This window comes from Limanda limanda, chromosome 8 (genome assembly GCF_963576545.1).
Source record: "Limanda limanda chromosome 8, fLimLim1.1, whole genome shotgun sequence".
Taxonomy (NCBI): domain Eukaryota; kingdom Metazoa; phylum Chordata; class Actinopteri; order Pleuronectiformes; family Pleuronectidae; genus Limanda; species Limanda limanda.
In genome coordinates, this window is record NC_083643.1 from 26,494,847 (window position 1) to 26,783,204 (window position 288,358).

General features: G+C 40.8%; 7 protein-coding genes across 9 annotated transcripts; 2 read left to right on the forward strand and 5 right to left on the reverse strand.

The window, feature by feature from the left end:
• The first annotated feature begins 2,580 nt into the window (after window positions 1-2,580).
• asz1 (ankyrin repeat, SAM and basic leucine zipper domain containing 1) lies at window positions 2,581-32,934 on the forward strand. The gene is made up of 13 exons (XM_061077288.1): window positions 2,581-2,688; window positions 3,438-3,540; window positions 3,872-3,994; window positions 9,426-9,537; window positions 16,427-16,538; window positions 16,678-16,812; window positions 17,106-17,224; window positions 18,299-18,371; window positions 18,852-18,908; window positions 21,049-21,161; window positions 27,211-27,316; window positions 27,657-27,770; window positions 32,794-32,934. Exons 1-13 carry the CDS (start codon window positions 2,581-2,583, stop codon window positions 32,932-32,934), a joined length of 1,416 nt encoding a protein of 471 aa, XP_060933271.1.
• A 2,453-nt stretch (window positions 32,935-35,387) lies between these two features.
• Window positions 35,388-51,814, forward strand: wnt2 (wingless-type MMTV integration site family member 2). The gene is made up of 5 exons (XM_061076518.1): window positions 35,388-35,470; window positions 36,273-36,493; window positions 41,933-42,210; window positions 43,773-44,037; window positions 51,609-51,814. The coding sequence occupies exons 1-5, from the start codon at window positions 35,388-35,390 to the stop codon at window positions 51,812-51,814; spliced, it is 1,053 nt and encodes a 350-aa protein (XP_060932501.1).
• Window positions 51,815-55,369: 3,555 nt separating this feature from the next.
• LOC133008820 (suppressor of tumorigenicity 7 protein homolog) lies at window positions 55,370-112,886 on the reverse strand. 3 transcript variants are annotated; one of them, XM_061076144.1, is made up of 16 exons: window positions 112,776-112,886; window positions 96,216-96,251; window positions 75,214-75,296; window positions 72,112-72,271; window positions 69,078-69,132; window positions 68,317-68,432; window positions 68,132-68,207; window positions 66,577-66,731; window positions 66,209-66,306; window positions 65,755-65,869; window positions 64,979-65,051; window positions 63,710-63,812; window positions 62,722-62,872; window positions 62,244-62,336; window positions 60,759-60,898; window positions 55,370-56,574 (listed from the first exon to the last, which is right to left on the reverse strand). In XM_061076144.1, the coding sequence occupies exons 2-16, from the start codon at window positions 96,235-96,237 to the stop codon at window positions 56,479-56,481; spliced, it is 1,536 nt and encodes a 511-aa protein (XP_060932127.1). In that variant the 5' UTR covers window positions 96,238-96,251; window positions 112,776-112,886; the 3' UTR covers window positions 55,370-56,478. The 3 variants fall into 3 exon arrangements, with proteins under 3 accessions (XP_060932127.1, XP_060932126.1, XP_060932129.1); XM_061076143.1 differs by having other exon boundaries at window positions 60,759-60,901; XM_061076146.1 differs by lacking the exon at window positions 96,216-96,251 and having other exon boundaries at window positions 60,759-60,901.
• A 1,143-nt stretch (window positions 112,887-114,029) lies between these two features.
• LOC133008720 (F-actin-capping protein subunit alpha-2) lies at window positions 114,030-133,833 on the reverse strand. The gene is made up of 10 exons (XM_061075995.1): window positions 133,719-133,833; window positions 122,418-122,481; window positions 121,151-121,202; window positions 120,720-120,783; window positions 119,302-119,508; window positions 117,787-117,866; window positions 116,737-116,815; window positions 116,470-116,541; window positions 116,016-116,078; window positions 114,030-115,160 (listed from the first exon to the last, which is right to left on the reverse strand). The coding sequence occupies exons 1-10, from the start codon at window positions 133,755-133,757 to the stop codon at window positions 115,020-115,022; spliced, it is 861 nt and encodes a 286-aa protein (XP_060931978.1). The 5' UTR covers window positions 133,758-133,833; the 3' UTR covers window positions 114,030-115,019.
• Window positions 133,834-146,478: 12,645 nt separating this feature from the next.
• Window positions 146,479-216,674, reverse strand: met (MET proto-oncogene, receptor tyrosine kinase). Its single transcript, XM_061077145.1, has 21 exons — window positions 216,448-216,674; window positions 213,734-214,934; window positions 192,126-192,329; window positions 187,130-187,258; window positions 186,325-186,498; window positions 185,118-185,275; window positions 184,389-184,503; window positions 183,648-183,784; window positions 182,618-182,782; window positions 182,168-182,267; window positions 170,210-170,419; window positions 166,827-166,976; window positions 162,221-162,374; window positions 160,862-160,996; window positions 159,785-160,051; window positions 156,437-156,517; window positions 154,091-154,272; window positions 152,822-152,931; window positions 152,420-152,585; window positions 152,148-152,284; window positions 146,479-149,861 (listed from the first exon to the last, which is right to left on the reverse strand). Exons 2-21 carry the CDS (start codon window positions 214,931-214,933, stop codon window positions 149,570-149,572), a joined length of 4,266 nt encoding a protein of 1,421 aa, XP_060933128.1. The 5' UTR covers window position 214,934; window positions 216,448-216,674; the 3' UTR covers window positions 146,479-149,569.
• A 15,362-nt stretch (window positions 216,675-232,036) lies between these two features.
• cav1 (caveolin 1) lies at window positions 232,037-241,722 on the reverse strand. Its single transcript, XM_061076121.1, has 3 exons — window positions 241,558-241,722; window positions 240,485-240,652; window positions 232,037-234,189 (listed from the first exon to the last, which is right to left on the reverse strand). The coding sequence occupies exons 1-3, from the start codon at window positions 241,591-241,593 to the stop codon at window positions 233,848-233,850; spliced, it is 546 nt and encodes a 181-aa protein (XP_060932104.1). The 5' UTR covers window positions 241,594-241,722; the 3' UTR covers window positions 232,037-233,847.
• Window positions 241,723-246,846: 5,124 nt separating this feature from the next.
• On the reverse strand, window positions 246,847-251,843 carry cav2 (caveolin 2). The gene is made up of 3 exons (XM_061076918.1): window positions 251,645-251,843; window positions 251,204-251,391; window positions 246,847-248,613 (listed from the first exon to the last, which is right to left on the reverse strand). Exons 1-3 carry the CDS (start codon window positions 251,792-251,794, stop codon window positions 248,463-248,465), a joined length of 489 nt encoding a protein of 162 aa, XP_060932901.1. The 5' UTR covers window positions 251,795-251,843; the 3' UTR covers window positions 246,847-248,462.
• Window positions 251,844-288,358: the final 36,515 nt, after the last annotated feature.

Consider the following 288,358-nt stretch of genomic DNA (forward strand, 5'->3'; position numbering starts at 1 on the left):
CAATTTCTCTCTTTTTGCTTTCATTTTAAAGTTCAACGGTTGTAATATGTCCCATAAATAAGGTCACAAAATAAATTGAAAGCAAACAAGTCGGAATCGAAATCTCAGGTCCCTTAATTAGCAATATATTGAATTAGGTATGCAGATATCTTGTTTATATGTAAAACAAAAGGAACACAATGGAAATAGCAGAGTGTAAAGATATCCCAGATGCTGCTGCTGGTTGACTGAACTATTGTGTTGCTTTTTATTTCCCCTCACATCAGTCACGAAACAGAAAGCAGAACAGTTCCGGGACATGTAAACCAACAAGCAACTTTGTTATCAGCCTCAGGTTACGAACAGTTTCAGAAGAGGGAGGATCAAAACCGCCAGACATTCCAAAAGGGAACAGTGATAAAATGTGAGGATACGGTAAGACTTTGGTTCAGGAGTATCTCGACACACAAACTGTGTCTCATCTTCACTGTCAGCACTTCACCAGTACACATTTGAAGAGTGAGCCACATGCTGGGTAGATCTGTTGGAAGCAACACTCACCAAGCACATCTTTAAAACCTGTACACCTTATTATTAATATTAATAATTAATATCCAATCACATGGCCGCAGTGCAATACATACACAATTTTTGATACAGGTCATTAAACATACATATGGCATATGGGATAACATCTGATCCTGTTGAATTTGAAGGTGGTAAAATGCTGATTTTAAGTATTTCTAATACTTTAAACTCTAGCAAACAGACCTGAATGAAAATATTAACAAATGCAAATCCAATTAGTTGTCAATTGCATTTGAAATTACTTTTAAAGTTTAAAATAGATTGAGGTTCTACTTTGAATGAGGAGATGTTTTTTTTACATCTTACGAAAGTAAACTGCAAAAATGTGCTTCAATAAAACTTAACTGCCTATAAAGACAATCTGAGCCTACAGTGTCTCCATTTGAGTCAAAGACTTAAAAAGGGGCAATTAATCCCTGCTCTGATACAAAATGGGACATGTTGTCCTTGTTTGTGTCTCTTTTTCCTGCTTCTAAAAAAGGACCTGGTTATTGTGACAGAGGGATAAAACAAGATACTGAGCTGTGTAGGGATCTTGAGATAAAATCACATTAAGACAGGTTTGCTAAACTTTGAGTCATTATTGCTGTGGGACAGAAGCGTGCTAAGCTTTCCTCAGAGGAAGCGTGACCTCTACTGGACATTTACTGTCCCTTGCTGCCAGACAAGGTTTTATCTTCAAGTGTGGCATATCCACAGGACAAACTCAGTTGCCAGTTTATGAGGAACACATAATACAACAGTGCAACAACAAATCCATGCCTTGAAGGATAAAATGTTCAGTACTGAAGCGCTGATTAAACTTCATGATCTGTTATATCATACAGAGATATTAGTTACTTAAAAACTATGCATTAGAACCTCCACTTGCTTATGATTTATAGTAAGACAGTTGTATTAGACTGCATAAGAACAAGCTAGGTGAATACCCTGGAAACTGAGGGTACATATACCATTTAGAAATAATGTTGGCATTTATCCAAGTACTGTCTCCTCGAAGTCAGAGCAAGAAAAAATAAATTCAATAAGTAAATTATTTAAGATTCATTAGATATGGGTTGTAGATTCTAATTTGCCAAAAATATGAAATCCTCAGAAGGCCTTCACATCTTCACAGGTTTCAAAAACATCTTCACATTTGTTCTGGATCATTATTGACCTGTCCAAGGTTAGAACCTGTTAAAGGTTAGAAGATCTTGGAATGGAATGAATTGCATTATGAAATGATTATTATTAAAATTAAAATATATATATAAAAATATATATTATATATATAATAGATATGATGGAGTGTAACATAATTGAACAGATGTAAACAGGACAAGTTGACAGGAGTGTAAGGTGGATGTCAGTCAAGAGCCACAGAGACAGATTTTTTGAATGTTTGATTGAAAATACATTAAAATTGGAAAAGAAAATATCATGCAAACACTCACCTGTCACATCAAATAAAAGTTGTTCTCCTCTTTCTTGCTCCAGAGCTGCCTATGGAAACGTACATGATGACCTTACAGGAAAATAAATAGCAATGCTAATTATCTAGATAGCATAATGCATATTAATAACAGCACTGTAAATATGCCTGAGTTAAGCTAATAGGCAAATTTTCATCTCTGGTACCTGGGCGGGTGTAAAATAGAAAAACAACAAATAAGTTAGGTTTAACACACTTATCATGATGTAGACAATGTAACTTAAATAAGAGCAAAACATATTATTTTTAATAATTTAATATTTTGAATGAATAGCTATTATGAGGGTTTAACATAACCACATAGCAGCAACAGGACTGGAACACACTATAAAGGTAACTTAGGGAGTTGTTTTTCCATATAAAGACAAATGACCACTCACCGCTATAGTGTAGTTAAACTTGACCCTTCCACGCGCGGCCATGTTGGTCTTGTTGTCTGAACTTTCGGAGCAGCACGTGAACACCCCCCCCCCCCCCCCTGCACCTGTGGCCTCTCCCGTGGTAGCATAGCAGCAGCTAGCTGGAGGCTAATCACCGAGATGGACAGCTTCATGGACAGCGCCTTCCCGGCCGGAGATGAGAGCGACGGCAGCAACGACGACTGGGACCTCGGCTGCAGCTCGGCCAAGCGGACTCCCTGTCTCAAGGTTCATTCACAAAACCACCTCCATCTTCTCCAAACACGGTTTATGTCACTTTACACAGACGGCCACGTTAGCTAGCTAAACCTAATTGCTGGCTAGCTTGCGCACAATAAGTAGCAATGAGCTGATGAATGTCAGCTGGTCTGTAGGTGAGACACGTTTTACAGTTCTCATCTCAATAAGTTGTTACCGTTTGGTCCACTCACCTGAAAAGTGAAAACTTTAATTCTGCGGAATATCAACCAGCCTCCTTTTATCAAACACATGTCACACACAGAATCCTTTTCATCTCTGTCAATTGTTAGCAGTTAAGTTTCTCTCACCGAACAGTGCAAATTACTAAAGTAACTAGTTACATTAACTGTACAGTATACTGTATTCTTGTCATTCGGTGTGATTTAGCACCCCCTTGTGGACAATATATATATTTAGTGAAGTTTGAATTACATGTACCTCTAGGCACTGCATAGAGTCTATGCCATTGACAATATTATAACACGATAGCAAGTTTAATTCAAAGTAAGATTCCTACTTGTTCTCCTTTACATTTGATTGACAAAAAGCCATAACTACCCCTCCTGAAGGACAGGAATGAGTTCTACCAAATATTAATAAGATCTCCTATTTTCATTCCAGCAGAATTTTACTCCCTGGAGCTCAGGGACTGAATTCACTAACATACATATGGCACATTTTCCAAACTCATTTAAGTATCAGTTTTGGTTCGTCTATTCTGGTTCTAATTTTCCCAGGATATGGAAGCTGCTGAACCGCATGCTGACGATAATGTGTCAGTGTTGAAAAAGGTCATCAGTAAAGGAGACACTGAGACTTTAGAGAAGCTGTTGGACAATGGCAAGTACTCTCTTTTTATGTGGCACAAATTGACAGTTGGCTTTAAATAAAAGTAAGTCATTATTGAAAATGTTAATGGATTTTTCCTTAAGTTTCTGTTGCTGTATCCTTGTTTTGCTGTGACAATTAACTTCGAAGCTGCTAATATATTGCATGTGCCCAATTCTTCCGTTTTTATTGATGTATCAGAAAGGTGGGAGTTGTCTTATTATTAGGCCAACATGATATATAATGATGTTTGAAGTTCAAACAACTTGGACATGACTAGATTTAGTTCTTATCTCATTTAAATTTTATATTTGACTTAATGTGAACCTCTTTGAATGAACAGGCATGGATGTGGAGACCAGGCTTGGCTTTGAATGGACTCCTCTCATGTGTGCTGTCAATGTGGCTAATTACGACCTGGCCAAGGTGCTACTGGACAGAGGCGCCAGCGTCAACTTCAGCAAAGGTCAGAGCAATATGAGTCACTGCGTTTGGGTGGGAACAAATTCGATGTATTTTGTAGTTGTGGTTGATACCATGCTATAGAAGTAAAGGCTCCACTGACCTCTCTGTGATCCTTCACCCACTACCTTTCAGAAAAAAAACCCCTAGCAGTCTGATTAGAAAACACCCATAACATTGCTGCCTTCCAGACGGATATGAAAAAGCCATACCTAATCCTCCTGTTCTCCTGACGGTCCCTGTTGCGTTGGTGTCGAGCTATTCTTCCCTGTGGCACCTTTTTTCAATTTCCTCACCTGCTACAGCCAAAGACCGGGGGACCAATTGGGCCTCTGCACCAATACGGTTCATCTGACATTACTTAATGGTGATGACGCCAAAGAGGAACTTGTGCAGAAACACACCGCTTATCCATTGAGTTGTTTTTAGTTCATGCACACTGCACCCTCATCCCAAAGCAGGAGAAATTGAAGGCATCTGTTGGATCAAGGTCAGTCTGGGTAAAACATGCAGGGGGGGAAAATTCTTGTTAACAAGTCTGCAACCAAGTACATACAAAAATATACAGTGCCGAAACTATGACTTGATTTTGTAGTCAGTTTCTGGTGAAAATATGGGCAATTGTCACTACTTTGCGACATATTTAACAATATTATATGTAGATTAAGATCTGAATGTTAGTTGTGATCCCATCTCCAGTGACATGACTATTGTGGGAACCATTGTTTTTTCTAAAATTATAAATAAGTTATTTTGTTTTTATTATATAAGGGTTATGCATCTGTCTGCTGTTTTTGAGTTGCAAAGGGAAAGAAAAGCAGATTCTATCAGTATTGCTGCTGTATCCCTTTCTATTTAAAGTCAAATAACGGAACTAATTGTCTAGAGGAAAGTTTGAGAAGCTGTATGTTGTAAACTGTTACAATTTACCACTCAACACTGCAAACTCATTAATTTCTTAGAAATCAACACGACAAAGAACACTGCAAATTAATTAAAGTATCGACACATTTATCAACAATTTACAGCAGATAACAGCATGTGTACGAAATAAAGTTCCACGTTATGCATAGAAGCAGCCATTGTAAACAGTATGCACAATACAAAGGGAAATTGAATTCCTTTGTGCACATTTTAGTTCTGTCAGACTAGACTGTAGCCAAGATGATAAGTTCAAGTTTGAACAACAAGTGGTGAAAGTAAACTTCTGTTCAGTAAAGACATTTTTTGCATTCCAGTCTCTTTCTGCTGCAGGAACAAAACATTATTTTGAGACCACTGCATTCTCAATTTTCTCGGGTATCCACTCGGAACCCCCCCTGTGGAATGGAGTTTCTTTCCTTTTTTTATCCAAGAGCGTGTTCTTTCATTTTGAGAGCATTATTTCTTCATTTCATGTTCCGATTTTGTGAGCCCTGCCCAATTGCTCAAACAGCCCCTTGTCGCGTGCCAACTCACTCTGCTGCTGCTCAAAATGTTTGTCTGCGCTCAGATGTACTGTGGCTGCCAAACCTCTTGTGCTTTTTTTGCAGTCTCTCAAATATGTAACATCTAGGCAGGCTCTGTAGGAAAGGTAGGCAATATATATGTTCATGTTATGTCATTTATGGATTTATAGTTTTCTGAAACAGATGTCATAAATTACATGAAGCTATTTGTTCATTAATAACATATTTGATTCTTAATTGTCTTAAAAACCCGGAGAAATTATTAGCATCTTAATGTGTACTGTGTCTTAATCTGCAGTAATCTCACTATCACATTGACTATTATGAACAAAGAAAAAACACATTTTAAAGTTAATCGCTTGGTTTGTGCTATTTACATTTTACTTTTGGATGAGGGTAGAAGCACATCGGGCACGGCTGCCTTGTGCTGACCTGAGCTCACTTTGCACTTTAACAATTAAAACATCACAAGTTATTAGGACCTGTCCAGTACTGTGTTTGTTTGATTCATTCAATGAATTATGAGGTATTCTTTCCCATGACCACAGTGAAAAAAATAGATTTGTGTGCTTGTAGTTCACCTGCCACACACCATTTTTCTCACAATGCGGTGTTCCTCCTAACTTCATTGTTATAGAAGAGGCGATGCCCCATTTATCCAGAAACACATACATATTATTTATAATAATACTGGGGGGATTGTTATACAGACTGGCCTACCCCCCACTGCTAAAAGAATCCTAGAGGAAATACAGCAGTATGCCGATTTGTCCGACCTCACTCGTTCTTTTGATCTGTGTCAGCGAGAGCCAGAGCTCGAGGCATTATGTTTTTTAGGTTGTTTGACCATCTGTCTGTTCGTCTGGAACACGTTGAGAGAATCCTTCTAGATTTGTCAGAAACATTCGCTTGAACTCAAGGATGAACTGATAGGATTTTGATGGTCAAAGCTTTAGGTTGTTGTCTTCACAAACACTTTGTGGATGTGATATCTCAAGATTGCTTTAAAGAAATGTCTTCAAATTTGATACAAACATTCACTTTGGCTCAAGGAGGAAATAATTGACTTGACCGAAGCAGTTTTTATAGGTTCAAACCATCTTTACTCATAGATGTTAATTGTTTTCTGTTTTAATTTGTTAGTTATCTTTTCTTTTGAGTTTTGAGCAAGAGGAGAGAAAATGTACACGTGAGCATGTTTTTTCTGAGAGAGGGGGTAGGGTTTTAAGGGAAGGTATTACAACGTCTGCACGTGAAATGAAAAAATTGTCCTATCAAAACAAAAGTTTTTATATAAAGACCGGAAAGAAACTTCGTACTGTCGCCCCTACAAGTCCACAAGCCCTAGTTTTGAACTACAGCACTAGTCATGCTGTTGATATCTGATGTCAATTAATTCTCTGACCTGACTGTCGTGTTTAAACTGTGTGTGAGTGTGAGACTGATTTCACATGGCGTCTGCATCTGACGCTTGAGGCAGGTGAAGGAAACAATTAAACAGGAGGATGACGTGTGGTAGCGTCCTGATGGCGTTTGTCCAGGTGGCGAGGCTATGCGGAGGAATGCATGATTGATTGATAACGGTCGCCATGCTGCTGTCACACACTCTCACCAATTCTCAGGCCACAGATTTATTTACACCAGTCCTCTGTAGACACAACCCAGGCTGTCTGGTTTACACCCACACACACACACAATATAAACACACACACACTTGCACACAGATACAGAGCCAAACATGCACAGGCTCCAAAACACAGGAATCCGCATAAAGTTGTTGGTGCCCAGGTACACAGTACATACACACACACACACACACAGAGGAAGACACACACACACAGGTTAGGAACTCACTCATTGGCAGAACAAAACAGGAATTGAGCACAGTGCCCCGCACGTCAGGCCAGTTTTATCAGGATAAGATAAGGAGACGACTCCTCTGAAATCACTCGGTCCTATAAAGGCCTCTACACTTCCTGATGCCAGATAAAAAGCTATCCATCTCTATCCCCGGGTTCTAATCCAGACTTTTGTCTTTTCTTTATTATAGTGATGTATGACTTCACTGGCATGAAATCTATGTAATCCTCTTCCCTTTTTGATTTGTTGCTTTGCTAAAAAAAAAAACAGTAGTGGATAGCTCATAGTTTTTTACATGTTCCAACAAAGCAAACCATACTCACCTAACTACATAATTCCACAAGGAAAACAGAAAATTTGACATTAAAGAACAGAGAATTGAGCGATAAGGATGAGAGGATGACCTCAAGTTTTCTGCTGAAAAACGGTGGATTGCTCCCCCTCACCTATGGTCACAAGCTCTAGACCAGGGGTGTCCAAACTTTTTGTCCCGAGGGCCACATACAGAAAAAAATACCAAGGACTGGGCCACTCGCGCCGCCACGCCCCCCTGCCCTGGAGTGGACTGTTGACAGTCGCGTCGCTCAGGGCGGAGGACAAATTTTTCCCTGATCTTTCTACACAGCTTTGTACACTCGTCGACCTGCAAACCGACGTCAGCCGAGATCTCCTTCCAGGAATTGCAAGTCATCTGCGTGTCCTTGTATTTAGTCAGTGACGGGTTATACAAGTGGTCATACTTTCAGATCTCTTCTGCCAAGTGCTCTTCTATTTGGTCCATATCCGTTCTTCTAAATCTTCCTTGGTTTCTGCCGGTATTATGGGGCATGAAACCGGAAATATTTGACTCTGGAAAGGATGTAGTTAGTAGACCAATCACAGCCTTGCTTTTACTTTTTTTTTTTTTTTTTTTTTATAAGCTATATTTTAAGACATTGATGCGGGCCAATTAAAAATGGATGGAGGGCCGCAGTTGGCCCGCGGGCCGTAGTTTGGACACCCCTGCTCTAGACAGTGACCAGGTCGCTGATGCAAGCGGCCCCAAATAAGATCTCTCCATTGGGTGGCATTTAGTCAGGATACCTCCTGGGAGCCTTCCTTTGGAGGTGTACCAGGCAGGCCCAACTGGAAGGAGACAGTGGGGTTGACCTTGAATCTGCTGGAGGGACTAGATTTCCCATCTGGCCTTGGAAAGCCTCATGATCCCTCAGGAGGAGCTGGGAAGAGTGGCTAGGGAGAGGGATGTTGGGTCACTATACCTGGCCAGCTCCATCCTCGATCTTGGCCTAGTTTGAAGTTATTCAAGCATTTCAGGTTTAAGAAGGCTCAGTAAGAAGTAAAAACATTTAAGATAGCTGTCACTGAACTATCTGCTTAGTGGACTTTGTGGCTGGTTTTTATTGCAAACTACTAAATTTAGTTTTCTATGCCTTCACACCGCTGTCAGCCAGTCCCAGCAGGCATTAGGTTGTCGGGTTGTCCGTCCGTAAATGCAATATTTTGAGAGGTACAAATTTTCACTTGGACATAAGGATGAGCTAATTCGATTTAGACGTCAAATGGCCTCACAAATCAATTTTTTTGGTTTTTGAGGGCAGATCTCTTGAACACTATTAATGAATCCTTTCACATTTGACTTGAGGGAATGTCTTCAATTTTGGTTCATACATTTACTTTGACTTAAAATGAACAGATTGGATTTTCGTCCCTGGAGGGTAAAGGTCAGGGTCACACTGACCTCACATCCCTGTGAATTCTCACTGATTAACTGATTCGATTTCCCTTCCTCTTGAATGTGATATTTCAACACTGAACCAAGGGAATTTCAGTTGTCACTTGGTCTCAAAATTAAGGGATTACATTTCAGTGGTCAACGTGATCTTATGAATATGAATCCGTGGAAAAACATTTATGTAAAAATATGTACACAGAAACTGTACTGTTATTGTGGTATTTCTAGTTATGTTCGCAGTTATTTGGTCCTGTTTTTAACCTACCTGTTATTGTTTCTCTTCAGTGATACTGGCTTTTTACCTTTTAAATGACCTTTTAACGGATTTTTTAAATGTTATTTAGCTTAACATTTGTGATTATGTTTTTAACACAGTGATTCATTCTTGTCCACAGATAATTGGACATTGCTCATGGCCAGCTGCACAGCATCTGCCAGTGAAGACGAGATCTCTCGCTGCATGGATCTTCTGCTGTCCAGAAATGCTGATCCCAACATGGCAGACAGGTGAGGCAGGGTTACAGATGTGTCTCAGGCCTAAATGTTTATGGGTTTTTCACCACTGTCGAATTTACTGTCACACCCCTATTGATGTAGGCCAAGGAAAAGCACTCCGGATTTGACCTGAACAGGGGAAGAAACAACAGAGGTGCTAGATCAAATTTCCTTTGATGACTTTCGTTATGTTTGGCTGCCATGTGGTAGCATTATGCACCACACTGCTCCATACAGAGCATATTTGTGTGTTTTTGTTTGGAATGTCCTGTTTTGGCATGTGCATGTACAGACGGGTATCAGACAGACAGACAAACAATCACACACAGTGTAAGGGGTGTGCAGGAAGGATCTTGAAAGCTTTTGTACACACTTGGATGGAGCCCAGGAGACATGGTTTTAGTACTTTGTACATCCAAATATCTAAAGGTTTAAAAACAGGCAAAATTTAGTTTTCCCTTTAAACATATATTAGCATCGCTGCTACATGAAGTTTCGGGCATGACTGCTACAGCACACACTACAGTAATAAACCATGCATATTCTGTTCCAATAACAATAAAAAACTTAGAACTAATGAGTGAAGGAGTAAAGCAAGTTTTGCAAATATTAATGTTTGTGACATAATTAACAGATAGACATTGAAATTTCAGTGAAAGACAAAAGGCGAACAGCAGCAAAAGAAGATGAGATTCAAGAGCTTTTGCTGATTCGGGCTGATTTTGGTTTCAATGTGCTGTAAAAAAAAACATGGCTTTTGTGCAGCTGAATTTAAACGTCATCTCATGCAGGCTCTACCCAGGTTTCACCCCTCACCTGAACATTGTTGTGAACTCGTCTCTTATTGGGATAATCTCTTGCTGCGTACTTCGTATGTTCATTCCAAAATCCGGAACCAATTGTACAGACATTTTCCAGGGTTCATTTCTGAAAATTGCTTCGGAAAGTTAAAGACGAAAACAAAGAAGAACACGTGGGAAAAATCTGGCTCCGTGTTAGATCTATATGTTGGCCCAGATCTAACCAGATACAAATGGTTAGCATTATGTAAATGAAAAATTGAAGCATCCATCCATTCACTCAACAGGACCTCATGCTCCGCTCAGCCATTCGCTGCCCTCAGGACCAGCTTTCTTTTGATAAGCACATACTGTAGCTGTACTCAGATTAGGCAGTTAAACGTCAAAAACATTCTGAAACTCCTAATCTGACAAATAAGAGTTTTATGTGGATTGAATGATTAGAATTATAAAAAGAAAAGCTATTTTATGTTAAGAGTGACACATTGTCAGAAATGTTCCGGAAACACTTTCAGAACATTGGCAGTGGGATCTGCTCTCTGACACCACTTTGGCAATTAATTGAAAATTGTCTATATACATAATTAAAAAATATTTCACTATATAAATAAATACAAGTGACTGTGATTTCAGCGATTTGATGTGTAATGTGGTTTCCTGTTCTGGTGAAAAACATGGAAAATTCCATCTCATGGAAATAACGAAGGGAGGTTATTCCGTGACATCTGTGGATACGTGCTTAGTCAAAGTGAGGATACAGCCCCCAGTGGCTTTATTTAGCTTCTACTAATTCGCAGCCACTCTGTTACTGCAAGAATGCCATTACATGCACGACACATAGCACCTGATGACACACACGTGACACACACGTTGTAGCATTAGGGAAAAATTGTCTCCTTCCCAGACAAAATATTTGAAGCAAGATAACAAGATGCAGGAGGATGCAGATGAGGAGAGATGGTGAGGAGGACGGACCAATAGCTGCCAACATTCAGAGCAAAAGAAGAATATGGGGTTCATGCGGGTGCAGAGGATAAACGTCCTTCTCATCGCCTGTTACGGCTGAATATGAAACCAGTGATTAACACCAGCTGCTCGTCCCTCTGTCGCTGTGTAAACACACATTCACTGTCAACTCTCAAAGTCCTACAGGAGCACAATGTGTATTCATCCACTCTGAAAGCCTCTGAAACCTAACTAACCTTACTAGTGTAAGCTTAGGGCAATGACACATCAGCACAATCTCCATTTGGGAATGTCAAAAATGCCATTTATTTGAAAGGGTAAACCTGATTTGACAGTTGTTACTTTATCTCTCAATGATGAGAAAAATGCTAAGTGCTTTTTTTTAAATTATTATTATTTTAACTGTTTTCACTCTTTAAAAAGTTATAGAAATGCTGAGTGGCAACTGGTATTGACACATACACACAGCTGTAGACCTGAGCTTTGAGTGCTAGTCAGATTTAATCTATGTGAAACTGAATTCCTTTAAGACTTGTGTAGAGTCTTGAAATCAAAACCTTCAAAATTATAGAAAAATGTGAAATTACTAACAGTGAGAGCCAGGCCTTCTGCAGCCACACGATTAGAAAGGCCAGTATATTACAGCTTGGAAAGAAAAATCTCCATTTCATGTCATGAAATGTATAGAATTGAGACACCTCAAGACTTTGACTTTCAGTTTGTCCGTGAAGACTTGTGACTTGGACTTTCCTTACATGACCTGAGACTTCTTACTTTACTAGTTTTGGGAACAGCATCCATGTGGAATATACATTAAGAGAATAATCCTCACTCCCTTATTATACGAGAGTAGGTTATTATCAGTGCATGCAACCAGCCGATAACATGCTGTCTGTGCATAGTTGACTCATTACATCTGGAGAGGAGGTTATCTTTTGGTCCGTGTTGTTCTGTTAGTAGGATAACGCCAGAGGTGTAAAAAGTACTGAAATATTGTACTCAAGTAAAAGTACCTTTACTTTGATGAAATTTTACTTAAGTACAAGTAAAAGTACCAATCTATAAATCTACTCAAGTAAAAGTAAAAAGTAGTTCATTTAAAATGTACTTTACGTAAAAGTTACTTAGTTACTTCCAACAACTTGATGGGGGCCGCTCCTATACAGTGCAAAAAAGGACAAGGGGTCATAAATCCAATCCAAAAACAGTTATTTTTAATTAAAGGAGATATTTACAAATTTAAGTGCAATGACATTTAACATGTCAAAGATTAAACATTTAACATGTCAACACAACATTTAAGAACTTTTGGGAGGACATGTCAAGACATGAACCACATGACAGCTAAAATAAAAAGTTAAAATGCCGCTGTCCCACTGCATATTTAAACTTTTGGTTAAACTTTGGTCCACCTTTCGAGCACTAGTCTACAAACTTCTTGTAGAGTTTGAGCAGCAGCTGATTTTCAAGGTGAGTAGAGCTCATCCGGGTTCACTTTGCAGTGAACAGCAATCCAGCACAGCTGAAGAGTCACCCGCAGGCGGCCGAGGCAGGTAGGCCAGTAGGCTATTCAGTTTCAGGCAGTGTTGTGCATGAACCCGTTCAAAAGAACGCGTTCATTGAACACGTTCATTTTTATGAGAACGTTGAACTGAACGCAACTTAATGACAAATAATCAATTTGAACGGTGAACACGTTCATATTATCTGAGGTCTAGCTAAAACGTTACGTAATGTTTCCTTCTCTTGAGGAGAGACACTGTCTAAAACGAATGCTTGCACCATGTCGTTGCGATCGTTATTGTGTTTATTTGAAAAGAAATGCAGTCTTACAGGGCAAAATACCGTCTGAAAGTTGCAATTCCGTTTTTCAACTTTTTTTTGGGGGGGGGGGGGGGGAGGCAGGAGTGAAGCTTGCATAGAGCACCAAATGTGCTAGGGCTGCCCCTGTGTAGCACAGTGATTCTCAAACTGTATGGTGCGCCCCACCATTGCGGCCCGGAGGCATAACAGGTGCGCGACCGGGAGGAGAAAATGCGTGGCGGATCTAATATTATAGCCGAACTTATGTTTTGACGTCCGCATCTCTTTAACGGCGGAGCAGTAAACAAATCGCTCTTTCGCCGTAGCCAGGGGTCTGCAACCCGCGGCTCTGCAGCCCCTCCGCAGTGGATCCCTGTGCAGTGTTGTGCCTGTCGCGCATATTTTTCACGAACAGTGAACTTTACGATCAGTTTTCATATGTTGAATGTGCACGTTAGGGAACGTCATCCACTCTATGCAGCATCTACCACTGCAGTGACAATTGCCTTGCGCCCTGAACTATGTTTTTGTTTTACTCAGTAACGGATGTAATTTTCAATGTAGCGAAGTACAATACTTCGGTTAAAATCTACTTGAGTAAAAGTAAAATTACCCATTTCAAAAACTACTCAAAAAATTACAAAGTACACGAAAAAACTACTCAATTACAGTAACGTGAGTAAATGTAATTCGTTACTTTACACCTCTGGATAATGCTAAACCACTCAACAGATTTACATCAAATCTTGTTGATCTAAGTAAGACCCCAAGAATGTTGTTGCAAATCCGGATCACTACCATTTTAGTTATTATTTTGACGGTCAAGATATAATACTTTTGAGTCTTTTAAATATCGACATTGTGAGTTTAAGATTCAACTGACATGATTATAGACTGAGATGTAGTGTGATTGCTTTGGAACAGTGAGTCAAGTGTTTTTTTTTTTTTAAAGTAATTTTTCATGCAACTTGGACACCACTAAAGATGTTTGCGCTGATCTGTCTGCACATCGATCAGCTGTCTGTTTGGGAACCAGCCTTGACTCACACTCGTGCAGGACAAACATGCTGAAACAGTATCTGAGTGACCTTGGTACCTGTCTGGCATTAAAACACCCCCTGGGAATTTACTGTAGCACTGGACACACAGAAATGAATGACGCTACCTAACCTGTTCGCCTGAGTCAAAGAGGAAGTGACTGATTGGTAGGCAGAGACGAATTGCTGTACAAACCCAAAGCCGTTCGTTCATTTGTTTGAGTTCACATAGAACATTACCGTTTGATTTCTTGGAATATGTCATAGAATGATGTTGTTCTGCTGTGACGGTGTTTAAAACCCACTGATGCTCTACATCAGGGGTTCTCAAGCTTTTGCAAGCTGGGCCCCCCCAAAGCTTGTTAGGGGTAGTTGGAATAAAGAAAAAGGCTGTGCTAGGCAAAGGTTCCTAACAAAACGAACAGTACACAATGTAGACAGGGACAGCACAGAATAGTATTCAAGTGCTGGTGTTTTGTTGCAACACAGTGTATGATTGAAGATGTAAAGGTAGGTGTTAAGGAGAAAAGGGCTAGCTGCAGTTGGAAGAAGTTAGCTAGTTAGAAGGCTAGCTCTTGGGGCTACGAGCTTTCTAAAAAGACTGTGGAGCAATTACTCCTTAGATTAGGTTACGAATAGGCCTACTACACATTTTGAAAAACAGTTTATAAAGCAATGAATAAAAAAAAAAAAAAAATTAAAGTTTTTACTTTATTTTTTTATTTTTTTCTCTGTGTAACATCGCGCCCCCCCTGGAGCGTGTTCGCGCCCCCCCCACTTTGAGAACCACTGCTCTACATGGATTCTACAAGGTTTTTCAGATAACATTGCTACAAAAGTAAACAATTCTAATCGCCAACAAAGTAATACAGATAACAGCAGTTCATCCCAACTCAGAAAGACAAAGCAAACAGAAGGCATGACTATCTATGGGATTAAGGGTGGGTTCATGTGACAATTATTGTGAACCATGAGACAAAAATGTATCAACTGTAAAATAAAAATATAACATCTCTAGCTATGTACATATATATATTCGAAATAATTAAATATAATAGATTTATAGGCATTTTCCATCGGTGTGTTAAAGTATCTCGTTTTATTAGAGATCCCGTCAGACATAACCTTCTGGTTATCAGAAATGCTTTAAAATTGTTGTGATGTAATTATATAATACTTAAGTATCTCCATATTTAAATGGGACTTATCAAAAACATCAATCACAATGTTATGGCTTCTCGACTTCTCCTAAAACTTTTACTGCTTCAGAAATAGACACATTCACTAGCCAGTGTTAGTCCATGTATTCAAAGATCTGTTAATCAATTCCCCTCTTTCTTTGTTTACATGTGAATTATGGATTACCCCTTTAAATATCTCATTTTTTCCTCTCTCACATACACAGACAGTAAAAGCAAAGTGATGAATTGCCCCTGGACTTCCCTAGCTCATTAAACTGATGTACTTTTCTCACCTACTGTGTTTGAGTCAGAGGTGATAAGAAGTACTGTAGCAGAGTCAGTCCTTGTTCAGGTAGAAGCAAGCGCATGAAGGCAACAGAGGAATGATTATTAGTAACCATGTCACAGTAGTTGGCTGTTTAAGGATATACATGTGTTTTTGTGTAGTTTTAGTAAAAACACTCTGTTTTTGTGCTCAAAGAGTTATTCAACTCAAAAACTACAGGATCAAATACTCTATAGATTGTAAAAACTAGACCACTAGATTGAAATAGGTCTGCTGGGACCACTTGTGACTGGATCTCACTTCCCTGCTATATATGCAAATAATAACATACATCATTCCACTTCACAGAGACCAAATGATATTGTTTTTACCCAATCTGACTATATAAATGAGTGAGTTTGTTTGTTAGTCTACTTCAGCCCTTGATGGTCATAAGACATCAACGATCAGCCTACTGGGATACATGTTGGTCTGTTCCCCATGTCTGACATATTAGCCCATAATAGACTTCCATAGACGTATCGTATAGATGTATCTGTGAATGTATGAAAGGTGTACGGTTAATTTGTTGTGATTATTTTTTTCTGTGACCAGTCATTCTGAATGTGCTGAATCTGTGTTCCAGAATCTAGATGAACATATGGTGTTTGCTGCTCCCTAGTGGTCTCTCTGTACCATTACGTCACTCCTTTTCAATAATTTCTCCATTTCTTCGCCGTCTTTCCTCAGATCTTTCATCTTTTCTGTCATCGTTTGACATAATTTGAAATCCATAGTCTTCTCCTAACCTTTTCTCTTTTCTGCTTCCTTGTCTCATGTCCTTTTTAGGTCACAAATGACCTGTCTGATGCTGGCAGCCAGGGACGGCTACAGTAAGGTCATCAACCTGCTGGTGTCCCATGGGGCAGTCATCGATGTCCAGGATGGCAATGGATACACGGTGTGCTACTGTTTTTTTTGTTGTTGTTTTTTTTGGTCAGAGCAGGTCCCTTCATGGGGAATCTGCAGGTCGTGCTGTAGTTCTGAAAGTGCTGGATTCATTAAACTTGTTATGCAATAAATAATGCAAATATTTTCAGGCTTTGTCCGTAGCAGTGCAGTATGGCAGAGAGGAGGCAGTGCTGAAGCTCCTCCAGCTGGGAGCAGACAAAAACATAAGGAACAATGCTGGCAAAAGACCTGCTGACCTGGCCGTGATCTTCAAACATGCACAGGTATCCCAAGTACTTCTATTTGAGTTTTTCTTCAATGTATTTAGACACCAGATATTAGAAGTGTATCATTTCAAGTAATTACAACGCTCTAGGAAGTCAAATGAATGATTAGGGGATTTGTTACATTTTTTCTTTGATTTGTTTAACTAATCTTTTTTTTAATTTCAGGAAAAAATTATTGTTGGTGATTTAAGTATGTGTTACGTATTTTGCATCTTAGCCCACTGTGAGTTAAGTGCTTTTGCTGATGTCTTTCAAACATCTCATACTCTAACACCAGTGTTTGTCCACAGATAACAAGGATCCTGTCCTCTTCATCGCATGTCTCAATCGTTCAGCCCTTCAGCTCCATGGAGGAGACCTTGTCTAAATTATTCAAGACCAACTCTGAGCCTCCTTCTTCTGAGGAAAGGTAAGGTGGGATGGGACTTGCACTAAATAGCTTTCTGGAGTTCTGGACTTGTGGTGAGGGTTGCATTAAAATGGACATAACCATCCTGTTTAAATAGGTTATCCAGGCTTTTTGCGCATCACATTTATGAGTCTGCAAGACCATGTTGTGGCCTCAAGTTACCAAAATATGCATGCAGAGAAACTAATTTAGACCCATATACTGATACTGTGGAAAAATAACACCTTATCTAGGTTTCTGATGACCATTGGCTAGTACAGGTTGTTGTCAGAGCAGTATTGCATACCTCCCTGCAGCCTGAATACTTGTTGCCCCCTGTTGGATTTTCTGTGAAGCAGCAGTGCCTGTGCAGCAGGTGTTGTTGACCCACTGTTCAACCAGACATAAACAATAATAAACCTCTTGCATGAATGTTTAGTCTATTTGGGCACACCGGAGCAATTATCATCAGTCAGAAGCATTGTGTTTGAGCATGTTTGGCACCAGGAGTCACAACCTGTGGGGCTGTAAACATTATTACTGTCTATTTGTCATGTCAGCTACACAGACGCTATATCCCAAGTGATGCATTTCACAAATTTTGAATGTCTTGGGACGAGGGGCTCATTGTATGCTCGCCATTGACAACAGTCAGACTGAGTTTAATCTGTGGTCACTCTGATGTGTCTGAACTCAGTGACGCTTTAGTTGCACTCGATTCCCAAAATAAAAATAGCTGTCTTTTGTTTTTCCCGACCCCTTCTACAGGAGGTCAAAGGTTCAAGTCAGGAACCCTGGAGCACAAATTTTTTTGCATTTCTTCCTAGTTTTTCCAGGAGAGGTGTTTCAAATCCATTTATAGCCAAAAGTCTGAAGTCAGAGCAAAATATTTCACAATGTGATGACAATGGCCAGGATGCAAGTTAGCTGATGTCTGGGAAGTACTGTAAGTCCCGGCCAGAGCACTAGTGGCTCCTCTACTGTTACAGCATTTACCCCTCAAGTTAGTAGAGATACTGGTGTTTGTCTAATTCTCATCCCAGCTCATTCATACTGTGGAATAAGTCAAGATTTTCAAGACTCTGCCCTCCTCAGTGTAACCAAGCTTGATGAACTCGGGATTCTCCTACACGGTCTTGATCTTGGCCACCTCACTGACATCATGACTGTAAGTACTGGTTGCATGCGATAATATGACTTCAGTATCATGTATATTTTAGTACGCACTGCGCCTGTCACTGATGTTCGAGATTTCCAAAGTGGTGAGCAGAAATATGCTGTTAAGCTAAGTTCAGTGTTGTGGGTGAGATACAGTGACCCCAACTGTGTTGAACACAGCTGCACCATGGACAGAATGGAATTTTAATTCTTAGGAACGTGTCATAAATTGACTCGCTAACATATTTCACACAGCGGTTCATAGTGGATCCAATGTGTTGGATTGACTTGGCTTGTAATAAACTGAGGGTCAGCCCAAGTTTTAGGGCCTATCTGATAATGGAGGACTGAGTTTGATTGGTACCAGTAGATTGTTTTCATTGTATTCATGCAGGTATATCTGTTTCAGGTGGTGGGCTCAGGAGCAGCTGCAGAAGTTTTGATTCGGTAAATGCTGACTGATGTTTTCTTTTTCTTACTCGATGCATAGGAAAATGACATCACCTGGAACTGCCTGTTGACCATGGAGAAGGAGGACCTAGAGAAGGTAGAGGACGACAGTAACATCTGTGCGTCTGTCAGCTCTGTTGCTCTTTGCTAGGCTTGACCCTGAAACAGTGTCTGTGTTAGTGTTGTCACGATACCAAAATTATGACTTCGATACTATACCTGCCAAAATATCACGATACTCGATACTTTCGATACGATGCCACAAATACGATACGATACCACAAATACGATATAATACTGGTATATTTATCTATGATAGTAATAAATAAAACATCTGTAGGGTTCCCTTTTTTACCAGCTTGTTCCCGCCCAGCTTTTTGAACACTTAACAAACGGTATTCATATTAGTATTAGCCTACAGCAAGATATTAATGAAAACTACATGGTGACATCATAGCATTGATTATATACGGCTATGCAGGCCTGTTGTCCGTATCTGACTATATGACTACATAGTTATTTTCACAAGAGTTACATAATTTTACAGATGTGTGTTTGAGGTGAAAAAAAAGTAAAAACATGCCACCTGAGTGAGCGAGTAGGGGGGCGGGGCTCCGGGGCCTGTGTGTGTGCGCGCTGCCTGGGCGCGGGCGCGCGCGCAAACGCACACGCACACACACACGCCCACTCCTGTTTTTTTCATGCTGGTCTGATACGATGCTGATTTGACAAATGAACGTGACGTTCCAGTTCAACATATGAACACTGCACAGGGAGCCACTGCAGAGGGGCCGAGGAGCCGCGGGATGAGACTTGTTTTGCTGCTCCGCCGTGAAAGAGATGCGGACGTCAAAGCATTAGTTCTCGCATCCCCCCCATTTATATAGCGCTTTTCTAGTCTGATGAAGACCACTCAAAGCGCTTTACAGTACAGTTTCACATTCACACACACATTCATCTACTTGCAGCACTTTGTTATTCTATGGGGGGCCGTTCAGGGTTCAGCATCTTGCCCAAGGACACTTCGGCATGCAGATGGTTCAGACTGGGAATCGAACCGCCGACCTTCAGGTTGGAGGACGACCACTCTACCCCTCAGCCACAGCCGCCCTGCAGCGAGGGGCGGGGGTAGCCCCGCCCCTCGCAGTCAATGCATGCAGGCAGCGGGACAGGGAGCGGAGCAGAGAGTGCGCTCTATGCCTACAATTATAATAAAGTACCGGTACTAAAAATATGCTAAACCGCATCGTTTTTAACGTAAGGGTACCGCGGTACCTTTCTAGTACCGGTACACCGTGCAACACTAGTCTGTGTTTTCAAAAGTTCAAAAGCTTATTATTTGCCTCATATCGTACATTGCTGCAGTGCCTCTTTTTAACCACAGTCTGAATTGTCCTTCTTTAGTTCTTGGCCTGCCTCCCAAAAATTCAGTCTGTTCTGATTGGTCAGCTGAGCTCCTCTTTTTGTTTGACTTTTCAAAGCGTGTGTCCCTTTACGACTGCTGCACACAAGAAGATTTTCAACTCTTGACTGTTTTAAAAAAAACCTGGGAGACAACAGACATAATGACAGATTTAACCAATTTTTTTATCCTATAATCTTCAGAACTCTCACACTAGATGATTTGCCCAGAATATAAGACCACACACTTGCTGTTTGGTGGTTGGCATTACCGCCACCTTCTGAACTGGAAAACAAACTGCAGCGAAAAAGATAAAAAAAACTGGACCTAGTCATGACTGGAAGGTAGCAGATAATCGGCACCGACTGACCTTCCCTGTGAAACATCCCGGCAATTGTCCGTCCTAAATCAGCCCGATTGTCCTTGAGTGTGCCGCAGTCTTTACACAGAGGCCTCCTCCTCTGATTGGCTGTAAACACAGCTCTATAACCACAGTAACAACAGCATTGGTTCTGCTGTGGGATTAAGGATATAGAAAGTCACCTATGTAAACAACAAACAATGTTACAATGGACTTAGTAGTAACAAAGCAGAATGTGGGCACCTTCAAACTAAATATTAGTAAACATAATCTTCAAATCTGTCATAAGAGGTAACAAAGAAAAATTAGGTTCTCTGGTTTGCTTGCCCTGGTCCACATGTGGGACATTATGTCAAAAGCATATCGCAGTCAAAATAATGGACATAAATGCACAATGTAGCTGTTACAAATAAGAATACTGAAGAATACATTTGTCACATATTTCTGAACTTAACAGATTTTTCCGTTTGTCAGATTGGTATCACAGACCCGGTGCACCAGCAGAAGGTGCTTAGTGCTGTGCACAAGATGGACTTGGACAAAGTGGACCTGGACACTATAGACACACTGGGAGCTACAGACAGTGGGTAGGATACCAACTCTCATTGAACAGCAGGCCTGTGGCAAGTAACACAAGTGTGTGCTCAACAAAACTTCAAGGCCTAAGGCCCGTTAAAAGGCTCTCAGTGAAAACTCCGAATATGTTTGAGTACTCCTTTTCAAAACACGTATTAATAGATTAGAATAACAAATAACCTGATCAGACTTTACAGTCTCTTCACCTGACCTTTTGTAGGTTCCATACAATCTTAACATAAAAGCATTTTAGTTGCCTGTGGTAGGACATTTGTAGTGTTTGAGAATTTGTACTGTAATTTAAAGTCCATTTATTGGTTTAATTTAGCTAGGAATGTCTGATAAGCTGTCTGTAGCAAAAAAAAAAGAGTATTCAACAAACACTCTGCACAAGCCAGAAAGAAAGTTGACAGTAGTAGCAAAAATTTAAACACTTGTCAGCCACACACCTTAAAACCTTCCCCGCATCCAGCCCTCCTCCATCTCCCTGTAATGCTCCATCTGTCCTCCTCCCCTGAAAGTCATCCATCAGCCCTATGAGCATCTCACTGTCCTATCTCCGTATCCCCTCCCCCATCGCTGTAGCCAAGTCTTGAGCCAGGCCCTAATGGTTTAAGCGGAGCTGTAAAGATTTGTAAGGTGACAGGCGATGAGAGGTTGCGATGAGCCCGCGGCGTGGGCCAAACGGAGCCGTTTCACTTCACTTCATGAATCCTCAGCAAAACTGGACTAACAAGCTTCACCACCCTCGCCTGCTGGACGAGCAACAGTCCAATCAAATGTAGGGCAGGTTAAGGAGAGAGATGAAAGTGCTAAACTCTTAATTAGCACTTTCAGAATCTACACATAACACCGAAAAATGGTAATTAGTCAAAAATTTGTTTACAAAACATTTTGATTCTTCAGGGACCTGTGAACATAACTTTGACATACAAGGTGTTTCCATTTTGATACAGTTAGGTCTCTGTCACCTAATGGCAGTGCACCTGATTGGCCCTGCACCTGTCAAGCTGTGTGCTGGAGGGGATTCTAGTCATGTCCATCAGGGATTCTTGTAAGAAGGTAGCTTTTTGGAATTCTTAGGATGGAAACCCCAGAGCCTATCGGTGAAGCTAAAGCTGAAGTGACAAGTAAGTCATAAGTGTTGGTTTTCCAAGGTGCCGTTTGAATCAACAGTTGTGTAATGGAAGGACAAAAGGAATACAGCTACTGGATCCACGGAAATAGAAGGACCTGGTTGTGAGAGGGGTTTGGGGAGGGCTTGAACAGCTTTTGGTTGGCCTCAAAGACATTTTGGCAAATCATAAGACAATTCAGGAAGAACAGAGAGGGACCTGAAACTTGGAGAACTGCTGACCGCGACCGGGGATTTTGTGGATAGTTGAGTACAAATGAGAGCTCCTAAATCCAACTGAAATATCACATTTAGCAGATCCAGTGTTTATCACATGGAGCAGGCTTTGTCCATCTCTCTGGCAGAGATAACGGAGGCAGTGGGAAGTCATGGCAAAGGCAAAGCATGTGAGTGGTGAACAAGATTCATACTGATATAATTAAGACCCTAGATGTTGTTGGGTTGTGATATCTTTGTAAATAGGCTTCTCTGATGCCATCTGCAAAACACTGCCTATCTACTGCTTTGTGGCTTCTTGATCCAGTCCCCTGAGTTTGCACTCTGGCTGATAGGATTTGAATGTTTTTAGTGAGTAAGGTATTAACTTTTTTCTAGCTTTTCATTGACAAAATATCAGCCAATATAGTTTGTCTACATATTTTGAATTTATTGGACCACGAATTTGAACATTTTTCACGATGTCTTGTAGCTAAGTATGAAGTGTTTGTGTCTTGGAAAAGTTTTTAGACCAGCTTTCCAGTTCAGGATGCATGAAAAACACAAGTAATACTACTTTTTGTTCCATATATTAATATAAAAGGGTGTTGGGTCAGATGATTCCTTAACACTGCTGAGAACCACTTTCAGATTTTTAAAAGCCATATTTTGTTTAAGGAACCCATTTCATTGTTTTCTCCAGTCAGACATTATACGCCATGTCCTAATAAAAAACTTAGTCAGCAATAGAAATGGAGCCACAAGAGGCAATTCTGGGCTCAAACCAGCCAAAATTAAAGCTGTCTTCATCAGCTAGATTAATTCTGTTTAACGAAGGAGAGATCACAATCATACCTTTGGTGCAGTGCATCGGATTTGGATGTAATTCTGTGTGCATGTGAAGTAACAGAGTATCTTTCAGACATGTGTTTAGTGTTTGTGGTGCCCCTTATGTGTCAACCTTAAAATGCTTTGGTTGGCCTGTTTCCAAACACTCACTGAGGGTCTCTACCAACTTTTATGAAGACTGAAGTGATGTTAATGTGTCTGATTTATGGCTAATATCCTTTAAAGAGGTCTTTTCTGTAGAACAAAAAATTGGCTTGACAAATTTAACCTCAAACTTAATAGTATGAGCGACTGAAGCAATCTTTATTATTCCTGAGGGGCAATTTGTTATACAGCTAGCAATCAGACAAACACAGACAATCAATAACCACACTGGTGATACATACAATATCAAAATCACATACTCATTATAAAGACCAAAGGCAGCAGGGACGAATTAGCTTTTAAATCTGTTCGCCCTGCATTTAGGTCAAAATAATCTAAGACAAGAAGGAAGCAACACAAATTCAATTAAAAATGGATGAAACGAAATCTTGACTGAACCTTCTTCAAATACCTCATCTTATGAAGATGAAGAAGTTAAGGCAGTGTCGTGCCAATGATTTTGCTGTACACTTTAACAATCTGTTAGATTTTTACTTTGTCTATAGAGACAATAACACTTAATTACTGCCTTAATTACTTGATTACAGAAAGCAATGATAGATAAATAAATAATCAGGGCTCAATTCTAACTTTTTACGTTGGGTGCTCCGCAGCCAAAGCTTTTCAAATCTGGCTGGCAGTCTGGCTGGCAGTGGCAAGAGGAGAGGCCGCAGGAGCTGGGGGAAGCTGTCCTCTTATCCTGCAAGCTTGGTGGCTGGAACCAATCAGCTCCCTGGAAACAAACCTACACACTCGCATTCAATCATCCACTCAGTCATTGAGCCAGACACACCTGAAGCATATCAGACACAAGCATCAAAGCAGAGATGGAGAGAGATCCACACCACAGGCACCGTAGATAAAAGCACATAGACTGATGTGAAGAGCATTTCACACAGCCTCACGGTCGTAGACGTTACTCCGTATTGAAACTCCAGACTCTAACTCGTGACGTTACTCCTACATTGGCCGACTGTCCTGCTAAAAATTGAGCAAACATGAGGACGGTGTAACTTACCGTTCATAAACATCCTGTTGTTACCAACTGTAAATATGTGGCTTCTCTTCTATAGCTGAATCCAAACATACCAACGTGTCTATCAGCTTTGTTTACCATCGTCAGTGCGCCTGAATTAGACCGGTGATAGGCCTGGTCCCCTGTCAATTAAAAATGGCGTCAGCCAATCAGGAGGGGCTCAAGAGGCAGGTGAAAACAGCCTGTTCTGTCTGCAGCTCCAGAGAGAGGCGGATGAGAGGACATGGAAATACAAATTGCATCAGTTTTTCTGACTTTAAACCACTGATATATCATCTTAGGGGACCAATACCTCAAATTCAATCCCAGAAAGTTGTAAAATATGGGCCCCTTTAAGTGTAAAGTGAGGGCAGGTCAGCAGGAGTGTGGAGCGAGGACACTCAGACAGAGACTCTGACACGGTACAAACCATCCGCTGCTTCATGATCGAGCTAATCGTTTTGCTTTTTCCGGTCCGTGGTGAAAACCCTGTAATCCCTTTTTGTCGCCACTGTTCGTCATGTACCGCCTCTCCTCTCTCCTCTCTGCCTCACTGTCCATCTGTTTGTGTGTGAGTGTAATCTCCGCAGAGGAGACGTGATGAGGAAGCGACACAACTCTCTAAAACACAGGGACAGACCAGCTAAATGTTTGATGCACCAGTGCGACCAAGATATTTTTTTTGTCGCTCATCACAGATTTTTGGTCGCATTCTGGAGCCCTGATAATAATAATTACTCACCTTTACTGCTTAAACACTAATAATATTTTTTGCAGTCATTGGTAGTCAATGTAATTGAAAATAAAGTTATTTAGGTCCTATAGTCAACAGTTGCTGTTGTCCTACAATACTATGCAAAAGCTTTGTGGCGGTAGTTTGTATTATCAATTAACAGAGACACTTCCATGATGTTATGGTGTGATGGATAAAAATCTAAACATCAATAGTTCCTAAATGTGCTGCATAGCATTGTATGTTTTAATACAACAGAGAGGAACTTGTTATGAACTTGAAGCCCTTGTAATGAGGAGAAGTTGAATGGGCTGAATTTTTTTTTTTAATTGATTTGAATTTTCTTCTGTAAATAAATTATTACAAAATGTTTAACCACTAGCCGCACTACAAGGCAAGGATTTTTAAGAGTAGAAATGTGTCCTTAGTATCTTGTGCATGTGTGTATACACACAGGTAACCTCACTTGGTCTTGCAGATGTTTCTCGCTCTTCCACTCATCAACAGTTGGTGGCGATAACGTATCAAATAATGTAGCAATGTGGCAACAAAGGCATGAATGAGACTGCCTGGATGCAAACATCAGCTTCGGGAAATGAATTCAACATTTTCATTAGGGCCGGCTGTGGCTGAGTGGTAGAGCGTTCGTCCTCCAACCAGAAGGTTGGAAAAAAAAGTGCTCCTAATAGAATGAATATGAAGTCTGTGTGAATGGAAAACTTTAATTTAAAGTGCTTTGAGTGGTCATCAAGACTTGAAAAGCACTATATAAATACAAACCATAAGGCTTTTTTCGTGAGAAACCATAATTTAAAACATAACTATGTTTACCAAAAATACTCCACCTGTCACTTAGAGAATTGCCCTAGGTAGATTTAGATCATCCTGGGACATTTACTCACACTGACACCTCCAAAGGAAGTTGTAGAAGCAACTGAAATATTACTGCCCTGTAACGGCCATTAAACATGTTTGTACTGAAAGTAAATGTGTATCACTGTCCCCTCAGCCCATTGAGAAATACACTTGCTGCTGGAAAAGAGCAGGTATCCCCTGTTGACTCTTGCTGGATGAATATAGTTGACAACAAAGTGGCAGACATGCACCATGTAGCAGCATTTCCACATAACATAATGTCTTCTCCATCTGCAATCCCCTCAAGGATCTTCCCACCGGGGGCCCATCATCACTCTCTGCTCCCTAGATAAACTAACAGCAGGGAGAAGGGAGGTGAGGGTGCAGCACAGGCTGACTGACAGTGTTTACTCGCCCCTCTGACAGAGTGTGAGGAGGTCTGGGACGGCTGGCTGCCCAGTCCCCTCACACAGGGAAATGTACCATTTAGATAAGAGCTATCAATATCCCACAGGACCAGGGGATGGGAAGAGAGGGACGGGAAGGTTGATGAATATAATATCTAATTATTTAAGGTGGCTGTTTTCAGGGAGGGATGACAGCCTGAGTTAGCAGGGGGAGCAGGCTCGGCCACCTGCTCAGCTGTCTGTAGGGTTTGGTGAGGTGGTCTCCAGGAGAATTCATGTACAATGTTAACGCAAAGTTTGGTTCAAGCCATCAATCTGTCTGCCCTGTCATTGCTGGCCATCTTCAGCTGGCCTCGCCTTGTGTTTTTGATGTGGGCATATCCTTTTTAACATGGTAAACCTCCTGACCTCGTTCTTTAAGTGTCTACAGTGTGTTTTGGAGACTGGGTTTTGCATTTGAAGTTGTAATCACAATTTGAAAATTATTAACTGAAGTAATAACTAGTTTAATTTTAAAATAATGCCACACTGATGATAATAACCCTTTTTGTCACTCTAGTGTTTATTATTATGATCAACTGATCAAATGTTTATATACCTATATACTAGAATCTCACTCACTGCAGTGCATACTTCCGCCAAAACCAAGGGAAAATATATTTTTGGAGATATGAATCGTATATGCTATTCAAGTCTTTCTTCTCCATGACTTGTTTGTATTTTGCAGGAGTGAAGAGCTGCATACCTTCCTAATAAGTGTGCATCGTCAGTGCTGCTACCTTACAGAGACGATTCAGGACGTCATCAACCGCTTTCCTCGCCAAGCCTCTCAGGTACTCATCATCTGTGTTGATGCTCCTGTTTCAGGGACAGTCCAGTCATTTGTAGCCATTTTGGCAACAAAAGCAATTTGGTTCAGTTTATTTACAGGGGGCACTGCATTTATACTATACATGACTTCTGGAGAGCTTTTCGTCTAAATTAGACCAAATGAAATCACATGACAGATTTAAGGCTGGATAAAGTCCTTCGCCGGGATGAGGGTGCCTTCATGAGTGCATCTTCTGTCTGCTGATGTCTTTGTTGCTCTATTTGTTCCTCTGTCCATCTCATCTGAAATCGAGGGAGATTTGTAAGCTGGCACTTAGTCTCTGTTCTGTCTGGTCCATGTAGCTGGTTTTCGCCCTGGACTCAAAGAAGGAGGCTCAGTCCATGTGCAACCAGCTGGTGGTCCAGACTAAAGACCTGCAGAAGGAAGTCACCTGCCTTCATAGTCTGCTATGCCAGGTCAACACACACACACACACACACACACACACACACACACACACAAAGTCGTATCTCCATGACATCAGATGACATTCACATTACATTGATTTCCTGGAGACTCACTCTCACATTACCCATAGTTAGCACTTGCCTAACGGAAAACTAACCTTAACCTAACCTGAACCTAAACCTAGTATAATTGTGATTATGTAGAGTTGCTGTTTGTCCCCACAAGGAAGACAAGACCCCATAGTCTGACTGTGTAAACAGATTTAGGTCCCTACTACACAATATCCGACACATGCACGCATGTTCTTGGATTCTTACTCATAGTATCTCATTATCCATTTTTTATTCACCAAAATGATGGAAATCACAAAGCATTAATTATGTGTAATAGAGGCTCACTGCACAATATTAAATAATTTTCCAATCTTTGCAGCGATCGATTCGATTTAACAGCAGGTTTTTACACACACAATACTATAGTCTTAACTGCAGACTTCTTAGACTGAGAGAAATGTATTTTTGGCCGAACATTAATCTTTGAGTTGTGACAAACGATAAGACACTGTTGCTGATAGGCTGATGTGTGATAGGCTGATATAAGTTGTTACTATTTTTCCTGCTGATGATGATATTGTTCAGGCTTGAACACATTCATACTTCATACATCAATTTACATTCCTGCCTAACACTGTTGACTGTTACGCTGAGAGCTTCGCTCTTACTGCCGAGGACTAAAAGCAACATGACCAGAACATAGTGTGTATGTTCGATGTTGTTGTATATGATTTCTGACAAGCTCCAACAGGTATGTGTGGGGGTGCTGACATGTGTGCACCTGACTCTGTCTGTGTGTGCACGTCCAATGAGCCTATGTGTGTGTTTGCATTTGTATTCCAAGAGGAGAGAGTCATTCCTGACAGGGCAGAATCCTCACAGCCCATAAGTCAGCACCGCTGTGACATCGACCTGTCAGCACACAGACAATGAGGCGGAGGGATGAGGGGACTGATGGGAAGGCGAGGGTGGGTGCAGAGGGAAGCAAGCAGAAGACGTTGTTTTGCGGGGTGAGGGAGTTTAAGAGGGGAGAAAGGGTTGATGGGTAGAGGTGGGGGTATGAGGTGAGGAAAAGAGGTGGGTTAGTAGGAGATAGAGGTGCGTGCGTTTCGATAGCAGTGTTGAGGAGGTCCTTGGTTCTGTCGGACAGGAAACTGACGACCAATGGAGCCCATTTGGAGCCACTGGCTCCCAGCCCTGATAGAAGGGGCTCCTCACACAAACACACAAAATCTAACATTAGCTATGAAACTTGCACAATCACTGTATCTGCTGGATCTCTCACTACACAAACTGACACACACTTTTGTGGATTTTGGCACTGCTTTGAGAACAGAACCAGTTGATTCCTTTTTAATAACTTGGATAGAAAAAAAAATAACATCTAAACCCAGTTAAGTTTTGTGTGATTCCTCTTACAATGGTAGGAAAAGCGCACCAGTAAGTAAAGTCGCACTGTGAATGTAGACAGTTATTATCGTCTGACGAGAATGAGACTTTCACAGACATATTTTCTGTTTGTAGTCCACATTAGTCCAAATTATGTTTATTTATTTAATTGAAGTTCTATTTAATATACATTTTATATTTCAACATGTTTTCTTTTGATTTAATAGTTAATATATACATATCAGTTTATTCAGTTTTTATTTTACTCCCTCTTATTGGAGGGCTGAATCAATAGGCCTATAGGTCAGGCTCTAATTCTTACTTCTAGCAGCCTTTGTCCATAAATAACAGAAACTGCCACACCAACCAGCCTCCAGCTTTCAGTGGGTATACATTCCTCATTCTTACAATGGGGATGAATGTTCTAGACTTGAAAGTGTTTTGCTTTTTTAAGCAAACGTGCTGATATTTTCTACAGTGTCTTCATAAGGTATTCAAAGCCCTTCACTATTTACAGAATTTAATTTCGATTTAATCTTAAATGGATAAAGTTGCAAATTAATAAAAGATCAACAAATTAAATCTCATATCAATTACAAAAGTATCCAAACCCAGTAAATGGTTGTCAGATGCAATGTCTTAGTGGTTTCTGATGTGTCAGCACACGTCTGTGTATATAAGTTCCCACGATTCACAATACCATATGTACCAAGACTAGGACATGAAGTCAAGGTAACTCTGTTAGACCTCTGATAAAACTTTCCGGAAAGTTGCAGATCAGCAGAAGAGTATAAAACTATCTCTGAATCTTTTACTGTTATCAGAGGCACGGTGGCATAATTTCGGCAATGTCTGTATATTGTGCCAGCTGTGTGCATGCATGAAACAAAGTGAAGAGCTATACTCCACAGGGTACCAGTTATTTTCAGTAACAGTAGGTGCTGTCACAGTATAGAGGTAAGAGTCACTGAACCAGATAAATATGTATTATAAAAGTAATGAAACTTATGGTCTACATCCTGGAATGTGACTATAAAAACTTTCCAATTGGCAGTTAGTTGAGTTGAGTTGAGTTCAGAAGTTTATTATCCCAGGTGGGAAAATTGGCTCACTGTCAGATGCACAATGTAAATCAATACAGTGCAGAATAAAAAAAAATATGTACATGAATACAAAACAAACACTTTAATTCCCCAATGCATGATTCTATATTAAAACCCCCGATCAGGGACAAATAGACCACAGAGCCAAGTTCCCCCCAAACACCCGATAATGCTGGTTTTTCATTCATGTCATTGGCTTTAAAATGTGTCTTCCAATGCTGGGGCCTGAGATGCAGTAACAGCTTACTTGGTTGTTTAGCTCTTTAAATCATGGTGGGATATTCCTGTCTGTTGTAATTTCATTGATCCAAAACAGAGCCTAGGATGGGAATGTGTTTTTAATGCACCTTGTAAAGTAATTATTGTGCCAAAGCTATTCATAAGACATAATCTATTGACAACCATATTAACTATAAACCGCATATATAGATGTTGTGGTTATTTATTGGTTTAGCAGACTTTAAATGTTGCTGCTAGTCCTAAATTTGTTTTGTGAGAAAAGGTCCTTGTGTCAGAATTAGGGATGCACCGATCCGATATTTGTATCGGTATCGGTACCGATATTGAAGAAATTTCTAGATCGGGTATCGGTGACAATGGGCCGATCCATATCGGCTGATCTATTCTGTGTAATTCTATGCTGTGCGCTGTGAGTGACGTCATACGCAAGCAACACGCCGTGCGGAGCCGACAGTGCCCGGCGCCTCTCCCCCGGTTCCCGGTGCGAGCCGAGCCGCCTCCACCGGGGCCGCGGTGCTCCCCGGAGCCGGGCTGCCGGCTGCTGGTGCTGCTGCCCCGGTACCGGGACCCGGAGCGGGACCCGGAGCGGGACCCGGAACTTTGCCCACTCCGCACGCCGCCGCCGCTAGCTTCCCCCGGGCGTCTGTGAACCCCGGTCCGGCTCCCGGTCCGGGTCCTTTCCGGGTCCCGCTCCCGGTCCCGCTCCGGGTCCCGCTCCCGGTCCGGCTCCCGCTCCCGGTCCCGCTCCCGGTCCCTCCGCCGGCCCGGTGCCGGACGGGTCTCCTGCCCTGCTCAGTTTGAACGGAACCGGCGGAGCTGCAATGGTGGTGAACTCGCCCGCGGGTGACTTAGAACTGGTGCGGACCAGGGGAATCCGACTGTTTAATTAGTATCGGTATCGGATCGGTATCGGCCGATACTAAACCTCAGATATCGGTATCGGAGGTGAAAAAAGCGGATCGGTGCATCCCTAGTCAGAATCCACATACTCTTCATTCACTAATCCCATTCAGCAAGTCACTGTATCGTGGTGTGTCTGATGTTTCACCCTTCTTAAAGGTTAGACTCTGTGGACTGTTTGTGGCATCTTGAAAAAACAATCACATGACATTGCTCTCTGTAAAAGTGTATTTTTTTGATAAACCAGAAGATACAAAAAATACAATTGTCATAAGTAATAATTAAAGTTAATACAAACTTTTTGCAATAAATTAATTCTGATTTTATATATAAATATGTATATATATATATACATATATGATATGTATTTTATATTTGTTGGAGAGAAGACATAAAAGGTCAAATGCATTGTCCCCAGTGTGATTCAGGGGCAATTTCACTCAGCACCCAAACCACTAGGTCAGCGATTACATTGCGGTACGCTGCTCAAAAAAATGAGCTACCATACTGGTAACATAACAGCTTGGCTTCTGGTCCGTGATAATGGCGGCCAGACTCATGGGTATTGTACTAGTTTGACCTGTCCATCATACCAAATGAAAAAAAATAAGAACAATTTAAAACTAAGCGTAATATAACCCCTCAAGGATTTGTGACATGAAAGTATTGTTTTTAACAATGAGGATAATGAATGAAAAACCTTTCTGGAAGCAGCGTCCACTCACTTTTAAACCATGTCGAGTCTATATCAAAGTTGAATTTAAGTCCTGTCGGAACAATCTCTTAAACATCGTCCTCATTGGTGATGTCATTATTCAGGAAGTTGGTACGAATCTGGGTCCACTGCCAAAGCTCATGAGCCACATTTGCCGTGAGAGCTTGAACTATTTGTATCTCCCAACCCACATGACAGGAATTCAGCATCACACTCTGAGTTGAGAAATCAGGAAGAGCATTATTCGTCTGTGACTTGACCAAGAACCGACTCTCTGTATGGAGAGGTTTGGCACAGGAACTTTTGGTGACTAAGGTTAGCGAGTCATGCAGTGTTGGTAGGCTGCGACCAGACATGCCCTCACCATTCAAAATGAGCTGGTCTCTGTTGGATTTCCCACCCGACAGTAACTGAGCTCATATTTCCCATACAGTCAAGCTTTAATTGGCCTGAAGCTGTCTGATCAGTAAAGTGTCATAATCCAGACGGGACTGGATTAAAATGACCTGTAACCCTGCTGCTTCCTGCATGAGGTCACTTTGCCCTGACCACAGGGGTTGGTGTGTGTAAGGTCCATTCATCCGTGTTTGTGTGTTTCTCACGTGATTCTTTCTTTGACCTCTTCCCTCAGATGAACGAAGCCGGAGATTGCTGTCAGCTTCCTCAACCTGGTTCCCACGGCAACTGGAAGATGCGGTACCTCTCCAGAGTTACCCTGAGCACACTTGGAGCCACCTTCCTCCTGTTCCTCTGCAAAGCTGCACGTGGATAGGTTTACCTTTAGATGTGCAGGAATGTTCATCATTTTGTGTTTGGTTCATGTGGTTTAATTGTCTTATTATAATTGTTAAAGAGTTATGTTTTAGGACAGTGTTTGACAGGACGGCTCATTTTTACTTTTGCTGCAGTTTCCCGTTTTGCAGTTTGTCACTGAGTAAATGTCTTAATTATTTTTAGATTATTTTGTATTTTAAGCATTTAATTGGAAATTAAAGTTTCTTTTGAGGAGCATTTTCTGGTATGGTCTATTTTATTCTCGGTTTCTGTGAATGAATTCCTCTTGCAAGTTCTAATTTTAGTCTAGATAATGAAGTGTTCTTTTTTTTTTTTTCCCTAATAATTATCAGGCCTTGAGTTTATATGAATATTTTATAAGATATGCTTTAAGTAAGTTGAGAAACTTGATAGGAAACCCGAAATTCTGGTTCTCTCCAAAGATTAAAAAAAATATATAAAAACGATCAACAGCAAAAGCCAACTAACATGTTGTTTTCCATTTTATTATTTATACAAACTTATTTATTTTTTGTCATTTTCTAGGAAGCAATGTGCTGGAAGAATCTTCACATTGAGATTCAACAATAATTACATTTCAGTTAAGGTGTTTACTGTAGTTTGTAGAGCGATGAATTGTGTTGGGCTTTTCACTATTGAATTGCTTTAGAGCACAAATAGTTTAACGATAAAGTCTGATATTGTTGCTTAAATCCACAGTTTCCTGTAGGGCCGGGAAAATAAAAAAAATCTATAATTATAACAACATATCTTCAATAACAAAATAACAAAAGTTCAGATTCATCAACCTTCACTACAAAAAGTAATAATGTGACATTCATTGTCCAGCCCGAGTTGCATTCTTAGAAGTTCCTGATGACTTATAAATGAAAACTCTTGTGACCTTGTTAAAGTTTGGTAATACCAAGCTCTTGATTGGGATTTAAAGCTCTGTTGTTAAAGTGACTTTGGCTCAGAAGAATTACTTTACTTCAAACTTAATTTTTGATGTTTCACAGACTGAATTCCAGGTAAATTGAAGTCTCTACCTCAAGGCTCAGACCTGACCGCTGATGTTAGGAAGGCTTACGTTCTCTCCATAAAGCACACGGTGGAATACAGTGAGCGATCCTAATGCGATTTCTGTAAGCAGTGAACAAATTACTCCAATTAAACTGGATTCATATCACAGACTTATCACAACCACCGCTGCAGTGAAAACAAAGTCGTGTTCAATGGGCCGAGGAGAGCTGAGGGCGCTCTAAATCTCCTTGTTGTTTTATCCTTTTCTTCCACGGGGATCATGGGAAAAAATCCAATTTGCCCATTAATCTCATCTGGTCAGGGTCTCCGGACCTCCAGATCCACCCGGGCCAGATCAAAGATGGAGGAAACACTGTGTGACAGTGGTACAGATTTCTAGGGGAGACTTCAAAAAGACTTCAATAGATAATCCAATTGAAATGGACACATCACCTTTAGGTGCCGCTTTGGGAATATCTGGGCCTAATTTTTCTCTTCCCCCCTTTTTTTTTTTTTTAAACCATCATTCCTGAGTTATTAGTTAGACTGAGTGATGGTTTGTATAAGGCTGTAAAATAACAATGCGTCATCCTCTGGGGATCGGAAATATTTGGCATCTGTGTGTTGTATGGGTATGGCAACATACTCACCTCTGAGTTAAGTTTTTCAAAGACCTTAATGAATGGAAAAGTTACAGAATATATAAAAATGAAAGGAATATACCCCTTGAAGACTGTCATGTGAGTGGATAGTTGGATCCATCTTAAATCAATAAAATACAGACTTCTGCGTTCTGCAACCACATAACTCCATAAAGTTTTAGTCGGCACAAAATGTACCTTTCCTAACCAACTCCTCTGCTCCATTTTGGTTCCCTGCATTTAAATCGAAGCGGGTTCTCTCTCTCTGGCGATCCCCATTGGCTGAGGCTGCGGGACTGAATCCTCCCACGGCCGGTTCCGTGCCTGAACGCCCGCTGCAGTGTGGGTGAGGAGCCCCATCATGAGTCTGGACCGGAGCTGCGGAGCTGCGGAGCTCTGGACGCGGGCCAAAGCCTGTCTGGTGTCAAACCAGCCTGAACAGATACTCTCAGACATCTCATTTCTTCACCTCATTCCTGAGACGGGACTCTGCCCACCCCTTGTGTAAAGCAATTTAAACCTGATAGGACATCATCTGCCTATCTCCACTCAGGATCTCTGCCGGACTATTACACAGTCGCTCCTCACTTTCCGCGCTCAGACGCGCGTTTCCACCGTGGCATGGCTTTTACGCGCAGACCTCCGTCCACCAGTGTGATGTCTTCTTAATCCAAGCTTGTTTATTTTTGTAGATTGAGCAAGTTGTGACTTCTCAAATGTTTCTTATTTTTCTTTCATCCGTGGAAATGCTCCGTCCAGATCCATAAAGGACCAACGACTGGTTAATATGAACTTGTTGCCAAGTGGAATATGTTTTTATCTATCTGTGGCAATCTGCTGGCTGACGGCCGAGGTCGATGCGTCCTGGTGGTAAGAAGCTCACTGCGTTTTATTTCAATCTCTATTTAAATGCAATAGTTTACTGAAGCTCTCCTAGTGACACGTTTTACGTGCCGCACAAAAAGCGCTCCAGTGCGTGCACGTTGTAATTGATCTGTCGGCAGAAATATTTAAATGGGATTTATGTTAAATAATTTTGAGTAATTGATTATCATGCTCTGTTTAATTTTTTTTTTTTTTTTAAGTTGTATTAAAATAAAAACAGTTCCATAACGGTAATGAGATTTTCTGTGACTAATCCACCTCCACAGCTTTCAGCTTGAACACCTGGACAGAAACATTTTCAGTAGAATTACATTTCTCTGTATTTGCTGCCTTTAACCCCCTGAGGCTTTAATGAATGTTTACACCAGAGCTGTTTACGAAACCCAAAGCTGGCACTGGCTGTGACACTGAGATGCTGTTTGAACAGATCCTTTCTCCACTGGTCTTTAATCGTTTATAAAATCCCTGCAGCTTGCAAGTGTTCTCTTTCAAACCAGTCTCTCATGTTCTGCAGGGACCTGGGAGTGTGGAGGTTTCAACACCTTTCTCAACAAAACATATTTCTGCCCTAGCCTCTTGCTTCATTTGATCCTATTTTTGTGTTTGTAGAATTTCACTGTTTACCTTAAAGTTATTTGCACACTGTTCCATAGAATAATTATGATAGTAAAGTGATCAAATCATGTATCAGTCCATCCCTCTGCCTGTACTGGCAAATGAACATTGACATATTTTGCAGACAGCTTTCTAAAGTGGTTCCTCTCCTTCTGTCTGCTCCGCTCTGCAGGTACATGGGCACCCTGGGCTCCCAGGTCATGTGTGACAACATCCCTGGCCTGGTGAACAAGCAGCGCCAGCTGTGCCGCCAACACCCCAGAGTGATGCAGGTCATCGGGGCTGGGATGAAGGACTGGATCTCCGAGTGCCAGCATCAGTTCCGCAGCCACCGCTGGAACTGCAACACCACGGCGAGGGATCACAACCTGTTCGGACGCCTGCTGCTGCGCAGTGAGTCCCCCACTCACTGGAAAGTTCAATTCTGGACTAGTGGAGATGTTAAGATGATGGTGCTGTCTGTCATCTAGGTGATGTGAGATCAAACTGCATTTATCTGCAGTCTAGAAGCATCCTACTTGAAGAAGTCAGCGAGTGTCTCTCAGCTCCTGCTACTCTGTAGTTGACCTGTGATCCCTCTGAAGGACAGACACAGTTTTACAGGTTAGAGGAGTGAGGAATTCATTCAGTGCTAATTTTACTTATCATTCAGTCAGTTACCTGGACCCATTAGATCATGTCCATCTTAAACCCCTGTTCCCTCTTTCTCTGTAGACAAACGTTGTATGGTCGATTTGTCTTTTTGTTGAGCTCTCATGGTTCACAGTTGTCATCTCTAAACGAATAAGAAGTCACATTTGATCAAATCTGAACCTTTATTTAAAAACTCTCCTTTCTCCTTGTGGGACAACACTTATTATTTGCCTGTGTCCTGAACGTAACTTTCTATCATGTGATTTTTGGAAACTTCAGTAAACGTCATCAGGATATCAGTGACCAGGTAATGCTGTGATAATTATAGCTGCATTGTGTTGGTCCATGTTTCAGCCCTGCAGTGCTGTAAGTGATATCAGATGCAGAAAGTGTGTGTACAAAGCATCTTATTCATGACACAATGACTTCAGGGGCCGTCAGGTGACTTAAACGCAGCACGGCTGAGGGGAGAAAGTTACTGACTAGATTGCCTGCTACTGTATCTGCTGGCTCGTGTTTCCAGGTCATTGTGTGCTGCTGGCACCTTCTGGAAATGAACGCCTGCGTGAACCCGTGTGTAACGGCACACCGATCTCTCTGCATTGACAAACATGTTGGACCACATGCCTGAAGTTAAAGCTGATAAAACCAAACAATTAAGTGTTATATTTACTACAACACAGATGCTTCCTGGGGGAAAAGATGGTTCCTTCTCAGATACTATACATGTTTTTATTTCTCTGTCTCAGGTTGGATCACATTCCACACCTTGTCTCACTTTACAATTGTACATTTATCAAGTCCACTGGTTTCACTGTCAGTCTGTGCGCGTGTTGGGGGCCAATATGTTCCTCTGTGTTTACTACAGTCTAGCACAGGGAACAGATAAAATGCCAATGGAGGAAACAGGTCTGATAATTGCTCATCATTTAAAGTTATTTATCAAGCAAAATGCAGTATAAATATAACATTTACCAATTTAGCTTCTCAAATATAAGTATATATATATGCATTTATATATATGCTTTTTTTACACCATTTAAATTGAGTTTCTATTGCTTTTGACAAAATAAGAAATCTGAAGACATCGCCCTCATAATGTGTTTTTTTTTCTTATTATTTTCTGACATTTTATCGAAAAAAGAATCCATAGATTGTTTGACAATTAAAATAATTATGTCCCAGTTTGTTCGAGTTAATATTTAAGCATCTGTACTGTCAAAAACTGTATTTTTATCAGTTGGATTCAGTTTTATCATAGTGATGTTTATACTTGATGTTTATACTGTCTCAGTTGCTCTACTAATTACTCTAAACTCAGCTTATTCAAAAGAGAAATGGCAGAAATGTTGACTTTTTCTAAGTGAGCTAATCCCTCCACTTTGAAGCTCCACGTCGGCTTGTTCACTCTTTTTCTGCTCTCTGGTTCTCTCTCTTTTTTGAAGACGAGAGAAGTCACAGATAGGGGGGTGGGGGGGGGTGTACTTAAATATAAATGTTCTGTAGAGTGTGACAAATGACTCCTCCTGAGGAGTGAAGTGCGATTAGCAGCATCAGGGATTGCAATGATTTAAGCAGAATTGAGCAGTGATAAGCAGCCTGTCACTACCTGTGACAGATGAGAAGTCTGGACAGAAGCACTCTGTCAAACCAGATGTGTCACTGTGCGTCTCCGGAGCTCGAGACGGTGCGTATCCCCTGCGAGGACTTGTTATAACAAGTCATAATCTTTTTTTATTGGACCTGGCGGCCTGATGTTCCTCTCCCATGCCCTGAGATTTAACCTGCGAGGCGGATCCTTTGACTTAGTCTGTTTCATGTTGGGGCCTCTAATCAGCCGTGTGGTATTCGGACCTCCCAGCCGGGCCCGGCCGTGTCACACAACATTATCACGGCACGTCAAGGCACCCTCAGAAGCTCCTTATTGTCAATGTCAGGAGGCTAATTTCAAACAATTACACAGGAGTTTTTCTCTCAGCATTCCCCTCATTAACCTCGTTAGGCACGCTCAACTTAGCTGCTGGTCTGACACACACAGACACACACACACACACACACACACACACACACACACACACACACACACACACACACACACACACACACACACACACACACACACACACACACACACACACACACACTCACAGCCACACATTCACGCACAACACACACACACACACACACACACACACACACACACACACACACACACACACACACACACACACACACACACACACACATACACGATGTTGGCCAGGACTGGAAGTCATTTATGTTTTTTTCTTCTAAAACTGGTGCTAATACCAGGTATTTAAATACAGTGATCAAAAGGTTTAGATTTTTTTCTTTTTAGAAGGAGATTTTGCTACAAAACCTTTTTATCTTCAATTTAGAAAAATATAAAACCAAGTTCTCAAATGTTTGAACTTGCCATCGGAAAAAATACTGCATAATAACCAAATTAAAATTGGAAAGTTTTTAAAATATAAGAATAAATAATTGGTAAGCACCAAAAAAGGTACTCTTGTGTGTAACCCAACCTTAGTGTTTATGTAAATAATAAATAGATATTTTCTTTTAAAATGTAGATCAACTGATAATGATTAAAATAATCTGTTAATCCTTCAGAGTTACTCATCAAAGCAACACACTGAGGACTTGGTCATTATGCGCTTGTAGAATGGAATTCAGGTTAGAATAGCAAGTTAATTCTTCTTCAATAGAAATCAACTAAGAAATGAAGGTGAAATTAATTTCCTCCATTTATTTACGTTTATATTGATCCTGAAGACAAACATTGTGACATTATAAGGCTTCCCATAATACTCGTTATCTCATGAAAGGAGTACTATAGTTCTTAAATTATGAATTTTATTGTTAACCCTTAAAATCACATTTATTGTAAATGAAAGAAACATAATGAGAGATCTTATAGTTTTGGGATCTTTACCTATTATACTATCGTTAACCTTGTGTTTGGCTGAATTTCAATTATAGAGTCTTGATTAGAATCAGAAATACTGGATAGAAGATATTTTAAATGCACATTATCAAATGTAAATTAAAATACTTTTTTTCTCCCTCATATAAACATAAACACACTTGCAGTTGCTTTTCTGGTCCTGAATAGTGTCTGCAGAATTTCCTCTCAGGTCACTGTGAATTCCTGCTGAGCTCCAGAAACTGGAAGTAGAGTCTGTACGTAATCTCACACAAGACTAACAGTTAGACAAAAAAACTGAAAAAGAAATGTAATTTGTTCAGAGAGACTTGTTGATTTAAATTCAGATTACACTTTTTGCAACTTATATTTGACATTTAAAAAAAAAAGATGTATTCAAATAAATATAAAGCAGCTCTAAACATGTCAATAATTCACTTTCACTGCTGTCACTGTGAGAACTTTCAGATGTGACACAGACACAGCCTTTGATCTCTCATCAGTTACATGAAGAGGCAGATAAGGGCAGATATCAGGGCCTTGCTGGTAAACGTTAGATGCTTATCCACCTTGGAGGTAGATGAAGCGCTTTAATGCCAGGCCTTGCATGAAATAAAAGCCTGGAGCAGACAACAACAAACATGGGTCATACAGGTAGCAGCAGCGGGGGCCAAACATCTGAAAGATCAGTCTGTGTTTCATGGTGTGATTGTGCCGTCAGCCAGCCAGATCAATGAGAGAAGATAAAATGTGGTGGTTTGTTCTCCCATTTCAGATCAATACAGATTATTGCTGTAAAGGAGTGAAGAAGTTACTGTGTTGATTTATTTTATTTTATCCTAATCTCTGGATCACACTGAACAAAATGATTTCAGAAGGAATTTACAAAAAAGTGGCAGACTTTCATGAGGTTGACGTGTTAACAGACTCTGTGACCTTTCATCTCACATTTTCAATTTATGCTTGACTTTAGTGGCATGCAAACTAATGCGATTCCCATCAAGCTCAGTTGTGGTAAAAATGGAAATTCACTCATTATCTACTCAGCACTGTGCTCATGGAGGAGTGGGTCCACAAAACACTTCTGGAGCTTCAGGGGTAAACAGTGTTCAGGCGAATCCAAAACAATTGAAGTAGATGTGGACCGATTTTTCAAATGTCAAAAAAACGACAGAAAAAAACATAAAATTCCTCCATACTGCTCCTGTTGTGTCTCAAAGTGTCCAAGTGTCTCTCCATGATACCGTGTCGGCTGACATAAATGTAAAAAAAACATTGGCAATGATTCCTAAGACTTTTTAACATTTTAGAGTTTAACCATAAACCCTATAATAGATAACTATAAATAAGAAGAAAACGACTATATAGAAATTCAAATTTTCCTGTAAAATGTCAACACTAATTGACATGTCTTCATATTGGCAAACAAACAGCATTTCTGATATGTGTAAGAAGGGCTTCTATCTGACATCTGTTATCACCAGCTGAAAGTATACCTGCATCACAGCAGCACATCAGTATAGTCAGCGTGAGCATGTTAGCATGCTAACATTAGTATATGGCTCACAGAGCTGTTAGCATGGCTGCAGACTCTTATTCAGAGCTGTTCTCAGTGTTCAGTTCTCCGAATATCGTACAACACATCCATCCCTTTGTTCAGGTGACTTCTCTGAGACCCAGAAACCATCTACACACATGTGATGTTCACATTCTTTCTAGATTTGTCGTTTAACAAAGCCTCAAGCTTTTGACGTGAATCTTGTTCAATCAATGAAAAATTGAATCAATGGATATTTATACTCAGTTCCTGGTGTGAACAACAGAGTTACACACTTGAAACGTGGACTGGAGTCTGGTACAGAAGTAAAGACTCTTAATCTCAGCTGTAAATCTTCTGAAGCTTAAATCATCTAAATTACTTTTTACTTAATCCTGAGCAATCCTGAAATATCCTATCTTTTTGTCATTTTAATGGTCAGTATTGACCTTGACAGATCTGAAAGACTTCTAACCTTTGGTTGAAGACTGGCCCTGAGTTTGTTTCAAAAGGAATAACATCATATCCACTAGTTAAAGACTGTGTCGGCTACTGATTCTACCATTATTTTTATAAAGTCCTGAGTAATACAATGAAAAACATCACCAAGATATTTTCCAGTGGTAAATAGTTTCAATCAGATTCTTCTCTGCATTACCCTCTGTTTTCCGGATGCAGGTTTCCCTGTTTACAGCCTCTCCCCCTCTCCCTACAGGCAGCCGCGAGGTGGCCTTCATGTACGCCATCTCCTCGGCTGGTGTGGTTTACACGTTGGCGCGGGCCTGCAGCCAGGGTGAGCTGGACTCCTGCTCCTGCGATCCCACTAAGAAGGGCTCCTCGCGGGATGCCAAGGGCTCCTTCGACTGGGGCGGCTGCAGTGACCACGTGGAGCACGCCATGCGCTTCAGCCAGGCCTTCGTGGACGCCAAGGAGAGGAAGGAGAGGGACGCCCGGGCCCTCATGAACCTGCACAACAACCGAGCCGGCAGGAAGGTGAGATCGCGCTGACCTTACAGCTGGAGATATTCCTTAAGGGAACCAAGTGATGAAATCATTGAAATGCTATTTCTTCTGAAAAAACTGCTTTAAGTTAGTTTAAAGATGTCGAGTTGCAGTCAGTCAGCTGTGGTGAAGAACATCAAGAGTTAAGTTCTTTGAGTTATAAAGGAAGTACAACATCTGTGGATGCTCACAAAGAGCTTTTTAATCTGAATCTGCTGGGCCAGACCAGACAACACTTCTGAAACATCCACCTGTTATTCTGCTTTTACCTGCATCTGAGCTTCACATGTAGTCGTCACGTGTTGATGGACGTTTTAAAATGTGTGGGTGTTTTTTATCTCCCCAAGCAAATAATACAGGGGAAATAGTGATTGATATGTCGGTCAGTTCACACATCTGTCTGCCCATCTGTAATCATTTGGTGTCTGGAGCAGCAAACTGTTTGGAATTTTTCATGAAACCTAAATCCAAAGAAGAGGAGCCTTTTGATATTTTCTTCAAATCTTCAGGACTCGACAATATTCAAAGCCATGCTTCCTGATTTGTGTGTATTGTGTGAAATGAAAAATAGATACTGATGTGCCATTACAATTGACTCTACAAGTCAGATATATGTTGTGACTTGAAAAACAATAAAAATTTGGAAATCTTATATAAATTTAAAGACAGATTGAGTTGTAACTGCTGTTCAGCATTTCAAACATCTTCCTACTAATTCCACAAACGTCTGTCTCTCTGCCTGTGGAACGTTTAACTCGTGAACAATTCATCGTATCTGATTCACACTTACGGACCCGGGGAAGTGCAGTGTCAAATTACATGATACCTTTAATATTGATAAAGATTGACTAAACAGACAACCAGTAGCAGACAGTGGGGGTGGGGCAGTGTGCCTTCAGTCTGTGGACTGAGTTGAGCATATTTCTTGTTCTTTGTCATGTAGTAAAAGACAGCAACTGACAGCCTGCGGCCAACAACATCTGTCCCCTCAGATCGTTTTTATGATCTGATCATTTGTATTTCACACAATCAGACTGACAACATTCACAGTATCACTTCCTCTTTAGCAATTTGTCTTCCAAGTAAAAGTACAACTTTTGTTTTAAAGAACTTTTAATTTGAAAAGTTGTGAACTTGAAGGTTGCTTGATTCTTTAACAGACCTTTGAAATAGCTGATGTGCAATGAGCAAAAAAATGACACCAGTTCAGTAAATCATTCAAACTTACTCAGATATAACAGTAATTGCAATAAAGCAAATTCAGTTTCATTTCATGAAAAACATTCTTCACAATCTTCACTGCAGATAAACCAGGTAGGATGAACACACAGTTCTCTAACTTTAAAAGGTTCTGGACACAACATCCAGCACACAAACAACAAAAAGTGACTGGATATTTTAGAACTGTTAGAGGAGCACTCACTCACTAATGACAATTCTGAAGTAGCTCCTGATCATTAACACAAGAGAGCAGAACATTTGAAAGGTTAATAACATTGTACAATCCACACAGAGTTTTCTTTTCTAAACAGATTTCCTGTTGTCCTTTACAGGCAGTGAAGCGCTTCATGAATCTGGAGTGTAAGTGTCACGGCGTCAGTGGCTCGTGCAGCGTGCGGACCTGCTGGCTCGCCATGGCTGACTTCAGACGCACCGGCGACCACCTACGGAAGCGGTACAACGGCGCGGTGCAGGTCGCCGTCAACCAGTACGGCACCGGCTTCACCGCTGCACACACGCACTTCAAACGACCCAGCAAGAACGACCTGGTGTACTTCGAGGACTCACCAGACTACTGCATACGAGACCACGAGTCAGGTAAACAGACTTTCAACCTTTTTCTAACCACAGAAGACAAAAGTTCCAGAGATTCAAACCGCTCTTACCTGAAGACATTTCAAAACGACACTCAGCCCAGCATTTACCTACACATCTGCAAGGCTTTAGTTCTCTGTATCAAGGCCCGAGGCGTGAAACACCAGGCGTCTTGCTTTGGTTATTTGGTTCCACTGGAGTTGAAATGACACTGTTCTCACCTGGTCACATGAACCCAACCACAGAAACAAACGCTTCAGAGTCGAACTGAGCCACCTATGCATGAGAGGAGGGGTGTGAACAGATTTGTCAGGGACGTTTTCAAACACTTGATCAAAGATTAAATGTTCTTGGCATCTCAGACCTGGGCTCTGACAGAACTGCTTCCAATATGTTTTATCGTCTTCCAGTGTTTTTTCTTGTGCCACACAGGTTCAAAGGGAGGCAGTCAGAGTTAAATGAGCTGCCAACTGCAGGTGAAGCCAGTTAAAAGACAAACTCACAATTCTTCTCAATCAATCAATCACATTTTATTTGTATAGCCCATATTCACAAATCACAATTTCCCTCATAGGGCTTCAACAAGGTAAGATATCCTCCGTCCTTAACCCTCTACAAGAGGGAGGAAGACCCCAAAAAAAGATATGTCAAATGAACAGAAGTGCTCTAGATACTGTGTGTAACAGGGCACATCAACAAAATAACACTATTTATAACATTCATTAGATAAGACAGTGTAGAATGTAGAATGGATTGATGGAATTGTCTGACAGAGATGAATGGAGCAGTAATGACATTGTAATGATAGAGGTATTGTCAGTAATGGTTGTATGTGTGAGTAAGCATTTTGTATATTTAAGCAACCTTGTTGTAATCATAATCCAGGATCCACCGTGTGGCTGCATCCGCGTTCAAGGATCTGTTTTACAAGGGAATCAAAATGAGTGAGACTGGATGTCACACCTGTAAAAGGCTGTTTCTGTACGATTAAGCTTCTTCTCAAATTCCAAAAGTAAAGTCGTCGGGAGACGTTCGAGTCTTTGAGCAGTTTAAAATACATGTCTTCCTGCCACGTGTCCAGTGAGATGGACTTGATCTCAGCTGATTTCTCTGGACCTCTTAGTAACAGTGACGAGTTTTCACTGTGTCATTATAATGCAGTGGGTTTAACTTGTGTCTTTGAACTAGTCTGAAATTGTATCTTTAATTCTGACAACATAAGTGTTGTCACTAAACTGTTGTGTTTGTGTCGATCATAAATGGTTTTCTATATTGTTCTTTTTTTATTATCTTGAAGTGATTCTGCAGCTTCGGTATTTGTTTAGGAAAATTCTCCTGCTCAGAGCTTCACAGCTGCTTTTTATTTTGTAGTGCAAGTTTTTTCAAGGAGTCAAAACATACTTTTTAAACATCACTTTTACTGACTCAACAAAACACATCGAATAATTTGGATTCGGTTTGAAAAACTCATCCTGGGACGTCACACAGTTCTCATCAGACTGGTAGAATGACTAATCTAAAGCAGGCAGTGAGACCACGGTGTGACTTTACGTCCACTGGTGTCCAGACGCTGTCGTCAGGATGGAGAGGCAGCTATAAATATGTGTGTAAGTGTGTGAAATCTGTTTATGTGTGTGAATTCTGAAGCAGGACAGTGAGTGTGAGAAAGAAAATGTTTGTGTATGAAATCTGTGAGAGAGAAAGAAAAGATGAAGAGGTGTGTGTGAGTGTGTGTGTGTCGGAGGAGGAGGAGGTGGATGCCTGCCAGGCAGCAGATGATCCGTGGCGATCGGGTGTCGGCCAGTTTAAGAGCCATTACACACTTCTTTAGGCTGAAACCTTAGAGCACCACACATCACCATAAATCACCACTGTTAGAAACACACACACACGCCTGAGGGCACGGTCGGCCAGCAAAAGCAGCATTTACCGGGGGCAGGTTAGATCACACAACACACACATACACACACATACACAGACACACACACAGACACACACACACAATGAGTGAGTTTACAGTGTGTCACAGTGAGAAGCCTCTCTGAAGTCTTCTCCTTCCTTCACACAGGCCACAGACCGTCTGGACCTGCAGCTGTGCAGCTTTAATGAGAAACTCTGCATTTATGTGTAAACTTTGTCCTATTTTAAATATCTCGGTCCCATTTCATTAGCATAGCTAATCAGCCACAGCTCTCCCTGTGGTTTATAAACACGTTTAGGCCTTTATAGTCTATAAATTCTATACTAATATTAATAAATGGTTCTTTTAGATATGTCCTCAATGCAGATCACTAATCTACATTATTTCTTCTATCAATAGATTGTCTATTCAGCCTCGATGTGACATTGTGTCTGTTGACTACACTTTAACTTTAAAGACATATTATATTTATCTATTTCAATATTTATTTCACCAGTGCTTTACTTAGTTATCATCTATTATCTTGCAGCCTCCACTGTCCACAGGAAGTGTGAACAATGCTCTTCCCATTAAAGTCCAATTTAGTGACTGTTGAATACTTTGATCTGAACCTTGGTGTGTTTCCATCACAACTGTTTTCACGTAGTTTAACTGTCTTACTTCATGACTCCTGGATGTTATAGCGAGCCGGGGAACTGTCCATCAGTGTGTCATGTCTTCTGTGCCGCGATGCACATCCTCGGGCACCGTCACAGCCGTTTACGGTGCTCAGAACTCTTCATGACCCCAAGAAGTCTGTCAAACCTGCTCCGACATTTTCAGGGATGCAGAGTTTTAATTTAGAGGCTCAGACTGTCTCATGGGAGATTTAAAAAATATAAATTACAGGAGTGAATTTGTAGTGATTCTTGATCTCTGTGAGCAGTGTGACAGAATATCTGTGGCTCAACTAACTGCTTTTTGAAGCTTTCAAAACTGTTCTTGTTTTGGGTATTTGGTTTTGGATAGTGTTAGATAGACAGGAAACGCTAGGAGAGGAGTTAAAGTTTACAGGTTACAATGAACGCACCATCTACCACTAGACTACTGGACTACCTCTCACAAGACCACAAGGACACATCATAATCTAAAGCTAAGCTAAGATGTACCTTTATTTTATCATCGTCTTTGGAGGAAATTCAAATTTGACATGGCAGCCTAAGGTAATTTCAGCGCAAGGGTTCAGCAGTAAGATATAAATATACCCATAAAACCAGAATGTAGAAGTAATAAGATAAATGTAAATACTGGAGGCTGTTGTGTGATTGTGCAAGTTCCTCGCAATATGCAATATGTGCAGCAGTCTTTGTTGGATTTTGGGTTTTAATCTTGAGGAGACATGCAGGCAGATGACCGTGTTGAATTTTGATTTACAGTCAAGGTGAAGAAATAGTGGATAAATCATTAGTATGAACAGGAGAGGAACATTTGGGTGTCTTCAAAATAAAGATGGTTTTATTTTTTTTTAAATAGTCATCTATATTTATATTTATGATCTCTGGACTAAATGTCACCTTGGCTGTGAGTAACTGTAATGGGCATCTGTCTGTTGTTTTAATAGACCTGATAATAGAGAGAATGAATAGTTGACATTGTGAACTCACTGATCTGAGGTCTCTGAACCCTCCTGACATCCTCTCTCACCTCCTGCTGGACCTCTGCAGGTCTCAGGGCCTCCTTCAAAGACCAAGCGGAGGCTTCCCAGCAGACACCAGGGCTTTATGGGCTGTGTACATGTAAGCAGGATGAAGTAACACACAAACACACACAGACAGTGTGTTCGTCATGGGCCTCTCATGAGAACCTCACTTACTCCCTCTCTGAGGACTGGCTCCCCCGGGACACACACAGAGACAGGCATGTAAACTCGCCCTCAATCGTGACACATAAAGTACACTGAATCACTCTCTCTCTTTAACATGGGCACACACAAACACACACATACACACAGACATGAAGAGCAACCGTTGAAACACACACTTTGAGTTATTCACTCCTGTTCTTCCTCCCATCACACACACACTGAAAAAACCCTCTCAAAGACATGCAAACTTACCGTCAATCATTCTGAAACATGCAGACTGAATCCATTCTCTCTCTCACACACACACACACACACACACACACACACACACACATACACACACACACACTCTCTCTCTCTGTCTCTCTCTCTGGCACACACACACTTAAACCCAGGGCCCACAGAGATGTGAGACGGCTCCTCTGTGCCTCTTTTAAGTGTGAAATCAATTTCCCTCGGCCCCGGTGAGGCTCAGGTGCTAAACTCATCTCTCGGCGCCCCCTCATCTTAATTCAATAAGCAGACGTGGCGAGCGAGGCCTGTGAGGAAGCCTCTCTGGCCGTGATGTCACCCCTAGCAGCATACCGTGGCTGACGGGCGGGCACGCTGCCAGAGAGGGGCGGGCCTTCAGGTCGTGCCCAGACATATTACCTGGCGAGGGAACGGTGCAGAGACGGTGAACACACAGAGCGAAGCAGAATGTAAACACCAGCGAATTCCAGAACAATGTTCGAGATGGTACTTGAAGTCAGCGCATCATTTTTTCTAAACCTCTATTTATACAGGAGAAGTCAGCTGAACACACACACTCAACACACATGCTCTTCTTCAGCAACACTTAACACAGTCGGACAGTAACGTGTTCAGTCCTCCTCAGGATTAGCATCTGCACCACAGCAGCTCAGAGGGAAGAACCTGGATTCAGAATTAATATCAGTATTTTCATCAAGAATTTGATCTGTCACAAATCCTATCAGTCAATATTTCCCTGCGTCCAAGTGAAATTATCTGCTTGTATGTTTCGTTCACAACCAAAATATATAAATAAATATCAGACGCTGGAACTGGATATTGAGCAAGTTTTCGTCACTATCACAGAGCTTGTTCTCAACCTGCCTGTTTGGAAGGGTCTGTTCTCCTGGTCTGTGTTAATAATCTGGAGCTTCATTAGATTAAACACAATGGTTCAGAGTGAAGTTAGAATAGAATTTGCTCTATTTCTGTTCTCATGTATGGTTCATATATAAGTTTGAATATTAAATGCTGTTATTTTTTTCATACATTGCATGTCGGTATTTGTTAGAGGTCTGTGGAGCAATCAACATAATCTTCAGACCCAAGTTAACAACTTTTCAAAATAAAAGCTCTGTAATACAGCTCAATACAAACCATTGCAAAAATGTTATTTTGCTTTTCCTTTGAAGACATCTAAAGAGGAGGTTATTCTATGAACGTTGCTGCTATGACAGAGGGCAGCTTAAAAAAAGACGACTTTGCAAACTTAAAATGTAAAATAAAAAACTGTTATCTGAGACATTACAGTAAAATCAGTAGGCCCCAAAATGTCATTTAGAAAATCGCTATATGCTATAAAAAATGATATTTTATATATTGTGTCGCCTCAACTCAAAAAAAAGGTACTTGACCAAATGTTTGCTCAGCTTTAATTCTGTATGCATAATATATGGAAGAGTTCATAGACATAGATTATTTATACACTAAATTCAAAGCTTTATTGTCATATGGATGGAGAACAGAGACCAAAGTCCACTCATTATCTTTTTTTCCAGAGTTTAAAGCCAAAACTCACAACCTCCCTCAGGTGATGATTCTGTCTCATTTATCCGCTCTTGACCAGATTTAGATTTGAAAGAGTGTTGTTGGTTTGTCAGCTGGAAGTTTCCAGTGTCCTGTCAGGGCACTTACATCCGCTGACTCCCAATACATGTTCATGTAGAGTTTGAAATAACAGTTATTGTCATGATCTATAAGGTGTCAGATATCTTATAAAGCAGTGAAAAGGTGACGTCTTGTCTGAGCAGCAGTTTACAACCCAAAAAGATTCAGTGGATTGAAATCTAGCTCAGCTTGGTGGAGGTGTGTGCTGTACTGATTGATGCTCTATTCTGTTGTGACCTGATAAAACCCCAAAAACACCACAGCCGTGACCTCTGCAGACACGACACAGTGAGTTTATACAGTGTCAGCGATGCCAGTCGGTCTAGCATGAGGAGATAGTGGTGTGTGTGTGTGTGTGTGTGTGTGCGTGCGTTTGTGTGAGCGCGACGGTTGTCTCCTATAAAATGAACAGCTGATGAAGAGTGGGAGCGCAGGCTGACGGCTCCTATCATCAATCTCTCATCTCTCCATCGTCTTAACGCTCATCATCTTACCCAGCCTCCTCCTGACTCATCCTCACTGCGCTGCCAGTGTTCTGCTGCGCTCCCATTGGCTCCCGACAACCTATGAAACTACTCTGATTGGACAAACTGTGGCTCATATTCTCCCAAGACACATTCCTGATTCCACTTTGATGAAGCTTGTTAAAGGGTCACTTTTCGGTGAAGTATCTCTTCAGGACGCCTAAAATCCTGAGTAATTTCCCAGGATGCTTGTCACCTCTTTTTTTTAGTCAGTGTCAGACTGTTTCTCCACTGTACCACTTTGCCACTGTCCCACCAATCCAGTGTCATGTTGGAAGCAAACTACTGAGATGTGTTTTAATATATTATTGAAAACAACCCAAATTCAATCCATGGAGCTGGTAACTTTAAGAAGCAGAAGTTGTGACATCCTATGGATCAGACATTTTTCTTTCTTTTATTGAAAACCAAATCTGCAGAGCAGTTTAAGACATTGAAAAGGGTCAGGGTTATGGGTTAGGGGTCAGCAGGTCAATCCATCACCATGATCTGAGATCATTCAAAGACTTTGAAATTTCAGTTGCATCTCATATCAAAGCAGTTAGCAGTGGTTCAGTCAGCTCACATTTGAGATGCTTATCACAGCAGCAGAGCAGAGTCAGAGTTTAAAGTCCAGGCTCTGACTTCCTCACATCCACAGATTTAAGGGGACACCACCAAACTGTGAGGGTGTGTGTTGTAGAGGATTGTGGAGAGTGAGGCACGTCACATGATTAAAACAGCACAGCTGTAGTAGGCTGCCCCAACTAGTCGCAGGCTTCACACCATGTATGGCACTGGGAAAGAGGAAATCAGAATCTCCATGAAGCTTGTGGAAGCATGTAGTGCTCTAAAACCTCCAGATGGATGTTTTTGTGTTTGATTGAGTTTCTCTATAATATTGTAAAGTCTCAACTGAAGACTGGGATCGAATTGCCTTAGAGGACGTCCGCTCTGCCCTCTGAGCCACAACTGCCCCGAGTATTAGCTATGATTAACTGTAATCATTGAAAATAAAACAACAAAAAAGCCTTTATAAAATTTTACTTAGTTTCTAAAGAATTTCACTTTTTTAATTAAATTACAAAAATTCTAATATTTTCTGCAATATTGTAATATTAATAAATTAGTAACATTAATTTGTGGATGTATCGAGCTGCAGCTTCAGCAATGTATGTCTTTAGTCTGTCGAACATTTCAAACTACAGTATTTCACATATTCACTCCCATGCACCGAAACATTTCTTTCTAAAAAATGATGCAGTGATTCTCAGCACAGAATGTCCTGCAGTAGAAAGTCAAAGTCATAGTAAGCAAATAAATCCGTCTGAAATGTATAATGTTGGAATATTTTGAAAGAACATGCACGGTATCTCCCTGAACTCTCTCTCTCTCTCCCTCCCTGCAGGGTCGATGGGGACTGGGGGGCGGGTCTGCAACCGGACGTCCCGAGGAGTGGACGGCTGTGAGGTCATGTGCTGCGGCCGGGGCTACGACACGTCCCGGGTCAGCCAGACCACCAAGTGCGAGTGCAAGTTCCACTGGTGCTGTGCCGTGCACTGCCGGGACTGCCACCAGCAGGTGGACGTCCACACCTGCAAGGGCCAGACGTGACCTCGCCGCCGCCGCCGCCATCACTGAACACTACTGACCTGCTCACGTTACAGCAGCAGAGTAACACTGCGTCACGTGACAGCAAAGGACTCGCCCACTGATCAGTTGTCAATCAAACAGTAGGTAGTTAGATTCTCTGTAACGTGACGTTTATGCAAAACAACACGAGACACAAACACGTCCGTGTGTTTGACCACAAAGCTGCAAGACTCCAGATGATTAGAGCAACAGGATAAATCACTAAAATGAATGATCAGTGCATTTATTCAAAAAGAAACTATATCGATCAACACTAATTCACACTTTCTACAGTGAACTCTGGTTTTCACAGGTCGAAGGTCGGATAACTGACTCTCTCTCTCTCTCTCTCTTTCTCTCTCTCTCTTTCTCTCTCTCTCTCTCATGCACGTGCGCTGCCAATGCAACTGTTCTCAAAAAGTTAGAATTCGCCACCACAGACGTTATCTGTCGTCAGAATACATCGCTGTATTTACACAAACTACATGTTCAACAACCACAATCAGCCTCAACAGTGTGAAGCAGACAGTTGGATACTGGTGGGTCACTGGTGTTGATGACTGGCTCCAGAGGCCACTCCCAGTGGTCCCTCTGCCAGCTCACTGACCTTCACGAGGCTCTTTGCATTTTTCCAATTTCTTTATCTCCTGTGAGTGTTGTGTTTCAGCACTTAGCATTTGGAGCACTGCTGTGCAATCGATTGTGGGTTTGACTTCCTGTGAGATAGTGTGTTAGCATTGCCACTGGCTAACAGGAATTGAAACAGCTATGGTGATATTACATACATACAATATCTGAGGCCACTTTCTAAAGTCATCCTCCCTCTATAGTAGAAGCAGAGGAATTATGACATTGTCTCCAAAAGAGAGGATCAATGTTCCATCAGCTTATACTATTTATGACCGTTCAGACACCATCTTGCTCCCAGTGCCCCTTCACCCCCCTGTCCTGTGCACGAGCATGACACCCCTTGTTGCTGATTGGCTGGAACAGTGTTGTGGTGTTTGCAGTGTTCAGGTTTCCCGAATAAAAAAGTGTATTTAATTAAAATCACCCACACCACTTTTAAATCAGAGTTACAGAAAGGATCAGGTGTAGAAATAAAGCAGCTGGTTCGAGTGACAGTTCGCAGGTAAACAGATATAAAAACACAGCAGCCCCGAGGACTGAGCACTGAAAATATATGTGAACTTATGTAATCTCCTGTAGTTTTTGTCAGATCTGTGACCAGGGGCGGAGTCGCCTCGTTCACTGTGTCGTTCTTAAGAATTTCAAACTTTTCCAACAGTTTAATGCAAAGCAGAAACAAGCCCGTCCTCATCCAGGTCTCCGTCTGCTGGCTCGGATCACAGGATGTTTTCTCCCTCACCTCTCGTGAGGATTAAGATCTTTTTTTATCAGCAGTCGTCATCGCTGACTCTTTTCCTCTCTTGTGTTTCCACTTTTTAACAGTATCATTTAGAATCTCTCTTATACAGCACATACATTATCATTCGTTTCAGATGTAAAAACAAAAAGTCTGTTAATCTCATCCAGCGGTTCGTGTGTCATCTAAAACCACGGAGTGTGACGTGCTTTCCTTTAGTCTGCTGCTCTCTGTAATTCACTGAGTGGGATTACATGCACCACAACCGTACACTGGGAGATTTCACACATACTGTTTAACATCTGCTTCAAATAAAAGCTATGGATTCAGAGGCTTCTCTCAAGTTTATACGCACTACAGCCATTGGATATATATAACATTATAATGGTTAACAGACACTGTACGTGGTGGTTTTATTCATGTATTTGTAACTACAAGCTCATAAGTGTGAGCCTGCCGGTAAATGCATGGCAATACAGTTATATCAAATATAAATTAATTTAATGAAGTAACTATGATCAATCCAGCTTCAGGCAGGTCAAATAATAACTGTATCAAACGTGATTGCGCCTCTATCACCATCTATAGGCAAAGAAAGTAACAGCCTCTGCAGGTATACCACTTGTGCCACCTGCAGGCAATGAGAAAAAAAACGAAAAAAAAACGTTTTTGCACTTCAGGGCCTGTTCACATACACTTAAATGTTTCAGTGGCCTTCTGTTCACTTTAAATCTGCATAAGCAGGAGGGCGAATAAAACATTTGCCTCCTGTGTCGAGGAAAATCATAGCATGGCTTCACATGTTCAACTTTGGTGAACTCTGACCAGCAATATTTGCTTTGCATTCGCGTATGTGACCAGGCCTTAACTCTGCAACATAGCTTATCAGCCGAACTTCCATTCTGATGCTGGAGCAAGAATGTGACCAGTGTGAAATCTTAAATCTGTCCCATTTGACAGAAACAAGGTGAAAATGGGATAAGAATTGGTGAAATGGTGTAAAAGATCATATGTTTAAAGGTTACTAGAAGTTAAAAATGTCACATTTTACAAGTTTAAACACTAAAACCTGAAACACTTACTGCAGCCATTAAGAGACAGGACCTTGCATTCTTACCCTTTGCCTGTAGGTGGCGCAGGCTCGTCTGGGACTCCATTTGTCATAGAAAAGCCCTGAATTTGAAAGTTAGCTTGTACAACTGTCAATGTCAAAATGCAGACAGATCATATTCTGTACATGTAAACACTCAATAATCTTCTGTCGCCTCCAAACCAGCGTCAACATCAGTTAGAGGAAACTGCATCTGATCACATTTAAGTTATGATCTCTAAATCCTCGTTAGTCATTTCATGTATTTATTTACTCACATCTGTTAAAATATCTGAAGTTTATTTGTGAAGAAGAAATATTAGTGTCACACAATAACTAGTCTGTAGTAAACACAACTAGTTACATGAGGTAAAAACCTGCGTTTTAACACAATCAGATTGAACATGAGTTTGTTTTTATCCTACAAGCAGACGCAACTTGTTTATAGAGGCATCAGCCTGGGCTTTGTTTGTTAGTGTAAATATGTCGTGTAAATAATGATCAGATATATAGCGTATGGAACCATTAACTGTCCTCCACAGACCGGTCACACGTCATATATAACATTATTTAACTCTGAACTGAGGGGCCGCTGTTTGTTAGATTTTTGGGATTTTATTCCCGGACACATTTTTTGATTTTCTTTTGTGAATAGTCCAGGATTTATAATCAGTCACATCCATGTAAAAATCATCACACTCACTATGTTCAATGCTGAGATTGTTACCATGATGAACGGACCACACAAAAATAAGACGGCTTCTGTTCCCTGTTTTATTATCAAGTCTCATTTAAGGAGTTTCTTTTTTTTAGCTCAACCTACAAATCAAGTAATGTGTTTGCTGGTCGTTTCTAAAAACAAACCATTTGATTTTTGCACAAACTGTATTTATCCTTATGTTCCTTTCTGTGTGCCATGAAAATCAAAGAACACTGTTGAAATGTGTCCTTTGTTTTGTCTTTGAGTAAACATCAAGTCAGCATTAATTTGTCAAAACCTCCTCGATCACTCAATTTAGATACAGTGACTCAGACTCTCAAACTGAGAATAGGTTTAATTTTATAAAAAAACTGAGCTTGTTCTCAATCATTTTAAATTGTCATGAAAAGTTCTGTTTTCCGGTAAAGAACCACACTTCATTTCAAATACGTCACATTCTTTTGACGACACCAGGACCACTTCAAGGATATACAACGGGATTTTGAGAATAAGGTCATAATGTTACACGAAAAAGGTTTTTACAAGAGTCATCACAAAATTGTATTAGTTTGATGGGTCATATTACGAGAGAAATCATGTTACAAGTTTGAATTTGACTACATTTCATTTTAGGACAATATCAGATATCAGTCCATCTTCTACATTTTTAAGTTTGATTTATTAGTGAAATCTATGATTTTTGGCTCATCAGCTCCACAACATAAGAATCAGACTTGAGATGTTCAAGAAATTGCATCGATTCAGAAGAACCACAGCGACCTCATACCTGTTCTGTTGGTTACTGATATTTACTAAAAATATACTTCTCCTTGAGATATTTTTTTCAGTTTAAATGACCTTTTTTTGTAATATTAAGACCTTATTCTCAAAATGTCAGTGTTTTCTTCAATGTGGGCATAATACTCTGTCATAAAGCAGCTCTGTCAGCATCAGTGTAGACAGAAGCAGCAGCAGGTTCAACGGGTCAGTGAGGTGTTGTTTTGTGGATGACAGCATTAATCCAGCGGTTGGAAGAAGATGTGAAGGATTCCACATGCAGCTGCTCCAGCTGACGGTCACCTGCTTCTGTTGTCAGGCTCTGAGTGAATCGACTTGGTGGAAGAAGCTGCTTGCAGCAATACACAAAAAGTCCTTTATTGTATTTTTTGTCTTTTCACTTTTTTTAATGATGGCAATTTATCACCTCTTTTTGTACAACAAAAGAACAGCTGTAAATGATCGAAAACCCCAAAAAATGCAAACATATCAAATAAAGTCAAAACCAATTCTGGATTCTGTTGTTGTGTTTTCTTGTCGTTTATAACTCCTCCTCCCGTCGTCCTCGTCTGTTCACGGGTTGGTTTGAACTCTTGGCACAGAGGTGTGTCAGTCCAGTCCAATGCAGCATTCTGGGTTTCAGTTCAGCTGTTTCTGTCTGGATGGAGGTCGGCTTCCTGGTCCTGGTCCGGTTGGGGCGGGGGGGCTCGAGGTCAGATGCGGGTGAGTTGGTGCCAGAGGCTGGACGGCAGGATGCTCTCCACCTTCTCCATGATGAAGTTAAGAGGAGCAAACAGCGTGCTGAGGAACTGCAGAGAGAGAAAACACAGAGTCAGCAGGTGAACAAGAAGCTCCTCCACATCAAACTGAGCAGAGTTCTGTTCACTTGACCTTGTGTCACACAGGTCAACAAACAATTCAGGGAAATGATATCGAAACAAGATGTGTTCAAATCTCTTTGCTTGAATAAAGGGAGTCAAGGATGGCGTCTCCACTAAACTGATTCATGTGTTTTAAGCAATATGTTCATTCTCAGCTTTTGAAAAGATATTTTACATCACAATCACAAGTCAAGGCTACATCCAAACTAGTGTAGATGCTGCTGATTTATCTCTGGTCACTTCTACAATTGACAAGTTTGTCTCTTTCCTGGAGTGTAGCATTTAGGTGTACACACCATATACTGAATACAAAGATGGAGGACGTGACAGCTCCTCAAAAGTGTATCATCTGATTGTCTCAGCATTAATCTTCATGATAGTGAACACTATTATAGTTCAGTATGTGGTGTTGGAGGTGCTGATCGACAGAGTGAAACTGACGCAGGACGGCAAGAGGCCGGGACAAGCAAAGGGAGAGATGGACAATCTTTGAAGCTTAAATAGAGCTCTAAATCGCGAGGGTTGTGAAGAGTGAGGCGTGTCACGTGATCAGAGCAGCTCAGCTCGGCTGCCTGAACAAGCTCCCATATGTTGTGATTATCATCCGTTTAATTTCACCTGAAATTCCACAAAGATAAAAACGTGACAGTGTTTAACTGCCAGTGAACAGAGGAATATTATAATCTCTTACGACAAATAATGTATCCTGCATTTTCCAAAGATCTAAAAGAAAGAATCGTTTTTCCATGTGATTCTGTTCCATCCACACTTCCACTTTGCCTGAGTACAGAGCAGCCGAGCCTCTGGTTGGTGTTTTGGCAACAACCAGTGAAGGAGGAGAGGGGGGTGGATAGGGGCTCCAGCAGAGCAGCATGGAGGTCCTGGAGGTTACCACTTTCGTCTGATGGCAGATAAAGTCCCAGCAGGGTTTGTGGAGGGGCAGAGAGAGGAGCAAAGAGTCTCTTTCTGTGTCGTTCTACTCTTCACCTGCATGTGTCCGCCTCACACGTCGCATCACATCATCTCTGTGTGTGTGTGTGTGTGTGTGTGTGTGTGTGTTCCGTGTGTGTGTTCCGTGTGTGTGTTCCGTGTGTGTGTTCCGTGTGTGTGTGTTCCGTGTGTGTGTGTTCCGTGTGTGTGTTCCGTGTGTGTGTTCCGTGTGTGTGTTCCGTGTATGTGTTCCGTGTATGTGTTCCGTGTGTGTGTTCCGTGTGTGTGTTCCGTGTGTGTGTTCCGTGTGTGTGTGTTCCGTGTGTGTGTTCCGTGTGTTTTGATCTGAGTGGGAGGGCAGGTAGAGAGCGTCCCCTGATCTTAGAAGTAGCGATGTAGCGCTCTGACATATCAGAAGGGTGTCGACACCGATGTGACATATTTCCTTCCAGTCTGCTGGATGGAGAGTGTTTGCAGAGGCTCTGACCTTCCAGCTTCTTCCACCTTCACACCAAAACACCGGTTACACACCACATAACATGACAAGCAGATTGTTATCAATTAACCCCATGAGAATAAGCTAATGTGATTTTAATGACACTGATAGAATTGCATAACTCACACTGAGACAAATTTTACTGTCACAGCAAAACCTGGCAGAGTGTCACTAAATAGCTCCATGCAGGATTGGGTACAGATAATAAATGTGAGACAAGAGACAACACCAGCGTCTTCTGCAGATTCACTGAGATAAGATACTGGAGGCAGGGACAGTTCACATGGACACAGATGATCCAACTGTTGACCTTATTCACAATAAGAAATTATGTTGATTATGATGTTAGCATCAGTTGCTAATAGAATATCCCTTTCATATTCCTGTTAACATGTTACAGAGCAAATTCTGATTATGGTCCAAGTCATTACATCTGATGTTTTTCATCAAACCCCAACCTGAAGTAGCTTAATGTGCTATAGGCTACTACTGTTTACTGACTTAATATCAGAATACTAGTGTCTGGACCTAAAACACCTACAAACATTGATACTGTTTGTGTTTTGTGTGGGAAACGATCGACTCGTTTGATAAAAGAAACTGTGTCTGGTTAACTGCCAGCTACACTGGAAGCCGAGATTGTGCTGGAAGTTACACGAGGTCCCCTGACCATGTTGCAGTTGCGGAGGGAAGCCACCAGGAGAGTGAGGCAGGTGTCAGTCAAACATGAGAGAAGAGTTCAGTCATCGTGTGGGTTTGTCCTTCAACATCCTGCACTGCCAGTTAACACATGATCCCCTGATCAACAGCCACTCACATCAGATATATGACCTTTACTGTGTGAGTGACTCCTCAGCTCATTTGGAATATGAGAAACAAAATAAAGTTGCCTATTGGTTTTAGATTGATTGATAAATTGATTGGTGATCCCTGCATTTAAACTTGTTGTAGCAGTCCACCTTTAGAGCCCAAGAGGCCTCTGTGTGTGTGTGTGTGGCTGTGAACAGCTCCAGGTCTTTGTGAGTAGATGGTATCTACTGATAGTGTCACATCAGTGGAGGAGGGATGAGCTCACTCACATTCCAGGGGAGCAGTGCAGCACTGCAGGGAGGGGCGGAGTGGAGGCAGCGCCATCCACTGGCAGCTGTGAATACAGGCCGGAGGACTGAAGGTGGCTCTGTGTTGTAGTGCTGATACATGTGTCATGACTCAAGGCTGCAAGCTTCAGACAGCTGCTTTGAGGCTTCAGCATGTGTTCAAAGCTTGGCACAGAACAGCATGATTACTTTAAATACTCTGGATGAGTGGCTGCAGGAGATGATCGGCTCATCACTCGCTGCAACTCTCAGCTCGACAGTGTAGCTGACGCAGCCCAAAAGGAAACTCAACAACAGTGTTAGATATGAATATGATTTTTATCTGAAATCGGTTTATTGTCTTTAAGCAGATTTCATGTTAAGTAGTACAGAGCTTGTTCTTAACCTGCTTGTTTGGAAAGTTCTGTTCTCTTGTCCTGTGTTAATGCTGTGGAGCTAATTCAGAATTATTATCATTAGCGAGTCCTCCTCAAACAGTTCTACTCTCACTTTTAATCGTTTGTGTGCATAACTTTTTATGAACAGTCAACGGTGGAGCGGGAAGTTAGAAAACTTTGTGTTCATCCTACATGGTTTATATGCGATGAAGATCTTAACGTCTATGTATTTTCATAGTATGCACCTGAATTTTCTTTATTCCTGTTCACATGTGTGGTTTATATATAGGTTTGAATAATTAACTGAACTGTTTTTAATTTTTCACATGTTCCATGTCACTATTTCAGGTCTGTAATGCAACCGACACAATCTTCAGACCCTAGTTCACAACTTTTCAAAATCAAAGCACTGATATTCCACTCAGGAGAAAGCATTGCAGCACAAACCAACGTTGTGCTTTAACTTTAAAGACAGATTTGTACAAAGGAAGTTATTATGATAATGTTGTTGCCATGACAGAGATCAGCACCCGTCACAGGTCAGTCTGTCTGTCAGTGTCCATCTCAGGCCAATATGGTGAAATGAAAAAACTAAAAATCTAAACGATCTGGTAATGTTTACCCACGGTTTGACCCAGTTAGCAACCGCTGCTGTAGTTTATCTAACTGCTGCAGAGCACAGGTCGCCTGTTAATTCAGTTGTTATTAATAATGAAGGTATCTTGTGTCGAAACTGCACCAAACCTCAATGGGCAATTTACAATACACATACCAAGTCTGAAGCTCGAGTTGAGATATGTGTTACACACACAGACTGGCATTTGTGGAATAAGTAGGTAGATGTTAGTTTGTGAGATGTTAAATATCATGTTCAAAACAAAAATCATAGCCTGAAAACAGCACAAGTAGAAAAGTCAGAGGGGGACTAGATATATTGACACATCCAGCAGACGTTATGGAACTGAAGCAGTTAGCTTTAGTTAAATCCCTTGTTGTTGACCAAGGTAAAGGTTGAAGGAAAAGTTTCATAATAGCGAAAGGTCAATGTTCACCGATTGTTTGTCTGAAGAATATTCACAGCAACTGACATGTGGACACAAGCTGTGATAATTCTGCAGCTAATCTCAGTTCAGGTTTTTTATTCTGTTCCAAAACTTCACAAAACTTTGTGTGTGTGTATGTGTGTGTTTGTGTGTGTTTGTGTGTACTCACAGCTTTAGCAAACACTCCCATGAGCTCGGGGAACTGGTGTGTGAGCAGAGCTAGCATGGCGGTGAAGGAGCAGAGACCGGCTGTGAAGAGGATGAAGAAGGGCAGCTCCTTCTTCGGGTAGACTGACACCTCGTGAAACACTGCTTCCACGTCAGACACAAACACACACACAAACAGACACACACAGACACACAAATATAATGTTAGTTTGAAGTAACACATTTACATCACACACATCTATAAATATACTTCACTGGTGGCAGGTAAAACAAAATCTTAAATCATGTGTACAGCAAACTTTACATTGTACAGGATGCTGTGAAGCAAATATTTCGATAATTCAAATTAACTTCCTCAATTAAATGTTGGTATAACTAGAACCAAACTAAACTAAAAATCCTCTGAAATGAGAAGTCAATTGAGCACTTCAATAGAAGAGAAACAATTTACACAAAACGTCTACTTATTTGCTGACTCTTCATGACTCTTCATGTGCTGTGTTGAACAGGGAGATTTTAAAGGCAGCAGTGCAGTAGTATGTAAACAGCAGACTGGTCTGATCAGGTTACTGATCGTCATCGCGTTGATGATGGGATCAGTCTTAAACTTGTCCCACAAAAGTCTTTAGTCTGCTCTCTGAATTACAATGTGACATCAAAACTAAACAGATTGAATGTAAACAATGTAACAAAGACATGAAGCTTGATTCAGACTCTCAGGTGAGAAAACTAAACCCAGAGAAGAAACTGTGGCAGGTTCTCCAACATTCTCTGAACAAACTACCTGACAAGTACTTGAAACACGGTGTGCAGACGCCTGAGGGAGAACTGGCGCTGATGCAGACAGCAAATATTGATCTGATGTAGGTTTTATTGTGTGAAATATTATTGTAAATAAAATGATTTTAGTGCTAAAAAAGTAAGCAGAAACTACATGAAAACACAAAGGTTGTTCCCCAGATTGACCGTTTACATCGTCTTCTATGTGTCAGACATCTTTAATGAGGCTGTAAATGAGTTAAAAACTTCATGGGTCTTTTCAGAGAGTGGACAAATAATAAACTCAGTGGTTTGGTGTTGCACTGTAATAAACAGCATGTAAACAAACGTCCTCTCTGCTGCACAGAACCTCAACACTGTGTCGCTGCACGCCAACTTAATCACGTGTGTGAGGACAGACGAGCTGCTGAGCAGACAGCAGGACAACACACATCTAACATCAACCAACAAACTTCCACACAAAGAGGAATTAATCATCTAGTACAAAGGATATATTTTACCATTAAACTTTAGTGCCAAACTTTAAAATTAGCATATTAAGAACTTTATGTATACTCTAGTTCCTGCAAAGCTTTCTAGTTCCAGGGTAAAAGTAATAATGAAACCAATCCAACAGACAGGATTGACCTTTAAGGATAGCCTTTGGTTTATACTAAGTGAATAGATGTGGTGTGCATGTAGAAGTCTGTGTCAGGGCGTCTCTTACTGGGTAACAGCTCTCTGTCGGCCGTCTCTGTGCAGATGGGGTAGGGATAGAACAGGTGACCCTTCTCTAGAGGATAGGGGATCATTCTGAATGCTACAAAACACAGAAACACATACAGACAACATCAGTTTAAACCCAGGTCTCAGTACAGATAATTCTTTCTCCAGCGGTAAACATGCAGGTACTCAAGAGTCACTTTACAGCTGTTTTAAGCTTGGTCTCATACAGGCCGGTAACGTAATAAGATTTTCAAGATGGAAGAATTCAAGATAGCAACTTTATTACATATTTTTAACAATAGAAAGTTAATACAAAATAATTTATACATAGTTAAAAATTTATTTATAATTAAATCGTTTTTTTTAACATTACAAATATCACAACAGCCCTAGCCTGTAACTATTCACGCATGTGCTTGAAAGCAGTTGTGTGTCATGTGCGTGTGGTTTTGTTTGTATCTGCGTCAGTGTGTACTCACTGCCCTCCCAGGTGCAGTGCAGTAGGTTGAGCGCCCCCTCCACCCTTTTCCAGTGCTGCAAGTGGAAGAAGGCGTAGGCTATGGCCTCACTGTCGCCTCGCTTCAAGATGTGTTCTGGAGGAAGAATCAGACTCTTCATCTCCAGCAGATACTGAGGAGAAGAAGAAAGCAAAGACAGAAGACGGACAGGATAGAGAAGAATAAGATGAACAGGATTAAGTGACTGAAGTCAACTGTAATTTAAATGTAAGAGAAAACTCCAGACAATCTCAAACTACGACACTTAAGCTGCTTTCAGACTAAGCGTTGGATAATCTGGGCTGTGTGTGAGAACACAAATGTCCAAGTGAGTTCCTCCTGCCACCCCCCTAGTAGACACTTTGGATAAGGTCCGAGTGAACCCATGTGCGAAAACAGCAGGAGATTGTCTACATTACATCCTGCACCACCCCTCACCTGAAGACTCCAGAGATTTCATTGTTTTGAATGTGTCTGAGCTGAGCATCTCTTGCTGTGTTCTTCATGTGTGAAAATTAAAACTCTGGAAAAGACCCCATTGTGTGGACATGTCTGGAAACAGCTTTAAGACTTGAAATCTAATTGCAGCTCCTCCTTCAATTGAATGCAGTTTACTAGAGTTCAGCAAGATGAGTATTGATATTTCAAGATTGAGTTTTTCTTTCTCTATGATCTCTGATCACATGATTTGTCAAACAGTCACAATGTCCTCTTTGAACAGTATATCTACTCTTGGACTGAGAATATAAATGTTGTAGAGTTTGCGCATCAGTGCTTAACCCTTCAAACAGTGTATGTTACAGTTTCTCAACCCCAGAGCACAGCCAAGAAAAACTCCCCTGCAGCCAATCATCTTTCTTTATGTGAACAGTTCAATAAATTAATTCCACCGCTGTGTGACGTGGTTTGAGTGTGACCACATAGCAAGTGTGTAAAGTGTGTATGCAGGTGGCGTTCCTCCGGGACTCACTTTGGGGACGTGAGGGTTGAACTCCACCGCTCTGTGAATGGCTTCTACTGCATTCATCTCTGCTGTGCTCAGCCCTCGTCTGGACGCTGCCTCTGGAGAGAACCTGCACAGACACACGAGTGATCATACTTAGGATTGCACTACACTAGGTGATCACAAAAAAAACTCTGAATAAAGACACTGAAGTCCATCTTCCTCAGTTATCACTGAATAGCTGCTCTGCATTGAATCATATAAATCCTAACAATTATTGGCACAGTGGTTACAGCATCATCTGGGTTGAAACCTGCAGGGCGATGCAAGAGCTCCAGTATCCTCCCATAGTCCATAGACATGCAGGTTAGGTTGAGTGGCCACTCCAAATGGTCCACAGGTTTGAATTTCAGCAGAATGCTTTATCTTTATAGGTTACCTTAGTGGTAGATCTCTGCCAAAGAGCTTGTGTTTTAATCAGTTTGATTGTGTTAGTGTGTTTTGAAAGCAAGATAACAGAAAAACTGCAGGACGGTTTACCATGAAAATTTGTCATACTATTTGGTTTATGTCAGAAAAGCTCCAATTCAATTTGGGTGTGTGTGTGAAAAGTACAGTGGGTCCTATTATAATTTACAACCCGGCCTGCATGTTCAACAAATATTGAGAACTGTTTCGTCCATAATCTCTCGTTATTTTACACAACCACAGTGTGCTTGTTACACTAATAGCTAATTATAATGGAGAAAAAATGTGTCTGAGTGATGATGTTAGTTTGTCATGAATGTGGTCTGAAACAAACCAGCCTCTCTAACAGTGGTACCTTCAGGGAACCACAGCAGCAGCAGAGCAGTGTTCATTTTGGCAGCTATTTTTGATTTAGTCTTATTGTGTTTAAACAAAAATGCACATTAGTTTTAGTCACATTTGGTCCTTTTTATCCTTCTTTGTTTTAGTCTAGTTTTCGTCAACGAAAACTCAGAAAATTTTAGTCTAATTTTAGTCACATTTAATAGCCACATTAAACTCTTTTTCTTCCCTTCTCATGCCCAGGGACTCCCTGGCAAGACAGAAACACACACTCTTCACAAAAACACTGTTCATCCCCCCCGAGGTATCTCTGTTCTACACAGTTTACTGCCTGCCCTCTCTGTTCTACAGCACCACTGCTCATCCCTGCTCTCACTCACAGACAACACGTCCCCCAGGCCATTATCAGCTTTATTTTAAACTCTAGCTGTACAGGTATGTCAGGCCTCTGTATGAGCATTGTAGCCGATGAAAAGAGATACTCACTTGTCCGATACCGCCCTTGCTTTGAGCAAGGCTGCTGTGTAGCATATTGTTGCAGATTTGGGTAAGCTAATATCTGTGGAGGAGACACAAAGCAGACAGGGAGAGAAAGGAAGGGGGATTTTAGTGAATGTAGCAAAAGTTTGGAGTTACAGGTGATAGAGGGGAGGCGTGCGGTTAACATCCTGCAGCTGCCAAAAAGGGGCTAATGAATGAAGATAGTGGGTTTGGGTTTCATAGCTCTGAGGGTGTTTGGTTATCACTCAGCTCTTAGTTTTCAGTTATCTTACAGCTCAGTGTGAGATAATTTATGTGTTTCATAAATATCATTTCACAGATGATCAGGCTCCAAAGAAGGGAGACAAAGAGAGTAAAAACAAACAAAGTGTTTGTCTTTGTTACAACACTGTTTTATGTCTACTGGTATGTCAGCTTTATTAGGGATGCAACTAACACAGCACAGTTATTCTACTGCTTGTTTTTTTCAATTCAATGGTCTACAATGTGTCAGGAAGTAAATTATGTTACATAAAACCTAACCTGTCTGACCAGTACAAACCCCAAAATAAGATAAGTTTACTATGACACAGCAATCCGGCACATATAAGCAGCTAAAACAAAACATGTTTAGCATTAAAGCTTGAAAACCCAATAGATTTAAAAAAAAAGTTTCTGATAAGTTCCCAACTCTTTCTGGAAAAACAGTGTTTGTCACACTGCTGAATGTTAAACGTACATTCAGAACATTAAGAGTGTGCGTGTGTGCCTTTTTCCCTCACCGTCATACTTGGCCAGAACGGCCTGGACGTCAGCGTAGTTCTGGAGCTCTAGTAGTGACTCCAGCAGGTTCTCATGGATGTTGAACATACTGAGGAGAGGGAACTCCTTCATTAACTGGAAAACACACAACTGTTGTTACATGTAATACCAGAGAGGGGGCGACACATGCACAGCAGACATGAGGTTTGGGTCATCACTATGCAGTTAAAGTGTACAATCTGGTTACAATCATAAAATTTGAATGAGTTATACGTGTGTTTGAATTGTGTGCTTTCATGTGACACTTGGATTGGCTGGCCAATGAGTATCCTGTATGTGTGTATGGTTGTGTTGTGCTGCGTGCAATGTGGTGTGTGTGTGTGAGTGTGTTTATGTGTGTGTGTGTGTGTTTGTGTGTGTGTGTTTGTGTGTTTGTGTGTTTGTGTGTGTTTTGCTGGCAAGGTGTGTACTTACATCTCTCATCATTTTAACTGCTTCCCGTGTTCGGCCGAGCTTTCTAGAGCACATGGCCAGTCTTCTCTTTGAATACACCAACACATTGGTGTCTCTTCCTGGTAAACACACACACACAAATAATTCAATAATTCAGTTTTAAAATTACAATAAATATAAATTTCATGTCCTTGAAAAATGACCCTTAATCAATGTCTGTCCAGGACATCAGTGAGGCTGCAGATTAGATATTTACAGAATTCAAGAATCCTGAAATCTATTTCTTAAAATAAAAATCATGATTAAGGCCCCAGAAGTGAGTTATAGCTGCACGAAAATAAGACTATTCTGATTACTAGCAGTGCTGATAATGAGTTAATCATACTCACTGTGCTGGGCTTCATACTGTGTACCATGATGCTGGAGCTGCTGGCTGCGGCGGTAGCAGCTCTCTCCAGCTTTTAGTGCCTGTTTAAACAAACGTTCGGCCTCCATGATGGTGGTGGCCTCCTCCTCCGCCAGGAGGATATATGCTGTCGCACAACTGCAGGAGGAGAAGAAAGGGATTTAGATGAGAGAAGAATTAGAGGAGACAATGAAAAGATAGCAGGAGAAAGAGGGAAATAAAAGAAAAGAAGAGGTATAGACAACAAAGAGGGGTCAAAATGAAGGAAATATATGAATAGATAAGGGCAGACGATAAGGAGACAGAATAGGAGCAGAAAGTGAAAGAGTAAGAAAAGAGAAGGAGGCAGCATGGGGAAGCAAAGGGAGCAAATATTTAACTGCAGTTATTATTAGTTTCCCATGTTTATTCTGAATATGCTTATTTTTATTTCTCTCCTTTTACACAGGGAACTAGACATACATATATTCTCACATCCTTGTGAATAAATTAATTGGTTCACCAACACAGTGCACAGGGAGGTTGTTTGTCTACACAGCACTGCATCTCCAGACCATAAAACTGCTTTCAAGCCACTGATCAACAAAGATCTCCTCAGAGTCAACCAGCTGCCACAGCCTTGATTCCAGCTGAGAGCAATGATTCCTTCCCTGACTTTGACGTAATAGATGCTCCTGAAGATAAACCCAAACCGCTGTGAAAACAAGTTGTCATGTCTTCCCTCTATGAATGATGCAGACACCCAGAGGGCCAATGTGTGACTAGATGCATCAAACATCTCCGACACAAGACAACCAGCAGTTCTCAATCTGTCAATTTATTAGACTGAAAGTTCACTGACGGGGTTCATTTCATTTTGGAGTTTAGGGTGAAATCAAGAATTTACTTTTTATAAAAGTAGATTTAACTTTCCTGATTGTTTTACTGGGTAGCCCCACTATAAGTGCAGGTTATTTATAAGACAAACTGTACTTTCTTATAATAACACAGGTCCAGCACCAACAGGGGTATTAAGAGGGCTTAGCCTCCTCAGTTGTATTATTTGCCCCCAGTGCTTTATCGATAGAAAAATAACAAAAGTAATGAAAGTATAGGCAGAGATACAGTAACAGTTAACTCTGCAGGCAAGGAGGTTATGTTTTTGTCTGCATTTGTTTGGCTGTCTGTTAGTTTTAGGATTACACAAACACGACTTGACAGATTACCACAAAACTTGGTGGAAGGATGTGGTATGGGTCACAACAAGCTTACAGCTCTCAGTAGATGTATGATAGCATGATACTTATGTGATATGATAGTGTTCACAGGGCATCGTCACATTATAACAAAGTGAACATTGCCTGACTGGGATATATATGCACGTTCATGCATGGTTTACGTCACTCTTACAAAGCTTTTCATCACAATTAAAGGGGGGGTTAAATCAATTATTCTTGTTTTATGAAAATAGATTGCCCCCTTGCAATAAATAACAGCTCCCTCAGTCACTTCATCCTGGCACCAGGCCTGAATCAACACACTGACTATTTCAAACTCACTCTTCAAGCTCCAGAGCTTCATGTGCTGCAGAGATACGGGCCTGTGGGTTCCTCTCTCTCCACGCCTTCTGCATTACTGCCAGCACACAAACACAGAAACATATTTACCACACGTGCCCATTTAAGATGTGTGATTGTGCATATTCCGATGAAGAAAATAGTTATGTTTATTTGCATTTCCTTACTGGCGTCAGCGGGCCGGAGGTGGTCCGAGTCACAGGTGAAGAAGGTCTGGTGGTCTTGTGCCGACAGGTTCATGTCGTAGTACGTCAGTGGCTCTCGACCGGTTACCCACGTATATCTGAACACCAGCATGGAGACAAAAGAAAACACATAAGTGATAAGCTACTGAATTGCAGCTCCAATATACATGACAATAGACAGAATAAAAGAATCCCAATGAAAGGTAGAGGGAAGGACAAAATTAAGAAGAGAACGAGAGAAGCAAAGACCCGAGCAAATTGACATGCTCAGATATTAGATGTTCAGATCCCAGAAGAGTCAGAGGCTGTGCTGACTTAATAAGAAATGTACTTGACTCTGACTGGCCACGGTGTAGATGGGGCTCAGCATGTGGGTTGATAGGTGGAGAGAAAGACCGGATAATTACAACGTGAGGGAGGGAAAAGAGGAGTATGACTCAATGGGAGGAATGCGAGGCAGACACATCAAAGAGAGTATAAAAGCAGAACGGCAAGCGAATGGAGACACGTGAGGGAGCAAAGAAATGAAAGAAATCTGGGAGGAAAAATAGATGAGACAGCAAAAAGGAGGAGGAAAGAAAATCAGGAGTAAATGACAAGGTGCTCATGAGGGAAAATGAACAAAACAAGGAAATGGAGGATTAGGAGAAAAAGAGAAAATAACTGTATCCGAGGAGAAAACACACACACACACACACACACACACACACACACACACAGGTAGCTGAGCTGCTGTCACTCACCGATTATACTCGGCTCCGCGAAATAAATTCAGAGGATTTCTCCATACTTTACATTCTGTGGGAGGGAGACAGAGAGAGAACAACACTGGCGATGAGTGTCAAGGGCAAAGTCGACATTGAGCCTCCTCGGTGCACATCAAAAGGCTCGGCTGTGTGCTCTGACATCCCCCCCGCAGCTCGCTGACTGGCACATCGACCTCTCTGAGAGCGCAGCTGGCAGGAAGCAAAGGCCTTTAAATCTTCTCAGTGAACAAACACATTGACAGAAAACAGTCACAAGCCCATGTTTTGGCTAATTGCACTTAACAGATGAATGAGCAGGATACAGGATTTCACAATATGGCTGTTCAAGATGTTGCTACCTAAAATATCTTTGAACTTGGAGAGGCAGATATGTTCTGTTTATGTGTTGATTACACATCAAGATGATCCTATTTTGTTATGATTCAGCCTGCAAAAAAGTTGTATAATATGCGTTGTAATGATGTTATGTAATCGTGGGTTACCAGCTTTGGCTTGGGGGTAATATATAACAGAAAGCCTGTATTACAAACTGGAGTCTTGAATTTTAGACTGCTGGGTCAGAAGGAGAAAAAGCATTGTGATTGTGGGGATTGGAGAAGGGAGCTTTAATGGAGCTAGAACCACAACAAACATTAGTTGGCCAGGATATCCCAGCCTCTTTTACTTTGATTTGGTATTAAAGTCTGTTCATTTAAACAATTTCCTGAAGTGCTGAAGAATCCCATTAACAGTGGCTATTTGGGCTTCTTACTAATTACATCTGCCAAGGATGTCATGTTTTCATCTGCGTCGGTTTGTGCGTTGTTCTTTCTTTCTTAGCAGAATTAAGCAAATAACACATAACCAATTTCTGTGAAATTTTGCAAATAATTCCACATTTTTGTTAGTTTCTCTTTGCATAATTCATTGTTCTTTATGACAAAAATCTGACATATTTAGGGGACTAAATTTGGCAATATGGTGCAGATCCCAAATGCTGATTTAGTGAATTTAATTGTGATAAAATTTGAATTCTATATCTATTCATTAAATCTAAACAGTTAAATCTAAAATAATTTACATAATTTACACAATTTAAGAAAAACAAGAGCCAGGGGCAGTCTGTATATGTTTTGTTTTGTCCAATTATGAGTAACCTTAAGTCAAAAACATTACATTTACAAGGATATAAAAACAGCACATCTTTATGGAGTCATTGAATGTTTGTTATCAATCAACAAACAACTTATTGATTGATCAGATAATGACGTCTGCTTGAACAAAGAATGGAGAGATTCTACACAGTATATTATTAGTGAGAAAACTGAGGATTAGCACAGTTGAAAAAATTAACCTGCTTTTCTTCTATGCATCGCGCCTTGTTTATTTCACAGAGCACACATAATCCTATTTAATTCAGTCGTTTGGCTGAAAACAAAAACAAGCTGTGTTACATCTCCTCAGCAACATCGACGACAGAATCCTTTGAAGAAAACGTGCAGAGATTACACTGATGCTGAGGTTAGTCAACATCTCTACCCTTTTGACTTTAACTTTCATAACAACTTGGCACTTATACGATTTTAGCCTGAGAAACTAAATGTATGATGGATTACAGATGCATGTGAAGGATAAAAGTTTTCCTGCATAATCTGCAACGGAACCAAAGGCTCTGAGGCACTAATTCAGCACCAAGACATTTCCTCTTTTTGAAATGAATGAGTTTCCATGAAGAAGCACAAACACATGGAGGGATTAACCGTGATCAAAGCGTCACTGATGTAGACGGGAGACAGGAGGCCACAAAACAGAGCTCATCCCTAATGACTGTGGAGGACACTGCAGGACTGAATCCAATTTCTTACATCTCCTCCACTGTACTTCAACAGTGACAGTGTAGAGGTGTGATGTGTAACTCAACATGTTTCAGGGTACATTATTAAAACAAACATTTCTTCTTAAAGGGGTAGTTCACCCAGATATGAAAACTCACGCATTATCTAATCACCCTTACGCCTAGGTGTGAAGTGTTTTTGTCTACAAAATACTTCTGGAGTTTCAGGGGCAAACAGATTAGTGACCTATTTTCAGACATAATAAAACAACAGAAAAAGTGCTTCGGGACACTTGGATGACACCCCAGCAGCAGTATGGAGGCATGTTATGGTTTTTCTGTTGTTTTATTACGTCTGAAGAAGGACTCACCATTGACTTCAATTGCATTAACAAAGTTGACCCCCTGAGACTACAAAAGTGTTCTGTGGACCCTAACAGTACACCTAACCCCCCATCAACATAGTGGTGAGTAGATAATGAGTGCATTTCCATTTTTAGATGAACTATTCCTTTAAGGAAACATAAAAATGTGATGATTCTCTGAATTTTTATGTTTTTCTGACCTTTTTCAAGATGGACATGAAGTAATCAGAACTGCTGCTAGTTAGCTCCATCAATCCAATTGTATAATATTGCATGTTATATAATATAATAATATATCATATTACATTATAATTTGATATATCATATTTTAGTTGTGTATGATCAAATAGCTTGTGTTGTTCTGTGCCTAGTCCAAGATAGTTTGATTCCATCACAGAAGTATTATAAGGCTACACCCAAACAACCTTTTAGTATCACTATATCTAATAATTATTTTTCTTTAATAATTCATTGACTGCTCAGTGTATAAACTGTTACAAAAAAAGAGAAAGATGTAATCTATATTCCCTGCAGCCACATCTGACATATTCAGATTGCAGATTCCTCACTATTTCACAAAACTCTAAAAATGTTTATAAACAGCATAAACGTATTTCAAAGTAAAACCCGCATAATTATTCACATTTTAAAAGTGAGAGGAAGTCCATTTATAACATGTTGACTAAAAAGTGAATCATTTAGAATACAGGTAGGGTTTCATATGTCTGACCAAATAATTACACTGATAAGTACTGTGAGAGCCAAAAGAGTACTAAACAACAAGGTGTGAACCTGAGACGGTAACACAGTCATGCACCAAATCAGCTCTTACCGGACACACTTTGTCGATTTGAATCAGCCTCCCCATTACTGGTGTTGGAGTTGGTGGGGGAGCTGCTGTCCACTCCACCCAGCAGGGGGCGCAGATGACTTACAGACACCTGCTCAATGAAAGACGTCCCATATTTCCTGAAATACCACCACTCAAAGATCTGAGAAAAAAAGAAAGAAAGAAAAGAGAATCTTTAATTTATCCATTCACGATACGACAACCCCCTACACCCTCACCTGGACACTAGACACGCTTTACATTATTGACTTACTGATTCCTACACGTTGTGTTATTTCTTGTTGTTAAAATAAATGTCTGTTAGGTAACAGTCAACCCGTGTCATCTCCCTCCTTGTCACAATCTTTGAACTCCACACTGCTTCTGGTAAGAAGGTCTGCTCCATCAGTGTCAGTGTCAGTGTGTGTGTGTGTGTGTGTGTGTGTGTGTGTGTGTGTGTGTGTGTGTGTGTGTGTGTGTGTGTGTGTGTGTAAATATAATTGACCAGATTTAATATTTTAAGATGTTTTCATTCTAATCCACACTACACTGAATGCCAACTCAAGGGGAAAGTGATTGGTACCAGATTCCTTCTTTTTCACAACAAGAAGAACCAGGAGCCTGCAACAAATGGTGCAGTTGCTACGGAGCCCTGATCACATGAAGTGGGTCTGGGATCACATGATGAGACAAGGACACTGACTATGTTTACATGGACACTAATATTGTGATATTAACCAGATTGGGTCAATAGTCTGAATAAGATACTGCCATGTAAATAGTTATTCATACTCTGAATAAGCAATAACCAGATTAAGACATGGAGTTTTCTGACCTTTGTCACATCATGTAGACATTTATACGTTTTGATCACATTAAAACACCGCATTGGGGTTTGCACACCATTTTGCTACATTGATAGATAGCATTAACTAACTGCTTGACAACCCATGCCCTGCGAAGAGGAATATAGTTTTGACTAAATTAGGACATGAACAATGGTATACGGTCAACCTACATTAAACTAATTCAGGTCGGGGTTTAAAACTGGCAGAACAACGTCAGACGTAGTAATGTAATAAGTGGAAGGTAAAGTGTGGTCACACTTACTGCACCTCTCATGAAGTCAATTTATAAATAAGAACCATTCAGGCAGTAGTCGTCAAAGCATCCTCACTTTACAAGTAGAACTTCTCAAGTAACCTTTCCATAGCATGGTATACTTGATGGAGCACGTGTGTAGTCAGTTAAGAATCACAGGCCTCTCTAGCCCCCCTGGAGCTGGACTCAGTGCACTGGCTACATGTCAATTTAGGATTGAATTTAAAACCAGCCTGATTAAATTTAAGGCTTTTCACAACTTGGGGACACAATATATAAGTGAATCTTTGACCCCATACAGACTCACTGGGGGTCTGAAGTTGTCAATGTTCAACACTTGTGGTGACAATGCTTTTTCTGTATTGGCCTCCAGGTTATGGATCAGTCTTCCTCCGAGGGTCAGGTCAACAAAAAGTGTTTGCATCTAAAGCCTCACCTTTTTATGTTTTAGTGATGGTCCCTGCCCTAGATTGTTACTTTTTTTTTCTTAGGTATGTATTCATATGTGTGTTTATATTTGCACTCCATGAAGTACTTTGTAACCCTGGTTTAAAAAATTGTGCTATATGAATCAGTACTTAATTATTAATTGGAATGAGAGATGAGAGTTTCACTGTGAAACAAACATTCAGATTACTGATTAGAGCTATTTTAAGATGTACAGATTGCCATCTTGCAACGCTGCTATACTGTCAGCCTCTGCCTGAGTGAGGAAGTGATAACACATTTTGAAGGCCCATGTCTCCAACTTATCAGTGGAAAATTACGTAATTAGGACAAAAACATGAAATCACAGAGAAAAAATCAGTAGCATTATGACTAAACCAATTGGCTTCCACATGTCTTAATCATCTCACAGAGCATGTGCGAAGCTCAACACAATCTCTAAGCAGCCTACGCATATTGGCCAATGGCCCACAGGGAAGAGAGAGTGAGTTAATTATGAGAGGAAGCATTTCAAAATGCAGACCCAACACTGTTGCACATTCTGTGAAGAACTTGAAAGAGAGAGAAAACACTCCTGCTTATAGGAAAAGTAGTGCTAAGTAAAGTCCCGTCCTGCTTTAATGATGTTTGTCACATCTTTCTTCTGTTTACATCTAAACAAGGATGTCAGCAGACGAGCACTCTTTGCAAAGCTGGGGATTGAGGGGCAGTTGCAACCATCCTACATCTCAGACATGCATTAAACCCAACATTTTGCAGTAGTTGACTTCTCTAGATCAGCTGAAGGAAAAGTGCCTTGCCCAGGGGCACAGAACGATTGGAACCATTAATCATCTGATCAGCGCACAATTAACTATCAGGGTTTACTGCACAGAGTAGAGTGTTGCACCGGTAGAGGTTGTGTAATGGGTAAATAACATATCTATATAATTCACAGTATGTTTTTTTGCTAGAGAATTCTGAAATTAAAATGATCGTACAGTAATATTAACATCTAATTCAGCTCATTTAAAAACCTAGTCAGCCGCAAGGGTTGTTTTATGGTGAAAGGTGAATTCACTTCCGTTCAGATAACCATCACTCTACAGACATCTTTAAACATAAAAAGCAAAACACTGAAATTGTGTTGCAAGGTGTGAGGCCATAATGATATACAGTGACAATGCCAGAGGCTGACATTTTTGGGTAGTTCATCTCATGCACCGCTTAATGAGTATGGATTTTCTCTGTTCAGCTCCTCGTGGCCTCCAGACCTGTGATTAAAACACTAACAAATTACATCCTGGGCTCACCTAGGATGTCATCTTTGTGAAGCAACCAGAACAATGTACGATGAGTATGGCAGGAGGGAGGTTAAGTACTGCAGTTACACCCGACATGTTGTAGTGTTGTAAAGTGCAGCTCTTTTCAGCAAGTGATACCTGTACTATAAGATTACTTCAGAAGTCAGTTTTGCTAATAAAGTCAATTCTAGCATCACAAGAATAATAGTTAAAAAACTGATACCAGCACCAGATTCAATATAATAAGATGAAAAGTGAAAATATAGTATCTTACCAATATGAGTCCTGATATGAGGGAGGAAGTGCCCGTCAGAGCCACGTAAAACTTGGGCGTGAGGGTGTTGAGAAACATGCTTACTGTGAAGGAGACACAAGACAGAAAGATTAAGGTTAAAGCTTGCTATTAAATACAAAAACAATCTCTTTTCCCCAAATGGCAAAACTTGGGAAAAGATATTTGTAGAATCAAATGCTGGATGATCATATAAAACTAGGACATGTCTACAGAGAAGACTAATAAAAGTCTGCAAGTAAAACATCAAAAAGACTCAACATTCAAGGCCAGTTATTATTCCAAGACTTGAAAGCTTCATGAAAAAAATAACACATCATTCACATATAGTGTTTGGCATTTCCCAGAGATCCCTGCTGCTCAGACGTGAAATTACACAACACCAGGGGACCAGCGTAAGCTTCAGCTACAGAGTGAGGGAGCGCTGTGGGTAAGAAACCAGTGAGGAAACTAAGCTATAACTGGCAGCCTTCGCTGAAACACAAGAGTCGCAAGCAATTCACAAAATCTCAGCAAGCAAAATAACTGCAAACAATGGTGCAGTAGTTGGCCTTGAACTCTGACTACTGCAGGGAGCAGGATGCTACACATCCTCGCAGCCTGCATTTTATTCATGCTGACTGAACTCATGCCAGGTTGAGTTCAGTCATTAGATTGATCCACTGATTAGAGTTCTACTCTAATCAGTGGATAAACAAAATTCTTACCATAGTGCAATCTATTATGAATCAACAGAAAATGAATCAACAAAATACTATTTTTTAAAAAGACTAATTACAAGAGTTTTCCATTTACAGATTCTCCAAGGGCTTATTTTCATTTGATTTGACTTTCAGTTAGGTCAATTTTATTACATCATCCTGTGCATTATACCCATCATTTGTCACTATTTCCTGTCATGTTTAGGTAATAAATTTGACCCCTTCAATATTATAAATCATTAGTTAATCTAGAAGAAATCTGCAGATTAATCAAAAATGAAAAGCATCAAATGAACGATGCTTAACATGAGCATTGTAACAATCAAGCAATACTGGATGTCATGATCACATTCTCCGACCACATTTTTTTTTTTTTCATAATTTTTCAATCTACATTATTAAAGCTTCTGAGTTCTTCACTACGCCACTATTATGACATATGATGAAGAATAACTGTAAGACCATTAAATCCTTTATATCGTCTGTCTATCCCAATTATTTGCAGAGGTATTTTGGGAAGTGTGCATTCTGGACCATATTTTGAATGACCTCCAAAGTAATATTCCCACCAAGTTTGGTGAAACACACTTACATCCAGCTAAGTCAGTGGGCAGGGTAAAAATCCTTCACTGCCTAGAAGTTTTCTGATTCATCTTGATAAAACAAAATCTTGGATTTATATCTGATATATTTCTGAGTACCTCATATCCTGTGGACTGCAAAAAAGTACAACTCACAATCAATGAGTCACATTAATTAAGACTCACACATCATCATCATCAATAATTATTACACATACAAAAGTATTCCTATTCTACCAGGAAAGGACAGTAGATGTGGCAGAGATGTTCCTGGTACTACTGTCCGGTGGACCACATTTATTGGTACTGCTGCAAGCTAGTTTGTTGGAAGGGATCACTGTGACTGAGGCAGTTTTAATGCTTGTGATAAGATTGTGCCTGAAGGATGAAACAACAATCTCTCTCTCGTCTGTTTTCAGTTTGGTTTTTCATTTACACAAACATCTCTTTGAGAAAAAAAGCACAAAAAAAGCACAAAAAAAGCACTGATAACTATATTGAAAGCTTTGACCTTTCTGTTGCTTTTCAGATAACTGTTTATCGTTTTAAATCTAACAACACTGGCTTGTTTTTCAGACTGTTTTTTTTAACTTGAGAGGCGAACAAAAAAGCAAGCTAATGTGACTATGATCACATAGCAGGGATAGCATCTGAAGAACGACCTGCTTGGAGAGTTTAACTGCTAAATGACTTGTATCACACCTCAAACAAATCTTTGCATCTACTTGCTGAGAAACGCAAACCTGGAGGCTTCAGAATTTACAATCTGTTGGTCTAAAGATTCTTCAATGTATGACTAAATGTGTCTGAGAGCTTGTATGGTTGGTCTGTGTCAGTGAACAGGGAAACGCCAGTAGGAAAGATGGTGACTTTCATCACAAATGACAGATATGTCTTTGAAAACTACAAATATGCTTGACAGCATTAATGAAAAAGAAAACAGAAAATGTCTTTACCAGTAAACTGGGAGTATGGATTCCTCTAATGTTTGGTTACATCCCAGAATGTATCATTAATTCTGCTGGTGGCGAGAGGTGACCTCCCCCTCCTGCATAAGGACAGCTGCAGGATTCTGCAAGCGTTACTAAAAGATACTGAACTGATAGACCACAGCATTTGGGTGGTGGAGTTGGGTACATGGAGTCAGACAGAGCGGATTCGGCGAGTGGGACAAAGACCCCACTCAGATGAACCCCACCATCACACACGCACACACACACGTGCATCAACCAAGTGCAGCTGGAGAGCTATTCATTGCTGTGAAGTGGGGGCTCTCGTCTTAGCAGAAAAGGGTCTTTCAGTAGGGCCGTAGTGAAACATGCCTAACAGCTGCTGTTAGCCTGCACGGAGGATACTGCTGCCTGGCTGGCAAAGGCTTGTCTCATCTTCTAAGCCTTTTTGCCTTCATTGTTTGTGCATTCAAATTAAACAAAATAGCAGGGCATGTACAATCCATAATGGTCATTCAATGTAAAATCATCAGACTTTTCGACCACACTGTCAAAGATAGTCGTGACATTTTTAATGCCGATTTGGTCAAATGAGAAACCTGTGGAACCAAAATTTCAATGTGGTTTAAATAATAATTAAGAGAGAGAGAGAGTTGCTAATGAATTCACACAGCAGTGGTTCTCATATTGTTTTTAAAGCTACTTTGTTCAATCTAAACAATACCATCCCTATATAAAAATATAAAATACTTTAGAGAAAAAACTATGTTTCAAAATTGGTTAAATGTTTACCAAAGTTAGTTTTTAAAGTCTTCCATACAGTTTGGGCATTGTTTTTTGAGATACTACTTATCTGAAGAGGCATCACATCACTAATTCCTTACACTGTTATTGAACAGCAGTTAGTGATCAGTGCACATCAGGTACATGCAAAATACTAATGCCTTACTTTGTGGATGGACTCCCCGGTAACTGGATAGTGTGCTCTACAACACTAGTGGAATCTTAATTCTTAAGCTGGAAAAGGTTGGTTCCATGTGTTTCTCATGTGACCAATTCAGCTTGTCAAATTTCATCAAGATCTGTGACAGTGCAGCCCAAACTAAGAAGGATGATATTTCACTAAATGATCCGTAAGACAAATTTATAGAAAATTGTAATATATATGCAGTGTTGGGGAGTAACGGAATACATGTAACGGCGTTACGTATTTAGAATACAAATTATGAGTAACTGTATTCCGTTACAGTTACAAATTAAATAGATGGTATTCAGAATACAGTTACATTGTTGAAATCAGTGGATTACATGACGGTACTTCTCTGTTTCACGAGTTTAATCACTGTCTCGTAAATCCACCGGAGGCAAAGCCCCCAGGAAGCAGCTGGAGACCAGGGCTGCCGTAAGATCGCCCGGGCCCCCGGCGGCGTGAAGGAGCCTCACCGCGACCGGCTCGGGACCGTTACAGGCCCGGGACCGTGGCTCTGAGAGAGTTCCGTCGCTACCAGAAATCTACGGAGCTGCTGATCCGCAAGCTGCCCTTCCAGCGCCTGGTGAGAGAAGACCGACCTGCGCTTCCAGAGCTCCGCTGTCATGGCTCTGCAGGAGACCAGCGAGGCACGCAGGGTTCACACCGGACGCTGAAGCGACGCTAAAATAATATCACCCGTTGACCCAGTAGTATAAAAGCATATGGTCACTTGTTGCTCCAACATTAACTGCAACAGCGTCCCAATTTAATGTCATCTATCTTCAAGAACTTCTCCGCTGTTTGCTCCGTTCAATGTCGGGTGTCGAGGGTAAATGACGTATTCTCCGCCCCCCCCCCTCTCTTTTTATCTTTATGACTGCTTGTGTGTCTGTATGGAGGGGGGCATTTAATAATGTGATCGGTCAAATTGGTAAATTTAAAACTCCAGGACAACAGAAGGGGAATACAAACTATGGGATGCATGCTTTATCATTTATATCATATAAAATATGTCATCAATATCGTTCATTTTTCAGTGTGTTTCCTGGAGCGATACGCTCGCGTCAAGCGCAAAAAATAGACTCGACGCCGAAACGATCGCTGCACGGCGCGAGGCAGCCTTGGCGCAGGGCGGGGCTTCAGCCTCCGGTGGGACCGGCACAGAGGTGGGAGTGGATGGGAGCCGGACATCCAGCTGGCCCGACGCATCGGCGGAGAGAGATTTTAAACTGCTGCTGCTCCACTGACTATAACAACGCCGCAATCATACACTTAAAAAATGCAATACAAACCGGAAGTATTCCAAGTATTCAGAATACGTTACTCAGATTAGTTAATGTAATGGAATACGTTACAGATTACATTTTTGTGCATGTATTCTGTATTCTGTATTCTGTAACGGAATACGTTTTGAAAGTATCCTTCCCAACACTGTATATATGTTAAAATAACGATTGAAACAATTAATCAGTCGATACAAAATGTTCCAGTTTTTCTGTAATCTTAAGCAGGAGAATGTGGTTGTCTGCAGGCAGACAAATCCAGGCATTTAAAGCTACTACAAGGAGTGAAAAAAACACATGTAGTGAGTTCAAGGACACACCTGTTGTAAATGGTTGCTGTTGCTCCTTGCGGTTAATCCGACACGACTACAGACATTGAGAATAGTTTATAGAATAAGCTATTTTCTCCCTAATTGTCTCATTTGCTGATTTAGGTCATAAAGAGGCAGCAATATTAAAATAAGATTGTTTCATAACCAGTTAAACTTTAAAATGTCATATTGTTCATGGACATTTATTTATATTATCAAGAGATTATCTGACAACTTAAAAATAGTAGTGGTTGCATGAACAGACAAAAGGTCCTCATTCCTTGACTGGAAGTCCTGGAATCAAGTCCCACTGACAGACATCATTCATCCTCCTTGTATGATTTAATAACATCACCCTCAGGGTAGAGTTATTACATGGATTTCCTATTTGGAGATCAACTCAGTTTCATACTAAATTAACCTAAAATGTAATCAAGCCTCAATGTCACGCAATTAACTTTAGAATCCGAACAAGCTGTTAGATCCTGAACAAAATGTCCCAGTGTCACAGTGATAGAGTTTTAAAAGATAGTCATGTAATCAAAATAGTTTTTACAAGTGTTTAAAACTGTTCAGACTTTCTAGGAATATGTTCTTTCTAGAGACAATTATGAATGAATTTAAATAACAGTCTGAGCCTGAAAGCAGCTTTGCTGGCTCACTGGTTCAAATCGAATCATGTGTCCTGTTGTCACTGAATCACCAAGTCCGACCTGCTCACCCACTGCAAATATCTCTGGATCAAAGGAACCAGCAAATAGTTTAAAAACGTCTTGCTTCTCCCTATTAAAGCACCTACAGCATTTATCTACAATTACATTAAACAGAGGAAAGCGACAAATCCTTATGAAAATGTTGAAAACCTTTTCAATCAGTTATCAAAATTGAAACTAATTAATTGATTTTTCATCCAACAACATTTTTTCTGGTGAATCCATTGGTCTGTCAAATACTTTACATTTCTTCTCAAATTACCACTAAATGTGGTTTACTACAGCCTCATGCAACCTTTCAGCTCTAAATCAACTGACCAAAAAACAACAGTTTTTAAATGGAGGAGACTATTTCTCTTTTGCTTATTTTCATTGCTGGGCTATGATTCAAACCCGTGACCTTTTCTGTTGCCACAAGTTTTCTTCCCTACCTCTTTGGCAGCTAGCACTCCTGCGAGCATGTTGGGAGGATGAAGTGATGAATTGAAGGGACAAATTGTAACAGACAGACTCAGGAATAAATGTCACCGGAGACAACAGGAGACGTGACCTTTCTTGAAGCGGGGACGGTTGACAGACCGCTGGCCTGACCGGAATGATAAAAGACACCCACTGAGACACAAAGAAACACGCACACATTCAAACATATAATAACGCTCAAGAATGCACAGCCAGACACACATACAATTATGTCCTTTAACAACAAAACAGAACATACGGAAGGTGTAATTAATTAAGTATTAAAGCAAACTGCCACTTATATTACTACCATCACATGTTTTAGTAGGCTGTTGCATATACTGCCTTACAACGGACATTACTTAAAATAAATTCAACATTTATCTCTAAGAGTCCCTAAGGTATAGATGGAACATAACGCTGTGTAATATAACAATATCATGTGACAATGGAAAAACACCTATCATTTCACATGATGCCTTTATCACCTAATTTGCTGTGATGCTAATCACTCTTGTTATGTCCATCCACAGAACATGGATGCTGACTGGAAATCTGCATGAAGGTAACACAAAAACTAATGACAACTATAACTATAATTGTGTATTATATCACAGAGCTGTGTCTGGAACAGACTCAACAGACAAGGCAACTTTTGCACTTCTGTCCGTCCTGGGAGAGGGATCCCTGACATGTGGCTCTCTCTGAGGTTTCTACTGTCTTTTCCCCTGTTACAAGTTGTTTTTTTGTAGTTTTTCCTTACTGTTTTTGAGGGTTAAGGGCAGAGGATGTCACACCTTGTTAAAGCTCTATGAGACTAATTGTGATTTGTGAATATTGGCTATACAAATCAAATTTGATTGAATGATTGTTTGAATATATACTTAACCTCTTTTACTATGAATGCTAGAAACAGTACAGAGCCACAACAGTAGCCGCGTGCTCAAAACAAATCCCAGACTCTGACATTGTCTGGGATTTTGCCTGCGAGACAAAATATGGCGAGAAAATCGTTTTATAATGTAACATCTGCAAAGACATGGACACAATTTACACAACTAAGTAAAGGTAGAAGTAATGAATGACAATGCCTGAAGATGATCTCTCATTGATCTTCTAGAGATTAAAGATTGCTGACAGCTGTTAGTATAGTATGCATATATTTTCTTTGATTCTTGCTTTCAGTGTAACAAATAACAGGTGTTATCTGGATATGAAATGACCATCAGGGTAGGGCTGGGCGATTTTTCGATCCCGATTCGGGATTGCGATAAAATTTTGATCGATTTCGATTATCTCCTCGTGACATGTATTCGATCTCACGTGGCAAAAGTAAGCGCAACAACAGTGCCGGCTGGCGTCTGCAGTTAGGACACGACACGCCCACTTCCCATCGTGAGAGCTGCTGCAGTTTTGAGAGAGAGAACAAGAGAGAACGAAGTTGAAAAAATGAGTGAAACTGAAGTCGGGGACAGCGAAAATAATGCCGAATGTGAGAGCGACATCACTACATCACCCGGAACCGAAGACATTTTCGAAAAAAAGCGTAACGCGACGTCAGTTGTGTGGACGTGGTTTGGATACGGCTAAAAGGACGAGGAGCAGACGAAGCCGGTCTGCAAAATATGCCGGCGGTCGGTACCAGCCAGGACGGGAAACACCACAAACCTTTTCAATCACCTGAGACGGCACCATCCCAGTGATTGCACAGAGAGTTTGACTCTGCGGGCTCAAGTTTGCACGACACCAAACAAAGAGACAGGAAAGACCACTACGTCTCCCGTTAGCATCGCTAACGTTAGCGATGCTATGTTAGCAAAACAACAGTCCATCCAGTCGTGTTTTGCAGCCATTGCCCCATATGAAAACAATCGAAGCGGGGAAAAAATATAACGAGCGCTTTTACTTATTGCTTAGCTACAGATATGATGCCCCTGAGCACAGTGGAGAGGGACGGCTTCAGGAAACTGATCAAAAACTACATATCGTGTTAAGAATCGAGATCGATCAATATGGAAAAACATATCGTGATAACATTTTTTCCCATATCGCCCAGCCCTACATCAGGGTATGAGATTTTAACCAAAGTGTAACCTGGGCAACATAGGAATAACCACCTACTCAGCTGATGTCCTCTGACCCACTACAGTTTCACAATGAAATTTAAATAATTTTACACTTTTCAATGTTAAAACATAGCTTTTTTTTTGTGCCTGTGCTATGATCAAAAAGATAAAGACAATAGGGTTGGACGATATCTTTTTTTTTTTCTTGAGTTTAACAATTTCTCGAGAAGGCACATCATTATATTAGTCAAATAAATGAAAAAACACCTAAAACAATTAACGAAGTCCCCCAAAAAAACAAGCAGTCGATGGACAATGCATTTGTCCAATCACCTGAAAAGCAAAAGCCAACAAGACCTCAAACCGCCAGCATTAGTAGTTGGACTTGAAAATGGCTTTTGTAAATACAGCTGTCCTACATGGGTTACATATGAAGCTCAAATGTGTTTGCCATTACAATGTCTGCCAAAAGAAGAGTATAAAACTGAGTCCTGCCGTCATGTGGTTCCTGAGTGAATATGACCGGCTTCTCCACATCTAAATAGGGGTTGAGATGGACAGATGAAAAGTGGTATGGGGATATTATCAGTATGTTTGATTGACTGAAATTCATCTAAAGTCTGTTTGAAACCTTTAAATTTCAGAGCATGAAGTAATCATCCATTAATCCCATCATTGGAGTAAGAAACATGAGCCAAAGGTAGAAGCTGGAGCCTGGTTTGTAAAGTCACTCTGGCTCAGCTGCTCATGCCTAAAATGTCTGTTGGCAAGGCCGATTAGGTGCTTATGTGGCTGGCCCTGACTGATGGGACTGTTAGCAGAACCTGTCTGGGTCTAACTACCTCTGTTGACCTTTGAGCAAAAGAGTGTGTAGCCAGCATTTGTCACAGCAGTGATGGTCGGCAATGTAGTCTGTATAATGTGTAAAATGTATTAATAATCAGAGTTTGATTCCCCAGTTCCTCCAGTCGACATATCCAAGTGTCGAAGAAACTTAATCACAAATTACCCCAGTATACCAGTGTGTCTGTGAGGAAACTGCATGTAGTGTAAAGTGCTCTGAGGGGTTGATAAGAATAGAAAAGTGCTGTGTTCATGCAGTCCATTTACCATTTATATGAATAATATTGGATGCTAGACAAATTCTCAAATAGGGCTCTTGGATGCCCTGACAAGAACATCAATAATTATAAAGCATTAAATTACACGTTGAAGTATTAACAGCACTGCTAAATACATCCTAACCAAATGTATGTTCAATATTAAGAAATATCAACCAAGGACAAATCCTTTATATATATATATTTGTAATTGGGACCAACTGATTCAGTGCACCAATTAGGTGCTGATACCGACGTAATTTAATTTGGAGTGACACAATCCATGTACCCATATTGATTTCATGGTCTTGTTTTTTTTATCTAGAATAAATATTTGAAAATGCAATTTAGATCCCATAGCTTAATTGCTCTAGCACAAATACATTCATTAGTACTTAAACACTTCTTCAAAGATCTCCAGATATCCCCACTCTTTTTCCATTTTTTGAACTGGTGTATATAAATCTGTTGGTTGATAATACATTGCTCTGCTCTTGATTTGTTGCAGTTTTGAAAAACATTAAAGCAGTTGCCATAGCAATTGGCAATCATATATCTTTATCTGAAGCTTAGCCTAGTTCAAATAAATAGCTCTTATATGTATTGCATTTTTTTTTTATATTTTTGCTATCTCAAAAGCATGTGGTTTACTACAGCCTCATGCACCCTTACACATAATACCTTTAATACCAAGAATAATTATAGTGATAATTATAATAATTAATTAAAGGAAAGCAGTTTAAATACAAAAGAACATCATCCTGAATTTGTCAAATTGCTTAAAATCTTGTCTTCAATGATATATTTTTTAATGATGCCATTGTCCTTGCTAACTCAAAGGAATTCATTCTATTGATTTATTAATTAGTGTTGGTTTAATTTTGTGTCTAGAAAACAGCAACATAATGTCATTTATTTTAAGCAATATTGTCTTCTTTTGGTAAAAATTGCATTTGATTTCACAGCTGTGTTCTCATTGTTCAATGTCGGTGATGCACTCTAAACATAAAAATTGCTTTGTTGAGCCCCAAAATGCTTTGGCATTATCATTTTAATTTTATGTCAATAAAACAACAGGAAAGGGGAGAAGAGAAAAGAGGCTTTGTTATTGATTTTTGTGGCTTTTCTTGCCAGCTGATAGAAAAAAAAGAATACATTGGTGTATTCAATCCAAATAACAACCAAGATATTGTGCTGTATTCTGCAAAGGCAGACAAAGTTTATCAAGCAACCTTTTATTTCTAATTATTTCCCAAAACCACAGAGAATAAAAGAAAAACAAACACATGGGACATCGGCCGAAATAAATACAAAGCTTGAATTCTTATCCCTTTCACTGCCCTTTGTAAATACAGATATTAGCTAGTGAATACTTCACACTATCACAGATATAGCCTACTACTAAGACATAAAGAGGCAACATGCGCACGCACACACACACAAAACAGCCAGCAGGCCTTCACCCACGCGCTGAGCAAACCCTTCACTTCATGAATATCAATACAAAATGTACAGGGCCACCTGCTGTACACAATACAAAGGCCATTTGCAAGTGAAAGATCGGAAACACAGCTAAGGTTCAGTTCCTGACTACACATAGCAGAGGACCGAATAAAGCCACCACATTACTTACCCTCCGTTCCACTGACACATCCACCAGAGCCACCTACACACTAACAAGGCCTTTTGAATAAAAATATCTTTGTTAATGACAGTGAAAGTGGAATTTTTTTTTTTCCTCTTCCACCACAAATAAGAATTGTGTTTCTCCACAGACAGTCCTTCTCTACAGAGCAGTGTAAGCAGCAGCTAGCCGTCTTTCATAGTGCACATTTACAAGTGGGGCCCCTGAAATGGTAAGCTTTTCTCTATTGGCTGCTGTCTGTGAGTGACAGCAGGCCAATACAATTGTGAGCCGACTCTGTCATGCTCTCACTCTAGTAACCCATTAGAATAAGGACAGGGAGGGGGTTCTGTAGATACCAGTCCAGCCAATCAATAACATGGATTTTAATGAAGGGGGATCAGGGGCGGGATGCTCCTTAGCCTCCTGCTGCAGAGGTAACCATGACAACCCTTAAATGACCCTACAAGAAAATGGATGAAGGCGCCTGCTCAGTGTAGATTTACAGATAGGCAAGACTCTGCCATTCAGTCTTGTGTTTACTGTTATGGGAAACAAATTATTATTTGTTTTTTAATCCTTCCAGAGAATATATTCAGATTTTAAGCAACAGCTATTTGAGACCTCCAAGCATTGAACCAGTCTTCCAGATTGTCAGTGACCGGTTCAATGTAGAAATTGGGAGGTTAACTTCTTTTCTCTAGAGCCCCCGTACAGCAGTCGTTAGGAGAGGCTGAAACATTATCATTTGCTTTCACCCGACACAGATATTCCCATTTGATCCGCTGATTAGATGAGCAACCTTCTGGTCACAAGGCACTTTGTTTATTTTTTTCCGCTTGCTAAGATAGGACAACAGGGGAGAGAGCAGTGAAATTAAATGGCTGACAAGGTTAGCTGCAGTTCTATGCTAGCGTTTGAGCATGATGATGACAAATGCGGTGATTTCCCTCTACGAGATCCCACTGAACTGATTTCATTAACACTGCGCTTCCTTGAAGATCCACAAAGAATTTCACGCATGCAGTCTTCACCAGAGGCCCTGTTACATACTCCTAGAAGGCATGAACAACTATGGTATTAACTAGGGCCCAGAGTAAAACCTGAGCTAAACCTGCGCCTCAATTTTACAGTACAATCACGAATCCAGGAGTCAACACTTACAGCTCGACTAAAAAATGATATAGCCACGCATATAGCTGCTGTATTAACAGCTGAACAGTGGTGTTTGGGGAGTGCAAACAACAACACTGACAAAGACTGTCAAATTATTGTCTCCATAATTTATTCCTCCTTTTATACAAGACCTGTAATTTGAATACAATCATGCAGAAGAGAAATTAGACGTTTTCCTAGTTTTGTCAGGGAGGAAGCGGTTTTCGAACCTCAAGCTCCCCTTTTGTTGTGACTCAACTTCAATCCTTACCTCAGCCCTCCCCACCAGAAGGTCCAACTCATCTAACAGATTTATTGATAACAATCAAAATCAGTCTGTTGGTTTGTGTGGTTACTCGTATCAGGTTCTTCTATGTTTTTTATCAGGCCTCTGATAATGTTATCGGTGGGATTTCATTTTGCAGCATAGCAAGGATTTCACAGGTCGCAAGGATGAATATCAATTTCATAAACTAGGATGTTATCTGAGCATTGTACTGGTCAAGCACCACATATTTTTTAAAAGCTCATATAAGTGCCGATATTTATAATTTTTGCATTTGAACATTGCAATGACACTTAATATCACATAAAACAAGGATTGTTTACTGATTATATCGCGATTATAAATCAAATAACCAGAAAACCTTTTTGCACATTTGTGTTTATGTACAGTGTTCTTATGTACAAACGTTTTTTTAATGCACAAAACCGATTTTACTTGCTTGTACAATCATCCTATACTGCAATTTACTTATTGCTACTCAGTGTTACTTAGAATTCGTACACATCACTACAGTGGAACGGTATATATATTGTACATACTCATCCTTAATTTAATACAAAAATATATATTCTATTGCATTTCCTGATTTCTTTATTCTCTTGTCTACCTCATTCGGATGTGCCTGCTGCCCAAACATTAACACGTGTTCTGCTGCCCCTCAGCCGCTTTCTGCGAGTCAACCTAACATGATGTGGGTGTAACTCTATTCCAGCCACATGATTGGTTCGGCACGACGCAATACTCATTATCATTGGCTGTTTGTGTTGTCTGTCAAAGCATGGTCGGGATGAGTTCTATCAAAGTTATATGGACACGTCCCCAAATTTCCATCGAAGAAAAGTAATATCGCGATACTTATCGATATTGTTTTATCGCCCAGCCGATGAAAAAAACGAGAATGCCTTTTGGCAGAAATAATCCACTTAAGCAGTAGATGAAGATTTCTTACCACTCTTTTGGCGACCAGCTCCTGAGACTTTTATATTACCACATGATTTTGAAGGTGAATTGTATTATTCATGCAACCTCTCCAACAGAAAAGGACATACAGGCTCTGTTGTCAAGTTTAGATACCTCGGTCCTGATGTATGCATGTACAAACAACATGCAAGTGCCAATTCCGCACATAAACCTGCCAAAAGAACCTGCCATGAGAACTTGCGCATCTCACACATACTTCAGCTCCAGTTTTCTAGAGCCAACTGCCTGTGAAAGGATACGGAGATCAAACATCCACCGCTCATCCTTTGAGCTGGACGGGGGCGCAGCCAGATCCAGTTGACACTGGGCGAGAGGCCGGGTACATGCTGAACAGGTCTCCAGTCTATTACAGGACCAATATACAGATACAAAACGATTTACGCTTAATGTCACATCTACAGGCTATTAAGCTTTGGACTGCACACAAAAACCCAAGTGAACACACCACCAGACCAGGAGGAAACATGCAAACTTCACACATCCTGCCACCAAGCATGAACATGTAAAATATAAGAGTATGGTAGGTTTTTCCACTTTGCCTGAATGGATGAATTTCAATCAAACACTAATTTATAAACTTAATTATCAGTTAAGGACTGTATTAGTCTTTCTATTTACATTTCAGCCATTATTTCAGTAATCTTTAACTTCTATATTTAACTATGAGGTAGGTTGATAAGGATATTTGAGATAACACAGCCATGACAGTTTACAGATACGTGGGATAAATTAGTGGTACGGGTGTAGACTGACACCGGCACAGTGCTATTTGAGGACCTTGCCGAAGTGACACAAAAGGTTTTACTGTGTACTTCATGTCATTGACAGGAGGAGCAAGTGGTTGTTGAAGAGCATTTCTACATTAATGTATGGCAAACTGTGAGGTGGACATGGGGCTTGTGCATTTGCGCAGTTCCACAGTGATTGAGATTTATTTAAACAGATCTATGAAGTTTCAAAATTAATTCTTCGTAATGAATGAGAAGAATGCAAAGGGTATACATGTTTCTGTCTATGTGCATACACTCATTTTCTGCATCATGGTCCCAGGTGATTGACTGCAGTAATACTAGTGTATCTTAATTGAGGTTACAAACATTTCTAAAATTAAGTAAGCTCAAATCACACACCTATCACATACTGAAAGAGCAATACCTTCCAACTGGCACACTTTTACATAGCAGGCCATGCAATATCAAGAGTTTGTATGTCAACAATCAGGATAGAAACCCTTATTGCAACAAGAATGGTTACTAAGCACAACCAACCTAAAATTCAAAGTTTGGGGAACAGTGTGTACATGCTTGAAGTGTTTTAAGAGCTTATGAGCATGAGAATACATTAGACTCATTCATGAAATATGAAATAAAGTCTGCAAAGGATCCATTATCAAAAATAAGCTTCATTTTTTGGCTTGTTAAGAGAGACAAAAATAGCAGAAGTCAGCAGTTACCACAGAAACCAGATCGCTCTGCAGTTTTGCCGTTCTTACAGGGGGGGGGGGTTACCACAGCAACAGAGACAGCTGGTTGCTGTCAGAGAGGATGGTTTCATCGAATGGCCGCAGTCCGTAAGTACCTTATTCTGGTCTTGGGCACAAACAGTGCCACAAACAAATACCACACACAATCTGGAGCCTCCTCAGCATGACTGTTCAAAGCCATTAGTGGCTTATCTCTGCATTTCAAGTTGATGTGATCCTGTCAGGCGATATACAAAATAATATCTAGCTTAAACAGCAACATAACGTCCAGTGATGAAATAGCACTTATACAATGTTGGAGAGATATGACTAAGGAAGGGCCCCCAGCAATACTCCCACAATCCAAATATTCCTCCATTTGCCAATTGCATTACCCTGAGATCATCCACGTCAGAAGGCATAATGTTTGGCAATCTAAATTTAATCTGACACAGAAATAGCCTCTTTGAAAGTTAGTCGCACATTCAGGTTTCAGGCAGTCACAGCAGAGTAGATTGGAGACACTTTTTATTAGACCCCTTAACTTTTAAAATATTTTGTTATTGCAGCATTCCGCCAAACTAAACTAAAAGTATTTTTTCCAACAATCTACCAAGAACACAATGCCACTGTGAGTTCCAGAGATCATGTATACAGATGGTAGAAAGCAGTTTGAGCTTTACAGCAGAAAGCTGGACTGAAGCTTCTCCTCAGTGAAAGGCACATGAAGGCATCTAAAGGTCTTTAGACTGCAAGAAAACAAGATTGAACCATGTGGCTTGAATTCTAAGCATCCTCTTTGAAGAAAACCACACACCGTTCATCACCCGTCTAATATCATTCCAACCGTGTGGCATGTTGGTGGCAACATCATTCTGTTGGGGTGTTTTTCAGCAGTAGGTACAGTAAGACTGGTAAATGTTGAGGGAAAGAAAACAGAGATGTCTTTAATGAAAACTGGTTTCAGCTCCCACAATGTGTGAGCATGTTTGGCAACAGTTGACAGGTGTAACACTTTAACAAACCCATGTATTTAATGTCTGTATTGAGCCTTAGCCCTGACTTGAATCCAATGAAAATCTAAAAATCTGAAAATGCTGAGAATATACAGATGTGATGTACTAGGTTGGAGAAGAGACAGTATATATAGCAGTACTATTTCAAGACACAGTAGGTAACATTTTGTGGAAGACTGTAAAGTCTTATACACTTTATAAATGAATCACACTAAAATCTTTATTTTTTAAATTGAACCTAAATAATACTTTGGCAACAGCCCAGAGGCAGTTTAAAGAGTTGAACTGTCCAGCGTGTTAGAAGCACCATCTTTGCAAGTATGTGCCAGGCTTAAGTGTTGCTAAAAAAGACAAACCGCTAGAAGTTAAAAGCGAGACATTCTAAAGCAAACCCAACCTGCACTCTGACAAGGTCAACAAAGTATTACATTCATGAGTGACTTGGGAAAAAGCTTTGTAAACGCCTTGTTTGCTTTTATTCATGTGTGGTACTGCTTAGGGGATTAATAATGCTCACAACAGCATATACAAAATATCCATGTACTGCGCAGTACAGTGAAAGTCAAACATTCATCAACCAATAGTTTCAGCCAAGTGTGCTCTGCAGGGATTAATACAAAAATAAAAAAGGAAAGGTTGCAGGGGAGACTGAATTATCCCTTATTCAGAGCTATGAGATGGAAATATCTCGACTTCTACACAAAGACATGGGAAACATTAACCGTGTCACTTGCTAAGAAGCAAATGCTAGCAACACTGCGTCCATATGATGATTAGACATGTTGTAAGCAATCTGAAAACCCTAAATAAAGCCCATAATGAATTCGGCCCCTGATCTGGATCTGCACCAAAATTGTATATCTCCTTCCTGATACAGACCCCATCCTTCCACCTAGTTTCATGGTAATCTGTCTAGCAGTTTTTAAATGATCTTGCTTACAAACAAACCCAGCAACCAACAAAGGGATAGGGGTGAAACAAAACATAATTAGTGGAGGGAACTACAAGCTATGTTACACCCCAGCAGCACTGTAGGGTCATGCGCAGATGTGTACAACCCCAATGGAGCCCTGCACTTAAGCATCCAAGAAGTTTTTTAACTGACAGCTGTTTAACTAATGTGAATAATGCCAGTTCACTGTTGGCCCCTTCAGTTCCCGTCAAGGCTAAGACGATAGATGTTCCTCCACCACAGTTTGACATCAGATCAACATTTCTTGAGGACTGACTAAATTCGCTGAGGTGCATTTATTTTAACTGACAGTAACTGGTTTTAATCTGTCCTGAAATTTATGTAACACAATATTCACTTCATCTCTCCCTCACCATCTGTCATGGTGTATTGTAATGATAAAGTTTAAATGACTTTAGAAGAAGACAAAAAATCAATACTCCTTCAGGCAGGAATAAAATACAACAGAATGAACTGCAAGTACTGACCTCCATTTTGACACAGTGTAGGTTTATTGTAGAGCCACTGATTCATCACTTTATTCCTCATAACATCCTTCAACTCACAGGCCAAAGGAAAGAGAACACGCAACAGAATGCAGCTGCCATTCACCCAAACCTGCGATGGACTGATGGCCTCAAAAGAGAGAGGGATTTGGATGTGATGACGGACAGCTTTTGTGGTGTGTGTAACTCTGCATCTATGTTTAAGTGCTACCAATTTTTGACAAATTAATGAAAATGCCACACTCGATGAAACCTTGGAGGATATCCTTTTAGAAAATAAATCTTGACTCCAAGTCAACTCAGCTTCTCCAAAATACAGACACGTACAGTTTGTGCTAATCTGTCATCCATGGGCAGAATTTGCAAACGAAAGGGACCCCACATTTCTTTGCATTTTAATTTTTGTTTTACCTTTTGTTAAATTGCAGAAAAACAGGGTTGGGGGTTGGCTGATTTGAGGTAATGAGTAATTGTGTCTCACTAGCTGGACAATCCAGGTGGGACCACTTTGCAATCTATACAAAAACTTTATAAGCAGGTTTTGAAAAAACCTTTGAAAAGCAACCAAATGATTTTAATCCCTGTAAAATTTGAACTAAATATGGTCATTTGAGTTGGGAAAATATGGTCAAATATGTAGACATTTTACTTGTTTTTTTTAAATATTTAAAGTCTTTCAAGGGTGGCTCTCCCTCCACTCAATGTGTTTATTAAACTTAACCAAAACGCATCAACAAGAGCTACCACCAGAGGGGATTTTAGAATACCATCAACCTTTTCCTATCGAGCAGCATATACCTAGAAAACTCTGTCTACTTTTAATGTAAATTGTGGATTTTTTTTATGTCTGGTGTTTGCTCTGTTTCTTTATTTGTCGGTTCTCTTCTCCTTAACCTGCATGGGACTGCAGATAAAAGTGTGTCTAAGAGACTAACTCTTGTAAATTGATATGAACCATACTCATTAATTAATGTGCTCTGTCCCTTTAAATAAATAAAATGAAAAAATATAGTGTTGTGTAGTATTTGGCTGTACTGAAGAGGATACACATGTTGGAAGTGATTTCCCTAGCATTTACGAGAAAATGGAGAATAGTCTTTGGCAACTCTTTCCATCCTGAAATGTTTGCATTCTTTAAGCTTTTTTCAGTTTTGCGTCCATAGCATAGTAATAGGGGCGTCATCAACTCACCCACTCACTCACAGTGAACCCTCCGGATTATAGCTGCTGGGCTCACTCTGACGTTATACAGAGTTTTTATGAGGGTGCTAGCATGGGAAACTCCCAAGTATGTCCACAGCAGCTGAGTTGGACATTTGCGTTCTCACATACATCCCCACCAATGCATGTCTGAAAGCAGCTGTAAATGAGGGTCTGTCAAAGTCAAGTGAATGGCTTGACCAACATCCCTGCAAGGACTGCAAATTATTAAAGCTTTGAGCATAGCTATGGTTAAGGTCTCAAATACAATCCAAAAAACAAGGCCATGGTAAGGTATTATATGTCTATTAATAAAGTTATTTTAAATGGCATATCGTTTTCCAGTGAAAATTCCTTTGTCTTATAGAAAAACTTTCTTAAGGTGTCTAAATGTGTTACATGTTGCAGTGTCTGCTGATGCAGTAATGGCTGCTCAGAAACAAACATGGGTCCAAGCTGTTCCCTACAAAGCAATTCCAATGAAATAGCCAATAAAAGGGGCTCCACTTACCAGTGAGTGTTTCAACAAATGCTGGTGGGTTTAATTGGTTAAACCTACAGAGGTGAACTCATTATGTTTTAGCCCGTTTCCGTCCATCTCTTTGGCTCAGGTAGTCTCAACTAGTATGAATGAATTTAAACAAAGCTGCATAAAAGAGATAGTGGTGTGAGCTTGTTAAAACAATAACTCTGGGATTATCTATGCTTCATCAAAAAGTGTCCTGAGCCTGTGATGCATATATACATTTTATTTTAGTTTATCTAAGTATAATATTGTAGTCAAACATATAGCACCACAACAACTAAATAAGTTCATAATTTACGATATGTAATGTTAGTCAGATACTGTAAACTCATTGACTAGCACTTAATAACCTCTGTGGTCTATTCAGTATGTTCGTTGACTATGGGCCTTGTCAGAGCACCACTGCCAACTGGTTTGCTATTACAGTACTCAACAAGTATGGTTTTCTAGCATACTTGGTCTAAGCTCCACATTCAGAGACAAACTGGAGAAGCCTACAGCCCTATGCCAACACGTGACAGCAGAATGACAAATGCTCCATCATACAGTATATTAAACATCTCATCTCTGACAAAATACTGTGTGAATGCATTAATTGCGAGGTGAAGCATTCAAATAATGGGCTTTCCAATTAAAATTTTGGAGATTGAATGCTTTAAGAACAATAACTAAGGTGAGAGAGAACCATTTAATTTTCTTAATTTATTCAAACTTGTATTCTTCTATCTTCTTTTATATTCAATCTCATCAAATTCCATGGCAAAAGACAGCAAAAAAACATTAAAATATAGGCATGAGCAGAAAATCTCACCAGACACACTGTCATATATCATCATTAATTTTATACTTTGATTAACACAACAGCTACAATATAATACAATCCATTAACCTACAGAATGTCATCTAAATAAATAATAATTCCAAATATTTTCGTAACATGTCTATGTAGCACTATGCCCAACCCCTTTCAAAAGCTGAACGCAAACCCTGCCGACTAAAAAAACTTAAGACCATTTACCTTCAACCAAGTTTCGAGATAACATTAGGCTTGACCCTCAAATGACCTCAGATTTTGACAAGAATTCTGAATATCAAACCAAAAGCTCAGTCAGGCTTTGGTGAAATGTGAGGTTTGATGTGTACCAATACGCAATGGTGTAATTCATTCACATCACACATCATTCTATCCTCTCATTTTATAAACAAAGATTACATTCAGCTGCTCTGTTGAGAATTGCTGCTAGACAGCTCTCCACCCCTGTAACCTGCAGGATGCTAACACACCAAAGTCTTGGCTAGCTCTTATCCGACAATTAAAACAATAAGTCACTTTTGGCTGTGACTGTATGGCCATGACATAATCAATGCAATCAGCTCAGGCTTCCTTGAGCATTGAGCAGGTATTGGACTGAGGCATGGTATTGATCCAAGTGAAAGGTATTCTTGTGAGGGTGGGGTAGAGGGGGCCCCCCTTCAGATCGACACTACTACTCTTCTGAGGGGGGTTAGGAGGTGCAGGTGCCCGAAGACAGACACACATGCTCACATACATACACAACAGCAGCGGGCTATGTTAGCTTCGGCAGCATCCATGGCTGGAAATACTACACTCGGACCTTAAAGCTATCTGACTAAGCCGGAGAAAGAAGACAGAGGAGGCTGATACTTCTGGAAACGATGCAACTCAGAGGAAAGCATCCATCTTCTGACACACTCACTCATACATACGCAAACATACACAATGACACGCTTAAATAGCATTAACAAACACGCCGCTATACTAGGGAGGACTGGAAATACATAAAGACAGGAGATGATCGCGTAACCACACACTCATGCATTTAGACTGAGAGTGAGAGAATGCAAGACAGGCACAAAGCTCAGCGTGACCAGCTAGCTTGTGCTGCCGACCCTCTGTGCTAAAATGGTAGATCCCAGATTTCTCCCCATGCAATTTGCCACCAGCAACCATGGAGGCAAAACAGGAAGAAGGTGAGGAAAATAGAAGATGGATGCAGGAATAGAGGAAACATAGCAATTTCCTTTTTCTCCCTCTCATTCAGATGGAGCACACACACAAACATAAAAAGACACAAGCATAGACAAACACAGAGGAGGCGGGAGGATGGTGGTGGTACTTACATGAGGACTCTGTGCCGAACATGGCTGGGCCGGGAGCTGTGATGGACAGAGAGGAGGAGGAGGAGAAGGAGGAAAGAGGGGAGAGAGAAAGGGGAGGGTAAGAGAGAGAGAGAGGGAGGTTGATGAACAGGCAGCTACACAGCGGGGGTCATCAAAGCAACACAATGCAGCCAGCCGGCCGTCACTGCCTCCCAGACGGCCAGATGCCCTAGCTTCGCTCTCCGTCGTTGCTTTAAAAGCCCTCCTCCACGCACACGCACTCAGTTAGTCCGGCCGCAAAAAAACCCAGAAGAAAAGAGGCCTTGTGGAGGACTAAATTAATAAACAAACATAAAATAAAAACAAACAGATATCCTTCAAGCCAAGGTGATCTGGTAAAATCCAGACATGGAGATGGGGCTAGTTATCGCATCCCTCCTCTTTATGCAGTCTATAGCCTCCTTCTCATCCTCTCCTCTCTGTCACTCTCTCACTTCTCATTCCACTGTAGGATTTACTCGTGAAAAGGGAGGGAGGGGGTGAGAGAGAGAGAGAGAGAGAGAGAGAGAGAGAGAGAGAGAGAGCAAGCGAGAGAGAGAGACAGAGAGAGGCTTTCCCAGGGTGTGGAGAGAGAATGGATGAGTGAAAAATGAAATTCTGGTGAAGAGCTGCTGCTACTGCAGCCGCTGTAAGACAATAGCTAAGCAAACAGAGACTGACGTCACAACAAGGGGTTGGGGTGCAGGGTGGGGGCAATAAAAAGGCAGACCAACTGTACCGCTGCTAAATGGAGAGAAGCGGGTAAGGAGGGAGAAGCAGCAAGAAACATGGAGAAAAGGGGGAGAATGGCAGAAAGGGGTGGAAAGCCTGCAAAAGAGCTGAGCAGGAGATAGAAGGGCATAGGCAAAAAAGGGGTAAGATGGGAGAAGGGAGTAGGAGGAGGTGTCAGAGGGAAAAAATAGAAAGAGGGAGAGCAAGATGGAGAGGAGCGGGGACAGATAAAGAGATACAGAGGGGGAGGAGGAAGGCAGCTGGAGCAGAGGGGGGCATTGGAGGAGAGGGAAGCAGGCCAGTCGAAATGGTTTGTCTACCATTTGTCTGTGCGCGCACGCACACACACACACACACACACACACACACACACACACACACACACACACACACACACACACACACACACACACACACACACACACACACACACACACACACACACACACACACACACACACACACACACACACACACACACACACACACACACACACACACACACACACACACACACACAGGGCTGCGGTCCGTCAGTTGGACAAATTAAAATGAGTATGGAGCAAAGCATTGGAGACTGCTGTGTGTTTACCTGCTGTTAACACAACATGCACTCACCTGGCTTTCAGGGAGTCAGAACACGCAAATTTTCTGATGTAATCACATTATCAGTAAAAGCTGCATTAAAAGTACTGCATCAAAAATGTTGAATAAAATGTCACGTTAAATCATATCTAGTGCTTACGCTATTCATTTAGAAAGCAAAGCAAATATAGAGAAATCTACATAAAATGACTGAACCCTCAAATCCTAACATGCTTAAGCAAAACACATTACATGTATGGCTTAACTGAAAACAATTGTAAATACTGTATGTTTCCAATCATGTGATGCACACATAATGAAGACTTATTATTTAAAGTTTCCAGAAAGAACATTTTAAGACTAATTTGTGTCTTAAATTTGTATTGAACTCGCAGCCAAATATAGCCAAGTATAGATCACTAACAACCTCTAACGTCTGTCTTTTGTCTGACATGGGAATGAATACAATCAGAATTCACTCCCGGGTCAAATGATTTTGCAGTAGAAACAGGTTTTGTGATGAAACATGACATCTGGGTGAACATGCTAATATGGCAAGACAGAGAGGTGAGAGAGCATTTCAGTTTTCTATGCACTTGTGATGTTGAACATGAGACACCAGGGAAAAAACAGAAAGGCAAACTGGCAATTGGAAAAGAGTTGATTGGGTTTACCCGCATAAAAAATATTAAATAATGCATTAATCTGTGAAATTTGGTGTAAAATAGGTAATCTGCTATTTATTAAACTATAAACACAATTGAATTACAGCAAAATAGACATCATTAATTGATGTAATGAAATTCCGTCCAGTCATAAATCGCATTCACAAAATTTGGACAGCTGTGAGGTCAGATTGACATTTGACTATCCAAATCAAATCAATTTATCCAAGTTAAGTGTTGTTGTCAAATTTGAAGAAATGCAGTCTTATCATAAGATGCTTTGCTAAGGTACTTGTGGCTAGCTAGCCATGCAGCCAGCTACGTTGAGCTAAACAAAGAGCATTCACAAGATTGGAAATAAGCAGATAGGTGCGTAGGGAAGGCCCCAAATCACAATGCCTGAGGTCACAGCTGTCGCTAGTGCAAGGGCAAAAAAAAGAAAAGGAACCTTGGTCGCTGTATTCAGGACATTTGAATCCTTTCAGAGCTCTAAATTTAAATGATTCAAGTTTGTCCTGCCTCTTTCTGGATGCATGGATACACTGATGTTCGAGTGGTGAACTTACTATGAGAGGTAAATCTCATTATTGATGCATACAGTAAAACTTTAATGAAGACTGAAGTATGGAGCCTTTAAATGTAGTAAAGTGCACACAACCCAGTATCAGTGCAGTAGTGGTGCAGAGTGGGCCTGCTTTGAGCACATGAATGGGTACAGTGGTGAGTCCGTACAACAGCCTGCTAACCTAAATAGATGGGAGGTCAGCCAGACGTCCTTGTGGGCCCCGCTGTGAATGGCGTGAAGCTAGCTAGGATGTGGATTAGCTCAACAGCTGAATAGGGGAGCGTGTACTGATGGAGGCCTCTGTTCTTTTGTGTCTCATACCCAGAGACCTCCTCCTCCTCCTCCGAAGTCTTTGTGCTTCGAGAACAGGCAAAAGACCCTGAATCTACTCCTGTTTTACTTCCCAAAAGATCTATAGTGGTGCCAAGTTGCCAACTTGGTTGTATCTGCTTTTGGGTTTGGATAATTCCAAATATGTTTTGGATACTTTGTACCATGTCACCTAGGTGGATAAGGGTAAATGATCTGTATTCATACAGGGATTTTATATTCCACTCAAAGCACTATACGGTTTTGCCATTCTCCCATTCACACATGCATTCATAGAGTGCATTATTGTGCAGCACTTTCTCTATCACACCACACACTGCCGTTACAGTTGTCAAGGAGAGTTTTGGATTCAGTAATTTGCCCCTGCCACTCCATCCAACCCTTATCGGAGCTGTGTAGGGAGGAACAGCTCAGAAGTGGTGCGACAGTGTTGGCTAAGCAAGGCACGAGTAATCAATGTAAATACACACTTTACTGTGGTAACATGCAGTAACACCCTGAGCTTATATTACTTAATTCTAGGGCTGACCTCAATGACTCCAAGCTTCAACACTTCAACTGTTGCCAATCAACATCCAGACCAGTAATTCTCAGACATTCAATCTTTGTGGCATATCCCAAATCTACAAATAGTTTAGCAAATCACCTGAAAAATGCAAGTAAAGCTGAACCATCATTAAACTTTGATCCCAAAGTCTTACAAATGGCGACAGCCAATATTTTGGAGCTTCTGCTGTAGACAAAATTACACTTCCGTTCACTGTACAATGTTAACATTGTAAGTAGTGACTTTCTTTTACCACACGTGTCGAATGTTTCTCAAAATAAAACACCAACGGCAACACTTTCTGTAGGTGTTTTAGCTCCGTAGGCTAATCTCTATTAACAGCTATCTGTAAATGAACACAGATAAATTAAAAAGTCGATAGCTGATGCAGTCCATTCAATGTTTTCCACCTATTTTGCTCTCCACACGGACCGGTTGGTCAAAAAGAAAAAGCAAACAGAAGGCCTGCATAATCATAAACAGAATCTGTTTAGACAATTACTGACATAGTGCAACCAGCTTGCTAACAAACTATACAATTTAAGTCAAATTTATGTCCTCGTCCTGGCTTAAGCTTTGAAAATTCACCAGTAATTCTCACTGAAGATTCAAAGTCCAACAAATGGTATTTAGAACAGCTCTACTTGATTCATAAACTGTAGGCCAGAAGAAAAACTTGTAGAGCTTTCATCTGATTAAACTAATTTAGTGACTTAATAAACTAATGCATCACTGTCACCATATTACTCCTACAAATTGCTGTTATTCAGTTTAAGTGTGTTTGAGTCACACAATGTCCATGGTTTCACACCCTGGCACCATGCTCGGCATACATACTACAGCAGTGGCCGCCAACTGGTCGATCGTGAACGACTGGTCAATCTCGAAAGTCTTCACAGTCGATCCCTGTAACGCTCTGGATTCACTGGTGTCTGTTGCACCATGGATCAACTGTGTGTCGGTTGTCTGTTGTTCACCCGGGCAGCCTGCCTGCTGCTGGCGACAGAACTGCAGGTAAATCTACTGCATTTCCTTCAATACAAGTCGGATTATGGATTAAACTAAATGTCAGGACTCTACAGTATGAACTAGGGCTGAACGATTTGGGAAAATAATGTAATTGCGATTTTTTTCCCCCCAATATTGCGATTGCGATTTAATATGCGATTTTTTATTTGATCCTCTTTTTTTCCCCAACAAAACGTAATGAATGATTTAAATATGACCAACACAATATTAGATACATTTAGTGTAAAATATTCTTCAAAATTATAGGTTACTGCTCCCAAGTCAGTAACATTTCACACAACTGAAACATAGAATTTGCCTCTACTATACTTTGAATTATTTTGTAAAATCAAAGTAAATAAAGTTATAAATAAAAAACGGAGAAATGCACAGGCCACAAAGTCAAACAGTACAACTGCATTTATGAACAGTTTCCTGAAGCTAATGAAATGGTCCCACTCCTCAGACTTTGTTTTTTAACCCTTTCGAACACAAGTCACGTAACAGACAGAGTGTGTGTGGAGCCGCTTTTATGGCCATATTCAAAGCAAAGGCTGATATTAATGTGAAAATTGTGCATTGAATTGATAAAGCTCCACCACTGCCTTTCTTTGTGTATTTTACGCTCTTACATTCAGCCTTTAGCAGAAATTGAAAAAATAATAACCACCTAAGTGTTTTTTTGGAAGATCTTAGGCTTACGTTTGGAATTAAAAAGTGATCTTGGGCTTGAAAAGGTTGGTGACCATTGGGCTCCCGGATTACAAACACATTGCCATAACAGTGTTGAAGTCCACATGAATGGGAGTGCTGATTGAGTCAGATACTGAGAAAATGGAAATGTTTAATGGTTCAATGAATGCTATACTTAAAACAGTACTCCTCAATGCATCAGTAGAACTGCATACATTAGCCATTTATTCCTGAACAATGTACACCTCACCCCGCCCCCGCTTCCATTGCAAAGTACCACCCCAAAAAGGCATCTCCTCCTGGTTGCTAGGTAACTGAAAATAAGCATAAGAGGAGTGTGGCTGTCCTTCGGCGGGGGAAAAATGAGGAGAAGGATAAAAGATGGGGGGAGCATGAAAAGCCAGTCGATTAGAGGGCCAAGACCAGATACTCAAATATCAAGATGATTTGATGATGTGTTGATAATACGGCCTGAGGTCTTAAAAGCGGAACATCAAGAAAAAAAAAGTGTCCAATATTTAAATTTGCCATCTGTCTTAAGCTTCAACTCTTTTAATTCTTGATTGATTAAATCATGTTAATACAACAGAAAAGATAATAAAATTAGCTGCACATTAGGGGTGCAACTATTAATCAATGTAGTCGACAATGATGATTTGTTGGTTACGTCATAGCGCCTGTTTCTCATGCCGTGCAGCTGAACTAAACGTCGACATACCCGAGGTGCTGACGGAAGAGGCTGAGGAGTGAGCCATCTCGCTCCCTTCCTATCTCTGAAAGTCGCGTATGTGCAATAACGACAAAACATAGACCAATGGCGGTGTCCGTTCCATCCAGTATCAGAAAGTCAAAAGTATGGGAGAATTTCACCCTTTACAAAGCCCGAAAAAAAAAAAAATACCTGCCATATTTGTATGGCAGACCTTGCTTTCCAAGGAAGCAGGACACGAGCATTTGAAGAGGAGGCATGTTTCACATGGTAACGTCAATGATGCAGACTCGTCTCGGTAAGATAGCCTGTTATGTAGCTTGCTATATAAACTAGGGATGCACCGATCCGATATTTGTATTGGTATCGGTACCGATATTGAAGAAATGTCTAGATCGGGTATCGGTGACAATGGGCCGATCCATATCGGCGGATCTATTCAGTGTAATTCTATACTGTGCGCTGTGAGTGACGTCATACGCAAGCAACACGCCGTGTTTACAAAATGCAGCGAGCGAAAGGATCAGCTCCCCCGTGTCACTTATGAGTTTAACAGCACACTGGGGGGGGGGGGTCCGGTGGCGCCTCACGGCGTCGCTGGTGCTTTTTCTCATTTTCTTGGGACCGCGGGGTGGTGTCCGCCGGAGGGGCCCCCAGCGGGCGACGTAGCTGAGGTGATCCCCGAGAAGGGCCCGACACGCGTCCAGAGTCGCCGCCGCTGCCGACCGCCGTACCCGGTCCCCTCCGACGGCCCGCCTTCCGCACCGGCGACGACTCCGGACGCGTGTCGGGCTCTTCTCGGGGGTTCACCCCAGCTACGTCGCCCGCTGGGGGAACCCTCCAGTCCGGGGGGCCCCCTCCGGTAACGCGGCGGGTGCGGGTGCGCCTCGGCTGGCGCCTAGCAGCTGACTCAGAACTGGTGCGGACCAGCGGAATCCGGCTGTTTAATAAGTATCGGTATCGGATCGGTATCGGCCGATACTAAACCTCAGATATCGGTATCGGAGGTGAAAAAAGCGGATCGGAACATCCCTAATATAAACGGAGTTGTCTTGGCAACTCCCTCAATACCTGTGTACAGGATTCTAGAATCCATTACAAAAATATGGTTTGAATATAGATTTTTTTAACGAGTTTAAAACCATAATGTTATCCTATTGCCTGACAAACGTCTTTTTTTAAATCACAAATGCAGTCTGTCGAGGACTATAGTTTTTGTTGATGTTTTTATTGTTGCTACTTTCCATGTCCTTTTGTTAACAGAAACATTTAATTTTAGGTATCAACACTTCGCCTGTTCTTGGTTCATAGGAAAAAGGGAAACTTGAATTTAAATGAATTTTTTTATATTAGCACTTTGCCTGTCCTTGGTTTTAAATGGACAATGCTTTGTTTTTTGTATCAATAGTACCCTAATATGGAGCAAAGTTTATTAAAAGACATTTTTGAATGAAGCATCAATCTTTATTGTCTTTATTTTCAGTCATCACATACCGCAAACAACTTCAAGCTAAATTTAAAAGCTGAGAGCAATTGAGAATTTGTGTGATTCATAATCCGATTAGTCGATTAATCGTTTCAATAATCGATAGATTAATCAAATATCAGAATAGTCGTTAGTTGCAGCCCTATATGTATGGTGTATACACCGACATGTTCTCAAAGAAGCATTTTCCCCCTGGTAAGTGTGTCTAGCATCTTTTAAAATTCACCAGCCTTTTTTTAGTGTTCTACCGGCACAATATTTGAGAACCACTACCTCAGAATCACACAGTTTTTCCACCAATGTTTTTACTAGAGAGCTGGTAAATCAACCAGTCAAAGAAAAATATTTTCCCTATTAACCCAGTTCGACAATTGATCAGTATACTAAGTTGATTGGCACCTTGTGTATAGTATGCAATTACCAATTAAAACCAAGCTTCAGAAAATCAACTACCCAAATAGACAGAAATTGTATTTGTGAAAAATGTATGAGGCATAACTTTTTAGTTTAGTCCATGTCCCATCTGCTGACAAGAAGAATTTGGAATTTAGGACCTAAACTGTAGCTAGCCTCCAGCGGGTGGGTCAGCGAGAAAGTGATACAGAGAGGACACACAAACAGTGACACAATGAGTTTTCTTGCTGAATACAAAGCTCACGGTAGATTAGAATGACACCGAAAGAATGGCTTTAGGGAAATAAGACGTGTATAATGATGTCAGTATTTCATATTTTTATATTAAAGCCAGCGTTCGTAAGCCGATAATAAAGAAGCAAGACCAGGCTACACATTAAAAATATGCAACTGACCCCCAGAAACCCCCACACATAAACAGGCACTTTTCTCGCTTGATTTCGTACTGTAAGTAATTGTCTATAGCAGAACTGGGATTTTTAGTGGCACTCTGCCATTTTCCGCATGGACTTGGTGCGTACAGGCAGACAGGGTTGGTTAGTGGCAGTCAGTTGGAATTACATGATTGGTCATGTTTATTACAGTTGCCAGGGCGACTGACACCAGCTTTTTTTTCATTTTTTTTTCTTCAGACAACAATTTATTAATGGCGAGACATGAAGAGTTCAACAAATAAGATAAAAAAGAGTTTCAGAAACAACATGCCAACCCTACGCTTAATGTCAAGACCGAACAGTCGACTTAAAACCGTCTCAGATGTAACAAAAGCTGTTAAGCTCAATGCAGCTGGCTACATGGCTATCTAGTCACAAGGACCTTAGTGAAGTGTCATGTAATGAGGCTTACATTCGAATGTTATAAGACCGGGGTCAGCAGCCAATGGCGCCATTATCATTGGCACACAGGTGATTTCTTATTAAAGCAATCTTCAAAGGTTTTGCCATCACGCAGCCTATATTATTTAGCTTGATTGATGTTAACACCTCCCAGCCACTCGGTGCCAGTAATGCACCATAGGCTGGATGCCAATTGCCATTAAAAAATAAGGAGAAGAAGCCTCCCACCCGGCGCTGCTCGCATTTTCCCACATGAATCGCCGTGAAGTGCAGCCGTTTAGGTGTATTGTTGATGGCATGCCTGCTAGCTCAAAAAATCGAAGACACAGACATTTCAGCCCTAATGGGCAGAAGACTATGGCTTTGTTTTTCATTAGTACTGTGCTGTGTGCACGTTATGTTTTGAAAATGTTGCGTGTAGAACATCCAGTGTTAGGCACGATTTGAGACAAGGCACGAAAGAAGTTTCAAGGATCAGGCCGATAAGTGAGAATCAATCAAAGGTGCGGTGTCCAGGTATGGGAAGCAAGTTTTTGCCACAGCCAAAAACCAGGTGACTGAATCAAGTAAGCAATTCTGAATAGGAGTGTGGTTGGTGGGGTTAATGACAAACTTATTATTGCAATCATGAGATAAACATGTTTATTTAAAGTGTTGTTCTATATAGCCAATATAGATGGAAAAAAATGACATTTCCGTTGGAAATATTCATGTGGTTCATTAATAAAGCTTAATATTAAAAAAAAATGTATATGGCACCCTACTTTACAAAATGTCACATTGGCACTTATTGTCAAAAAGGATTCGACCCCTACTAAAAGAGATGACACCCTCAGAAACAGCCACGTTCTTAGTGATATATGCCCCGTAGAGACTTTAACTGGCCACAGTAATCAACGTAAAACTCTGTATATATATTTGCTGGTGGACAGATTTATACAACTCTCTGTCATTTCCTGATCTGAAAAGGGTCAACTGTTGTGAAGTATGGAATGGGCTAGCCATATTCAGAGTGCAGAAAACAACAGGGATTGGCATTGGATTTAATAACAGAAAATCATCCCCTCTCCTTTCCAGTCCCACAGGAGCCAGAATACCACAAAAGGAAGGTTGTTGAGGCTTTGATTACCTCCACTGGGTCCAGTTCAAACGCAGCATCATCATCACCCAATTAACTGGGTCAGGAAGGCTGTCAGTATCACTGCTGACACCAACTGGTCAAAACTGGGAAGTATGCTTCTTCTGCTTCCCAGAGCTTCTATTACTAGACCACTAATGTGTGGACAACCAATGAAAATCAAGGGAATTACAGTGTAGTGGTTTAAGACGAAGAACACTGGATCAAACCTTTTCCAACTAAACTGAAGCTGCAGACTAAATCTCCTTTATAAGAATGTGCTTTCAAGAAATTTGCATTAGAGACAGGACCACAGCATTCCAAACACTACTAATAAATAACTTCACAGACAGAAACCCAATGAAGTGAATGCACACAGGAAAAGGGCTTGATAACATGCAGGGGGAGTGGGCTGTCACTTCTTCTAGAGCAGTTCCTTTTGAGTAGAAGGACTAATCTGAATAAGGCCAAGCGAGATAAGCTCAGTCAGGGTGGATAATACAGGGAGGAAGAATTCCTTTTTTAAAAGATCCCATCCACTATACATTTGCTAACCATATCTCCTCTTTTTCCAGCGGTGTTGTGGTTTATTATTGCATTGTTAAGGTAGTAGAAACAAAATTGTGTTGTTAGGAAAAAGTAATGCCAGTAATCTCATTTTACCTATATTTTCAGCTAAGGGAATTAGGGGTGCAACGATTAGTCGACGTCGTCGACAAAAATCGATGACAAGAATAGTCGCCGACAAATTTACTCGTCGATGATTCGTTGGTTAAGTCATAGCACGTGTTTTTCGTGCCGTGCAGTTGAACTAAACGTTGCTTTACCGGAGGTGCTGATGAAAGCAGCTGAGGAGTGAGCCATCTCGCTTCCTTGCATGTGCAATAGCGTCAAAACATGGACCATAGCGGCCTCCGCTGCAGCAGCATCGCGTACCAGAAAGTAAAAAGTTCCGGAGAACTTTCCTCTTACCATAGCACAAAAAAAACTACCTGCAGTATCTGTACGGCGGACCTGCTCTCCATGGAAGCGGCGCATTTGAGTAGGAGGCACGTGTGACATCGTAACGGAGACGATGCGGACTCGCCTCTGTCAGATGTTATATATACACGTTTATACCTGCGCGCAAGATTCTAGAATCCATCACAAAAATATGGTTTAAACTTTTTTTTAACGAGTTTAAAAGCGAAATGTTATCCTATTGCCTGACAAACGTCTTTTTTTAATCACAATTATTTAGTCAGAAGAAGACTGTAGTTTCGTTTGTTGATGTTTTTATTGCTGTTACTTTACCTGTCATTTTTGTTAACAGGAAAAATGGATACTTGATTTTTAATTTAGTTTTAGTATCAGCACTTGGCCTGTTCTTAGTTGACTGGAAAAAAGGAAACTTGAATTTAAATTTAAAAAATTTTATTAGCACTTTGCCTGTCCTTGCTTTTAAATGGACAAAAACTTGATTTATTTGCCTTTGTGTCAACAGTACCCTTATATGCAACTAAGTTTATTAAAAGACATTTTTTTGTAATGAAATTTCAATCTTTATTGCCTTTATTTTCAGTAATCACATGCCTCGAACAACCTCAAGCTAAATTTAAAGGCTGTTTGCTAAATAAGAGCAATTGAGAATTTGTGTCATTCATAATCCGATTAGTCGATTAATCGTTTCAATAATCGGTGACTAATCGACTATCAGAATAGTCGTTAGTTGCAGCCCTAAAGGGAATACAAATGCTACATCCCTACCAACACAGAGGTGTAGTTACAGCTGTAGTAAAAGGTGTGGCTCCACATTATCTTTCTTTTGGGTTTATAAGCTCCTATTTCCACCACAGCAAGGGAGTCCTTTTATTTCAACACATGCCTGAAGTTCACCTTCTAGTATAGAATGATCAATATCCCGTCTAGAAAATACTGGCATTTTGGACCAAGTGTCTTTTAGTTGAGTTTGACAATATTTCAAATTGAATTTAACTTCATAACTGTACTTACAGGGGAGTGCCCTGTACAGTCAATGCTTTTCTCTGATGCCAGTTCAACAAGGGGATTTGATACTTTGTGCACATCTCACACTTTTTTTACTTGTTGTGGTTGTCAGGACTGCACTCTGGGATACATTTTCAAACAACTTTTGATTTAAAAACTTCGGTCATGTTCTTCTGCTCTGATGCTACGTTATATTTTGTGAGTTTACTAGCTGATTTTTGTCCCCTTCTTCATCTGTGTCTTACTCCCTGGACCATTATGAGCAACTACCAACTCATGAACTGGATAGAGATGTTCATAATTAAACATTTAAATGTTAACTGACAATCTTAGTAAGACGTGCTTCCTGAGGCTGACCAATGCTATTACTCAGATTCTTGTTAATTTGATCATATAGTTTGCATAGATTCAAATATGTGCAGGCAGTCAAATCTGGAGTATCTTAAACGCATGTAAATACAGGCGAATGGCCATGTCATTCATCATACCGTCTCTGTATGCAAAGCAGGAAGCCAGGATGCGGGACACAGGGTGGAGAACCCCTGTCCGTGGCCGTTAACCTTTTTCTTTGGCATAAAATCAACCATTAAACAGAGTTAATGACTCATTAAGTTCATAAGGTCAGCACATAAGGTGAGTGTACTGTTATGGTGGAACTACACAAGTTAGGCTTGCATAATCAAAAAGCCTTGCTGCAAGAATCCTCATTATGTCCAGAATATCTGGGTGATGCCGCTTTTGACAAATCTTTCACAGAAAAATATAACTGGTGAAAATTTGCCACAACCACAAATGTTTCTATGAATGCAGAGTATAAGATGAACTCTGGAGACCATTTAGGTAGTACCCTTTAATGGGCTGCTCTGTTTTCATGCAATTAAAACACAAACCATTGGGATGATACTGATAGTCCAAAATAGTTTCAATCTTTCTCTTACTAGGCTCCAGGCTGCACAACCCATATATCAGCTTGAGTGAGATGCTTTCAATTTTTTTAACGGAATCCATATTGGATAGCGTCTGTTACCTCGATTCAACTCATCACTGTACTTCAGTAACAGAGTCTTTGACATTTTGAAGAGCCAGGGTGCCTACGCAGCAGCAATGACCTTTCCCTCTCTTAGCCACAGCCCTCACCGTCATGGTGGGTCAGATATTACAGGGCAAGCTGTGAGGGCTTTTGAGTGTTGCCTTGAAATACTACTTTGGGTACTTCAAGGTGCAAAGGTTTTAAGGGTGATCCAGGCTTTCTGATGTGGATGATCTCAGTGAGTAAAGCTCAGTGAATGGAAGTAAAAAAAATAAAAAACTGACTGATAGTGGACTTTTTTTTTTCAGGCAGAGCAGTCTGGCCCGTCAAAAGGAGTGCAAATATTTCTGGAGGAGATCTTGTTACCAAAGTGGTGCACAGGTTCTAAATGAGGGTTCCTGACTAGTCTGATCTGGCCTTGTGGTAAATGTGTGCTGTGTCTTTGTGCGTCACATCATTCAGCTAACTCTGAGCATTTCTATATACTCATACCTTTAAAAAAAAAGTGTTGTCTGTGGGATGTATGGACGTTATTATTCCCCTATTGCACTGTGACATCTACAATAAATCTGCCTGAACTTTTCCAGACTTATTTGTATATTTTTAAAAACTTTTTCTTTGCTTGTAGAGCTGTGGAATTACCTTGTTCTTTGTAAAATCCCAGGCTTACAATGTTAGAACTGTTTTGCATAGAAACAGTCTGTTGGAAAAAAATCCAATCTTCAAAGAGATTCAGTTTCTATTTCTGATGCATAAATGAATTCTCTGGGGAAAATGAAGCCTGGGAACGATGCCCTGCAGAATATGTCTAAACCCAGATACAAGTTATCAAATCGTCAGCATGCCAACGTTCTCCACAAAAACAGTAAGACACATCATATGGCCTTTCTTAAAATGAAAAACTGCTCATATGGTCACTGGAGGCTACTAGCAGTTGATCTGTTAATACAAAGTAGCTGCTCTTTACAGTCTGACATTTCGAGCCTTGTGGCTACACAACTAAATTATCATTCCTATTACAGAGTCCAGGACCAATTATTTCTGGCAACTGAGCCACAATCTTATTATAGCTTGTTGCTGAGTTTAGCAATCCTCAGTTAGGAATGGGGTCTACCTTCTTTTGAGCTCAGCTTAGTTCATCTTCCAACTTGCAAATTGAATGTAATATTCAAGCGACTGAAATGAGATGGGATGTATAGTTGAAGCCAGTGTCAAGATTGCCAACCTTAAGAGCACACACACACAATAAGTTGCCAGCCAGCCCATTTGTTTCTCAATGCAAGTCCACCAAAAAAAGTATTCTTCAGGATCATAGATGTTTTGGGAAATCTTTTTTTAAATGTTCAGTGTGTGAGATTTGGAAATACTATGTATCAAGCAGTCCTGCTGCAATCAAATTTACATCGGGAGTGGGTCCTCTCAACGGAAGCCGATCGTAAAAGATGTTGATTATGATTTAGGCCACGTTTTGGACGATGGGTCACTTCGTACAGGTTTTATTTTTACTAACAAAAACATTGTTGTGTGTACGTGTGTGACCCTGCCTCTCACACACTGTCTCCAACTATGAGAGAGAGATCTGGATTAGAAACAGCAAACATGTTGAATAAACATATGTCTTCATCAGTTATGGACTAATATCTGCAAGATAAAAGTTTAGCAGCAATAATAAATTGTAAATTAATTTTTTTTAATTATCCAGTAAATTTAGCAGAACAGATGCTGAAGTTATCGATACTACAGTCTTTAACAATTTTGCCAAAGGTTTAACATTGGATTTTCATACATCAATCCCTCAGCACAAGTCTTGTTTTATTCCCCATGGGGGTCTGTCTCACTCCTAGTATTATTATAGCTACTGCTTTTGCCAACTATGGGGGACACAACATCAAGTTCTCTGAGAGATGCCAAAAGTACTTCTGGGATATGCTACAAACTGCTAAGTGAATTCAAATGAGGAGACCAGCTGAGGGAAAGTGGTTGGTGTGACAACCTCCTGCTAGTTTTGATGTGGACTTTTTCTTTGTAAAAGGGGGAAAGGGGAATTAGGAAGATACATCAGTCTGATGTTAATGAGGAAGAGGAAGTGAAAGTACTTTATCAATGTAACACATAAGTTGAGGCTGCGTCAGGTCACTGAGGGGCTGTGCATTTTCAGTTCAATCCAACATCACACTATAAAGTTACCTACATTAATAACACTAGCAGCAAAGTGCCATGGCCTGGATGTCATTTTTAAAATCTGATCATGCTATTTATAGCCTTGGTTAAAAACACAACTTTGCAGAAGATTTGACCATCTTTACTTACAACACACACTTCACACAGCTCATAAGTGAAAAGTCTGACTGCAGCAACACAATAAAATGTAATTTGACTATGAACATATGTCAAAATTGTACATAGTGTTACATAATTATATCACTATTAGTGCCAGCTATTTATTTGTCAAAAATATGAATGAAAAAATCTCTTACATTTATGTATTTGTACGGATTCTTTTTAGACCTCTAGTCGGTTCAGATCTTATCACAACAGATGAAATATGTAATTTAGCCCAAAACTGTGTGTGTAATTGCCAAATTTATATCTCCCATCTTTTATTTGCAACTTTAATGCAATTTTGGTACTAAGCAGAAAGTAATTTTGAATACTGCCTGGCTGTGTGGACAGTGGTATACAGAGTGGGTTACAGGATGACAGTATAAGGGCTTGAATTTAAAAGTTCATAAAGGTGATTACATTTTTTACATGATCCTGCCTGTGTTTTTCCTGTTTGTAAAGGTGTCTCTTGCCAGAAATGTCTAATGATAATAATGATAAACAGAACGCTGAAAATGGGTAGGCGATGCGATCGTAGCTGACTAACAATAACTATTACTCAGGGTATAGTGATTTCAATGATTACTCAGAAGAATTGGAAATGATCCAAATCATCTCGTATGTTCTCCAGAGTCGTGCAGGGTGTCAGGTGTCTGTCAGACTCAACTCAGTACGCAGCAGCTTACCACACACTGACCACTTCCACCTTCTCTGTGCAGTAGGGGCCGGAGGGAGCAGCAGAAACAGTGATGCCACATCGTAAAACCTCCAAAGCCCGAGCTGCCTCTGCCTGCTCAGTCCCTGCACATGCACATACATGCACACTACCAGTGAGGCTCCTCGGCCAGCCGTCGTGTGCCCACAGGCTCTCCTGACGTCTCTGGTTGGAGCCAGCTGGCTCTGCTGAAAGAGCACATTCTTCCATCTGCAGCTCAGCACACGGTCGCGGGAGACTCATCGCTGGCTGCCGGCAGAGCTGGGCGAGCTGGGAGACACACGCTGCCAACAGGAGCGCTCCCAGCCGCGCCGGGCAAACACTGCAGGTCCACAGGGCAAAACAAGCAGGGCTCAACCTCCCACCAAACCCAGGGACTGGGCCACTTGTGCTCACAGTGCACCCCCCAACAGAAGGTTCCCCTGGAGAGCAAGCCTGGTCCAGCATGAATAATAACAACACCGGCACACCACTGACATTGTGGAGCCGTGCAGCAGCAGATAGGACAGCACTAAAAACAATGCAGCCCTCCTATGACTTGTGCTGGTGGGAGAGAGGAAGTTAACTACATGTTCACTGGGAATATCCCACTGATGCTCTGGTGTGCGTGTAACGTCACGCACGTCTCCAAGCCAAGCGTACCCATTTAAACTTGGCTACGAGTTAGCCACTCATCCTGCTAGCTAAGTGCTAACGTGAGCTAGCGTTTGCAGAGCGTTAAAAGTTTTACGGAAAGAAACGAAGTGGAGCCGCCGGCGGCGTTGGTTGTAGCCGTGAAGGCGACGTGTGTGCGGGCGCTCACCTCAGTTAGTGTGCGTGTGGAGGCAGGTTGAAGGCGGACTCGTAGCTAGCATTTCTCCCAGCAGCAGTTCGACATGTGTCCAGTATCCAGCAGCAGGACTGACTGTGGACGTGTCTGTCTGCTAACGTTAGCCACCGGCTCGCTAACCTGTACACTTAGCTCCGCCCGCCTCACGAGGGCGCTGTCGCTGATTTACCTGCGCCTCAAGGTGGCTTCTATTAAATAAAATCTTATTTGCATTTGTTTGTGTGCGTGTGTTTGGTTACTAATTTCTTATATTTGTCTAGTCAACATATTGTTATATTTTATACATATAGCCTTAGTCTGTATGTATGTGCCAATTTATATTAGTTAATAATTGTTTTAAAACAGTTTTTAGCTACATAGAATATGACAATTAAATAAAGTCTATCTGCTGTGTGAAACCATTTAATTACCTTATTTATTTAATATAACCTGTGATATTTTTAAAGAAATTACTCTCTACAGCTCAACTTAAGCAGTATCATGATCAGTTGGTTGTGATAAGTTGTATTGTATATTTAGAAATAATACCAGTCAAACTTTAACACCTCTGCATTTGTTACCAATTACATTGTGAGAGTAAATGTCCCAAAATGCATTGTACATAATTAACTCATGTACATTAAACCATTTCCCTTAATTGTAGAGATAAAGTCCAAAAATTATGGAAGGAAGACCGTTAACTTAACAATTCATGCCAAACCTTCGAAATCTTTGCCACTTTGAAGACTCTGAAATACTTATGGTATTATTTTGTTCTTACTTATTTTTCACTTAGGCCAGTCTATCTTTGCCTTTCCCGTATGAACTAATTTCTCCTCACATTTCAGTAGAATCCCAAATTATCTCACTGACTTTAACATGACCAATGCAGATCTACCAACAAGAAATTAATTATTCTACAAATTCTTTAGTTTTTCATCACATCACTTATTAAACAAAAGGCCATAATGATGCAATTAAAATTCATTAAGTTACTTTATCTTTGATTTAACACATCTGCAGTTCTGTCTTCACATGTTTCAGTTCCAACTTACATTTAATTTAATCCTCATTTTTGACTCCATGAAACCAGTCAGTGAACAAATATACATAAACTGCACAGAGGAAGTCTCACTTTCCAGTTATGGTGAGAGGCAGTCTTCTTTTAATATTGCAGCTTGAGTTTGGGTTTTCATTATTTCTATAATAACAATTAGAGAAATTAGAAATTATGAATGAGTCATTAAATAGAAAATTTGTCATTTAATCCAACATAATTGTGACTGAATTACAATTACTCTCATGGAAATAAATCACCAAACTGACAGACAGGATGTTTCATACAGGTATATATTACAATGTGCCTTGTTATATAATACAGACAGGTTCTGTTTTTTTTAATAAAAATAAGCACTGAAGGAGAAAGTGATACTTTTAGTTTTATTGTAAATTCGACATTATGCACATTACTTTGCATTTGATGACTTTTGTTAATTAAGCATGTTAAGTGGTCACAGAACTCCTTGCGCTGAGGGATCAGAGGATGTTGAGTTAAAAAGGCAATTTAGCCAGGAGTGCTGCGAGCATGAGATCTCACATACAGGAAAAACAGTGAGGGAAGTACCAAAATAAAGGAACAAGAACACTGAGTGACTGCTTGTGCCAATGATACCAGTCAATGAACACCAAGAATGTTTCTTTTGTCTGTGGGGGGGGGGGGTTTGTTGCCCATATAGGATCTTAACCGTGGAGTGAAGGGAGTCATTTCTTTTCAGCCATAATATTGGAGCTCTTAAGTTAATGCAGACAAACTTCTCCCAAAAATTCTTTGATTCACCATCACCGCAAATTGAATCCATTTATTAGCAGGTCAAAATAAAAGGTTTGGTCTCACTGACACAATAAATATTGCACACGTGATATTATATTTGATATGGGTGTTTTTGCATACAAGTGTCCGTCCCATTTCCTATGTCTCGTCATATTTCCTCAGCTTATATTTTCCCAAATTCGATTATCATAGTCAATATACAGTGGGGTTTACAGTGTCTGTATAAAAACAAAATACCAAGAATATTAGTAGACATCCAATGTGTAACGTGACATCTGACTATGAGACCAAACCTTTCTTTTTCCCTGTTCTTCAAATTTTTGTACAAAGACGATACAACTATCCAGTCATGCAACGTTGTTTGGGAGGGGGTGGGGTAAGCTGTCTGTTTATCTTCTCTGCTGTTATTAAGCATTCTGCATCTCCTTGCCAATCTTGTAGCTCAGGATCTTGTTCCAGTCGATCTTGGTGCGTGTCACAGGAAGCTGGCGGCGTAAGGCTTTGAAGGTAGTGTCCGACATGGTCTGGTAATTCTCATTGATGGCCGTCTGGAATAAACAACACAGAGATGGGGAGACGGCGGGAGATAAGAATACATTTAAAATTGATTCACATACATATCAAATATTTCCACATTTTGAAAAGTCTGGGGGGGGGGTTGTAGAATAAGTTGAGGAAATGTTTTGGCTACCGGTGGCTGAGCGTGTAGGATGAGGCTGTTTGTCTCAAGACCGTTAACTTGTTTTGTTTGTTGTTTTACTTCAAAACACCCAAAATTATTTAAAAACAAAAGTTAAAAATTAAGTATGACAGTGTTTTCTGTGAACTTTGGAAAGTAAAACAAGCTCTCTGTTTCTTTTTATGACTGGGCAACAGTGTTTTCAATAGTTAATTTAACAGTATTACTCAGCCTTTCATTATTCAGTCTAAAAACCTGACATCCTGAGGAAAACCCTGTGGTGTAGGTATGCAGTGTGATTTATTTATGGCAAGAGTAAAACATCATATCTAATTTTAACCAACTACATAGCTCACCCTAAATATTCGATCAATTCATCCCTTACCCCAACTTTCAAATGTGTAGTGTAGGAATTGCAACGAGATGTTTTAAACAATCTTCTTTGCGTGTTATAAAACGTTGTCAACACACCCACTCGCTCGCTGTGAATCTTTCAGAGAATCTCCTGCTTGTTTCTCACATGGGTCCATTTGGACATTATCCAGAGATTTAACTAGGGGGCTGGCAGGGAAAACTCCTGACAATGTCTGCGCCAACTGACTGGAACTTTTGCATTCTCACATACAGCCCCTCTGGATAATTTCTGGAGATTACCCAGAGTTCAATGTACTGTATGTCTGAAATCATTTATATTGAACAAAGATGACTGTTTAACATTGCATACCTGATAGTCATTCTCTGCAGCTTCCATGATCTTTACAAACTCCTTTGCAGTTGAAGCCTCATTCTGAGGTGACAAAGAAGACACGCATCAGTTATTTCAAGGGCAGTGAAGAGGAAGAAGGTATGATAAACAAACAACAGGAAGAGGGTGCTCTCGAAACTGCGGAGAACCCAAATTAACATCTCCGCACAATTGGGCATAAACATCTCCAGGCAATTGTCAAAACTGTGTTTTTTTTGGGTAAAACCAAATTCAATGAAATAGTGAAAAAGTGAAAGTACTGTGTTAATTTTATGAAATGTTAACACTTATATCTGAGGTAACTAGAACCGTTTAAGTGGAATTTGCTGACTGATGCAGCTTCTATCCGAGGTACAGTTCTCTGTGGTTTGAGCTCTGGTTACAAAAGAATGAATCTTCTTGTCAGTAGGTGTGCAACAAAACTAATACTCACAGAAATAGACATGGACTCCTGCACCTCTTTGTGGCTCACCAGCTGAACATTTCCATCCTCATAGTAATGAACCTGTAAAGACGAAGGTTTAGGTTCAGTTTATTTGGAACCTGACGTTCATTCTTTATCTCTACTAGATATAAATAGTAGGAAAGCAGCAAGGAAGAAGTCAAGTTGGCAGACAAATAAGCGCATAGAGTAAATACAATTCCAGACTACAACAAAATTGTCTTTCTCTTCACACAGTGGAATATTTAAAATACATACCTGGATTTTCATGATTCCTGCCACTTGAGTGGTGGAAGGGGAGATGGTAAATTTCCATTCTGACCTCCAGCGTCCGTTCCTGTGTAAAGAGAAAACACAAAACAAGATTTATATAACTTCTTTATTAGTCCGTACATGTCAGTGCCTGGACACATTATCCTACAGCTACACGTAGAGATGAAACGGTTGTGTAATTATTATAGTGACCGAAATTATCAGCTTTATCTCTCCAATATGTCAAACATAAATATTTGTAACACTTCCTGCAGCTTACCGTTTCGAAATAAAAGCGTAACAGCGTTTCTGACTTAGAGATTATTCCTTTGATTTCTTTAATATCATAAGGAGTATGTTGATCTGTAGTTGAATTGCCAAAAATGTCAGAGTGCTCATTTAAAGCAAAACGGTGTTCATGTGGTTTTGGAGAAAAAGGCTTTTCCAAATCAAATCACATAAAAGAGGAAATGTGTGCTATAATATACTTGTTTATTTAATAATATTACAAAAATATGCACAAAGGGTTCCTCATTACTGAAACATGGCAAACAAAGGCAGCAGCCACATACAGAAGTTGAGGGATCATGACATCCAACTACCCATAAGCCCAGTAAAACCCAGCAGCAAAGAGGATTGGTGCAGTTCTTATCCAATTAGATTAACCCGATCAAAAAGAGCTCAGCAACAGTTATGAGGCCCAACAGTACACTACTTCAGAGTTAAGTGCCAATTAAAGTAATGACTGTAAAGCTTCTTGTACGTATCAAATAACATTGGAGGCTTTTTAATCTTCTGATGGTTTCAACATTGCTTCTCAAAGTTTGATTTAAAAACCAGCACCTGGAATTCTAAACGCTCTCTTGGTTTTACAGAGAAAGGCAGGAAGTCTAGCTGTTAAGTAAAAGTGACATTGTAGCCTGACAGCTGTGCTCCATCCTGAATCAAGCATTGTTCTGCTTCTGTGTCCAAAGTCTCCTCTCAGAAAATAAATAAATAAGAGGTTTCAAATCAGCAGTGAAGTGTCGAGAAGATCTTTATGTAAGCGACACATACCAGAAGTTTTTTGGTTGAAACTGATGGCACTCGATGCACACGATCATGGTTTGATGTCCGTCGATGGTTTTCCCATAAATCTAGAGGGAAATTAAACGACAGTTAGATCAGATTTTACATGCAAACAGTTTTGCATTTCCCTGCTGGTAGAGGGCCACTTTGTTAAGTTCCACTTTGTGTATTCCACCTTGTTAAGTTCCACTTTGCGCTTGTACATGTGCATTAGTTGAATCACAGAGTGGTTTGTGGTTAACGGCTACAAAATGAATCGCAGGCCGACCTGGATTGTAATATATACAGCGTATTCAGAGGCAAACCACACGCAACTAATTCACAGTACAACTCTTCTGTCTTTGCAGCAGAACCTTCTTATTCACGCTGCATTATAAAAGAGTTGGACAGACAAGAGCTATATGAAGTTAACTACAACAATTTCTATGGCAACCATTACTTCCTGTATTTGTTCTCGTCTGAACGAGAGAATTAGATGAATAGAGATAGTTAAAAACTGGTGTGTTAAGGAGTTGATAAAAAAAAAAAGGAGTGAGGCAAAGTTTTAAGCAGTCATTTTAAAACATGGAACAAAATCTAATTATTTATGATTGTCATGCTTGACTGATTTAACACTGTTGGCTGCTTGACAGAAACTTGAATAAGGGACCATTTAACATAAAAAGGTGTGTGGTGGGGTTTTTGGGTAGCCAAGTAGAGATGCCATAAGCTGGAAATTTCCAAATTAATCCTGACAACATTGGTTTTACAGAGTACACCGTTCATTTAACCATAAAAGACATGTTTGCTTAGTACAGCATTTATTGAATAGATTTCACTGTTTGTAGTCTCAGTCTTCTGCTGAACTTGGAGTTATTTGCAGTGTTTAATTACAGACTGTAATGGTTAAATTTTTATAATAACGTAAAAGATCTTCAAGAAGTTTAGTGCTGCTCCTCAGCGGTGCACACGTCTCTCACTTTCAGTTTCAGTGTATAACTACAGCATCAGTAATCTTAACTAGTGACGTACGTGCTACCACTGATACACAATAAATTATCAAACAAGTTTCATGTGTATAACAAAAGAAACAGAGTGCCGAAGCTGGCAGGTAGCTCATTGAGGTCATGACTTGCCCTCAGTGTCTAAAGTAGAACCAGTTAAAACCCTGGTTGATGTACAATAATGCTGCTCATTTCTATTGGAGAAATATGCAAGGTGAAAAGCTAGTGGGAAAGTAACACCATGTAATATAGACTACTACAGCAACCCTATTGCTAAGGTCGTCTAGCTCCCACGCCTAAGTTACAAAACATTTGGTTATACTACACAGACTAGTTTCATCTTCTTTCCTTTTTCCTCTGAAAAGTCGGACTTCGTTCGCTCACTGTTTAAGAGGAAGCTATTATAGAGCTGTGGTCGTTTTGAACTGACAGAACTGAAAACACAACCATGTTCCCACTCTTTGAGGTGATCTGTGACTGAAACTAGAGCGACTTGCTAATGAAGTGAGCTGGGACATACGGTGCAGACTCCACTGGGATAGTGCTCCTTCACATAGGCCCGGACGGCAGAGTCCACAGAACTCCTCCAGGACTCCAGGGAGCTGTCTCCGTCATGGGGCCGTGGGTCACTGGCCTCCTTCCTCAGGTGGTCGAACTTGAAGGAGATCTTGTTCTTGGGGTCCAGAACCCGGCCATTTCCAAGGTCACCATGCTCTGTGATTAAGACCTGTAGAGGAGAAAAATGATTATAAAAAATGTAAATGATGCAAACAGTTAAGGTAAATAATAAAAGAGAAATAAGGACAAAAACAGACAGGAGCACTGGCATCAGTCTGAACTTTCCATCTACTCTCTTCCACCTCAACACTTAGCTCAGTCTGCTGGGTATAAGACTGGGGAATTTCAATCCATAATGTGGGAGCACTGGGACATGATGACATCTCTACACAAGAGTCTGCAATCATTACTGAGGCGAACACACAGCAGCACACGTTCACCACTGCGTTCGACCTCCACAAGGTCTCACAGGCAGTGGGGACAATGACATTAGAACAGACTTGTTTGAACAAAGGGACTGCTGTGATTCTTTCATCAAATCCCATTTCTCTGCTTTAATTCCCATAAACCATGATACGAGCAAGAAAATAATAAAGCTGAATAAGCTTCTTGCTTTCCCCACTTGTGTCTCTTAACAATGCTGGTTATCATACTCATGTTATTGACTCTTCTTTCCACTCATCAAACATATGTAGAACACATTGGATTACACAGTTATATAGCTACACTGCCCTGTGATAAAAATAATCTCTGTGGCTGTGTATATCAACTGTGGGGTTTTCATTGCTTGAGTCTATAGCAACACGTGACTGTTAAACCCATAAGTACAGAGTAAATTAACTGAGCAATATAAAAAAAAATATCCTAATGCAATAATAATAGTGTGTTTGTAGTAGAGCCCAAGTGTTTATCGAATGATTTATTACATTTTAGTCATTTGAAGTGCTCTCTCTCTCTCTTATGTGGCCAATCTTCTTTTAGTAAACTACCATGCATTTTGTTTTTTACTCCTTGTTGTTAAGCAGTAAATTACATTGTTAAGAGACATGCTATATAATTAAAGTGTGTTATTATTATGATTATGGTTATTATAATAAAGTATTTGCCTTACTTAATAATAAGTATGCAAATGATAGCATGTTAGGTATTGTTGCAATTTTTTGTTAAATATATTGACCATCAGCATTATCATCTCCAAAAACTTTTTACATTGGGCCTAGTTTTTACTCTCCATTAAATGATCAGAACTTTAATATTCTCTAATAATAATTTGTTTGGACCATTCAATTATGCCACAGCCTATGACCAATGATGTCATCCAGATTCACACCTTTAGCGTCTAAATTTTAACCATTATCTTCAGTCAGAAACTGGACTCACCTGATCTTCGTAGCCCTCGACTTTCACCGGGGTAAACTGGTCCAAGTTGTACTGTGCAAATGCACTGAAAGGACACACAAAAAAAACCCTCTTAAAATCATTAACTCTTTGCTTTCTTCAAACATAATCTCTACATTGTATTTAAGGGGTTTGGTCGACAGTGTAGAGTTAAACCCGAATAAGTCTGCAGCTGAAGACAGAATTTTGTTCATTAACCGCAGCATCGTATATACAAAGTAAGCAAAGCCTTGTGCAAACAACAGCTGTGAAGCTCTGAATTATTTAAATAAAAAAACACAATATGAAAAATGACGCATATGTGTCTGGTAGTTTAACTTGACCAATGTTTTGACCGATGTTTCTCTCCTGTCTTTCAAGCCTCTTTTGCAAAATTGACAAAACCTGGATCGAGCCCAAGCTGGGAGACTTACTGAGCTGCACCTTCCCTGAGAAGATTGTCATTGTTGAGCAGCAATCGCACATCTATGGAGAGGTAATGAGAGAGGAGAGGAGAATGAAGAAGGGTACAGCAGATTAGCACCATGACAAAGCCGCCTGCAGTCAATCTTTGCAACATTTATGTCAAGGGAGTGAATCAGACATGGTAAATTAGCTCAGTGGAAATGGCTGTAAAATCCCAGAGAGATGAAAGGGGGCAAAGTGGCATTAGGGGATTGTCTTTTGGTGTGGGTGTGTGGCTGTCAGGCTGTGATAAGAAGCAGACAGACAGCCCCCCCCCCCCGGCGCTTCTGCGGTGACGACATTTATCGAGACAGGATGAAGCTTTACCAATGCCATAACACACACACACACACACACACTCACTCTAAAGGGGCGCTACTTTGACAGTGTGTTGTCAACACTTGTGCTTCAGGGCGAGCTCTAATTCGGCCAAAATGTCACAGTTGTTGTCACATCTTTTTGCCTTCTCAGGGTCCACAGTGTTGCAAAATATCCCAAAAGACACTATGGCAGACAGCAATCCATGCTGTGGAACAAGTAGTAATGGAAGCACAATTGGGATCCGTCTGAATAAACGTCACCCTCCAAAGTATCATGTTGCCAGAAACTGTTGCCGTCAGTTAGATTATTTCCATACTCATACAGAGACAAAAATAAATATACTGTTCAGCAGCCAAGAGCCGCTCAACATGAAACAGCAAATCATTAGATGGTAAACCTACTCAATTCATCCCATGGTTCATGTATACAGTTGAGTGTTCTCTTGATCTTTGAATTATTGCTTCAAAAACGAATAAAAAGCTCAACTGGTATTTGAATGACAGGTTAATGAGCTTTGTGCTCATGTCAAACTATTCATCATAAGGGAGACCAAAGCAATGTCTAAACTTTTGAGTCTTAGCAGCAGTGCTATTTCCGTCGGTATAAGCTTATTGCAAATATGCATCTCGAAGTATTATTGTATTTAAATAGGCCAATGTATCATTATAAAAATGTATTGTCTCTTCAAACTAAATATTTATTATCCAGTTTAATTTTGATTCCTTCTTCTAGACAGTTTGGAACATCTTCACAGAATCCACGCACAGATAACGACAACAAAGTTTCAGTTGCAGTTATGGCATGTAATGTTGTTCTTTCTCTTTGTACCTGTGCACGTGCACTTACGGTACAGCCATATAATTAAGTATGTGGGAAACGCTGCATTATGTAGACAAAAGGGAACAGAGGACTCACCATTGAAAACCTCATTGAACTCTCCTGGTGGGGCGTGGATGACGAAGTTAGCTGCTATGCGCACCTGCAAACAGAGAGTACAGATTCAGACTGGATGTGTCTCATCAGAGACAAGTGTAAAACCTAGACATGATGCTGTCAACAGATCAACATTTCATTGTCCCTAACCCTGATATCCTGGCGGTTTTGTTGTTTGTGGCAGGTGTGTGCAAAAAATGTTGGACACTTTTTCCATATTTCTAAATCCATCATCAAACAAACCCAAAGTAAACTTGAAGTACTGTTCATGTAAAAATAACAAAATAACTCAAACAAATAATAAATAACAAAAATAAATCATGCCAAAATAACTAAAGGTTCAGTAGGTAGAATTTAGGGACATCTAGTGGTGAAGTTGCATAGTGCAGCTGAATACCCCTCACCTCACCCTCCCCTTCCAAACATGAGAGAGAATCTGTGGTAGCCTTCAGGCAAAAGGTGTTTAGTTTGTCCAGTCTGTTTTGCTGTAAAAAGCATGGAGAGGACCCACTACTGATGTTTATTCAAGTATTTAAATATAAAGACCAATTCCAACAACAACAACAATTCCGACGAATTAAGACGATTCGTAAACAACGTAGGTAATTTCATGTTGGCTAGGCTGATTTTTTACACTGGAGTGCAGTGCAGTGTATAAACTAACATTACATTAACTGCATCAGGCTTGGGTTCTGACACACAAAACAGAATGCCTATTGAGTTTGGATCAGACTAGAACAGTTCATTTTCTGTTGGGCTCAAACAGAAAAATGTGGCCTGATACATAGTGAATACTGCATTTTCGGAAATTTGTGCTTTTACTTTTGATGCATTCAATATATTTTGCTCATAACTCTTTTTGTAATGGAATATTTTTTAATATATTTTATCGTACACCATTGCTGTGCTTACTATAAGGACCAATTTAATGTCAATAATTCACATTATAAACCCTGACTATACAGTTGCAAGCAAAATTATTCAACCCCCATTGCATATTAGGTTTGTTTGCAAATTGTACAATTTTTCAGCTGTTTGCAATAAACAAAATAGACAAGAACAGTTAAAATAGTTCAATAAAACTAATTTTACCATGTTTTTCATCCAAATTCAACACTAAATGCTACTTTTAATGACTACTGCAGTCTCAAAATTATTCAACCCCTTCATGACAAGCATCTTCAGTATTTAGTAGAGCACCCTTTTCATCCCCCTGTCTCAAGCACACCTGGTGCAACTAATCAAGGGCTTCATTAGTTCAGGTGTGCTTGAGATAAAACACATAAATACCTGGACTAGCTAGGGGTTTGTTGAGAGAGGCGTTTGACTGCATGTCAGAGATATGGCTAAGTCAAAAGAATGGTCCAAAAAGTTCAGAGAAGAAATCATTGCCTTGCACAAACAAGGAAAAGGATACAAAAAGATATCAAAAGTACTGAATGTCTCTAGAAATACAGTTGGAAGCATAGTTCGAAAGTTCAAAGTTGAAGGAACAGTGGCTACACTACCTGGACGTGGCAGAAAGAAGAAGCTATCAGCGGCTGCCATCAGATTCCTGAGGAGGCAAGTGGTCAAAAACCCTTGACTGGGGGTTTTTGACCACTAGTCAACACCTAGTCTGCAAAACACCTGCAGCAAGACTTAGTTGCAGCAGGCACTGAGGTTTCAGTTTCCACAGTAAGGCGCACACTAAACACTGAAGGGTTCCATGACTGGACTCCAAGACGTACACCACTACTGACCCAAAAGCACAAGAAAAGTCGGCTCCAATATGCTGTAAACCATATAAATAAGCCACCAAAGTTTTGGAATTCTGTTCTGTGGAGCGATGAAACAAAACTGGAACTTTTCGGGCCTATGGATCAGCGGTATGTCTGGAGGAAGAAGAATGAAGCACATGCTGAAAAGAACACCCTGCCTACAGTGAAGCATGGCGGTGGCTCGGTGATGCTTTGGGGCTGTTTTGCTGCCTCTGGCACTGGAAACCTGCAGCGTTTGGAGGGCACCATGGATTCAGTCAAGTATCAGGAAATATTAGGAGAAAACGTCATGCCGTCTGCTGAAGCTTGGGCGTCATTGGACCTTCCAACAGGACAATGATCCAAAGCATACCTCAAAGTCCACCAAGTCTTGGTTTCTAAAGAAGAAATGGAAGATTCTAGAATGGCCGTCACAGTCGCCTGACTTGAACCCCATCGAAAATCTCTGGTGGGAGTTGAAAAAGGCAGTTGAAAAACGCACACCCAAGAATATTACTGAACTGGAGGCCATTGCCCATGAGGAATGGGCTAAGATTCCTCAGGAATGCTGTCAGAAGCTGGTGTCTGGCTATGCATCACGTTTGCAGCAGGTCATAACAGCAAAAGGGTGCTCTACTAAGTAGTGAAGATGCTTGTCATGAAGGGGTTGAATAATTTTGAAACTGCAGTATTCATTAAAAGTAGCATTCTGTGTTGAATTTGGATAAAACCCCTTGTAATATTAGTTTCATTGAACTACTTAAACACTTCTTGTATTATTTGTTTATTGCAAACAGCTGAGACATTGTATATTTTGCCAATAAACCCTAATGTGCAATGGGGGTTGAATAATTTTGCTTGCAACTGTATATGGAGAATGGCCAACAGGGGGTGTAATGTGACTGTCTCACTGGTTTGGAGGGAGGACTGAGGAACTTCAGTGTCACAGTCTACCACACATCAATGTTTTTCCTCTTCCCCACTTCTCTTCTGCACCACAACACTTCCTGTTTCCAGGTCACATGTCAAACTGACAGCAAGAAGACAGACCCTCCCTCCCCCGCATGGTTTACAACCATATAAGGACATGAAAAAGTGCTGAAACTCAAATCCACACTCACTCTCTCGCAATACCTCTGTATCTCTCTACTTCTCTCTAACTTTTGTCTGGTACAGTGGCTCGCCGGGTTCCCCTCCAGTCTTACATGATGTACTTTCAGGGGAAGGTGCTAAGCGACGCACACACACCTACGCACAACTATGAATGCTCACACGGTGTAGGCACTGTGCATAGGCGACGTGCGTACCTACGAGTTTTGCTTCAACGCAGAACCATGATACGGCCTTAAGTGTATGTTTGTGTGAGTCTGTCTCCTGGGTCCCTATTAGCAGTGTGTGTATACAAGTGCTCTGGCACTTACGCAGAGCTGCAGATTGATTCTTGCTAATGAGCGTTGCTGAGAGAAAGGAAGGCTTTTGGGAAGAAGCTTGTGTGTGTGAATCAAAGTTTATCTGCATTAATCTAATCTTCTGTCTTGAGATCATCATGACCCACTTGTACTGAACACGTTTGTCACTTGAAATCCCGGTGAGAATTGTCATTTGCATTGGGTTTCCCTCATTAAACTGGACGACAGTGTAAACATACTTTGAATATGCAGAAACTCCAGGGCCCATGGAGCAGATTTACATAGTAGTGAACCCAAGTCATGCAAATTAGTCATCTGGTTGAAGTTGCACGAGTGAAACCCAAAATATCCCAAACTCTGTTACATGGACAGATGTAAATATATCTGTGTTGGGTTATATTCAGACACTTATTGGACATCATAACTGTTTAGTTTGCACAAAACTGGGCCTGAAAGATGCGTGTACCACTTCTCACGCAAACGTTGGGATCTATCAAAACAAGCCTGATGCTAAAATGTGCGCACTGGTATGTTTACTCTGACCAATGCATACAAACATTTTGGAGACAGGTAAATGACAGAGCAGATTTATAAATATGAATCTTTTTTGCATGCGCTATTTTACTGAGGTTATAACTAACACCATTGTCGGTCGCAGCTCACCTGAGCTTAAGGAATAAATATTGTGAAGGTCCTGGTGAGGTTAAATCTAGCAGTGTCTCCATCATGTTTTGTGTTGAGTAAATAGATCTAATGCCACAGTAACAAACCACGTAATGACATCATTTCCAACCGTTAAGTGTTTTTCTGGATTCTTTATTCTATTAAGTAAAAGTTTTCACATCAGCAAACATTTACGCAGATAGAATAAGACAAAAATATTTTGTCCAACCATTTGGTCAGGCTCTAATGGCATAAAAATTGTAGAAGACATTAGACATCTGAAACACTAACTTTCATGATAACGACAAATAGACAATTTACTGTGTAATGCCTAAAGCTGGGGAGAGACCATTAAAGAATGCAAAATAATAGGCCAGGGGTTGTTTTACATTCACATCTGTCTCAAGGTGCATGGAGATGGAGGAGAGGAGATGAAGCCGAGGAGATGATATGATGTGGGTTAAAATGAAGCAGTGACAACAGAGAGGAGAGAGACTCTATTAGCCAATAATGAGTTAGGGATTGACTGTTAAAAGCTAGTTATAACAAGATGATACTTCCTCTTGCCCCGAGTGTGTGAAACTCTTCTACTAATGCAGTGACACAGCAGCCTATTTTCTGCTTTAACAACACAGGAATGATAGATAGAATAAATACATTCACATGGTTATTTCTATGTTAATCACTGTTTGGGACGGATAGTTCCTTGGAATGGAGAACGGAACTAAATCTCACTCTTGTGTTGTATTGCTACTGATGGATAACAAGATGGTACAGTCAGTGCTGAGACCACAAGCCTATTGCAGAGACAGGAGGAAGTTGTTTGTTTCAAACCATATTTTTTACAATGAAGGAATCTGAGTTCAGCATAACAGAGACAAAGGTAATCAATGTAAATGTAAATAAAATTTGAGGCATCTTGTTAAATAGCAGACGCATGATCACCTCATTTGCAGAGGTAATTACTCTAGAACAGCAAAGTGAATGTTAGGCTCCAGGGTTAAGTGTTCCACTGTCAGAGTGTTACACTGGGACAAAGGCTTCTGGGACACATCCGAGCTGTGAGACCTAGTTCTAGCCTTGACTACTGACTGCTGTGCAAAATAAGGGCTAAGCTCTAATAGAAATCTCTACCAGAGTTGTATTATCTCACTCACTCTTTGGTGATTGAACCTTGTCAGACTACTTAAGACGAACTATGTAGTCTTGAGAAAATGTACACAAAACGGATCCAGTCTTTCTCCGGAGTTTGGTTTTCATTTATGAATAACGCAGCAGAGGCATCTCTAGTCAGACGTGATCATAAAAACACTAAAATCTCCATTGTTTATAGGAGGGGTGGTGCAGGAGGCAGGAAGTAACATATAAATTAGATTTATCATCATAATTAACCTGCAAATGTCTATTATACATATAAAACAGCATTGTAGAAGATGATGAAGTCGCTTTTCGAATAAACTGATTGAAGGGTCAAATGAAGTTGTGTTGCAAAGATTCTTTTTATCTGAATAATAGATTAATATATATATATAGGACTGACATCCACATAGTCATAGAAACCCTATGAGACACAGTGAGGAAGGTTGGTTGACAGTTTCTACTGTATTTTGTATTAAGTGTAAGAATGTGCTTAACCAAAATGTGTTTCAGCCACATGATCTTGGACAAAGTCATTCTTTGTGGTGAGGAGAACTGTTTTTATCAATTTCTTTATCTTTGTAAGGTTTGTCAGGGGGTGGAGTCCAACCAAGCAGCTATAATAATAATAATAATAATACAGAAACGCACACACATGCACACAAAAACACATGCACACAACACAAACATTCAAACAAAAACTGTAGGACATAGCCACCCTTGTAGTGTGGGTTCATCGTGTCTATGTGCTCTCTTGGCCTAGATACCAGCTGGTCTCTTTTCTTTCAACTTGCTCATATTCATCCTCATATTACCCAACAACAACCCCTCCTTTCCCAGCAGGGGACTCTCCCCCTGCACCATCCCAACACTCTCTTACAGAGCACCCTTTTTTAATCCCCAGCCACAACCACTAACACTGAGGCCACATTTATCCTAATCCTGCCATTATAAAGAAAGCAAAAAATAAATAAATCGCCTAATCATGCCAATCCAGATCCATAGAAATCAAGATAACGGCACAAAAAACGCAGGAATAAACTCAGGTAATATTTTGGCTTCCAGGCATTTTAAGCTGCATCATCTTTGATCCCCTTCCCTGGCATTCCTCCATAACAATATCCTAGAAGGGGAGAAGGCCAGGCTGGTGCCTGGAGATGCTCCACCAGAGTATGGCAAACTTTAGAGAGGAAATGTGAATGCAAGAATTTATGAATACCACGCCCACAGCAGGATGTCAAACAGCCATAACCTGTAACCGGAATTGTTCCTCCACTAATGCAAATCAGGAGGTGGCAATTGGTAGATTAAAGATTAAATTGAAGAAGTAAGAGCATAACATCAACTACAAATCCAGGCAGCTTCAGTCCCTGTTGACCTCAGTCAAGCATTAATGTGAACTTGTGACTTAAAACTTCCTTTGGTTATTTGTTAATTTGTCTTCTTATTTTTCATGCCAAACATACGTGAAAGTTTTGAGATAAAGCAGCCATGCCAATGGGAAACTCTTCTAAGCCATGTCTCCTATAGCACCTGAGCTTTTGAGGTCTGTGCTATCATCAGTGAAATATTACCCAGATGACAAACAAAAAGTTAACATGGATGTGTGTATCAATGTCAAAAAAGTTAAATCTATGAAATGGACAGATACCAATTAAAAGTTGGAAGTACGAAAAAAGATCAACAAACAATTATGACAATAACCAATGAACGTTCTAACTGTTAAGCACAAGTTAGTACTGCTTTGGCAGGAATCGAACTTGTGACCTTGCATGTGCTTGACACACACACTGTACTTAAATAATGCTGGCTTGTCTACTTTCCATGTGCTCGTTTGTCACCTTCCCCAACGACTTATCCTTATGCTGCACTGCCAGTAAAAGTAGTGTCACTTTACCCTAAGCAACCAGCTATGCAATATATCACTGGATTGCATTACAAGCCACCGGTCTTTACAAATCCACACAACATTTTATAGGAAACTCAACCAGTTTATAGTATACTTAAAGCAACTTTTCTAAAGTATGCTTACTGATCGCGAGAGTTTCTCAAGCTTTATTAAATCCTATTTGGGCCCCTCCAGGAATGGTACTTTTACCAAAAGCTGAGACTAAAAAGGCATGCATCTCCAGGTCTGACTCTGCTGCAGGCACCTGCAGACAGCGCTCCACTATCTTTGCATTCTTCGGTTAAAGGGAGATGCCACGATGTCTCAGCATCCGACAATGTGGACTAAAGACAGCTATTCACAAGCTAAACACAGCTACACACGCTGGGCTGTTGGGAGTTTGCAGTGGTATTAAAGTAAAGTGAGGGATGGTTAAATAATTTGACATTATTTAAATTAGTGGACATTGTTAAATATTATTCAAATTTTCTCTTTTCTTACCCACATCCAATAAAACTCAAACTAGAAATCTTGCGTAAAGACTTTAAACGATTTACTTCCCCATCTCCAATTATGAGATTAACATTTTTGACTTAATTTCTGTAATATGTTGTATGATGTAAAGCACTGTTTAACATGATACTGTATAACAATGTTTAATTTGTGGTCGATTTTTCCACCATAGTAAAGTTTGTACCATCTTAACAGATGCATATCTTAAATACCGAAACATTCTTTATTTTATACATAAGATTTAGTGGAGGCTTTACATCGGTGCCCCCACTAGGAATCACGTCACTATCCCTTTTTTCAGCAGCATTATGCTCTGTGTTCTGTCAAGTTACTTCCTCTTCATAAAGCTCTTTTCACACCGCAGGAACTTTCCCCAGGAACTAGGGACCTTTGCTGGAATCATTTCCAGACTTGGGGTGGGGCTTGCAACTCTGAAGATGCCTGATTGGCTTAGTATGAAAGCAATAGGTCGTCGATTGTGTTTTCTTCATTTAAGTCCAGTGTTTCAGTAGGTTTGATGCTTTGCTACAAGTGCCTATATATTTTCTGATCAACAGCAGAACAATATGAATTTTCTCCAAGTTTAGAGAAAGAGAACCTTTGGCAGCCTTAAATTGTCATAAAAACTCAAAAGGGTGTTCAGTCGTTCCAGTTTGGACTGCTATAAAAAAAAAGGGGGGGGGGGACCCGCTCCTGGTGTAAATATAAAGTATTTAAATATGAAGGGCTGAATTCAGATTTGTATACATTGGAGAACCAACTCTCTCAGTATTGCTATATACTGCATCCACAAATTACTGATTCAATTTTCACAAACTTAAGGAGTGCTGTGTTTCATGCCCTATTATGGAGAAGGGGACCAGTAACATATGCTGAGCTTGCTCATTTCTGCATGTGGCTTAAGTGTCTTATGTGTGCTAGATTCTCCTGACAACTGAGATACTATCTGCCAGTTCAGCACCGACATCATTATCTGCAGTATTTCTTGGTCTTAATATACTTGTGAAAGCTGAGTGGACTTTCCCTCTCACCGTTGGCATTAAGCCGTTCATTACCAACAAACTGCAGGTTCAATGAAAAACGGAAATTATAAATTATAAAAATAAAAAAATTATTAAAATTATAAAACCGCTGACAGCACTTCTGAGCACTATGGAGAAATCACAGATAAACAATCGCATCAGCTTGAATACGAATGGATATCACAAGTAGCACCTCAGGGTAACAACATTACAACTAAGACAATAAACTTAAATAAACCTTACTTCCCCTCTCATTTATGAGCCATTTCACAAGATTATGTATTTTCACCAAACCAGAAAGAACTGTCTCTCTGAACCCAAGCAGAGACCCACTTCCTTTACAGAGGATTTCTTAAAACCATATTGCCCAATCAAAGTTACCACATCGTTTTTTCAGCTCATTTGTTAAAGTAACAATCAAGTTGAGAGCTAAAATAATAAAAGTGCTATGTTTCTAGTTGTGGCACCTGCCCAGGCCCTTAAGTACAGATGAAAGAACCAACAGCGAATGCAAGTAATGTGAGCTTCCTTTAATACTTGTGTGGTTTCTTTGCTTTAATCAGGAAGCTGGCAGGCCAGTACCCGAATGGTTTCAAAAGGCTGCACACAGTCTCTTTTCTCTGTGGTTAAACCAAGACTCGTCGTGCTGTTTAATCATTTACAAGTTGAAGAAACTATTCACTAAATCCTAATCAGGGAGCTTTGGTTCTTATTTTGAGTCACAAAGTGATGCTGAGAGTGATAACAGCAACAGGCCAGACATTCGCAACTCCTCTGGGACACATTTAGAAAGTATTTTATAGAGACAAAGTCAAAACTGTTAATTGTATTCGACACAGATAATGTGTTGCTACGAAAAAGGATAACTTTTCTAAGGAGACCTCAAAGTATCTTCGAGCCACTTCTTCCAAAACAGATGAAACAGTCATCATAATAATGTCAGATCAGAGCAGGTAAGGCTTCCCAAAGATAAAGCAAGTCGCAGATTTGTCACTGAGTGTGGGGAAATACCAGCAGATGTGTGTTAGGAGTTTCTGGCTGAGGCTTGGTTCTTCACCTCTACCTTTCTCTGACAGATCAACAAATGTCATGGACGTCAAAGTCATAAAAACATGAAGTCGTCCTTTTAGTTTCTAAATCATGATTGGCCAGAGAGTGTTTTTAGCTAGTGAATTGTGAAAAATATTATTGATATAATAAAATATTAATATAAAATATTAACAACTGTCTCTGTTTTAGGCAAATAACAACACTCGATGTCCTTCCATGCAGTTTTCCCTCTGAGCTGCGCAAGACAAGCTGAGGGGCCAGAGCAGATGGCTGATTGCTCTTAATGCACTGGAGAGGCTGCCTTAAAAGTGCAAAATGCAACTGCAGGGTTTGCACAGAAATGCTTTCAACAGCACAACATATAGTATATGGATGCATAATGTAATGTAACCTCTTTGTCTCACAACAGTCCTACTCAGAGAAGGAAACAAACAGCTTCCACATAAACACGTTAAACACTGCGTAATACTGGTAGTCTACCTGGCAGGTCTTCAACAAGCAACAAACACTGTCTGGTCAACACAGTGAAAGTAGCTCGACAGTTGTGGAAACCAATGTCATTAAGATATAAAAAAAAAAAAAAAAAAAAAAAGAACTGCCATCTTCTTTACAGCACCAAAGTCTAAAGTTGTTAAGCCTGAAAACATTAAAAATTGTGACGCTAGTGCAATACAAAATCACAAGGCAGCCACAGGGACCCACACCCCTGTAATGAAATGCTCAGCTGGCTGCTAGTGCCTGTGTGTTGATGAGCATGATGCAGTCACACCCACGGGTGAATGAGCTGTTACACTTGGGAACAGAACTTCTGACTCAGGGCGATGTGGAGGTGGACAAAATAAAACCAGGTGCTGATCCGAATTAGCTTACAAACCCTGGCCGGCATTGAAAAGATGAAGTTATATTTACTATGACTTAAAAGCAAGACAATTAAATAATTCGACAAACCTGTGCAACTATAACAAGTAACTTATTGTTTTTTTTCCCATGATCATATTGTCAATGTATTGATCCTTTCCACTGTGTTGCTGTGGTTATCATATTGACATGCCCCACGTCACCAAAGCTCTCTGATCAATTGGCCTGACCAAAAGGTAAACAAGCTAAACAGAGATTCGCAAAGAATCTAAGTCTGTTTAATAAAATGAATCTATTGAAGAGTAACATCAATAAAAACGTTGAAACATGCGTGACACCTAATCTAAACTATGTGTCAAGTGTGATTTCAGGTCGTTTCGATCATTTCGAGCTCATACAAGTTCCCAGATATTTGAACTGACAGTGAAACAATGCACATCACAAGTACAGCAGTTGGTTAGCAGGATAGCTTGTGAAATGTGAATAGTTGCTGAGATGTGTCTTATTATAACTAATATATGAAATACCCTGGAACAAAACCACTGTCACTATTTAGACGTGTAATCACAGAGCGAAACAGGGCGTGTTAGCAAGACTGGCTACATCTGATAGCAGGCTAAGCTAAACTAACTAGCTACCGATCGTTGGTGTGTAAAAACTTCGGTAACACAGCGGCAGGGGACTCGGGGCTGAAACGACGTGTCCACAGGAGCGAAGGGTCGTCGCAGGTGAACTTGGGTGAATTTATATTATGTGCACGGTTCCTATTTTGAGTCAGGACCGTACAAGGAGCCTCCGTTTGAGATTCGCAAATGAGCGGAAGTTGAGCTAAAAATAATAAGAGCAGAAGCAGCAGCGGTGGAGCCGAGGCCCGGGCTTTCCTGTGAATATCACAATGACGCCGCTCCGCACCGACACACGGACCCCGACGCGACCCAGAGCTCGAGTGCCGCCGTGCCGGACCGGGTGTCGGGGTGAAGCCTGCGATTCTATCGGCGTCTTACCTTCTCCTCGTCGGATAGCTGCTCCTCATGATCCGCCATCTTTTCTTCCGGCACCACCAGCTTGTCAGAGCTCCGTGACGTCACGGCATGGGTGGCTTCCCAGCTCGGTTCAGTTCAGTTAACATCAGATCTCAGTGATGCTGTCGCTCCCTTGTGTAGACCGGGTTATCCGCCGCCCCCCGCCCCCCTACTTGAGCTCCACGTCATTTCTGTCTGCAGGATTTCAGTAATCACTATTGTTTTTTAAAAATTGTGCCTGTTGACTTCTTTCTGATATCTATACGTGTTATTGGAAACATGATAAATCTATCTAAAAGTATAAGTTATTTTAAATTGAAAGGATGAATGAATATAAGTTTCCTCAGCATGTCCAAGAAATGAGCAAAATGTCATTCGTTATCTACCTGCATGTGGGATGTTGGGCACGAGATACATTCAATATGGACAAAAATGTTGCAAAATTGGCAAACCACAAGTTTGGTGAGTCAAAACACAACTGGTGATTTAGAAGACAGTGACAGAACAAACACACATGCATATGTCCATATAGGCCACATAAAAACAATGATGCAAAATCACAAGACAAAGCAGTGGAAATCAAAAATGTATAGGGGTCTAACTAATAAACCAGTTGTCAAAATTGGTGACAGTTAATCTTTAAACTGTTGCAAAAATCCACAATTAATTCTGGCTATTTCAAAAATAACTAGCTGCACTATTGGTTCAGCACATACTTTCCGATTTGATTAAGCCGTCAGAATAGTTTTTTTCTTCTCTTTGCAACGTTTTATTCTTGTAATTTTTGCTGTAATGCAAAAAATATCCTCCCAGGGTTAAATTAACTGAAGCTACTTAGTTGTATTCAATGTATCTTAATATTGCAGTGTGAGCACATCTGCATTTTGTATACTATTTTCATTTTTATTACATTTTTGTACAAATGCCGGTTTTTAAATCAAGAAATAGTTTTGTTGTGTTTGCTTCTGATTTGTAGGATTTAATTAGTTTTCATTCTTATAGAGCATGTTGGGTCAAAATCTTTCATGATTTGCACTCCATCCTCAGGAGAGACCTGGGGAAGGCCCCGTGTTAAGAGCTTTATATATACAGTCTATGGTTAAGAGACGCTGTCACAGTGTGTAAGCCCTGCCTTTCACCATTAGATGGCGAGCAAACACTATTTTCCTAAACTGCTTGGGTTAGAAGAGAGCGCTTTAGGAGGAATGAGATCAGTTTCACTGTGTGTCTGACTCATTCTCTTTCACGCTAAACCAGCATTAAGTAAAACGTGTAACTTAATACATAAGCCCACAGTCACAGAGAGAAAGGGCAGAGGGGTGAGGGGTGGATGGAGGGAGAATCACTCCGGTCTGTTAAACATTATCACAGATGGTGGAAGGATTGTTAGGTTTTTGGTGGAGGAAGTTCAGAGTATAATTCTTGACTTCAGAGTACAAGGAAGTCTGGTTGATTAAACCTTCTTTGACCATCCTAAGTCACAGAGGTGTTGTTCATTGCACCTTCATGATCCATGCAGTGTGGCACAACTACATCTGCAGAAACATCTGTCCCTTTTAAGGCCAAACTCAAACTTCACCATAAATTAAACAACCTAAACATGACCAATAAATGGGTAAATACATTTAAAATAATGTGTATCCACTAAATAGGTTAACTTGCGGGGACCTGATTTATTTTGTATTTTGTATTTAGGGGGAAAAGTGAGCCTGTGCAGTACGCACATTTCCTGACATATTAAGAAATATAATGTCATCTACATTCACCAATTATATATCTGTCAATTATACAATAACTTTATAAATGTAATATTCAGTTTTTGTCATTTGATTGTTGTTGCTGGTAAAGGCTGAATTAATTTTCTCATTGTAATTTACAATCTGATATTTGGATAACATGTAAATCATTAATGTGTGAATGACTAACTCAGGCTTTCAAAACATCAACTGAAGACTGACCTCTGAAATAAATGAGAGTGAAATAAAATCATAACATTGCTTAACAAGTAAAAATATTTGGATTATTAAGTATGGAACTGTATGTAGGTATTTATTTGCTATGGAAAATAGAAAAGAGTCATATAACTGTCCCAATACATCACTTTCAGTGACTCATCTCACCCAGGTCACCACCTTTTCTCCCTGCTGTCTTCTGGACAACACCACAGGTCCGTAAGATCTTGAACTTCCAGTCTCTTAACTGGGAGCTTTTATCAAAGTGCCATTAGTCAACTTAACCAAGTGTTATACTGTCCATTTGTGCAATATTATAATTTGTAATGTTACTATGTGCTATATACCTGAGTACATGCAACCCTCTGTTTTAATAAACTTAATTTTGTGGTATTTATTGCTTGCGTTTATCTATTTATTAGACTCTAATGTGTCAATACTGTCTGTGTTACTGTCTGTACCACATGGAAACTCAATTATGTTGTACACTGTGCAATATATATAAAGGCATTGGGTTGAATTGAACTGAATTGAAAAGCTGGTTAGCCATAAGCCTTTATAATCCCCCGAACCTTCTTTTTCTCCTTACTAGCAAGTTTGTTATTCAGTGGTACATTTATGAGCTAGCTGACTGTTGAGCTACATAATGAGCACTTCAGATTGAACTGCCACCTGACAGCTACAAGCTCTTCCTCTGAGCTGTGCCCTTTCCCTCTTCCTCCAACACTGTAATTTATCCGTCTTTTGAAAAGTCCCAGAGTTCATTCATTGCCACCGCAACAGATCTGTTCTTTTTTTGGTTGGGTCACTTCACTACTCATGTTGCTACTCTCCTATACAACTATTATAGGGCGACAGCAGGGAGAGCAACGATGATAGTAATCTAGGTCTTACAGGCCAGACTCCATCCATCCGTCACCTTCTTCTTTCGTCCACGACTGCACTTTGAACTAACAATAGAGTCCTCAAATATATCATTACTGAATCTATCATTATAGTCCCAAAAGTACATCATTTTACTCCTGTTGTAGCATATTTGTACTAATGTTTCACCATTGTCATTTTAGACCTATTCAAAATGGATCTTTGCTGATTTTTTAAAGGTTCCTTATGCGTGAATACCTTCTAAATTATGATTGATGAAGCCCAAAAAGTATCACTGAGGCTTATTTTCCATCCTTAGTAAGGCCCCACTATCCAGCACTAGTGGCTGAATAATTGTGCATCTTCAGATTTGGGATGAGGAGGCACACCGGGGGATAAAACCAGGGGAATTTGATAAACCCTGTACTCAGCCTAGAACTTGAATGGCGTGCAGTGCCACCATTGTGCCGACAATGGAGCCACTCATCACCTCTAGGCACCAAAGGGAGAATTGAGAACTCTTCATGTGAAAAGGGGGCTGCTCTGTGACTCATCCCTCAGCCGGTGGTTAGTCACCTTGGATACTCATTACACTGTTCCCGCTCAGACAATAATCACCCAGAAGACTCAAAAGGCACTAAGACGCTGATGTATTAAAATATGCCGAATGATGAAGAGTGAGGATACAACAAAAGTAACCAAACTTTTTTATGAAAGTATCATTTCTGTCATTCCCGACTAAGTGATTGTGTCCCTCTCTGTTCTGCAGCCATCTGAGTATCGGTGTGAGAAATATCTTGGCAGTGCATCAAAGTCTAAGGAGGAAGCACCATTGGGATGACAGAGAACGTATTTCCACACATCCTGACAGTATCTGTTGGAGTCTACTTTGTCCCACTTCAGTAGCTGCTGTGGTGAAATGCAGGCCGCAGCAGCACAGGTAGAAACCTAGGATGTGGTTTTTGGCAACTGTGAGATGATAAAGGAAAGATGTTTTTTTGGCCACACCAGAAGTATGACTATAGGGACAGCAATGTCAGTCGGTTGGTCCAGCAGAGAATGTTCTTCAGGATGAAACGTAAGTTTCTAGGTAAGTTAGGACTATCTCCTGTAAGCCCCGTGACATAATGGATAATGCCCGAATGAGCTCATATGAAAAAACAGCAGGAGATCTTCTGGAGGATTCCTACGGAGCAAGTGGGCGTGTTAATGTTTCTTGGGCGACAGACTGAAAAATTAAAAACACAAAAAGAAAATGAATATCTCAAGATGAAGAGTACACGACACTGATGAAGATGTTAAGGGAGCTTTTGGTGACATCATTGTCAATGTGGTGTAAACAAAAAACATGATGTTCACTGTGGAATGTATCGTCCTGCCTCTGCCTGCTGTGCCATATTCAAACTTTAATCACTTTGACAAAATGTATTCAACTTGTGTTCATGCAAACATGGTTTCAGGTTTTATTGTTAAAAGTGTTGTTTCACAAATGTGGCAAAGCACAATGAACTTATATACTTAAATATTTATATTCATTCTTTATTTTATTGCTTTTAGTTGGCAATTTTTTTTATTTTTTAGGATTCTGTGTTCACCTGTTGTGTGGTTACAAAAGGTCTCCACCCCTGCACATGGTCCTCTGGGACTTTGATGCCCCACTAAGCCACAGTTATGGGCTTATAACGCCAGTCTGGCTGTGATCACACTCCCTAGGAATTCCTCAGTGCACCATCACTCCCAGTCCTGATTATTGGTCCTTTCATAGCGATTACATTTTTGTATGAGTGATTGTGGAGTTATTTGTTGAGGGGGCTTCAAACCACACTGGGTAAGTCAATGAGAAATCTGAGAATTTAAGCTTCCATTTCTGGAATAATTACTCAGAAACCTGTAAGCCAAGATGTAATGACTGCCTGGCAATAATTCTGTCGCATCACTTATATATGTATCAGGTCTCCCTTCAATACAAAACATTAGAACAAGAGAACAAGCTATTTGTAATTAACATCCCCTCTCACCACTTGACCTTGCTAACACCTTGATTCTACAAACAGGAAAGCTAGGGAGCTGCAGTCACAGCCGACAGAAAACTCATCTCCAGGGTCGAACAGTGAGACATGTCGACCTTGGCAGATTGGATGCTGGAATGAACATCCTCAGCCAACAAGCCTGTAGGTCTGAATTTTAAGATGTGTTGGACCGCATGTTGAATTATGGATTTGGGCCTCGCTCGCACACATGTTGCAGCTGAGAGTGAAAATTGTGAGAGGTGGCCAGTGGAAACATGTTTTTATGATTCATTGTGGAGAGAAATACAAAAATCATGTTGTGTTTTGAAAGAATGGTGGCCGCAGCTCTGCAGTTGCAGAACTTTAATTAGCTTGATCTTAAAATATTGATGTAATGGTAATAATTGTTAACAGAATATGGGAAATAAAAGTCCATGTATCTTAGAAATGCACGCACCTGAGGACATATCCAGATCACATCATCAATCATAATCAAGGTAAGAAGGTCAAAGTTCACTCAGTATAAGAAAAAATATGTACACGAATTTAGAAAGGAATTTATTTGTCTTGAGATATTATCATGCCAGTCTCTAAATGTGTCATTTTACTTCATAGAACGTCAAGAAGAAAAGCTACCAGCATTTGCTAATAAAGTAAAATCTTTACTCCTTACTCCAGGGTTAAGTTAAATGTTTAGCTATGCTCAGATCAGATTTTTTGGAAGGTCACCTAATTTGATTAAGCTTAAGTCTGGTGTCCAGACAGTGTCCATACAATGAATCTGCAGTGGTTTAGCCTTGTGTACGAGGGCTATTAACCACATGCAATATGAAAACATAATGCTGGAAGAGTCTTATCCAACTCATGGCCTGGTTGTCCGTAGCATAATTGATCTCCCACCATGTTTAACAGTTGATGACAGATGTTAAACAGTCTGGGGCTGAAGGCAACCACTGCCTTTATCCCAGTGTAAACTTGTCCCTTAATAGAGCGGAGGATGAATCATCAGACTGAAATACCTCTCTCAGGGCTCTATCTTGCTACATTTTTGTGTGTGGCACTCAGACAGATGGAAGTGAGTTCCAAAAAGTTAACTTAAATCATCTCTCAAAACGTACTTTTACTAAATGGCTTTTAATTAATTGTTGTTTTTTCCTTTTACATACGTTTCTAAATTACAGAAGTGGACAACAACTGGCAGCCTAAATAATATCATATAATAATAATATCATATAGCAACACAGAATCAATAGAATCACTGCCTCTTTAGCTATTTGACTTCAAAGTAAAATGTTTGTTTTGTTGCTGCAATGATTAATATCCAGGTGAAAAACAAAGCTTTTATATTGAATAAATGTGAACAGCAGTTGAGTAAATATTTCAAATGTATATAAAAGCCACATACGTGAACTGTTATTAAGCAAATTCAGTTTAATTTTATGAAAAATATTGACTATGAAATCTTCACTGCAGATTATCAGGTAGGAGGAACCCATAGTTTCTAACTTCACTAATCTTTCACTCTGCACCATGTTGATCAAAAGCATTGCACAAACGTCCAGCACACAAACAGTGAAAAAGTTTCTCAATATTGTTGGTCAATTTGAGGAGGACTCACTAATTACAAGGACTAATTCTGAAGTTGCTCTGGAAGAAATAACAGCGACCGAGAGAACAGAACAATCCATACAGGCGGGTTCAGAACGGGGACTGCATTAGTACCCTTGTTCTTTTTGTGATGTTTTTATTAAATGAATCAATTAAATGTCTGTCCTGTTACAGAATCAAACTCTGTGAAGCAAAAAGTATTTTGATGAAGGTGTTTTGGATGCTCTGCGCATATATATATACAGGCTGAGTAACAGGTGCATCACAAATGCCAAACTGGTTTTGTTCATTTTGATGGTGCAATAGTTTTCCCCAGTCAGCTGCACCAACAATTCACATTCTGACCACGGCCTATTCAAACTACAAAAGAGGACGGGATGGATATAATACAAAATGCAAACAGCTGCTTATGATGAAAATTGAACAATTATGCATGTGAGAGGTAACATTTTCCAAATTCAGTACAAGTCAAGTCAAGAGCTATTCGTGACGTTTTAAAACAATAAGTGCTGCTAGTTGGTCTCCCTTCTGGGACTCAGCTGTTGCAGCTGGATTTGTAACAAGACTTCAAAGATAAAATGCTTCTCTTTCATGTGGTGTTTCCATTATTTTGTCCATAGTCCTTGTGCTTCATAAAGTGTTCCTTTAAGTGCAGAGACAATGCACAATCAATAGGGGGAGCCAAGAACACAACGACAAGCCCCTTTGTTATTGTGTTAAAGCAGGGGTCTTCAACGTTTTTCAGGCCAAGGACCCCCAAACAGGTGGAGAGTTGGAGCAGGGACCCCCTATTATATATATTGTATAAAATTGTGTTTTATATTAAACTGGGCCTAGTTTCATGTATAAACATAACTACCCTGATATTGTGCATTCAATACTAAGCTATTCAAATATTACACGGGTTCATATATTCATGTTTTTAATTTAAACATTTGCAAGGTAAAGGGTGGCCATGCCACTGCCATTTATAAACATACAGTGGGTACGGAAAGTTTTCAGACCCCTTTAAATTTTTCACTCTGTTTCATTGCAGCCATTTGCTAAAATCAAAAAAGTTCATTTTATTTTTCATCAATCCTAATAAAGTCTACTCAGTTTAATTAAACACAGCTGAACTCAAATGAAGGAGTAGAACCATCTAAAGGAGGATCAGAAGAAATGGACAGCATGTGAGTTAAATATGAGTGTCACAGCAAAGGGTCTGAATACTTATGACCATGTGATATTTCAGTTTTTCTTTTTTATAAAATTTACAAAAATGTCTACATTTCTGTTTTTTTCTGTCAAGATGGGGTGCTGAGTGTACATTAATGAGAAATAAAATTTACTTTTTAGATTTTTGCAAATTGCTGCAATGAAACAAAGAGTGAAATATTTAAAGGGGTCTGAATACTTTCAGTACCCACTGTACATCTTGCATACAACACTGAGCTATTAAAGTAATTCACAGATTCATGTTTTAATTTTAAACATACATTTAGAAGAGACAGTGAATCCTCATCTATGGATGGCACACATACTCCCACATTAGTGAGATGTCGGACCATGATGGGTAGCACACAACTTATCTAATCTTGGAAGGATGGAGGTTGTCAGGCAGAGGGTCAAATCAGCCTCACAATATGTTGGATGCATGTTAATGTGTATTGAAATACATTTAAATTCGTAAAAAAATTAAATAAAAATAAAAAATTATAAAAAATTTAAAAAATTGTCTAATCAACCAAAGATTTCGCGACCCCCCTGCAGTACCTCCGCGGACCCCCTGTTGAAGACCTCTGTGTTAAAGTATCATCCTGGTAAAGTTTGAGCAGCAACTAAACAATGGAAGATGTAATATCTGATGAGAAATCTTAATGAAGGCAGCCAAGGTATTTGTGTCATGGGAACGTGGTTTTTTTGTGTGTGTGTGTGTGTGTGTGTGTGTGTGTGTGTGTGTGTGTGTGTGTGTGTGTGTGTGTTTGTGCGTGCATGTGTGTGTTTGTGTTCTCACTCCACCTGGTGCCATCAACCTCCCTGATTTCACTAAGGCAGAAACTCATTAACAGTTTAATGAGTTTGACTCAGCAGGTCAGAACGGCACTGACTGGCACATGATGCTTTATAAAATTGCGTGTGTGTGTGTGTGTGTGTGTCGGTCGGTCGGTCTTCTTCAGACCTGAATGTTATCTAGTTTAAATTGCAGACAACTCCGACTAGTCATAATATTATTTCGGTTAAATATTAATTATATTGCTGACACATTTCGTGGGAAGAAAACAAATCTAAACGCGATGAAAGACTTAGAACCACTCATGCGGAACCACTCATGCGTCATTATCCAGTTCATATCTGATTGCTCTGTGGGCTGGGCAGTGGTGAAAAAACTATTTACTGACAATAACATTATAATGGTAGCCAAGGAGTAGTTTGAAAGAATAATTTCTAACGCACGGCTTCTGTCTGTGTTTTTGTTAAAACTTTGTCTGGATTTATTTAAAAACACCTACAAAAAGGTCATGTGCATTGCAAGAGTAATGAAAAAAATTAGCTTGTGAACGTCTAAATAAATTAGCAAGAGAAAAAAATACGATGCTGCAGGCAGGGTTAGAAGGCAGTGTGGGTCCTCCTGATTACATTTCCCAGAAGCTGTTTGTGTGACTTCCAAATAAATACTTTGTGTGGCTTTAAGTAATACTACCTATGCCCTAAGGTGCGCAATTGACGCACAATTAACACAACTCGTTGCCAACATCCATAAAACACAAGGCACACTTCAAAATGGGCTACAACACAGATCTTTTACTAAAAGTCCAACATTCAACAATTATAAGCAAAAATAAAGACATCAGCAAAATTTACTGTATGTGTGTCTCCAAATACCAATTTGTATTGGATCCTGCTAACCTATGTATTCCCCAGTGTGGTCTTCCTCCCTGCCCAGCCGTCTTTCCTTGCCGTCACAAGGTCTGGTGCGGTGTTCTACACCTGTCTGTTTGTAATGTAACTTTTCAAGATAAAAGCTTTGTTATTCAGCTTGATGATGTATATATTGCAGCCAAGTGCAAAGCTGATAAGATGAATGGCTCATGAGACAAACGTTCGACATACAGACAGACAGATAGACGTTTGTGGAATTAGTCATACACAGCTTTTTAATGTTACAGCGAGTTGAAAATTTAGCAAAATGGTCATTACAGTCCGACAGTCCATGAGGAGCACTGCTCTGCCTTTTCTTTACAGGGTATTGATAATAAATAAAAACAACCTGGATGACATCATCAGGGTCATCTCAGTCAAGCCTTCTATAAGACGCGTGTGCAGTTTGAAAAACTTTGTCAGTACAAAGTGGCAATTTAAGTGGCTGTATGTGTTTCTGCCGAGTCCCATCAATCTTACAGTGATTTCTACCCATTTCCCCCCCTCTGTATAAACTACAGACAGTGAGAAAACTAGACATATTTACAAGGCACCTGTCAAAGCTACATGGCCTCAGTGTTAGCACATTTTTTTGTGGGGGCTATCACTTCTACGTGTGCATTTACGTAGATGTGCGTGTGCTCACATGCATGTGAGTAAGAACAACCCGAGGTGTGTGCTTTGAGTTCAGCGGTAGTCCCTGACCTGCATACCGATCCTGCTGACTCACCTGATGAGTCCTGGACAAAAACCTGCATCCAGTTGAACTTTTCTTTTTTCTTTCACCGTGGTACCATCAAGAGTCGCACCTGTCCACTGTTTGAACATGCGTGTGGCCGTGTTATTAGTGTGTATCACTTACTGCAGGAGACAGGAACACGCACAGATACAGGTAGAGAACTGAGGTGGTGTGTTAAGCCTGCTGCTGTTGACTTAAAGACTATAAGAGGGGATTAGAAAGGAGAGGTTGTCAGTTTTAATGTGATATTAGTCGTATTTAAAAAAAAGAATGCTGTTTCTTTAATTTTGGGATTTTTCATTGAAAAATGTTTAAAACCGCATAGAAGTCAATATTGTGCTGCAATAACACTGTAACATCATCTTAAGAAGAAACACAATGTAAATGTACTAGTTTTGAATTTGTGACAGTGTTAAGTAATGTCCAATTTCTCTTAATCCTTTTGTGCATTGCCCAGAGCTGTTACGTGCAATAACTGGCCTCCAATCTTAAACTAATGACTTGAGGAGACCAGTAGCTCTTGAGGCGGCTTAGTGAAGGATCCAGAGGGAAGAGGGATGAAAGACAAGACAAGCCTGGTGTGGCAGGAAAGCAGTAGATGCACAGGCTGAGATACAAAGACAGACATGCCTCATGTTCGTGTTAGCTGGGGATTAACATGGATTCTACTGGAATGATTCAAGCTTTAATACAGGGACAATGCAGTGAGGTGGTTAAGGTACCTCACATTAACTCCATGTTCTCCTGATGGGCTGGAAAATTCCATCAGAGTTTGACGAACATCCGTAATTTGTTTGTGTGTGTGTGCGTGTTTGTGTGTCACTTTGTAATCAAGAGAAGGAAAGAGTCAACATTTTGTTTTAGACTGAACTAGCAAATTGTCTAATACAGCAAAAGGAAAATTACATCAAGAAGTAACCTATGATGTAAATAATAATTGCTCTGTTTCTTTACTAAAGTTGCGGCATATTTTATAAACTCCAATTACTGCATAAAAAGAGTGTTGATGAAAGATGCTATATCTTTGGGGCCTGAATTTCAAATGCCTTGATTTATTCAGATGGTTTGAGGCTATATACTTATCCTTGATTAAAACGCTAAATGCAGAAAGGGATCAAATCATAAAGGTATCATCTGCTTACACCAGATTCCTTGATTGACCTTCTATACCTTCTATGAGGAGACACACCTTTTATATTGCTATAGGCAGTAAAAGACAATTATGTTTCTTTGGAATAGGGCATAAATCCTCTCTATCATTTTGAATCCATACAGTGAAGACTTTTGTAACCTTTAATTTTAACCAAGATCTTTCAACACGTTTTTCTGACTGTCTCCTCCTTCATACTGCACATGTTGTGATTTATCTAAACATGTCATACTGTTTTTTTAGCACTTGCGTGTCTTTCTTCATGCATTGAATAATCAGTAAGTTCCCAAAGGTGGTAAAGTATATTCATCAGAAAAATACAAACATAAAGAAACTTATGCTAATTGAATATAATCCCCTTTTAAACACCAATTTCCTGCTATGTCTAATCAATGCTTCAAGGCGTAAATGTACCATGTGGTGGAATGGCACCCAATAAGAAAATTAATTAACTCAGAACTACATGAAGATTACTGGACGGATAACCACGAAACGAACAAGGAAGGATACGGTATGGGTCAAGGAAGAACTCTTTCAGATTTGAGTGTGGATCTGGATCTGGGGGCTCATCAAAACATTTCTTATCATTTTCTTTGACATTGTGTGCACATCTAGGAAACTGATATGTATGTGTGCAATTTGGTGCAGCTTGATTGAATTAAAGGAGACTGCTGGGCCTTGGTAGAGCTGAGTGCTCAATGCTATTATAGTTCTATAACTGCACCCTTTTTGATCCCTTTTACATAAATGACTCAGAAATAATATGCTATTATTAAGGCACCATGAAAAAACACTGAGAGAATGGCTTACATTTGGTCATTCAAGAGTGTTTTTGAAATATAGTGTATAAGTCTGAGTGTTCTTATGCCCAGTAAAAGTGTCTCTTGTAAGTGAGAGACCATTTAAAGTGTGACCTTATAAAACTCTGGAGTTGCCAAGAAACTGTGAAAGGGCGGCCTAGCCTGAAAGCCACAGTCACAGCCCAGTTAGACAGGAGGGCAGGGGAGAGTCTAGACCACAGGGTCGGGATAAGAAGAGGGGAGGTGAAGGCGAAGGGTCAGAGGGTCAACACCAAACAATGGGAACAAAAGATGGGGTGAACAAAAGCAGACACAAAAGGCTGCGACTTTGTGCTCTACAAGTCGTCCAAGTATAAAGTGTGTTGACCCAGAGCGAGTTCAAATAATCATCCATCTTGTCTCAGTGACTGCTCTTTTTAAGGAGTGCAGGTCTCTGCTAACATCTCCACAACCTACACTCGTTGATTTGTCACTGCATCCTTATTATCATTGAGAATTGTCCAACTACACATTACTACACAATACCTACCTTATGGAATGTTTATACAGGAACAATAGTGTATGAGCAGCTAGTAATTCAAACTGCACTTCCTTACTTTAATTACAGTGCCATACAGTCTTGCTTTGTGCTCGCCTCCAGACGCGTGTATTCAATAAAACACATTAGCGCAGCTGTTACAGCTGTTTGTCTCGTTAACAAAGGATGGGTAGACGCTGCATAACTCTGATAGTATAGCTTTATTACACTGACAGCCCATTTGACATTACATAGGAACATGTACCTTCAGAATTGTTTTAATAGACGACAAATCATAAACACACACGTAGAAGAGACAGTGTTAAGCACAGAGCGTGAGTCGTGTAGAATCACGTGATCAAAGTGACAGCAGTCTTCTGAGTGTTGCGTTGCTCACGTTTGTTCGGCTCCTCGCTGCTCCCACAGTGATCTGGCAGTGATGATCAGAGGCTACATGGGCACACAGCCACGTGTCTGCGCGGCTCAGCACGCTGCACACAGACCCACACAGATCCCTCCTCTTTATTTACAAAATGGCAGAGATAGGTCACGGAGACAGAAGGATTGTATGAGTGGCTGTGTTCATTGTTCACGGCACTGTTCACTTTCGTGGAGCACATTTAAAGAAGAGGTTCATCACCAATACAAAAATATATAGTACAGCAATTTTTTGTCATAGCAAACATTCATACCTGTCCGTCGATGGCCCACTCACATAATCAGCCCCTCAGATTAAAAAACAACATTTATTACACAATGGAAAGAAAAGGGGACATTGACCACACTAGAGGTTTGTGTTTTTTTAAGCCCATTTACAACAAATTATTTTGACTTATTTTTTTCCCTTTTTTCTCTGGTCCAAGGAAGCCTTGATTTCACACTTATTTCTTTAGAATTTGAAAATCCTTAACAGATTCTTGAAAACTGTGTAATCCATCAGAATATATCACAGGAACAAAGAATGAGCTTGAGAAGGCAGACTTTGGTATATTACATAGTTTGTGTTTAAATTTATAACATTTCTTTTTAGTAAATTGTTAGAGGAATAATGAGTTGCTGACATCATCACTTATAAATTAATTAACATAATTTTACAATCAGATCTAATTACATTTTTTTGCCAATACAGAGGCTTTTATGACATTCACAGATCACCTATATGCCTGTCACACCTGATCCTCTTCTTTGCCATTGGTTATAATGTGAATATTGAAATAATATTACACAGTGTAAATAGCTGTGTCTCAATTCAAGGGCTGCATCCTTTGGAGGCCGATTGAAGACCGACTGTGTCACAGCAGTGCAACTGGACTGTCCCATTCAGAAGGCTACTCTCAATGCTGCTGACAAATGCATCTTTTAACCCCAGAGCAATGACAGCTCCAACGGGTGGATTCCTCTCTGGCCAATCTATCCACGGATTAATTTCTAGGCAACAGCAATAAGGATGGGGCAAGATGGTGATGCTGTTCACAGAGATACTCTGTAAACCGTCTCATTTCAGTTTGCTCTTCAGAGCCAACTCGGCCCACAAAGACCGTCTTCTACATGGGCCACGTAGACTTCATCCTTTAAAGGAGATGGCCTTTGAATCGGGACACAACTAATGTGTTGTTAAAATGCTACCACACACATCGTTTACCACTTCATAGCACATGGACATATCAAAGTCAGAACAACAATATCACAAGTTGGAAAATTGGTCCTTCTGAGGAGCAGAATGCAATCAGCTGGAATCTATAATTGTCAATAATTGATATCCTCATAAATCAGCCCAACCATTAGAACTGCATTTAAACATAATGCAGACAACACAAACAGACAAATGTGATGGATTACATAAGTTTCAAGAATCTGTTGAACAATTTCTATATTGTACTAATATCCGAACATTTCAAATTCGATGACTTGAATGATGGCTTTTGAAAAAACTCATTATTTGTAGTCATGACGCAACAATTTGCAAACACTCTGGTTTGGTCTTAAACAATAAAATATTTCTTCATAAGGACATGACGCACAGTCGTCTTAGAGATAGAGTGACACATAGCGTGCTCACGGGGTTTGAAGCCATGGGACAACAGGGAACCTCTGAGGTAGAAGTTTGACTCGAGACAACAAGCTCTTTAGTGAAATGTTGACCAAAGTTACGTTATCAAAAAAGTGTTGAAGACAGAGAAGCTTTTAAGGTCTATGGTTAAACAACCAAACATGAGATTAACTTCTAGCTCCGAGCCTTTTGTCTAAGGAAAACAGTGAGAACTAGGAACCAAAAAAAAAAAAAGAAACATGATGCTCATTTGCTTTCTTTCTTTAAAAGAAGACCTCAAAGCTTTGAAGTGTTATGCTGCTGTCAGAGTTGTAGTGTTTGGACATGATGGACTCTTCAGCTTTAAAAACAAAAAGCTAATAAAAGCTGCTTCTAACCTTTTTCACTCAGAAACATCCGAGGACAGTGATTTTTCTTTTTTTTAATTATCCAAAGATAATTATTACAAATAAAGCATCCAGTGACCTGCACACAGGCAGAAGTTTCTTCTTTTTTATTTTGTACACATCCCACCTCACACCTACACGTCCATTCCCGTGTTACCTGCTGTTATGGATCTGCAGCCTGCCTCAGTTTACTCACCCGAGGCAGCTAAATCTATCACAGCAGGCGCCATTGTCTCTGAGGTGTATGAGGGCGGCATACAGTCTACTTTATAGTGTGTGGAGGTGTTAAATCCTTTATACGACACTATGCATGGCCATTTTGTCGAACATTCACATTACAGACAGCGAAAAAGGTCCAAGCCACATCCGCATATCGAAGAACACGCCACCCGCACAAGAGCAGAAAAACAAAATCTATCCCTCTGGCAGTTAGCGTGGGTACAGCAGTCAGTGGGGCTTTTTGGGGTGTTTGTCGAATGGCCTGGTGCTCCTGTGACAGTGGCTTTGTCCGCTGTCGAGTTTCAACGGAGGCGTTCCTGTGCCTTGTAATTGTCTTGTAGAAGACGCAGGAAGGCTGACCTCCCGCTCCCTGGGGTCGATTAAAGGTCAGACAGGTTTATCGTTAAAGTCAGTCCAAGGAGGCTCCTGACGTTTGGCGAAGCTTGAGAAGGTCAAAGGTTGAGGATCTATGTACATTGAGCAACCAGTCAATGCTCGGAAAACTGTTGCCTCTCAGCATACAGTGTCCAGTGTTTTGCAAGTACATACAGTAGTTCTTCATCTCCTCACCTCGCTTTCTTCCCTGCTTTCTTTCTGAGTCTTTCTCCAACTGCCCTCCTTCCCTCTGGATCCCTCGTTCAGGTGCAGCAGTCCCGCTCCACGTGGCACAGGAAGGGGGATTGGGAGGGCAGGGAACTGGAGATGGTCGGGTCGGATGAGGATGAGAAGGACCGGGTGGAAGTGCTGGCGGTGGAGGCAAGGAGGGAGGGGTATGGGCTCATCTTGTCGATGTTGACGTAGGTGGTGTTGAGCAACACGTAGTGCTCGCCGCTAAAGCTGGAGAATATGGCGGAGATGCGCGACACCAGGTCTGAGACAGAGGGGCGGCGCTCCGGCTTCGGATGCCAGCATTCGATCATCACTGTGTAGCTGGTGGAGAGAAGAGGGAGGAGTCAAAACGAAAGTCAGGCTGGACTTCAGTGCTTGACTACACCTAATGTGTTTTGCTTATTTCAAAATCAAGGAGTTTCCAAAATAAAACAGGAAATGAGGAACTCCAAGAGCAACAAATAACGAAACACAGAACACAAATCCAGTAATCCAAACACAAGGAAAACATGGTAAAAGTCCATTTCATACAACAGAAAATCTTTCAAGAGGAGCTGTAACATAAACTCACGACAATCCTGAACCCAATCCTCACACACACACACACAGACAACTTTAAGTGTGTTCAAATAGTACAGATACTTTTTCAGGTGCTAGCATTAAGTGTCCATATGAGTACTGAGGATATTATCCATCTTGTCTATGTTCTAGAATAATTGGGAAAAAATACTAAATCAAATAAAATGCAAAACTATTCACTCCTTTCACATTCTCAAATATATAGTTAACTTAAGAGGTTAAAATGTTGTTATATTTTGTAAGCTTAACAAAAGTTTAAGTGTGTTTAGTTTAAATTTTGTTCCATGTTGACTTTCATGGTCTTCTACTTTCTCTGACTCTTTAATTGTTAGAGCGGCTGTCAAATCTTTATTTGCTTTTTCACTTGTTCTTTTTCATTACTTTTTTCTTGCACAAGGTCTGTTTCTCCTGTTTCTCCTCTCCTCTTTTAGATTTTTTTTCCATATATTAATTTATTATCCATCAATTACCATTCGAAATCATGAAAACTTTGTGTTTTCAGCTTTTCATAGAGGGGTTTCATTCCAAATGCTACACAGGCCATTTAACGTCATCACTCAGCAGCCTACAAATCTATTATAAATGATTTCTCCCTCTAACAGGTTTTGTGTGTGATAAATAAAAGGTCTGTTATTGTTTTAAACAGGTCTTGAAGATAAGTTTGACTTATACCAGAGCTGGCCTCATTTTAGTTTTATCATTTTACAGCAAAACTCTGTCAGCTTCTGACATATCTGATATTGCCTTTTTCCCTTAACTTGGCAGGACGACTCTATCATTGTTGAAAATGATGAAAAATGGCCCCATTACCACACATATGAAGTATCTGCCAGGAACTGCTTTCATTACAACACCCTGTGAACTATCAGCACTGAGGAATTGTGGGAATGTTTGCAGACGTGCATCACCTCCTGATGTCTGTTTAATATATAGCTTGGGAACTTTTGGGCCTCAGCCTCCCCTCACCTGAGCTCTCCCACTCCACGCTAATTTCCACACGCACACACACTCACACATAACACTTAACACTTAACACTTAACACAGACATGCAGTGTACGTCAGGATGTTATCTGTTCAGCCTGAGGTCACACTTGGCATTCGTTTCACAGCACCAGTGAGCCAGAGTTTAATGGACAAGGATAATTCAGATACTGCCATGTTGAGTGAGTGGAAGTGTGCGCTTCATTGACACTGAAACACTCGGCCGCTGTGATTTGACGGGACATTTCAATAAAAAATTAATGATCTGCTTGTTCCCATCACTCATCACTGTCACAAAAAGAGAAGCTGTCTTTTATTGGAACTGCGTCATCAACAGAAAAGAGACGTTTTTTCTAAAGGTAGTGTCTGGAGTTCAGCTCAGAGGAGCCAGTCGGTTCAGCTGAAACAGTCCGAGCACAAAGCACTCTGTATCTGAGGTGCTTTATCACTCCATGTCAGTAGGTTTCTCATGGCAGACTCTGATGTGAGCAGCTCCAAAGAAAACAAACTCACACTCAGACAAAAAATTCAGGCGAAAAAAAACAAGGTCAGCTCAGCACTGCCAACACTTGATGGGTGAACTTTATTAGCAGCTGCCACAGCAGCAGGTGCTTAGCAACAAAAAGAGATAAATAAATAGAGCAGAAATACTACACTGGAATTAAATTTTACATTGAAAGCTTTTACGGTTGAGCAAGAAAAAAACAAGTTTTATTTGACCCAAAGCTCTGTGGAGACCTAACGCTTGACTGAGAAGGCTGAGCAGCCGTAAGTGTGTCTCTGACTCTCGCTGACGATGATGGATGGTCTAAACTGGAGTGATTATTATTTATGACGTCCATTATTTATACAGCTCATTCACCTTCACTGTTGTTCCCCAGCTGCTCTCTCCTGATCTCGGACTCAATCTCCCTCCCTCACAGTATATCACTCACACCTATTGAGCAGCAGCGCTTTGCTCAAGGAGGTGAAAAACATATATTTGCATGTGTGTGTGTGTGTGTGTGTTTGTGTGTGTGTGTGTGTGTGTGTGCGCGCACACTCACAGTGCATCAGGACAGAACTCGGGCTGCAGCAGCCTCCGCCCCTGCAGGAGGAACACGGTGATGTCAAAGGAGTTCACATCAGAGTATGGGGGTGCTCCACGGGTCATCAGTTCCCATAGCAACACGCCAAACGACCACTGCGAGAAAGAACAATTAAATGAACTCCCCATCTCACGATTGTCTTTTTAATAACAACACACTTTTATGAGGTTATGTCCATTATATTTTTGTAATCTGAATTTCCCAGAGTGCAAATGGGACTGAGATCTCACCACGTCTGACTTGGTGGTGAACTTGTGTGTCTGCAGACTCTCCAGTGCCATCCATTTGACAGGAAGCTTGACTCCGCTCTTGTTGTGGACACTGTAATATTCTTTATCATAGACATCTCTGGCCAAGCCAAAGTCTGCCACCTTCACTGTGTAGCTTTCATCCAACCTGTCAGGAAGAAGAACAATTACTTTCTAGTACTGAATTCTACTCTGTGTTTCATATGTGCGACAACAAACTCTTATTCTCTCTAACCAGTAACCTGTTTCCCTCTGTTATTCTGACTTGTTCCCTTCACCTCTCTTCTCAAATGCATGTTAGTGTATCTCAGCCTGACATATTAAAGTTTGTTCTATTTGTAAGAGACATATGATGGAATGTCTTATGAATGAATGTGAACTCACATGCAGTTCCTGGCGGCGAGGTCTCTGTGGACAAACTTCTTGCTGGCCAGATACTCCATCCCCCGGGCCACCTGCAGCCCGAAGCCCATCAGGTCTTTCACTGTCGGGTTCTGGAGAAAACACAAGTGATCAGCTCACTCTGCTTTACCTCGGGGTGAGGTGACTGACAACAGGGGCAGAAGTATGTTCAACACGCCCAGAGTCTGTTTCATTATCCCGCCTCACTTAACCTAAAATCAGCCATCCTAGATAATATCTATTACGATGCTGGATATAACTCAGTCAGTTAACTGTGTGGTGGAGTCATTACTTATCAAGGACAACATCAGAACCATAAAGATATGAGAAGAACCACAAAAATCTGCTGTTCGAGTTGGTTACATTAAAATCAAAACGTGACATTCAACAAAGTAAAATGTAAATGAAGATCAAATTAGTATCATCATTTGAAATCTAAATATACATAAAATGACTATGACTAGAAAAGAAAAGAAACATTAGATATGAATTTTAATCTTTTACATTTAAGCCCAAGGATTTAACGTAAATGAGCACACGAATGTTAATGAGGTTATTACAGTTTTAGTTTTTTTTGTCTTATGATGAACACTCATGAACATGAACATGTGTTAAAGCGATGCTCATTTATAATCATGAGACATTTTTAACTGTGGGGATATTTCTTCTAGTAAAAGACATAAGAGGCTTTATCTGTTTATTTCTTCTCATGTTATTCTGATCTGCAGGGATCACTAGACACTAATACTCTTATGTTGGGAATCACAGGATCTTTGATTAAATTTAAGTTATAATAAACATGATAGATTTATATACTGTGAAAAAGTCTTGATCTGTTTGAAAACCAGAGTGGACAAGTGAGAAGTCAAGAGCAGAAAAAGTATTCCATGCAGCTTTAAAGATATCTACTGAGCATAATTATTTCTCAATACACTGTAGCCTAAAGTCTTTTGTCCCCGTCAAGATCCTGCAGATCCATGACCCTGGTTTTCCAGTGATCTGATTGGACAACAGTTCGGTCGTTGACAGGTTCTGTTCTGTTATCTCCATATGGAGCTCCGGAGGAGGTTAGTGGTTCAGCACAAGATACCATTATGATTAACCTTAGTAAGAAGTGAGCCAGCTTCGTAGGACTGAAAAGTTGAATCTGAAGTTATCTTGATAATCACAGATCATGCTTCGTAGTACAGCCCCCTGGTTTCTGTGTGTACGTAGGCAGAGATTCACAACATGCATCTATCAAGTCCTTACGTGTGCCTCTTCGCGGATGAAGTTGCGCAGGTCGCCGTGCTTCATGTAGGGCAGGACCACCAGTGGCGAACCCTCTGGTGGCAGGCAGATCCCCAGCAGGGAGAGAACGTTGGGGTGGCTGAAGTCCTTCATGATTATCCCCTCCTTCAGGAACTGGGACACCTCTTCAAGATCTGTGATACCTTAGGAAAAAAACAAAAAACATCTAAGAATACAATCAACAAATCATCATGATACTTTTTTCTAGAACCCTTGAATAGACTCTAAATTACTTATAACATCACAAATATTTGATATTTTGCAGGTGGAAAGTTTCCAACCAAGAGTCAGAATTGCAGAGTGAGTAGAGGGCAGGAAGGACGACAGCTCAGACTACTGTCCTGGCATCACTGACAAGGTCATTCCTCATATAGGCTATCTTTGGGGAATCAGAATGATGATGGAAACCAAAAACCCTTCCCTGAATACTCTTACGCAGACCTGACCCACACCAAATCCCCATTTGCCAATTGCATCCCAGCCTCTGGTGCCCTGCACTTTAGCCCGACTGACTCTGCTGTAATCTGGTTACAGATGGAAGCTCTTTAGGCCTGGAGGAACCCGCCATTGGCCTTCAACTTAAAGAGGACAGGACTCCAACAGTGAGAGAGGTGACATTTGGTTTTCAGAGCCTTGATTTGAAAGTTAAGGAGGAAAAATAGGTTATTGTAGTGAGGAAGATGGATATTCCTCTCCCTTGTTTTATTTTGGAGGAACAGAATGTGTCCTTGGTCATTTTCCTTTCAACTACTTACTATAGTAAAAGCTAAATTAGGATAATTTAAGCCAAAGGAAAACCAAAAACAATGAAATGGTGCCTGAGACACTAAACCTAATAAAGGGTTCAAATCCCAGGGGACCCAGCAGACAGTTACATTCCCCCCGTGGTTGGTGGCTCTTTGTGACCGCGTGGGTCTACCCTCCATATCGTTCCAGCATCAATCTCCCTGCTCCAACTGACAGTTTACATGATTAGACGGGACCCTACCGCCGTCCTCAGCATCAGGCACTCATTCATCACCATTGTGTGAAGTTGAAAAGGATTTAATCTCACACTGAGGAGACGAGATCCCTAATGCTATTGGAGCATCATGATATCATGCAATAAGTATGTGATACGAGTGGATTAGGATGCAATAATTATACCTGGATGTGAATATGTATGGACAAGGAGAGGGTGCGTTTAGTGTGCTCCTGTTATGCTAGATTAAACAAGTCTATTCCTACAGAAAAAATAAATAAATAAAAAGTTGATTTTAGTAAAAGGGTGGAACGCTGGTGAATTGGTTAGCACTACAAAAAGGTTCATGGTTTGAACCTGAAGGCTGGTCTGGGTCTTTCTGTGATGAGTTTGCATGTTCTCTCTGTGTCTGTGTGGGATCTCTCTGGGTTCTGAGCTTCATCCCACTGTCCAAAGACAGGGAGCTTAGGTAACTAGAGACTAAATTGTAAAAAAAGTATGAATGTGAGCATTTATCTCTATATGTCAGCCCTGCGATATGCTGTATTACATGCATCATCTCTACAAGACTGTCTGCAAAAGAAGAGCCACTCCCCTGAAAAAAATTATACTTTTGGGGTTGTAATGCTAAGTTGTGTGATACAACATTTTCTTTTGAACGTGTGTGTGTGTGTGTGTGTGTGTGTGTGTGTGTGTGTGTGTGTGTGTGTGTGTGTGTGTGTGTGTGTGTGTGTGTATGGTAGCATGCTTGAATGCAAAACGGTCTGTACAGGTGTGAGGATGTGGTTGTTGGAGTGTTTCCCCGCTTGATGGTGATTGGCTGTTTGGCAGTTACTCCAGTCACCAAGTTGGCTACGCTGGCAGGCAGATGAAAGCAGGCTCGGATTTATCTCTCTTCAACCACAAATCAGCTACATACCAAAGCCATTATTAAACCCAGAGTTTTAAACCTTGTTAAATAGAGGGGATTGACATCCATTTCTGTTCTCTCTTTTTAGTTAGGTAAGCTGTATGATTTTCCAGCTAGTTTGGTTTGTATGTTAAGTTTGAGTTTGTCCTCCTGAAGTCTGAGTAATATAATTTTTAAGCTTAATCGCTTCAATCTGTTTCATTTGAAAAAAGTGCTTTTATTAGCAAAAATTTAGCAAACAGTGTTCCTGTGGTTGCTCGAGGGAAAACAAAGCCTAATTTCCTGGCCTCGGGACAGGGTATAGCACCTGTAAAGATGACTGTGTGGAGAACTGTAGACGTATGAGACAGGGTGCAGATGAAGAGGAATGCTGTCACTCCCCTTGTTTATAAAGACTTTGGCTGTCCTGTATTCGTTGAAGGGGATTTGTACTTACGGTTCAGGGACTTGATGGCACAGTGTTGCTTCTGCCCGTCTGGCTCGAGCAGAGTTCCATGGAAAACACAACCGAAGTGACCTGCAGGTTACAACGGGATTCGTGGTATTAAAGTCCGAATTTATCTGCATTCATAAAAGCTTGTGTTCAAACCTGTAAAGAGCTCCAGAAAATCATTTAGCCATAAGACAGGTCAATTTTACACAGTGTTATGTGAGCTGCACCACCTTCAGTCCAAAAGACAATGAGGTGCAGCTGCAAAGCAAAGGTGAACAATGGCTGCCAGGCCCATGTAAGTTGGCAGGAATCAGTTGGAACTTCAGGAAGTTAACTTTTTCTTACATGCATTGTGGAGTTGACATGTCTGAGTGCTGTTAAGCCGTCAGTTATGCGTTTCAACCTGGAGGGAAGTTCTGGCTCCCACCTCCCCCCATACAGTTGTCATCCACCAATCATGGTCTTATGAATTCTTTGTGAAACCACGGCCAAGATGGAGGTGCCATTACTGGGAATTTAATCCTTTTCCTCTGTTGTGTCAAGTGGAAACTTTACCTCTGCACTACTTGTGTCCCCTAAACTATTAGTCCCCCCCATCTTTATCCAAGAGCATGGTCTTTCAGTTTGAGAGCAGGACTTAATGATTTCACATTCCGATTTCGTAATGCTTTCACTCAAAGCCTGGAACTCGCACGCAAATAGCCCCTGCTTGTTCTTGGCTTCGCTCTGCTTGTACTCGAACTGTGAGCTTGCACTCAGATATTTTTATGCTTGGAAAGATTTCGTTCACTCCAGCTTCTGCTCTTTTCCTCTTGGTCATGCTGCTACTGTGTGGGCGAGAAATGTCTGTTCTCACATTTGTCTTCTGTGTATTGATTTTTTTCTTCTGTCAGGTGGAGTGTTGACAATGAAATTGTCCTGCTATCATTGTAGGTATGTTAGCTTTACTCCTTAAAAAGTCCCAAGTATGGACGGTTACTTTTCAGGGTCTATTTGAGTAAAAGCATTACAAAATCTGAATGTGAAATCAATACGTCCTGATTCACAGAAAGCAAAATGTTCAAACTGTTTATTAAATATGGTAAAATAGCCTAGTGGAGCCCAGACATAAATTATGATGCCTGATTGGGGAGACTGTGACCCCACCACCTGACAGAGAAACATCAATAGAGCAAGCACATTCAGTTTGATGCTGCAAGAACACTGAGAGTCACCTACAGTACATATTAAAACTATTTCCATACACTGTTTAGACATATTATAATGCATAGTTTAGAGCAGAGGCATCAGGATAATCTCCTGTCGTGTATTCAGGCAAAACCCTGTATTGCAGGTTATGACAAAAACAAGCACATCTGACCCCTATAAGTGTGTTACGCAGATTTTTACACACATAATGGTTAATTCTGATTCTCTAAAGTTACCATCACCCTCACACTAAATCAGCCCCCTCAAGTAACACAGTACGCCTCTTTATTCATTAATACCCCAGCCCAGCTAATAACCTATGCCAAACCCCATTGAGTTATTGAGCATTTTATTGAATTACATCTCTTCTTTAAGACACGAGGTCTTGCCCCAGACGGGGAGGGGTGGAATAAAATGAGTGCGGCGTTCTCCTATCATGTCCGTGCAGATGGCTGAGGGTGTTGGATTACGCCTCCCTACAAAGGACCCTGGGAATACTAGCTGTGAACAAATCATCCTACGCCACTTTAAAAATCCTGCTTCGAAATCCAGGCACTTTTCTTCGGGGGATAATTCAGCTGAGGGGGCAGAGGGCTGTTTTCTGGGGTCTCTCTCCTCTTGATGTTGAATTTGATCTGTGGGTCTGAGCCACCTACTTAAATGTCACAATGTGAGGCGATTTTGTGTCTGCTAGTCCAACTCGCGGTTTGATAAAGCAGGCAATTTAGCTCTTTGTGGACGACATTAGCTTTTGTGTAGTTTAACGTAAATCCCAAATTGAATGCCAAATTATATGGGAGAGCCGTGGACAAACGTATAACTCCACATCAGTTTCTAGTATCCCAGCAGAAGTCGTTTGAGAGGAAACAAAATCAGGTCAAAAATGAGATCATTTAAGATGCTGGTTGCTAAAATAGATTGTGGGGCACAAAGTCTGATGGACTTAAAAAGAGGAGAATGTTTGGCTTGGATGCCGCTTTAAGCAAAGTTTTATTTACGAATTTAGTAGCACCAATAGTTTTATTGATAAACACTGAATCAAACAAAAAAACCATCACAATAAATTAACTTGATGCAAGTATTATACTTAGTAGTAGTATATACTTAACTCACAACTGTGCATAATCCAGGTTTGTGGTATAATGTGAAATACATGGAGGACAGCAGGCTAAGTGTTTGCGTCTGTGATATCTAAGATAAGTAAAGTCATCTCTCATTTCTAATTGAATTTGTATCCCTTTGGTTGTTAATATTATATTCTCATTATGCACATCCATTTGTAGCTCTGGTAAAAAACAACTTCTTTATGATGCTTGTGATTGCACACAACTGAGTATCCCAGTCACTGGATCATGTTCATGCAACATAAACGTCTTGTGATAATGTTCCTGCACTGGCACTGGGATTAATGATTGCACAGTTCTGTATGAACGCTTTCACAGCGCTTTATACATCTTTATACATAAATGTCTCCAACTCAATAAATGTCCGCTTTATTAGCAGTGATTCGCTCCTTCCAGACCAAAATACTGCATAGGAAATGACACATTTTATATTTCCTCTTATATAGGGTGAGTGGAAAAAGAAGTGGGCAAAAACATCGGACAGAAAAATGCCCGAAGAACCAAAGTAATGTCTGATCAATTTAACATAGACATAGGAATTTGAATGTACGAGTACAAGGTTTTTCCTGCATAGAGAATTGTGAGGTGGCCACCTCTATCCAATTTCGTGCTGCTTCTGCAGAATCAGGACAAGCTGAATTATGAATGAATGCACCCAACTAATTTAAGAAAAGTATCATGATGTGGTAACCTGATTTTGTGGCGGTCATTTAAAAATATACTACGTTTAAACTTGGTCTGAGGAATCAGCTGAGTCTGAGAGAGACATTACATTTTCTTAATATATCTGAATAGTTTTTCTTCAACATGGCCCTAACATGGAGAGTAAAGTTATACAACAATATTCTTGTTGTATTACAACTTTTAGAAAAGTATATAATGTCATCCTTATCCCCTAATATTATGACTTCTTCTCTTAATTTAAGATTAGGTGTTTTTTGCAACATGGCCTTTATACTCCATTACAATAAAGACCCAGTGACATGTCATATTTAAAAAATGATCTCAACTACCAGTAAAGAGAATTTGTGGGACTGACCTCTGCCGATGACTTGGTTGAGGTGAAGCAGCAGCTGGTCTCTGGCGATCACCACATGCTGCACTTCCTTCAGGAGGTCTGGGTGGAGACAGGATGGATCTATGTGGACCGGGGCCATCAGCAGGGGCGACACCAGCTCGCCCTCCATCCCAATACCCATCCCCATTCGTCCACCCAGTGTCCCCAGCCTGGGAGACAGCAGCTCCCCATTGCCTCCATAGATGGGAGGGGCCCCTCGGCACGTCTCTGGCCTGTCTGTGCCCTGATCTGGAGAAGCAAAGGATACATGCTTTAAGGTTAGTGACTGTACCAGCGAGGCCTCCAGAGGTCAAGGTCTGCTAAACCATCACAGAAGGCTTGCTACAAAGGCAGAGAGCAACTTGACACTACGACGGAGGCGGGCAGAGCTGGAAAAACAAAGGCTCTGATTTCTCCTCCGATGTCGTTAAGGGGAACAAAAATAAATGCAAAGCAACTATAAGCCAAATGATCCAAATATGATCTTAAGAGCCAGAACAGAATACAGACAGGAAAATAAATGGCAAACTGAGATAGGGACGTTGAGCTCTTGATGGTAACAAGCCACAGCTGATTAGAGACCTTCTCAGATTTGAGCTCTTTCAAGTCGCTGTCAAGCAGCACGAAAATTGCATTGCCCATCGTTCTCAAGATCATAACACAAGGACCCCCCCCCCCCTCACTCCTTCAGGATCCGAGCTAAGAGAGACCCAGTACCTCAGGTGCTCACTTGTGATTAAAACAAAAAATGAGTAAGAGAATGGTGAGGGGTTGAGACACCTAGGAACTAGTTACCCAGAAATATTTGTTTTCTATTATTATTTTTTTTTTTGGTGTTTTGCAAAGTTCAGTGCATGTCTGAAAGCAGCTTAGTTGATCCAAATTATATCAAATAAATAAAACAAAACAAGTTAGTTAAAAACAGATAAGACATGCACTGCTAGCAAAGTGGTCAGCCCCACAGGGAGCAGGCAGGTAGGTGTGAGGGAGGGAGGGAGGTGAGATGGGGAGAAGACAGTGTAAGGTCGGGGTGGGGAGGGGCTTATCTGGTTGACGTACCCTCCAGCAGGGTTGATCTATAGTCGACTGACTCGTGGGAGACCATTTCATTAGTGGGGCTGACGCTCCTTGCGTTAGCCAGCCTGTCCAGATGCTGGATGTGCCCCCGGCCATCATACCACACCTCAGACATATCTAGAGACAGAGAGGGAGGGAAAGAGGAAGAGAGATGAAGAAGGAACGAAAGAGACATGAGATGGATAAGAGGAGTTTGGAAGAGAGAGAGAGAGAGAGAGAGAGAGAGAGAGAGAGAGAGAGAGAGAGAGAGAGAGAGAGAGAGAGAGAGAGAGTTACTAAGAGAGGCAAAGCATTCCGCCAGTGCGCCCCCACTCACAAACTTACTGTAAACCCACCAGGCAAAACAAAACTCAGCAGATACACATGCACAGGAGACACGCTGACATCAAGATACAATGCCTCACACACACACACACACACACACACACACACACACACACACACACACACACACACACACACACACACACACACACACACACACACACACACACACACACACACACACACACACCACTGACACACATACACACACAATTTTGGTTTATCCATGCCAATAGTTGGCATTTGGATTTTCATTCTGCATTTTCTAACTTTTTTAGCTGTTAGCTTTTTGCTAAATATTTAGCATTCACTGCACTTACAATTTACTAAGACAGAGATTTTGAGAATAATGTGGTTATATTACAAAACTTAATTGAGAGGAAAGTTGCTAGATTATGAGAATACAGTTGTAATAGTATGAGAATAAAGTCTTAATTTAATGAGAAAAAAGTTTCAGTCGCAGTTTCACTCTAATCTAAAATCTTGAATCAATCTAAATTTTTCCTGAGAAACTATGAAACCATTTGGATATCATGCAGATAGACAGTCGACCACTACCAAACATTCCCTTTTTCACAAAAGGTGCAACTTCCTCCAAGTCTGTTTGGTTCTTCTTTCAGAATAGATAACGTTTCTCGTACAAAATTGTCATTCATTAATGTATTCATTATAGTGAAACTGTTTTGTAATTTGTAAAACCTTATGTATAACTTAAAAAGATGATCAACATTCCTCATTTTAATATAGGCAACAGACTGATCTTGATATTCTCCATCTTACTCAACACTTAACCTAAAATTCCCAATTGAAAATCATGAACTTGTTTCTCATAATCCTACAACTTTACTTTCAAAATCTCATATTACGTTTCCCCTTTAAGTGGCCCTTATACTCAGACTTTACAAACATAGCTGCTAAAAAATTAACTGGAGCCTCTGATATCCTTATAACATTATAACTGAGGCAGTAGCAGACATGAAGTGACCTTTGACCCTATGACCCCACCACTGCTTTTACCGTCTATGTGTTTGTTTCTTCTCCACATCAGCAGTGTTCCCAGCAGCAGCAGCAGGAAGCTGACACAAACACAGCCCACGATCAGGCCCGTGTAGTCCGGCTCCTGTGCCAGCGTCACCTTGCCCAGGTGCCTGATAGAATCCGCCTGACGCCACTGCAAACGGTAAGGGGTGGGGGGGCACACGGTTAACGATGGAGATGTTAAAACAGGAATTAAATACAACTGTATCCGCCTACATCCTGTTGTGAAGTCAGAGGTCAGGCCTGGCAAGATCAGCCCGGGCTGGGTACATTTCACCCGCGTACTCCATGTCTATGCACTATAAACTTAAATATCAAGCATTACATATTACTTTTACATGTTACTCTCAAAAACACAACTTTATATAGACATGTGCAGATAAGAGGCATCCCCAGGTCATCATTTGCCAGCCTGTAGTGAGCAGTCATGTTACCAGTCGGTAATGAGATCACCTTACATTAAAGTAAGAGTAGGACATAGTTGGTGTTTGTGACGATAATGTCACGCTTGAGTAAAATGGCACAATTCAAGTTAGCTCTATGAAGTGGAACTCCAAACTCCTGCACAGTGGAATTTAAATGAAATGAAGATAACCTGCTCACTCTCAGCTTAATGGTGTGTGGCTGAATGAACAGAGTAGAGGACAGCACACAAAATAAATGTCAGAACATTGTAGAGCTATTGTTTTCTTTGTAGTACTGTAGTAAAGAGTACTGTCCTGATACACTACATACTATTTGGTATAAGCACAAGCATTTAAAAGCCTTGAGTAGGACATTCAGACAAATGGTATGCAATAAGCAAACACACACACACACGCATGCACGCACGCACGCACACACACACACACACACACACACACACACACACACACACACACACACCCACACACACACACACATCAGTCTGTTGCCTCAGTCTCGGGGGAAGATTACATCATTGATATTGCTTCTACCATTATTAGGTTTAGTGGAAATTAGGTTTTTTACTGCTGCTGCAGATGGGATAGTTTGTGTGTGTGTGTGTGTGTTTGTAGGTTAGTGTTGCTAAAGGATATTGGCTGAGCCTCGCCAGAGATAAAGGATTTTCTTCTAAAGAGCAGTTCACAAGTCAACAGTGATGAAGCTGATAACGTCTGGTCTGGAGCACGAGCGTGTTTTGCCAGAAGGCGACCACTGGATATTATCTTGAAGGACGATATGAGGATGTCTGGAGCTCAGCATCTGATATCAACTTGAATTATAAAGGTTATAAATGTATATATATGCAAGCTTATAAACTATTAGGGTGTTTGGACAGTTGTTTGTTGCAAATGCAAAATTGAATGAGAAAACTCAATATATAACTTATTCAAAGGAACAAAAATCAGCCACGTATAGGATATTAACCAGTGCATATAAGAAATGAGTGCCTTAAGTAGAAATACTTCAGTTGACTTCATGCATTACAAAGTAATGTCTCCTGACATCCCTTTGACACTGAGCCAGGACTAGAGGAAATGATGGGTCACTGAGGATTGTATCTTGTCGGAAGTCAGTGTAGAACGACAGGTCTGCTCATGAACAGTCGTGTCATCACACATTAGACTATAAACAAGATGCTGTACCTCTCCAACGATGTTTTTATCTCTGTAAAACTATCTGTCCGAAATAGTTTATCCTGAAACCCTCGCTCCTCTCTGACAACAAAAGCTGTTATTCACTGTTGATATTTCCTGCTGTCAGATGTCATTTAGCTGCTGGGGATGTGTTGAAATGGGGTTTAGCTTTGTACGTGTTGGCCGTCATCTCAAGGAAAGAATCAAAATGAACAGAACAGAGCCAGAAACATGTGGTCAAACCTTTTTTACTCCAAAGTTTATAACAGAAGGATAGTACAAAGCGTTTTACTGATCATAAAGTGTAACCAGTGTGCATTGTTGCTGCATATTAAGAGAAATTAGTAGGAGAATAAAGTTAGAATTTAATAAGAAAAAGTCATAATATCATATTTTAGGAGGTGCGCAGCAAGGAGAAATCCTGCTCCCTGCAGTTCAAATCCTTCTGGAGCCGACATCTTGAGCCAATCTCATTGTTTCATGAGAGACAACGAATTTCCTTCCTCTTCCACAAAGAGGCAATTTCCTCAAATCTGCGTGTTGCCCTTTTCAGAATTGACAGTTTCTTTCACAATATTTTCAAAGACCTGATACTTATGGTGATGTGGTGCTGATGAGCAAAAACATGAAGTATTACGACAAGAATAACTTAGTGGTAAGCTACAGAAGCCTCATTTTAAGGCAAGAAAATTAAAGCATGGTCAGCTTTTCCTATATTCTCCTCTAAAATTTCACATGGACTAAAATGATCACTTAATTATCTTAATATTACAACTTTACTCTTGTACACTTACGACTTATTCTCACAATATTATGACTTTATTCTAAAAATCACAGATTCATTGCCTTTCTGTGGCCCTCACACTCATCGTACATGGGCTATCTGACAGATCCGTCTTGATTCAAATGTCTTTAACAGTAACTTGCAGACATGTTGAACGCTGGGTTTCTGTCCTTTTGCTCTTCTCACGACTCACGATGCTTGACTTCTATTCCAGTGACGAGACAGCTGGCTGCTGATCCCCTTCACTCGACCCTTCACTCGACACATTGCGTAATAAATTCGCCCTGAGCTGTATTTTCTGTTTTTTATAAGAGGAATGCATTAGAGCAGGAGAGTTATTGAAGTTTCCTGCCAATGATCTGGAACACTGGAGGAATGTGGTGCTTTCCATGAACTACATTTAGAGTTTGTGATGAGTGGTTCAATGTGACAGAATGATCCCGTCACTGAGGGGTCTCACAACAAAGTTTGCTTTATTAATTATTAATTATCAACCTTTTTCATCATTGAAGGGAAAATAAATTGAGTAAAATTTAGAGATATTAAGTCAAGTTGGAACATCCTTTGCCCGTCTATCATTACTGTGTGTTATGTTATTTCTGAGAGGCCTCTTCGTCCTCGGGAGCAGGTGCTGTGATGTGATATGAAACCTTTTATTGCTGAAATCCTTTCTGCGAGCCCCATAATATAAACAAAGGGGAATTTTCATATAAACGCATTAGCTGCGGCTTAATGGATCTCTGCTGTGTCTGTATGTGTGAGTTTATGTGTGATACAGAACATCCAAACCTCTCGTGTTTCTTGTCTCATATTTGTGATCACAGAACTGAGGTTATAGGTGTGAAATCTGCTGCCATCGCCACAAAAATCTTCAAATTAAACACATCATCTGATGTTTTATTGAGCTTACAAGCATTTTTTATGAAATAGGGAGTATAAGACAGGCTGACACAGATGTGCGCACAGGCTCAAAGAGATATAAATAATTTGACCTATAAATCAAAAGAACACTGCTTCAGGCTACTAGCAGTGGTATGAAGGCAACCCTGCCAAGATGCATTGTTATTAGAGGAGCAGCTATGTTCAGTAACCCCGTAGCTATAAGCGTGTAAAGTATATTGTGTATCTTCATGGAGGGGGGATGGGACATGAAATTATGTAAAAATACGGGATTATCGTGCATAAATCAACAATGACAATGTAAGGTTAGCATGCTAGCTACCAAGGCATTTTTGGTGTTGGTGTTAAAAGTTGTGAAAATAAAAATACCATAATTCATCGAAACCATATTAAACTAAGGTATTACAATCGTTATCATTTAAAACACTTATTAAAAGAGAAAATACTACATTTGAGGGTCTATCGAATCCCTTTTGCAGCTACCTTGCCAGTGATTCACAAGGCATTCTGGGAAATTTTCACAGCTCTCGGTTTGGAGTGTGGGTCTGGAAAATCTCTGTTTCAAGTAAAGCCCTAACAGTTGCCCCTACCCCTCCACCCCAACAACAATTGGGACCCCCTACCCCTACACGCGATCATGCAAAACACAGGGCCAGAACTGACTAGGGAGAAGGGGTGAAATGGGATTGAGCCTGAAATCCTAACCCGCATCAATCCTTTGAATTTGTGAACACCAGCCTAAATGTCCTCACGTCAACATGTCCTCACAATGATGGTATTGAATCAAAATTGGCCCTAATAACTATAGAAAGACATGCAAATACACACACACACACACACACACACACACCTTGCACTGTCATCCAAACACTGCTTAAAACACTTCACGCTTCTCTCCTGTCAACATGCAGGAGAGCTGGAACAAGATATCGGTTGACAGGAGTAAGGAGTGTTTTTGTGTGTGTGTGTGTGTGTGTGTGTGTGTGTGTGTGTGTGTGTGTGTGTGTTTGTGTGTGAGAGTGGGTGTGGATTTGAAATTGTGGTGAACTGTGTGTCACTTTAGACGACAGGGAAGTAATAATTAAAGAAAGTGACTTTATTGACCAACTGTCGGAGAGGTGGTGCACAGGATCTGAGGGTGTGCACACGGACAGGTGTACGTGCTGAGCTGTACACCTGTCTCTGAACCTCTCTGTATGGCTCTGTCTACATCTACCTCTTTATTTGTGTGTTGGCGTCAAAGTGCATGTTAACTAGAAACTAGGCAATAAAAGACCTAAAAGGTTTGATCTGTGTGCCTCACCTCCACCTGCAGCTCTTTTGCAGTGGCGCTCTGCAGCTCGTTGGGAACGGTGCACTCCAGAGTGTTTCCCACCAGAGTCAGAGTCTCACAGCTGTAATTGGAAACAGTCAGGACCTGACACTTCATCGCCTCCCTGTCCATGCGATCACCCTGCATTGGAAGAAAGGCGTTAGAGAGAGAGAGAGAGAGAGAGAGAGAGAGAGAGAGAGAGAGAGAGAGAGAGAGAGAGAGAGAGAGAGAGAGAGAGAGAAAGAGAGAGAGAGAGAGAATAAGGGGAGGAAGAGGCAGGAAGTTTGGAGGAAATACAGAAAAGGGAAGAGGAAACAGGTTGAGAGAGAGAGAAACAAGAAAGATGATGTGAGATCAACACAGTAGCAACAAAATACCAGCATTGCAGAGAGCGATTACTGTTGAAGGTCAAAGAGCATTGCTCTCACATGGTCAAAGGTTTAGAAACTATTAAAAATGCTTAATAAAACAACTCATTGAACAAATTAAAGTCTGTTGTCACATGTTTTTTTTGGTGCAAACTCAATAAGCTGTGAATGTGATAGTGACATAAACAGGGGCTACAAAGTGTCAAAACTCTAGCCTCTACCATGGTAATCGACATTTAATCCAAGAATTTGAATAGTTTATTTTCTTCACTATCATCATTCAAGTTTCCACGTAACCTGGTGGAGGGGTGAACACGACACAAGGAAGAACACATTGAATTTTGGCACGAATCGGGATCAGGGTGTTTTGGAATATTTCCAGAAAAAAAATGAATGGATATCGATAAAAAAACATTCTGGCACATTTAGAGGACTGATGTCAATAAGTGTTTCTCCTGAGTGCCATTCTAGTTCCTGAATATGAAGTTGTATATATGCAAAGTCCAAAAAGTTGAGTGCCTCATTAAAAGATTATTTTTAAATCAACAGATAACAGCTGAACTATCGTGCAACAGCTAAAATGTCATAATTTTCTTTTTGCACGCTAATAAAGTCTAACACTTAAGTCTGGCTTTTAATTTTTGCTTCAAATCAGAGATAACAAAAGTGCAGAGGAAGTATCCTCAGTGAAGAGAATCAGGTTGAAGGTGAAGCACAGAACAGCGAGTGTGAAGTGAACTTGTCGGCGCTGAGTTCTTGTGACTCTCAGTGGGACGAACAACAAAGAGGTCTGACAGGAAACACACACAGCAATTGTCCACATCACTGAGTGTATGTGTAACTGTGTTGGTGAGTGTGTGTAGTTTGACAGGAATCTGTGAAAGAACAACGCAGTCTGCTCCATTAACTCTCAGACTTGCTTGATCCCCCTCTTTCTCTCCTCACTTATTTTTGTTTCTTCAGTCCCTCTCTCTCTCTCACACACACACACTCACAAATACATAAACACACTTGCAGCAGGAGGTAATATAGAGAATGATCACATTCCTTGCGTGACAGCTTGGGATTTTCCAATTTGACACAGAGTGGAGGCTTGCACCTGTTCCTTCACACTCTCTCTCCCTCAGTGAAACACACACACACACACACAAAGACACACAAAGACACACACACACACACACACACACACACACACACACACACACACACACACACACACACACACACACACACACACACTGTACGTTGGCAGTCTACAAACACACTAATTCACCCTCTTGCTCGCAATTAAACCTCACACAAACACACTAACGGGCTCCTCCAACACAGTCCTCACACTGCGTTTCCAGACTATGGGTGTGACAACTGTGTACAAAACACACAGAAGAGTTATTAAAGTTACACAAAGTCTTGACAGCAAAAACAGTTAATCTAAATGAATGGTTACAAAGATAATTAGTAGTGAGATGTTTCTCACGCTCAACATTAATTGATCACCTGCGATAAGTAGCTGGCCACAAGCCAGAGTCAACAGCTCGGTTCGGTCATGTGTTTATATGCCAGTCAGAGATAATATTCCTTTGTTTGTCTGCTATTGACAGCCATTATGGGCCTGCAGCTATCAGGTGGGGCTAAATGAACCCAGCACTCTGCCCTTTAGTCGGGGCCAGAGAAGAGCAGGGTTATCAGATGGCATTAAATGTGGCCTTTTTTGGTACAATGCATGGTGCCGTCCCCCCCTAGGTCTGGGCTGGAGGGAAGGATGAAGGGGGGATAGAGGTTAGTTTTGCGGATTTAGCATCAGGGCCAAGGTCATGTCTGGGAAAGGAGAGAAAGAAGAAGAAAGAGGGAAAGAATAGATCCCCAGCGAGAGGTTCAGCACAGCTGCCACAAGCCATCAAGCTGCAGTTGACAAAGAAGAGAAAGAAAGAAAAGAGGAGAAATATGTTTTTCATTGTGTTCTTTAAACAGACTCTGGGGACTTTGGTGGCCTGTTTGAAAAGCAGCATTAATATGTCAAGAGCTTTGACCCTGGCAGCCAGAACAATGCAAGTCAAGAGAGAGAATACACAGAGAGGCAGAGCAGTGGAGGAGGGACGGGGAGGTCGGAGTGGGGATGTAAACGATGGGAAACAGACTCCACTTCCTGTTTTTCTTTCAGTATTGTTTCCTTCCCAACTTGACCTGAACTGCGGATGACTGCAAGTGTGAATGTGTGGATTGGGAACCAAACTACATCGACTTGGTTCCATATGATGAATTAAAGTTCTGGAACCACACAACACTGCATTCAAATAAAGTGGCATGGTGTTTACAGAAGTAAAGAAAGGAATCTAGGGAGTCGTCTGTTAAAGGTTTAGCACGTGTGCATTTTAGTGGCATCTGAAGGTGAAGACGCTCTCGCCTCACCCTCCCTTTCCAAAAATGTATGAGAATCTACGGTGGCAAAATACCTTCTCTCAGTGCAACATAGAAAAAAAACCCGCTCCTGATGTAATTTTTTACGACTCATCTGAAGGAAACAAAAATTTAATTCATTCCATACACTATAATATGAAAATGATATCCATTTTCTGCTGATAGATCCTGTGAATCCTACACAGTGGACCTTTAAATAAACACTGCAAGCATCACATTACAGACCTGTAGCATATTTGTAAGGGTCTGCAGGGCGCTGCAGGGTACTTTGGTTTCAGATATTACACGGTTCAGCTCTTATATCGCCCGTGTTGTTCCATGAAGCAAATTTTAACTGTTTTAAATTTGTTACAGCACATAAATAGAGATTTTCTTTCTTCTCTTTACAACCTTAAACTGCATGATTGGAGTTTCTGTAGGTGTCCTGTGTTTCTGCAGGAGTCTGCCCACGCAGGCTAGTACTGCTGTAGCTGAACCACACCTCTGATCTTTGCTATTTGTGCAGCATCGAACTTTGATAACAGTGAAAAGAGACAACGTGACAACAACTACCTGTCATGAGGGTTTCAATTGTACAAGCTCCCTCACCTTGAGCTCCACTACGCTCTTGTTGTCTTTGGAGGTGAGCTTGGGGTCCTGGAAAAGGGGGTCTTCCACGTAGATCAGGTCCCACTGGTCTGTCGAGTAGCCATCCAGCACGAACGCTACCTTGGTAAACACCGGCGGCTGCAGGGCGAGCTTCGCTAGAGAGGGCGTGGTGCACTGGATGGATGTCCTGTTCTCTCCATACACACAGCTCTGGAGGAGACAGGTGGTTGGGAACCAGACAAAATCAACAGAAAAATATGCAGATTAGGAAAACTGAACACAATATGCTGACAGTGGGTGAGCAGTACACCCTGGACAGGTTGTCCCCATATTATAGGGCCATCACACTCACATTCATACCTAGGCTCAATTTAGAGTCTCCAATTAACCAAACCCCATTCTTCATGTCTTTAGACTGTGGGAGGAGGCTGTACCCAGAGAAAACCCGCACAGACACAAGGAGAACACGCAAACTCCACACAGGAAGACCCCAGAAACACCATTTGTTGCTGTGAAATGACAGTTTTATCCAACACACCACTGTGCCCCCTAGAAGAATATGGTCTGAAAGCTTATTATCAAACTAAGTTTTACTCTGAAAGCTCCCTGATTTATCACATAACCTTTCCTACTTGCTTTTGCTTAGAATCTTTTATTGTAACTTTCACATGCACAAACATTGTCACTGCTGTATTACTACTGACGCATCATCACTGCTACATGTTGAATATCAACTTCTACCCTCACCTAGAGCCGACTCAGAGACAGATCTTCTACAAACCCATCAACACATTACTATATTACTCACGCAGTAACTATTCCAAACAGGGGCTGTGGACTTATAAGGACATGCTGGACTCAGTCCATGGAGCCCTAAAGCTGTGGCCACCACTGCTGCACTAAGAGCTGTTCCTCTATGTATTCAAAGCTTGGTGGCGTTCGACTCAGTATGCAAAAGTCTGAACTGAAAAATGAATGGTTGTGATCAATGTCTTCATTTACACTGATGAGTCCCAGCCCATGCTGCTCTAGAGCTGTTGGTCGGTTTATTCAAAATGCATTCATGTTCTGAACATCTCACACGTCTAAGTTGCACTTCACTGGGCCTGCAGAAACACACCTGCAAAGTTTAACGTAGACGGGATGAACAGACAAATCAAATATTCATTACTATTCCTTATAGTAAGATTAAGTGTGAAAAAATAAGCAGGCATTCATACATATATGGAATAGACAAATACACCCCCTCTCAACCTTCCTATGACGTACAGAAACGACTGCTCCCCCAGGTTTTCAGTCAGTCACTCTGGAGAGGAGCCCAGTGTTAATCCTCAGATTGCTGGCTTCATTTGTAGTAAAAACGTTGCACGAATCACCGCCTGTTTTCAGCCACTCACTGTCTTTACACGCGTGGCCTGAGGGCAGAACTGCGCTTTATCCCATGTTGGATTCAGCCCAGCTAGGCCTCCTATCTTTTGTGTTCTTTAAGACCCTAAGCTCGAGACAGAAAGCTCAGAGAGAAGAAAACAATCCTTTTCTTAAAAGTCTCTTATTATTGAGGTGTGGCAGAATTCCATGTTGTTTACTGGCCAATATGAGGATTGATATGCTGAGGTTGACTTCTACTGTGTTTGCATGGCAAAGGTATAAACATTACGTTAAATTTAAGGGGCCACAGAGCCAGAGTTTTGCTAATTCGAAAACCACTGAGCTCAAATGAAACGTGTGGCAGATGTCACAGATAAACATGTAGAAATCAGCTGGATACCAGTTAGATGCTCAGTTCTAATTATGACTAATTTATGGACGACTTTGATGCAACTAAAATACTCCAGGGTATAATTTTATTTTGGCCCCTATCAATGAATACATTTTCGTCTTTGACACCTTTTGAAGGTTCAGTGTGTAAATTATAGGTATTGGCAGCAATTTTATATAAAGTATTCCCAGAGATGTTTTCACTAGTGCGTTTCCTCTAAATTGTACCAACTGTTGTTTTCTTTACCTTTGAATGGGCCATTTATATTTGAATACTTCATATTTACACAGGTAGCAGGTTCTCTCTACAGAGCCTGCCATGTTCTTTACAGTAGCTCAGACTGGACAAACTAAACACCTTTGAGGTTTTTATGACAACTGAGGGTAACCACAGGTTCTCTTTCATGTTTGAAAGGGGAGGGTTAAGTAATGGCGGTTCAGCTGCAACATGCAACTTCACCCCTAGATGCTCAATGTCCTTTTGTTTAGCACAAATCTCATGCTTTTATGAAGGTGCCAGAGGGTTTTCCATTAGCTAAGTAGAACATGTTTCCTTGTGGTGTTAACTCTGATTGAACTACCTGCATTATACTTGAATCTTGAGGGCGGGACATGTTGACAATTGGGCAGAAACAGATAAAGATTGGACCTGTGGATCTTACAATAATTTCAGTTTCAAATCTGCCAAAATATAAAATGTGACTCATCTTGCCCTGTTCTGTTGTCATTAAGACATGTATTACTATGTACATGCCACCAAGACTTAAAATACAACAACAGAAGAGTGTAAAACTGTCACTCTTACACAATGTGGTAGACAGTAACCGTTTTACAAAAAGAGTGGGAGAAAATTTGTTAATGTGGTCGACTTGTAAAGGAACGACATCGAGATTGGATCGGATCCAGGGCAACTTTCCCAGAAACAAGAAATCAATAGACACACTAGTGGGAAGATGACAAACAATGTAGTTGACATTACTTTGCAGAAAAATAAACCGTTTAGTTTATAAAACAATATATTATCCGTCCTGGTCTGCCTGTCAACACACTGTTTAAACACTCTACACATTTTGTAGTTTATGTCAAGACTCCATAATTCATACTTTCAGTAATCCTGTGGTTAAACTGAGGCCAAAATAAAAGTTTGCTTTATATATTGGGGATTTTCCTCTTTGCATGCTAATTATTCCAGACAAGAGATAAAAAAGCTGTTAAAAGTGTGACAACATCATATTCGTCTACACAGGTGCACTTAGAACAAACCAGACCCGTTTGGCTGCACACTGGGAGATCAGTGTCGATGTTTGTGTTGTGGTTACAGCCACACTCGTCTGTGTTTATCTTCTGGGTTACAAAGGCTGATTTGTCTCTTCAGTTGAAATCGCTCAAGGAGAGGAGCTTCAAGGAGTGAGCTCACGTCAATGTGCCTATTGTGACTTTTGAATGCATTAAATACTATTTTCAAACTGTTGCTTAGTAGAGAGAGAAGACTTATACTGTTGCTGGTCATTGAATTGATTAATTTACAATGTGTGACTGAGCAGGTTGGGCAGGTATAAGAAGGTTCGTGGCTTTGAATCTGGACACATTGGCTTTAGTCAAGATCAAGACACATAAATTATGGACTTCATGACTCACTTTATTTTCTACCATTGAATTGTCTTGCTGAGTTACCTGAGATACAGGCCTGCTGCAGACTAGAGTATTAACAACTATTGACCGATTTTTAAAACGTGGGAGACCACAGACATAATTACAGTTATAACTGATTTTTAATCTTATAATCTCACCACACACATACTGTTTATAGTCATACATTTTACACTGGTGATTCCAGAGTCTTGAAATTTCAATTTTCACTTTCACAAATTTCACTTCACAATCAAACTTGCGATTATATTATTATCAAATTATCAAACATGTACATGTACATACATGTACAAACATTTTAGATCGGGATGCACCCACTCAATCGGTAGTATTAGGATTATTGCTACCCCCAACACTTCAGGATTATTTGGCAACGAGTGACCTCCAGTTGGGAACACCCCCGCTATTGAGGAAGGGGGCAAATTGGGTCTAAAATCGTCCCTATTATCCTCTAGTGTGCAGCAGCCTTTACAGTTTAACTTTTCATGATATCTTGTCAACAATATCACAGCTGTTCCGCAATGCAAATGCCAGTTTGATACGGGGTGTTTAAGGTTCTTCTTCCTCTATGACCTCAGTGTGCAGTTTGTTGTAGTGACCTGGTTTGAGCACGACTTTCTCTCCCTGTTGCGATTATTAGTTGTGTCATTAACCTCTTGGGATGTTAAATAGATACTATTTTAGATGACTGAATAATCCTGAAAACATTTTTTTATTTTAAGTCTTAACATTTTGGGTGATTCCCAATGAGTTCCTCTTCCCTCACTTAAACACCCACACATATTCACCCCAAAGTAAATTAATTGTTAAGTCAGCAATGTAATAAAATAAACTAAACTTTTGACCACAAATTAGAATCAGTTAATTTGTGAGTCCCTATAAACTAGTTTACCAAATTTTAAAGCAGAGAGACCACAACTGCCTTGATCTTTAACCGCCTAAAAGTAATCATTTCATCCTTGAGTCAAACTAAACCTTTTACCATATTTAAAGGAATTCCCTGAAGACAGCTTCTGTTTTTTTTTGTTTTTTTTACATTTAATGACTTGGTCACCAGTTACTTCAATTGTATTGGATTTGGCTGCTATGCTGTAAACTCCTGAAACTCCAAAAGGGGTTGTGGACTTAAACGCTTCCTCCATCTCCATGGTGGTGAGTAGATAATAAGGGAATCACATTTTTCAGGGTGAACTATTCCTTTCCGATATTTTACAACTTTCTGGGATTTCATCATATATCAGTGGTTTAAAGTCGAAAAAACTGCTGCAATGTGTATTTCCATGTCCTCTCTTCTGCCTCTCTCTGGAGCTGCAGACAGAAGAGGCTGTTTTGACCTGCCTCTACAGCCCCTCCTCTGATTGACTGGCTGCACTTTGAGTGACACGTGACCAGGCCTCTCACCGGTCTCTTTCTGGCGCATTTGACGATCTCTATGGTAAACACAGCTAAAAGTCACATTATGTTTGGAAACCGCTATAGCAGACCAGCCACATATTTACAGTCGGTTACAACAGGATGTTTCTGAGTGGTAAGTTACACCGTTCTCATGTTTGTTCAAGTTTTGGCAGGACAGTCGGCCAATGTAGGAGTATGGACATATTCTCTTCCTTGCATCCCTCCACACTGCAGTGTTTCTTCAGTGTTGTTTGTTGTGGCTAGCCTGTGGTAGCTAACAAGTTGCTAGCTCAGCAACATGTCTACTCTGTGTCGCGTTAGGTCTGGAGGGGGTGGTGGTGCAGGTGACGTGGAGTGGGGGTGGTGGGTTCAGAGGCCGGACTGGTACCAGCTGGGTGGGGCTGAGAGACGAGTGCGTTCCCGAATGACATCATAAGGGGGAGGAAGTACGAAACGTGAAAATGTATTTGACACAATATGGACCCTTTAAAGTCAGTTGGAAGAGGCTCCAGCTTCTTGTGACCTGACACAGAGCAAGCAGGGTAATTCACTCATTGATTAATTACTGCAATATGATTTTATTCATTCAGTTTTAATTTTCAATATCCCATATTCAGGCTATTTGGACATCGATGCGAGAAGCAAAGAAGAAATATGGACCCTGAGGCCGGACCCGTTGGGTGCCACGGCTCTGATGAGTCAAAAAAAACAAGACAAGTTCTACAAAATGGCTGAAATGTGACCTCCGACACTTACCGATTTCTGACTCCCTGCCATTCAGTAGCAGCAGCTCTGTGTAAGTGTTGCTGAAACTTCCTGATAAACTTCCTCATCTGACTCCCTGGTGAGCTGTAGGAGCCCAGATGGACGCACACACATGAATACACTCATAGTACCATGCGTATGCAAATGCCTGAACACATGCATTAAGACATAAACACATTAGAGACACACACACACACACACATGAATAAGGTGTGTGCATGGTTGTGTGTGAGGCCAGCACGAGGTTGCCTTAAAACAACAATCCAATTAACCTCCTCACTTCTGAGCACCAAAAATAACTGGGTAGAAATTTACTGTAGGGCCCCTCCCCCTCTTCCCTGTCTCCCAGGGGTTCAGCGAAAAGAAAATATCCTGTGAATAAGTGGAAACCTCAGTCAATTTCATTGTTCAGCTGATGTCTCCTCTCATTTAGGCGAGAGGAGGTGAAGGGCAGTGGGTTAGGAGCAGCTGTAAATACAATCGCTCAGAAAGCTGGCAGAGAGCGGGCCGAAAAGGTCTTACTGCGGGGTGATGAGAGAACCAGCGATCCCGAAAAACCTCCGCCGTCCCTGAAGTATCATTAGCGTAACAGGCTGCGAAAAAGAAAAGTCATAACGGAGCTCCCACATACACAAACGCTTGTCAAATCTAGAGTGATTTATGCTAGTAGAGTTTTCCACTGTTTCCTACCACGCTGCGCTGTGTTATTATTGACTTTGGACTTAAGGTCTCAAGAAAATCTGTGCGTTTCGCTTATCATCTTGTTGTCTTTGGCATTAGATGTGTCGGTAACTGCACAGAACATATTTTGCATCTTGCTCCCTCCTTCAATGTAATCCGCAGAACACAGAGCTGTTATGTATGTACATGCTACATACTTTTCATCAGTGCCACCATGTAAATCCTATCCAACAACCATTTTTTTATCAATCAATCAATCAATCAAATTTTATTCGTATAGCCCATATTCACAAATCACAATTTGTCTCATAGGGCTTTAACATTGTGAGACATCCTCTGTCCTTAACCCTCAACAAGAGTAATGAAAAACTACTAAAAACCCTTTTAACAGGTAAAAATTCGTACAAACCTCAGAGAGACACATGTGAGGATCCGTCTCCCAGGACGGACAGAAGTGCAATAGATGTCAAGTGTAAGAAAACATCATCAAGATAAAGGTTTTAACAGCAATGATGAGGGTAAACATTTTGAAGGATAACTTCAAAACTATATGTCAAGCAGTCCTGCTGCAATCATAGTCTATCGTCAGCAGCCAGCAAGATCATGATCCAGCATCAAGATTGGATGCCGCTATAGTCCACAGTCATTGTTCACTGCTGCCAGTTAGGATCCATCATCCTCCATTTAACAGTGGCCAGGACATCTCACACAAGCGCATTATCAGAAATCTTAAATGTAACAACACATCGCAAAAGACACCAACGCAAACACAACCACAACGGTACAATGGAAGTGTGCAACAACGGATGTTGACAACAAAACGCGCAGATTACTTACTGCGGTCATGGAGTGTGACTTATATGTGTCAAGTGAGCTGTTGTTTGTGAAAACCTGGACAAGTCTACAAAATAAGTAGATGTTTCCTGTTTACACGACAACACATGGCTGACTTCTTTTATGGCAACTTCCCTGTTTCACATTGATACCTTTAAAACACATTGACACAACCTAGACTTGACGTGTTGGCCGATGATCAGCTCTACTGGAAGCAGTTAGAGCTTTGATGCATCTCGCCTGCTGACATGGAGGAAAACGTTCACTTTCACTCACTCCCCCCTCCTCAGATACACCCCCCCAGCTGTGTGTGTGGGGCATGGGAAAGGAAAGAGGGTTCATGAGGGATTCAGGTGTCAGCTGGAGGGATTTGGCCTACTGGGATGAGTTAGGAAGAGGAGTCTGACACCGAACAAGCCAGTTTGAGAATGCAGGCGACAGGTGCCTGGCTACAGTGAAGAAGGCGCTAGTTAATCCAAACCGCATGAGATAGTGCAGCAACCCTAGTATGAAGATTCCACTTTCTGCAGAGGTTTGTGAGTTTCTTCTGATGACTTTTTTGCTGTTTTTGTATAAGTGCTGCCCTCTTTGGCTTGTGTGACCATACCAGCTTTTCACGACAGATCGTAAAAAAAAATCTCTTTCATGTTTGTGGGAAAGTTGAGATTGGCTGAGACCGGGCTTTACTGGAGATCTGAGAGGCAGATATCAAGTCAACACTGGGTGTTTTCTCTTTTTTTTCATGCCCTGGCTCCAGCTGAGACCCCTGAACCTTGGCTGTTGACTTTCAGCAGGTCTCTCTCAGGTCTCAGAGATTCTTTGTCCGACTGCATGGGGGAACAGATTTCTCCAACTGAAGTGAACTGATCATTAGGCTGCGACGGTTTCTTGTCAGTGAAACTGATTGCAAGGCTAAAGTTTAGGTTCATGAATCCTGCTGTGTGGGCATGATAGACTCAAATTACCCAGAATGCTTTTGCGCTGGCACTGGACACCCCTGGGATGTCTCTCTGTGAAAGATCCTTGCCTGTTTTTTTGAAGGATTAAGACAATAAGACACTTATATTGTCCCTTTCCAGGCGGAGTCAAGCTCATCCCGTTTACTGGAAAGAATTTAACAGGCGACAGCTGTGGGCCCTATGGGGCATGATCCCATCCTAAATCATTAGTATTTTATACAGGCTCTCTCTCTCTCTCTCTCTCTCTCTCTCTCTCTCTCTCTCTCTCTCTCTCTCTCTCTCTCTCTCTCTCTCTCTCTCTCTCTCTCTCTGTGTAAGAAGACAGACTTTTCCCTATTGCTTGAAAACTCTCACAAGTCCCTTTCTGACCAGTCATACTTTTTAATGAATAATATATTATCAAGGCAAAGTTTGGCTTAAATGCACTGACTTTCATATATCCTACAGCCATTAATTCCATTAACACATCACATCTCTTAACAGAGTTGATATAAAGAAGGGTTTAAATGTCAAATGTTGATTTGTATTTTAAAGCCTAAGAATTAACTTCTGATACTTTCTGATTGGCTGACAGGTGTCACCTGAAGCACAGTTCCAGTCCGTTAACCAGTCAGCAAACCATGTGAATCCATGGCAGTGCTTTTGCTTTGTTCTGTGATACTACCATAAGTTAAAAATGACGATGAGACCTATGACATGTATTTTACAATACATTAAATGTGATGCCAACAACACTTTATAGCCCAAACATTTACAGTTTGCTCACCTTTTTCTGTTTTTGACCTCTCAACTGTTTTTTTAACCTTCTATTCATCCAGAGGGAACAGACCAAACAAACCGCTTCACCTCATACTGATGTGCACAACAAGTGCCTCCTGTTGTCCCTAGAACTGCTCCACTGGAGCAGTTGAGAGTAAAGTCGTCAAAGATTTCTTTGATAGCAACTTCTGAGGGAGGGGACAGAGGCACGTACACTTCAGATTCTCATCAGGTGAAACAAGGATTCAGAACAGAATCAAAAGTCTGATTTCCGAGCTGCGTCTATTCATGATGTGTCTGTATAAAGAAGCCAAAGCTCCCCAGAGACCCATCAACCCCTGACCTGAACACAGGTCAATGACCAGGGAAAGGGAAACTGAAAGATGAGACACCACGGGGAGTGTGTGTTTGTGTGTTCATGAGTGTGCCCATGTCTGTGTGAGAGAGACCATCAAGGGAAGACAAATTGGAGATGAGGATTATTTTGTCAGTAAGATTTGAGATGGAAGTCTTGTGTCCTGAGTGTGTGTTCTGTATGACTCTGTGTATGTGAACCCACAGCTGGATAACAAAGCACTGCTTGTCCTCAAGCCGCCTCCCTAGGGCAAATACACAAACTCACACACACGCACAGTCAATAGGGATGTTTGTTTATGACTCACTAAAAACATGTCCTCTTTGCTCTGACAGAGTATGTACTCTTAAGAATACAAGTATTTTTGATCAGGTGCAAGTTTAAAAAATCATCAAATCACGTCCACATTTGGAAAATCTGTGACCTTAACAATTTCAACACATTGATATAAACAATTGTTGACTTGCATAATGAAATTTGGGCATATGTTTTCACGTTTAGAGATTAAATCACTTCTTAACATGGAACATTTTACCCTAGTTTGACAGATAAATAGAGGTGCCCCAACTCCCTCTCTTTTTTCAAAGGTATCATTTCAGCAACTGTGATGAAATCCAAGCTGTGATCCAAGTCCAATATCGGAGTGGATCAGAGGGTCACTGCGTTCCGGGAAAGAAAGGGACGCCATGCTGGGTCATTTCTGGGTCATCAGTATTATTGCTTCAGACAGCTATGACTCTTTCCTGGCTGCAACACAAACTTTGGTCAGGCTGCACTGCACTAGCCAAAGAGATATCTGGAATATTGTTTTCTGTTACTGAATATTATGTCTGTGTTATGAATTACAGATTTTTTTCCCATGAAGAATATCCCCAAAAACAGAGACATGGTGAAGTGTAGCAAAACTCCCCACCTTCTAAGGTAATCTCTGTCTATCACCATAAATCTTAAAAAGTTAGTATTTTCAGATTCAAACACAATTCTGGACTACCAGATTGTTTCCCCGGTATGGTAGAAATAAGAACTTTAAAAACTCAATGAAAGACAAAAGCTTGTCTCAGACATGAACTCTGGATAATGCATCAACAATAAGGTCTAGACATTTTCTGGATTTTGGTTTCCACATATGAACAATGCAACAAGAGATTCTCCGGTCAGAATCGTTTACAGCAACGGGAAAACCTCTGCATCGTCCAGATGAAGGGTGGATTGAAGGAGGCAGGGCATATTGTATTCATTCTACAGCGGAGATCAGATGTCTTTGTTTAAAGCACATTGACTCCAACGTAGGCCAGACCAAAAGATCTTGAATTTCCGTAGTCCTCTACGTGTATTTCACATCCATTGCCTGTTAGAAATGTCATCAATGCAACCAATCGCTCGCAGTGAGTCTACAGAAGTAGTCCTCCTGTGCTCATTCAGACTTTATCCGAAATTATTGGTAGGGGGCGGCGGAATGTAAAGTGAAAAGACAGGTGGGGAGAGATGAACAGTTTGTCCATCTATGACCATCCGGTTCAGAAAATACCAGTTAGTTAATGGTATCATCCGTCAAAGTCCAAATGGCAACAGCATCAGACAGTAGCACCAATTTAACCATGAAAAACGATCTTTTTTTTCTTACAACGTGTAAGATATTTTAAATGTATTAAACACATTCTCAGGTTCGTATAATTGATCTACATCGGTTGCAGACATTATGAAATGCCTGCAGACAGCGTGATGAAAGCCTGCTGTGTGTCAGGGTTGGATAACACCTCTGGGCTGTCGTCACCAAGGCAAGCCAGTCTAAGGGAGCGATACAATGTGCTTTACACACATCCATGTGTGTACGAATAATTTTCCTACAACAAGTAGAATAAAGTCTGACGATGTTGAAGAGAGCCAGAGCATCCTAAAGGCTTCGCTCTGCTGTTCAGCGTGTGAGTCAGACGTGACAGCTGGATCCTACAGCTCAGACTGAAGATTTTCCATTTCCTCGCCATATAGTTTTTTGCTTCTAAATGGGTTTTGGAGTCGTAACTCTGTATAATGACAATACCATGCATGTGACAGTCTGCATATGATATTACTAATTGCTAAAGGGAGTCATAGGATTTAAACCCAGGAACTAAAGCAGGAACTGTTTTTTGCTTTGGTTCCTTCATGTCTACATTTCCACAGCATCTCAAGAGCCACAACAGTTAAAACAAAGGTTTTATTTGTGAAGCTGATGTGGTGTTTGAACAGGTGACGCACAGAGATGCAAAACGCCAGACTGACACACAAGAGAGGAGAAAACCATCGCCGCAATGTCTACATACATGTTTGTCAAAGTGAACAGTAAAAGTCAGTCTGACACTATCGTATCAGGAGTGCAGACTTGCATTTACAAACAAGGGGGCTGTGCAGATTTTTTTTGGCCTTTTCCATTCAATCTGCAGTCAGAATGAATGGAAAAGGCCCAAAATATTCTTGAGCTAGAGGGAAACGTCCCTATATACACGAAAAGGAAATAATTATCAGACAGGATCTAAACTGTATATTTGCTCAACCATGAATATCAACCTTCAGATTGAGCAAAGGTCCCAGTTCTTTAATTCATTTACACATATTTATGCCTGTTTATACCTTTAAACCAATTGCAACATGTGCGTGTATTCACCTTTATTACTGGATGATATTTCTGTCAGCTCTTTAGAAAACCAAAGGGTTTTAGGAGGTCTTTTTTTTAAAAATACGTTTTAGAGAGCATTTTATGAGATGCCTTAGGTATAACTGTGCAATTGAATTGATATGATATCAGATGTTTCTTGTACGCACCACATGGAAGACCTCAGCATCCTGAGCAGTGGTGAGGACCATCTGAGGCTGGAGGCCGGACTGGAGGAAGAAGCCATGAGCCGACACCGTGCAGCCTCCGCTACAGTGAGGGGGATGAGAATGTGTGTTATGGTTACCATGAGACAGGAGTCATGTTAGATTCCCACAGGGAGTGATCTGCTGTTAGCGTTAGCGGTTTAGCCTCTCCTCCCCTCCCATTTGTTCTCTCCTTCTTTAAAAGTGAAGCATTAATCTGTCTGGACCATCCACTGATATTCCAGCTCTAAATCACCCACGCTTTCCCGCTCTTATACTGTACCTCCTCTAGGTGTGGAAAGATGCAACAGCTCTGATATGGATGAAATAAGTCAATCTGATATTAAGTGATTGCCAAATCGTTCCTGTAAATCCCCCCAAAATTTAGACTGAAAACGAGAGAAGAGTTCTAACCTGACGAAGGAGCGAGACGGTTGGATGCTGTTAATGATGGGGTCTTGGTTGTAGGTGAACATCACAGGGGCCTGGACCTCCACTGAGTCCACTGTCAACTTCACAGGTTGCTCGGATGGGACAGCATGGGGGGGAGTTTTGCAGGTCAGCATGGTAGACGACAGGCTGGTGGCGAGAGGTTAGAGTGAGGGTCGGAGGTTAAGGGAAGTGAGTAAACACAGAGGACATATTGTTGTGTCAGAGTGTACAGTGGGGTCCATTGTCCAAGCCCCCATTCATGCATTTCTCTCACATTAGTCCTAATAAGTCAAGCTTGAACAGGAAAAGGGGACGGAAGAAGGAAAAGAGAGGAACATTTGAGGAAAAGAGTGAGTGAAAGAAAAATATTTGACCTTTTGACCAGTTTTCTGGCTCACGGGCAAAAACACTATAAAAAAACTATAAAATAACAGCAACGTCAAATCAAATGTATCATTGTGTAATAAAAAAAACAACTAGGACAGCACAAGCTCGCCAATTCCACAGAAGCCAAAAAGAAAGGTAAAGAAAATCAGCCACTTGATGTGCAAACTTTATTTGAAGAGCTTTCCCGAAAATTACAAGTTGAAGAAAATTAAAAGAGCCAAAGATGAGAGAGAAGAGACATTACAAGTAGAGCCAAGAACTGACAGAAGAACAAAAATAGCTGTTGCATGTTGCTCCCAGGATGAGAAAAACATATTTAATCACCAATGCCTGGAAGTCAAATGCATGTAATAATGATGCACCATAAAAGTAACAACAGCAGCATTTAGACTGCCAAAATGAAAAAGAAGAATGTTCACCCTGGTGCCCAGGTTCAATTACTGCTGAGCCTGAGCAGATAGAAACCTGTGTCTACTGCAGAGTCATTAGACCCGGGAGTGAATACAGGTTGAATCTATTCATATTGCAGACAAATACCAGATTTTGGTGGGTGTCAGTGGGTTTTTTGATCAGCGAAAATGCACTAAAGATAAGGAGAGGTTAATGAAGACTGATGTGAACTGACCTCTGGATTTTACAGACTGTTTTCCCAACAGTCACCTCTTGCTTGGTTCCAGTGTCGAGAAAAGCTCCTCTGATTGTCAGCATGGTGTTTCCGGACTTTGGCCCGAACGTTGGGAAGATTTCGTGGATCACTGGGTCCTGGATACACAGACCACCACACACTTTGACTAACTCAGTCTGATGTTAAGATTCTAGTGTTTCGCTTACATTGTTATGTTTGTTCGAAGGATAATTCTCTGTTGAAATTGTCCAGTTTTAAAAAGTGAAAATTTGAAACATAAACATAAACTCATCAAACAATCATGCTCAGGTGAGGTAAAAGATTAATGTAAATGTTAATACGGCTCTATATATATATATGTCTATTATTGTTTGTCAGACATTCAATGATAAAAATTCAAGAAATTCCCCTTGTATTAAAAAATAATATTGCAGTGCCCGTTCTAAACCTGTCTGTTCTGTTGTCCTATGTTGATGCTCCAGAGCTACTTCAGACTTATTCCTTGTCATTAGTGAGCCCTCCTCAAACTGCTCTAAAATATACTGTCAATTTTTATTGTTTGTGTGCTGGATGTTGTGTGAGTTTTTTATGAACAGTATATGGTGCAAAGTGAAGTGAGAGACCTTTACCATCATCGTAACTGGTAAATCTGCCATCAGGATTTACAGTCAGTTTTTTGGAATAAAATAATTTTGACGGTTTGACCCAGTTACCAAAATGAAAGAAAAACCCATTTCTTACCACAAAGGTGAAGCCCTCCATCTTGGCTACCATGTTGCCAGTGCTGACCTTCACTGTGTGTCCCGACGGGGTGAAGTTCCCACTTAACACCGGGTGACACTGCATCTCAGTCCACCTAAACAAGAGGCACAACCCCCCAATATGACATACAAACCAGGCATTATACCCTGCAACAACCACCCAGCATTTACGCTAATTCAATGATCATCCACTACGCTGCAGGAATGCACAAAGAGGCGATCTATCTTCATGTGGGAATGTTTTTTTATTTTTTCTCTCCGAAAAATTTATGACATGCTTGTTTGTAGCAAAAGTGCCATTTTGAATGGGATGTGGCCTCAGTGGTTTTGGGGAAAGTGGAAAGTCTGGATGTAGCGACTTTTTCCCAGCAATCTTTCAGTTAGGAGAGTCATGTGTTGAAAGTGGCACGCTGCTGGAGAAGTCAGGGGAGGGAGAGGGTTCTTAACATTCTTCCTTCAACACAATATCCCCTATTAAACCTGCTGTGCCCCTATTGGACGCCAGCACACTGGTCCCTTCATCTCGTAAACATCCACCACTTAATGCACACTCTGTCTCCCTGACTCTCAAAGATGGCTTGTCAGATTCTGTGCAGGAACTCTGTTGTTTTGTAAATGCATATGCAACACACACACACACACTCACACACACACACAAACACACACACACACACACACACACACACACACACACACACATAAAACACACCTGTTGATGTGGTCTTGTCTGGGCAGTCTGCAGGGAGCTCCCGCCACCTCCACCGTCACCAGCGAGGCCTTGAAGTTCTCCGTCTTGTCGAAGCCAAAGTGGTGCCCGCAAATAGTGACCACTGTAGATCCTCGTATTGGCCCAGATGTCGGAAAAACCTAATGTAGACATGAGGAGCATTTTATTAAGTCAACTCATAAAATAATAATATAATGAAGCTTAGTATCCAACTTGTTGTACATAGATTTATCTACAGACTTTACAACTCCAACTGCCAAAAAACTGTTGAATGATGATGTTGATTGGTTGCTACACAGCCTCCCACTGCCTGGTGTGTATTTTTTTTTTTTTTTAGGACAGGGTTAACATTTCAGGTCAGTTTTTTTACCACAGTGTTTCACTTCTTACTCCGTCTGCTATTGCAAGGATCTCTGAACTTGTATGATCTGAACCTACAGTCCTATATGCCCGTTTAAAGCCATAAATCAACCATACTGTGCAGTAAAGATACAAAGATAATTATGTTCTACCAAATTCCAAAATCAACAACACTAATAACTGATGTAGACAAAAACATGGACATCCGTCCTTTTATTCCAACCTTCAACCCGAAAAACCCCTCACTGAAAATCCACACTCTCCTACACGTCCAAATGTTGTGTAAATAACTGAATTAGATTTAAATTGGTGAGTAACAGCTCTTTTCAAAGGTCCCAGATGCAGTTAAAGGAGCAGCAGCAGTTAAAGGAGTGGCAGCGAAAGTGGACCAGCCTGAGATGCTACATTAAACGTCATGTCCACGCTGAGCTCAGTGCAGTCTCACAGTTTCAGCGTGGTGTTAAAAAGGACAGTGGGTCTGCTGTTTTCAGGAGAAGCTTCACAAATGTCAAACTCAGAGCAAACATACAGATCACAGGTTCAACAGGATCATTCTGCTTTTGGAGGGAGAGGAGTTGGATCACATGAGAGGTGTCCAAGCAAACTGAGTCAGCAGGAAGTAGCAAAGGTTACACAGCTTGTTTTCAGGTCCAGGTTATTTACACAGTGTTGAAACAGCAGAGACCTGAACAATGTACAATTGATATGTTGAAGTGTTGCCATCATGTTTTTTTTTTCTGTTCTCATGTGAGTGGAATGTGGTGAATTAAATAAAATGTGACCCTATATGGCCCTGATCGTCACCATGGCGACGAGTCATGTTGGTTACCTTAGTGATGACTGGTGTACAGTATTGGTTTGTCCAGACAGAGTGGGGACACTGGTCGGCTCTGCTGCAGCGTCCGTTACACCAGCCACATTCAGTCACCCTGGACGACAGCAAGCAGGAAGTACAGGTGGTCAACTGACCACAGCCGGGGCCAATCAGAGGGACCTTGGTGATCTAAGAAGAGGAACAAAATCTGACTGTGGTCCTTGAATTGTGTTCACAGTGTTTATGTTATTTTACGAAAGATCAGTATTTACAGAGAGAATCCTCAGTGAACAACGGACCTCATTCACCAACCTTTCTTCAGAATAAATTCCTTCTTTCAAGATTCCCCAATTTTTTTTTATCTGGGATTTGTTCTTATGTTAGAAAATAATCCATGCACACTGAAGAGCACTCCTACACACACTTGTCTTGCACAATGCTTGTGTAAGATATCAGTTATTGTGTCTTTTAATTTACAGTTGTTTAATAATATTTAACTTACTGTAATATATTTTATCATTGGTTAAAAAAAAACATACACAAGCTTCAGTGTATATTATAAATGCATCGAATTGTTTAAGAATGTCTGATGCAGAGTTGTCTTAGAAAAACTTCTTAAGAAGATATTGGTACATGAGGCCCAATATTCTCTTTAATCACTCAGCCCTGCTCCAAGTGTTTTGCCCTTGTTTTGTTGACGAGTATTTAGTGATGACCACAGGGCAAAATGTACACTGAATGTTTACATTAGTAATCTGTCTTTAAACCGTAAGAAACATGGGTGTATTTGTGTTGTTAATGTCCGTGGGTACAATACTACCTTGTTTCCTGTGGCTATTAGCATGGCTCCCCTTAAGTGGTTGGCATCCAGCAGTGCCACACTGGAGGAGACAGGTCTGGAGTCCAGGCGGATGTTGACATGGGGGGAGGCAAATCGTGAGAACAGCACCTGAGGGAGGGAGGACACACCATTATAATCGTATGGAATCATTCGTGCAACAAAAGTGTCATGTCATTACTCAAGAAGAAGATAAGAGATTGATCCTATTAATAGATATAACAACACTCTAATTAGAACAACCTCAAGCAAACTTGTCAATCAACAAACGTATAAATGGTTTGAACCAGAATCAGAGTATGGTTCAAAACATAAGATTTAAAACATACAAGTCAAACTTAGAGTTTTTGGCAAACAACCCTTAATTGGTAATGTACACTTTTGGCAAAAAATTGATGAGTCACTGTCAAGAACATCTCCAAAGACAACACACAGAGGTAGAAATCCTAGTAAACTATATAAGTGCTTTCAAACATAATCTGTTCTGAATGAGATGCCAGTGAAAAACACAATAATACCTGAGTGACGAGAATTGTGTTTTCAGACCTTTGTTTTTATCAACATATACAACCTGAAGCTGGACAATAAAATAATATCAATAACTATCGCAATAAAATGTTAAAAGAAATAAAACGAACCTTCACTCAGGAGCAAAAATCTATCATTAAACGTAATAAATATAACGATGTGACATTTATCCTGATAATTATCAATACTTCTAATTAACACAGTGATGAGTCAGAGTTTACAATTTGTTATGATTCTCATGGATACAATGTATCCATGAGAAGCATGTGAAGGTGCAAGGCAGAGGAATGCATGTAGGAGACATCAGAATAGTCAATCGTCTCTTTATTTAAAAAATATTATTTATAATAACATTTTGTCCGTATTACTACATTGGGAACTGAATCTATATTTGTCCATAAACAATCTAGAATGTCTTGTGCATACAACCAACATTTCCATAAAATGGAACCAGGCACATCAAATAAATCTATTGCTAAAGGTACCATATAATTAAATTAAATAATTACAATGCCCCACCCCAAAGCGTTTTCCATTAAAGCTGCTAGCTCACAGGTCAGATGAGGACTCCTGTTAAAATGTTTTGCAGCGTTGCTATGTTTATTTGGAACGCTTCACAGTGTTGATCATCGATACACAAAGTGAATGAAAGGGAAACACAAAGCAAACCTCCAGGACGGAGGAGGTGGAAGACGTCCACAAGCTCTCTTGGCACCGCACCACCAAAAAACACTGACTGGGAGTTGGTGAGGAAATATGATCCAGAGTCTTTGTGTGAGCCTGCATATACAATTTCAGTACACCAAATCTGAGTACATATTGGGTGGCATGCACTTTGACAGCTATAAAATGAGTCTGGAATCCATCACAAATCTGTCTTGTCTCAAAGAACATTATATCATTATATGTCAAATGTACATCACTGTATTTGGACTAATAAGCAGTAAACAACCGTTGTGATCCAGTAACTTACGAGAGACGTTCAATCTGTCAACATCTGACACAAATGAAGGGTTTGAGAGAGATGACAGACTGGTTTAGGTGCAAAGAACAGAAAGATGCAGGCGTCAGCAGAAACACTCTGTACTCTGACAGGAACACACACACACACACACACACACACACACACACACACACACACACAAACACATTTATCATTTGTGGTTATCCTGCAATTACAGGCCTGAGAGCAAACAGAAGAGTACAGCGTCTACTAATGGGGTGTGTGTCTGCTTCAGTTATATGAAGTGGCTTAAATTATACTGTTGCCCCTGTCACACACACACACACACACACAGACACGCACCCGGATACAGTATGGACACACACAGATAGTCCACTCACAATCTCTCTGCCGTGTCAGGGTGGAGCAAATTGCCAGGACATGTAGTAACTGTGTGTTTATGTTCAAACATCTGCCCCCAGCAGTACTGGGTGATTTATTGCACTTTTTTTCATCCCCCTTACGTGTGTCAGAGCATCCAATAAATGACTAAAACACTCCGCATTGTAACTTTAAATCTGATTTGGTAGCTTGGCCGGTCCACCGCTTGCCCTCGACCTTCACCCTCAGCATTGCCTTGTTTTCCAGCGCCATGCATCCCACTGTTTGAGCCTCACGATCAACGTTAGCTTTGTAACGGCGAGCATAATGGGTGGCTTTCCTCCGGGACGAGGCCATACAACAGGCATCTCTCTGGAGGTAATAGCAGTGTAAATTACAGCTTATTGTATTAAGCAGGCGGGGGGAAGTTTGGCCCATAAACAAGGCCACTGTGTGATTCCCACAGTGGGCCAACTGAAGCCGAGGGAAACACTTCCTGAGCCAGACTTGAGTCCATCGAGGGGAACAGCTCTCTGTTTCTTTCACTGCCTCTAGTCCCTGTTCCCTCTTGACTCGTCCGCTGGGAGAGACCAGGAAACTGGAATACATGAAAAGTTGACAAGCTCTTTTTATGCCACTAACAATGAAGGGACCTGCCACAGCAAAGACTGCCATCCCTCATGGATTCTGCTTGCTGCTTGGCTTTGCACAGAGAGAGCAGGTGGCCGGAGGGTCGTCAGTTCAAATGCACGACCAGTAAAATAAGGGTTAGGGAAAGTGAACAACACATTGCAGACACAAGCAGATCCCTTTAATTTTCAACTTCTTTTATTTTTCTTATTTCGCTCAATACAAAACTCTTACTGCTTTCTAATGTTATTAAAGCTTCAACAATAAGACTTAAGAGACACAATCCAACATTGTTGAGCTGAGCCAGTCATAAATGCTTTGTGGAGAAGGGGGACGTCGCTTTTAAAGTCAGCGACTCAACACAATTACTGATTGCTCCACTAGTTCAACTATTTGTTCTCAAATGCAAATCAACTCGTACAAATCATTTTCTTAGATCAATTCTAGGACAGACACCTGCCAGAATCTTCCCGGTTCCAAGATTCAAGCACTCTTTCCATTTTTTTTAATAAACATAAGTCAGAATTTATTAAGTCACACTATTTATGAAAATAAGACTTTCAGGACATAATTACTTGATGACACGCAGGGTTTTGCAGCGTAGGACAGCTGGTCTCATCTTTAGACCCTCTAAAACCCTTCAGCTAAAAACAATGAACTTCAGCCAGTTCATCCAACTCACAAAAAACAAAAACCGAACTGAAGGAGGGCAGGGGTGGGGGTCGGTGGCAGAGGGAGGGGGGGTTATGGTAGATAAACGCACAGCAACAGCTGCACTGGACGCTCGGCGAGTAGAAAATGCCGTGCGAGGGAACGTGTCAGCGGACCTCGCCGTTCACCATTAACGTGCCGTTCAGCTTGTAAGCCCCCCCGCACCACCAGCACCACCTTCTTGCACCCAACCCCCCCCTTTCCATGCAGCTGTCGGCCCCTCTTTCCACGTCTCTCTTGCGGTTTGTTTTCCACGCACGTCTTTTCATTCTTGTGTTTCAATAACACGTGAGGTAATTCAGCTTTTACTTTTGTGTTTCATTCCATTCCCCATAGTTTCTACTTCCCCACTGAACTATTGCACCAATGCAAGGTTGCAATGCACTTTACAGAAACCAATGCATTCAGTTGTAATGTAAAACACCACATGATAAAGGATAGAAAGTCACTATAGTAATAAAAAGAAAAAAGCTTGGCTAATTATGTGATGGTTGAAACTGCATACTGTGCTTCCAACTTAAATATAAAATCAATACTTGATTGTGATCCATTGCTTTCCCTCGAGTTGTAACTAAACCTTGACAGAGAACAGATGAGTATTGTCTTGTGTTACCTAGAGCAGTGTCTGTTCTAAACATGTGGGTTTGGAATGGGCTGTTTTCTTGGTCTGTGCTGATGCTGGTTGAAGCTTTTTTCTTTCTGAAACTGTAAAAGTCACTTTCAGTAACTCAGCCGCAGTGAGTAAAGACCCACTGCAGGATGTTGTTGTGATCTCATTCAACACTACACTGTCTTGGGTCTAGATAACATTGAACTGCAAACAATCAAATTCATGATTATTTGGAAGCAAAACAATGCTACAAGGAAGAGAAACCCCTCATCAAGCTAATGGGACTCATTTAACATCCCTGACAATAAAAAAACCTAAATAAACTTAAAGTCAAGCTTCAGACAGTGATCTGATATATCGTGTAATCAAGGAAGCATAAGATGATGTAAAAAGCGTATGGAAAAGCAGAGGAAGAGGAAAAATGGAAGAAAGCCGAGGATTCACATTTCTTCAACCGTGCGATCATTATGGCTGAGGTCCTTCGCATGTTATTTGAATGTGATCATGTTAATTTAAATGCATGTGGATCCTTCAGTTAATGTCTCCTGTGAGTAATTTAAGTTTGAAATGTCTGCATGATTTTTGAAGCTTCATGTCAGCCTTGTATTCTCTCAAAGGTCCTTTCGCCAAGATGCACAGTACACAAACAGAGCCTCTAGCCACTGTCCAATATTAATACAAATTATTCTAAAGCCCCTAATAGCGAAGCAGTCGTGACGGGTCAAGCATTCGATTTTCAAAGCTGCAAACAAACAACCTGGGCGGTGGAATCCACTGTGGGTCAGTGCATCGATAGGCAAAAACGGAGTGTGTTTGCTCAGATGGCTGACAGGAACGTGGGCTGTTAGGCGGATCACTGAGCATAGGTCAAAGGAAAGAAAATTGTGCAAACACAAAACAGTCCTTGTGTTTGGTCATAGTTTCCCCCTGGTTGCTCCTAGCAGGGGCACCTGCAGCTGACTCTTTTGTTGTGTCTCCTGCGGACGCTTTCACTGGTCACGTACCAACATCCTGCCACATTTACATGAACAATGACGAAGGGGAACTGCACTGGTCACTGCAGCCTCAGGCGTCTCTGGTTATGCCTCACTGCAAGTACTTTAAATGCAAATTGTGTTCCTTCTAGTCTTTTAATGGCGTAAACTGTAAAGCAGAGTAAGAGATGGCTTGTTTACCTGTATGTGGCGTCCATCGGCGGTGCCCAGGTACGCCACTGCCCGGCCATTCACTGGCACCACATTTATCGAGGTAACCAAGGTGTTGGTGAGCTCTTTGTGCCAGTACTCCAGCCTTGCGAAGAACTGGGTCACCTCCAGACGGTACTTGCCCTCCTTCCCTTCATGAATTCCCTCGTGTGGGTCGCAGTCGTCGGAGGAACTCTGCAAAGACACCATGAGCACCAGGGAGAGAAAAGAAAGAAAGTAAGAAAACGCAAAATGAGAACAACACATGATCGATCCCACATCAGCGGGGGCATTTTTAACACCCTGTGAGGTGTACTTCATATCAACAAACTTGCAGGAGGCAAAAAAATCTGGAGTAAACAGATAAAACAACTGATAACCACAGAAATTAGATTAAACAGGGTACTTTCTGGGAATCACAAGGATGATTGGGTCATTTTGTCAACACAGATTGCTCCCATAATGTGTTGTCATGACATAATATCATGTTGTACTTCTTTCATATCTGGTCCGATGGGGGGAGGGTTGAGAGCCAGACCTCCTAAGCCCCCTCTGAGCTTCTCTTTCATCAGGCTGTGCTCGTAATGGAGGTCTCGGCGTGATAGCACCTCTAGGGCAAGTCCATGCTTTGTTGAGTTGGAGTCTGTGGATGGCAGGGTTTCATGGGAAACAGCAATGAGATCTTCATGCTGTTTTTCATTCCATTAACTCATTTTTCTCTTTCCCACTGGGCTGCCCCACTTTTTCCTCCTTTTACCCACCCCCCTCTTTCTCTACTCCCATCTCCTCTCTCTGAGTTTAAAATCAAACCCTGCCACACCAGCTCCCTCCCTCTTTGGTTTCCAAACGTCGCTGGGTTGTGCAGATTGTTGTGTCTGGAGCCGTCGGAGCATACAGTGAAAGCTCAGGCTGCAGCCAGGGCTTTTCTCTATCACTATCCCATCTCTCTCTCTCTCTCTCTCCCCTCACTACCCGGCCCTGCCCTCTCACTCTCTTTATGTTTAGTCATGGTCGCCTGTCCAGGCCTCAGGTTTCATTAATTATTAATGACCCAGAGGGTGGTGGGGCCTCTTGTGGCTCTTAAGGTCCTTGACCGGGTCGCTTGACCGGACCTGAGCTTTTTGTTGTTTTCTCAGTTTCAGTGGATGATGACCGGTTCAGTGGAGTCACAAGAAGCAGGGTGATTGCAGGAAGAACGGTTATGACGACTGGTGGACGACTTCGATGTCCCACCGAGGAGTTTGGTCAACAACGGGTTTTGACATTAGCTTTAACCCTCTGTTGTGACTTACAGAGTAAAAAGTCATCTTAATGCATCCAACTAAATTGGTTTTAATCATTTACAGACTCATGATCCTCTCACTGCACTCTAAAGGACCTGGCTGGGTCACAACGCCATTATAAGAGGTCTGTGAGAAACATTGTTTGTTTAGCACTGATCTCAAAGGCAAGTTTTGAAGATGAAGAGAACGCTGGTGGGGCAAATGAATTAGGGAAGTCTCTCTGTGACGTCACATAGCTGAGACAAACATGAAGGGGAAAGCGGAGGAAGGAAGAATAACCTGGCAAAGTGTCAAACACACAGACACAAAGCTTCATTAAATGAAATATCCTCAAGAACGATGGCCACAATAATGTGGGGGAAATTGAAAGCTGGCAGAAAGGTTGGATGTTTTATGCCAGACGCAGAAAAAGGTGGTGCAGCCAGTTAATAGAGTGTTAAAGACAGGAAAAAAAGTTCAGAGCATATGAGGAATGACAGTTTGATACTGAACGTGATTCTGAGAGCTAAGGAAGAAGGATCATCTCTTTTTCCTCAAACATGATGAACAGTTTGCTTCTGACGTGGAAAACTTATGTTTGTTTATACATGATCACAATTTTTGTTTATCATATGCTTGTTCCTAACTTAGCGAAATCAGGACAGGATGATTAGCACTGAGCAGATGTGAAAAACACGTGAATCTGCCAAAACTCTGCTCGCTTCTCAAACTTCTCAAAAAAGCCGCGTGGCATCATCACTGCAGAGATGATGCCACGCGGCTCAGAAAACAGTCCTTGGCCTGATTATTTACAGAGAAAACAAACAGTACTTTGGGGTGTTTGTTGAATCGGAGCCGGACGATGGGAGGGAGAACTGGAGAGGTCTTGGGGGGCATTCATATGCTGCCTTTGCAGAGGTATTTGTGAGGATCAAGGCAATGAAATTGGACAGTGGAAGGGCTATTTTGATGGGCTCCGTTTGAAGCTCTGTTTCTGTTATCCTTGGCTGCTTCTTGGCATGGAGACAGAGAGTTTAAGAAGACGTCACACTGACACATGAGATTTTCATAGTAAGATTTCATGCGAAGTAGAAAAGAAATACAACGACATTTGTCTGGCAAGGATGAAAATATGCTTATTTTCTTTTAAATGAAAAAGTTATTCAAGAATAAGAGCTAGAAAAAAGGGTAAAAATCCTGTACGATGGGGGGGGGGGGGGGGGGCTGGTCAGTGTTCATCTGAGTTGTAGGTGGGAGCAAATAAGTTGTTTTAAACAATTTAAGTGTCTTTAAAACAACAGGAGATCCTGTTGAGCCTATTACATACTCCTCAAAGAGCTAATGGTTGTAATCCTGACAGATGTCACAACATATACGTGTGCAGTTTGATATTTTACAATTCTGTGATTCGAGGTTCAGGTTGAACCTGAAACCGATGTTTCGTGTTTTCCAAACTTTAAGCTTTTGGAAGATTTATGATGTAGGCAAGTGCGCCTGATGTTCTACATCTTTCAAGTCGTTTTGTGAGCGTGTCTCTCGGCCGTAAAACAGGCACCGTGGGGCAGATATGCAAGATATCACACACCTATGGCCCCATACTTAACCAGCAGCTATTGTCCCCAAAAACAACGGCATGGCGATAGAGTTTCTGTGTCGCGGAGCTCCTAAACCCCCCAGCACTGCTCAGGAGACTCAAGAAGGGGATGAAAGATGATCTGCGTGGCTTAATGCCGTTTCCATACTCTCACTGTGGCCCCTGGGTCTTGTGTGAATAGACAACCTAATGCCTGACTTATAAACTGTGGACTGGGTTACTGGCAGAAGAGGATTTGGACACAAACAGCGCTGTGCTGTTAAAGGCTCTCTTGCTGTTGTACAAAAATACACATTCTGCTGCGGACGCTCAGCCTGAGTTGGAAGACTCGCACACATGCACAAACGCGTGGAGTGGGTCTTGTCGTTGGCCGCTCAGCTGGCACTCTCACTGGAATAACACACCTTTGACCTCGGGATAGCTTGTGCAATTGTGGTCTCCAGACAGCGGAGAGGTTGGGTTGTCGTCGGGGTGTGTGCAAATGCATCTCTTAGAGAAAGTGACATGCGAAGGAATGTGGAGCGCAGAACACGTACAACCCATACGTGAGCACATGCCTGCGCGTGTGCATGTGCTGAGGGGGGGGTGGTGCATTGTTACCATAATGTTACACATTACAGTACTCCACCTGGGCTCAGGGCGCACGTTACTCTGCAACCTGACTCTCAGTAGTTAATAGCCATGATGTGTGTGTGTGTGTGTGTGAGTGTGTGTGTGTGTAAGCACACAGGTGGCTGCCGAGCCACATGCAGTCATGTGTTAATGTTTGCATGTGTTTGTGTGTGCGTGTGTGTTTGTGTACGTGTGTTTGTGCGTGGCTGCATGGGACTGTCAGGGTGTTAGGGACAGTTAAAGGGGAGTGAGACGAGCTGACAATAAGGCAGAGACCCCGGCCCCTCACAGTGCAGCTGGCCTCGCCCTCGAGTGCCCGCCAGACGCCAGCTTTGTTTATAATGGGGCCCTGAGGTGGACACGACCACGGGTGGAAAATGGCTTCACACATAAACAGGCCCAACTGAAGACGGGGAGATTTCAGTCAAAATTAGAGATACTGGTGGTAATATGTAGATAACAAATTACTGTAAGGATACATGAAATCAAAGATTAGTTTTCAGATGGTGAAAACTTTCCAGTGAAACTAAAATCGATGGCAGCACAGAGGAAGCTGTGCTCTTTCAGATGCACCGATGATTTCAGAACAACATTTAGTCAACTCCCCATTTCCTGTGGTGCTTTGCAACTACATTGTATCTACAAATAAAGGCCACTTGAAAAACAGGACACTGGCTTCATGTGGTCATTTGTCATGTATGAACGTTTTCCATACAGACACTGTTCTGGATATAAAAGTCATCATGCAGAAGAAAGTGGAGGTTTTGAAAAAAATCCCTGGTTTCCGAATGATCCTCCTTCATGCATCCATCATCAAACTCCACCACAATTGTCAGCAACTGAGACTGCAAGGCAACTACTGAATGAATGCAGTGTTAAATACATGTACAGTTGAAAGTAGACTTTTAAAAACTTTGCAAAACTACAGTAATTATTCAACTTTTCAACCGTCAAGGTTATCGTCAGGTTTCTGCAAATAGACGATTTCAAAAAAAGAACTCTGAAGAACGTTTCTCCAGGGTTTACCTTTCGCACATGAACAATGCAGCAGGAGATTCAGATGTTTTCACAAAAAGGCCCTTTCCATCATCAATTTTTTTTCCTATTTTTTATTTTTCATTTCTGTCCCTGTCGCATGTTAGAAACTTAAATTATTCATCCCCACAACATGTAATTTGCTTGTCAGACTTCATGTGTTTTACTTAAAAGATCAGAGGCCGCATTGAGAATGTTTTTCCCAGGGAGGACTTGGGAAGAGAACATCCCTCCACTGTTTCCTCTTACTTGTATTTATCACCCACAATGATGCACTGCCCATAATCCTCAACTGTCCAAAATTACTAAAAGATATTGGCTCCTTTTTTATTCCTCAAATACTTTCATCTGCTAAATGTATTTCTTGCTCCTCCCCTCATGCATCACCAGTAGGAGGATGTTCTCTTGTTTAAGCCAGATACTGAAAATAATACCATATTGTTCCATGAAAATGTTAAATCAAGTATCTTACGCCCCTAAGTCTCTCCCCCTTTCCTCCAAAGAGAGCTCGGCTAAGTTTTGCCCTTTTAGCCACCTATTCTCCTCATCGCCTTCAATTCTTCTCTTGGCCAAACACCTTCCTCTCTTTTTTTTGCTATTTCCTTACAAACACTGACACACACGCATGCACACTATATATTTATGTGTGTGTGCTCCCTATGCTTCCCCCACAAAGGAACTACAGGAACAATGCAGCCTCTGAGCTCCACTAAATCACCTTAACTCTATGAATGTGAGTGAATGACGATCCCACGTCCTCTTTCTCCTCTGCCTCCAATAGGAGAAATATTATCATTCAGAACACTGTGCGGGCCAATTGCATCACTACATGATGCTAACGTCTTTTCTTCTTCACTTATCACTTTTTTCTCAGAGTCTACATGCAGTGTTGGGGAGTAACGGAATACATGTAACGGCGTTACGTATTTAGAATACAAATTATGAGTAACTGTATTCCGTTACAGTTACAAATTAAATAGATGGTATTCAGAATACAGTTACATTGTTGAAATCAGTGGATTACATGACGGTACTTCTCTGTTTCACGAGTTTAATCACTGTCTCGTAAATCCACCGGAGGCAAAGCCCCCAGGAAGCAGCTGGAGACCAGGGCTGCCGTATGAGCGCCCGGGACCCCGGCGGCGTGAAGAAGCCTCACCGCGACCGGCTCGGGACCGAGGCTCTGAGAGAGTTCCGTCGCTACCAGAAATCTACGGAGCTGCTGATCCGCAAGCTGCCCTTCCTGCGCCTGATGAGAGAAGACCGACCTGCGCTCCCAGAGCTCTGCTGTCATGGCTCTGCAGGAGGCCAGCGAGGCACGCCGGGTTCACACCGGACGCTGAAGCGACGCTAAAATAATATCACCCGTTGACCCAGTAGTATAAAAGCATATAGTCACTTCTTGCTCCAACATTAACTGCAACAGCGTCCCAATTTAATGTCATCCATCTTCAAGAACTTCTCCGCTGTTTGCTCCATTCAATGTCGGGTGTGGAGGGTAAATTACGTATTCTCCGCCCCCCCCCTCTCTTTTTATCTTTATGACTGCTTGTGTGTCTGTATGGAGGGGCAGAGGGGGGCATTTAATAATGTGATCGGTCAAATTGGTAAATTTAAAACTCCAGGACAACAGAAGGGGAATACAAACTATGGGATGCATGCTTATAAATCATATAAAATATGTCATCAATATCGTTTAAAATCATTTTTCAGTGTGTTTCCTGGAGCGATACGCTCGCGTCAAGCTCAAACTAAAATAGACTCGACGCCGAAACGATCGTAGCACGGCGCGAGGCAGCCTTGGCACAGGGGGGGGTCCTTCAGCCTCTGGTGGGACCGGCACAGAGGTGGGAGTGGATGGGAGCCGGACATCCAGCGGCCCGCAGCATCGGTGGAGAGAGAGTTTAAACTGCTGCTGCTCCCCTGACTATAAAAACGCCGCAATCATACACTTAAAAAATGCAATACAAACCGGAAGTATTCCAAGTATTCAGAATACGTTACTCAGATAAGTTAATGTAATGGAATACGTTACAGATTACATTTTTGTGCATGTATTCTGTATTCTGTAACGGAATACGTTTTCAAAGTATCCTTCCCAACACTGTCTACATGTATGTGATTCAAACAAGGGTACGAAATGAAGCGTGAGTTGGGCGATCAGTGGCCTGAGAATCTCTTTGATTCCACTTCTCCTTAACAGCAGCGGCACAATCTTAAGACAAGTTGTCCAGCATTCTGCCACAAATCCACATTTGGGTCAGACTGACACAGTAGCTGAAGTTGTGCTCTGTGGATCAGAGGGAATTAGACAGGTCAACTCCTTAATACATTCTTACTGTTACACATAGAGATGAAAGAAACTTAAATGAGAAGGGGAAAAATATTTCAAGGCCACAAGGCCAATTAGCTGGTATGTAGAAAACTGATTAATCACTTCTCCATTGAGTGAATTTGGTTTACATCCATGCAGCTCTTTTCCTTCGTGTTTCATCAAAGCTCCTAATATATGAGATATTACATCATACAAACCCAGAACTGTTGAGCTTGGCTTGCGATTTATATGAAACGTACAGTAAAACACTCGTACTGGACACTTTTTCTTGCTGACTTTTATTTGTTTAAACACTGAGGTCATGTTGATTTGTGTGACATCTGCTGTGGGGATGCTCTGGCAGTGACCCTCATCACGCACACACACACACACATGCACGCACACACACACACACACACACACACACACACACACACACACACACACACACACACACACACACACTGTTGTACTTCTATCTTAGTAAGGACAATCATTGGCATAATGCATTTACCAGTCCCAAAACAGTCACAACTAAATTCCAATCACTAACCATTATTCTTTCCCTAAACCTAAACCTCAGTGTAACCTAACCATAAAGCTAAGACTTAACCCTCAAGCAACCCTTTGGAAAATGAGGATTGGCCACAAAATGTCCTCACTTTCCCAAAATGTCATCACTCCGTAAAGGTCTAAGTTCAAAATGGTCCTAACTAAATAAAACACACACACATGTGTCATGCCTCTATGACTATATAGTAGTCAACCTAAACATAAACCTAACCTAACAATTATGCCCACATAACAAGAGAAATACCTCATGCATGCCTGCACGCATGCACACATGCACGCAAGCACAAACAAGCGGCCAAACGTTTCCTTCTTTACGTTCATGAGGAAACATTTTTTTATAAGACATGATGAACTTTTCTTGCCCCCAGAAAATGTCCTTTTACAGTAACATGAGCAACACATTTGAAACTGCACATTCACTCGCATTGTGAAATGTCAGAGCCAAATATTTCACAACCTGAACAAATATAACCACAACCATCTGCATGCCAAGACACCACTGTATAGATGAGAAATTATGTTAAGTGAGTTTACATTCACACATGATAGGTGTAGGCACTGCAGCGCTCTCTCTCTCTATATATATATGGTCCCCTCGGGTAAAAAGGGGCAACAAGGATAATGTGGATGAATACGGATGTTAACAAGTCCAAACACTTTGTCTCAATACTTTGTGACAGTCCTTCTACTCGGTAAGTAATGACACGGGGTAACCTTCGGGGCGCAAATGAGCGCCACATCCCACTTTGCTTTTTCAGCCGGCATATTACTCACTCAGGCGATATTTTAGAGCATTTATGTCTTTCTGAGGTCCGATCGATCACCAAACTGACAGCTGAGTGGAGAGATCGGCCATATTTACTGAAGCGGCTTCCATTCCGGCATGTGCTCTTAATAACAGAAACACATGAAGGGGGGCTGTTCTAGTGTCAGGCTCTAGTGTCCGGGCTGCTTCACAAAAGTCATCTATAGTCCAGATTTTATTAGCATTAGCACTACCTTCACCCCCTAATGACTACAGCCACAGGGGAATGTAAAAAAATATGTCTGTTATCCAATGCACATCTAAAACAGCCTAGCTGGATATGTCAAAATAATTGGCCCCTTAAGCCGAGAAAAACTACCTTCGATTTGAAGCAGGGATATACACAATGTTTGAAAAAAACATAAACTGACATTTTTCATTGTTATTCTTATTTTATTTTTTGGTCATCCAGAGATCCTGCTTTGTATCAGTCTGGAATAATCAAATCCATCCGCTGGTGCAAACACTTGGCAGAATCTCCACGGTGAAGATTTCACTCTGAGCAGGATTTTTGCCATAAACAGCTCCACAAGCTTCTCGCTACCATTTAAAGCATCATAGATTCATGACTATAATTGGCTCTTCAGCTTCTCTCTATCTTGGAGCCAGTCTGAGGTGTGGGGGCCTTGCTCAAACATGAGGTACTACAGTGAAAAGCAGCTGGACAGCTGCAGCCAAACAGCAGCCGTTGCGGAGCAGCCAGATAACCTCAGGTTATAAACAGCGCTGGACGGTTCTTCAGTGGAAAAGGCAGCTTATCAACTGAGGGTCAACATGAGGGTGGAACACGTGGGCCTCCTCGTCTCTGCTCTGTCCTGGATGAGAAGAGGTCTCTGGCAGGTGTTTCGCTGGCTGAAACACTGTGCTCGTACTCACAGCACGCTCACTTCACAGAAGGAGTCGAAAACCAGGAAACAAATGTGGCCGAGGGGAAGAAAGTTTTCCCCACAGGCCATGTCCTTTTTATTGCTTGGAAGCCTGTCCTTTTATACGTGTCCCTTTTCCCCAAGTGATGCAGAAAAGCATAATTAATATTCCAAAGTCTCTCCATGGAAACTGATGGAGCTAAAAATAATGAAAAAACCCATGGAAACACTGCCAAAACCTCTTCAAAAACAGACGTGGCTTTTATAGAGGGCGATCTTTATGAAGTCACCATTAAATATTTCACTGCATGTCCCAAAAGCTTGCATGCTGCAGACATTTGTGCACTACAGCATGATGAAGCAACATAACAGACTCATCTTTTCACACTCACACATATGATAGGTTCATATAAATGTATATGCAGAGTTGTAACTTTTATAAACTTGTGCTCACTTACTGAGTCAGCGGGCCTGAGGCCAGGGTATTGAAGGCTCTTGACTGGAGGATGTCAGCACACTGACTGAATGTCCGGGGCTCGGTAGGGGTGAACGTCGGTAATGCAACAATAATGGTTTCTTGATGTGAAAACATACTGGTCATCAAATTCCCCCTCAAACCATAGAAGCAGCAATTTAGTCACTTGTGCATCATGAACAAAAACTCATTCTGGATTCCCATAAAACTAAAAGTTGAGGTAAATTACTTTTTTCAGATTTGTTAAGACTCTCTCCTCATTACTTCAACTCCAAACAATCTTGGCAGAGTCCAGCTCCTTTTAACCGTAAAACCCACAATTCAGTTTCCGATAAAAAGCTCCTGAGCTGTGTCAGGTGTGGGCTTGCCTTCCGTCTGCAGTATGATTCAAGCAAGGATCACTGATGAGGTGGATAAGATCAAAGCTGAATATCTGAGCCGTCTGAGCCGTCCGAGGGCCTGGCTCGATACCTTCTCTGTTTGTGGTGCATTGTCTGGAAGCACGGCAGGGTGATAAAAGTCAAACAAGTGTGCGGACAGAGACACAGAGGGGAGGTTTCTTCTGTTCGCCTCAATCACTTGAGTACACAGTCAGGCACAATCCTTTGCTTGCATTGTGAGGAGATTACTGGCTGAATGGAATCGGGGGGATTAGTTCTCATCTGGAATGAGACCATCCACTGGAATGACATGGTGTCCACTTTCATTTGGTTAGAAATGTAGGATTCTTCATTGGTTATCTGTGTAATCAGGAAGTTTGTTGAAATAGTGGACAGAGGTCTGCGACACAAGAAATTCATAGGATCATCCACATCAAAAGAGACTTAGAGTGGCAATTTGCACAAATGTCAAAATAAGTTCTCATTTGTTGCCTCTGGTGTTTGCAGTACTGAAAATGTCTATTTATTGTGGCAACAGCAACATGGAATTAAAGCAATTATTGAAATGCTGTCCTGGAAATCTCAGAAATAAAATTGAGAAATATTGAGAAAAACAAGGTAACACATGAGTCTGTTGACTTTTATAAAATGTATTCTTCCGGTCCCCAATATTCTATTATTGTTCCTAAGCAAGACACTGAACCCCAGATTACTCCTGAATAATGTGTAATAGAAAAATGACTTGCAAAGCGCTTTCAGTGGTCAATAAGACTGGAAACATGCTTTATAAATACAGTCCATTGACCATTTACAGCTAAAAAACCTGATAAAATAAAATACAAACCATCTGCATTTCTAATTACAACTCAAGGCAAATGCCCGAAACATATGTCATTTATTTGAACTGACCCTGTAAGGATGCTGGCTCTTTTGACTGTGCATCTGGCTGATGATGGAGGTGATGGTGGTTTCCTTTACATTAATTACAGGGCTGGCGGTTCGTCCTGCCCACATGTCAAAGTCCTGAGAGAGAAATCGCCATTGATTCTTTTCTCATGTTTAATTTTCTCCTTAAAAACACTTTGGGTTAACTATTAATTACAGAGTCAACAGACGCATGTTAACTCAACAGAATGGACTGGTCAGATGTTTCTGCCCATGTGTTTTTATGTTTGGACTTTTTGATGTACTCACTGCTACAGTTACTGAAGCTTGTGAAATATGAGGCTGAGGTAAGCTTTCATTTCTGCCTTCCTAGCGTCTGAGGCCACAGGCCTGCTGGGATCATTTGCTGCTCTACTGAACTTTGTGATTATGAGCGTTTCAAAGCACCAGACTCAGACACTAGGACAGAGCTCAAAGGATCTAATGCCAGGGAAATGAGCGTGATCTGGGGTCGAGCTGAGGCTGCTCCTCAGGATGGCAGTGGGCAATAAGGGAGATTGCTTTTGTAACATCATTTATAGCATGAGGGCTGACAGATGAGCATCCACATGCCTCAATTCAGTAGAAAGCCGGATATCACCATGTGGTGAAGTAGAAGCGTAGGAGGTATGTCGCTGATTAAGAAATAGCTTGGGGTGCCTTGACTCATAAACTCACCAGAGCCGAGCCCCACATTATTTGACACTAAACAAGTGTATAATGATTGGCTTCTGGCACTGCTGCACAGGAAAGCATTTAGAAAACCAATCAGAGATGAGTCTGTCATCAGGACGGTGTTTCAGGAATGTATCTCATTTTCAAGATGCTGTCAAAACAGAACGACACAGTAGGCAACAAGGCTCTTTGGTGTAGTGGTGGCTGGAGAAGTGGCTATATTCTTAATCTATGTCAACGTCTTTTTTAAAGCAGTCAAGCAAAGGATAAAGGTTGATTGGTATAAACAGTGACAACAAGTTGTTGTGAAAAGGCAGCCTTCCTGAGCTGCTGGCTAGCAGCACAGATGTATTGGCACAAGGTCTAAAATGTTTCTTTTAGTTCGCCTCATGTTTGAATTTTATTATAAGCTGTATTTAGGTGGGGTTTGTACATGTTTAGTGAACAAGGAGGTCAGGTAAAGGCCAGGCGATGTTTTACCTGTACCTCTACACCTCTTGTAGAGCAACCAATGGGTTGTTTTAAATAAATGATTATTCTTTTAGTCCATAAAGCATCAAAAATAGTGAAAAAAATAAAAATCACTCCTGAGTGGCCTATTGACAATTATGTTGTCCCTCTGACACCCTTAACCAAATAGATATTCAAGAATATTCAATGATGTAAAAAGAGAAAGCTGAACAAATAACAAATGAGAAAGGATGAGAAGTGCAAAACAACAATTCGATGATAAATTTCAGCCATGCTCTAAATTTAACTGTATTTGGCTGATGTTGGTTGTTGGTAATTTCCCAACCTGCTTATTGGAAGACAGCTTGCAGGCACTGACGGTTTGCGTATTTACTGCTCGACTCTTTATCTAGGGAACAAAGATAAGATGTGCATACAAAAGCCTGCATGCAAAAGGATTTACCCACACACTTCCATCTCTCCAGCAAAACAAGAAACCAGACTCCTGGACTAATGATTAACTCTTCAGATTCAAAACTAAACACACTTTGAGTGGATGTAAAATAATGTTGGAAAAGACCAGGAAATGCCTTCAGACATTGACAGGATACAACTGACGAGATGTTGAAATAATCTTGCTGCTTCTTTGCATGACTTAATCTGAAAGGTGATCCTGATTACCCATGGTAGCACACTTCAACCTGTTGTTACGTGTTTGGCATCGATTTCATGGTATGGCTAATTCAAGTGAAGGGTTTATGATACAAATCAAAAGATACAGTCCATGCTATTGTGATTTTAGTGTCTTGATGTGCTTTGCAGCTGGTTGTGGGTGCTGACCAACTCTCTCCTCACGCAAAGAGACCTGCCTGGACACGGCTGCCGGGTGACGCAACCGCCAACCTGAGAGAGGAGGGGGTGGAGGGTACACAGCTGCCAGCTCTCACCGAAAAACACAACGCTCTATGGGCAGTCAGTTTATAATTTCCTTGATATATCCACAAATTGCTGGATCACAGTTTCCCAACACCAAAATTGACATATTTAGCAGCAATTCATTTATTATTCCATTTAGTATCACAAAGAAAATCTGATAATATATATTTTTCTAGTGCAGCTTTTTTGCAATCTTGACTTCTGTGACTTATTCCGATATCTTATACTTTAGATCCTTACGATGTTTTCTAACCACACCCGAAGAAAGAGTTTTCTTAGTAGTGTTCTTTGTGCTAAAAAAGAAAATTCAGCCTAAATCCGAAGCATTATGAAAAATGAATGAGAAAATGAATAAGAAAATGTCTATTACTCAAAGAATTGTCATTCATATAAATTAACATGTAAAAGTTATATTGTTTTTATAAAAAACCCATAAGTTAAATAACAAAAAAATAAAATTGATTTTACACATTCTATTAAAGGTGTATCACACTTTATAAATCAATTAAAATTCATTCAACAGTAAGCAAAAACAATATCAGATTATTCATTCAGTAATGTGCCTTCTATTGGGGCTACTCAGGGAACAAGCAGTCCTTGCAGGTGAGAGACCCTCATCCTTGATCATCCCAACAGGTGTGTTCGAGATGGACTGTCTGTCTGTGTCTATATTGATGTGATCTGCTGGCCAATAGTTTGTCCATATATAAACCAAAGGTTTCTGTCTTAAAATATTAACATATCTAATTTTACTTGTTTTTAATATTTTTTTTACTTATTTAATTGACTTATTTATTGAAACTTACTATCAAATGAGAGATCAGGGAGAAAATGGGCTGCTTCTAAAAACTATTGTCAGTTTCTGTAGTTGCTTCGAAACCATTTCCAGCAGGGTTAGTGTATGAACGGTACTAAGACAAAATTACAATGTGGTCAAATAACAGTTATCCATCATACAGCAACAAGATGATGCATTACAGCAAAGCTATGCATCCTGCAAACAGCCGTGTGTCTTATTTGCACTCACTTGAGAAGCTAGACCAGGAGAGGCTGGAGACGCGACTTCTTTGTCAATAGACGCGCCAAAATCAATGAAAACAACCAACATATTTAATTTTGTTTACAATCCATCACTTTTCCCTGTAGACTTGAGAACAAGACTCATCTGTATTACATACTCAGATGGAACACAAGAGACTGTGATCATTTGGTGATCATAATCAAGTAGATTCACTTTGCTCTTATATTGCTGTTGTTTTCTGTTTTTAAAGTTTCTTATCTGACAGCAGAATATATCAGAAAGATATAGTGATTTAATTAACCCCTCTATTTTCAATAAAAACATTTGTGGACGTTTGTGACAAATTTGAAGAAAATCCCCTGAGCTGCACAACTTTAGATTTCACATTATGAACATCAGAACATTTCACATACAAGTTAGACACACACAAACGCACACACACACAAACACACACACACACACACACACGTATCAAGAGGGACAGGACCGGACAGGAACATAGTATTTTCATTCTTCTGTTTATTCACGTTAGCTGCTGAAGACCCGCCTGTCAACTACGTGCATCACTGTTCACTGCACCCGGCTTAGCAAGGGCATGAACACGCTTGGGCATGTGTTACACAATGTATTACATCTGGGGTAAAACAAAACAGAACAACCCCGTAAAGTGCAGGGATGCCACTAATGACATGAAAAATGTCCTCTTATAATATAAAGACAGATATAATGATGTCAATAATGCATTTATCAACAAATGTACTTGATGTCAATTTAATAAATAACAGACTTTTACTACACCACACAAAAATACACTTCTTTATATCTAGATTCATCCATTTTTATGTGTTTGAAACGTTTCTGGAAAAGCGTATGTGACAATACGCTGTTTTGACTGTTTTATGTACTTTTTTTCTCCATACTGTAATCCTACTTCTGCCTGCCTGTATGCCCTTTAAGTAATATGGAAAACAGTTTGAGAAGTAAATCCCCCTTAGTCAGTGGAGAAAGCAGTATTTTTCCACTGAGAGGTAATGTGTTTTTAGCTTCCAATAGAGCTAAGTGATTGTATCCTGTATTTTATCATGCAAGTTCCAACTGGGTCATGAAGCCGTTTAAGATAATATAGAGATATATGACGCAGGTTTTCAGAACGAGATGAGAAAGTCACAGGACCAAAACAAAAACATAAAAGTCCATCTCACACATCTCTGTTACAAAGTCTGTGCAGCATCTTTATAAACCGGGTGATTGAAGAAAACTACTTCAGGTCGATGGTAGAGTTTTACAAGTACCAGCGCCACTAGAGCACAGGGAGAGTTCAAGCGAACAAATACCAGCTCAGTGATGGCATGAGCAGGCTCGGGCATGTGACGCTCAAACACCGTGACATCTACAGCAGAACCCACTGAATCAGCAGCACCACTAGGAGACAGGGAACGTTCAGTACATCCAATGTCTGACTGCTGCGGGTCGAATCATCTGAAACTCTCCCAGTGAGGAAAACTACAGGGAAAATATCAGGGGCTGATCGATCAGTTATTAATTCATGCAGGACTGCCACTAGTTGCATATTTGAACTCTTCAGTTTTACGGTAGCTGCTACAAACGGCTGCACACGCACTACTGTTTAACCATCTAACCTTTCTAGGAGAGTTTCATGTTCAAACTGAACAGTGAAATGTAGATTATAAGCAGATGTACTGCAGATTGAAGAAAAGACGGCTTGTTCCCGGGTGGGATTTTGTCCAAATGATAACTGGAAGTCTTAAGATTTTATCATGCTGACTATCTCTTCTCTTTTTACTATCTTTTTTCCCCTCTCCTCCTGTTAAGCCCTTTACACGATTGTTTTGAAAATCCAGTCATGACAACTGCGTCAACACATTTTTAACCATTTCATTTTTTTCACACAATTTGAGGCTATATCCCCTTTAGACCTTTAGGAAAGGTTAAGTCGATAAAAATATGAACTATATATACTAGATATAAGAAAGCCACTGTAAAACAGCACAGGTCTTTGTTGATAAATGTTTTTTTCAATTCAAATTAACCCTTACCGACATAAAAGTCCTAACTTGTTTTGTGACAGAAGGCTGGCGTGAGCATGAAGTCTTCAGTCAACAACCTGGCACCTCTCTACTGGCTTGTCAAACATTTCCATGTATGTGTCCCCGAATTGAACTCAGAGCTTTACAGTCTGAACCCTCTATCATCGGACACTTACTTTGAAAACGGGAAAACAAAAATCATTCCAACGAGAACAAAAGGAGAAATCTCAAGGATGTATAGATTCACAGAAAGATGGAAGATTACGTCCACACTGAACAAGCAGTAGCTGTTAAAGGTTTCCTGCTGCATCAACAGATACTATTTTAGATTATATATTGCTGAAGAGATTAAGATTAGGATTCAGATTGATCTGCAGGGAAAAGTCAGGTAAAATCTGTGAAACATAATTTTAAATTTTTCTGCTGTGTGCATAACGTCAAATTAGATGTTACTGCATATTTTCCATTTGCCAAACAACTGACAGGCGCAGGGTGATTCACAGTACGTTGGAAGTCACGTTACTGGATCTCCTCCATTTCATAATCAAGCATTAGGAATTCCTTGACAAAGTAACGTTGATCAATGGGCCTCCCCGGCTGCTTGTTCGACTTTTTTTTTTTAAAGCCAGTGTTTAAAGCGTGTTCATTAAAACGGGCCGGCTAATTAAAATGACTGTCGGTCAAAAGCGCCTCTCGGCTGGAATTATATTACGCTCACGATAATCAATCAGGCCAAAGATTCAATTTAAAAGCAATCAGCATTTGGTGGGTTCTCGCGAATCAATGCTAATCCGATGATAATTTTGACCTCGAATTTGGCCGTTCTTTATTTTTAGTCTCAAGTGTCTCTGCACCCGCTATAGACTTGGCAAAAGATGCCGGGCATGCTGGTGATGCACCAAATTCCCGCCGCGGCTTTAGCGCTACATTACCCAGGAAAATCACCTAACATTTCTTTTTTTAAAGCGACGCTCTAAAGCAACAGAAACACTTTGGGCGTGGGATCAATAGTTTTTGACAAATGTGTATTTGTAGGAGTGGTGGAGAGCTACTGAAATGCAAAAAAAGGCTGTTATCCACATTAAATCCTGTCTCTGAGGAAGTTTTGGCATTCATGCTTAAAAATAAAGTGTCACAGTATGAAGAAAAAAAACAAGTATAATAATTGTTTTATAATGTATCAGTAGCCCAATACCATTGCATTATCACACACGATTTACAGCTTTTGGCAGCGTGAATTTTTATGTCAAGCCCGCCGCTGCAAAATTATTGCCGCTGCTGCTTCAGGATCAGGTCAGACAGACGATTAGGCCTGTTGTCTTTTACCGTTCTAGAGTATCCTGTCGGACCTGCGCTCACTTTGCACTGACAATAAACACCGACACTTAACCAGAGATCATTTGGACACGTACAGTACTCGCGTGGATTACTTTGTGTTTGTTTCATTCATCCTAGAATTTATGAAGAACCCAAAAATAGAAAAAAGACCAACATTTTGTGTGCATGCAGTTTAAATGCCACACACATTACTTAATGCGTCTATATTTAATGATTATACAATTGTTACCCTCTGTGAAAAATGTTTTAAACTGATACCAGGAAAGAAGCTTGATTTAAAAAGCTCTCCAAACTTCTAGGGCTCAACATCTCATCATGAAAATTAATGATTTCATTAGTTTCAGGCTCTGGGGGTAACTGAGAGCAGCCTGAGGACAGAAACAGCCCCACAGAGACAAAAAGAACAACAGATTTGCACCATCACTCTGACGGCTAAGAAGAGAGGCCCTCATCATTACACAATTTATCAAATCCTTCTGCCTGAACTGGAGCAAGGAGGCTTGTCTGCGCTGACAGTCGCTCTTAAAAACCTCAAAAATACTCTCACACTGAGCTTCCAAGCTCATCCATTGACAGAGCAAATGACAAAATATAACCTCCTGCGTGCTCTCGTCTGCCTCATCTGAAAATGTACAACTGATATGAATATATGGCCGTCGCTATCTCTCCCAGTCCTCATGATAACAGAGACTCTTCTGCCATATGCTACTGATACAAGTCATAAAACTATGAAGCAGCACTAGAATTAGTGCATTCAACTCTCAGAGCTACTAATGGGCGGTTTTTCAATGGTCTGCTTGTTTTTCTAACCTGCCAGCCAAGGACGAGTGGTTACAACTAAGACTGTTTGCAATAAAAATTGAAATTGGGAAACGGCTCCCAAGCTGCAGGCGAGCTAAAAGCCCATTTGGCTGCAGCGATTCGGCTCTTGAACTGCTTCTTCTGCATGTTTGCAGATGGAAGGATTGAAATGGAAATGTTGAAATATTTGAAAGAGCAGATTTTCGTTTTGAATAAGTCAGTGTTGTGGTTTTTGGACCATCCAAGTGTGGACAGTCAACTGTGAGAGAACGAAGTCGGCATATCTGTAAATCATGCTGTTTGCGGATTTGTCAAAGTATAATGCTAGAGATAGATAACAAAGTTCTGAAACTTAACTATAGAGGACAGAGATGCTCCTTCACCTCCAGCAGAACGGATGTCATAACCCTAACCCCTAATCAAGTGAGTTCATAGGAAAGAATGTCTAATAAAGTAACAGTACATTCTCACTCATCTGATCAAAACACAGTCACTGTCATGAGATGGAGGTGAAGCTGAGTTTTGCACAGTGCACATCACTTGGTACGGATATTTGCAAAAAAGAAGAGCAGGACTTATCTGTGTTCATGTGCAGCAGGAGGATTTCTGCTTTGATTCTGTGCACAGGAGCTCAACAGGCTCTGTGTGCAAGTTATCGGTTTACAGAGGACGATTACTTCTGACATTCGCACATTCCAAAGCACCACAAAATTTGTTCACTGTTAAGTGTTATATCAGAGCAAATGCTTCACATCTGTTCATCAAAGACGCCAGAGGCTAGAGGCTGTGGTTTGTTCTGTGGTCATCAAATGCTGAACGGTTTTCCCCTCATATTTCGTGAAAAAATATGTGTCACATTTGTGCATTGAATGTGTGGAGGTGAGAAGGTTTTTTCGTATGTAATGCATCACTGTGTGAACAGGCACTGGGTTAGACCTCAGACTTCTGTAAACTGACCTCATGATAGGATCAGATCAAGATCTGACACCTCAGAAAGTGGATAGCTCGACATCGATGCAGCAAAAAGCTTCTCTGGCGTTACTGATGTGACTTCCACTTTCCCACAGGTGCTGGTAACAGGTGGGAGTCGAGGGGAGTGGGGACGAGGCCTCGCCAGCGTGGCAGGCTGCCACAGTGGGTCGGGGGGGATCATCTTCCGCCCAGCTGCTGATGCCCTGTTATCCCCGAGCCATTCATCACGGCTCGCTGATAGTCAGATATGTGCAGCTCTCGAACACCGCAGCTCCAAGCATTCCTCCCTTTCCCCAGTGGATCTCCACTTCTGATGGCTCCAAGGGCCATGCTGATGTAGCCAAACATCCACTTATCATCATGCGTTTGCATGTATTCACTGTACAATCTGTTGTAAGGGCTTAGCCACAGGTCACTCTTCATGTCTGTCTGTAAACGTTCTCCATTGCAGCTTGTGCCTTCAAAATCACCACTCACTGAACTCAAAGGACCAGACCGTTTGTTTGCAAGTTTGAGTTCCTCAACCACACAACGTTTACGCTTTTGCCAACCGATTTAGAATGCATGCTGTACAGTTTTTAGATTGTTATAATCATTGCAAAGTCAGTGGTGACAGATTTTTGTTTACTTCCAGAGTAATGAATTATTTCTGGGAAGACATACAAAATTCCTGGATCCACCCCTTTATCCAGATCTGCACGAAAATTGAATGGGTTCTTCCTTGGCCAATACCTCATCTGACACCAAATTAAATGGAAATCCATTCTGTTATTTTTGTGTAAAAAAGTTTAGAAAAGTCTTATTACTTGCATACACCACTTTGAAAATCACATCTGCATTAATCTTGTTGGTTCTCATTACATTATGAATGCTTCCAGATCCTTGTTTATTTTGTATCTGGTGCTCTAGTAGTATGTATTCCACCAGGAAAGAAAAATAATCAAGGTCAATATGGATATGCAAAATAAAGTGTGGATACCCATCCCAAGCACGATGATGATGATATTTGGGTTGGGTCCGGTTTTTGACACTGCACTTGCCTGTAATCCATGAAAACTTTGCACTCAGGTTGGGCTTGGAAACAAAATCCAGACTGTCCGTTTCGGGTTCTAATCAGGCTCTGTGAATTTTCTCTTGGGCGTGGTTAGATTTTAACAGAGAATGGCAACCGGAGCTACTGTGATGCACAAAGCAAGTTTCAAAATATTGGCTCTGCAAATGTTTTATAATATGAAAGTCAGTGTATTAAACATGTTTGTTTGGCCTGAGGGATACAAACAATGGATATTAAAAACTGAACATAAAAATAATTGTTGTAGTTTACAAGAATACATCTTTAAAGCAGAAGTGATGTTCCCTTTAATGGTTTATTTTCATACCATACAAAACTGAATGGAAAACTAGGGACATCTGTAATACTGAACTATCTTAAAGCACCCTAGTTTGTACAATGGTAGGTTGTGAGGTGATGTGTCTACAATTTCTGATCAATTATAAAAAACATGCAAAACCAATGGTACAACCAATATGACTCACAGTGTTATGGAGAGTGGTTTGCTAATGTAAGCTATAAATGTGTCCGCTCTGAAACCACATGCAGCGATATTTTAAGTATGTGCACATTTACAGAAATAAAACCCTGCATAGGGACATACACACACGGTTTTGACACTCAGGAGTGCGCTGGATGTTTGCACATGACTCTACTGTTACTCCTGTGTGTGCTTTCCCTTTGACAAGCAATTCAGTGTAAAGTATGTCCAGGAGACGATGGTAATCCACTGGCTGACTGATGATATACTGTAGTGACTGATGCTTAGCTTATGTAAAGATGAAGTCACAGAGAGGGAAGCACTAGTGCACATATTGACAAAACCTTGAGAAGGGTGGTCTGCAGTAAAAATCATGTCACTATTGATCAGGTGATTCCGGGGATTGATTGGTAATGTTGATGGATTGGAGAGGAGTGGGCGAGTCACCAGGTAACAACTGGCTCACAGCAGCAGGAAGAAGGAGACTCTCAGTACAATGCAGATGAATTGGCGCAATCAGTACAAGGATAAACAGCAGGTTTTTAGCTGCCTGTTTACATCTGCATCGGATGGTAGTGACGGGATTGCAGCTCTATTATATAGTGAGCCCCTTGTTTTAGAGGGAGTACACGAAGAAGAACACATACAAGGCCACATTTCCCTTGGAATTGAATTGAGTTGTACTAAATTTCACACACTTGTAGAAATCCCTCCCCTAAATGTGCCTGATCTTTTTCATCGAGATCCATGAAATAATTAGTGGGAAATCAGTAAAATGTCAAAAAAACACCCTATTACAATCTTTAAAAAGTAAAAACTAAATTCCTTGAGTCACCCTAAAATTGTAAGTTTTCCAAGTTCATTGACTGTTTTTGACAGTTGAGCAAAAGCAAGATTTGCATTTCCCTCGAAAACACAAATGCAAAGTGGGAGTTCTACAATGGCTTCCCCTGCACATTCACGCCCAGCCCCCACCCAGCTCTTACCACATTGTAGCAGGACTTCTTGTCAGATCCAGTGAAGTGATAGGGGTCTACGGTGTTGCACTTCTGCATGTACAGCTTGAACATGTAGTTGATGTGTTTCAGGGACATGACGCAAACGGCTGAGTTGGCAGTCGGCTCTGGAGAGTTTGGTTTTCCTTGTGCGAAGGCAGCAAAAAGAACGTCATCGCCCTCTTCCACCTTCACCTGCTTCTGTAGTTCAATGTCATTGCCCACCGTTGTGACGTAAGCTGCCTGCAGGATGTTGAATTTCTTCACATCTTCCGTGGAGCGTCGCCGCCTCTTATCAGTGCTGATGCATTGGAGGGGCATCTCCACATAGCGGCGGATTGAGGGATCTGAGGAGCACATGCGAACGATGCGGGTGTGGTAGGCCTGAGAGTCGCTGCTCTCCCGCTGCACAGTGAGGAAATAGGTAAAAGGTCCACTGTGGAACGAGTAAATGTAGCGCAAGTAGTAGTTACCACGAAGAGATGGAATCAGGTCCATGTGTGAGTCGTTAGAGAAGAAGGTGAAGCCATTTTGGCTTGTCTTCATCTTCCGCACAGAAATGGTGTGGGGATGTGTTACACTGCCAGGTACTTTTTCTAAGCCAGGGATCTCAGAGTTCCCAGCAAAAAAATTGATGACGTTGCTCTCCACATTGAGCACCTGAGAACCCGAAGGGCCGACCACAACGTCCGAGTCGCTGGGTTGACCCTTGCCTTGCCTCACCTTGTCAGCAAAGCAGTAGACCTGTTCGTCAACCGTTTTAGGGCTAGTGTCCTCATCCAGGACATGACGGCGGCAAACTCCGTTGTCTGCAGAGCCACAGCTGTACAACCCTTTGTCGTAAATGTTCTCCACCACCAAGGCGATGTTGTGGTTGTCCACCCTGCCGTTGGTCTCTGTGCTGGTCAGTTTGTGGCCGCAAGTCTCATTGGCAAACAGTGGCCCTGTGTGGTACTCCGAGAGTTTGGTGAGGTTCGGGGCCAGGGCATAGATTCTGTTCACAGCCCCAACGTAGATGATCCCATCAAGCATCACCATGTTCTCGATGGGGAAGTCTGCAGTGAATGTTGGGAGGTCATAGCTGACGGAGAGGTTGAGTTTGTTGGTCTCTGATGATTTATCACACTGGCCCTGTGTGCTGGGGCACAGGGCCCACAGCAGCATGACGGCATGAAGCACACTGCGATTCATCCTGTTCCAGAAATAAGAGACATGAGGAATTAGTTGGTAAAGCATCCCTGCTAGAACACAAAGACCTAAAAACATTCATCATAGATATCTCTCAATAGGTGGCCTCAATTGTTCTGGAGCGGGACTGTGAGAAAAAAAGACACAATCTGTGCTGATTTGGAACGACTGAAAAGAAACCAGAGGGGAATCAATATCCCCTTTTAGGCTCCTAAATAGAACTGTGTCAGAGTGTAAAAGCAGGATTTACTCACTTTACCACAAGCATTGAAGGAAGTCAAACTGAATTAACTGCATTCTGTGTGGTGACACATGGCTTTAATATCATGCTCCTAATCATCAGTGCTTCTGCTTCTGCTTCTGAATCCACTGACCCGAGAAAAACCAGCAGTCAGACTCGGGCGAGTACTTTTGTGGTTCTCAGCTCTGACTGAGTGACCACAGCGCAAGGCAGAGCAGTGAATCACCCGGAGAGAAGCCCGCTCTTTGCAGGGCGACGCAACCCTGGGCCCTAAGTTTAGACAACAAAAGCCCTAGGGAGCGGAGATAAACTCAATTAAAACAAAGGAGGTGGGAGGGAGAAGGCAAAGGGGGCCCGTCCCGCAAAATGATAAATAACCCCAGCCACTAAATGGCAATCCACTGGGAGATGCTTTTAGTGGAGAGGGTGAGAGGGAGAGGGGGGAAGGGAGGGAGCAACACCAAAGCATTTGCAAAATGTGCATTTACATGCTCCCTATTTGGATGTGGTTATAACACAACCCTCAAACTAAATATGAAACCAAATAATACAAACCAAAACAAGGAAACCACGCAGCACAGCCGGCTTGGTTTTTAAACTCATACCCACAGCGATGCGCCGTGATTCCCAGGGTTCATATTTTGACTGATTTATGAGTGATGTCTCACTGTTGGCAGCTCATTTGTTTCAGGGGGACAGCTGAGTTTGTCATACCACCACATCATATCCAGAGGAGGATGTAAAGACAGACAGAACAGGTGCCTGTAGTTACACTCCGGATCAAGTCTGGAGCAAAACATATAACTGTAACACAAGAGGTTAAAAGTGATGCATGTAGAAAGTAAAGATAAATGGGCTTATATTAAAAAACAATCTTTCATACTCTATAATAGAGTAGAGTATAATAAGGAGGTTTAGGTTTATTAAGGGGATTTTGAGATGACTAACAGGTTGTTTTGATCTCACATTCTGAGTAATATGAGGGGGGAGGGGGGTGCACATTATTGCGCACCTGCACCAAACACAACGGCTGCTCTTTAAAAAGGGACAAAAGACCTAAAAAGAATTTGAGAGGAAAGTGACTCATGACGAAAAGTCTCAGAACAAACACACAGATTCGGAGGCTGGTAACATGGTGTGAGGAGCCAGTAACAACATTTCCAACCAGACTGTCTGTGATAGTGTCAACATGAGGAGAACTTTCAGAATCAGTGAACATCTCTGGAAGTAAATGAAAACGGAGCAAAGTCAAGGAACTATAAGAGGAAAGACTCACCTGTTAGCGAGCAGCAGAGGCGAGGGTCCTCTTGGTTCAAATCATATTCCACTTGGACTTTTTTGACTTTCACATCAAGTCCAAACTAATCGCTGGGGGGTGTTTTCCCTCTTCACCTCCCAATTCTGGAATAACTGGGGAAAAAACAATCTATTCGGAAATATTTGAAACTCAGTCTGGCTTGTTTTCCAACTCTGCTCCGTTGCGCTCCAGCTGAACTCAGTGAGGATCCCCTCAGACTGAATGAGCGCATCCAGCAGAAGCACGCTGCGCGCCAGCTCTCTGGCTCCGCCTCCTCCTCCTCCTCTTCTCCAGACTGCGTGACGCGTCCAGGTGCTGCCACGCTGGGGCTCCTCGGCCCGTGGAGCTCAGGTGGGACAGGAAACACTGAGAGAACAGTAAATTAAGAGCTCTCCTTATTGTTATGATTCTGCACAAAACCACCAATTACAACTGAGTCCGTTCCATTATCAGACAGACACTTACTGCTCAAATCTAACTGTTCAAAAATTATTTTCTATAAAGCGATTATTTTAAACGAATTAAATGCATTTACAGAAAGACGTATTTTACCTTTCAAAGATTAAAGGAAATGCACAAAAATCTATCTATCTATCTATCATCTATCTATCCATCCATCTATCCATCTATCCATCTATCCATCTATCCATCTATCTATCTATCTATCTATCTATCTATCTATCTATCTATCTATCTATCTATCTATCTATCTATCTATCTATCTATCTATCTATCTATCTATCTATCTATCTATCTATCTATCTCAATATCTATCTATCCAACCATCCATCTTTCATCCATCTTTCCATCCATCTTTCTATCTATCTATCTATCTATCTATCTATCTATCTATCTATCTATCTATCTATCTATCTATCTATCTATCTATCTATCTATCTATCTATCTATCTATCTATCTATCTATCTATCTATCTATCTATCTATCTATCTATCTATCTATCTATCTATCTATCTATCTATCTATCTATCTATCTATCTATCTATCTATCTATCTATCTATCTATCTATCTATCTATCTATCTATCTATCTATCTATCTATCTATCTATCTATCTATCTATCTATCTATCTATCTATCTATCTATCTATCTATCCAAACTTCTAAACTTCTTTCTTTCTCTCTTTCTTTCTCCAGCGTCCACCTGACTGTCCTCTACCACCTCGGTGAGTCAGGTTGTCACGTTAAATGTCTCACTCAGGCATAAATAGTGATCTTAAATATAATAGCTAAACTAATTATAAATGTGTGTGTGTGTGTGTGTGTGTGTGTGTGTGTGTGTGTGTGTGTGTGTGTGTGTGTGTGTGTGTGTGTGTGTGTGTGTGCGTGTGTGTGTTTGTGTGTGTGTGTGTGCGTGTGTGTGCCTCAGCCGTGAATCATAGCGGGCAGCACAAAAATTCCTTTGTCCCACTTCCTGAAAGGAGGGCATGGAATGGAGACTGGAAAGCCAGATAACAGAGACGTGTGGATGTAGAATCAGTGTGAGGCACGGGGGCTGTTTGTGTTTCACTTTCAGACACGTCTTCACCTGAAAACTCCATGTATCACCTTGTTGGAGGATGTCATGCCAGTGAGGTCGTTGCAGATCAACACTTACCTCTCTGCTCCTCTTTTTCCAAAACAACTCATCTTCATTCAAGTGTCTGCCATCGTTCATTCCCACTGCTGACTCTGACCATCAATGGCGTTGTCTCTAATTCAGCCGCCTGTCACCTGCTAACTCCTTGGTGTCCCGAAGGAAAACAGCCTCCCCTCTGACAGCACACCAGAGAGCCCTTTAACTGTCACTGTGCACACTTCTTCACCTTGATGGATTATTGCAGAGGAATTTGAGTAACACAACAATCTATTCTTCATCAGCTAAACTGCATAATGATAAGTACAGAATCCGGCTGTTGACTTCAAAGTTGGCAGGTGTGCTACCAAGGACCCTAACACACCATCCATCCCAATTATCTTCACGCTGCACCTTCTGTGCAGAACAGTGACATCACAGAACAGTGTGAACTCATCACTCACACAATTTGAACGAGCAAAACATACTTTTGGGTTTTGTGGGGGGGTAGTGTGCCAGATTAGAGGAATAAGCACATTTCCCCCCAACACAACCTCAAACTATCATGTTCACAAACTTGAAGCATATTTACAGTCAAATGTTTCACAAGCAGCCACTTTGTTTACAGATCTAATGAATCCTTTGCTGTATCTCCCTCATCTGCGAGGAGCCGGAGGTGTCACAACTCCTCCTCCTCTCCCTGTAGTCACTGTTTGTGAGGGGAGTTGTTTTTTCCTTACCTCGGGCCATTTTCTGTCTCAGTTGCCAAGGGGTGTGTCTGACAGAGGTTGTGTGTCTGCATGTGTCTGACTCTATACCCGAGGGGTGTGTCTGTGTGGCTCCTGTGGTGGTGAGCTCTGCTTTGGCTCAGGCCTAACTGTTGGCAGGGAGCGGAAGGAGAAGAGGTGGAGGAAAACAGAAGAAGAGAAAGAAGAAGAAGAAGAAGGGAAATGTTGGAGTGATGGTGAGCTTCTCACCGCTGGCATGACAGATGTGGAAACCTCAGTGTGACACAAACTGTTGGAATGATCTGCAACACCTGCAACACAACCTCAAGGCACTATTTGTTTTCTGTCCATTCTTTCTCTCCATGTGCTCCAGGGTGCACAGTAGCTGAGATAAAGAGGAAGATCTGAGTGCACATATTCTGTAATTTGGTTGATTTGACACAATAACCCCACTGCAACAGCATGCCGAGGCCTTATTATGGTGCCATCTGCTGGTGCTCCTGGTGAAAAGGCGCTGTTGGTCCCTAGAGTCAGGAAAGAGGGCCTCAGGTCAGCTTAATTTCCAAGCTTTTGAAGAGAGCGTGAAGTGAGTAATGTCACAGACAAAGACTGGGGATTATCAGGGAGGAGCAGGGATACACTCACTCTTGATTTGACTCTCACCAGTCATCTGCCCCTCAACCAGGTCCACAGGAGGTTGTTTATCACCTGCAGGGTCAATACAAACCCTGGTAACTGCTGAGCACGACTGTAAACTCTGATTGATGCTCTTGCTTTCATTCCACAGATGGATCCCTTCCCTCTGACGGTTCACAGAGCAGTGATCAAGCGATTGCCGCCTCCATCGCTGTGAGCCGTGTATCTTCATAGGCAGGTGTCTTCAGCAGGATCACTGCACATCATGACATAGTGGCTCATAAAAGGTTACAAGAGGTTACAGGGGGTCAAGGGAGGAAGAGTCAATATTTTCCTCTATACTGTGCTAACTCTTAATGAGGGAGCACTTCACTCTCTGCTGGCAAAGACTGCTCACAAATGTTAAGTGTAGATTGGTATTACAGTAAGAGCTCTACAGTGTTTTCAAGGTTTGATACATGCAGGGAGATTTTTTTATAGGTGAGAAAAGCTCTATCTTTTCATCTAAATGCAATGGTGTACTGGTTGTTGATTGCTAGACACACAACCACACAAACCTGATAAGATTACAAAAAAAAATTCTAATGTGGAATGCAATGTTCATTGTTTTTCAGGGGAAAATGTAAAAACTTTAAAATTTTTATTTAATTTAAATTGTTAAAGCTTGGTGCCTTCATCAGGCCAAAGATAATAATATAACATTCGGCAAAAATCATCACCTCCACCAAAGGGGTTATATAACAATACATTTTTCTTTTTTTTGATATTTAGCAGGATTACATTCAACCCACTGGACTGATTACCATGTAACTTAGTGGAAGGATGTGGTATGGGTCAAAGAACAACTCATTCAATTTAGTTGCAGATCTGGATCAGCGGGCAGAACCCATTTTTTTTATCTTTGAGTTAGGGTCTTTTATTGCCAGACAGGGCATCTTTGACATTTCTCTTCATTTCTCAGAGAATAATCCAATGATCTCGATAAAAACAATTTTTTGTCTCACCATATAATGATAAGATGTATAGTAATATTCTGTTATAAAATGACACATGTCATGATAGTAGTAGTAGTTTCATCCATATTGTTCCTTCTAATCTGCCTGCAGAAATTTCTTTTGACATTTTCTCTTATTTCCATGGATAGTTCATGATGAAGATTTTGATTCTTGAACTGTTATATGAGTGTGTGCAGTTTGGTGCAGCTTGATTGAATGTAAGGAGGCGGTTGGAGCTGGGCGGAGGATTGCTCTCTATGGAGTGCTTTCTTCTTTTCGGTTTGTTTTCACTGAACTCTGCTGTATATATGCATATTCATATTCAAGATTTTGTGTAAATAACTCACCTATTTTTAACTAACAATGTATTCTCATCTCACATTTAAAATGTATTTTTTTTTATGTGATATTAACAAAAATCTGGAATGGGAAAAACTTCTGCTTGTTCCAATGCAGTTTCTATTATCTAAGTATTTTTTGAAATTGATTAAAAAGAAAATTGACAATACTGAATTGTTTCTATAGGGAATAGGTGAAATGTGTTGATTTTATCAGAACGTTTTTTATTGCAAACAGACTTTTGGCCCTGAATTTTATTGATAAATATTTTGCTTTCTGATAGACATACTAATTCTTAGCTGTACCAAACCTTTTCTCACCTCTTGATCTCAGCCTCACCAGAAATCAGCGTCAGAGTTCCTGCTAGAGGGCCACAGACTCCATAATTCATGTCTGTAGAGATCAGAACTCCCATCTTCCATTACCTGTGTCTTAGATAAAGACACACACTAATAAAAAAGGAAACTAAGAGATAACAATCTCATATATCACAGGAAATGCTCCCTGCAGCAGGCAGACAAGAAAACTGCCAATAAGTCTCTGCTGGGTCTATATCTGACAATCTGTGCAACAACAACACAGCTCATATGAAGTCCAATATGGCGAGAATCAGTGGACATTATGAATAAAATTAAGAGGGAATCGTATCAGCTCAGGAAAGGACACATGTGGAATACCACCACAAAGTTCAGCCATATCTGCATGCTGTCTCAAAATAATGTTGAATGACACCAACGTGTTGCTTGACAGAAACAGGTTGATCTTTAATATACATATGTAACAATAGTAAAAAACATCTTCAACATATTTTAAAACTTTGGACAGAGAAGATAAATTAGTATACTTACTTTACGTAAACTGCTTCTTGCTGTTTCTTGGATGTTATCAAATTAATTGTAATAAATGAGTAAAATGTTTTATTTCTTTTCACAAAATAAAAAAATCTTGACCGCAAGATTGCTACATTTTCACTTCCTTGTTTTGAGTCAGTCTCATCATGTTTAACAGTTTATGTAAAGCTTTCAAGAGCTCTTCAACTCTCTGGCCCTGGTTGTTTATCGGTCGAAGCTTCGACTTAAATAAACCACAGTCAAGTGCCAGTGAAATGTCTGCATGACATCTGGGCCTTTTGCTGCATGTACACTTGCCTCCCCCCTCATACACTGTATGCTCAGTCAATCTTACTGTTTGTTCTTTTCACGTTTGGTTTGAGATCCATCTGAAAATTCACAGTTTCAGTGTAGATGTACAGAGGATAGAGGCTGTTGCTTTTATTCATTGTACTTCTAGCTCATCTTTGTTCTTGAGTCTGTGAATTAACAAAAGAGACATGAGTCACCTGTAAACACATCTGTAGAGGAGGGCAGGACATGTTTAGTTGTCTCTTTTCAAGGGAACAATCTGCTTGCTTTCAGAATAAGAGACATATGTTAAACACTCTTTATTTATATAGAACTTTTCTTCTCAAATCTCTTTACAGCAAAGTTGTATCATTCGGCCATTCACACACATTTTCACATGGTGCATCCATCATCTATCTATCACAAAATCACTTACACACTTTTGGCACGGGGTGTAGGGGTCTTGTCCAAGGACACTCCAGCACATGGAATGAAGGACACTGGGATCAAACCCAGATACTCTTCAATTAGAGTGCTAGTGAGTGGACGGCCCGCTGTATCTCCCGAGCAACAGTCGCCCCAGAGGTGTTCTTGAACCCAGTGTAGTGGTCTATCTCTATACAACATAATGGTTCACCAGCTTTCAGCTGGATAAAAACTGAAATTTTAATATAAATCCAAAATAAGAAACAGGTGACCTCAATTATGTGGAAATAAATACCCATATAATAACCCACATTTCAACAAAATATATTGACAAAAGATGTGATGACAATTACTTTGGTATTTCTCCGAGTAAATATATGTTTTTCTCTCAAACACTAGATAAAGTTCCTCTGTATTTGGTGTTTCAAAATGCAGCAAAAGAAAACAGGAGGATTGACGACCAAACAGCGCCTCCTACAGTCAGGACAATAACTGTGAACAAGACTTCACGGTGAAACTGGGTCAACAAATAAAGATGACACAGATTCACCATTAAAAATCGACTGTATAAAGCTGTAGCTTGTTAAACTCTGAACAAAAATGTGGTAAAAGTGACGTGACATGTCAAACTGACGGAGAACCAGGTGTGCCGGGGGGGATGAACATCTGTAAAGGGCTGATGTGGTGGTCACTGAGCCGGAGGCCATGGATCTGTTTAAACCTTCCTCTCAGTTGAAGTCATAGCAGATTCATCATTGTTAGTATGCACGGCAGCAACAGCTGAGAGAGTATGAGGCCAAAAATTACACAGATTGTTGTTCTGAGTGTGTGTGTGTGTGTGTGTGTGTGTGTGTGTGTGTGTGTGTGTGTGTGTTTGTGTGTGTGTGTTTGTGTGTGTGTGTCTGTGTCTGTGTGTGGCTCAATACTGTTTTGAAAGAAAAAACTGCAAATTATTACAAATGTGATAAAAAGGAATGAGGGAAATCTGTTATATCTACTCAACAGGGAACCTCAGAGATCATGAGAGGTGCCACAGCGATATTCAGTTGTCATCCTGATATTTAGTGAGAGAAAGTGTTGAATGATAACAAACAGCTGTTTTTTGTGTGCAGGGTCTACAGGGCAAACCCGGACAGCAGCTTCCCCAAGGTTTAGTCTGTTGAAACCCAATGAAGAAAGAATGTTGGAGAACAAAAACAACTCTGTGTGTGATTTAACTCAGAAAAGAGTTTTTAGTGAACAGTTCAGTGAAGCTCCGAGCTGCTCTGGACAGCCGACCAATGAGCACACAGTCAGTGACAACTGACGGTTGTGAGCCATCAACAACAGGCTGTAGGCTACTGTGCAAAAATCCTGCACCACGAACCAGCTAAAATATTGTGATAAGGATGGGGAAAAGGTTGTAATGGGAAACAGATGTGATGAACCTTAATAATTATTAATTCCACCAGAAACTACCGGACAGATTTCAAAGGAAACTTGGTGGAAGAATGCCGTGTGGGTCAAGGTCAAAATCAAGGGCTTTTTTTCACTTCCTTTAACATTGTTAGATTGTTGTTTTTTTCAACATTATCATTGAAGAATAATATCTTATGTGATTCGTTGCAGACCCAAATTTGTATCTGGATCCAGTAACTTCAAATATATTTTCATAAGGGAACTGTTGGGCCTTGGCGCAGCTATGCATCTGGATAATTTAGCTACAGATATAGTTTGTCATATAGTTTGTCTCACCACATCATGATAAATACTGCGATACAAAATGACACAAAGTTATCATTTGCATATTAACCCCTCTTATCTGCCTGCTCGAGGTCTGTCAGGCCTCAGAACTGCTGCACTGGTTCCCACGGTCATGTCACTAGACGGTGCTATTATTCTAACCAATTCAAGAAAAGAACAGATCAAGAAAATGATTTATTTTCTGAGTGATTTTATCCAAACTATATGAACAAACCCAAGCTCTCTTACTTGCAGGAATTTGTTTGTGAAGTCGCGATGCTAGACCTTCAATTTCATTCATTACAGGGAAAAAATGATTATTGTTATAAGTGTTATATTTACTTGCAGTTCAGATGAAACCCTGCAGGTTAATGCACAGAGTAAACCAGTTGTTTTTGGTCTCTGGAGTACATTGGTGATTCACTGTGTTTGTTTTCCATGCATGACATTGGTGTGCATGCCAGAGAAATGTGATTGGTTGGAAAACAACAGCCACGCCTACTTACCAAAGCCTCTCTTTGTCAGAAATAAAGTTGCAAATAAATTAATGTGTTTGACATAATGAAAAAGCAAGGCTTAAGAACACTTCCAGAAGTCATCTCCATCTGAAAAATATAATGGATATATAATTCTGACTAATAAGAACCAGTTACATTGAAATGAGTATAATGGTATCTGATTCTTGGATTAGCACAGAAAAAAGCTTTTTAAAACTATAATTTCCACTTGAACGAAATTTCCAATAAACCTAAATTAGAAGCATGTCTCCATTGACTAACCTGTCTGAGAAAGTGGAATGAATGGAAAGACAGCTCCGATTAATGCACATTAGCAAAGTAAACATAGACACAGTTACAATAGAAGTGATCAGACTTTTTATGGTCAGGGATCAGGGCTTAAAAGGTTTCACCTAAACAGCGTCTACAGATGTTCATATTCACATGTTAAAGTATAGCCTCTTAATCACCATTTTTCAGGGAAGGTGAGTGTCTGGACTTTTGACAGCAGTAAGTCACACAGGATCTCAGAGACCTCCCTGTCTGATCGGTGTGTGTGTCCGTGTGTGTGTGTGTGTGTGTGTGTGTGTGTGTGTGTGTGTGTGTGTGTGTGTGTGTGTGTGTGTGTGTGTGTGTGTGTGTGTGTGTGTGTGCGAGAGAGAAAACAGCTGCTGATGCCGCTGCTGCCCTCCAGGTGGTTAAAAGCCTCAATGTTTATGTCACCTGGTCTCTCATCTTTCCACTGATGAAAACGACTGAGTCATCCCGACTGGAGCAGGAGAGAAGAGACCGATCGTCATGTTAACTCACGGCTGTTAAATCTGTTGTCTCAGAGCTATCTCACTTCTTATGCCACAGGGCACTTGTGCAGCTAATGAGAAATAATTTAGTGTTAGTGGAGCTAAATGTCCAAAGATGAAATATTCATCAGAAGTGGGTGGATAATTTAGTGGATACACACGATAGTATGCCCAGGTTTATTAACATTAAATAGGCAGAGCCCCCTCCTCTCACAAGTTTATGTAATACAACATGGCAACATTACAGTAATTTAAAGCAACACTCGTTTTTATACCTTAAATTAACAGCTTACAAATAATTTGATGGTACACAAACTCAGGATAAGTAGAATGACATGTCTGTCCCCTGTAGACCTGGAACTGCTCTATGTAACTCTGACCGTGCTGGAACATAAAGATCTGCTTTAAGACATTGTTAACACACCAACAACCAGAGCTGGAGCTAGGAGCTAGCTATAAGATACAACTAGCTCAGCATTCTCAGTGTGGACATCATAACAATGCCTGAAGGCCAATTTATGCCTCTCCGTTGTTTCTATTACGGACAGATAAGACCGCCCTATCCGTCGTGAAACGCCCTCTCCGAGTGCTTCGGACAGCTTTTCGTACAGGTCTGATTTTTCTAACTATCCGTCTTCATGTTGGAGACCCGACGGACCGCTCTTGGCTGTGATTGGTCCGCGAACGACATCATTTCCGTATGACGTAATTTCCGTATTTCCGGACCTCAAACTTCCCGTTTACTTGTAGCAACAAACACGAACACAACTATGATTCTCCGATTAATGTGACGTGTGTATTAAGCCAGCGGAGTTGTCCGGCTGACGGTGGCTCGTTAGAGCACTGAGGGCATGTGTGCACGGTCACATACGGTTATAACGAGCTTTCAAAACGGCGCTAGCAGGCTAGGCTAGCCACCATGCTAACTGCGGTGGTAACAGTGCAAGGACCCACTGTCACGACTTTAATTCCACTTCTATCATGACACTGTTTCTATAATACCGTCAGGTTAGAAGCAAACACTGGGTAGTAGTTGTTAGTGCCGGGAGTCCCTGCTGACTGTGTGCGGAAGCTGGGGGGGAGCTAGGTCCGGGTAGCTTCTAGCTACATGTAGCCAAGCTGTGGAATCAGCAACACAGTTCGGAAACAAGACCGGGGAACCGCTGCGCTAAGAAACGATAACATCAGCATCTTGACACGCTGGGTGTCACTTTATTTAGTTCTGTTAGTTGCCATGGTTCAGTGTGTGGGACGCAGGCTAACATGTAAACAGAGACACGTGGACTTCTTCTTCCCAAATGGGGTAGGCTTCTCTGAGCTCGTCTTCCGCTGCGCCACCTATGGGTTTGGCGATGAATTTTTTCCGACGTACGGACTGTGTCGGAGAAGTAAAAATCAAAAAGACTCTTTACCCCCCGCTGAGACCTCTCCGAGAAACGGACACGTAGTAGTATATAAGACCCTTCAGAAGAAACAGAATAGAATGTTGATGAAGGAAACAACAAGAGGAGAAGAGAAAGTCACAGAGTAAAGGCCGGCGCATGCTTCTGCGTCGTCAGGGGCCCGCAGGCACGCAGCTGTAACGCAGGACTCGTTGTCATTCATGGTTCTCCAACCGTTGCGCGTGTTGCCATGCAATTCCCCGCCAGAACACTAGGCGCAGTAATGTTTTTTGTCGAAGTCAGCTCTTCTTCGTGTGTTGCACGAAGAAGAGCGATTTATTTAAATCGCCACGGCGGCTCCTCAGAGCCTTTTTCTGGCGGAAAAATCCGCCGGTTAGTGACGCGTTATACTAGTGGACATAGTGTCGGATCTCTTCTGCCAAGTGCTCTTCTATCTGGTCCATATTATTTCTTCTAAATCTTCCGTGGTTTCCGGGCATGAACCGGAAATGCGACTCCGGAAATGATGTAGTCAGCAGACCAATCACAGCCGTCGCGGCCGGGTGACGCTTGCGGGGCTTTGCCGTCTAGTTAGAAAAATTGGCCGACGCACGTCAGGACGTAGGAAGGGCCGTGAGGGGCCCGGAAGGGCTCCTGCGTCTCCGTTCCCGTGAAAACGCAGAAGCATGCGCCGGCCTTAAGAAACCACATGAGAGTGAATATCAGAGCATTTTTCACTTATTGGCGAGAACCAGAGGTGTCAAGTAACGAAGTACAAATATTTTGTTACCTTACTTAAGTAGACATTTTGGGTATCTATACTTTACTGGAGTATTTATTTTTCAGACGACCCTAAGCACAGGGGGGGCGCCTACGAACAGTCCCCTTATGAAAAAATAACATTTTAATATAGCATTATAGTCATTATGGCCTTTAGAAAAATGTTTTTTTTTAGGAGGAGGTGCACTATAGGCCCCTGAGACGCAGCTTAAGAGTTTGTCCTTAATGGAAAAAAAATTCCCCTTACATCATTACTTTTACTTTTATACTTTAAGTAGTTTTTTAACCAGTACTTTTACACTATTACTCAAGTAAAAAGCTTGAGTTGATACTTCAACTTCTAGAGAAGTCTTTTTAAACCCTAGTATCTATACTTCTACTTGAGTAATGAATGTGAATACTTTTGACACCTCTGGCGAGAACTAAAAGTGGCCAAAGGTTGCAGGACAGATGGCAACCTGTTTTTGTTGCCATCTGTCCTCAGTTTATCTTGTTTGCTTTGTCTTGCGCAGTTGTAATTGATTGACGTTGGGCTGTGTAAGTAGTGTTGTCAACTTGCTACTTTATCATCAGAAGCAGGAAAATCTACGTGTATGAGTGTTGGCGGTCAAGTTAACCACACAAGCACATCATATTTGTATTAAATCTTTACCTTGTCTTTCAACTAAGTTATTTCGCTTCTGTGGTTCTTTGGCTGGTTTTCTCAACTCATATGTGAGTATATTTACGACAATGAAGTAGGCAACCCACCTGTAGGGGTAGTAAAGCGCTGAGCGGATTGTGTCACTTTAAATAACTGCTTTGTAATTTTATTGGTGTGGTTGTCCCTTCAATGGAAAGGTACCGTTATCATCTGTTATAACACAAGCATGAAAAATAAATGATAGATGATTGTTGATGAGTTCACTGTATGAGAAAGGGATGTGAACACATCTGCTATTTATGTTTGTGATGTTTTGGACTGGGCCTTGCATGGTTTGGGCGATCAACCTTAGTTTCAGTTTAGGGAAAACTGTATATGCAGCAGCACACAATGATGTTTTGAACAATCGTGTGCTTCAAACATTCTGGCAACAGTTATGTAAAAGCCCTTTCCTGTTTCAACATGACAATGCCCCACCGTGCACAAAGGAACTTTGCCTGCGCATAGCCGTGACTGACTCCAGCCCCTTCGTTACCTGAACTGATTTGCTGACTGGTGGCGAGGCCTCATCACCTGACACCAGTGTGGGACCTCTGGGTGCAGCCAAAATCTGAGGGAACACCTCAAACCAGAAGCGAGGAGGCTGTTCAGATGTTCATTGATCTCGTACAGATGTAGTGTATAGCTGTCGACATACTATTGGCCATCTGGTATACATAAGCATGTGTTACTTTATGCCACTAGAGGGAACTGTTGTATCGTAAAAGTTGAGTTAAGCATTCCATCTAAAATCTCATAACTTTAAGTGAAAAACGTTTACTCTGATCCACAATGAACATTAGTTCACTCATTTCAACTTTTTATGTATTTATTTATTTAATTTACCAAGCAGGAGCTAGAAAAAACACCTCTGACGTTTTAACACCGGAATGTCCTCTATGTAGGTTTAAGGGAAAGCATGTGGAATTATAACTTGTTCTTTTTTAACTGCATCAACATCATCTAGTTAAAGTTGCAGTGTGTAGAGTGTAGTGACATAAAGTGGTGAAGTGTCAAGATACAGCTGAATACCTCTCACCTCATCCTCCCCTTCCAAACATGAAGGAGAACCTGTGCTACTACAAGCAACATGGGGACCTCCATAGAGAGCACCCCCCCCCCCCCAATATAAATATAAAGTATTTCAATAGAAAGGCTTAATAAAACAACTAATTGTATAATTTAGATGAATAACACTCGTGAAAACGTCACTAGGATTATTTTATATAAAATGTCTTTCAATATACCCCCTTCACCTAAATCTTACACACTTGAGCTTTAACATATTTGATTGTGTGAAATAGACAGTGGTTTGACAGAAGGACTGAACAAGGCATCATGATCATGGAGGCTGATTGGTTGCAGTTCTGTTGTTGCAGAGGAATCTCTGCTGCAGTTGTCGGCTAATCTACATGTTAAATTTATCCAAATACAAAAACAGAGCATCCCAGCTGATTCATGTTGATTGGTGCTTTATGAGTTTGATCTGCACCTCTATGTAGAGACCATACAAACATACATCTACACAATGATATCAAACCCTGGGTTTTATCTTCAGGAGTAAATATTCCAGCCTAACGAGGCACCAACAATTTAAAACATCTGTTCATAGGAAAATACCACTACTCTCCATCCTATTATACATGACCAAGTTATAGGTACAAACCACATGTACTTTATATGTCTCAATCCTTTCAACTAACTGTGCAATATCATTTTCTGTCTGTGCAATTTGATTTCATATATGTAAAATACAGTTATGATGTATATATTTATTTGCATTGTAAATATGTCTTTTATTTTGTATAGTTCCTTGTGTATATTGTGTTCTTTACTTATTTTCAGCCTTTTTTTGGGTGTGTATTGCTCTATCCCCTCTCTTCTGCTGTAACGTGGTACATTTCCTCATAGTGGGACCAATAAAGGATGATCTGATCTCTATTATTCAAAGAACCAAAATAACAGAAAATTATGAAAACATGCATCAAATCAAAAGGCAACGAACCCCCCTCCCCAGTTGTAAAGATTAAGCAGATATTTGACAGAACAGGTAAACTCACCACCACCACCACACAGAGGGTGCATTGAGCAGAGCTAGCAGCTGCTGCTAACTTCTCACCCAGGTTGTATCAGGTCACTGCCATTAGCTCACAAGTGCCACTGTCCAGTCCTGTCGAGCGTGTGGAGGTAACAGAGCTTTCTGTGTGTTCTCTCATCCTCCTGTTAGGTCTGCTCCTCCAGTCCTGCTCCTCCAGACCCTGGAAATTTCCCCTCCGGCTCCTCAGAGCCGATCAGATGTTGTCTGTTGGCGTCTAGTTCAGCTGCAGGGGTGTCTGAGGGGTCAGACTGTTGAGGTAGTTGTATCCTGCATGTGCAAAATCCTCTTCAGGTTATAATTGTAATTTAATTCTTTTCCACTATTTTTGACCAGATGTTCATACCACCTGCTTTCCTTATTTTGCCATTTTATTATTTATTTGTGATTTAAATTTGCCTAGCTAAAATGTATTTACATTGTTTGGTTTAAATAATGGTGAATATGCTACTATTGGGCCCCATTCCATATAATTTTCAAACAGTATGAAGCATGTGACCTGCATGATAAAGAAATACTTCTTTGTTTAATTGTGGAGCGCAACAAGATAGTGGATGAGATGTGAAGTGTGTGAATACTGGACGATAACACTGATATACAGAAACTTCACTAAATCTAAATCTTTCCTGGTTTGTTGATTTATGAGCAGTCACATCAAAAAGCTATTTTTTAATGTGCAGCACATGGAATATTTTTATATGCATCAGATCGGCTGAATAGTCTTTGAAGATTCTGGAAATGGCCAAAAGCAAAAGCTGCCAAAATTCTATTTGCAGCGGTTTAATGGATGAATGTGAACCCCTCAGGCCTCTTGGAAATCTCCTCTAAAGCATGCACACAATTATATTCAGGACTATAGTGTTCTCTCTAGTTTGTGAGAACATTTGGGGATTTTCTGCTTCAACATAACAATCAAATCAAATGGCCTCCACAGACCCCCCCTCAAACTCCATTCAACACGTTGGGGATGAGGTAGAACTCAGACTGTGAGTGTGATACTGATTGTACAGGATTTTTCCCAATGCTTATGGTTTTGGAATGACGGGTTCAATACATTTTTCATATACATTTAGCCATGCGGTTTAGGGCTTGGCTACTATTTACTTATGATCATAAATTGTCAAAATCCTGACGAAAGCCTGAAACAACTTTCCTTGTGCCACTTTCCTCTTGTGTCCTTGATCGTAACCTTCGAATGATTCAAACAACACACCTTTGTTCAGCTGACTTGACTCCATTCGCAATCGGTTACTGCTGAAACGTTTATGGTGAGAGGCCTGTTTCAAGAAGCATAGTGATGTGCCTGCTTTATTGTGTAAATGAATAGGAATACAACGAAGAGCCTTGACTCTTAGTCTCCAACACTTTATTTGTTTCTCACGTAACCAGGGAAACGTTGTGCCAGGCTTGGGTGAGAGAGACTATGAGCAACACCACAGGCATTAGGCCTCGCCGACTCAGAAACACACACTTCAGAGACCTTGGAGAGTGCTGCTGCTGCTGCTGCTGGAACTTCTAGTTCAGCTGCTCTCACTTCAGTTTCATTCTTTTGGACTTTTTTCCACAAGTAGCTTCAACTGGCTGGTTCCTGCAGCACAGATGAATGAAAGCAGTCACCAAGTAACTACTGTGAATCATTGTACAATTAGATTTTCTATGACTTAATATCACATGTAAAAATAAAGAACAAAAAGCCACTGTTAATATCTGACTTTCATGGAGAGGCACATGCTAGTGATTAATACCATCCGCATAATGAGACGGTATGTGAAATAAGCATAAACAAATGAACTCTGGATTATATTAAATTTTAATGTGCACAGCGTTACATTATACAGTAAAAGCAAAGAAGGAAAAAAAATCATTTTTTATAAAAAATATCACCTTTTGAGCTTAAAAGACTCATTTCAAGAAACAGGTGCTATGATATTACCATCCCTGTGTGAAGACAGCAGGTAGACTGAAGGTGACGGAGTCAAAGCGAGCTTAATGTCTCTATAAAACTTAACCCCCCACCCCAATCATATCCCTCCCTGGGGTGGGAGGCGCCTGTTTGATGCTTTTCAGCACCGTGTCCGCAGTCACGAAGCAGGGTTAGCGGAACAAACTTGTCAGGGTGATTGAAAACAAAACAAGAATCAAGAGGACAAAAAAACAACAATTGGGGCGGGTCGAAACATCATGACCAGATAACAAACAAAAAATTCATCCAGAGTCACCAGTCCAACTCACATTGTCTTTATTCCAATGCATTAACCTGCGCAAGTACCACAGTGCGTAAGAAATACCTCCATGCACACTCGTGACGAAAGTTACAACTCCACTAGCTTTGCAAATGTGTACAGAGAGGAGATTTTCATTAGTGCTATTCACTTACAATACTTTCCCATAGATTAGTGCACTGGAATGAGGCTCGTAAAGTCTTATTTTCTGCATAAACACCCATACAGTACATGTAGGATATCAAAACAATGGCAGTGAAACCAACCCCTGAAAGTTCTTCATTGTCAAAGTGTAGGAAAAATATAGCATTCACTGTGGAGCTATGATGATGTGCATTTAAAAAGCATTGAGCTTCACTGAAATATGAAAAGGTTGAACTCAGAGTAAAAAAAACAAATTTAACTTCTAACATCCTCTGTCACACACTCATGCAGTTATGAGGATGATGGTGATGATGAAACCGGCGCTGTTAAAGTTTTGTCGGGAGCTGGCGGCGAAGGCAAGAAGCGGGTGCTGAGCGTGGAGTGAGCTGAGATGCAAAAGCATTTCCTGCATCGTCAGGTGGCGTGGCAGGTGTGGACGGCGCGTTTTGCGGGCAAAGGTGACGCAGGTGCATGCAGGACCGAGGGCAGGTTCAGTGTGTCAGACTGCTGGAGAGCTGGGCGAGGGCAGGGGCGGGTGGGGGGGATGGGAAGTTGTTTTTAGGTGGGGTGGAGGTCATGTGGGGCCAAAGGGAGGGGCACTGCTGTGCTGTTCAGCCTGTGCAGGTTTGTTTAGTTTTTGCTGAGTCGGATAGAATTTGGCAGCGACCTTTTTTTCTCTCTGCTCTGACCCCACTGTGATCCTGCCCTGTCCAGAGGCTTCAAAGCAAATACACACAAGCGCAGGAGGAGACAGTGATACACTGCGGCATCCCCTCTTCACATGAATCAATCAGAGTGATCAGCTCCTCACAGAACCAGTTAGAATGGAAGGAATTAACATCATGTGGTCAAACTAACAGAGAACACACAAGGGGCCTGGTTGCCTGCTTCACAAAGTTAACAGTGAGGAATTAAAAAAAACTATGGAACAAAAACAAAACCCCCTTAGGACAACCCCTTTAATTTCTTGTGCCCACCCATTTGGTAACGCCAACACTGGTGAGAAAAAAACAGTTGGCGGGAAAGGGCGGTGCCAGGTGCCATGTGACCACGCCTCTTCCCCTCAAAACATCCCCCCTGCCCGGCTCTGGAAAAGTCTCACCTCTTGTTTTCCAGAGGTCTTACTATTTTTTTCTTCTCTTTTCCCTCCATCTGTGTTTCTCCAGCCCTCCCATCCTCCCTCCCCTCTTTCCGTTAAATCCTCCTCCTCCTCCTCCTCCTCTTGTGCTTTGGAATGTTACACGTCCTTGGACAGGCGGACTCGGACGCTGCTGAGGCACTTGCCCATGGCCTCGAACAGCGGGTCGCAGAAGGTGTGCACGCAGATGGAGTAGACCCGGCTGACACAGTGGATCACGATCATGTAGCTCTTGATGCACGGCACCACGCCCCAGATATGGACGAAGGACAGGATGGCGAAGAAGATACCCCAGATCAGCGCCAGGGGGATGCCGACCAGCGCCGTCAGCAGTCGGTAGCACCAGTACTTGGTGACAGTGAAGGTGGTGAAGCTGGCTTTCCATACACCGTCGAAGCTATAGGTCCCTGCGGGCTCAGCGATCACATCCTCAAAGTCCACCTGACGAGACCAACAAAGAGAAAGAGTGAAAAAATGTATCATAATAATAATATCTTGTCTCCAACACATGTCAACGGTTGTATCTTTGTAAAATACAGAATTTTAAGCTGTAAGCAAAGACAAGAGAGTCAGCAGCGCTTGCAATTGAATATTCATGTTAAAAAGGTATAAACGTCACCATCAGGACTAAAACCTTAATCAATAGTCAATAAAAACAAGTTGTTGGGTTTAGATGCAACGGTTTGAATGGCTTTCATGAGATTATTTGCAGTCCATGTGTAGTTTAAAAAAAGCATGAGGAAAATTAAACAGGCCAGATGATTCCCTGGTGACAAAAAGTATGACTGTCACGGGGGACACATCAGCCTTTCATGCCACCAGACGGCAGAAAGAAGACAAATCCACTGAGAGATTTAATATAGAGAGAATATTTGGATGATAGTGACATCAGATGTTGGAATGTGAGGCTTCTGCTCTGTGGTCGGAAATTCGATTTTCCTCCTCATGTACAGAAGTCAGTTGAGCCACTTTCTACAAAAGAAGTCATCTGAACACCACAAAACTGCCAAAAACATAACTCTCTTCATACTGATCGGTGTGAAGAGAAGACCCCATGCTACCACAAACCCATCAGACCAATCATTATCTCCTCAAACGCATTCATCCACTGGCAATCATCTGTCACAACTGTCCTTATATGGTGCAGTTGAAACTGTCAGACTGACTTTACAGTCCCTCCAATCTGAACTCATTATTTCCACATACAGCAGCCGCTTCCTTCACGGTTCCTTCCAGCAGTGATACGTCAGTTTGCTGAGATGCAGGATGGGATTCCAGGCATAATTTCCATCTCCCCCGGCAGTGACTGGTACACGGTCCAACCACCAACACCTGGCCCGCCCTGAAATCTGCTTTGCCTTCTAAAAAATCATTTAAGGATTTCAGTCTTGAAATCATCCACCTCCTGAAAAAGTTAAATGTGCCAAAAGCCAAACAGATAAACAGACGTTGCTACGTTTGAACGAAAATAGACAAAGTACATGTATTTGCAGGCTAAATGATAACCACAGCTGGACCAGATGTTGCCCATAAAACATAGTCAGGACTTCGGTTGCTTGGTGGTTTGAGAACACCATGTCAGTGTTTGATATATCTAAATAATTATCTTCCTAGTAGCTTTGACATTTGCTGCTCTAAACACTCAGTGTGTGGTACGTCTTTATTAGGGAAAATCCTGCTGTGCACAGGAAGTGATGTGTTTCTGGTTTGTGTGGAATAAACAGGAGGAGATCTGCTCGCTGGGTCTGATCAGTGAGGCTCACCAAGATGGGAGTGGCAACCATCTGACATACATCCGTGTACCGCCCACAGTGTTTGATTGACAAGTGATGTGAGGGTCTCCTGCATGCTCCACCTTCCACAGAGGTAAACCAGGACATTGTAAACACACCTCCCAGGCCCTCAATGAGATGAACCTACAAGTGTGCAGGACCTGACCCCTTCTCTTAGAGAAACTGATGGAGAAATGCCAACTCAAACACTTCTCACACGATGCACGACACCTCTACCAGTGTTCCACCCTGTCTACAAGCTACTGAGCATACAGTCAATGTCACTTGGAGACTGTGTCTCGTCCAACAGACCAGTTGGACAACTGACAGCTGATGGCTGCAACACCAATAATTCGCACAGATATTATCCGGTGCCACACTATTATTGAAATGGTGAAGTGGTTCATTCCTGGAGTGGGCAACACGTCTTCCACTGTTTTTGCCGACATGTTTTCCCACAATAAGTTTTCCGTCTGAATTATTTCTGTCTGTTACTTAGTTAGTTAGCAGGATTATGCAAAAACTACTGACAGATTAAGACAAAACTTGGTGGAACGATGGATTATTGGTCATGAAGTAAATTTCCGTGCAGCTCCCGATCAGGAGGCGGATCATGAATTGAATCTTTTCACTTATAATGTTCACTTTCTTACATGTGTCTGTTAAGTATTAACTAGGAACCAAGCAGCTGGTTAGCTTAGTTTAGGCTACAGTAGCATAACAATTGGACACTATGATGCTAACTTTGTCCAAATGTTTTCTTAAATCTGCTTCACAATTCTGTAAGAATTTTATTTTAATACTTGAATATACAATATATACAGCAACAGATACATTTGCTGAGTGCACAATAAGTTTTTTGAATGTCATATTTCTCTCAGCCTTGACGTTTTACTTAGGAACAGATCTTCAAATTCCCAGTAGAGGATTTTTTTCAGTAGCTCATAAATCCAATTATTTTCCTCTGAGCAGCAGTATAAAGCTGTTCTCCCAGCACCCACTCTCTTTGAGCTCGCTAAAGCCTTATAATATAATTCTCTGACTGCAGCCACAAAACCAGTGTGGTATCCATTTAATTTTTCCACAGCTACAAATTTTAAAGTGGACCCACTCTGCGCCAGTTTCCAGAACTTTGATTCAGACTAAATGAGAGCCTTCTCCAGGCGCGGCACAAACACAACCACAGCAGGGTGGTGGAGCGTTTTTAACTTTATGAAGTAAAGTTGTTTGTTGCTATTTTTCTTCAAGCTTTCTAGTTTTCTAAATACAGTTGTGTGGGCAACATTCTGAGCAAACACAATGTCAGAGTTGGTTAAAATTCTTTACACTGATTTTGGCCAAACTTTGAGGAATAAAGACCAGAAATGTCAATCTCTGCAACATGTGAGTACATTTGTCGATCGGGAGCAGGATTCACAAAACGAGGCAGATACAGTGTGGGCCCTCAGGAGCCCTTACTGAATGATGAACAGTAGTGATGATATAGATTCATATAAGCATGTCCAGTAAACAAGCATTCGAAGTCTTGCAGCCCCTTTCAGAGTCAACGAATGGACCTCTGCAGTCGTATAAGAGGTTTGATATGAAACAATGGCGTCTCAGGGTCGGCATGTGACCAGTCGGCAAGGCAACAGTGCTATTGAGTAAATAAGGCCATGTTCTATTTCCAGAGCTCCATCTTCAGGCTGTCAGCTATGCTTGAACAGACACAGTGGGTCTGCAGAAGAGCAGGTCAGAGTGTGCTGCGTTAATGGCCTCTTCGTTGGTTTGAGGGATCTGGTCGTCAGGTGAAATATTTGGTTTGTGTCGGGAGAGAGATTAGGATGATTGGCAGCAGCATAGACGTATGTGACCATAAGATGCACAGACTCAGGAACATTTCACTTATTTAAACGTGAGTGGTTTTCCATCCACCATAGTTTAATTCAGACACATTTATGTCATATATCATAGAAAATTGTCAAATGAATTCAAAATATTACTCCTGGTAAGCCATTTAAAAGAATTGAGTTGCTTCTTGCTAATTCTTGTGTAATTCTCATAAATAAAAAAAAAAAACAGTATATTTTCATATATAATTTTTGAAACATATCAGTAGTGAATGTCCGATCTGTACGACCTCTGGACAGACACAAATCTCTTCACTGGGTTTGATAAGCACCAGATGTCTCAGCCAGAGGAATGTGTGATACTGTTTGGTCCTGATTAAATCACAGAAATCACCAAAACTGGAAAAAATTCCATGAAACATCAATTGATCTATTATCAGTCCGGATGTGAAAAATTTGCCAGAGGGAGTGTTTCATTCCTTCAGTTTGACCTTCTGCTGCCGGAGCTCAAACATCTCACAACTCCCCTTGAAATATGTTCCTCCATTGGAGGCGTTATCACTCCACTGACCACTGACTACTCAAGCCCCTCCTCTCTTCTATATAAAGACCCAAAACTCCTCCAGAGGAAATAAAAAAACTTACAGACCGAACTCCACATGCGAGTCAGTAATGGAACTTGTTTGATGTGGTCAGGTGATTGAGGCCAGCTGCAGCAGCTACACAGAACACTGTGTATCCTTCAAGAATGCAGTGTGTACATGAACATGTGTGTGCATTTGTGTGTGTGTTTGTGCACTTCCACTCAACACGCATGTGTCTGAATACACACAACACATGTTAACATGCGAGCAGTGCATGTGTGTGTGTGTGGTCGCAGAATGGAGGGTTGCTGGAAGGAATTCCCTGCTTGTGCTTTTCATTGGGGCACACACAGCAAACACACGCTTCCACTTGGCAAAGCTGCTTCACTGACCTCAAAGCACCTCAGAGCCACTGTATACGGCGGGCTGTAAAAACCATGAGCTCATTTGTTCTGAAATCCAGGGGGAGGCAGTGAGCACCTTTGGGCTATTCATGACCAAAATAAAGTTATGTACTTATGTCAAAAGTAGCTCAAAATACTGCTGCTGGGTCCGACTAGGTCTGTATGAAGAGAAGAATAGTCTGTTTTTTATCTACAGTGAAAAGTGTAACATACCGCTATTACAAACTGTGGTAGATGAACCATTCTATTTTTCTATACTTCACACATTTTAAGTCAAACTAATTATTATAGAAGTATGTAACACTTGCCAGTGTTATATTATTATATATAATACATATGGATTATCCTAACATTAGATTATGACTTTGCATACTTTAACAATTATCATTTGGAATCTTCTTCTATGAAGACTAACTGTAACCATTAACGAAATCTTTGGTTTCTAGTCAGTAACTTTCCACATCTGGCTTCTTTTTAAAAGTCTCAAAGTTTCCTTGCAGCAGTTTTAATGTCCAAAGTGCCCTCGCATGTGATTTCAGATCATTTCACCAGCGCTCTGTTTGGTTGATTACAGAGGAGTGGGCCAATCATAAAGCTGAATTCTATTCTGAGACTGGAAGGAGAGTCTGACTCACAGTCACACTGGAGGAGAACTGGGAGGGGGAGAGAGAAAAAGTGGTGGGAGAAGTGGAGGAGAGGAGGAGCAGACAATGGGAAAAGAGAGTGGAGTTCATTTTCTTCAAAGATGCTCAGAAGAGTTTAAAAAAAAAGATAATAGCCACAAATGTAAACCCCCAAATGTCTGTGTTTGCTTCTCTTTGAAGAGAATGGCTTATTCAAACTCTCCTCTGTGGCAGAGCTGGATGCAAAGGGTAGAACTGGTTGCCACTGGTAAATACTCCAGTATACCCTCCATCTTTTCATTTAATTTTGTTTAATTTATGAGACCTGAAGGACATTTTCCCATGTTTATCTCATGTGAACCCCTGTGTCACATGGGAAATATTTACTTATTGGCACATCATCAGACATTGCACAAGTGGTAAATCCCAGTTTGAAGATGTGAAAGATATAAATGACCAATAAACCTTCACCAAACTGAAATCTCCATGACAATCTGCACACATGGCTCCTGGTCCAGCCAACAAACCAATACTATCAGACTTATATATTGGAAGCTGACAGTGGCCAATCAAAAGCACAATATGGATATCTGCTTCTCTGACGCAACTACAGGAATGTAGGGAGGAAGGCAGGGAGGGAGGAAGGGAGGAGGGAGGAGAGGAGCAGAATGGGAGGAAAGAAGGGAGGAGAGCTGGGGTGTGGTGAGGGATATCCCCTTCAGCCTACCAGCTACTTGGTTGTTTCACTGTTTTAATAAGGCAGAGTTCGGGCATTTCAAAGAGCGAGCCCCTCCTGTCCCACGCAGGGAACAGTTTGACCCGGCTCTGATGAGTAAGACCCTCCGCAGCTGGAGCAGAGGGCGGCCGGGCTCAGACAGCGGCTGCCTGCTCCATGTGACGCGTCAGGTGGCTGCTTGCAGCGCACCGCTCCTCTGCTGCAGTGAACTCTCCCCTCGAACTCCTTTAAACTAAATACACGCTCGGTATTTGTGCGGTCAGGCTGCTCTCTCATGGGAAGAACTCGACTGGTCCCAACAGCAAGGCATGCGCAACAAGCACTGTGGGAAACGTGCGTTCCAACAACAGGAAATTCGTTAATGTTTCCTCTGTTGGAGAGAGGATGTTCAAGTTTTCAAGTCCGCAACTCGGAATGACGCACAGATAGTTTATGCACGTGGACTGTTGGTCCATTGTTGGTGACTTTTAATGCCTCTGCCAAACGTCTTCCTAATAGGGGCAAATGGAACAAAGCGCGCAGCTGTGCGTAAAAGAACTGAGTGCGCCTCTGATGCGCAGGTTGCGCGCACAAGCAGTTTGACAGCTCACAGACTTCGGTGCAGTTTTCCTGAGATAATTTTACCGTAATTGTCAGGCGCATTCACTCATCAAATATAAAAGTGCAAACTCAGCCACAAGTCTTCTGAATAAGTTATGGTATCAGGCGACGATAGAAAACAGAGGGAGACAGCATAGCAGTCACACGCTGCATCTAAATTTAAAACTCAAAAGCCAGGTTTGACTCACCTTGACAACGTCGTCGTTTATGTGCTTGGGGTCCCGGTTGACCAGGTCAATCTCTTTGGTGTGGACATCCTCCATCGTCTTCTCGTTCAGACTGTCGTTGTCCATGTCTTTATTGTTGGGTTTGTATATGTTCCCTTGTTTTCGGATGAACGGCGAGTGCAGAAACTCCTGTCAGGGTCCGGAGGAGGCAGAAGGAAGAATAGAGTGAACAGGAGGGAGGGATAGTGTGCAGTGCGCTGCGCTGAGAGGGAGAGAGACTGAGCTGCGTGTCACCAGCCTGCCCCACAAACAGGGATGGGTTTAAATGAACAGAACGTGAAGCACCACACCCCTCGAACCAGCCGCAAGGGGTCCTCACCATCCATACACAGAACTATTTCCCCGACATGTACCTGCGAGCATGGCAACATTATTAAGACGTGCGTGAAAGCGCATATTCCAATACTCTTACATTTTCTCCATAAGACACAATCAGGAAATAAATGTTGACATTTTTAGACTTATTCGAGTTACAAACTATACCTGTTAACTGACTTGTTCACATTTTATGCAAAAACATTTTTGGGTTTCCGTGTTGCTTTCGATTATGTGTGCGTAAAGATTATTCTCAGTTTTACTCTCCGTCTTTTGAGACTCTCTCAAGCACCGTCTCGTTTATGCTCACCAACACATGGCTTCACTACACAGAGCGTAGTTTGTGGCTGGAAAGTTTTAGAAAGTTGAAAGAAAAGTTTGCGGGTTTAATCTGCTATGCGCTTTTACGCAGGGAAAGTTGACCCCGATGTGATGCGTAAAACAGGAATCGGGTACTCTGTTAATTTTAGCAGGCTGAACCTCGCACCCTTACGCTAATGCGCACTGAATGACTCTTCACATTCCCTCAGCTTGTGTGGGAGAAGCGTTCATGACCAGGTGCCAAAAAAGATAACGCCCGGTAATAAGCTATTTGGATTTGGAAAAGCAGTGAAATTCCCTCCTTGGATGTACATTAAAGGTCCCTGGATGAAGGACCCCCCAGAATCAGCTTCTCAACTAAAAACTAGTGCCAGCTGCAAATGAGAGCCATACTGTACCTCCTCTGTGTTGCCGTCCTTCAGTCCTCCTGTCATGCTGCCCTCAGGTTTGAGCAGATCAGCGCGTTGAAACAGACAAGTGAGACAATATAGTAAGCGGAGAGGGAGGCGTGGAGGCAACACACTGAGAGGACCGGGGCTCCTCTCAAGGACATGCACTGCTTTAATTCCTGCCCTTTTTTCTTTGAACGCGACTAGAATTTAATGCCAGTGGCTGTGAGACGGAACCTCCGGGGTTTCCTCTCTGGTCCTCTCAGCGCAGATCCTCTCTTTAACGCAGCCCGGGGAGTTCACCTGTGATGTGGGCAGAGAGAGGAGAGCAACTGTGGAACCTGCTCGGCTGGAGGACACACTGACTCGGTCTCAGGCTATAGGGATGTTCCTACTTGCGTGGAATCTCTATATTTGGGGATCAGGGCAGAATAAATGAGCCTTTTGTTCGGCGAAATGTGGGCGTTAATGGGGATGGCAAGGTGTGTACTTGCCATACCTTAGTCTGAGACAGGCAGATTCACGTGGCTGTAAGAAGAAGTAAGGGAAATAGAAAAACATTGTCATTATCTTTTAGGAAATATAGATGCAGTTAGTGAGTTCATGACATTTTTAACATGTTTACTCCAGCTGTCGTTTGTAGCTTCTCAGGGTTAATTGTGAAGCCATGCTGGTCACTCTGGTCTGTTTACATTCCTCTATACTCACCTTGGAGAGACACCATCTGACACACTCAGCTGTTTTCAGCCACTGGATAATAGGAGCAGGTTTTAGGTGTGTCTGGTGGGTGCGACTCTGAAACAACCCAATAATAACACTTTCCCCTTTCCTCCTCATGCAGAGTGTGAAAACATTAGTTTCTCTTTTTTTAAATGAGAAATGTATTTTATAAACATTATGACATCTTAGGAACACATTTTAGATATCCTGGAAAAGATTCTGGTCCAATTTTCTAGCATGCAAAGATCTTCATATGCACGATGGGTTTTAAATAATAAGGGTGAGGGTTAGGGTAACAAAAACTTTTCTGTTTCCTGTTTTTGTCTCTCACACCTCTTATAGATAATTCTGCAGTTGTACGCTGATGTGATCATTCTTTTAAAACAACTGATAGGCCAAGAGCGAAATAAATACACATTTAGAGATGATGAGCTCATGCAGCATGAAAGATGTTGATTTACTGTTTCAAACAGAAAAACGACACAAACAAGAAAGTAAAACGTACACAGGACGTTTGCCGATGCTATGTTTGGCTCAAACACAGCATCAGCCATTTCAGTCAGAGTAACAGATGTCATCAGTTGTAAGAGTAGTGGTATTTTTGACCCATCACTTTATTATTGTTCAATCATCTTATTAGATAATATTAATGATAATTCAACTCTGTGGGGAGTTCTATTTGACTGCCAGTCTGGATCAAGGTCAGGGGTCAAAGGTCAGGGTCAGCTGCTGGACTCTTTGGGGACTATTGCTCCCAGTGTGTCTGGTGGTGGTGCTGAGCATCAGGCGCATCCTATAGGTAATGGTCAGAACCTCGGTTGCATATCTGAGAGTTTTAATAGAGTTTAAATAGAAGTAACGACTCGAGCCATGGTTTCTCTATTTGTTTGTTTTTAGCAAGATAAAAAAAAAGTTCTCAGCCAACTTTCATAAATCTTGGTGGAGGGTTGATGCATGAACCGGGGAAGAACCCAATAGATTTGAATGCAGATCTGGATCAGGACTTGTGTCCAGACATTTTCTTCACTTTTTTAAACATTGTTAGATTATGGTATTTTTTAACATGTTCATTGATTCCTCAGAGAATCATTTCTGGGAAGATTGTTTGACCTTGGTGGAGGTATGTTCTCAACTGAGTGTCATTCTAGTTTCATAAGTAATGTGTTGAACTAATATAACTAGAAAACGCTATATTTATCCTATCTGGTTTGAGTCAATGTTTTTCATAGAATTAAATGTTACTTTATTATTGTTCTGATATGTGGTTTATATATAACTTATAATGATTTACTGAACTGCTGTAATATTAAATACACTGCATTTTGCATATTCAGGAGCTCTGTTAAGCAACCATAACGAAATTCCGAACCAATTTCAAAACTTTTCAAAACAAAAGCTCTGAACTTCAGCTTAGTATAAAGCATTACACCAATGATAAGAATGTTGTGGTTCCACAGACAACAGAAAGACACACAGACAGTTGAATTAGTAGGTAGAAGTCAGTTTGATAGGTATGTGTCTAAGGCTGAAGGGCAAAGGTCAGGCGTTCTGTCAGGACTCTTTTCTTTAAAGGCAAAAACTTGTTGCTGAAACGCACAAGTAAACAACATCAGTGCATTCACACATCCCTTAAATTTACATATTTTGAAACAACAGACCACTTTGTTTCGTTGTGCACTGAGTAAACGGCTGCACAATCAGTCCTAAGCCGCATTGCAGGTCAGAGAAACTACACTTCGCAGCATAAACCTGCATATCCCAGAAACAATTTTTTATGGACATGGAGAGTCAATGTCTATTGGAGTTTTGTCAGAGGTTGGGCGAATATGTGCCCTCTGTTGTCCCTCACAGGCAACATGTCCCCCAAACTTGTGTCCTGTGCACACCTGTTGATGTGAGACAGCAAGTCGGGCAGCATACAGGTCCTACGTCTGCCTGGGTGCTGGAGCCTTAAGAAAAGGAGCTGCAGGAAGCATCTGAAGTTAAGCAGCAATGAGCAATGAAGGGGGAAACAGCAGGATCATTTGAAAAAAACAAACGTCTGTTTGATTAAAATATCTCTGTGCATCAGAACTGATCAGAGCCAGTGATGCTTGTACACAACTTTATTAAATCCACAGCAAAAAGAGGTTAAACTAACATTATGTGGCTGCTTAAAGGTAGCGTTTGATGTTATAGGACATGTTTAGTCCTGAATGACACTAAAGTGCAGTAACATCTGTCGTTAATAGTTGTGTCATTATCACAGCACTGTTAACACATTGTGCATAAACCAAAATTAGCTTATTGGTGCTACTTTCTCCCACTGACATAGCTTTCCTGTTGAGTTTATTAGTTACTTTATGTTTAAAGTGTGAATTCAAAATGGAAATCTTACATGCCTTTAGGTTAAATACCAAACATAACAAACTAACACAATTTAACTTAGAGTTGCAGGTGGAATGAGGTGCAGAGAGGTAAGTGGAGTGCAGGAGGCAGAAATGCTGTGCAGGCCTGCAGGTCTAAAGCAAAGCCTCAGGTCATGTTCCATCGACCTACAGCTCATCTTTGAATAAGAAGTGTCTGATGCAATCTCTGCAAGGTGATTTATGAGGCCTCTTTGGCACTCAGCTGCACATCCCTTCTCCCAACCACACTCATCATCTTTGACAGAAAGAAGCCACACACAGACGATTTAGCTTCAGTGAAAACAAATTCTTTATTTTATTTATGGAGAACGTTTTGGTTTGTTGAAGTAAAGTAGATTTGCCCCAATTTGAGTTTATCCACACTTTCAGTAAAGCTGCAGTTAAAATGATTTGGCACAGAGAATATAGTAAAAACTTATAATTACACATCATTTCCCATCAGGTGTAATTTATTTGTCTAAAATCGATCAATGACATTTGAAGGCTGGCTGATCTGAGGTTTCTCGGTTCTACAAGTTATATGGAAGAGAGATCCACTTTTGAACAACCTCACCTTGAATTGAAAGATTTTTTAACACAAGTATATTGGCTGGCAACTTGTCACTAGTCCAACACCAGTGAAAGGATTTCAAAGCTCTGACAGAACTGCTGTGCTTCTGCTGTCAGCTGGAAACAAAACGCTGACACTGTTGTGTCACAGGTCTGTCTGTTGCAGAAGTTCAGCAGCTTATCTAACAGTGCAATGCTGAGTAACAAGCTGGAATTTTAAAAACTGTTAAATACAGATCTTCATCTGGATGAGCCATACACGGTATTCAGCTATGGGATAAATATTTGACGCTGAAAAAGACATTGACAGACAGGACTCATTGTGTGAAAGCTTGAAACAAAAAAAAAAGAATCTCAGCAAACATTATTTTGCATTGAGTTTTCCTTCTTCAAATCTGCAGCAGTCTTTTACAGCGTTTCTTAAAATACATTTTCAGAATTTCAAATTTGTCCTTGTTCTTGCAGTGCGTCATTTTGTTGTCCAGGTTATCAACCTTGTAAACTCAACTGGTTTAATGGACCTAATTTCTAGAAGTCTGTATTTTAGCACAGTGATTATATCACCTAGCCTGGGTGCCAGACGAACTTAGCCCCGCCCACAACATTTGTTGTTCGGGAAGTTCGGTCTGGCATCGCTCCGTTGGGGAGAAACTATGATAGACCCGAAGCTGGTCGATCCAATCAAATCGTCAGGGCGGGCTTTATACGATGATTGACAGATGATCTACAGTGACGTAATCAACCACGTCACCAGAGAGCGCTGCCTGCAGAGCTGAGACATAAACATATATAGTGTTTATTTATTTATTTAGAGAGTGAATAAACTCCTGAAACCGACAACTGACAACAACTATGCGTCGCTTGACATACGTCACATATTACGTTGCTCTGATTGGTTGTAGGTCTATCCAATTGAGCGAAGAGGCATCTGGTTTCCTGGTTCAGTTGAAACACGCCCCATAATCACAGCCCAATGGAGCGGTCTCAGACTCATATTCTGACTAGAATAATGAGTCTGACAACGTCAGGCTATATATCACCTCTACTTATTGTAATTAGAGGTTTGACCTCCTGGTGTTGAAACAGCAACGTACAATAGCACTTTGTCCAATGATCTTTGTTTTAGAGAGCAGGTGTACAGCCAAGCATCCTATGAACGTTTATCCATGACCAGTCATAGCTGCACCTTTTCAGCATCCTTGTTATTTATATTGGATCGAATAAAACGACAGAGAATTAGCAGAATTGCAGGTCTATGTGTTTTTAGCTCAATATTTTTGGTTTTGCAGCTTATTAATAATATAGCTCAGTCTCAACACTCTCATCAAACCTGTTCTCATGCAGCAGAGAAGTTGGGGACGACTTAAAATAAAAACATCTATTTGCTGATTTATCAGGAGTGAATACGGGAGAATGAATGTTGGTGTTGCTCTGTGTCTGCTGGCTGTGGATATAGGCAACTATTTGCTAACATGTTAGCTATAACAATGGGATAATAAATGAGAGTTATGTTTATTTTCTCTTGTTGCTTTCAGTGTTGATTGTAGGTTTTTATGGCTGCACAGATTTTAATCAATCACATAAGTAGCATTCACTTGAATAATCAAAGACAGATACAGTATGTGGTCTTAGAAAATATGTCTGTTTATTAGAGGTGTGTTCACACACCAAAAGTTGAAATCTCTCTAGAAAGCACATTTTAGTAACAGCACACAACAGATACTGCTCCATCGATCATCTTCTACATTTCAGATTGTTCAGCTCAGAGCCAGTGAACTTTGCATGCTTGTACACAACTTTATCAAATCCACAGCAAAAAGAGGTTAAAATAAGATTATGTAGCTGTTAAAGGTAGGGTTGGCAATTTGTTTCAGAAACACTTTTTATTTGTTGAAATCCTCTTCACATCCCGAGAGCCATCAATGGCTCACAGGACTGTAATAAACAAACAATCATTTCATTCTCACTAAATGAAATGAGTGGCTTGTGTTCCTGTCGCTTACAAACCGACCTTCCTGAGACAATAGTCAGAAGTGAGCAAGCAAGTCACAGAAAAGTTTTCTAGCAGTTGTCAGTGCACGTTCATGACTCAGTCAATACCAGAGGGCCGATGGGAGGGGTTGGGATATATCTGTTTTATTTTGTCAAAGTAGTCTGCTCTTCCTAGCTTTTCCAGAATTTCCAACTCTAGCTTTAATGTCCTTCTGGCTGTAGATGTAGGCCTCTTAGCCCAGCCTGAGTAGTCGCAGCTCTGTAGCAATCAGAAAGCACCTCTAAATGTAACATGCATGTACCAGAGTCTGAGCTCTTCAACTTCTTTGGTGTCAGACACCACCAAATGTTTGCGGATCAAGAATTGGTGATTGCATAAATAATAAATTAGAACACCACCCTTCTGAGAATTTTACATAGATCCATGTTAAAACAATTCTACTGCATATAGCTTATAGACTAACATAGGTCCTTAAGAAAGCAAATGCCTGATATTGCCAAAGCACTGTTAGATTTACACAGCAGATGAAATATAAGCCAGTGAATGTGCAGCAAGCTGCGTCTCAGCATTTAATATTCACATCATTACATTCAACTTCTAGCTGAACTCTTTGCAATATATACATGTAAAAAAGCAGCAATATGACATCTCGTAGCAAGGCAGCAGTATGTTAGCTTGAACTATAATACACTCCTCTCTCAGCCACAAAATAATGGAATGACAAGAATTTCTTTTGGTCACAATCAACAAAACAACTCAACTTTGGGTGGTGAACATGAGATACTTATAAAGTCTTAAGCGTTTTTTATAACTGCTTGTTATGTTGGATCTAATTAAAGTTCCTGCAGCACTAGGTTCCTGTCATGATACACAGGGGCGGGTCTGTTGACCTCTCTTGATTTACAGGTCACATGAAAAGCAGCTATCTAAGCTACATTTGTTTTTCTGTGTTTTCTGTTTGTAGCAATATTGTGAAAATTAATATTTCAAAATGAATAGTCACACTAAATTAAGAGCTTCAGTTTATGTGACTATACAACCCAGATGGTTACCTCCCCCAAGCAAATGACCTGCAGGGAGACTCTGGAATCAAGATTGTGTACTGAATAGGTTTGACAGATTAAACCTTGACACTATATCCATCTACAGTAGTTACACTTGTTTACAGGAATCTTCATTTTTGACTTTATAAGAACTCTTACCACTTGGATTATTCACTCCTGCATTTCTTCCTCCTGTCTGCATCAGTTCTCGATGGTTTGGACTTGAATGGAGGACAGGCTCTTGCCCATGCTGTTGAAGAGCGGTGTGATGAACATGTCCGTCAGACTCCTCCACACGATCTGGATGGACGGTAGCAGCATCAGGAAGCTCTGGATCACAGGCATCACCAACCTGGCAGGACAAGGTTAAAAACAGGTTACTAAGGAGCAGGTGCTAAAAGATGAGACAATCAGATATAGGTTTTTTACTATCTTTATTCAAGAGTTTTTCAGTTTGACAGCAGGACTCAGTACGGAGTAACGCAGACTGAGCACAGCAACACGGCACGTCAGAAGAAATAAATCGCAACCGCTGGTCTCGAACAGTTACGTTCTTAGGAGGAATGTGCACGGACACATTCTCTTCCTTGCATCCCTCCACGCTGCAGTGATTCTTCAGTGTTGTTTGTTGTTGTTGGCCTGTGGTAGCTAACAAGCTGCTAGCTCTGCAACAAGTCTTCTTCGTGTCGCGTTCGGTGTGGAGGGGTGGGGATGGTGGAGGTGGTGGTGGGTTCGGAGGCTGTGGTGGTACCGACTGGGTGGGGCTGAGAAACGAGTGCGAACCCATATGACTCATACGGGGGAGGAAGTACGAAACAAGACGTTTCAATAACATATTTCTTAGAATGAACTGAGTGAAAAAGTCCGGGGAGTGACTGTTTTTATACTTAGAGGGTCCCTACTGACCCCCTTAAAGTAATTATGAATTGTAAAAGCCCAGAAAATGTATTTAACACAATATGGGCCCTTTAATTTATTCAACATCTTCAGTATTTTCAGTATAATTTCATCCCTTATTTGGCCTGTTTGGCATCTGTGTTGATACCACTGATCCAGATAATACAGTGTTGAATATTTAGTTTGTGCATCTACCAAGTAATTCCGAAAATGCCTGTCTGTCTGTATGTGGAACACATATCTTCCGAATGATTCATCTTATAAACTACAGTATCGGTTGATCGTAACAGACCTCTGTTATAGCCGACATGCAGTGTAAACCTAACAGCAGATAAGTAAACCGAAAACTTAAACACTCAACTAAAACAACTGCAGATTAATTTTTTGAAAAACATTGACTCTAAATTGATTCCTAAACTAGGTGGAATGAACACAAAGTTGTTCTAGCTTCTAACTTTGCACCATAGATAAAAAGCTCTGTGGACAACATCCAGCAAACAAATTATAAAAAAAAGTGAAAGTATCTTGTAGAACTTTTTGAGTAAAAGAGCACTACACTAGTTTGCACCAATAACATAGTTTTTCCAATCAGAGGGTTTGATTTGATTTTGTCTTGATTGATATTTGCCATGTGTAAAGTCATGTCTGATATTTGTGTTATCTTATCATGAACTGTAACGCTCTTGCCTGTAATGTTGTTTTAACTGTTTTTGAAAAAACCTCTTTAAACAATTGTATCATAAGCCTCTGTGTGATCTCTCTTCCTGACATTCCACATGTATTGATCGGCTCAGTGTCACCACTCAGTCCTCTATTGATCAGTGAGGCGGCTCCCTCCTTCAAACACTGTGGTTGAAGGAGCCACGCAGCCCAAGCCTGTGACCTCACCTATGTGAAAGATCATGCGAAAGTAACTCTGCAGTTCTCTACCTGTGTCTGAAGAATGTCCCACTCTGGTCTGAAAATAGGCTTCAGTTGCTACTATGCCAGCGATCTGGTAAAAGACGTGGGCCATTTTTATTTCCATTACTTTTTTCCCCCACTACACAACTCAACATTCCTCCCAACTTTCCACAGTGCACTTTCTCCGGGGGAACAACATGTTGTTTCATCAAGTGTTACTAAACAGACTCTTTGGGTTGCGGTTGGGGATGTATAGTGCATGTTGCTTGAAAGTGTGGAAGCACCTGGTTCTCTCTGCGAGCACATTTAGCCGACACATGCATGCCTGACGTAATTATCCAAATAAGATTATAAAAACAAAATATTTCAATGTCATACCGCATGTGACGTTGACGGTAAAAATAACTTGTGTCAATATTTGCCTAAAGTGCTAGAATAATGCTGGCGTGCAGCAGTGGACCATGGGGACAGTCACACAATGTTCCTGTGTTTCCCTGCTCATCGAGAATTTGAACTGAATACTATCATTATACTTTCATGGTTAATAATAGGCTGCTAAATGTTGGAAGTTATGTGTCAAGAATTTCCCTGATGCTCTTTTATGAATTCTGCTTTTTCTATACTTATTATTTTGGTGTCACTAGAATATTTAGACTGAATAATATCTTTACCAGCACTCATGACCTCTTGATTTTAATGTTAACCTTTTTTCCAATTCTGAATAGGCCGACTCATTCTAAACAGTAGGATAGAGTGGTGGGACGAGCTGAAATCAGATTGGCCCTTGAACTGGCCCTCTCCTGTATTTAGTCTTAAACTATAATAAATAAACTTAAACTCTAACTAACAATATCAATTATTCAAATTAAAAGGATAGAGCCAACGCTAAAAGACCTAAATGTGCACCTTACTGAATCAGGAAGTGTGCATGGGTGTTCAACATACATTTGGCCCCTCTGTAAAGTGTGGCAACTTAATGGCACCCTGATTTAGAAAAATCCCAGATCCACCACAGTTCCAACCTAATGTGATGTTTGACTGCTATTTTCTGAAGAAAACCATTATCTCATTGAGAGTAAGATTTGGCACAGTGTCAGACAGAGTGCATGAGCAGCAGCACACAGAGAGCTGCCTCTTCCTACCAGATGTGGATGCAGCTGTGCAGCGCGAACACCAGCCCGAGGAGGAACGCTATGGGCACGGCCAGCAGGGTGGTCAGCAGGCGGTAGATGATGAATTTGACCAGCTCGAACACAGCGTGGCTTCCGATCCACACTCTGTCGAAGCTGTGCGCGGAGACCGGCTCAGCGACGACATCTTCAAACCCGACCTGTCAGATCACACAGGTTGTGGACATGTTAGATTCTCAAATAATACATAATAGAAACTTGTACAGGAAGGAAACTGTGCGTGATAGTGACGCGCACCGAGCCACTTCCAGGTATTCATGCTGCAGATTGCCAGCTTCGGAGTTCATTCCATAAAAACAATCGGATTACCTTGGTTGTGACAGTGGTTAATTCATCTTCACAGCTGCTGATTGTTTGGTTTCACTTTGAAATTCATTCCGCACCAGACTTTACCTTCAAGTACGCGTTGACATCGTTTGGATCTCGGTCCGGCTCCGCTGCGTACACTTTCCCCTTCTTCGACAGAATAGGCTCGATCGATCTGTTGAACTCATCTTCGTCCATAATGATACTAGTGTCCGATTTCTCCCTCTGCAGCCCCATGGTGTCCTGTCAGACGCGCAGCCGACGTGGGGAGAGCAGCGGGTGAAGGTGCGCTCTGCGCTCTGCGCCGGTTCGAGCGCCTCCCCGCCCAGTGTGGAGAGGCACTCAGCGTGGGGCCGTGGAGACACAACACACTCAAAGTCACGTCCCCAAACCGGTACAAGAGCTCAGTGATGACTGACACCACTGTGCTGCGTATTTACTGGCCTCCAGTCATGTTGGAGACGGGAGAGTCCCCATGCAAGCTGAAGACCCCAGTCCTCTGCAGCCATGTTATAAAGCTGCAGGCTATTTCTCTGCTCACAACTGTGAGACTTGTCTTTTTGAGAAGTGGTTATTTAAGATCAAGCATTTATTGTCTATAGGTGATGTTTTGGAAAATGTAACCACCTGTAATTATAAATTATGATGATGAAAACATCAGTTAACTATTTCTCCTCCAGGCCTCCTGTTTTGGAAAGAAACAGCCACATGTTTATTTTTTCTCACACTTAAAGCCTGCCTATTAATGCTGCTATAGCTGAATACACTGTTCTCTTTTACCTATTGAGTTGATAAACCACATGTTTTTCTTTTCGCTGGATTTATTGCTGTCTGGTTGCTTCAAGCTCCAAACACTTGCAACGTGCATACATTGTTAGAATAACTGCAGATTCTTCAGATCTCTGAACAGGAAGACATCTTCCTCAGGCAGCTGCTTGGTGTTCCACACAATGATATGTCTGAGGACAGAGGTTTGACCTGACCCCATGAACCCACAGCACATATGCTGTGTGCATCTTGTTGATGTGGTGAATCTCGAATTATTCTTACTATTTCTTTATGGTATATGCATGTGAGAATGTGTGTATAAATTGTTACATTAAGTCACTTTCTTTGCAGGTTATCCTCCTCAAAAATGGACTATATGTCACTTGTCATTGCAGGGCAACAGTCTGGTTGTACACATTATGTAAAAATGTCATTGTGTCATCAAACTGTAAAAGATGTGTTTCTTAATGTACCAGTGCCTACATTTTGTTTACAGGAATTACATTATTAAAGTGAATCACTCCTCAGGGCAGTTTTGGGGATTATTCAAGCAAACAGAGGAGTTGAAAATAACTTTATCAAAAAATCTGTTAGGTTTAGGGTTGAAAAGAAGAATAAAGTGTTGCACTGGTGTCCAGAAGGTTTTGTCTTCAGAGAAGATTATTCTTGTAGTTTGTGGGATTCATCTTTTGTGACTTACACACTGCTCGCTAACATACAGGTTGTTTATATGGTTGTCAGAGTTGACATAGCCACAGTGACCGGTAAACAGAAGAAGAATGCAGCCCTTAAAAAAGGCCATTCTATTTAACTTCCACCTTCCAAATAGACAAGCAATTCTTCCCAAGATACATTATAAGTGCAAAACACAGCCAAATCCAATACAATTTAAAGGGGACATATTGTGAAAATTCCACTTTTGTAGTGCTTCTACACATTAATTTAGGTATCTGGCATGTCTACCAAGCCAAAAACTCTGGAAAAAAACCCTCCCGCGATGTGTTATGGTTAATTTATGTCAGATATGTCCTGCTTGAGCGAAATGGGATTACATGGCCTCGGTGAGTCTTACACTCATCGAACTAAAACACAAGTGAACAGTGGATATTACATCCCCTGCCGCCTGAACCAAAAGCAGCTGCAGTTACTAATGCACCAAACTCTGTTAAGTATTTCTCACATTTTCAAAGTTTCCTTGCTGAATATTGAGGATAAACACTGGTTGACTCCTAAGTCTCTTTCACTGATCTACAGTTTTGCGTTACAGCTGAATTTGCTGGGCTCGAATCTGATAGTCTATCATTCAGTTCCACACTTCTCACAGAAGATCGTACCCACTAACCAAATTCACGTAGAACAAGAGTGAGGTCAGTGTACCAACATTTTGAAGCTGCTATTTGTTGTAAAAGTATTCAGTGTTGCTTTAACAATACAATGTAAAATTTACTTTAATCCCATCAACGTGTCTGTCTTACTAAAAGGACGACCTGACCGCAGTCCTGCACTTTGCATTATCATTTGTTTATGCCTAATGATCGACAACATGTAAACAACAACCTCTTTAGTTTGACACACCAGTACATGACACAGAGACATCAACAAGTAGGCCAGATGAGTGAGTGTCAACCAATCAGAAACACAGCATGCAGAGCAGAGAGACATGGGGCATTCAGAGCAGGCCGAGGGATCCCTGGCCCGGAGCACGGTGACAATACAACAACACAATCCTCCTGGATTAACACACAGAGGGCCATTCTGACAGACAAGCATTACGCAGGGGGGGAGACCTGGCTGGCTAGCCTGAGGGTGGGCAGGGTGGGAGGAGAGTGTTGACATGAGAGTATGAGAGTGTGTGAAAGAGAGAGCAGAAGAGGAAGGCATTGGTTTGGGTTGTGTTACACTTTGAATAGCCATCATACTTAAAGGGATAGTTCACCGAAATTTCAAATTTTCCACTGACTGACATTGGCATAGTCGATGGAGGGGTGGTAAGTGATTGATTCCACAGGCCGCTTTTGAAGTCTCAGGGGTACACAGCGTTGCAGCCAAATCCAATACAATTGAAGTTAGTGGTGAACCATTCAAACGTAATAAAAAAAATAAAAAGATAAACATAACATGCCTTCATACGTTTCAAGTCGAATTTAAATATCGGGGCTCACTGACCCTTAGATGACTAGATTCTGTTGTATGTTTTACCCCTAAAACTCCAAAAGTGTGTTGTGGACTCAAACATGTGACCACTCCTCCATCAGCATAGTGGTGAGTACATAATGAGTGAATTTTCTTTTTTTGGTGAACTATCCCTTTAAGTTTTTACGCAACCAGCAGAGGAGCCTCATAATAGGGCGGCTGTGGCTGAGTGGTAGAGTGGTCGTCCTCCAACCTGAAGGTCGGGGGTTCGACCCCCAGTCTGAACCATCTGCATGCTGAAGTGTCCTTGGGCAAGATACTGAACCCTAAATAGCCCCCCATAGAATAACAAAGTGCTGCAAGTAGATGCACTGTATGAATGTGTGTGTGAATGGGTGAATGTGAAACTGTACTGTAAAGCGCTTTGAGTGGTCTTCATCAGACTAGAAAAGCGCTATATAAATACAAATCCCTAATGATGCAGAAAACGCTTAGTCAAGCTGTCAAACATTTTTCATTTTCATACAATATTGGCCATGAAATTATTTCGGTTAACACCTGAACTTTCATGTCCATGTTCATGGTCCCTAGAGGATGCATTTGAATGTTGAATCAGATCTCTGTCATTATACTAAAGAACTACTCAAATATTCAAGCTAAATCACACCATGAAAACATTCCTTCTCCCCAGACGATGAACTCTTTCCATTTCAGATCTCCATCTCTGGCCAAAATATAAAGTTGTAACTTAGCAGAAAAAGTTCTTTATATTTTCGAAGGAGGAGATTGCACTGGAATTCAATGGACTGTATTTATATAGTGCTTCTCCAGTCCAGTCCCATTCATCCACTCACACCCGGCCTGCGCACCCACATTCATACAGTGCCTCTATATATAATATTTTTTCAATCACACACCATTCATACACTGGAGCCGTCAGGGGCAATTTGAGGTTCATTATCTTGTTCAATGGATTAGCTCAGAGTTTGAGACTAAAACGAAGCTTATCGAAATATCTGGTTCAGTGAGTGCTGGTCTTAGAGAGATAAGGAAGATACCTTTGGAATCTGTGGAGTCTCTGCTTTCCTTTTACGTGTATTGTGTTTGTTTGCATGAAGTACTATGATAATCAGCAACAGCTTTGTGGATTTGTACAGTTTGTATTTTATTTTATATGAACGTATACTACCTTATTTTTGTGACTGGGAACCTGGTTCAAAATTGTGAACTATGAATGAGAACTAGGTCGTTTAATAATAATATATCAGAGATAAACTTGAGATAGCTCTTTTTAAGTGTTTACTTGCACAACACTGTTAATGGATACTGCAATACAATGCAACAGCCCCAGGTGTTGCCATATAAACTTTACACAGGCATTGGAAAGAAAGCAATCATATCCCAGAGATATTTTGTAATGAATCTGTTATGTTTGTGAAGCAGCATGAGGTCAAAGACCATAATAGTATTACTACCTATTACTACATACACTGACTCTTTGTTAACCTACTGCACTCTGTGTGGTTTCACTTGATTGCGTTTAATTGTCATGAGCTAAATGAGCATGGGATGTATTTTTCACTTCAAGCAAACCTTTCGGACCTTTGTCTCTCCCCATTTCATTAGTCAAGTGTGCACATTTTGTAAAACTGATATGTGGACATATACACACCACTGAACTATACAGAATCATGTTATTCGTTAATCATGTGATCCATGTTCCAGATTCTGATGAAGAATTTAGGTTTTTACAATTGTACAATTCACTCTTGAAGGTTAAATTTGATTTCTAGACTCATCTGGACATTAAGGAGGCTGAACTCTCATGAAACTCAAACTTGAGTTTAACTTGAATTTGAATTTGCAAGCTTGTTATCCATTGATGGTTCAGTTGACAACCCATAGTTCAGTTGAGTTTATGAGCTTGTTTCTAGTCAACAGTCACGTTCCTGTTATATTTTCATGTATTTTGACCATTAGAGAAAAGTAAAAGTTGCAGCTCTCGATCCTGCAGATTAATGTTTAACAAATTCACCAAACAGCCATATTCCAGGACGTTCCCTCGAGGATCTGTGTCCTAATGTGGAACGGCATGGATCACTTCCTCTGACTTCATAAGGAATAAATGCGCATTTGTCCAGGAGTTTCCAGGGGGAACAATGATATCATTACACCCATAGTGTTCTGGGATTTCCTGTTACACCCAAAGGGCTTTCGACTCTACGGTCTGAGACAAACATAATCTTAAGGACAGTGTGTGTGTGTGTGTGTATGTGTATGTGTGTGTGCATGTGTGTGTGTTTGCGCCTTTAGTTGTGTAAATACCTTGTTTACCTGTTTGCATGCAAGCATGGTTACCTGATTGACAGTATAAAAGATTAATGTGTGTCTGTGTCTGACTTGATATGTTTACTGTATGGTGGTAAATTGAAACTTTGTCAAATTTATTTGATGTTTATCCAATGTTGTAACTTATTGTGACTGTATGATTCCATCATGTAATAGTTTCAAAGTTTTTTTAGCATCAACTCTTTTCTAAAGTATTTATTCACCAGTTAAAGATGGAAATCATTTCTCCACATTGATTTATTGTGGAAGATCATCTTAAATCATTCAAATATTTGCGTCATCATCATTTTTCTCTGCCATAAATAATGGATTTGGCTCAGATTGGAGCCAAACCAGAAATGTTGTGTGTGTGAAAACGTGTTATAAATGAGACCCTGGAATTACTCATGGACAGTATCTGTTTTGAAGAAGTCTGAGTTTGCTGACAGTCAGGAACCTTCAAGGGTCAAAGGTTTGATCCCAGCTGAAGTGATAACTTGCAGCCACTGTAATGAAATGCACCAGATCAGCCCCTGAAAACCCTGCTTTTGGTTTTTGGGTAAAGGAGGTAGGAAGAGACCGCCTGGAGTTTGGCAAATCCAACGGCCATTTTCTGTCTTTGTGAGTGACTCATTCAAAATTCTTTCCAGTAATAATGGATATTGCTTTCTGGCACAGAGCAGTTGGTAGTGAAATGAGCCTGTAAAATGACCATCAGTCTGCAACAGAGATGTATATTTTAACATGAAGATAGAATCACGAATTCTGGAAATTAAATTAAAGTGCATGGGAAATAAAGAGATGAAAAAATGCAGCTGTGATAAATATAATCAAATGATAGCAAACACACATATGCATAAATAATCTGGGAAAACAACAAAAAGAGGCCTGTTACAACTCTTCTGAGATACAGATAATATGCTGTTGGTTTCTTTCTGATGAAGAAAAGAAAAAGTGATACTTTCAGCATCAACTTCCATCATCTTGCATCTCAAGCTTTTCCTGGCAAGTTAAGAGGAAATAAATAAAATCATAAACCTGTCTTCATTAAGATCATAATGATTGTCCTGACTATTACTGTTACAAAGCTACAAATGCAGTCACGCCCATCATCACCCCCCCGGCAACAGTAACCTGAGAAACCAGACGCTGAGCTTTCAAGAGAGAAATGTGCAAGAAAAACAGCTCAGAGGCCGAGAAGAATATTGAAGGGGATGAAAAGAATACTTGTGAATATTTTCTTTACTGAAATCTTATTTTCCTATTTTGATACCCAAAACCTCAACAATATCTAGATAATATGTTTTCAGTGCATTTTAAATGATCAGACTTTTAGACACCAATGTAAATCCTGGGCCAATAATGGTAATTGTATCACTTTAGGGCGAATCTGCCGCCTCACAGCTAAAAGGTTCTGTGTTCGAACCTGCGTGCTCATGTTGAAATGTGAGTTGCTAAATAAAATAATCTCCATACTGTGCAGCCAGAATATTTGCCCAGGTCTTTACAGTATGAATAACTTAATTACTAGTTGTAAAATAACAAAGTCTGAACTCACATTTTCTCAGTACACAGTGTTCATATAGTGATGCTCCAAGCTATGTACTAGCAAAAGAAAAACAGATTAATAAAAGATGTTGTGATCACAGCAGTTTTTGAGAGATAAAAGTAAAAGGTATAAAATGTCATTCAAACATTTTGTCAGTACATACAGCATAGAGTGTAGACGTTATACTAGTGACTCTTCACCTTTCTTCCTGCTCAGCCCTCAGTTGCGGTGAATGGATGGAGAGATGAGAAGAGGGAGACGTTTTTTCGAGGGAGTGATGTCCTGACAGGCCCCGGCATACTGAAGCATTGACTGTCACATTTGTTCGAAGCACTGGAAACATTTCACAACCAGCTCCAAAGCCCCTCAAACCATTTTCCAATATAGACCAGATCAGTCTCACAAAGACAACATCTGTGTCAGTGTCACCCGTCCCTCCACTTTCACTCCACCAGTTGCACGTATTCAGTGTGTGAGGGAGGTTGCTCCTGAGTTTGGACTACAAACCTTGTAAATTGTATCAGGGCTCATTATTCACCCTGAGGTGAAAACATTTGAGATGAGGAGGAGGCAAAGAACAACACAACATGAAGTCATGTTTGCTATAAAGAGCCTGATGTGTCCCTACATCATGGGAAAACAACACATCTGACAATGTAATTGCAACCCTGATGTAATGGGCTTCTTCAACCTTGCCCCATCTGTTATTTGTGTGTAACTTTGTCTGATAGCAGCTTCATAATGCCGCAAACAAATAACAATGCGTCTCAGGGGATGGAAATGGTCATCATTGACTCGGAGTATAGGTTAGAGTTCCTTATGAGGTTGGAAATCAATCAATAAACCTTAAATATCAATTTGATCAATTCCACGACACTCACAAAAGGGCCGAACCCACAGAGATGAGTCTCTAGAAACACACTGCCAGCAAAACCACTGTTTTCCTTTGCTGTGGTGCACATGGCAGTCGCACACGTGTTTTTCCAGCGGATTTTAAATGCACATACAAGTTCAAGTATCATCAACTTTCAGCACAAAATGTGGCATCATGGCACTCATCAAAGTCCCACTCGTCTCAGGCAGCCAATCAAATCAAGCGAGAGGGAGGCTTTAACACTTCCCTGTTTGATGCACTGTAAAGAGGACAACGGTAAATACAGACAAAGAATTTGTAGTATTTTTTGTCAAGGAACTGTAAAATTCAGGGGTACCCCATAATTTGAATAGCCACTGGTGAATTCAGGCCTGGAGTTGCATGAGCAGTCAAGTGAAACTCTTTGGTCAGTATAATACTGTTCATGCTGATGAATAAGCTAACAGCTAGAATGATACATATGCCAATGCACACAAGGCCCACTATACTTGCCAAAACTTTCTTGAAGTAACCAGGTATGTTGTGGCCCTTTAGGTCAGGATCAGATCTTCAAATACATTTAAACTTAATTTTACAAACTGCCATTTAATCATGTTGCTAATATTGTCTAACTGTAGTTCAACATATAGGATGATTAAGGGTTAATATCTCTCCCGCCTCTTTGACACCGTATACATCCAGACCAGTGGACTATTGTGAGGAGCTTTGAATGCAACCATTTACCAAACTGTGCTACAGAAACGTCAACATTGTTGCTTCGATCACACAGGAAACTATTGTTGCCGGGAAAACACTTAGTTTTTGATCACATTTCAGTTTGACACCCTTTTGCTGGGAGCATGACCCATAAAAGCTTCGTGTCATCACCCTCAAGGGTTTGAATGTGTAAAAATGGAAAATATTACCTCATTCCGAGCAGAGCAGTGTGCACCTGTCATAGATTTTCCTCCTTTGCTTGAATATGAGCACTTAGAAGACGTCCCCAGGGTGAAAATGATCGCCATGCCATTGGTTGTGTGGCTTGTTATGCTCTTACTTAGTGAAAGTACAAAGTCACTAATGCAGCACGTATCTCAACGAGAATATAGCAACAACATCATTTGCTCTGCAGTCCCTCTAATCTTTTAGTAACACCCTATCATCCCAGGCCTGAAAGACATGTCACGCCTTTTGCCAAAAAGATATTATTTCCTCTCATGTATGGCCGACAAAGAATTACTCTCTTAAGTGGTAAGTGTTGGTTTCAACCAGGTGGAAGACTGATGTTTTTCTCTCTCCATGAGAGTGATTTCGTGGCTTCGCATCACAGGAACGTGAAAGATGACAACATTGGAAGGTATGCACAGCAGCTGTTGGGTCTTGCCCAGTACCACACTGGTACATTGTCTTCAGTGTTGAATCAGCCAGAGATTATGGACCCAAATAACCATTGACAGACTTTGTGTTTTTCAGCTGTTTGGCAGATATGTTCAAAACAGACTTTGGGAAAGGTTGAGCTTAATTATGTGTGTAAAAGAGAAATGATTTGAATCCTTTTTAAATATAAATACCAATGTGTGAAAAGGTTCTAATAAAAGTAAAACATATTTCCATCAAACAAGCCTTCACAAAGACAGGTGTGACAGTCCCTTTAGAATGAATCAAGCTGAATTACATCTAATGTGCCAGATTTTTTTCATATTCATAAATAGTTTCCTGGGAAATCGTTGAAAGTGTTAAAAAACAAACAATGTTACAGAAAGTGAATTTATTTTTCCTGGATCTGCCCCCTGACATCTGGACTCGTACCAATTTGAAGAGGTTCTTTCCCATTTCCCAAGTTCCATTGTAATCTGTCCAGTAGTTTTTGTGTAATCCTGCTAACATAAATCTAGTCCATGCTGCATGGTTGCTAATGTTAGCTAATGTTGGCTTACTCTAGAGTATTTCTGTAAAACTAGCACAGAGTCAGTTTTCTGACTTGTTCTACTTTTACACTGTTTCCATACATTTACTTTACCATTATCCCATAAATACACCTTGTGGCCAAACTGGTTGTTGTTTACCAAGAGTTATACTGGCTCCTAAATGTACCCACTATGCACAATGGGCCCTTTCTGACAGTTTCAATTTCATTTTGTACCTATTAAGCGACATTTTAATGTTGTGGCTTATCCATATGGTGCTGAGTCAAACAGCTATATCTGTATATTTTACTTTGTTTTATTTTTGGCAAAACATCACATCACTGACACGACAGGTTTGTTTGTTAATATATGTTTTTGAATGCTAACATTCTTTACATTCCAATTCTTTGAGAGAGTCACACATCTTTATCAAATTGAATGTAATCAGATGATCATTATACCTCCAATTCTGATCTAATAAAAAAAGAAACCATCTTGCCTCTAAATGAGACTTCATCTCCAGAAAGCATCAACACCGTCGAACTTGGAGTGGAGTTTCCATGTTCTCACCGTGTCTGTGTGTGTTTTCTCCAGGTACTCTGTCTTCCTCCCACAGGCCCAAAACATGCAGATTGGGTTTAGGTTGATTGGAGGGAGTGTGAAAGGCAGCCTGGGTGTACTTGGTATCTTGCCCAATGTCATCTGGGATTGGCTCCAGCCCAGCTCTCACTGCAACCCTTAACACAGTAACTTGGTATAGATAATGGATGGATGGATGGACTGGTATTTTTACCACACCGCTTCAGGACTAGTAACAAATCTGTTTCTGGTGTAACAAACAGTAAACCTATACGTTCCCTTCCTCTACACAATAAGTTATCTACAGCATGTTATACTTAAATTTAAGTTAAAAACTTTATCTATACTATTTATCTATAGTATGTATTTGAGCTGGACAGGGTATTTATATATTAAATTACTATTAATTTCATCTTCTTGTATTCATGTGTATTACTTAACCATCTTAAGTTTACTTACTTTTTCGGGGCCAATGAGTTTGTATACTTTTTTGGAGGTGATATACGAATAAGGCTTGATTGGCTCATTGATCATCACCCGTGCATCTACATTTGGTATTTTTTATTTCTGTGTTCCCTTGCAAGTAGAGCATGAGTATAAGACAAAAACAAACATCACCTCAGAGTTTCAGAGGTAAAAAGCCTAGCATGTGTTATAATATGCAAAACTGTGTCTAAGAGTGTATGAGTTGTTGAATCACTGTACCCTCCTACTTTGAGCTGCTAAAGTAAAGGCGTAAGAAAGGTCCTGTCCTGCTAATCTTGTCTGAGAATACCCTCAGGATTAGGGTTGTTAAAGCCCCCTGGAGTGTGACTGTGGTAAAAAGGAAAGACAAAGCAGATACCCAGCTATTGTGAAGTACCCCTCTCACATAATAACAGTGTAGAAAAGATGTATGAACCTTTATGCTCTATCTGGACAAAAACTTATCCAGTTTGAGTGAAAAAGTTATTAAAAAATCACGTAATTTGAAATAACATTTATAATACATAATTAAATAGTATATGTTGATGTGAAATGATGTTCCAGGAATAAGGATTGTATGAGCTCCATCACTCAGGAGGTTTCTGCCTCTTCTAACCAACTCATGCTTTCAACCCTGACACCAATGCTGGCTGGGTCTGACACACCCAGCTGCTCCATGAGAATCAGCATATCGTCCTCAAGATCACACACACACACACACACACACACACACACACACACGTCTGCACCAGCCCACATTTCTCAAACCACAGCAGCTCTGACTGGAAGGTCTGAATAACTGTTTAAAGATGTGTGCAGTTTTTTTCGGTCTTTTTTTAGCTCTGCATGCTCCATCAACCTCCATCAGGCACAGGAATGTTTAGGCTTGGCTTTTAGTTGGCAAAAACAAGATAAGTGAAATTGTGTTCTCAACAAATATCACAAACACATCATAATCATTTTCCAGATAGATGTGTAGTCTTACTGGTCATTTTTGAATGTGGTTATTCTTATAAATATCAGTCCCCTAAATATGCCAGGCCACATCATGGATCATGGTCGTGGATCGTATATATCATAAATCGGAGATCATGATGGCCGATTGTGGATTGTGTTGGCTGCTCATGTTGGCAGCTGATCGTGGATAGTGGTGGTGAACCATGATCGAGGTGGCAGCTGATAGTGGTTCACAATGGTGGATCCTGACAGCGGCACTGGATCATAACAATGGACTCTGGCTCGTGGACTATTCATTTCAACAAGACTGCTTGATATACAATATGTCTTCTCACATGCATCATACATACTGAGAATAATGCATCAATTCATTGAACTTCAATTATGCTACAAACTGTTTCTTCTAATCAATGCTGTAAATACCCTTATCTTTCCGATGTTCTTCTTTACACTTGACATCTATTGTATTTCTGTCCGTCCTGGGAGAGTGATCCCTCACATGTGGCTCTCTGACGTTTCTACGTTTTTTATAGTTTTCCTTACTCTTGTTAAGGGCAGAGGGTATCACACCTTGTTAAGCCCAATGAGACAAACTGAGATTTGTGAATAGGCTATTCAAATAAAATGTGATGATTGATTGATTGATTGATCTTACTGGATCAATAATGTCTACAAATGCTTATTACTTGTCTTTGTCACTCTCAGGCAGCAGTGATATAAAGTTAAGACATGTACATCTTTTTGCGTAGCTGGCTTTTTCTGTTGCAGTTCTAACCTACGCTGCTGTTAAATTTAGTAAACTGTCCTACTTGGTCAATAGTGCTGCTGATAAAGCTTCATTGACTGTTTAAAGTCCTCGGCTCTCAGCGAGCTGAGGTATTATCATTCCTGAGGTACTTCCACACCTGACACACATATGGAGGGTGTGGCGAGCTGAGGAGCCAGGAGCCAGTGAGCATGTTGGCTGACTGACACACGCACAGTGCCTCCCGGGTAGTTTTCCACAGAAATCTAACCCTGGGTTGTGAATGATGCTTTCACACAAAATGGCCACCGCTGGACAACTTTCAACAGAGCACAAAGCTTTCTTTTAACACGGCAAGGGGGGGGATCTCTGGTTTTAAAGATGTTACTTTGTGACGGGGTTTACCCCTCAAGACAGAGCATGTGGCCCAGTCCACTCTCACAAATACAGCGCTGCATTGTCTTCAGCTGTCTGCACATTCTTAGTCTTTGAACCTCACTTGTAGGATGCTGAGATGTTTGTGTTGATACATAACCAGTTAATACATGTGCAGCAATTTGTATTGTTGGCTTTGATCTAAAGACACATTTCACAGAGCTTTCAATACATGCATTAGGATTTTCTTATAGACCGTTAACCTCTTGCTGGGTAGCTTTTAAACTGCAAGTTTTTTATTCAATTTAAACTCGGCCCCCAGATTCATACCATACGCCTCATGAAACACAAGACATGAAAGGTATGTCTTTTCAGGACACCTCTGTAATGTGAGAGTGCTGTGCAGGTCACACTACTTATACTCTCTGGTGTTCCATGTGTCTTTCAGTTTGTTGCTGTGGGGAAAAACACAACATGAAGATGAATGAATGGCTTTGACACTTTTTTATGAAACTTTAGTGCCAAGATTTATTCAATACCTCTCTGTGCTCTTGAGTTGTCTTGATCCTAATATCAACACTTCACATCCAAAGGAAGTTGAAGGAAACCTCTGGCATCTGGGGCATAAATGACCTCTGAGACAATTCATAAAAAAAAAGAAACTTTGTAATATATAAAATCACAATTTTTTTTTGCATTTAATAGTAGACTAAAATGTCCTCCCTCTGGCTGTATATCTGTTAGGTCCTGGTTAGGCTGAAGTGTCCTCAATGACAAACTAATTTTCAAGAGAAATGGACAACCTTTTATGTTTTTGTAGAAGTGAATACGCAAAAAATACCTGACGGATTACCATGAAACCTGGTGGAAGCATGTAGTATGGGTCAGGTTAAAAAAAACATTATATTTCTGTGTTGGTCCGGATTGGGGGGCAGATCTAGCAAGTTGCTAGAATAGATATTTTGTTTATATCTTATGGATCTTGATGAGAAAATCAGGCATGTTCAGCGTACTGATATTTATGAGTGTGTTCAATTTGGTGCAGATCCAAATAAAAATCCAAATCTAGTGAATTTGAATGTTGATTCATAAAGGAACTGTTGGGCCTTGGCAGAGGCATGTACTCTACTGAGTGCCATTTCAGTTCCAAATAAACTTTGGTGAATGGCACCAAACAAGAACTGGAATTGAATGTTCTCTAAGGACATACTGTGCAGTGCAGTAGATTGGTAAAGGTTATACTTTGGATACAATCAACTGTATTACATCTTCTAGGTGTTGTGCATTCGAAGCCTCGTGTCATTGCCTGGGGAAACGATGATGATAAGGACATGTATCTGGTTTCCATTTAATCCAAATGATACGTTGTGTGGAGGAATCTCCCTGTGGCAGGAGTGGAAGGAGTGGTTGCTATGCTGCGAACAGGCGGTTGCCATGTTGGGAAGCAACCGCTGGGCCAGTCAAACAAACAACCCTTCTCTGAGCCACAGCCCCCCCCCCCGCCCCCCGCCCCACCAGTCCATGGAGTTCCCTGCTAAAATGGTCCTGACTTGCTGTAAGCCTTTAATTATGCCTGATTTCTCACTCGCTCACGTTCAGTTCTCCTCTCACTCTCTCTCTCCAGCCACTCCATCCAGACCCAGACACTGTGCACTCTGTTACCTCCACTCTCTCTTTTCCTGCTCCCTCCTCTCTCACACACTATTTGGCCACTTTGACAAAACAGCTTCTGGACGATATTTTTAGGGGGTTGCCCCCTCCCATTTTCTTTCCACCTTGTTCCACAAACAAGCACTCCACTCCACTTCTGGAGGAGGAAAGCTCAATTCGCTCACTCATTACAGGCTCTTCTGGCATCCATAGTTGTGCCCGATTAACAAATGCAGCTGTTTATCATGTCTTGTTAGTCAACAGGATGTGAAGATGAGGAGCTGAACAGAGCGGTGTGGAGCCATGTTCAGAGAGATTCTTATATCATTCAGATTTAATTTGCATCTTGCTTGTAGGATCTATGCAATGAACTCTGGATATTCTCCTGAAATCTGTAAGGGCTGTATTTGAAGTTACTCCTGCCTTGCCCCTGTTAAAATAATAATAATAATATAATGTCAGAGTGACCTCATGTGAGAACAAGGCTGGAGATTGTCGAGAGGATTCCCGTGAATGAGATTTAAAATTTGCAGGATGAAAAAGAGGATTCATTAGTGTAGAAGATGCTGACTAACATGTCAACTTGGAAAGACAACGAGAGCTTTTGGTGATAAAGGCCGACGGCAGAGTTGATGTGCTGTAAACAGAAACAAGTGATCCCCACAGAGGAATTCACAAGTTACATCTGGCCTCATGCATTCAGAGCCAATCCTCACCTGGAGGCTCCAGAGAACATGTCTGACCGGTGAATCTCCTGCTGTGTTGGTCATCAGTCAATCACCTCTTTTGCATCATGCATCCACATGATCAGTTATGAAATATAAAGACAAATTTCCATTGAACACCATTTAATGTATTATGTAAATTAAATGAAAATACAGAAGTTAAAGTACTATACTGTAATTCTTAGCATCATACTCGTGTTAATGTACTTCATCAAACATGCAGCAGTGTTAATATTAGCTTCAGCTGTTTAGCTCCAGTAGTAAAAGTTAGTGATTGCTTTTATATCTTTGACACTTACTTTTTTCCACATGTGTTCATATAGCTTTTGGATGGCACAGACCTCCATGTAATGTGAAGCTAACAAAGTTGCTTTTAGATTAAGAATGCTGTTTTAAATAAGAATACAGATTATTTTTTTTATGTATTCATCCATGTAACAACAGTCATGTTAACAAGGGTTCATGTACCGGTTATATCCAGTGTTCCATTTCGCTGTCATTGTGTTTGAGGGCAAGGCTCTTTGTCCCTTTGGGTCTCATTGTTAAATGTATGTAGCGGAAGAACATTCCTGGAAAAAAAGGAGTGTAAGCGAGAGCTGCTGATATCAGACCACACATTTCCTCCATTAGGGAATGCGACCTGTGGAGCTGGTGGGAGGATGCACTCAGTTCAAAGGCCGCACCCGGTGAGTCCACAAAGAAGGAAAATAAGGAGGCGAGTGAGGAGGAGAAGAAGCCTCTGTTGGAGAGGAGCAGTCTTGGGTGTGTAATGTTGCTGAAGACTGAGATAAGTAAGAGACAAATGGAAACAAAAAATGATTACACTATGATTATAATCTATGGAAGTCCATTCTAGCCATAACAATAACATTTTAAGGAATGACAAACATAACAACACTTACAGTAATTAAAAATTATGAAATAATATGACACAATTCTGACTTATATAATAATTATATTTAAAAGATAATCTTTTGACTTGGGATTTCAAAATTGCTCCATTATTTAGTATTTATACAGCTGGCCCCAGCTCATCCATGTTTTTCTCGTGAAAATGTCCTTCGATCCACATCCACTTGTTCGTTATTTTATGTTATATTTGTCTTACATTGGTTTGTACATTGAGTTCTTACAAACATGAACCGGTCAGATTCAACAAACACTTCACACCACGTAAAGACCCTTTCTAATGACCAGGTGTGGAGGAAGAGCTCAAACATTTTACTTCAGTAAAAGTACAAATAAATTGGACAAAAATGTACTCAAGTAAAATTAACTTTTCAACATGGGTAAACATAAGTAAGTACTTCTTTTAAAAATATAAAGGTAGTATGTATGTATGACTATGTAGAAAGCACTGATATATGTTGTTATATGTTGTTAGTAGAAGTGAAAATTACTCTTAAAGTAAATCAACTTAAGTAAACTACAAATACATGAAAAATGTATTTAAGTACAGTAACAAAGTAAATGTACTCAACACTGGTAATGATGATAGATGCCACTAAACATTTGAGCAAACGTGCACGAGAATTCTCAGAATGCCGTAAGTTCTCCTTAATAACTTGTACACACCACTTGACAACAAATCTATTAAATGCTTCTCATATGACTCCTATTGCTGTTTTTAAAGGATGAGAACATCTGTTTAGAAATTTGTTTGTTTAATCTGACAGATGAATCCACATTGCTTTTGAATTGAAATCATTATAAAATCACGTAAAATGTTGTGGTCTGTTTAAAGGCCTGTGTAATAAGTTATCAACCTACTCAATAAAAATAGAATAAATCTCCAATCAAGAGTCAGTTGTCAGAGCCTGGAATGTGCAGGTAGGAAAAACAAGTAGTAGTAGTACTATAAAAGATAATAAAAGTTACATCAGAACAAGTTTTGCAGTTTTCCTGACCCACAAAAGCCTCACTGTGAGCTGTGGCGCACCGCTTTGTAGTGTTGGCACGTTTCATAGGTTTTGAATGAAGGAATGACACAGTGGTTGGAAAAAATCATTGCTTAAGGACATGAGTAATTTGTCAGGACTGTGCAGACAAGTTGGCAGAAAAGTGCTGACAAAATCTGAAGGGAGTGAGCTTAAAGTTAATTTTGGGTGTGGCAGAAGAGGTTCACATTTACATCGAGGCCTTTCACAACCACTCTGCAGGCTGATCATGCTGATCATGTATGTATAATAATGTTTGTTTATTATATATAATGTTTAAAGTATGTACAATAAATGTATAATAGCAGTTTAACAAAATAAATAACCATTTTTATTCAAGCAATTTTTGAGATGCTAAAACTAATGATAGACAGTGGTTGTGTAAAGTTACGGATTTATTTCCAATGTCATTTAATCATTTCTTGGTGTTTTCTTGGCCAACACAGGTCTGGAATAACTTCATGGTCCAGCATGGAAACTGTGGTCATACTCTACATAAATGGCAGAAAACCATTCATGCAGCTGCTGTGGGTTGGGGGGTGTCAAATCTTTATTAAAATAACAATAAGTACTAATTTCTGGTTGTCGAGGGGGAAAAGTGACTGAAGAAGCTTATAGTTGCTGTCAGATTCTTTGCCCTTCTTTGAGTTAAGGTTAGAGAATGGACAGTAAAGGCTGCCTGTAGTGGAGCAAAGGTTCAGAGAGGTGAATGTGTTTGGGTGAAAGGTGAAGACTTTTTGCCTAAAGAGCGACTTCTTGGCCCGGCGCCATCGACTTGAACCCAATCACAGGGGTTGCACAACTTCTTAGCCACTGAGTCCCTCAGAGGAGCATTGTCTGCCATGCCTGAACACAAAGCTATCACAGCCCACAATGTGTTGTTTGTGGTTCCCTGATGGTAGAACAAGCTACCAAATACAATCAGAACAGAGGAGTCCCTCTTTAAACAAATCTGGTGAGGAGGCTCATCTCTTCTGAGAGGCAAAGGATTGAAATACAAATCTGATTAAGGCACAAAATAAAGGTCTTTCATACAAAAGTTCAAAAAATGTGTCCAGGAAATTCCAAATCTCCTGTAGCTCCTATTTTAGCACTAGGTATTTTTCGAGCTTCTCGTGTTGCATCTTCTTGATGGGATCACACCACAATATGTGTAGACTTTCTGGTCCTAATGGGGAGCTCGTTCCACCATTTGGGAGCCAGGATTGCAAACAGTTGCCCGTTTGTCAAACACCAAGATATCTGGTTAGTTCGTCATCACCATTTTGTCTGTCTGGAACTAGAAACTCTACAGGATATTAGCTCTGCCATTCTCAATCACCCTTTGGAGGTATCTTCCAATTTGACCGTGGGACTTCCAGCCCAACTCTATGCCAGCCACTGTACTGGTCTGTATCTTGTACCCTGCTGGACTGTCTCTGGGGCATGCTATGACTAAAAAGTACACACGTAACCTTCACTAAAATGTGTATAATTTATCTCTCAAATTAGTTTGTCCTTCACTGATTTTTGTATTTATCTGAAGAAGGTTCCTTCCAGATTAATGTGGTGGTCAAATATAATGTTGTAGTCTGATGGTTTGTGAGAGGGTTGGCCTGGTTTGGGGTCAAATTCCCTGGAGGTTTCAGTTCCTTATCTCTAGTTCATCGCTATGGACAAATGTCTCTGCCATTTCCTATTGTTTTTGAGCTGCTCTGAAGAAACAAAGTTTTCTCTGATTCAAAAGGGACAACGTTTTGAAACTGCTCGTCACAGCAGCGAGTGCTCTTGACTGACAGCTTGTGTGGTTTACCTGTAGACAGTGTTCCAGCAGTCTGACTGCTGCAGTGCAGCGCTGCCTCACTGTGCAGCACTGTTGACGCCTGGAAACTGTCAAACTGATTAGATGCAGCCATTTGTCCTGACACGAGTGGCACTGTACTACATTTGGCTGCTGTGAGAGTTTGTGTATGTTGACAGTTTGTGTGTTTGTGTGTGGATATGTTTGTGTGTTGAGGCCAACTGTGTGAGAAGAATTTGTGTGAGAAACTATCCCTTTGCTTCTAATTCTCTCCACTTGTGTTATGTTGAACAGCCGATGAGTCATTCATTATGCAGGAGGATGGTTTCATTCTAACAAGCAATTTAAATCTCCTTTTATAGTAGACATTCTTTGTGCCTGTGTCATTTGGAAATTAACTCCAGCTGACAAGTTGTACATGGACTCTGACCTTCTTCCTCAAACTGTGTATGAGAGAATGTTTATTTTGATTAACAGCTATTTTTAGACAAGATTTCTAGCTTGTCTCAATTTAAATTTCACTTGGAACCCAAAGGTCAAAGCACAGTTAGAAAGATCAAGGGCTCCTCCTGGGACCAGATGGAGCTGGGAGAAGAGACACAATCTGTCATTGTCTGGCAAGAACATTCTGGGACATTTATAGGAGATTATTAATCTTTCATGTAAACTGATGACTTTTTAGGCATTTCAGGTCAAAGGATAAGCACCTGTCTTGTTCTATATCCACAGATTACATGATGTAACATTGTTAAAGAGCATCTATTCTGCATTTAACATTAGTCCTCAGTAACATCACACATCACATCTTCTTGGTTCTCACACTGCAATTTCGAGCTCTTTGGTCACCACCAAGTTATTTTTGTGCATTATCGCTCCCAAAAGAAACAGACGATAATAACTCATGTCTCTTTTCTCCCCTGTCTCTTTCCCTCTCACTCTCTCTCTCTCTCTCTCTCTCTCTCTCTCTCTCTCTCTCTCTCTCTCTCTCTCTCTCTCTCTCATTCTGCAGGTATCTCTGACTCCAGAGCTGCAGGATCCAGATGTGACACAAATCATTATCACAATCATTACAACTAATATTAACTGCTATCATTATCATAACAGATATAAGTAAGAATTATTTCATTTTAACAACCTTCCTGTTAAAGTTTAAATAAGATGGTTACACAACTGTTACTGCCCGCCCCCCCCCCCCCCCCCTTCTCTCACCCGTCTCCTACCACCTCTCCTTTCTCCTCCATCTCTCTCTGCAGTTGATGAAGATGGTGGCCCACACTGAGTCCAGCTCTTCTGATGGTTTCTCTTCTTTAAAAGCCCCGGTTTTGAACTTTTGAAGGGATCTTTGTAGTTCTACTTTGTGGAACCATCTGTTGCATGGACTTGTGTGATTGTGATTGACACTGCATCTCCTCCAGAATGTCAACCCTGAGTGGAAATAACTCCGTCTCTGTCTATATAGGCTGGCCGTGTCCAAAATCACTCACTAATCATGATATAGTGTCCTATATCGTGATGCATTTTGGAGTGCTATCCAAATGTTTAGTGACATTGTATATCACCTATTTAGTGGACTAATTTTTCCCACAATGCATTGTGAAAAGTAGTGTGCAACTGATGGAAACGATTTTTGAGAATGAACTTGACTGTTTTACCTTCCCCACAATCAGTTGTTGCCTTAACATGCATCACTCATAAATAAAATAAAGGAGAACATCACGTCAGGTGAGTTGGGCACATCTACACTGACACATAAGCGATTTAAAGTCGCCCACAATTGCACAACACCCTGACATTTTGATTTATTTCTTGCAGCTCTCTTATAAGTCGCCTTGACTCTCACACTGTGGAACTGGCTCAGATCCAGCTGCAAATCAGCAACTTTAAACAGTGAAGAGCACAAAGTTAATTTGCTCCACATCATTTCGGTAGCTTAGTTTGAAACACTCTGAGCCTTGGATGATCTCACTCCTCAGGAATCTCAACTCTCTGCTTTTATTCTATCACGCTCTCAAACAGAAAAACACACACACACACACACACACATGCAAACACACACACACACACACAGAAAGAGTATCTCTGTGCCAGGGATGTCAACATCGTGCCAGAGCGAGACAAGCCTTCCACAACATTCCACTCAGGAAGTGGTGTACGGCTGATAACGAGCAAATGGGAAGAGGGGGCAGTGTGTGGTTGAGTGTGCTTGTACTATATGTGTGCGTACATCTGACATACAATCTTGGACAACCAACACTTAAGCTATGGCTAATTAATAACAACCAGGAAGTGCGAGATTTGTTTTCTTTGTGCAGCTGAACATGAAATTAGAAGCGTTATCACAGCCCCTCAGGCCCCAGGTTGCTACGTCTGAGGAGACGTGGTGCAAGTTCTTAATTGATCCCTGAGGGAAAACTCAGGCCAGAGATCAGGCTGTGGGTCAGCAGCTGTGGAGCTGGGACAGGTCTTCACGTCTGTTTTTCATATTGATTTGCATGGATTTGCATTAATGTGTTTGTTGTATTTTCCTAATGTAAATGTTTAATGTTGAGCTCATTTGGGTGACTTAATCTACAGTAATGCATCATATTCTGTAACATCGTCACATGTCTGAGATCCCCGTAATTCTAAAAAGTCAACTTTTTAAAAACAGGATGTTGTCAGCTTTGTGACGATGCATTTAAAAGTGATGCAGGAGGCTTTTTAAAGGGTTGATTCAGAATAACCTAAACACAAAGAAAGACGTCATCCTTTCAGTTTATTACAAACATCTTAGGATACAAGGTTTACACAAGGTCTCATTCACCCATAGGTGGCTGATGAACAGTAATGCCCCCCCATGTGTTTCTTTGTGCAGCTTATGCTTCATTACTTGTCAATCTTTCTCTGCAGTTGTTTTTTCCCTTTGCTATATTTTAAGCCTCATTGCTCACCCTGTCGTCTCTCCATTTTTTATCTCAGCATCACCCTTTCACTTCATATCTCACTCCTTCTATAGCGCAGTCACACTCACTCACTCTTTATTTCTTTCCCTTTCTCATTTAATTTGTTTATAAAAGAAACTCTCTTACATGCCCCGTTAGCGCTCATTCACTGACATAAGCACACTGAGGTGTAGCTGAAGTGTCTATATAAAGCCTCACTCACCCCTCACCATTCCTCTCCCCCCCCCCCCCCCCCCACACTCTTCCCCTTCTTCCCACATCCCTCTCTGCCTCTCAGCCCAGCCGGCCGACGCAGACTTTCCTGGCCACAGTTCAGGAAATTGCCGCTCCAAAGAAGGAGGAGGAGAAGGAGGAGGATGGAAAGTTAGAGACGGCTGCTTTGCCTTGGATACAATAATAAAACACACACACGCACACACACACACACACATTGCCTGCCTTTGTAATCAGGCAGGCAAACTATATGGATGTCTCTGTTATCAGAACATTCTCAAATAACAAGTGAAGGGAATCAAACATCCTCAGTGTGCTGCCTAATTCTTGCTCCTCTTCCCTCACTTGGGAGAGCATGGTCGGCTGTTTATTTTATTTTTAATAATATTGAATGTATATCCTGTCCAAATCACACCAAATTCCACACTTTACCTCTCTGGGCAAACAATTCATAAGCAAAGTGCGAAGCTGATAGGGAGATTGTTAATGTGTTCCACATACAGTCAGACATTCTTAATGCTATGTAGTTTGTAGTGTTTTGATGATTATTATCATATTTGTGTATGAGAGGGAGCAATAATACTGCTGCGGTTCAAAGACACTTGAGCGTCAATGTAAAAAGATTTTTTTCAAAAGAAAAATCCAACATGAGAACAACATGTGGAATTGCCATCACATTTAAATAACCTTTCTCACATCTCTGTCTGCCATGCCGGTCTTTCTCCTTCTGTTTATTACAACTCTACAGTATTTGTGTCTCTTTCCCAAACCCTTCTTTCTCCTGCGCTCCTCTGTGCTGAGAGAATCATTCTGCTTTCCTCTGTGGTCTTCCTCAGTTCTAGTGACTCAGTCTTGCCCTTGAATACCAGAGTTTGTGTGGGCACACGCTAACACCAGATCCTCTTGAACAAAGGGCAGTGTGCAGGGGAGAGATTTCTCAGTAAAAAGTGAAGTTGCTGATAGTTTAAGGTACAGTTGGTAAATTGTTTCTGAAACAAGGATTGTTCGATTTCATGTCAAGTTTTCTGGAAAAACAAAAGAAAATCAGCCTGTGTCTTTGGTCCTTAAAAGACTGTGATAAACATCATTTCATCCGGACTGAATGAAATGATTTGCTGGCATATATACCTGTCTTTTCCTGACCGACCTTCCTGCCTATGTGCACCCTGCCAATGCACTGAACATGACTGGACTGGGGAGACATACACCACTGAAGCAAACAATAGCAGAAGGTTGAGATCGAGTCACAGAAAAGTCATCTTTCAGCAGTTGCCAGTCAGTGCACGTTCATGTGTTTTGGGGAAGTTGCTTTGACAATGGGGCTGATGGGAGGATGTGGGATTTATCGTACTACCTTTTCCAGCATTACAAACCCTAGCTTTAACACACAGCAACGCTACACCTCATATTTCAAAGTTCTTATAATCTCATTAGGAGCTAGAACCTTCCATATATCTTGTATCTGGGACAATGATTGTTTTCTCAACTTTTGTCTGTGATTTCATGCTACTCAAAGCTTTGTAAGTGCTCACAATCAGACAACATCTCAGTCCTGGTTGTTAATCGAAAAAGGCATCATGAGGTGGTTTCTGTAGCTGGCTGAGGCAACCAGAATTCATTTTACTATTTTACTATGAGCTGCGAGGGCTAATGGGAGTGTCCCTTTAACCAGGCATGCCGCCACCGCTGGCTCATGCTTCTCATCTCCTGCCTCTCTGATGCCAACAGAGCTTCCTTGCTCCTCACGCCATGCAGGAAACCACAAGGCAAGAAAACTTACACACATAGATGCAAAGTCTGTCAAGTCTATATGTGTATATATCTATGTGCACATTCTCTCCGTCCACGAAACTGAAATATGTATGCTCACATGCAAACAAAAAAGTTAACGCTGGTTACCTCAAAAACAAACGGACGGACTGAGTTACTTGTGTGACCCCCCACACAGAGACATACACACCCTGACAAGCTCACACAAACACACATACACACACTCACAAGCTCACATACACACATTCTTATACAATCACTACAGAACCACAATGCAGCGAGCCAGAAGTCTCTGCAGATGACGCACGTCCCGCTCTGCCACGACTGCCCCCTCCGTGTCTGTCAGCACTGGTGTCTCCCTTTTTCCCCTCCAGTTGTAACTTGTTGGCAGCAGGTTGCTATGACAACACTGGGTTGCCAAGACAACAGTGGTACGGTGACTGCCCCCCCGCCTGCTGGTCCTGTGGGTTTGGAGGCAGGATGGGGTTTGGATACTGTACTGGGCTCCGGGACAACATGGCTGACTCACAGCAGACGGGAGTAGTTTCAGTCCAAAAACACATCAGAGGAAAAACAGGTTCCACAGAGTGAATGACAAGCCGGCCACTGTTTTATAGCTCACAGGCCTGATTCAAACTGGTCAGTGCAGTATTTTTAACGGAAGAAAAATATATGTTTGTTTGTTGGAAAAATGGTATAGATGATCGTAAACCAAAGTGAAACAAGCTGCACCACCCAAGTGTGAGGTGCGTTTCACATTTTTGAACATTATGAAGAGAAAATCTGAGCCACAAATCACCTAAATCTTTAAAGACATATATTTTTGTCTTGGGGAGTTTAAGGTTTAAACGTTGCTAAAGCTTAGGTATGAAAGAAGGTTGCCTGCCTGATCTTGATAGACTGTCACCCTGATCACAAGCCATGAACAACCAGCAGAGCTCAATCCACCAATCTAAGGAAAGTCTTGACCATGGTCTGAACCAAGCTTGTCTTTATTTCATTGTGATGTGGCTAGTTTTGGTTTCACATTGCAATTAAGGCGCACTTATTACTTTTGTAAAGCAATCATCATCACCTTCATGGGCTGCGTCTACGTATACTTGACAATGAAAATTGTGTATGGACTAAGCTGAAAAGTCCAACGGTCCGGACCAAACAAGGTAGATGTGAAAGCAGCCTCAGTGAACCTCCAGGCACATAAGGGATACATAAGTCCTTGATGTAGTGGGTCAATTTAGGTTTAGACCTGTAACAGAACTACACATTTGTGTGTGGCAGGAGAATTTAGATATTATTTTCCCATATATTCTCATAAGTACTCCGTCAGATCCCCTGAAAGACACTAGTGGAAAGAATTCACAATGATTTGATGTAAGGTCCTAAAAGGGGAAAAAAAGCAGGAGGCGGGAGAGAAGGGCGACGTCGTCGGCCAAATATGAGGGAATTCCGTAGGATGTGAGGGGAGTTTGTCAAGAGCCTGACAGGGAAACCCTACCATCCCACTAAATTCTTTCCAAAGCCTCTCACCACACACACACACACACACACACACACTCACACACACACACACACACATACACACGAACTCTACCAACAGTGGACTATCATGGTACCCTGTCAAGAGGGGTCTTATGTTTCTGCTTATTTTGAAAAACTAAAAATGGAATATAACATTTACTTTTAAGGTGTTTTACCATAATATTACTGAAAATGTGACTTTTAATTATTTTTAAAAAAATTGCCAAGAGGGGACTTGGATCTCTGAGCGATGTCTACCTATCAAAGAGTGGACCTCCACATACTGCATTGGAGCTGTCTGTGCCCATTCTTTAACCTAGTGAGTGGTTTGTTTACAACAATGACTTTCTTGGGTTTCTTTCAAAATTGAATAGTTAAACTTTACTGTTATCATTATTTAAACAAGTCTCTGCAATACAAATACTAAAACAATAATATTGCCCGATCTGAGAATAAATAATGTTTTGCATGCAATTCAGAAGTAACATGGCAGCATGCAATAATCAAGGTCTGAGGTTTAGCAACACAATTTATTTTATATGGACTTAAATGTAGATAAATTCTTCCTTCTTAATAAAGATAAGTTGCATTGCCTCTGTCATTCTTAGCAGTACAAGAGGGGACCTTCTGTATTCTAAATTGTGTAAAAGATAAATTCTCTAGACAACACACAGTAGGTGGATACAATCTTGCATAGCTGGAATCTATCTTAAAGAGTTGAATTATTTTATTTTGATATGAATTACAGATCCCAGATACTGTTGTCAGAAATTTTTCTTCAACATGGACAGTTTAAAGGACATAGGCACTGACATTTTAATGGTGGAGTGACCTGCAGCCTTTGTCAGATCTAGCATAAAAGGATATTTAAAGATCCATCTTATCAGTTCACCCACTCATTTAAATCTTGATGTGACAAAGACTAAAGCTATAAAAAAAAACATGAATTAAATTATATTCCATTCACCCCCATGACAAAATCTCTATCTGCATTTCTACATTTCTACTGGTACAAATTGTGTATTTACCTCGGCAGAGACACAGAGGAAGAAACATATTTGCAAAAGATAAAAATGTCCAAACACTAAGTAATACCTTTCTGTCAGACTTTGAGAACTACTGTCAATTTATACATCTATTACCATGTTTTCTATTCTATTACCACCAATGTGTCACTCTATACCATTTAACAGGGGACCACTGTCATTAGTTTCAGGCAAAGAGGGGACTTGAGTTATTCTGTACAATGCAAGTGGGAATCAACTTTTCTGTTTTAGAGCACAATGTGCAAAACAAAATTTGACATATAAAGCCCTCTTTAAAGATTGTGCTGGTTTTGACAGATGCTGTAGGTGACTTTATCAGGGCCAGCAGGACCAAAAGTTACTCTTTGGCCACCTAATATCCCATATGAACCCCTGTGGGGGCCACCTAGCATTGGACTTCTACTTTTTAAAGACAATCAATTTTAATGTACTTGCATCCTCAATCTATATGTATAGGAATGGATTTTATTTATTGTTTTGCATTACAGAAAAAAGGTCCACACATGGTTTATATGGAATGACAGGGGTCCACTGTTGGCTGGTACATAATAACACAAGTTCCCATTGAGATAGCATGGAGCGACATACACACTCCATCATGGGTAAATAAAGATGTAATAAACTAAATTGACCATTTTAAAGATACATTTATAATTTAAATGTAATACAAAAATACTTTTGTGTGGCTCCAGGCCATCAGGTCATGTCAAACCTTGAGTTGGTTATTTTTTCTCATGACAACAATGCAGTCAAAGAGTATAAAACTCCAGTAGTGTGAAAATTAATGGACTGTAGAAATGTGTGTTGTAGTGGTTTAACATCGGTCTTTGTGATCTTAATTCACCCTCCAGAAGAATAATCCTTTGTATCTTAGACAAGCTGATGACCCTCTGTTCCTCCTCTATTTTCCTAAACATGTTAAATGCTGTGTCAATACCTTAATGTCAGTAACTTTTGATGATGGCTTACTTATACACACTATATCTACAATAATAACATTAGATGTGCTACTTTATATGAAATGTTTGTATCCAGTTTAGATGAAAATCTCCTCATAAGAATTATCAGTTTTGCTAATTTCTTCTTTATACACTGATGCCGGAGTGTATATGTCGCTCCATTCTGTCTCAGTGGGAACTTGTGCCATTATGTACCAGCCAACAGTGGACCCCTGTCATGTGGGAGGTTAATAGGGGAAAATATGGGATTTTGGCGTGGTATTAGTTGGATTCCAACTCAAGACCCATTAAAATCTTTTAACTCTACTGAGAAAACTTTTTGTCGCATTGCTTACTACAATGTGCATAAGGTTATTGTATGAAAAGTACATAAGAAAGAATACACACTTTCCTAATAATCATTTTCAAAATGATTAAGATAACATTTTGCCACCCTCTGAACACAATTAGTTAAAATAGGTCAGAATCCACTTCAAAAAGGAAATACTATGAATAAGCTGATATTAGATTGTTTTATTGTATGTACAGTCCATATTCATATCTGGAAAGTATCTAGACCCATTTCTGCTTAGAATCAGAATGAAATGAATACAGCTATTATTGTGCCCCTTTGACTTTATGCAAACTCTCAGATCCTTAGTCAGTCTATGATGTGGACACAAAAACTTTCCTCTACATTGAGGTAGTGAAGTCACCAGCACTCGTGTATGTAACAGATCCTAATTTTAGTCTCTGCAATACAAATATTAAAAATAATAATAATAATATTGCCCAATCTGAGAATAAATAATGTTTTGCATGCAATTCAGAAGTATCATGGCAGCATGCAATAATCAAGGTCTGCAGTATTAGCAACACAATTTATTTTATATGGACTTAAATGTAGATAAATTCTTCTTTCTTAATAAAGATAAGTTGCATTGCCTCTGTCATTCTTAGCAGTACAAGAGGGGACCTTCTGTATTCTAAATTGTGTAAAAGATAAATTCTCTAGACAACACACAGTAGGTGGATACAATCTTGCATAGCTGGAATCTATCTTAAAGAGTTGAATTATTTTATTTTGATATGAATTACAGATCCCAGATACTGTTGTCAGAAATTTTTCTTCAACATGGACAGTTTAAAGGACATAGGCACTGACATTTTAATGGTGGAGTGACCTGCAGCCTTTGTCAGATCTAGCATAAAAGGATATTTAAAGATCCATCTTATCAGTTCACCCACTCATTTAAATCTTGATGTGACAAAGACTAAAGCTATAAAAAAAAAACATGAATTAAATTATATTCCATCCCCCCCCCATGACAAAATCTCTATCTGCATTTCTACATTTCTACTGGTACAAATTGTGTATTTACCTCGGCAGAGACACAGAGGAAGAAACATATTTGCAAAAGATAAAAATGTCCAAACACTAAGTAATACCTTTCTGTCAGACTTTGAGAACTACTGTCAATTTAAACATCTATTACCATGTTTTCTATTCTATTACCACCAATGTGTCAGTCTATACCATTTAACAGGGGACCACTGTCATTAGTTTCAGGCAAAGAGGGGACTTGAGTTATTCTGTACAATGCAAGTGGGAATCAACTTTTCTGTTTTAGAGCACAATGTGCAAAACAAAATTTGACATATAAAGCCCTCTTTAAAGATTGTGCTGGTTTTGACAGATGCTGTAGGTGACTTTATCAGGGCCAGCAGGACCAAAAGTTACTCTTTGGCCACCTAATATCCCAAATGAACCCCTGTGGGGGCCACCTAGCATTGGACTTCTACTTTTTAAAGACAATCAATTTTAATGTACTTGCATCCTCAATCTATATGTATAGGAATGGATTTTATTTATTGTTTTGCATTACAGAAAAAAGGTCCACACATGGTTTATATGGAATGACAGGGGTCCACTGTTGGCTGGTACATAATAACACAAGTTCCCATTGAGATAGCATGGAGCGACATACACACTCCATCATGGGTAAATAAAGATGTAATAAACTAAATTGACCATTTTAAAGATACATTTATAATTTAAATGTAATACAAAAATACTTTTGTGTGGCTCCAGGCCATCAGGTCATGTCAAACCTTGAGTTGGTTATTTTTTCTCATGACAACAATGCAGTCAAAGAGTATAAAACTCCAGTAGTGGGAAAATTAATGGACTGTAGAAATGTGTGTTGTAGTGGTTTAACATCGGTCTTTGTGATCTTAATTCACTCTCCAGAAGAATAATCCTTTGTATCTTAGACAAGCTGATGACCCTTTGTTCCTCCTCTATTTTCCTAAACATGTTAAATGCTGTGTCAATACCTTAATGTCAGTAACTTTTGATGATGGCTTACTTATACACACTATATCTACAATAATGACATTAGATGTGCTACTTTATACGAAATGTTTGTATCCAGTTTAGATGAAAATCTCCTCATTAGAATTATCAGTTTTGCTAATTTCTTCTTTATACACTGATGCCGGAGTGTATATGTCGCTCCATTCTGTCTCAGTGGGAACTTGTGCCATTATGTACCAGCCAACAGTGGACCCCTGTCATGTGGGAGGTTAATAGGGGAAAATATGGGATTTTGGCGTGGTATTAGTTGGATTCCAACTCAAGACCCATTAAAATCTTTTAACTCTACTGAGAAAACTTTTTGTCGCATTGCTTACTACAATGTGCATAAGGTTATTGTATGAAAAGTACATAAGAAAGAATACACACTATTACCATGTTTTCTATTCTATTACCACCAATGTGTCACTCTATACCATTTGACAGGGGACCACTGTCATTAGTTTCAGGCAAAGAGGGGACTTGAGTTATTCTGTACAATGCAAGTGGGAATCAACTTTTCTGTTTTAGAGCACAATGTGCAAAACAAAATTTGACATATAAAGCCCTCTTTAAAGATTGTGCTGGTTTTGACAGATGCTGTAGGTGACTTTATCAGGGCCAGCAGGACCAAAAGTTACTCTTTGGCCACCTAATATCCCATATGAACCCCTGTGGGGGCCACCTAGCATTGGACTTCTACTTTTTAAAGACAATCACAGTACATTAGGTCTGTTCGAAGTTAGAAATAAAAGATGTTAATGGGTCTTCAGTGTATGTTGTAGACACAAAAACTTTCCTCTACATTGAGGTAGTGAAGTCACCAGCCCTCATGTGTGTAACAGATCCTAATTTTAAGCTAGAATTGTGGAACTGTCTTCTGAGAAGTGAGTGAACTGAGTGAGGAATGTGACTGTGCCAGGTTACCTGTGACAGCCCTTGACTGTCAGCAGTGTGGGGGATGGTGCTACCATTGTCTACCAGTAGAAATTCTGTCTGGGAACAACACCTTTACATGGCATGATAGTTTAGGATTCATCAGATTGTCAGAAATGCAGGGGAGAAATCTGCTAGTGAATGGAATAATCATAACATGAACTAAAGTTTAGTTTATTAGTGTTGCCTGTGACAAAAATGAAGACAGGTAGTCATGATCTCCAGTAGAGCTACTTTGAGTAGAAATTTGTGTCACAGTAGTTCAACAGTGGGCTGTTTGGGGTTATTCCATTATCTCTGACAATGTGATGAATCCTAAACTCTCATGCCATGTTAAGGTGTTGTTACCAGACAACATTTCTACTGACAAGCAATGGTAGCTCATATAAAGGCTCTGTGTCTTCCCTCTAGACACCAGAGGCCTGTTTTTCTAAACCTTCATAAGGGATTAAGCCGGGATATGTTGGTTATCCTGGCTGAATTTAGTCTCAGGTCGGTTTATAGAAAGCAGGTTCAATGTATCCTTGGCAAGTTACAATTCAAGTTGCTATTATTCTCTGCAGCAAGCCTGCTCCAGACCAGGCTAACAGCCAGGCTTAATTGATTGTGTTGTCTTATCTGTGAATTCAGCAGTCACTCTGATCAGAAATAAATGTTTCATACAGTTATTGCATGTTCTTATGTACATTTTGGCCTGATTTTTAAACAAACAAAATACATTTACAATAATCAAAATACGTGAAGCATTTACAATATTTATTAGGTTATTTTTTCCATCATTATTAGGCCTATTCATGTGTTTCTGGATTTCCAGTTCCAATTTTCTCAAGGTTTTTATTAAATTATTATTATTATTTGTCTAACCTGGCTTTTTCACTTATGCTGAATTTCTTTATTCTACATTCTAACAACAGGCCCCTGATCTAACACAATCCAGGGTTTAGTTATGTTTACCCATCCATTCTATTAGAAACTTTTTAAGACAAAAACTACATTTTTTAAGTAATTGCAGTAAATCTGTGTCATTATAGTCAACGTTGTACAGGTGAGTATTTGGACATTAGTAATAGTGGTCTACTGGAGTTTAGGGTGATATAGTGGGGCACACATTAACATAGTGATCAAGGCGGCTCCAGACGTCCGAGGGGAGGTGCAGGAAACAGACAGGAATCAAGACCTGTGTCTGGAGGTCAAAGTTCTCTCCCAGACGTCACTCCAAATGTGTCTCCCTCAAGACCCATTTAAATCTTTTAACTCTACTTAGAAAACTTTTTGTCGCATTGCTTACTACAATGTGCATAAGGTTATTGTATGAAAAGTACATAAGAAAGAATAGACACACTTTCCTAATAATAAATGATAAAGATAACATTTTGCCACGCTCTGAACACACTTAGTTAAAATAGGTCATAATCCACTTCAAAAAGGAAATACTATGAAAAGCTGATATTAGATTGTTTTATTGTATGTACAGTCCATATCCATAACTGGAAAGTATCTAGACCCATTTCTGCTTAGAATCAGAATGAAATGAAAACAGCTTTTATTTTGCCCCTTTGACTTTATGCAAACTCTCAGATCCTTAGTCACAATACATTAGGTCTGTTCGAAGTTAGAAATAAAAGATGTTAATGGGTCTTCAGTGTATGTTGTGGACACAAAAACTTTCCTCTACATTGAGGTAGTGAAGTCACCAGCACTCATGTGTGTAACAGATCCTAATTTTAAGCTAGAATTGTGGAACTGTCTTCTGAGAAGTGAGTGAACTGAGTGAGGAATGTGACTGTGCCAGGTTACCTGTGACAGCCCTTGACTGTCAGCAGTGTGGGGGATGGTGCTTCCATTGTCTACCAGTAGAAAAGGTGTTGGGAACAACACCTTTACATGGCATGATAGTTTAGGATTCAGCAGATTGTCAGAAATGCAGCGGAGAAATCTGCTAGTGAATGGAATAATCATAACATGAACTAAAGTTTAGTTTATTAGTGTTGCCTGTGACAAAAATGAAGACAGGTAGTCATGAACTCCAGTAGAGCTACTTTGAGTAGAAATTTGTGTCACAGTAGTTCAACAGTGGGCTGTTTGGGGTTATTCCATTATCTCTGACAATGTGATGAATCCTAAACTCTCATGCCATGTTAAGGTGTTGTTACCAGACAACATTTCTACTGACAAGCAATGGTAGCTCATATAAAGGCTCTGTGTCTTCCATCTAGACACCAGAGGCCTGTTTTTCTAAACCTTCATAAGGGATTAAGCCGGGATATGTTGGTTATCCTGGCTGAATTTAGTCTCAGGTCGGTTTATAGAAAGCAGGTTCAATGTATCCTTGGCAAGTTACAATTCAAGTTGCTATTATTCTCTGCAGCAAGCCTGCTCCAGACCAGGCTAACAGCCAGGCTTAATTGATTGTGTTGTCTTATCTGTGAATTCAGCAGTCACTCTTATCAGAAATAAATGTTTCATACAGTTATTCCATGTTCTTATGTACACATTGGCCTGATTTTTAAACAAACAAAATACATTTACAATAATCAAAATACATGAAGCATTTACAATATTAATATTTATTATTTTTTTCCATCATTATTAGGCCTATTCATGTGTTTCTGGATTTCCAGTTCCAATTTTCTCAAGTTTTTTTTTTTTTAATAATTAATTGTCTAACCTGGCTTTTTCACTTATGCTGGATTTCTTTATTCTTCATTCGAACAACAGGCCCCTGATCTAACACAATCCAGGATTTAGTTATGTTTCCCAATCCATTCTATTAGAAACGTTTAAAGACAAAAACTACATTTTTTAAGTAATTGCAGTAAATCTGTGTCATTATAGTCAACGTTTTACAGGTGAGTATTTGGACATTAGTAAAAGTGGTCTACTGGAGTTTAGGGTGATATAGTGGGGCACACATTAACATAGTGATCAAGGTGGATCCAGTTGCCTGGGGGAGGAAACAGACAGGAATCAAGACCTGTGTCTGGAGGTCAAAGGTCTCTCCCAGACGTCACTCCAAATGTGTCTCCCTCAAGACCCATTAAAATCTTTTAACTCTACTTAGAAAACTTTTTGTCGCATTGCTTACTACAATGTGCATAAGGTTATTGTATGAAAAGTACATAAGAAAGAATAGACACACTTTCCTAATAATAAATGATAAAGATAACATTTTGCCACGCTCTGAACACACTTAGTTAAAATAGGTCATAATTAACTTCAAAAAGGAGATACTATGAATAAGCTGATATTAGATTGTTTTATTGTATGTACAGTCCATATCCATATCTGGAAAGTATCTAGACCCATTTCTGCTTAGAATCAGAATGAAATGAAAACAGCTTTTATTGTGCCCCTTTGACTTTATGCAAACTCTCAGATCCTTAGTCACAAGACATTAGGTCTGTTCGAAGTTAGAAATAAGAAGAGTAGAGTTAAAAGATTTTAATGGGTCTTCAGTCTATGATGTGGACACAAAAACTTTCCTCTACATTGAGGTAGTGAAGTCACCAGCACTCATGTATGTAACAGATCCTAATTTTAAGCTAGAATTGTGGAACTGGCTTCTGAGAAGTGAGTGAACTGAGTGAGGAATGTGAATCTGTGCCAGGTTACCTGTGACAGCCCTTGACTGTCGGCAGTGTGGGGGATGGTGCTTCCATTGTCTACCAGTAGAAAAGGTGTTGGGAACAACACCTTTACATGGCATGAGAGTTTAGGATTCATCAGATTGTCAGAAATGCAGGGGAGAAATCTGCTAGTGAATGGAATAATCATAACATGAACTAAAGGTTAGTTCTGATCTAACACAATCCAGGATTTTGTTATGTTTCCCCATCCATTCTATCAGAAACTTATTAAGACAAAAACTACATTTTTGAAGTAATTGCAGTAAATCTGTGTCATTACAGTCAATGTTTTACGGGTGAGTTTTTGGACATTGGTAAAAGTGGTCTACTTGAGTTTAGGGTGATATTGGATGACATCTCCTGCCATCAGGCCGTGTCAAATTGTGAGTAGTGTAAGTATTTTTTCTCATGACAACAATGCAGTCAAGGATATAAAACACCAGTGGGGTGAAAAATTAATACACTGTAGAAGTGTGTGCTCCAGTAGTTTAACATAGGACTTAGTACGATTAATCTATCCTATAGATGACTTATTCCTCGTATTTCAGACAAACTGATGACTCCCCCCTCCTCCTATATTTTCCCATGCATGTTTAATTGTTGTGCCAATACGTTAATATCAGTATTTTTTTGATGGTTTACTTACACACTATATCATCAAAGGTTGCTATTGAGTTTCCACAGTACATTCCCACATTTAAAAAAAATCTGCAATGATAATATTAGCAGTGCTTCTTTATTGGAAATGTCTGTCTTAAATTAGATGAGAATTTTCTCTTAAGAACTATCAATTTTTCTTATTTCTTTCTTATTCATACATGCTGGAGTGTGTATGTCGCTCCATGTTAACTCAGTGGGAACTTGTGTCATTACATACCAGCCAACAGTTGACCCCTGTCATTCCATATAAACCAACTGTGGACCCTTTTCTGTGATGTAAATCAACCAAAAAATTCCTTTAAATACAGGTTGAGCACACAAGTTTATTGTAAAATTAAAACCCTGTGCTTAAAAAACTAGACAAGTAACAATAGCATGACCAATTTGTTTTTAGTGTATAATCGAAAAATGTTTACCCTCATGGATGCTGCTAAAAATCCTGATGATGTTTTCTTAAACACTTGACATCTATTGCACTTCTGTTCGTCCTAAGAGAGGGATCCCTCACATGTGGCTCTCTCTGAGGTTTCTACATATTTTTACCTGTGAAAAGGGTTTTTAGTAGTTTTTCCTTACTCTTGCTGAGGGTTAAGGACAGAGGATGTCACACAATGTTAAAGCCCTATGAGACGAATTGTTATTTGTGAATGTGGGCTATACAAATAAAACTTGATTGATTGATTGATTGATAATCAAAATTCAAAGGAAATGTTCTAATGCTGCCCATTTTATTTCTAATTTTATCCTGGGAGTTCAATTTTTCCAAATTTTTAAATTTGTATTATACCTAATACAGTGTTGAGCTTAAAACTTAAAACATCCATTAAAACTGTACCTTAATATCTTGTTTCAAAAAATAACATTATGTTTCAAGGTACTAGTTTCTTCACTAAGAAACCTGTTTGACAGCCTCTCTACAGTCTGAAAGGCTGCTGGGGCTCCAAGTCGTTCACACTATAGAGGGGTGTCAAAAGCGACGTGTGTGAATGGGTCGTTGAAATTCCTGCTCCAGCCAGCAGGGGCACAGCTGAACATTGACTATAACACACACACACATTCAGGTCCCCACTTGGCTAAAGTTAAAAAAATTCACCAGATGGTTTTTAACATGATTTTAACATGATTTAAAGCATGTCCAACAGTGGACCTAAAAAATGACCCCTGTTGGCTCCATGGTCCCCTGTTGGTGAATGTGTAACGACGCCGAAGACCACTGTTAGATAGGTTCGTGAGTGCACACACACACACACACACACACACACACACACACACACACACACACACACACACACAGATATGCTTTCATGAGGCCTCATGCTCACCCTCTAACATACTCACACACACACTTACTGTACACCTAGACAACTGAAGTCATCTGGACCACATGTTTGACAGCAGATGTAAGCCTTGGAAACTCAAAGAAAAAAAATTAACCGGATAGATCGAAAGATTAGCAAATGGGAGCAGCAGCATGTCTGAGGACACCATGAGCTGCACTGCGGTGGAATATATTTTGTGTTTGGACACATACTGGACATGTAGGGATTTCCTAAGCCTGTTAGTGGAACACTCCTCTGCTAATGGGGCTTAGGCTGATGTGTGTAAATCTCTCCTCAACCTCAGCCATGCAGGCGCACACCCTCATCCTCTGGCTCACATTGTCCCCTCTCTGAGTGTTGTATGGCTCCTGGTAGCAGGGAGGATATGACGGAATGTGTTGGAGCTCTGCATGTGAAAACGATACCTCAGGGAGCGCTCTCCTGTTTCCTGAAAAGGCCTCAGCTGGCTGCTTCCGTGTATTGTCACCTCGATAGAAAGGATGGGGGTGTAGAGTAGAGGGGGCTTGGAAAGGACATCCCCCGATTGATTTTCCTCAACAACTTAATCAGGAGGGGAAAATATGGAAAAATGGTTGGGGAAATGATCCCAGAGGGCGTGAACTACACTTTGTACTTTCTCCTTTGAGCTGAGTGGTGAAGCTGTTTTACTGCTTGCTAAGAAAAGATGTGGTTGAACAGGCTTTTCGGAAAACAGTCGTCGCAGAA

What these genes read in the sequence shown, in the direction of transcription:
- asz1 (XM_061077288.1), top strand. Translation starts at nt 2,581, where the DNA reads ATGGACAGCTTCATGGACAGCGCCTTCCCGGCCGGAGATGAGAGCGAC. An exon ending in AGAGAAGCTGTTGGACAATG is followed by an intron (nt 3,541 to 3,871) that starts GCAAGTACTCTC and finishes TTGAATGAACAG; the next exon opens with GCATGGATGTGGAGACCAGG. An exon ending in GATCCCAACATGGCAGACAG is followed by an intron (nt 9,538 to 16,426) that starts GTGAGGCAGGGT and finishes TGTCCTTTTTAG; the next exon opens with GTCACAAATGACCTGTCTGA.
- wnt2 (XM_061076518.1), top strand. Translation starts at nt 35,388, where the DNA reads ATGAACTTGTTGCCAAGTGGAATATGTTTTTATCTATCTGTGGCAATC. An exon ending in CGGACGCCTGCTGCTGCGCA is followed by an intron (nt 36,494 to 41,932) that starts GTGAGTCCCCCA and finishes CTCTCCCTACAG; the next exon opens with GCAGCCGCGAGGTGGCCTTC. An exon ending in CATACGAGACCACGAGTCAG is followed by an intron (nt 44,038 to 51,608) that starts GTAAACAGACTT and finishes CCCTCCCTGCAG; the next exon opens with GGTCGATGGGGACTGGGGGG.
- LOC133008820 (XM_061076143.1), bottom strand. Translation starts at nt 96,237, where the DNA reads ATGTTCGGCACAGAGTCCTCAT. An exon ending in GCAAGGGCGGTATCGGACAA is followed by an intron (nt 63,813 to 64,978) that starts GTGAGTATCTCT and finishes GTGTCTGTGCAG; the next exon opens with GTTCTCTCCAGAGGCAGCGT. An exon ending in TCAACCCTCACGTCCCCAAA is followed by an intron (nt 62,873 to 63,709) that starts GTGAGTCCCGGA and finishes TCTTCTCCTCAG; the next exon opens with TATCTGCTGGAGATGAAGAG.
- LOC133008720 (XM_061075995.1), bottom strand. Translation starts at nt 133,757, where the DNA reads ATGGCGGATCATGAGGAGCAGCTATCCGACGAGGAGAAG. An exon ending in GTTCAATGAGGTTTTCAATG is followed by an intron (nt 121,203 to 122,417) that starts GTGAGTCCTCTG and finishes ACCTCTCCATAG; the next exon opens with ATGTGCGATTGCTGCTCAAC. An exon ending in TCGAGGGCTACGAAGATCAG is followed by an intron (nt 119,509 to 120,719) that starts GTGAGTCCAGTT and finishes TCTCCTCTACAG; the next exon opens with GTCTTAATCACAGAGCATGG.
- met (XM_061077145.1), bottom strand. Translation starts at nt 214,933, where the DNA reads ATGAATCGCAGTGTGCTTCATGCCGTCATGCTGCTGTGGGCCCTGTGC. An exon ending in TAATAGCCACAGGAAACAAG is followed by an intron (nt 186,499 to 187,129) that starts GTAGTATTGTAC and finishes TCCTCTTCTTAG; the next exon opens with ATCACCAAGGTCCCTCTGAT. An exon ending in ACAGTCTGTAAAATCCAGAG is followed by an intron (nt 182,783 to 183,647) that starts GTCAGTTCACAT and finishes TCTCGCCACCAG; the next exon opens with CCTGTCGTCTACCATGCTGA.
- cav1 (XM_061076121.1), bottom strand. Translation starts at nt 241,593, where the DNA reads ATGACAGGAGGACTGAAGGACGGCAACACAGAGGAG. An exon ending in AGGACGGCAACACAGAGGAG is followed by an intron (nt 240,653 to 241,557) that starts GTACAGTATGGC and finishes GGACCCTGACAG; the next exon opens with GAGTTTCTGCACTCGCCGTT. An exon ending in TAAACGACGACGTTGTCAAG is followed by an intron (nt 234,190 to 240,484) that starts GTGAGTCAAACC and finishes TGGTCTCGTCAG; the next exon opens with GTGGACTTTGAGGATGTGAT.
- cav2 (XM_061076918.1), bottom strand. Translation starts at nt 251,794, where the DNA reads ATGGGGCTGCAGAGGGAGAAATCGGACACTAGTATCATTATGGACGAA. An exon ending in ATGTCAACGCGTACTTGAAG is followed by an intron (nt 251,392 to 251,644) that starts GTAAAGTCTGGT and finishes GTGATCTGACAG; the next exon opens with GTCGGGTTTGAAGATGTCGT. An exon ending in CACAGCTGCATCCACATCTG is followed by an intron (nt 248,614 to 251,203) that starts GTAGGAAGAGGC and finishes TTGTCCTGCCAG; the next exon opens with GTTGGTGATGCCTGTGATCC.